The sequence below is a fragment of the Gambusia affinis genome, linkage group LG20, assembly GCF_019740435.1.
Source record: "Gambusia affinis linkage group LG20, SWU_Gaff_1.0, whole genome shotgun sequence".
NCBI classification, from domain to species: Eukaryota; Metazoa; Chordata; class Actinopteri; order Cyprinodontiformes; family Poeciliidae; genus Gambusia; species Gambusia affinis.
In genome coordinates this window covers 15602685-15812997 of record NC_057887.1, presented here as the reverse complement: position 1 = coordinate 15812997, position 210313 = coordinate 15602685, and the positions used below count along the sequence as shown (strand labels likewise).

The following is a 210313-nucleotide window of genomic DNA, read 5'->3' as shown; positions in this document are numbered from 1 at the left end:
CGATATCCTGTTTCTTTTTTTTTTGTCTAATTAGAATTTGTGTGAGTGCGTTAAGATAATCTAATTATTTATTTATCTTTGACTTATAAAAAAAAAGTTAATTACATGTTGTTTGAAATATTTATTATATTGTGATTATATTCTGATAATTTATATAAGTTTAACTGTAATTTTGGGAGTGATTCAAAATAACTGTGCCACAAAGTTATTTATGTATTTATTTATTCATTTATTTATTCACAATTAAACGCTAAAAAAGGAACATACACATACAAACATACATTTTGGCTGTCTACATTAATTTAAAAAAAAAAAAACGAGAGATCTTTGAAAATAATGAATAACTACGCAGTTACCCCAATGAGGCAGATGCCCTCTATAGTAGCATCCAGCCACCTACTTACCCCTGAACCAGTACTGAGCCACAAATTCGACTCCCCAGGGGTGCCACACACCTACCTACCTGGAGGAGGAGCAACAACTGATGCCAGCAACCAACCACCAGCAGTGAGGCCAGAGCCAACTAACCAACCCACAGGACTTAATGGCCAGCAGCTACAGTACCACACCCCAGTTCCCCAGACCCATGATGGAGGAGTGAACACACAGCCCACCCCTGCAACCCCAATTCTGTCACCTTATGTGGATCAATATACTTCTACACCTTGGACTGGCGTGCATATGACTGCAGCAATAAGCCCCTCACTACCACCTCCGGTTATGACAGGGGGCCAGATTATGCAGCAGCCTGCTGCTCCAGCCCTCCATCCACACCCAGTAGACTTTTATCAGCCAGTGAGTCAGCATCCCACAGGTTATGCTGGATATCCCACTGTGCCTCAAGCTCCACTGTATTCATCGGCCAGTGGTCCATGGGGTGTACATCCAAACAGGCCCAACCCTCAAATTATGAATCACGCAGCTCACAACCATACAGATCCGTTCTACGGACACGGCCGGGCTGCGTACGGCGGATTTCTGCAGACCCACCAGGTGAGAAGTGTTCCTATATTCACCGGTAATGCTGATAGTAGGATGCTGGTGGAGGATTGGATTCGGGACATGCAATATCTCCTGGAAGCGATTGAGCTCCCGCCACACCTGCGGTTTTCCACTGTGGTGCGTCATCTGAGTGGCGAGGCCAGGAAATTAGTCCTGAACCTATCTCTACATAACCAAACCCCTGAGATGGCTTTTGAAGAACTGAGGGCTGAGTACGGGGACACACAGAGCTCCCTAGATCCACTGGCTGACTTCTACGAGCGGAGCCAAAGACCAGGGGAGTCTGCCTGCTCATATGCCATATCGCTGGAAGCTACTCTGAGAGCGGTAGAGGACAGTCAAAGAGGTGGCAAGCCATTTCCAGACAGGGACTGCAAACTCACCCGGCAGTTTTTAAGGGGTCTTAATGATGAGGAGGTATATAGGAGGATCGCGCCACTTAAGCCCAGGCTCTTAAGCTTCCGAGAGCTGCAGGCTGAGCTCAGAGACATGACCAAAGAAACTAAACAGTTCCAGTCATTCCACAAATCAAAGCGAGCTCACACCCAGATCCAGACTGCATCTGGCAGCAGCCCAACTGTGAATGTGGAAGAGACCACCCATGTATCAGAGTTGTCAGAACTTACCGAACTGGTTAAAAAGTTAGCTCTTTGCCAAGCAGAGCAAATGACTAAATTGACCTACCTTGAATCAAGAGTTACTGCTCCATTTCCTGCCCCACCACCACAAGTCCAGGCACCCATAGGGCCTCCAATCCGAGCCCAAATCTCAACTGTGACATGCCACAGGTGTGGTAAACAAGGGCACATAGCTAGAGTCTGCAGAGCAGTGTTACCAGATCCCAGTAAAATGAATGGGAACAATCCCCACCCAGCTCAGCCTTTAAACGAGTAGAGCCTGTGGTCACCGGGGCAACCATGGGCGAGCAGGCAGACCCCCAGCCACAAGACATAAAGATGACTGATGGAGGAGAGAGCACTCCACTAGTGGGACCTAGAAATGAAGGTGAGGTGGAAATCAGTGGAATGAAGTGCAGAGCGCTCATTGACTCTGGCTCTCAGGTAACCAGTATTACCCACAGCTACTGGTCCAACCACCCAATCCTTCAAAACAGAAGTTACAGCCCTCTCAGATACCTATAGAAGGTGCAGCTGGTCAGAGTGTAACCCACCATGGTGTTCTACGCATTAACTTGAAAGTGTTGGAAAAAGAGTTTAAAAATGTGCCAGCTTTTGTAGTTGAGGACTCAGAATATCGCCTGTCTGTCCCTCTGCTGATAGGAACTAATGTTCTCCGTGCTTCCAGAACTCATCTGCAAGCAACTTATGGCCAACAATTTCTCCAGCATGTCAGAGAGAGCCATCCAGAATGGTACACCTCCCTCTTGGAGGTTGGTGACACAGGACATTATAATGTGGAGGACAGAGTGGGTCCGGCTGTGTATACAGGTCACAAAATACACATCCCTGGGGGAAAAGAAATTGACTTAATGTGCAAGGTGACAGCCGGCCCACAGAGAAGGACTTATACAGCACTGATTGAGGGCCATCATTCCTTGAAGCTTCCTCAAGACCTTCTGGTTGCCAAGATCCTTACTAATGTGAAACGAGGACGCACCCCTGTCAGAGTGATGAACCTGTCTCAATATCCAGTCACCATTAAGCCACACACACAACTAGCCAATGTTTCCCTAGTGGATGGTGTTGTGGATTTCTCAGACAAAAAGCAGGGCCAAAGCTGTGGAAGCAGGTCCAAAGACACATGTCTGAATCTGACCCAAGTAATATCGAGTTGTTGTGTTGACCTGAGTAAAGCGGCAGTCGAGGATGAGAACCAGCGCACCACTCTTAAAAAGCTGGTAGAGAGGAATGCTGATGTATTCTCCCAACATCCTCTAGATTATGGTCACACAAAGACAGTGCAACATGAAATTCCACTAGTGGACTCCAAACCATTCAGGCTCCCCTATCGCAAGATTCCCCATCACAGTGGCAAGATGTCAGAAAGATGTTGATTGAGATGGAGGTGGCAGGGTAATAAGGCCCAGTAAGAGTCCATATGCTTCACCTGTAGTGGTGGTGACAAAAAGATGGCTCACTACGGTTGTGTATCGATTACCGTAAACTAAACTCCTGCAGCACAAGAGATGCATTTCCCCTGCCAAGAATAGAAGAGGCTCTGGAAGCATTGGGGCAGGCCAAGTTTTTCTCCACGCTTGACCTCACTTCAGGCTATTGGCAGGTGGAGGTGGCAGAGCAGGACAAGCACAAAACAGCATTCAGTACACCAATGGGTCTGTTTGAGGCCAACCGGATGCCTTTTGGGTTACAGAATGCTCCATCAACCTTCCAGAGGCTCATGACTTGCTGTTTTGGAGACCTGAACTTCACCCATCTTCTAATATATCTGGATGACCTTATCATCTTTTCTAAAACCTTTGATGAGCATCTAAACAGACTGCAGTTGGTGTTCGATCGGCTCCGGGAACACGGTCTAAAACTGAAACCCTCTAAATGCCAGTTGATGAGAAAAGAAGTGCAGTACCTAGGCCACCTGGTATCTGCTGAGGGAATCGGACTGACCCAGAGAAGATTCATAGAGTCAAAGACTGGACCAGGCCAACAAACCGCAGAGAGGTTCTGCAATTTCTAGGGTTTGCTGGCTACTACAGGCGCTATGTCAGTGGTTACTCTGTCCTGGCAGCTCCCTTATACCGGCTCACTAGTGGTGACCCAAGAATGAAGAAAAAAAGGGGAAAAAAAGGTCTGGCTTCTGACCCACCATTCTTATGGACAGAGGAATGTGAGGAGGCATTCCTGGCCCTAAAGCACAGACTTACAACTGCGCCAGTGTTGGGATACCCGAACTACAACCTACCGTTTGTGCTTCAGACAGATGCATCAGGGAAGGACTAGGTGCTGTCCTGGTCCAGGTTCAAGATGGTATAGAGAGAGTCATAGCCTTCATGAGCCGAGGGTTGGAGTCCAGCAGAGGCAAGGTATCCCGCCTACAAGCTAGAGTTCCTGGCCTTGAAGTGGGCGGTAACAGACAAATTCTATGACCACCTCTATGGGCGCAAGTTCTCTGTCCAGACAGACAATAACCCCCTCAAGTACATCATGAGCTCTGCAAAGTTAGATGCCACGGGGCAACGGTGGGTCTCCCGTTTGGCTGCTTTTGACTTTGATATCCAGTACCGGAGAGGACAAAGCAATGTGAATGCTGATGCCCTCTCCCGTATGTCCAACCAAGAGGTCACAGAGACTCTGCACTCATGCCCTCTCGGTGTGCAGCAAAAAGCCTGAACAGGATGCAAGTCAGTCCATACAAGATCCAGACAACTCCTCAAAGCAGAACACAACGACCTCAGCCAACTTGGACTCAGAATCACCAGGGTCTAATGAGCCATACAGAGACATGGGTATGGAGTCACTTCCCGCCATGACAAAGCAAGAGATCCGCAGGACAGAAGGAGGATCCTGTTATTGGCCCTGTCTGGCACTACAAAAGTCGGAATGTGAAACCCAGTCGGAGTGAGAGGGTCAGTAGTGGCCGACAGATCTGTCTTCTCCTAAAAGAGTGGAAGAGGCTCGTGATCAGAGGCGGTATCATGTACCGTCGCAGCCGTGATCGTCAAGAGGAGTGGTGGAACAGCTAGTGCTACCAGAGAAGCTGCGAGGAAGCTATGAAGGCTCTTCACAATGACTCTGGACACTTGGGTTTTGAGAGAACAGTTCAGATGTTAAAAGAGAGATTTCATTGGCCTCAGATGTTCCAAGAGATAAAGATCTGGTGTGAGCAGTGTGAGAGATGCTGCCTCAGGAAAACGCCAACATCAGGAGTCAAAGCTCCATTGGTCAGTATTCACAGTAATGCCCCCATGGAACTAGTATGCATTGACTTTTGACTTTAGAAAAGTCAAAGGGTGGAATGGAGAATGTCCTTGTGGTCACGGATCATTTCTCACGCTACGCACAGGCATATCCCACTAAAGATCAAAAGGCCAACACAGTGGCCAGGGTGCTGTGGAGAAACTTTTTCTGCCGTTTTGGACTTCCTGCTAAGTTGCACACTGACCAGGGGCAACTTTGAAAGTGCTGTAGTGAAGGAGCTGTGCAAATGTATGGGCATCACTAAAACCCACACAACCCCTACCACCCACAAGGCAATGGCATCACTGAGCGGTTCAACGGACACTCATGAATATGCTCGACATTAGAGCCACATCTAAAACCTCGTGTGGCACGAGTACTTAGATGCAATGACACACGCATATAATTGTTCACTCCATGACTCCACTGGGTATACACCATATTTTCTGATGTTCGGCAGACATCCTAGACTCCCAGTTGACCTCATCTTTGGGCTCCAGACTGCTAATGAACCAGGAGAATACAGTGCATATGTTCAGAGACTCCATGACTGTCTGTCACGGGCATACGCCCAAGCAAACCAGACTACTCATCAGGCCAAAAGTCAACAGAAAAGTATTATGACCAGAAGGCAAAGGGTCAGATTTTCAACCAAGGGGACAGAGTCTTAGTCAAAGTCTGCCATGTAGAGGGAAGGCAAAACTAGGGGACAAGTGGGAGTCTCAACCTTACATTGTGATGAAAAGCAACCCAACATACCTGTGTATGTGGTGCGACCAGAAAACAGCAATACTGAGAGGGTGGTCCACCAGAACCTTCTTACACAATGTATGTTCCTCCCAGTAGAGCAGGCGGGCACAGCAGAAGAGATAATGGAGAACGAGAGGCTATGACAAGACAAGCCTCTGGAATGCAGGGATGGGGCACTCAGAGCCCGAAAAGTTGGAGGAAATTGTGGAGGAAGTCGAAGGCGAGACAACAAATAAACAGGTTGAGCAGCCTGAAATGGATGGAGTGAATATACCAGACAGAAAATTTAAAGGGTGGACGGAACATGTAACAGATGGGAGTATCACTGCAGCCCCTGGACCCAGTGCTCTTAGAAGGAACATGCAGAGGAATCGACAACCCCCAAAGAGATTTTCCTGTGAGTCACAAGTAGTGGGAACTGAAGACCCTGAACAAAAGATAATAAGAGGACGGAAGCTGTGGGAGAAAGCTAAAGCCAGAAAAGCAGTAAAACACTTAGAAAATTCCACTTAATGGAGTACATGCTAGCCATTTCACTGACACATCACACAGTTTTATTTTTTTTTTTTTTATTCATTTATTTGTATGTTCATTGTTGTTTTGTGTCTAGCCTGATGACTGGGGCGCCATCAAAGAAACAACGGGTGAATGTAGGGCAGTAGCTTAAATATATCAGTGGATGTCACCAAAATGTTAGATTTGTTCTTTGAGTTATGGAAATTGGTAAAGTGTGTCCGTTAATGAACGCCGTACTTGGCGCCTGTTACGGTGGCTGAAGTACAACGGTCAGTATTTGCTGTGAATTCTGAAGGTAAGCAATACTGACCGCCAGCTCCTCAATGTAGCCAAATGTTACTTTTAATGTCCAAATAGTTAGTTTTGTATCGTTTTGTCTTTTTCTTCTTTTTATGTTGACACGGCAGTATTTGCTGTGAATTCTGAAGTATTTGCTGTGAATTCTGAAGGCGAAGCCGCTGCGCTGTCGGGTGGCCGAATAAACGATCTGAACCACGATCGCAACCCGTGTGTGTCCGATTCCTGCCTCAAGTTTCCTTCCGACAACAACAATTAAAGAAAAACACAACGCAGAGTCTAAGGAACAGCGAGGTCTCATCCCACACTTAAAGGGTTACACGTACATAATTTCACTATAACTGAGCAATTACATGTTGAGGTCAACCGTAACAATTATATTACTTCAAAACAAATGCAGATTTTTAAAATAAAACTTAGTTTTAAACTGAAATTGCTTACAATCTTGGATTCTTTAATGTTTTAAATTTAATTTTAGTTACCTTTTCACATAACGTTGAACAAAATATTAAATTTTAAGATACACTATAAAAAGAGGCATGCAAAATTGCTTTGTCACAATTTGTTATTAAATCAGACTATATTTCCCCTGTTTTAAATCAGTGAGATTATCAAAATTATATCTGTTTCTGAAATGCAGAATTTTTGTGGATTTTCATTTATTTTATTGTCGCTTTGTTTTTTAATAATTTATTTATTTCATTAAATTTTTATCTCTCAGTCTCAAATAAATAGCAGTAATCCATTATTTCTACTTATAATTAGGTCTTCTGAACACAGTTATGTCACAGACTGCTATAAAATGAAACATGAAGGGTGTCTTTCATTTTTAAATGTTTGTTTTTGTTTGTTTTATTTAATAAATAAAGATGTTTTAAGCAATCTCTCACACTTTATGCCGTTTTACCCAGCAACAATCTCTACGTTACATGAATTCATGCATAAATGTATTATTAAATAATTTTAAGTTAATTAATTTCTGGTGGATATTTATGGAATATGGCTAAAATCTCTGCAGATCCCACACATTCTGGACACAACATACAAGAAATGTAATGCGTATTTTGAAGTGATTTAATCTTTTTTTCCTTTTCTGTAAAAAATATTCTGTATTTAAATATTAGCAATATTTTCAATTACCCTTCTCATATCTTCAATTGAAAGTTTAACTTTTGTGTTTTTTTCTTGAATCAAAACACAAACAGATTCCAACAGGCAGAAGCACTAACCTACTAACATTACCACCACCATGCTTAGAGGTTTAAAAGCTTCACATAATGTTCTTGTTATTGGTTTCCCATCATTCTTATTGTTGCTCAATCCAGAAAGTGGCGTGAAACAGCTCCTTTTTATGCTGTCAAAGAGAAACTATGAGCTCCAATCAATCACAATCATTAATCAGAAATTAATAGGCCTCAGTCTCATCAAATTATTAAAGGATTATTTTAGCTTATATATGTAATTGTGACTATGTCTGGAGCATAGAAAACTAAAAAAATGTAAATTTTTCATTCAAAACTGTTTTTTTTCTTCAAAATCCATGTTCATGATGAGTGTATGTAAACTCTCTACTGTACTTAAATTTATAGTCAGTGAAACCCAACCATAGCAGCAAATACAAAAAGGTGTAAGCAGTTGTTAGAATAAATAACTGATCAATTCTACTTATATTTTACAAAATGGACACTAAAACTTCATCTATTTAGATACAACCTGCTAGTAGCTGATATGTGGGTATGATTTTATTGCATACCCAAATCTCTTTCCCTCACCATTAACACACACCCACGTGCACAGCGCATGAGCCGTTTTCCAAAAAACTGCATGGTGAGGGTCCAGGTCTCTTGACACATACAGTAACCCCATTAAGTGTAATTCTGGCCTTTCCACGGTGGTTTGTCCAAATCACGTGACAGTGAAGCTGGTAGGAAGGTAGAAGACGGAAAGAGGGGGCGGCTCATATGGTTAATGTTGAAGAGAAACTGCATCAGGTCATCTAAAGAGTCGCTAAATCAAACAGGAAGCTCGGCCATTAGGCTTCAAAATAAAGCTCAGGAATGACTGGGTAAGCTTTTTGACCTTGTTTTTTTTTTCCTCATTTTTTTTTTTTTATTTGAGTAACTTCTGACATTGTGTTGTAAAAATATTTCTTCTCCTTTAACCGTTTTACATTTTGTCACATTACATAAAATAAAAAAAGCTAAAAAGCTAAGGTAAAGACCAATATATTTGTGAAGTGGATGGAAAATTATGCATTTCTTGGTTTTCCTTTTCTTTACAGATAAAAACCTAAAAACTAAATGCAGCATGAATTTTTCTTTAGACTTTTGAGCATTTTTTTTAATTTATAAAATCTGGCTCCCTCAATCAGCAGCTAACTGCATGTGTAGCTCCACTCTTAAAAAATTACTGCAAAAGCATAAAAAATGTTGAATTGAAAATATGGCTTATTCAAATCAATTGCAAATTGTCTTTGATTGTATTTTTGTTTGAAAATATTTGTACTGTAATGCTACAGTTTTGCCATAAATTAAAGAAATTGATTTGTCTTTAACTAGCTAGCTAGGAAGCTAATTTGCTACAAGCGTAAAAGTCTTAGTTCAAAATTTCACCTTTCATTTGTCAAGGCAAACATGTCTTAGATCGTTTAAAGGCTTTCGACAATTAATTTTTTGTCTTTGTTTCATTAAAATATTGCATGTGGCTTGCTTACATCCGCAGATATGCTTGTAAAATGTATATCTAAATAACTAGGAATTGTGTCACATATCTTAGCTAAAACTGGGATCAACACTGGAACTGAGGTATTTTAGGGAATAGAAATGTAATACTACGGAAGGTTTTGACTGTCAGAAATAGGAAATAAATTCAGAAGCAGTTTCTGGTTATAACAAGAAAGTTTCTCGTTTTAACGAGTTTAATGGGATTAAGGAACATATTTTTATATCTCACTTTAACGAGATATAAATCTAACAGGTTACGACTTCCTAAAAGGCGACCCAACGGAGTCTTCATTTATTCACTCTGTTCTTCCAAGCGACACTCAAAAATGTGTTGCTGTTCTATATTTTATTACATTGACAAAGTATCTCATTAAAATGAGAAAGTTTCTCTTTTACCCAGTTTTAAGGACTTTGTATCATGTTATAATGAGGTATTATTTCAGAGTTTATTCCTTAACTCTGGCAGATAAGTGCTTCTGAATAGTTTGGTTAAAGTCAATTTTTTTTTTAGAGGTTCTAAACTTTTTCCATATCCTTCAATATTACCATTCAAAAGATAATGTTGTAAGAAATCCTTCTGTCAAAAATCTTTCAAAAATTGGTTACGTTTTAAAACAGCTTCTGTTTATTTTTAGGTGTGTTGTGAAAAAAAATATGTAGGAGAAAACCTTTAGAACTCAGAACTTTATTTTGAAAAGCCCTTCCGGAAATAGTGTGCTAACGCTGTCGGTCTTGACTCAGGTTAAGTCAGCTTGTCTGCATTCCTCTTCTCTCCCCACAGCCTGGCCGATAGAGACAGAAAGAAAAGAGAGAAGAGGAAGAGGAGGGGGGAAGAAAACACACATTATTATTCACAACCGTATAGGATTTTATGAAGCACGGAATCGACTCATACCGGATACATCAGGCCACGAAGCATAAGCATAAACCCCCCCTCCGGTTCAGACGGCTCCTTCAGGACTACAAAACAGAAAGAAAGACATAGATTTGTATTTTTTAGTGACGGGACCTTTCCTTCTTGTATTTGTGCGTAGCTCAGCTATCGAAAAGCAGCTTCGTTGAGACAGTCTACAGCCTTTTCTCGGCGGATATTTCCTCTTTTTTTTTTCCTTTTCGTTTTTTTTAAATGAGGATTTGCAAGATGGCTGATGACAGCTAGCCCCAACAAGGACAGAAAACCGCGACGTCCCCTTTAAGAACAGGAGGGTATATTTTTGTATTTTTATTAGCTAAATATAAAAAATATGGCTCCCTCGAAAAAGCTATGAGTGTAGCTATACTGAAAGGAGTCTATCCGGTGTTTGTGTGTACCTGTGCTACAGTAGAAAATGGTGAGGTGACGTCTGAGGTAATTTAGGCGATTTAAACGAGATAAGGAAGTGGGACGAATATGTTGTTAGCTAAAGGCTGAGGCATCGATAGGCTAATAAGATTTGAGACCAAAGTACAAAACAAACGGTACATTTGGGGGGGGGAGAATGGTGGTAATAATCATTGTTTAAAGGAGACATTTGATAGATGTGTCAAAGCGAGAGAGAGAGAGGAGAGGAGAGGAGAGGAGGGGGGAAGCAAACGGCTCTGCAACGACAGCCAACATTCCTGCGGATCCTAAAAGCCTTTGTTTTGTGCGCAGGAGCTGGACTGGACCATTAAAACGATTAACTATGCAGTAAACAGCCTCGACATGATGGCCTGGGTGTAATTTTCAGAAGAGTTAGATTATAAGGCCTTTTGTTGTGAGAGAGAAAATTGGATAAGGCAGAAAAAGCAGAAAGCAGAGGCCTTGTGTACATATATATTCATCAAAACAGAAATATCGCTTTGTGTGTGTGTGTGTGTATGATTAAAAAGACTGGAGGTTGTGCTTGGGTTTTTTCCCCCCCCTCTCATCTGAGCAATACGACGGGTTTTTCTCAGCCTGCGGCCAAACGATCGCAGGTTGTGTGTGATTAGATTGCTGCTGGATGCTTATTTATAATTCAGCGGACAAAAGCATTGCGCTGCGTACTCATTATTGAAGGAATCAGGCGTCCTTGAGGCTCCTATGGAATACAGTCACATTTTCAGAGGCGTTTCTCTGTGTGAATAGAGAATAGGAACCAGGGTGTGGACCTGAACAGCCCTTTTTTCATTCTGAATTGGTTGCTATAGTCGACCATAATCCGTCGTTAGGTTAGGGTGAAGGCCTGGAGTGGCAGCAGGAAAAAAGATCAAGATCCCTGTCATGTGTCACATGGAGATGCATTTGTCTGGGTGATGGTATGCGGTTCTCTGTGCCTTGGTTTTACCTGTAGCGGAAGGGGTTTGGTTCTGTTCTGTTCTGTGAGCACACACTGAATCACTGAAGGCAGGTCTGGTGGTTCCGAGTGTGACTTGGAGGAAAGGAAAGCACTGCTTCCTGTAATCTGAACAGCGTCACCCCGTCTGTTTTGTGTGTTGAAATCCGCCAAGGTGTTTCGCCTGAAGCCTCCTTTAGCTCAGTTTTCCGGGAATTTGCCTTCATGCTGCATTACTAAGCAATACTCGTCATCTGTCAGGGAGGGTGTGCATACAAATATTGATCTTTCTGGACTTGGTTTTTGAGAGGTCGGGTTTCCATTGAGAGAGAGACGCACAAAGCGGCCTAAAAAAGGTCTGATTTGTATGCCTGCCTGCACCACCATGGCCTCTGACATGGCTGAGACGTGGAGGAACTGTTTTGAGGAGGAGCTCATCTGCCCTATCTGCCTGCACGTGTTCTCTGATCCCATCCAGCTGCCCTGCAAGCACAACTTCTGCCGGGGCTGCATCAGCGAGGCCTGGGCCAAAGACTCCTCGCTGGCTCGCTGCCCCGAGTGCAATCATGCCTACACGCAGAAGCCCAGTCTGGAGAAGAACCACAAACTGTCCAACATAGTGGAGAAGTACAACGCCCTGAGCGTGGAGAAGGCCAGCACACCGACGCTGCAGTGCATCCTGTGCCGCCGAGGCCCGCCGCTCCCCGCGGTCAAGGTGTGCCTGCGCTGCAACGCCCCGTGCTGCCAGTCCCACATCCAGACGCACCTGCAGCAGCCGTGCTCGGCCCTGGGGCACCTGCTGGTGGAGGCGGAGGCCATCAAGGCCTGGACCTGCCCGCAGCACGACGAATACCGGCTGTACCACTGCGAGGCCGAGCAGACGGCGGTGTGCCAGTACTGCTGCTTCGCCCGGTGCCACCCCAGCCACGGCCACGCTGTCACCGACGTGGAGCTGCGGCGCAACGACATCAGAGTAAGACGCACTAATCAATCACACATCAATTCTTTCAATTTAATGTTTAGTTTATATATAGAGACAAACTCTATTCTGTCTAGGCCTGGAAGATAAATTGCCCCATTATTGTTGTTTTTGAAACAGTAAATTTACTTTTGTAAAGAACTCTTCAAACTAGAAGTGGAAGACATTTTAAATATCCAAATTAAGACATCCAAACTAAAACTAAATTAAAGACAACTCTCAACGGAAACCATAAACAAAATAGATTATAAAGTCTCTGTAAACAAAATTTCCCTTCGAAAAATGTTAGTAATCAGAATGGAAATGATTAAACTCATTCAAATTTATCATACGATTAATTGCAACAGGCTTAATCATCTCTCAAATTTCTGATCAAACATATATAATGAATTGAATCTAATAATTGAGTCAAAATCATTCCAGTTAAATCCGGTCAGATTCACTTTTTAAAGCCAGGTGGTTAAAGAGTCTCTGTGTCAGGAGGCCCAGCCAATTCATTGAGTCATTCATTGAATGAGCTGCAGCCGCTCCTTGTGAGCAAGCATGTGGCGACAGTGGGAGGGAACCACTCCCTTCTAACAAAGAAACATTCTGTTAAAAGTATGGCTGCAACTAAATGATTGAACGATTAATTAAATCGGCTTATTTCATTTAAGCATTGTATACATAAAAACCAATAGTTTATTTCCTTTTTTTAAATAAGAAAATAAACATTTTACTACCTAAGATGCAATAACACAGCATTCCTTTACACTTGATCATTTGTAGCAAAGGACGCATCTGCATCTAAAAAATGTTCCAACATCAACAAATGAAAAGCCCAAACCTTTGTGTTTGACTTAGCATCAATACATCAGTTAGTTGTTTAATAAATGTATAGCGAAAGGCGCTTATGTTTTTATACAATTTGAACCGAAAGAAGCTAAAACTATTGCCACTTGAGGAGTTTTGTGTAGAACATATTTTCAAAGTTTTCCTGTCTTAAATAAAAAATTTGTATATTTTTGTCCAGTTTCGTTTAATTAACTGCTCTGAGGCTGTTGATACTTCTGGAATTAATTGATTACTAAATTAGTTTACAAATATTTCATTAGTGAATTCATCAGGATTAATCTGATTAGTCATTTCAGCCCTTGTCAAAATGGATTCATTTTCACCAAATGCTGCAAGATAACACACAAGAAGTAGTATAATAAGAGTCAAAGGAGGGTGACATGTTGCAAGGATGATTGATTATGTAGCTTAAAAGTAAATATTGAATTTAACTCAAATTTTAAAAATTGTGCTCAGAACTGCATTTAGGTTCTGAAACATGTTTCGGGCATTTTTTATTATTATTGTTTGTGTAACGGTGGGAATGACCATTGAATCTCTATTTTTTGTTGGATTAAAAATGGCTGCATCGAAGAGCCTGCAGCACATTTTGGACTAGAAAACGGTTTATAATCCTTATGAGAGAAAAACTGTGAGCTGGTCAGTCAGCACTAAAAAACAAAAACAGAAATCGGTATCAGCCAATCAGTGCACCGCTATAAGCAGTTAAACAGACTTGGTCGGTTTCTCTTTTCCCTAATTCACACCTCTACCTCCTACTCCCTGAATAATTATCTAGAATTTAATTTGTTTTTATTTTTAAAGTTTTTGTCTAAATCCTAAACAAATTATCAAAAATCAAATCTCTTTTGTTTTTAAATTTGATCTCATGTGTTTGTCTGAAGGACATATCACACCCAATTTCCATTATTTATGGCTTTTAACGCCCATTTGAGCGAGTTAACTCTTGCAAAATATGACAAGTATGACCCTAATCAGGCCAAAATAAACACAAGCAACCTCCCGGGAGTCAATTTTAGGCATTGGAGCCAAATGACACCACTTCCTCACAGCTAACTGATTAGATCATTTAAAAAAAAAAAACCTTAAATCATCACTTGCCATAGCAGCTATGAAACATCCCTAAAATATTCTGTGGCAATTGACTCCTTTTCATATCCAGTTAAATATAGAAACGACTAAAAAGGCACATCCACTTGTAAATTTTCCAAACCTGACTTGTTGGAGTTTGTCAGATTATCGGTTATTAAAAAGAAAAGTTGAAGTGTATCTATAATGCTGCTTCACTAACCAAAAGAGTGTTCTTTACATCTACTTTATAATCATAACAAGGGCCACATTCTGTGATCTCTCGCTGTTATTTAAAATTACTTGACTGGAGAAATTTGGGATGAAAATCTGCTGGAAAAAAAAAAAAATCAAAATAAGATGTTCATGTTTTTACGAAATGTGTGCATTTTGAGCGCTTCCACTCTTATCCGGCATGTTTTCAGTTGCGGCCCGTTCCAAGCCTCCATTCTCATCTGTTGGAATGGCAAACAATGCGGTGGAGGGAGGAACAATGAGGGGCCCTCAGAGGGCCTTATCTCCCCAGCACAGGTGCATCCGAGCTCAGGGATCACCAGTTGTCGAGACGAGGGGGGGCGGTTGGAGAGAAGTCGAAGGAAAGAGGGATTAAAGTGATTCATCACTTGCCTCTGCGGACTTTTCTTTTTTTGTTTTTAACCTATTCGGTTTCTGGGTGAGGGGTCCGGGTGCTCACCACCTCTGGTTCGCACAGGGGTCACACCGGTTGGTCTTGCCTGTTTAAAAAAAAACGTTTAAATGGGGTGTGACAACACAGTTTGTGCCGAGAGGAGAAACACGAAGGCATCACTGCTCGCTGACTCATATAGTTCACCCAACATTTTTAGGTGTCAACCATGACATACAAGGCTGCCTTTCCTGTTGGTAATGCTATGACTCAGCTGTATGTACAGTTAAATATCCTCTGAGGGTCCGTGACATGGCCGTAGGGTGGAACTATTAAAAACTGAACAGAATCTTCTACTTTTAGTAACGCGCATTATTACAGTTTTACCCCAAGAAACAAAAATGTATGGAAACTAATTTTTAGAGCTGTAACTACTGGTTACTTTAATGATCAATTAATCTATCTATTGGATAAGAAAAAGAAGGGCACAATCTACAGATTTCTATTCAAGCTTCCTTTAGAATAAAAACATTAAAAGATGCAAATAAACAAATCAATTCGTTTTTTAAAAAAATTAGAAAATGAAGATTTTATTGTCTAACAAACATTCTTTTAGTGAAGACTTAAACATTTGTAGCAAAGCAAAAAAAATACTTCTGACATCAACACATAAAAAAACTCAGTGTAGCATTGATCTGTTTATTGTTTTGATTAACTGATTGATACATGGATAGCAAAAGGTGCATAAGTTTTATTTTTTACAGAATTTGAATCAGGTGAAGCCAAAACAAAGATATTTTTTGTGTCTGAAGTGGAAAATGTATGTTTGTTTGTTGTTTTCTTTCAGTAAATTGACTTTTTTAAATTTTTATACTTCAGTTAACCACATTTAACCAATTACTAAACTAGTTGACAGTATGTATCAATAATTGATTCATGATGATTAATCGTTTCAACCCTACTACTTTTGGAGTTTTCTACCTTTGGATAATTATTGAAAAATCATAAAAAATTATTGAAATTTTGAGGGTATTTTTTTTTATCTTCAATGATCGCACAACCCAATTAGGTCTTTTAGGTCGGGCTAATAGAAACAACACCCTTCGGTGTGGAAGTTGCTCCTGAAGGAAGGCGAGGACTTGCACAGCAAAGGTGTTATGTTTTATCTTTTTCAACTATCTGCATTGAATACTCTGAACTTGGATATATTGACAGCCTTTGTTAAACTGAGGCTTTGTTGGTCTGTTTTTAATGATGTTAACAATTCTAACCCCAAACAGCATCAACATCTTAAATGTTAAAATCTATCATTATCATTTTTCTTGTTTTAACATGTAACTTCTGCTCCCAATATAAATAATTACTGCTAGAAAGACTGGAACAAATATATTTTCAAAGCTGCTCTTATAGCTTTTAAAAAGAAAAATTTGTATCAGCAGGTTACGGCTTTACAGAATTTGGCCACCAACTTGTGATCGCTGGATCCCTACCTATCACTTTTTGTTTATCTTTGCAATCTGGTGGTTTTTATGCCGTTTGAATTGTGAGTAACAAAACATTTGTAAAAACAAACGTCAGCAGAGTTGTCACCGTCCAAATCCAAGAGATTAATGGATTAGTTTTTAAATATAAACTTAAAATAATTTTATTTTATACGTTTTCTCTATTTGACATGTACATCCCTTGGTTAGGAAGCTATTCGGTGTCTAAATGTGGTATTGCTTTTACTTTTTTTTATTGCCATTTCTAAAATGCCCTACATTTATTTGTCTGAAATACCTGCTAAATAAAACCCCATCAGCCCTTTTTCCAATAAGCTTTTAAAACTAACATCTTGATTTTGATTTCTAGTGTTATAAGGCAGTTAAAATTTACAGGTAAAACAACTAAAAGGTGCTAAATTAGGAAAAAACCTACATGTTTCCATTTTTATGTTTTCAGATAAATGCAGATACAACACTGAGCACAAATGGCCCTGATTACGTTTTAAATATTCTAACTTGTGCTGTGTTGATCCAGGTTATTCACTTTGTACCAGATGGTTACAACATGTCTGATAAGCATTTCTATATTTGTTTGCACATAAAAAAAATAGTCAGGTTATTGGTGCTGTTGCAGAGATTAATATATATGGGCTTTCCATCTCTAATAATGTTTTGTAGGTGTTGTTCTTATTTCCCAGATAAATTCCTTAGAGATCAAGACTTTTTGTATCTACAGCTCATGTTTTAACCAAGACTAATGTTTTAAAAAAATCCATATATTGCTGCACAATACTGGTAATTATTGTGATGCCAATGTCAGTTGCTATTTTCTTTCTTTGTCCAATTGGAGCATCTTCTGCTGTAAAGCTTTGTCCACCTGGTTAAATATTATATTAGTATGTAAAAGGCAAGTTTGTAGTTCTTTGTGCTATAGATATTGCACACACTGATACTGAGATATTATTCGCACTGGATTGTGCTGAAATGCTGTAGAAACAAGAAAAACTGACTGTACAGAAAGAATACAAATATAAACCAGCTTAAAAAACTGTTTATGCATCATTGGGAAATATGTTGGATAGAATTGGTGTCCCAAGGACCAAAATGTATAAATAATTGTATATTTAAGGATGAGAATATGAGATTTTAGTGTCATGTAATGTAATGTGGAAACAATTTAAGTTTATCTGATGTTTGGAGATTTAAATTTGAACAGATAATGTAAAATTGCATGCCAGTTGGGCATGATAATTTGTTTTAATTCATTTTTTACTGTTTTTTCCTTTTTGTCTGTTTGAAATAAATAATGACAGAATAACTTTCTGAAATGTTGAATCTTAAAATCTATCCAGACTGTCATGGTCTTTATACTTGCTGACGACAGTGTTGGGGCGTCTCTGCTGCAGCAACATGTCTGGCATTGACATTTAGGCTTTAATAACTTTGGTGATCGGCTAACTCCTTTTAGCACAACTTGGACACAACTTTAGCGACTTTTGAAGCAAAAATGAATCCCCAATGGTCCCAGTGCAGCAGCTTTGTCATCCATAGATTTGTTTGCAGATTCTAGTACGTCACATTTATGGACGTACTAGAATCACCCAAGAAAGGTTCCAGCTCAAGACCTTTAGGTGCAGAAAAAACAAAATGTGATTGTGTTAACATTTTTAACACATTAAAATCTTTGTAATTAATTCATTGAAATTGACACTTTAAAGTCCTGGTCCTAATTTTAATATAATGTAAATATTACATTAAAAGTAATTTTGTTTTCATTTATTTATTTATTTCCAACATGTTTTTGAAAACAAGAAATCAGTAGGACAAAAGCAAACGTGCATACATAACTGAGAACAAAGTAATAATAATATTTAACACTCAATAATTATCATAAATTTGTAATTATGCGACTTTAGCCAGCCGTTCTAGGACCAGGACCAGTTCATCCGTATATTTCGATATTTGCCATTATGTCCTCATGATGATGATGATGATGATGGTGGTGGTGCACTCACCGCCCTGCAGCCCCTCCCTCGCCCTGCTCGCCACCTTCATCAGCCCCCAAACCTCTTTCACCTCCCTCTCGCCATCCAGCAGCCACCCAAAGCCAGACCCGACCTTCCCCCTAACCCTCCTCTCCTGCGCTGATGGAAGGGGCTCTGTAGTGAAATGACAGCTGAAGAGCACCCTTCCTCTGTTTTTTAACCTCTGCTTCCCTCCCCCAAAGGTATCCCATACATGTAGCTAGACACGCCCCCTCCCCCTCCTCCTCTCCCTCCTCCTCCTCTTCCTCCTGGTCCTGCGCTGGCTTCTGCTCAGAGCCTAACTCAATCAGTCAGCACAACCAGGTCACCGTCCTGGATCCAACCAACTGTGCATGTAACAGAGCTATGTAGGGCAGCGATTCCCGACCATGTGCCGCTGAGACCCGACACTGTGCAGCTTTTCCTTCCTATCAGCCTCTAAAGCAGCTGATCGCTAATGGTAAAATCAGCTGCTTTGTGCTGGAATGCCTCTGTGCTGAGGATGATGATGGCCTGCGAAGAAGCCTTCAGCTGGAGGGAGCAGCTGATCATTTAGGATTCACTCTCTCTCTCTGTCTTTAGGCTTTTCTGCAAAATTAATGCATGTTTTCTGTTTTATTTGTGAGGATATTTAAGTTTGCAGATTATCCCCAATACTAAATCGATAAGGATTGCAGAATGTTTATAGGTAAACAGTTTTAAATAAAGAGAAGTATTTTCATAAGTTATGGTAAGGTAATTGTATTTATTGTATTTATGTAGCACATTTTCAGCAACAAGGCACTTCAAAGTGCTTTACATGAATTAGAAGGAAATACAAACAAAACAACAAAATCAAAAGAAAGACCAAAGGTAAGGGTAACAGCAAAAAGGAGAAAAGTACAAAAGTAGTGTGTAATTTATAAACTAATAGAAGTTTCTCTGGATCTTAAGTTTGTTCTGGATTAGAGGGGTATAAAACTAAATGTTGTTTTGGGTTAAGTTCTAGATTTGCATAAAGCTAAATGTTGGTTCTTCATTTTTGATTCCTGTTCTGGGTTGCTAAGTAAACTAGCAGGAGTTTCTCTGGGTCTTGCTCCAATATTAAAAGTATAACGCTAAATTTTGGTTGGTTTTGCATGTCTGATTATAAAACTAAAAGTTGGTTCCAGTTGTTCTGGGTTGCTAAGTAGATGGTACTGTCTAGGTTTGTTCTAGAGTTGTAAAGTACAAAGCTAAATGTTGGTTCTCCATGTTTGATTCCGGTTCTGGGTTGCTAAATCTTGCTCCGATATGAAAGCATAAAACTAAATGAATAAAACAATAATACTCTGATAGTATCTCTAATGCAGTAAGATTCAGACAATAATAACACTTATAGGCCTATTTTATTGTTTTGGAAACTCCTCTTTGTTATTCATGTAATTTTTTATGATAATGAACCATAAAATGTTTTGTTATTGGTGATACTGTGCACACGCTCGTTACGTTTTACTTGCTACCACAAATATTGAAGATACAAAGCGTTTAGTTATTGATTAAATTCAGTACCCTATAAGAGTAGCATAAGGGGCTTAAAAAATCACTTTGAGGGCCACAAATGGCCCCCAGCCCACACTTTGAACACCATTAGTTACTTTAAAGATCAGTGTTTTTTTCTGCCATTTAATGTTGCACATTCTCACAAATCATTAAAAATGAATAATGATGACAATAATAGTAATAATAATAATAATAATTGAAAAAAAGCAATACTTAGTACTGGAAAATAAATACATTTTTATCTTTTCATAAAATCAAAGATTTTATTTTTAACCCAGATTGTCTAGTCCTAATATTAATAATAATGATAATAAGCACCCATGTCTAGTTTATTTGCAGCTAAAGCTGAACACACTGCAAAACCACATCTTAGTTTTGTCTTATTTCAAATTTACTAACTTAAAAGTAACTTTTCAAATTTTGAAACAGTCCAAGTTATAAATGAAATAATCTGCCAGTGAAACTAGTACTTTTAAAAATCAATATTAAGGAATTATTGATTTAAAAAAGCTCCTGTATCTTGCTTAAAAAGTTATCTTTATGTTAATTTTGTGTTATTTCAGGCTTGCTAAGATGTTTGCGCTTGAAATTGGATCAAAATACTTGGAAAAGATGTTTTTGTTTTTGCCGTGCAGGGAGATAGTTTGGCTTAGCAGCCGTCTGCCGCTGCTCACATGCCGTCCTCCTCCCAGAAATAACAGGTGCTGTTGCTAAAACATTGCCACGGCTCATGGAGCAGCCTCCAGTGGATGATCTAATGTCTTTTAGGAGGAAAGTGCTGGACGGGGGAGGAGGAGTAAGAGGAGGAAGAGGCAGAGGTGCACCAAGGGGAGAGCAGAGCTGTCGGAGCTTTTTACTGACCATTTATCTATCTCTGCTCTCTGCCTCCAGCTCCCCCAACTTCGGTCCTCACTCTCTAATGCAAACACTAAATAGCTGCTGGTTGCCATGGCAGCATCCCCCTCCTCTCCTCCCTAGCAGGGATTGCATGTTGGATGGAGACTAAATTAGCCAGCTCCAGGAGTTCTAGTATCTCTGGTATGGTGAGCGAATGCTTGTGGCTAACTGGAGGTTATAACTTCCCTTTTTTCTTGGCTTTCTTTTTTTTTTTTTTTTTTTTCAGCAAAACCTGCTGAGACAGCAGGAGCGCGTGGAGGAGAGAGTGCAGGAGATAGAAGAGCAGCTCTGCAAACTTGACTCTGACAAGTGTACAGTGGAGGTACGTATGAAGGACTTTATGCATACATTTTAGCTGTAAAGCTGCAGTATGCTACATTTGTAAACAATATATATTTTTGCACATTTGACATATAAGACTTGCGGTATGCAAGTTTTCTGGGTTTTACCCGGGGCTCGGGACACTAGGTCATTCATCCAGCCAGCCGCCATGTTTTTGAGTTAAAAAGTGTTTAAAGTTGACAGGAAATTTGAATATATCACTTGATAGTCATGCATTTTTGGAAGACTGGAAGGTTAATGTCTGAACACCAACTATAAAGTCTTAAAAAATGTAAACATAAAAAAAAAAAAACTTAAACAAATAAGCAATGCTAAGCCTGGTGGGGGGCACAAGTCAAGCTTGGTGGCCCGCCAGGCTTATAATAAACTGAGGAAAACCCCGAGTATGGTATGAGACAGATTATCTGAAAAAAATCTAGCTCCTCTGCCTTCTCACAATGAAAGCGAGAAGTCATGTCTGAATGCTAAGGCTAGTTAGCAACTAGCCAATAACAGCAGATAACTGGTTTTTCTGTAACTGTAAGTTATTTCTCTGCCATTAGCATTTTTATCAGCGAGTACATTAGGGTGATTGACAGCGCTAAGACCTGCCTCCTGGCTCTGATTGGTTGTTTTTGGGTGGGAGCTGTGCATTTCTCTAGACAGCAATATTAGTTCAGGGCTAATATTGCCCTGAACAATATTGTCAAAATATTTTTGGGAAATTGTTGGTGTTTTTTTCCACTGAATTAGTACTATTTTGCACCACTGAATCCAAAATTGACATCTATTTTTCTCAATCAGAACAGATTTTTATTCAAATTTGTTTGAGAAATCTGATCTTCTGACTAAATTGATTACAATTTTGTGACATTATCAGTTCATTTCCATTAAGATTTCTCATCCAAAAAAGGTTTTAGGAGGAAAAAAAAAAGTTTTATACCAGAGTATATTAATGAAATGATATAAACGTTCTGTAAATTGAGTAATAAACACGGGTAATGGTAAGTACATGTAAATTGAACCTTACGTCTTCAGGGCATGAGCTTCTGTTTCTTCAAACGCCTCATGCTGAGCAGCAGAAATGTCTCTCTTCAGAGTCTAACAGTAATCAGCCGTCATGACTGCATCCCAAACTAATACGCAGCTTAGTTCAGGAAGTTGACCCGACTGAGCAAAACCAACGTGATTTTTGGGTTCAGCCCATCAAAATCACCCTGAAACAGTTGAAAAACCCCAGGCAATTCTTTTGGCTGTTGACCAGCGTTATCTGTCTCATACTATGCTTTCACAAAATGGAGACAATTTTAACAAATAAAAAAACTTTATTTATTTATTTTTTCTAGAAATAACCACACAGCAGTTTTAATTCACTCTTAAACTGTCCACAGGACAGAGTGTGTGAGCTGAAAGAGGAGGTGCGCCTGCAGTACCAGCGCATGCATCAGCTCCTGGAGGAGGACCTCGGCCGCACGCTGGAGGCCCTGGACCGCGCTCAGGCTCGCTTCTTCCAGGAGAACGCGGCGCAGGTTCTGGCCCTGGGGGAGCAGCGGCACGAGGCCCAGAAGCTTCTGAGCTCCATCCACACGGCATTCAGCAAGGCGGAGGAGCTGAGCTTCATGAAGAACACGAAACCCGTTAAAATCCTCACAGACAGGTGAGAGAGCTGAAGCGTCTGGATCGGTTACAGGAGATCATCTCATTTTTTTTGCCTGGCTTTTGGGTGATACTGGTGCAGAATATGAGCAAAAAATAATTTTTTTTCAGCAGTTCAATTTAAAATGTGAACTCATGCATTGTGCAGATTAAAATATCTTCATGTAAATACATTTTTAGAATATTTAGAAATGGAAAGTAATAATTTTATGAGAACTCCTACGTAAGAAATAACAAAAAAGTTCAAATGAGGAATGTTGAGCATCTTGTGAAGTTGGTTTTACAATGAGAATATACTTCATCTTTTAACACATTAGCATCAAATTATTACTAGTAGAAGAACTTTGGAAGAATTTTGCAAACAGCAGTTTAATTATAAAGAATCACATGAATTGATGCGGTCACGTCTGAGCTCAATAACTTATCAAAACTTGATCAAAGTCATTAAAATTATGTTTTTCTCGTAATTTTAAGTTGTTCTGGAAATCTTATGTTTTTATTCTGCCAATATGATGACTTTATTCTCGTAATTTAGCAAACATTTTTGTAGTCTGGCCCTAATACTTCATCACAACTCACAGAAGGTAGGCTTTAAAAAAAATGAAGACATTTTTCAAACATGTTTTCTGTCATTTGTAATTTCTTTTTCAGAAAACAAAGTGAGAAAAAAATCAATCTGGTATGAAAAAAAAATAAAAAAAAATTATTTTTAAGCCATATGGCTCATATGGTCATAGAGGCGATCAGCAGTGGTGATTGCACATTTTATCTTAGCAGTGTCGTTTAGCAATTTACTGAAAACAGGAACACACGAGTTCCTGAACTGGTTGATTTTATCTACCAGATCGCAGACGGCCGTCGTGCTTGATGATAATATGTGGAGGTGTCATGTGAGGGTCACCACCCTAACATGTGAGGGTGATTAGTCAGGACAATTGATGACTAATTTTGCTGAAATTAGAATCGGATTTGAACCTTTAGCCTTTAGGATTTGAACTAGAAAGATGATTCCACTGTTTTTGTTTTGTTTTTGTTTTTTTGTTTTTTAATGCTCTGGCTTTTAAATCATATTTGATCATTTCTCCTTGAAAACAAATGTAAAATACTGATCAATTCTGCCACAGGCAAAGTTTGTAGCCCAATAAAGAGCAGTGAAACCAGTCATTAAATCAGGGTTGGGCTGATTGGCTGTGCTGTCTTTGGACATGAATGAAACACAAACAAATCACTTACTGTGGAAAATTTCACACTGGACTTTAAGCAGTTTGGATTCTCAAGCTCTCCACTTTTTTTATTTTATTTACCTTAGTTTTTCCTTCTACTAAACTTTCCATTAATGTTCTTGGATACAGTACTTTGTGAATAGCCAGCTTCTTTAGAAATTAGCTTTTTGTCAGTGCAGATGCAGCCATAATTCAGCATTTCTGTACTAAAAAATATTTTTTAATAATCTTATTCAATATTTAAGCTTTTTTGTAACTAAATTCCTTAAAAGTGTTATTTAAAAAGTGTAATGCCAAGTACATTGATTTGTGTCAAATCAATTTTAACAAACGAGTTTAGCTCTCTGAAGTGAATTGCAGAAACAAACATTTTGATTATGTTCTACTTTATTGCGATGCTTCATCATGATTTCTTGCTGTTGTCGCCTTGTTGCAGGTCTCAGGCATGCGTGGGAAGCAGCCTCCCTCCTTACAAAGTGGGGAATCTGAACTCTAAGCTGTTTCTTTCTGAGATCTCAAAGCGAGAGAAGAGCTTGAAGCGAACACTTGAGGGTAGGCAGCGTAACATTGGCACGTGGAGAATCAACCTGATCTCTGCGGTTAAATTTGTAATCTTCTTAATTTGTATGTTTTGTCTCAGTTCCTCTCACCCCGCCGTCGGCGTTCCTGCAGACCGTCGCCGCTTTCCCCAGTGGCCAGAGCTCCGGCTCCGGGGCGGAGAAACGGAAACATTCCACCGCATTCCCGGAGGGAAACGGCAGCACGGGGAAAAACGCCACTCCGGGTTTCAAAGACTCATCCTCATCTTCCTCCTCTTCTTCCTCTTCGTCGTTAGCCAAGCAGCCCTTCCTGGGGTCCGGCTCCGCCTCCGGAGAGGGCCAGTCCGCCAACCAGCAGACTCTGGGCCCCTGTGCGCCGCCTCACATCGGTGAGGGCGGCGGCGCCGGAAGCGGGAGCGGCTCCTTGACCAATCATCACTCCGGCTCCGTGTTTGGCTCCTCCCACTTCCCGCCGGGGGGCAGCGGCTCCTCCCACTCCTCCCAGCAGGCCGTGCTGCCGCAGTACGGCGGCAGGAAGATCCTGGTCTGCACCATGGATAACTGCTACTGCTCCGGAATGCCGTCGGTGTCGGGCCACCGCAGCCACCCTCCCTACCCGCGCTCGGGCTCCTTCCCCTGGGTGAGCCCCCAAGACTACCCGCCCCCTCCCGGCCTGGCCTCTGGGGGGCCGTCCATGCAGGGGCTGGCGGTGAGGGACTGGATAGACGCCTCACAGACGCACAGACATGCAGATTTCTACGGGCTGTACGGGCAACCGTCCACCAAGCACTACGTCACCAGTTAACGCAGCGGTTATGCTCTTAAAATAGAGACGGGCACCAAAATAGCACACACCTTTACAGATTTATAAATCTGAAAACAACACACAGTGGCTGAGCTCACAAACACTGCAAAAAAAAAATTCCGACCAAGTATTTTTCTCTGGTTTCTAGTCCAAATATTTTAGTAAAGTTGAAATAAAATAGAACTAACTTGCAAATAACTTTTCAGGAAGATATAGGAGCTTGTTTTAAGTCTGTACCTTTAATATTAATGAAAAATTAGAAATACCACCAATAGATTATTTCTACTATTACATGGAGAACATGTCTTCTTATAAGTGAAATAATCTGCCAAGTACTTTTTCAACAATATTAAAGGAATTATTGACTGAAAAACAGGGTGTCCTAACTTTTTATCACATGAACCAAAGGAATAAAAATGTGGGATTTTTTGTTAGAAAGGGATGTTATTCATTTTAGATTCAAAAACTAATAAGAATTTTGCACACTTGCTGTGTTAAGAGGCATCTAGTTTCAGATTTTTTGGGCTCGCTACATTAAATTTATTCTCGGTACAAAGATAAATTTGAGGTTAAAGAGTTGCTTTATTTCAAAACTTTTGCTACAAATAAGACATTTTTAATAGAAACTAGATCAAAAATATTTGGTAAGAGTTTGTTTTTGCAGTGAATGAAATTGTTTGCATCTGCACACAGATATAGAAGACACACACACACACACACACACACACACGTTCGGGGGCAGGGTTGATCCGTTTTAATGTTCCTTTAATTTTATCCAGTGTTTCATGTAGATAAAACAAACTCTGCTCACTTTGGCACAACTCGGCTCTGCGTTTTTACACAGGGAAACAAAAAAACTTTATCTGGAGACAAGAGGGTGATGTTAATCTTTTTATTTATAGAATAGAAATCAAATTGATAGAAAATGAACTGTTATTAGAAATAATGTTTTCATTCTTCTACACAATTCTTCACCGAGGCTAAAGGGAACAGGAGATAACAGGCTTCTGGTTTCAGCTCGTGTTTCTCTTGATATAATCACCCCTGCAGTTATGCTGAGGCCCAGCTGCCTTATGATGTTCATATATTATTTTTGTCTACAAGCTGACTTTGTTTCGTCCTTTTTTTAAAAAGAGGAGAAGATGGCCGCCACTTCTTCCCACTCTCTCCGACTCTTTGATTTTTATCAACTCTGCACTTCTTCTTCCTTTTCATTTGCTAAGTTCAGGGATGCGTCGCACAGCTTGAACGCAAAACGCTCTTCCATGGAACACCCACAATGCACTTGTGGACGCCTTCCTGCTACAGGGGAGGGGGAGGGGGACTACAGAGCTGCGTCTTTGGGGCACCAGCAGCCCCCTAATTCCTTAAACTCCCTTCCTGCTGCCACAAGAGGGCAAACAAAAACCTACAAAGACTTTTTCCCCCTTTCTTTGTGATTACTATGGCTTTGTGTTATTTGGTAAATCTGTAGGAATCATGTAGAGACAGAAACTGGACAAACCAAACCAATCATGCATCTGGACGATCTGACGATGCTGTAATTGTACTTCCTGCAGGGCAAAGATGTCACTTCCTCTTAAAAAAAAAAAAAAAAAAAAAAAAAAAAAAGCACATGAGCTCTTGGCTTCCTGTTTGCAGCTGAAAGCATGCAAGGAAGAATTTCTTTCTGTTTTTTAAGCACTCAAACACAGAACAATGGGTTCGGGGGGGCTGTATGCTGTTTTAAATGACTGTATGAAAGAAACAAACGGCAGGAGGAAGTTTTTCATGAACTTTTTCTAAAAGAACAAAGATGAGAGATGTACGCAATGATTCATCGTCCTATAAAGGAGTTGTTACAACAGCTAACATTATGGGGGGGAAAGTATCTTTTTTTGTAAATATTTTGTGAAATGGGAAGTAAAAAAAAAAAAAAAGAGGAAAAAAAAAGAAAAGTTGCCGACGTGATTTGGAGATGGGTTCCAAATAAACGAATAATTTAATCTGGTCTCTGCTGTTAACTGTTCACGTGCAAATCCCATCATCTCATTTAAAGGATAGAAGTGGTGATATCCTATATTTTTGTTACTGTAAATAAATCCCATAAAAAAGGCAAACCAAGAAGTGTGTTAGTATTCAAATACATCCTGCTTCACGCCTTGATTTCTCATTGTGAAAGTCGTTTGTTCCTGGGGACGATCGCTTGTTTTTGCAGTTAATATTTGATTACGAGACATTTAAATTAAGTTGTTTCTATAGTTAAAATAGTAAAAAAAAAAAAATTAAAATAACCTTAAAAAAAGAAATAGAAAAGAGGCTTTTTTTTTACCATCAACCTACACACCTCAATTTGTTCTGGAAAAATAATTACCCCCTTCTTTACTGCCCATGCAAACAATGGATGTTTTTACCATCAAGTTCACAAGACAATAATGTTTTTCATCTAAACTTGAGAATATATTCTTGGTTTTTTACTTTATATCTCTTTAGAAATTGAAGAAAATTGATATAAAATACATTTAAGATTATTTCAGTGGAAATATAATTGCACCATCATTGGAACACATGGAGAAAAATGTGAAATAATTTGCCAGTGGAACTAGTACTTTAACTAGTACACTCATCTTTCTAAGGAAAGATATAGGAGCTGTAGGTTAACTTTATCTTATTTCAAGTGTACTAAGATATTTGCACTAGAAGCTAGACCAAAAACATGGTAACATTTGTGATTCAGTGTACAAAACATTCTGCAACTTGTCATGGGAATATTATCAAAATTTTAGAATCTGTGTGAATTAAAGTTATTCTAACATATACTGGCAGTTCTTCTTTCCAGAAAGAATTGCTTGTAAATCTAGAATAGCTTGACTAACCCAGAAAAAAAATTTCTTCCCTGGTATGAATCTATCAGTTGTGCAATCAGACAATTTATTTCCACCAACCAGTGCTAGCTGTGGCTTTATCTCACTTCCCTAGGGGACTTCTTTTGGATGATGCAAACAAGCAGAGAACTACAAACGGCAGTTCATTTTACCATTATGTAGACTTATTCTCTGTTTATAAGAAAAAAACTGAGCATTAAACATATAGGCCAGCACTTGTGCTAACTTTTATGTCTCATGACAACATAAAATTTTCTTGTAAAGATGCTTCAGATTGCTCAAAATTCACATACTGACTCATGTTGAGTATTGAAAACAAATGGACCAATGTAGGAAAGGGAGGCGGTAAACTGTGATTTAAAATTTTTATGCATTACATGCAGTTGATACAGTTGGTGTACAAATGGGAGGAGTCAATGTGGACGTTATGTTCTGCTTTGACATCTACGACTGATAAAATTCATCACTTCTTGCAAATTCCTGATGGCAATTTCGTGTACAGAGCAAGAATGTTTTTCAAGCAGAGTTTCTGAGTTTCTCGTTTGTGTTCAGGCTTGTAGTTCACGTTAGTCGATGTTTGAAATCAAGACGTATGCATAAAGCTAGCTCAAGACAAAATGAAAGTTACTGAGAGGCGCCGGTGCTCTCACCGGACAAAGGGTATAGTGAAGTCTGCCGCTTGAAATTCTGAATAAAATTAACATGTATTGATGTAAATTAATTTATCCAGTAAAGAGGAGGAGGTCAGGAGAAATGTTGCCCAACTACAGCAGCTTGGAGATGTAGCATACTGGCACCTTACCCAGCGATTTAAAAGCACTCTGGCAAGCTCTGACTGCTTTTAACTCACCACAGTGGAAAATAAACATTTACAACAAACTTTAAAACACGTCAGAAGATTCTGACAACATTCAGGTAATTGTCCAGCAGTGTCACGCTGACTGCTACAGGTCGACTGCGCTCCTGTTTCTCCAGGAAGTTTTACATTAAAGAATTTTGCAATTGTCACATAATCTGTTTGCATTTTACTCACTAGCTGCTCTACATAGCTACATAGCTATTCTTCATTTTGCTAATTTGGCTCAGAAAGAGAAAAAATATGCTGCTATTTGCTAAAAGAAAGTATTGAAACTTTCCCTCTATATTAAAGAGTCAAATTGTTTCATTTTCCTGGGTCAAAAGGCTTTTCCAGTAGAGAGACTGTTTTAGTTTTGCTGTTTTGCATAGACGATCTTTATTGAAAATGTGAAATAATTTTTCTTTACTGCATTCGTTTGACATAAAAGGTGCCATTACATACAGTAAACCATCATCCATATATAGATGGTTGTTTTTGTGGTTACTGCTCAAAAAGCTCTATTTGTTAAAGGTGTGTTTTAATATTTAGTACTCACTTTGAAAGAAATGGAAAAGCCAATTGTTATTAATTTGTTTCATATTGACCAGAATTTGACCAGTTACACTGACAGCAATGGGAACACTGTCTTTCATCTGGATTATAAATGTGATCACTTTCTGTACAGACATGGGACTGAAGTGTCAATGCATCAAATTACATGTAATTACATAAACATAGTTTAACACCACCTGAAGTTATAGATCAGTTTATGGCATAATAAGCCAGAAACGGTCATAATTTTGCATTTGAGAAACAAGAATGTGGATCTTACAGCGTTGGTAACTCAACATTTGTTGTTTTTAGTCTTAAAGCAACAGAATAACTCACATTAAGGTTCAAAGACCTTTTAGTCAAATCTGTTGGTTTCATTTCCTTACAGAGTTTAAATACAATTTGTTTTTTAACTTCTACAGTTTAACGCAAATACACTGCAAAAAAGCAAAATCTTACCTAAAATCTTAAGTATTTTTGGTCTAGTTTCTTGTGCAAATATCTTACTACACTTGAAACAACACAAAATTAACAAGTAAGATAAAGGAGCTTGTTCTAACAACGCCTTAATATTGAAGAAAAAGTACTCAATCCACTGGCAGATTATTTCACTTATGTGTAAAAAATCTGCACTTTTTCATCAATATTAAGTATTATTTATTTATAAGAACTTACTATATCTCGCTGAAAAGTTCCTTGTAAGTTAGTTTTGTCTTATTTCAAGTGTACTAAGATATTTGCAATAAAAACTAGACAAAAACACTTTGTAAGATTGTGTCTTTGCAGTACAAACACATGATCGAAAAGACAATTGAGCATAACATGAATGTAGACATGGCAATACCACCTTAAATGTAAACTGATTTAACATTTCCCACAAAATAACATTTATTTTATCTCCTTTCCATGCTGTAAACCCCCCAAAGGAAATGCATCATTACAAAAACACAATTTTTCCCAATTGCACTTTAATGTTACACAAGTTTTACTGTGGCCCTCTTACTTCAGCAACTAATCTGCCTGGCTCCACTGTTCTGCTTGATCTGTTGGGTGTTCGTTTATCTTAAAGGATGCGTTGATGGTGGAAAAACCCATTTAGTCAAAAACCTTAAATACTTCTGTGTCCACTCGGTGCAAAGAAGGCTCTGGAGTGCATGGGGGTGGATGCCTGCAGAGAGAAAACAGGATGGAAAGTCTTGAGATGACTACTCACTCAGAGTGTGTGTGTGTGTGGGTGTGTGTGCGCGTGTGTGTGTGTGTGTGTGTGTTCCCTTCAGCCTGATTAAGCCGTTGCATTACTGCTTTCCCCTACCCAGCACTTTGAGCCTCAATCCCATTCACACAGCAGGGATGATCCACTTGTGTGGAAGAGGATCTCAGAATAGGAATAAAATTTAAAAGTGGAATAATTTGTTGATATTATGACTCCATTTCAAAACAAGTATTTTAAAACTTCTTGTGATTGTTTTTTTTTTTGGGGGCGGGGGGTTATTTGCCAAGTTGATGGTTAAAAAGAAAGTCTTGAAGAAAAATGAACTTCTTAGATGCAGCCGAAGATTTCTAAATGATCCTTAGCGATTAAGAATCCTCAGTTTTGGTGAGGCATGCATTTATTTACATCGCAGTTCAAGTTTTAGGTTAATATTTCCTGACCTCTCAAGTTTATGCGACAAATACGACAGAGTATTAGTTTCACGCCAAGAAAAAAGTTAAATAATAAAATTACAAGAATAAAGTCGTATGAGAATAAAGTGAATAAAGAATAAAGTCATAATATTACAAAAATAAAGTCACAATATGACTTTATTGGTGATTATTCTACTCAATCACCAATTGGTGATTTTAGATATGTCTTAAGATATTTTATATTTGACACAAGTTGATTTTACTACAGTCACATTGTACCTAAAAGTGACATAAATCGACTATTTTATATGTTCTTGTGTGTTTTAAAATGTACCTTTTAGTTAGTTTGTCTTTTTTAAAGATAATTGCTCCAGAAAACAAACAAAAAATATTTTTGCAGTGCCAGCAAGGCAGGAGGTGAAACAATTTGGTTGCCAAGTTAATTGAAAAACAACTTCAAAAAGTCTCGTATGGCTTTAAAGCGCAAAAACCATACGTACTGATGCAACTGAAACCTAAACCATCCTCCAGTGCTTCAAACCTTAAAAATAGGATTTTCATCTCATGGTTTTGTTCGGCAGGCATTCATTTACATGTCAGTTTCTGAGCGCCATGTCTCCTTCCCGTCTGACAGCATATCGCGGTTGACATACACGTAAAACCAAACATTTCAGTCATTCTGCATCTTGCTCCACCTTCGTGTTCCTCCCACCTCTTTCCCCTCTTAAGATGAAGTACAACTCCCTTGTGCTGCGTTTTTTTTTTTTTTTTTTCCTTTTTCTCATGTCAGCAAACCTCAGCAGAGACACAGGCAGCCAAAGAGCCGAGGGGTCGGAGGTGCAGCATAAATTACAGCGCTGCTTTTCTGTCTTTCTCTCTCTCTTTTTGACACACACTAACAAACACTCCCTCTTTTATCTCCTGAAACACACACATACACATACACACACACACACACACTCAAGGTTTCTCACACTTGTGCACACAGCTGCTGAACAGCTGCTTGAGCCGCAAGAGAGACAGTAAGCCTACGTCTCAGATACAGATCTGTGACAAACACACACTGTCTTTTAAATTACTCACACAGCAAAGGGAAAGAAAAGTAATTACTCAACTTTGAAAAAAACACAGAAGTGTTTGTTCTTTCAGTTAAAGGTTTGGCCAGAAACTTAAAAGGCAACAGATCTTTTTTAGTCACACTGTAAACTATTTTCCTCTCCATATTATTGGTAGTATAGAAACAATCTAACATTTGCAGAGACACAAATATTCATATCTGATTGTCTCCATGGTGAGAAAAAAAGCTTGCTAAGTTTAGTGTAAGACTTGTTTTAGTTTGTCTGGTTTCAAACCATAAATAGTCTTCTTCAATGAGTTAATGGATGATAAGGATTAAAATGTAACACCTTTACCAATTTGTTCTTTCGTAATGTGCAAAACATTACAAAGTCAAACCAAATTTGGCAAAAATTGTAATTAAATTGAGAAAAGTTTGAAGGTAATTGCACTGCACAAATTTCAGGGCATTCTATTTTGATTTTAAATGGTAGACCAACAAAGAGTAACACATAAATATGAAGTTAAACAAAAGTGATACATTCAAACAAATCTGATATCTCTTAAAACATCCAGTCTTCACATGTCAACCACTAAGTCAACAAAGTCCATTTTTGTAGGTAATTTGATCTCAGTAAAAATACAGCTGTACAGAGAACAAATGCTTGACTTTATGCACCAAGACATATCTTTATATATAGAAATCTTTGACATCTAGTTATGTTCCAGTTTGTTCTTTATGGCGCTTTCAATAAATAAAAACAAACTTTTGAAACTGTTTCATATGACAAACTGATCTACAAACAAACCTAACTGCTGCCTTTAGATGGAAACTAAGATAACGTTTCCTGAGCTGAGCTCACAAGACAAATACAGACTTGTTCTAAATAACCTTTGGAATTTAAAACATTTTATTGACAAGTTTTCCTCCATGTCAGCAGTGAATGATCTGTTTGTAGCTGCATTTTATATTAGCTGTCAGGAGAAAGTTTGACAAAAAAAGTGGAAGGGGATTTTATTTTATAAATCAACTCAAAAGGAAAAATCATGTAATTTTCATATATTATACAAATAAAAATGTATGTGTTTAATATTTAGCCTCCTTCACTCTGATGCATTGTTAGTGAATATTGGGTTTCGGGGATGCTTTCACTGTTACTCTATTGAATAAAATATTTTTGGTAAGTCTTTCCATCTATATTTTATTCCTAATTTACTGATACACTCATGAATACAGACTAGCGTTACTAGCTAATCACAAAAACTGGTCTTAGCATCGATTAAGCTCAAATTACTGTACATATTGCGTCAAAGTAACTTAAAAATGACTGAATAATATTAGAAAAGGGACTTATAGTATAACTTTGTTGCTTTTCTAGGTAAAATAAGTTGGGGGGAAGGGGTTAAGTAGCCCTAGTAATGAGATCATGCTAACTCTTTCACCACGTAGCATGCTAAGCTAACTGTATGCTACACTATCTACTCCCAACCTGAAAAGATATTTCTTCGGTTATATAAAATCTATAAAACCTTTCTAAATGTAAACCTGTTAGTGCTTTATGTTTTGTCCAAGGGTGGTGATAATGATAATGTGAGACGGATGAAAGCCACAGACGACAAGGAGTAACAACGACAACTCGTACTTTCTGTCTGTGTGAGAGAAGAGGAAGGCTGAACAATGACAATCTTTGTGAGGCGAGAAGAGGAGGCTGCTCAAAAGCCTCTAAGGGCCTCGGTATTATTCAACGCAAAGCCAAGTAAAACACTTTATGCACTGTTCCTGCAGCAAGAACACTCTGTTAGACATTTAACACCTCCAAATGTTCTCAACTGGGTCGCTTTTTATTATCTGAAAATATCTGTGTTCTGCAAAAAGCCCACAGAAGTCAAACTTGCTCATGGTGGCTATAAAATCAGATGTTTCAGACAAGAAAAAATATGTTCTCGCTTATTTCTAAATAGATTTAAGTGTATTTAAGAATAATTTAATTTGTTGTTAATGTTTTGCTGATCAAATGTAGTATTTCACCTCACTTCTGTTATTTTATTTTATTTTTATTTATTTATTTGCTGTTAAGGTCACTGTCATGTGTGACCCAACATCTGGTCACATTTGACTCAATAAAACTTGTGGCATTAATAGAAATAACAGGTAAAGACATCCCTGTTTTCTGTGACTTTTACTGGGGAGTCCCTTGGTATTCCCAAAATGGATGGGAAAATCTCCAAAAGAATGTAATTTGTATTACAGATGTTTATTTAAATATGCTTATTTAGACATACACGTTTGTACTCAGACTCACTCAATCTGGAAAAGTAACAAACATGATTTTAGTACAGAACAATTCAATATATTAAAATAATATTAGAGGTCACTTTATCAATAAGTGAAACATTATATAGATTAATAACACACTGATGGATGTTTGAAAGCATTAATTTGTTAATTATGATGATTTTTCACTTCACTTACTGCATTAAAGTTGACAATATAACATCAGACCATTTAAAAACAGAAAGTGTGTTTAATACTTGCTTAAAGGTTATTAATATCAGTTGTCTGATTTTAATCAGACAAGCACATATTCAATAAATGTGTATTCTAATTTATTGAATATTAATGTATTTTCCAGGTCTTGATTGGAAAAAAAAGAATTATGGAAAAATGGTTGTATTTCCAGATTTTATTCTTATATTCTTCCTTCTTTGTTCTTCCCTGTGTTATATTTCCTTTAATCCTATTAACACTTTTATTGTTATTTCTCTCTTTGTGTGTGTCTTTCCTTCTTTACTCCTTTCTTTCCATTCTTACTATCCTTCCTTGTCTTCTCCTTTCTCCATACTTCCTTTGTTGAATCCTTGTTTTCTTTCGTTCAGGTATATTTTTTAGGTTCCATAATTAAATCCCGATCAATGTAAAAATATTTGGCATAAAGTCATGTTAAACTTCCGTCTTGTAGATATATTTTAAAATTAAATAAAGTATAGTTATTATTATGACCTTAATTATTATTATTATTACTGCAATAATAATAATAATAATAATAATAATAATAATAATAATAATAATAATAATAATAATAATAATAATAATAATAAAAAATAACAAAGGACCAAAAATAAAGAAAGAAGAAATAAAAGAAAAATAACAGAAATCTCCAGAAAGTTTAGTCTGGAAAGCTCTAACTTTTACAGAAATAAAAATATGCAGGATCTCTGAATCATAAAAATAAACGTTCTCTGAAACCTGCTATAAATAGTTCTTTAATGGACCTTAGATACATTCCTCCACAGGGTGGAGGTTCAGGACTGCGATGTCGTCCAGCAGATGTTTCACCCTGCAGCGTGCGGGTGGTCTCGGGAGAAGCAGCGGTCTTTCCCGGTGGACGAGGCCCGTGTTTGTTTCCAGATATCTGCGGGTGAAGAATGGAGTTGTACAGCTTGTCCTGTGCAGCCTCTGGGCCGTGAGGCTCTCACACAGGCAGCTTAATACAGCACCACCTGTCTGCCTGTCCGAACAAATCAAATCTGATCTCAGATCGGAGCTTTTATTCCGCAGCTCAGACTCTCAAACGGAGCGTTGAAACTCAGAGTTACTGATTATTTCCAGGCACGACCAGCGGACACAAAGCAGAAAATCACTGATGGACAGCTGTGTATTTTCAGGCGCAAAGATTAAATGTGCTTCTTCTGTATCTAAATAAATTTGAATGTCCAGAAGACGTGTCAAAGTCAAGGCTCGTGGGCCAAATCTGGCCCGCCATAGCTATGGACGTGGCCCTCTAGACTCCCACCTGCAGGTGGTGGTATTTCTCACTGGTACTACATGGCTTCCTGCAGGAGGGAGTTATATTCCACGAGCGCGATACGACAACTAACCTGAGTCACATTTAATGTTATACAAGCGCAAATATTTCAAAATTCCTCTCAAATATTTATAAATTACCAAAAATTGTAATAAAAATTCTAAAAACAATCTTGAAGTCCTGAAAGGACAGATCAATGTGAAAAAAAAGAAATAATTATTTTTAATTATTTAATTAAAATAAGCACATATTGTGCCGAAAAGTTATTTCTAAGTTAGTTTTGTCTTATTTCACGTGCATTAAGATATTTGCAGTAGAAACTAGACAAAATTACTTGGCAAGATTTTGTGTTTTTGCAATAATCGGGAGTAAATTAGTTAATCTTCTTCCCGTTATTGAGCAAAATGTGTTATTGTTGATGTATAAATTATCCATCCATCCATCAGGCAGGCTTATTACTTCCATGCAACGGTGCATTGATGCAGTAATTCATGCAAAAGGAACCCAGACCAATAATCAGTGGATACTCCAGCTGTGTGTTTCAGAACATCAAACTAATTTAAATATTAGTCGGGGACAACACAAGTAAACACAAAATGCATTATATGAAAGTGTTCATTATTATGGAAGGAAAAAATTAATTTGAGGTTTCCCTGAGTTCAAACAAATGAAATTAACTTGATGATATTGTGATTTATAGAGATGCCTTTTGTATGTGAATGTGTTGAATTGTTAGGCAGCCATTTTGTTCTACCAACTTTCAAACCTCTTTAATTTTTCTTTTATATCCACGTACATTTTCTTTCAAACCAGAGCGATTACATTCAAGAATAACAAAAAGAAAATGCTAAAACAGTGAATTCCCTCACTAACCCAAGGAACTCATGGAAACGCATCGAACCGTACAGTACATTTATCTCTGCCATGTTAGAAATGCAAACATTATAGACTACATGGTACAGCAGGATGCAGGATACTCTATAACATGACAAAAAAGGGCCTATTTATATACAACTGATCCAAAAATGTAGTGTTCCTTGCACATTAATTTATTCGTCTTATTGTACATATTAACACAGTGTCATTTTTAAAGGGGAGAGTCCAGGCAATTCTCTCGTTCTACGTCACCATAAATAAAACAGTTACAAAAATATACCTCACTTCAAACAGAGCAGTAGCAGGAAATGGGTTGGGAGCCGCCGTGGAATGATTAAAACAAAAAAACACAACAAAACAAGAATATATAAGAAGATCCTGCAAGAAGCAGCAGATAAATGGAAACGCTTCAAACAGGCGACAGTAAGAATCACATGGGCGGTGCTGGTCGATCCCTTTCGAAGGCTAACGCCTCTCTTCTTCATGGAAGCCAGATGACACACGGAGACTCGTACGCATCAGTGATGTAGTGATGCTTTGGGGGCGAGGGGTTAGAAAACGTCCACGTCGGATTAGTAGTGCGTTTACATTCACAGGTAAATCCCACCGTACTGAGGCTCAGGACGTGTCGTGTGTGTCAGTGTGTGTTTCGCACGCTGCTGCTGCTGCACATCCTGAGTCGTGAGGGAGTGAAAGCGATGCTATTTCTTCTTGGAGTTGACGCTTTTGCAAACCCAGTTCATGCCCTCCTGAGGAGTAGAAGAAGAAACAGTTTGATGAGCGCAGAAAAGCCTCCGAAATACAAGTGAGTCTAAAAGAATAGAATATTAAAAGTCATAAAGTTTTATTACACACATAGTGATATGTTTGGGGGCGAAATAATATGTAGGCAAACATAATACTGGAAAGTTTAGTGGAAGAAAAAAGTGCGGTACAGGTTCATACACTTAAAATTCAAGGACTTTTCAAACTTTCCAAGCACCACACTTGAGATAAAAACAATACAAGTGACCTAAAAAAAGACAGTTACATAATATAATTTATTATTGTTATAAATAATGTCTTGTGATAGTATAACAACATTTTATGTTTTAAAATGTTTCTCACACACCCTGTACACCTGACTGGTTCGAGGACAAAACACTACTTTAACAAAATAAATAATCTCCCAATTTCATTAACATTATTAAATGCATAAAATATTAACTATCATTTATTTCAGTTACACAGTTCCATAAGTCACCTTTTGAGAAATTAGGAATAATAAATTTTCCTTACAATGAAACTATCCAAACAAATTGTGTTGAAATTAAATGCTTAAACCCAACACAATGTACAACAACTTCGACCTGACCATGCTCTGCAAGAGACTGTCTTGGGAAACCAGAGTGTCTTCAGTCAGAGGCTTCTTCAAATTCGCTGTAATACAGACTGCTACAACAGATCCTTCATGCCAACATCCATCCCCATTTACAATAACTCGTTGAAGAATTTGAATTCATATGAGTTACAACAACATTTAACTTCCCTTCAGGATCAATAAAGTATTTTTGAATTTGAACGCCTCAGGCTGATTGCCTCCATGTCTCACTGATCCAGTAATTAATGCAAAAGGAGCCCTGACCAAGTGCTCAGTGCCTCTACCGTACAATCACTTTCACTAGACCAACATCTCTGTATTTAAAAAAAAGATAGTGGTACTGTTTAATATTCTCATTGTCTAAAAATTTTTATTTGGGATTTGCATGTCTTGGCCCGTTTTTTTTTGTTGATATTGCTGTGAATTGCTGACATAAATCAACTTTCCGATGATGTTCTAATTTACCAGACATTGTTTATTGTTTGTGACGAGCCAGACGCTGGGCTTCCTGCTCACCTGAATCCCCTCTCCGGTGAGAGCGGAGCAGGACTGGATCTGCCACATCCGATCGCGGATGGTGTGCAGATTGAGTCCCTCTGCGATCTCCGAGGCTGGAGCCGCCGTCAGCAGGTCCTGCTTGTTTGCAAAGATCAGCACAGGAACGCCGCTCAGCTTCTCCTCGTCCAACAGCTCCGCCAGCTCCTGCAACAAAGACACACATCTGTCCATCAGACACACGGAAGAAGCGAGGAAAACAGAGGGAATCCATCTGTCTCCTAGTAAAAACGACAAAAAACAGAACCTATAGTGAAGCTCACTAGAGGCTTCTGTTAATCTGTTAATCTAACTTCCTTTATAATATAAATTTAAAAAAATCATAAACTGTTCAAATTAATTTGTCTTTCAAGGAAAGGGATCAAAATGAATCAAAGTAGAATGTTTTCTTATTGAAATGTTCTTCATGTATTGGATTAAATCACTTAATTGGGAATAATTTTACAATTATTTTGCCGTTTCTCAATAAATAAACAAGCACAGCCAAAGTGAAAACAGCATCTTATCCAAAAGGGTAGTTTTTTGTTTTCCTTGGGTGACAGAAACAACATTTCAGAGTGCTCAGGAATAGAAAGGGCACAAATAATTTATGACAACGCCAGGTATCAAACTAAACTTAAATATGTTTTACCACAGCATACTTAAACACAAATTCCAAAAATAAATAAGAGCAGGTTACTATCTCCTGTGTAATACAATAAAAATACAAATGATTTGATTAGCTATTGCAGGAGCCAATTAGTGGCTAATTTTTGGTATCACCAGAAAGGTTTAAGAATTTCATTTAATTTTACAACAATATGTTAAAAGTGTAGAAATGCATCTGCTTATTGCACATACCTGCCCCGTTTCCTCAAACCTCTTTCTGTCAGCACTGTCAATAACGTAAATCTGAAACGAGGAAAACATTTTAGTCATCAACACAAACATCTTTATTTAATTCAGCGACTACAATTTAAACTCCCAGAAGGGGGCAGCTCTCCTTACCAGCACGTCAGTGTTTTCAAAGTAGTTCCTCCAGTACGGCCTGATCTTCCGCTGGCCTCCGATGTCCCAAACGTTCAGCTTAAACCCCTGAGACTGTACGCTCTTAATGTTGAATCCCTGCAGGGAGCACAAAGCACACAGCTGCTGCCAGTCCGCACGGAAAGCAGGGAGTGGAGGAGTCTTCAGCGCTTTGCTACCTGTGTGGGGGTGATGTGACTGATGTCCTCTGAAGCCAGCTGTTTGAGAAGCGTGGTCTTCCCCCCGTTGTCTAGACCCAGCAGCAGTATCCGAACCTCCTGGTCTGGAGTGCTTTTTAGCTTACGAAGGATGGACAGCAATCCCTGCAGCAAACAGTGGCAAGGTGCATTTTTCCAAGGGAATAGAGAGATTATAGTAGCAGGGAGAATTACAGAATATACAACAAATTTACACGGAAATTCATAGTTGTTTGTTTAAAATAACAAAATGACAGAAATGAAGCATTACCACGAGTAGACAAACAAATTAACAAAAAGAAAATGAAAAATTGGCAGATATCACTTTACATTAAAGTACTATATTCTTGTAATATATTTGGTGACACTTGAAATGTTTTTGAGAGTAAAGAGACTTAGCCAATAAGAACCTTGTGGATGAGATGGAAATATTACATTTTATTTTATTTTTTCCAGTAGATAGACAGACTGTTCATTATCTGGGTTACATGTTTACTATGAAACACTTAGAAATGATTTTGTTTATTTACTGGAAGTCAAATTGTCATATTATCATATATTATGTTTCCATAATATTATCCACACCTTATAGATATCTGAAAATGGTCACTTAACAAGCTAAAATTATAATTATTACAATTTTTGTTAAACTTAAAATCATCTTGAAATTCTAAGAGACAAATATACCAGAAAAAAAAACCTTCATGAGTTGAAGCTTATTATTATTATGTGATAGTTTTGTGCATCTGAAATGATTTTTATTTGTACATTTTTTACTTTTGGACACGTAACCATGGTACAAATACGTTGTTTTTACAACTGGGAGCAGCTAATTGACATTTCAAAAGCTCAAATAATGCCTGGACTATAAACCCTAGAAACAAACGGAGGCTGAATGAATGCATCTCTGCCATCAGTCATCATGGGTTTCTAACCATACAGCTAAAAAGAAGTTTAAAGAGGCGCGGCAAAAGCAAATGAAGTGGATTAACAGTTCTTGCCAACTAATGGCATCATCCAAGGCATGCTACCGTGAAATATCATCTCTGCTGCCCAGATATTGAGCTGTTAGCCTGCCAGTAATGAGCCTCAAGTCAGAGGCCTCTTCAGATTCGTTGCAAGCCTGACTGCTATCATATCCTTCCAGCCCACAGCGTCACCATCCAGACTTTTTTAAGATTCTTGAATAATATGAGTTACAACAATTAATTTTCCTCTGGGATAAAAAAAAAAGTAATTTTGAATTGGTTTAAATGTTCTGCCCTGGTCCCAGTTTCTTTTTTTTTTTTTTTTACTAATCCGTCTATGGCCTTGGGACAGGAGGAGTTGTTACTCTTCTTCCCTTCATCTACCTGGATTCCTCACCGACAGGCCAGTTGCAACAAAACTTTATTTTTATTTCATAGCTGAATAAACTCTCTCCCAATCGCATCAGATCATGACGATAACAGTTAACCTTGAGAGTTTCCTGAACCTGTGGAGCGGGATGTTTCCACGCAGCGCTGCATAGATAACGGTACACAAAAAGGAGCTGCGCCGAGCTAACGAGCTGAGCTAATCTCCCCTGGTAACAGAAGGAGCAACAAGGCAGCTCCGACTGCGTTTTCTCCTCAAGATCCAGACTGCAAGAACTGATAAATCAGCTCCTAACAAAAGTAAAATCTACGTACTATAAATATACAGAAAAGTAAGAGTGATATTTAACAGTTATTGCCTATTTTTTGGGATAAATTAAACTCACCATCTTGGTGGATTCTCTTCTGGAGACGCCGCTAAACGTGACGTCAGACGCACAGTGCGTACTCCTAGGATTGTGCTGCATTCACGGTACTCGGGAAAAATGTATAGCTATCACAGAGTCATGCTGACTTGAATTGTATCAGATTTTGTCACGTTGTAATCACACTTCGGAGTATTTTGTTGGGATTTTACATGATTGGAAATCTGAAAAGCGACTTTGTCTGAGTTACACTGCAACTCTTGCTAAGTCTTTTAGTATATGTGTCCAAAGGCAGTATTTATTTGCTCATTCTTCTTTGCAAAATTGTGGACGACCATTTTCAGCACTGACGAAAAACACTTGTATTACTTGATTTATGAGATAGACTCTCATAATAGTGATATAGATATCTCAAAATGATATCTCGTAATGAGAGTATGAGATACTACATCATAACATCTCATGTTTATGTAATATTACCTCATAAAAATGACATAGCATCTCATAGGGTTGCTGGTGCCCATCTCCAGCTGCGTCCCGGGCGAGAGGCGGGGTTCACCCTGGACAGCTCGCCAGTCTGTCGCAGGTATAGTAACGAAAAAAGATAAATACATTTTACATTCTAATGAACATTTAACACTGGAATTGGAAGAATATCCTAAATAAATAAACAAAGCTAACAGAAACAACAAATGAAACAAAATTTAAAGAAGGGATAGTTGAGACCAAAGCACCAATTTTTAGTAGAAAGAGGGAGGAAAAAAGAGAAAAATTATAAATTATGCAAATGGAAATTAATGATCTCGTTTTCATTTATCATGCAATTTATTGCGATAAGCCTATATTACTCTGTATGTTTCTGGTTTTATGTCAAGTTTTGCCACGTAGCACGGTGACGAAAGCCTACCACCGCTGTTGTCATAGAAATATTTTAAACAATTTCACCTGAACGCAGCACCAGTTTCATGTACGAAGAGCATGTTTGTTTAGCTGCGTGCTAAATGTTCTACAGATAAAAACAAATAAACACCACAACATTTTGGTTATTGTGAGCTACACTCGCTCGTGGATGTTTATAATTTTCCTCTCCCGCGCTGGCAGCAGGAAAAACACGTCACGGAGGTAATTCTTAACTAGCTGTAAAGCTGAGGCTGCAGTTTGTTCCTCGTATTGGGTTTAGTTCTCGCCGGTTTACAAGAGGTGGGTTAGTGGGGGGGATCAATCCCGGCTTTTGATTGGATGACTCCGTGCCACGTGCGTGTTTTGTTACCACAGTATAGCGTGAACAAATGTGATTACCTGCCAGGTTGCTCCGCGTGTCGCTCGGAGATCTTGTCGCAGGTATGTTGGATGTTCCGGGGTGTCAGACTGAGCTGGTAACTGCAGGTCTATGTTGCATCAGTTTCTGCTCAGTCTGGTGTGTTTCTTTGAACTATCCCTATCGCTTTTTACACTCCACAGGCCAAATGATTCCGGTCCAAACATTGTCTTTTATTTAACCCAAGCTGGATGCATGTCTTTGAAATCGGTATTGGAAATTTGTCCAGATATGCTGTGATGCTGGATGTACTCTGACCTGCAGATCTGGTTTGTCAAGCCCGAGTAAATCCTAAACTGTAGTAACCAGTGGTGGAAAATGCATGCAAGTAAATTTGTGCAAACTAGATCTACCTGGTTAGACTACAACGAACCTTTGCTGCTCGTTCATCTTTGGAAATATCTACCAAAGTCTCCAGTGTTTTGCATTGTATTGTTGCTATTTTAGATAGAAAGAAAGAAATTTTAGCCAAAGAAATCTCAGAAATTATTTTGAAAAGACAGGGAAGTTTCTAAGTTTGAAAAGTGGAAAATTTGCAAGAAAAAAAAAACAACTCAAATTTTGAGATTAATCTAAAAAAAAAAAATTATATAAAAAACGATTATAAAAAACAAGAAATTTCTGATATTGAAAAGTTTGAAATGTGCTAGAAATAAGCCAGAAATGTTTTGATTTTTAAAGTTTTCTCTGGAATATTTCAGAAATTGTTCTTGCAAATTTGCCACTTTTCAAATGCTAAATTTTCCTTGATTTTTCTAAAACAATTTCTGAGATTAATCTCAGAATTTATGAGCTTTATTGTGGAAATTTACTTGTCAATTCTTCTATATACAATGGCCCAAATACACCATCATACTTTCCAGCCAAAGGACTTATCTTGGAGGTTGTATTTCCATCCAGCTTCCTCATACGTGCTTGGAAAAACATCGCCTCAACATAATGCTGCCACTACCTTGTTTAAGTGTGGGGATGATGTGTCTGGTGATGTGCAGTGTTGGTTTTGTTGTGTTAGATTCACAGCAACAAACCAGCAAAATGACAAAAACTTTGCAACTTTTCCAAGCAAACCAAGAGATTAGTTTTACTCTGGTATACTTTTCACTTTTGCCTGATTATTATGAACTATAGCTACTTTCATCTGAAAAATATCATATGTTCCATCCTTTGCTAGTTATTTAATGCTACAAAAAAACCTCTTTCATTTCTGTGCAGAAATTTTGCTCACTATTGTTTTTCACATATTAAGGATTTTTTTTATTGTTGCAATAGATAGAACAAAGTCAGGGAGGAGACATTAGACCAGAGGCCAGCAGCAGGGACCATGATGCAGGGTCTGCAGGTAAGGACAGATTGTAACTTAGTGAGAAAAAGACATTTGTTGCAGGGAGAAACCAGGCAGATATCAGGCAGAGTTTCATAGATATTTCAGAATCACTCCAGAATATTTTTGTCATTACAGCTAGCATGAGCAGCATACTGTTTCCATTTGCAGACACTTTATTTCTCACTCAACAATGTCTGAGTTTGAATTTAAAGAATGAGACTTCAGAGATTGGAGACTTTAGTTCCTTACATTTCTGTAACATATTTGCTAAAGTTTATGCTAATGGGATCATAATTACTCAGCATTTTCTCTCTTGCTCACATGTCACTGTTTTGTTATTATTGTTTATTTTGTATCAATGATTACTTTATTTGGAAGGCTACATAAACATTTATTTATATTTAATGTTTGTATGAAATAAAAAGCCCCAAAATAAGCCATAATCTCCACAGTTTAAGACTTGTACATGTATAGCTGGGTCTTTACAAAAACAAATATCTCTGCCATATCAGATAAAAGAGGGAAAATCTTAAATCATTCGGCATCAGTAACCAACACAAAGGTTTTCCTTTTTCAGAAAAATAAGACGGTCACGTTACTGTTGAAGTATTTTTCTATTTTTTTAATTTGGCACCTTGTATATTGGTTGTTTGTCGGTTGCAGCTACATATTTCTGTTTTTATCTGGTTTATTTGTTTCTGGATGATTTTTTTTTCAGTAAAAATACTATTTATTTTGTCTTATTTGCTTTTATAAAGTTTAAAATATATTATTTGCTTTTATAAGTGCTCACTACTGCATCCTGTTGCTTATTTTGCTTCAGAATTTAAATGATTAATGAAAAGGGCAATCTTTGAGGGATATTTGGGTAATTATCACCAATGCTGTTAAAACAGACCTTATTTCAGGTTTCACATATAGTGAATAATCAATGTTTATGCCAAAGAGATAATTATCCCTGCTTATAATTTTTGCTGCATCCTCTTGATCCTTTCATCTGCACTTTAAATCAGTTTTGTGACACTGTGAACAGTTCAGTTGAACCTTTGGTTATACTCCGTGTCCCCCACCAGCATCTGCAGCCCTTTGACCTACTTTCTGAACAAACAGCTTCAGAAACAATCCAGTTCCAGTCAGACACTTTAGATATGTATATGCTTTTCTTTCTTTCCTGTTTATTTATGACCTGAAACTTTAAGGTTTTATTTCACATATAGAGGAGAGTTTGGATTTTCTGCTGCTTATTCAGCAGGTTTTGATTCATCTTGGTGATTAAGATGGAGCGCAGCAGCTGCAGAAACACAAAACGACTACCAATGGAAGGATTTAGCAGGAGGTGGTCAATGATTTCCAGTGAAAGTCTGTTGGGCCTTCAAATTGTTTCAAGGGGAAATGGGAGTTTGTTTTTGTTCAGGGCTATGAGAATACGCTGGATGTTTCCAGTTAATCTGAGAAGTGCAGAAGTTTGATGGTTATGCAGACTATAAACAATATGTAATATCTTTAATTAGAGAATATTCTGTTGGTCCTCAGGTATCGTCTGGGGTTCCTGGTGACGTCCTTCAGGGCGAACAAGGTGCAAAAAGCCCGACTTTGACAAACAAAATGGCTCTGAGCTCCTTCGACATCGATGCTCCCCGGTGGGATCAATCCACCTTTGTGGGGCGGCTGAAGCACTTCTTCAACATCACCGACTGCAGAACCGCGGTCCTCCCAGACTCACGGCTGGATGAAGCCAAAGCGCTAGTAGAAAGCTGCAGGTGAGAAAGAGTGAATGTACCTCCGCCTGTAACATCTGGGAGGAGCATTTCCTCTTTACTGTAAAAATCACTATTTGATACAAGCAGAAAAGTTTGCATGCTCGCTCCTCAGGTTGTGTGTCCTTCATGTTTTCCATTAACTACTTGAATTTCAAGATGACAACCATTTTTCAACATGGCTGCCATTTTTGAGACTTTTTAGCCAATCCTTGCCATAAAATGTTACCCATTTCCATGACTGGGATGAACTTTGTCACATCAGATGTTTTCTACTCTGGTCATCCTATTTATGCGATTTTAAAGTAATAATATGTTGCAAAATTAGAAACTGAAGACATTGTCGTCAACTGGAAGGAGATGAAGACGTGCAACAGGTTGAGAGTCAGTTTTCTCAATGGTTAGTGTTAGCTTCTGCAAATTTTTGTGTTTTTCAGTTTAGCGTTAGCTCTACTAATCAACAGCTAAACCCCATTAGCTCTGCTAAGCAATTTGCTAATTATTTAGGTAAACAATTCGCTAATTGTTTAGCGAATTAGAGGTTAGTGAGCCTAATGTTTTGGTCAGCTGTGCACTTCACTTGTAATAACTGCTAAAGATTTTAGTGCAATCATTATTTATCCATTACAACCACAGTGACCATTTTGAAAACCAGAAAACACAAGAACAAGAAAATATATATGACGTCTTTGTGAAAAATATTCAAACTTTGACACCAAACACATTCATCTAATCATCAATTTTATTAAAAAAAAAATTAAATGTTGGTGGCCATCTTGGAAAATCAAAAAAAATCTAAAATGATTCTGTGGGTTTGACACCAACACCATTAGCAAATTTAGTGCAAAAAGAAATTTTCCTTGAAGACCATGGCGGCCATCTTGAATTTTTCAACGTCTTATGTTTTGTTTATTCAAAACGACAAGCCTCTGGGAAGATCTGTGCCAAGTTAGGTTCTTGTCTCCATTTGTGAATGATTTGCTGAAGTATTTAATCATCTGCTGCGCTACACCTGAGTGGTATCGTTCTGTGGTTCTGTGCAGGGCAGGATCCACTCCCCCAGGTACTTCAGTGGAGCAGCTGTACTATGCAAAGAAGTTGTACGATTCGGCCTTCCACCCGGACACGGGGGACCGCATGAACCTCATCGGCCGCATGTCCTTCCAGGTCCCCGGAGGCATGGCCATCACAGGCTTCATGCTGCAGTTCTACAGGTAGCTGGGACCGGACCGGACCGGACCGGACCCACTTCCATGTTTCTTTCCATCCTGCTGTGAAGCGGAAGCTGAACCTGCTGCTCTGGTTTCAGGACCGTTCCTGCTGTGGTGTTCTGGCAGTGGGTCAACCAGTCCTTCAACGCTCTGGTCAACTACACCAACCGCAACGCCGCCTCTCCCATTTCCCCAAAGTGAGAACCACAATAAAGCTGCGCATCCGTTCATCCGTCTATCCGTCCATCCATTTGTTTGTTCATTTTTCATCCATCCATCCATCAACTGTAACCTGTTTCCCTGACATCTGACAAACTTTTGACTTCATAATGTCATCATATCATATTTTAATATCATAGATTTTTGCCTTCAGTCATTGAAAATATTTTCTCCTGCATATTTACAACTTTTTGACATCAGAAAACATCAAACTTAATTCTCGTAAATATGTTTTTTGGTAGAAATGAGTTCTTCTCTGGTCACATAATTTTTCCTTTTGTTCTAAAATTCACCTAATAAATACTTTGTTGTTGAAATTACATTTCTGTTCACCAAATATTATTTTTCCTACAAGAAAATTACAAGAAGAAAGGATCTTGTTGGGATTTCAGTGCAAACATTCAGACATTAAAGCTCAACTTGCAAATGCTATCAGCTCCTGGGTTCAACCAGCTCCGTTCGGTTTAGATCGGCTCGGCTGTATCAGTCATGTGGGTGAACACAGGGCCAGCTGTGCACTGTTGGCTGTTTATAGGGAAAACTGTTTGGCTCTGCAGTAAGATTGCTCATGTAGAGAATAACTATAGAGACACTTGAAACAAAATAAAATGATGTAAAGTGTAAAGCTACATTGTTGGGGCTAAAAATCTACCTGCTGGGTGACGAGCACAACAATGTTTCATTACAATTTTAAAGACTTAAACTGATTATTTAATTTGAAAGTAATTAGACAAATGAGACACAGGCAAAGATGCCTTTGTCTTCGAAGAGGTTTCAGATAACTTTAATGTTTTATTCATAAGATAGGAGGCTTTAGTAGCAGCAGTGAGCATGTATCTGTGGGACAAAATGAGATTTTAACTTCAATAAACATCCGATCAGAAATGCTTCACTAAGTTTGATTCTTGAATTGACTGAAAATATGTGTTGTTGAGGCAGTTTTAACAGCTTTTGTCCTGTTCCTCAGGCAGATCGGAGTGGCTTACGTCACGGCAACCAGCACAGCTTTAGCAACAGCAGTTGGACTCAACCTTTACACAAAGGTACAAACACACACAGAGGTGTTCATTCAGCACGAACTGGTCCCTCTGCACATCACACCGCAAGCTAGCAGTCCGATTGGTTCAGTTTTCAGACCGGCGTTGTAAATCTGCAACAGATCAGTGTTATTTTATCTTGAGATGTAGATTACCTGGGAGATCATTGGTGTTTGTGATGATTTGTTCTGCAGAAAGCTCCTCCTCTCGTGGCTCGCTGGGTCCCGTTTGCTGCCGTGGCAGCAGCCAACTGTGTCAACATTCCCATGATGCGGCAGCAGTGAGTCCTCCGCCGTGCAACTTGTTTAACCCATAAATCCTTGCTACATTGTGCCACCAAACAACCAAAAGCTTTTTAATGTATTTGCATAAGAAGTTTCCTAACTTGAAGTAAAACCTATATTGCAAAAACAAAAAATATTACCAAGTATTTTTGGTCGGGTTTCTGGTGCAAATATCTTAGTTTGCTTGAAATAAGACAAAACAAAATTACAACTTTCAGCAAAATATATTGACGAAAAAAGAAATAGTTTCACTGGGAGATTATTTCACCTATGACATAAGACATTTATGAGTGGAACTAGAACATTTTTATCAATATTGAGCAATAATTTATTTAAAACAAGCGCCTGTATCTTGCTGAATAGTTACTTGCAAGTTAGTTTTGTCTTATTTCAAGTGCGCTAAAATATTCACGCTACAAACTTGACCAAAACTACTTGGTAAGATTTTGTGTTTTTGACAAAGGACTAGACTTATCTCATATTTCTGAGCTGTTTTTGATGCATCATCAGGCCACATTATGCTTCTGGACTAATTTAAGGTTGAATATCTTGGATATCTTGTTTTACTGAAAACACTCATCAACGCTTTTTACACATCTACTTACTAGCTGTCTGACTTAAAAGCTACAATCCACGTCCTGATGAACCATTTAACTAATTTATTGTTTCATCTCCATGTTGATCTTCATTGCTTTTCTCTGCCATCTTCAGTCCAGACCACAGAAGTCAAAAACTGGATCACATTCTGAGAATGTCTCTAAAATTCGTCCATTTTTGGTATTTTTCAGGGAAATTCTGAATGGCATCGCTGTCACGGATGAAAACGGCAACAAATTGGGTCACTCAAAGGTCAGCACATCATAATCTACATTTATAACTGTATAATTTAAGAGACATGAAGTAAGTTTAATCTTCTGACTTCACTTATCAGCTCATAATAGTAATATTGTTTTGGAATTTGAGAAAAAATGACCAATAGTTTTGTTATGCCTTTCCATTGCTTAAAGATTAGAGTCATGTTATATGGAATTAACTGTGATTTTGACATAGATCATTTTTATAACGTCTTCCACAAGTTTTTACTCTGTTTGTACTAAGATACTTTTGTTTTTCAGCTCAACTAAGGATGATACATGTTGGATTAAAGATGGAAAAAGTTTAGTTTTTAAAATTGTGATTAAAAGAATAACACATTTTAAGAACTTTTTTTATACACTTGAGCAGCCTTGTTTTATCTAGCAGGGCTTTGCATGAAAAGTAAACCTGCTGGCTTGTGAAAAAGGAAAATGCTCAGATTTACTCTTACGGATTTTCAGGGGAAACCAATTAATTCTGCCGCTTTCATTTTTTTTCTAATCAGAAATGGACAATCCTTGTTCTTTAGCTACCACTCATTGGCTGAAATACTAAGAAAAAAATCTTCTAATGACTTTTGTCCCACACATTTATTTAAAATTAATACCTGGATGAAATGTAAGTTTCACATTTTGTGTCACAACTGATTCTAAAATCAGCCAAAGTGCTTAAAAAAACCCCACCAGGACATTTTTTGGCAATAAGTTGCTGCTTTTTTGGTGTCTAGAAAAATTAGCCTTTTCGAAAATCAGCAGCATTGCAGTGTTACCTAGCAACCCCAGCTGAGCCCAGTTCGTCACCTAGCAACGCACCTAGCAACCCAAGCAGAGCTGCAGCACATTTACTCAGCTGGTTTTACTGCTGTATGCAAAAAGAAATTAATCAGTTAATCACATGATAAATTAAATGAGGTTGATCATTTCCACTCAGATTGTTGTTTTTTCAAGGGCAAATTTATTAACAAAGACATTATAATCAGTTTCATTTATGGTTTCAGTTGTACGTGTTTCTTATTTATTGTTTTAGGTTGCCATGTTTTATTTTGGACATTTAAAGTATCTTCCAGTTGCAGTGTTAAGAGTTCCTTAAAACATTTAATTGAATTGATCTGTGAAAGCTCAAACTTGCGTTATTATGCTATCATCAATACATTTCTTGAAAATGGTGTGAAAACAGCTAAATTATCGTCCATCGCAAGAATTACAGGGACAATTTATCGTCCAGCAAAATTTGTTATTGCGACAGCCTGGGCTGTACAATGGCTGCGGGAAAAGACAAGTGTTTTATTGTTAACTTAACATACAGAAACCAATTGCTGCATTCTTGTTGGTTGTGCAGGAGGCTCCACTCCTGCTTTTTAAACATGTATGGCTGTTTAACTGTGCATCTGTTTGCAGCGATGAGTTGCCGTGGCCAGCAGCAGCTTAGGTGGAGTTAAAGTGACAAGATTCTTATCGAAGAAGGATTTTGTGCAAAAAAGCAATATATATATTGATTAATATACCATATTTTCCGGACTGTAGAGCGCAGCTTACTATAAGCTGCACCCACAAAGTTGTTTTTTTTAAAAACTGGAAACATACATATATAAGCTGCACTGGGCTATAAGCCGCTGGTATCTCCGCTGCTCTTGGTTTTCCACAACGACACAGTAGAGGGCTGCGTCATTAATAAATCTGCTATTAAGGACTCAGCCCTGCGTCTCCAACCATGGATTTGTTCACGAGTTTAAGTGCAGCGGCTATCGATTTGGACTACCAGATTGATAGCCTTCAACTTAAAAGCTGCATCATATGAGTTTGAAAACATTTCTCCGTCGTGCTCCTAGTATGTGCTTGTTCTAAATGAAAATCAGCGCTTTCTTTTTTATTTCTAATTTTGACTTCCAATGATTCACTTCCTGCTAAAGAGCCCCCTGGTGGTTGAAGAAAAATCCACAGAAAAATCCGGGCTGTAAGCCACATGGTTCAAAGTGTGGGAAAAAAGTAGCGGCTTGTAGTCCAAAAAATACGGTATATAAAATGATTAATATAATTTGACTAGCCCACAGACCTACCCTAACCAGTTCAGGGAAGCATAACAGGTTACATTTGATTTCAATTTTTCACCGTGAAATCGCATCTCTCACCTGCAGAAAGCAGCAGTAAAAGGCATCACTCAGGTGGTCATCTCCCGGATCACCATGGCAGCACCAGGAATGAGTATGAAACACAGTTGCTCCTTCTTTATCACCGTCATGTTGAGATTTATTCCCCTTTCCTGTTTTGACTCCCTTTACTTCCTCTCCTAGTCATCCTCCCCATCATCATGCAGAGGCTAGAAAAGTACAAGTTCATGCAGGTCAGACCGTTTGTCTCCATCAGTTTGCTAATGTTAGGTAAATGTGTCCGCCCGTCCTCACGCCGCTTTCCGCCCGTTAACAGAGAATCACGTTTCTTCACGGACCAATTCAGGTCATGCTGGTGGGAGTCTTGTGAGTACAGAAGGTCACAGGGTCACATTAATTTTAATAGCTTCCACAGTTTTTAAGTGGTGACTTGTATATTTTCTTTCCTTTAAAAGTCTGATCTTCATGGTGCCGGCGGCCTGCTCCCTGTTCCCTCAGCGATGGTAATGAAAATATCCCGTCCTTTCACCTGCTGCCACATTCAAACACCTCATCTCACGCAGGTTTTTCGCTGTCCCTTTTGACTTTATGTCTGATTGAGTCAAACAAGTTGGAAATGGGGAGAGAAAATTGCAATCTGTGAGCTTCTAAAGATGCCAAGCAAGTTCAGCGCTGTAGAAAGTCCTGAGCCAAGGCCTCGTGATTTTCCTTTAATATCGTCACTTAATGACAATATTTAGGCTTCTAATGCAATCTGGAAAAAAATCTGAATGCAGTATTTTCTAGATCTGGACTAGTTTATTCTTTCTTTAAATAGAATAGAATAAAATATTTCTTTATTAATGCCAGAGTGGGGAAATTTACTTGATACAGCGGCACAGAAAGAAAATATACTCCCGCTGAAATATCTAAAAGTAATATAAACATCTGTATACTAATATATAGTTTAGTCCTTTCTTCCATTCTTGCACCTCCATGTTCTTTTTCGCTATCCTTTCACTTTCCCTTCTCTTTTGCCTCCTTTCACACTTTTTTCTTTCACTGTTTCACTGTTTTGCTCTTTCTTTCCTTCTCTCATTGGCTCTTTCACTCTCTATTTTCTTTCTGTCCTTGTGACCGTCAGAATAATTTCAATAAGACACCCCTCCCCCCCAACCCGTCTTTGATTAATATATGCAAACCTGTAACTTTGACTTATTTTAATGCTCTCTGCAGTATTTTGTGACGCTCTGAAATTGATCTCTCCATCACTCAAACTGTATTGCATCTTAAAGTCTTCAGGCCAGCAAAGAAACTCCCAAATTAAAAAGTCTGGTAAATGTTATTGAGCAGTCCAGATGTTTTTCTCGCTGCATTCATGTTGATTTACTTTGATGACTAAACAGTCGTAAAACTGCTCCTGCTGTCTGGCTAGCAGATGGATTTTATGACCTGCAAACAAATCTATAAATCCCTGCTATCTGACTTCAGATGCTGAAATAAAATGTCTACGAGAAAATAATAACAGGGAGCTGAGCTGTGAGCGTCAAATAGTTTAAAACAGCGAGCTAAAATGTTTTGGATTATCTTACGGGACACATGCTTACAAAAGAAGTGATGTAGATTTTAAAATTTGGCTGTAATAAAACTTTGACAGCTGATAAAAGTTTAATTCCTTCTCGGAAGACATCCAGTGACCCTTACATTTTTTACAACAGTTTGCTTCTTTTAAATGTGTGGGAGAAATCAAATCGAGCAAATAATTTAGGATCTACGATCAGAAATTCACTATCGCTCTTCAAACATTAATCAAAGTGTAAATATAGGCCAGAACGAAACAAATAGTGTATTTATTAATAATAGTTAATTTAGGAATTGTTTTTCAAGAAGCTTCACTTTATATCTTTGATATTTCAGATAAATTTGAATCTCGTTTTGAATCCAGTAAGGAAGAAAGGTCACTCATTAATATTTATGAGGTGCAAAAAAACATTGGTAGCACTTTATTTGATGGGTTGTGAATAAGACTGTCATGACATTGTCATAAACATGACATAACCGTGTTGTAAACATGACATAACTGTGTCGTAAACATGACATAACCGTGTCGTAAACATGACATAACCGTGTCGTAAACATGACATAAACATGACATAACCGTGTCGTAAACTTGACATAACCGTGTCGTAAACATGACATAAACATGACATAACCGTGTCGTAAACATGACATAAACATGACATAACCGTGTCGTAAACATGACATAAACATGACATAACCGTGTCGTAAACTTGACATAACCGTGTCGTAAACATGACATAACCGTGTCGTAAACTTGACATAACGTGTCGTAAACTTGACATAACCATGTCGTAAACATGACATAACAGTGTCGTAAACTTGACATAACCATGTTGTAAACTTGACACAACCGTGTCGTAAACATGACATAAACATGACATAACCGTGTCGTAAACATGACATAAACATGACATAACCGTGTCGTAAACTTGACATAACGTGTCGTAAACTTGACATAACCATGTTGTAAACTTGACATAACCGTGTTGTAAACATGACATAACAGTGTCGTAAACTTGACATAACCGTGTTGTAAACTTGACATAACCATGTCGTAAACTTGACATAACCATGTTGTAAACATGACATAACTTTGTTGTAAACATGACATAACTTTGTTGTAAACATGACATAACGTGTCGTAAACTTGACATAACCGTGTTGTAAACATGACATAACCGTGTTGTAAACATGACATAACGTGTCGTAAACTTGACATAACCATGTTGTAAACATGACATAACTGTGTCGTAAACATGAATAAGTCTTCATGCACATTTCTGACTTGTCATAAAGTGTCATTCGGTAAGTTATGACACTTAATACAAAGTTGACATTATTCAGAATGTCTTCGTTATGACAACTTGACCAAGAAATTAAGATCTGACATGAATTTGTTAGACAAGTATTATTATTAAAAGTATTATTGATTAAACTTTAAAAATTATGCAGCTTTATGTAATTAAAGCTGAAGTTTAATCAGTAATAGTTTTATAACAAATTTATGTCAGATCATGATTTCTTGGTTAATGACAAGTTGTCATAACAAAGACATTTTGAATAATGTCAACTTTGTATTAAAAGTGTCATGATTTATTAATATTATCATTAATTTATGTTAAATATTGTTGTTAATATTAATATTGTTAATACTATTCTAATAATTTTCAATAATGTAAAAAATAATATTAATAATAGTTATTATTTTAATGGTATTATTAATTATATCATAGATAAATAATATAATAGGAACAATAGCAAAAGATATTTTAGATATTGATCATGAAAAAAATAATAATATAATAATTGTAATCATAACAGTTGTCTGTTACTTAGAATTATATGTACAATAATAATAACTGAGATAAGGACAATGATTATGTAGTAAAAGTTGTCATCAGTTATTAGTACAAAATGATATAGCATTAATATAAGTAGCAATACTTTTGATTATAATAATAATGATAATGAAAGTACTTTGTAAAATGATAATTTTGATGCAACAATATGAGTAATAATGGTGATTATAATACTGATATTGATTTTAAACATTTTATGGTTGTACATCAGTTTAAACAGTGTTTTCATTAACTAATCGTGTTTTTTAATGTATGTTTTCTCCTGCAGCTCCATGGCCGTGTCGAAGCTGGAGCCTGAGCTCAGAGACGCCATCGTGTCTCAATACGGAGACAAAGTCCAGCTAGTTTACTTCAACAAAGGCCTCTGAGGGTCAGAGGGCTGCTTGTTGTTTCTACTGTCACACACTGCATGGGCTGCTTCAGTCAGCGCGTTCCGCCATTTTTTTAAATCGTTGATCTAAAAGAATTTATAGGTTTATTTCATTTCAGAGTCTGCTTCTTATCCGTCGTATTCAGCTTATCTCTGTCACCAATCCCTTCTTTGTAGAGAGGACAGCTGTTCTGAAACCAAACAATTACAACTCAGGAACGCAGTGTTACTTTGCCTTTGTAGAGCTTTTCTTTGTTGTAAAATGAGCCGCCGGTGTCCTGATCCTCGCTACAGCCTGTGCCTTTTACAGAGCAACAGGAGCAACGCTGCCGAACTCAAGTTATTTTTTTTTTTATGTTAAGAAGCATTGACTTCACTGTGGACCATAAAATGCCTTTATGAACACGATGAGTCTTTAACGGTCTCTCATTCTAGTGGAAGCTGCTGCCCCCTTGTGCCAGAAAGGAGTAATGCTGGAGATTTGCTGTTTCATTTGAAATGGTTGCCAACCTGACGATTTAACTCAGCATGAACTGTAATAAAACCCACATAGTTTTAAAACTGAGCGCTTCAGAGTGGTGTTTTCAGAAGCTTAAATAGTACTACTCTTGTGTGTTTTTTCCCTTGCACTAAGATAAATTAATAAATGGTGACTTATTATGCTACACTTCCTTGAACAGTTTATGATATATCTGTGGGCTATAAAAATATGTTTATTAAATGTTTTTTTATTTTTATTTTATTTTATTTTTTTGCAAAAAATCATTCTTAGATGGTGAGATTTCAGTCTCGTCAGTTCTGCCTATTTTGAGCTGTTTTAGGGCGTCTTGTCTCTTTAAATCTAAATAATTTGTTCCTGGTCATACCACATAATTCAACATTTACACTCACACAACAAAATGGCTGCACACTATGGTGGCAAATTAGGGCCATTGTAAAAATTAAATAAATAAATGCATACATTTCCACCAAAAGATTAATCTTAGAAGTTTTCAAGAAAAAAAACTTGGCATTTCTAAGTTTGAAAAGTCAAAAATATATTAGAAAGAAAGTCTGAGTGATCTCAGAAGTTTTCTAGAATTTTTATTTGAAAATTTCTGAGTTTCAAAAATGTTCAACTTTTGACCCTGAATTTTTTATTTTTTTTTTTTGTACAAAATTTAGACATTTCTGAGACTAACTGTGTATCTTTGAAAAGCAGCAGTAGAGCCTTCTGCACAACCAACAAGAATGCAACACTTGATTTCAAAATGGTAATTCGACAACAAAACACTTGTCTTTTTCTGCTGCCACTGTACAGAGCATACAGCAATAAAACCAGCATAAACAAACATACTGGAACTTTACCTTGTATGGGTTGCTAGGTGACAGGTTGTTTGCTGGGGTTGCTAGGTAATGGTGCAGCGCCCATTGACTGTGACTTAAAATATGCTTAGCAATCTGGAAGTGTTTTTGATTTTTCAGACATCAAAAAACATGAAAAAGCTGCTGGGTGTCTATTTTAAGTCCTTGATCCGAGTTTAGGTGCAGGTAAAGCTGCTTTGCAGTTCAGTTTTATCAAAGTATTACAAAAAGGTAATATTAAGTGGTAATTATTTGTTTAAGAGAGTAAGTTTCTTATAATAAAAATGTAGAAATCAATCTCTGAAACAGATTTATGTAATGCTCATTCAGGAAAAAAGATGCACAATAAATCTGATTAATTCATGGCTTTATCTACTCTTGTAACTTTTACTGCTTTAATTAATTTTCTTCTTACTTTAACTCCTGTTGACTCCATAAAGGGAATGTTACTGTGTGGAAGCTGCTACATTATTTGAACATTTTCCCTTTTAAATGATAAAAAGGACTTTTCGTATAAAATTAACCTTATTTATTGAGACACTGCTGGAAAAATAAAGGTGCTTTTGGCACGATCATGAAATACTTTTTTGCAAGTTCCTGCAAAGGTTTTGTAAGATCTTTTAAAATTCACTGAGGATCTTGCTTAAGTACCTGTTGAGCAAGCTTGCAAAAATAAGCTTGGATCTCACAAAAATCTTGTAATCTTTTTGCCAGAGCTCACAAAAGTACCTCAGAATTTCACAAAAGTAACTTGGTATTTTGGAAAAGCCCATAGGAGGATTGCAAAATATCAGTGGGAGCATGCAAATATAACTCAGATTCTTACAAAACATTTGTGGGACCTTGCCAAAGTAATTCAGGGAGCTCTCCGTCTTAAGACTGCAAGGGAACCTTGGATGTCGGAAAAGTGCCTTAATTGGGAGCTCAAAAAACTAACAAAATCTCCTAAAATTTTTGCAGGGGTGCCCAAAAGTAAACAAGAAAAAGTAGCTGAGAATCCAGACTCTATTTCACTCTCAAAATTAACAGTTTGGCTACAACAATGTAATTCCCAAAGAGGTAATAACCTAAAACTTGGCTTGCAGTCCGATGAATGATGATGTGTATTACAGGATCTGTCAGCGTTTGTTAAGATTGTTTTTCTTATTTCTTATATTTCTATTCATTTGATTTATACTGTGCATATTATCTAACCTAGAAATGACTTATTTTGCCCTCAAAGGGACAATTTTTCTGTCTTAAAGTAATATGTTGTTACAATTAAGTACAAACCTTTTAGAGGAAAATTTGCAGAAAAGCAACAAAGGTTTTCTACAATTCTACAATCCAGGGAAACTAAATTGTTAAGACTAGTCAATAATTACAAGAAATTTTTTGGAGTGGTATTAAACTATAGTTGCTTTTGGTTTAAATGTTTCTGTTAGATTTGGAAACATAGAGATTCAAGTCCTGTAAAAGTGCCTTAAACATGGACAGTTTCTTGCTATAATTAAACATGGCAACTCCTTAGGACCTCCAAGCCATCAGGGGGCCCCAAAGCTGCATGTTCAGCGTCCAAAACATTAAAATACCCTGTCTTTATCTGTAGTTATCTATTTGTTACATCTTTTATATGTTTGAAAAACAAAGCAGACAAATAAAACTGGATAGTTTTGTGTTATTTTGTGCTTTTTGCGTTATTAGGTCATTTGTTGGTGATGTTGTCTGGATAATTGGTTGCTAAGCACTTTTTTTTATTATTTTGCTACTAAGTTTCTGCTACGCGTAAGCTAGACTAGAGTAATTTTCATTTAGCTGGTAGGAATCTATTCTTCATTAACTGAGCTATCGTGTCACATTGTGCACAGAAAAGAAAAAAAAGTACATTTTCAATAAAAAACCTTTTGAAACTTAAGTAAAACTAAAAAGTATTTGGTAAAACATCTTCTCAAGCACTGGTAATTGATCAAATTATCAATCATTTGATATTTAAAGATGACATAATGAGACGGACCAAAATTTTGGTACTTTGAGGATAAAATAACAATAATTTATACAAGTAACAAAAAATTAAAATAAAAAATTTCTTTCAATAAAAAAACTTATGAAACTGTAACAAAAACTGCAGATGTGTGTCTGTGTTTGGTGAATTTTTGATTAAAACATTCACCAAACATTTCACAATGTTCTTCATTCAGTGAAGTTTTACAATGGGTAGACAACACAGAAATTTTACTGAAGTAAGAGTAGCGATACTTAATAAAATTACTCAAGCTAAAAGTGAAAAGTCCAACGTAATAAAAAAAAATACGAGCAAGTGTAATTAGTTACTACCCAACTGTTCACATTCAGTGGTTAATATTATTGTAGGTCAGATTCAAGTTATGTTGGAAAAAGGGACCTTTTCTTCTCATCATGTGGGAGACAGCGCCCTCTGCCGGTAGTCCGTGTAGCGAGCGGGGAGGAGCCGCAGATTTACAGAACCTCCTCGATCCCTGAAGTCAAAACACTCCGGGCAGACAGACATTTGCTGACAGCAGTGTGAGGACGGGTGTCTTGTCTCACCGTGTAGCCTCTCTGTCATTACGGAGCCGAACCGGCAGGTCCTGCCCGGTTGTTGTTGTTGACGTGCGTGTCGGTGAAACCAGCGGAGGGAGGAAGTGTTGCCTCTGGATCTACTCCGCAACGCATCTGCGCAGACGTAGACGAAGAGGCTGAAGAAAAAGAAGAAGAAGAAGCCCCGCTGCAGTGTTTACCAAGATGCCGTTTTCCGTTAACGGCATCCTTTCTGCGCTCGCGCTGCTGCTGCTGCTGTGGCGCGCGGAGGAGCTCGCGGAAGCGTGCAGCTGCGCTCCGGTGCATCCGCAACAGGCGTTCTGCAACGCCGATGTAGGTGAGTGCAGCTCTGTTGTTGTTGTTGACGTGTTGCACCAGGATGCCCGACAGCTGTCCGGAGCTGCTGCGGCGCTCCAGAGCCTCCGAGGCGGCTTGAAAGGGCGCCCTTGGCCGGTGGAAACCGCTGGAAAGCCTGACGATGAGGGGGATGTTGCTCCGTAAGAGTCAAGGCCATGGCTCAGGCAGTTTGCACCACATTCAAGCTGCACACTTGCATTCCTACGCAGATTTAATTTTGCCAATAATTGCCAACTGAAAAGCAAAAGTTTAGCAATATTTTGGGAGAAAGAGTAGTTATAAATATGCGTAAAGGTGCATGAGGTAATCTCTAAAGAAGGAATAAACACAAATTTCCAAGAAAAGATTATATTAATTTTAACATATACAGAAATCTAAGACAGTGGGGTTGCTAGATGTAAAACTATCCCAGGCCAGGGTCGGATTTAAGAGGATGTGGGCCCTTGGGTTCAGTTTTGGCCTCCATCAGCCTCCACAGACACCAGATCTTTATCCAGTTGACTAACTTTGAGATATGGTGAAATGGACCATTTGCGTCATGGAAGTGCGTCTGATTTGCCCAGACAAGTCTCCTAATTGCAACAGATTGATCGTTGATTACACTTCAAAGTTTTCAGTCCGGGTTCTTGTGAAAATTAGCTTTTCCCAAAATTACAGAATTGTGATTAACAGTCTTTCTTTGAACAAAATATCATCCAAATTAAATATTTACTGTAGAGGATCAGCAATGACACCAATGTGCTCCAAACACAAAACATAGACAACACATTGCAGAGAAAATCACTTATGAAAAATAAAGTTACCTACTTTCCAACTGAACTTATAGACTAGCTTCAAGAGTATTTTTTTGTCAAAAAACTTTGTTCTTTGTTTTCTTCTTCAGCTCATTTGCTCATTCCTTAGCAAAAACTATAGTTTAAAGAAAGGCGTCATGGGATTAAAATCAAGGTAAAACTATCAGTCTGAAGAAAAAGTTCCAGAGTTGTGAGAAATTTCAGAAAATATAAATTGAACCCTATCAGAAATTAATAGGATAAAATGGAAAGTGGTCATAGAGGCTGAACTAACAATGAAGCAGCTGCAGGAATGTCCAACAAGTTCTGGTTGTTTTCTTCAATAACAACAATCTCCTGTTTTCTCCATATTTATGGGAAAATAGGGAAGAGATGCAAACATTTTAAGGATTTTTTTTTTTTTTGTAAATAGAGTGGGCAGATGTTACCAACATGATGTGAAAGGTTGAAAACTAAAATCGAATCATGAGGTTGTTCAAGGACACCTTGGGTCTATCATTTTGTCAGAGGTGGTTACACCTTTGAGATCTAAAATGTATTATGATGCTTTTTAGAAATGTCAGTGTCAGATTTATTTGTGCAGCCCATTTAAATTAACAGCAGTTGACCAAATTGCTTCACAGTTTACACCAACTATCACAACATAAAGAAAAGAAAAGAAAACCTCAGTGATATTAAGCAGCGACAAGAACACAAGTGGACTAAAAGTATCAGGAAAAACAGTGACTCAAACTGTATTAAACTCCAGTGAAAACATAAATATTAAAAGTGGAAGCACCTTCTGTCTAATGTCAGAGGGTAGGTGTTTCCAAAGTTTAGAAGCCACAACTCTGGAAGAAACATAAGACTGAAGTAACTCAGAAACATTTGGTGGGAAAAGCACATATAGGCATTTATATGGCCCTTTGCTATGACAAAGTGCCGATATTTTCTTTCTTATGTCCATGAAAACCTTGAAAAGGTGGTGTTTCTTTTCAGATTGACTAAAGGTGACCTATTATACTTCCTTGAACAGGTTAGAATATATTTATAGGGTATACAAAATATGTTTGTTAAATTTTTTGCACAAACTTATTCTTGGATAATGAGATTTCAGCCTGGTCAGTTCTGCTTATATCGAGCTCCTTTCAGATTGAGCTGTTTTAGGGCCTCTTGTTACTTTAAATCCAAATAAACTCCTACTGGAAACGCCCCTAACTCCATGTTTACACTTGCAATGGCTGCAACAGATGTGCTGTTATACAACCATATGTTTGAAAAGCAGAAGTAGAGCCTCCTTCACATCCAAAAAAATGTAGCAAGTAGTTTCTGGTTGGTAAGTCAACAACAAAGCACTTGTCTTTTCCAGCAGCCATTGTACATTGCACACGGTGGCTCAGCTGGGGTTGCTAGGTAACGGACTGGGCTTCCCTGGGGTTACTAGGTAATGGGCTGGGCTTGTGCCTGCTGATTTGTGAGGTTACATTTGAAAGGTTTTTGAAACTGCTCGTTTTCCAGACACCAAAGACATTAACTAAAGTCCAAAAACCAGCTGGGTGTTTTTTTTAAGGACTTTAGCTGTTTTAAGAAGCAGCTGAGGCCCAAATGGAACTAACAAAATGTGCAAAATGCATATTAGATCCCCTTTAAAGAAAAATACTAAAGTCACACTTTCAGATGTGGTCACTCTTAACAGTCTAATCTTCACTAGCAGTACTGTGGATAATTCCTTAGTCTTTTCTTATTCCTCTAAATTTTCCTTCTAAGCATTTAGACTTAGTTTCCATCTTTCAAAGTGGATCATTTGGAGCATGTGGCTCCCAGTAAAATAGATTTATGCCTTAAGTGCATCTGCACTCAGTCACTGCTCCGTTGGTGTTATTATTTCCCCCTGTGGTTTTATTTTCCCCTCTACCCTTATGTGCACTATCTTAGTCTGATATAACAGGAGAAAATCCAGCCCCATCATTGCACTCAGCTCTAAAGCTCCAGGATGAAGCCTGGGTTTTGCGGCGCAACGTGGCACCAGAAATCAGAAGGGGACAAGGGGACGGAGAGAGTATGAATGCTGGGTAAAATTCAACCGCAGAATATGCAACACCACAAACTTTTCTCAATTAGAAAAAAAATATATCTAAAATACCACTTCTGTGCATTTTTCTGGGTGGTGCTGGGGAGGAATTGCAGGAATGTTTCTGGGGTTTTCCCAACTTTTTTTTTTTTTTTTTTTTTGCTCCGGTGCTGGATGGGGACAACACACCCGTGTGCAGGCTTTCAGAAGCCAAACACAACTGAAGGCCTGTGTGTCCATGCCATGCTCCCACTTGCTGGCTATGTAGGACATCTGGCTGTCAGTGTTGGGAGGGGGGAAAAACAGGCAATGAAAAAATGGCAGTGGAAGTTAAAATATGCATGGTATCCTGAAGAAAGTTGGAAAACTGCATTACTGTGGCTTCAGCTTTTCTGCTTTTTTAACTCAAATCACACAAGAAGTATGTGTGCTTCACAAAACGGACGCTCTATTTTCAGGTGTGACTCAATCTCTCGCCGGCCGGGTGTCAGCTCCAGAGACAGGATGTCTAGCAGGAGAGGTGCATAGGTGTGCTTGTGTTGTTTTTTTTTCTAAGTGCGTATGAGTCAGAAAAACATTTCTAATGGTCATGCAGACCACCAAACCACAGAAATTCCCAGTTTCATTGGTGGCGCATAATTTTTCATCATTTTGGAGGGTAAAGCGGCAACGTGCCATCAGAAGCACCCACAGAAAGCACAGCAGTGGCATGGATGAGGGCAGGGATGTGGTTGAGTGGAGTTTAGATGATTTCAAATAGGAAAAATCATGGAGAAATTTGCATAAATACAACAGTGGAGGTTTGTTGTAGTAAACCGTGGCCTGGCTTTAGCTGTTTGACTCAGTGTGTGTGTGTGTGTGTGTGTGTGTGTGTGTGTGTGTGTGTGTCCTCTTCAGTTTTCATCCAAAGTGATGCTCCAGGTCAGACCGCAAGTCATAAAGAGTCCTGCCATGTCATGCGTTCACTCCACAACTAGCAATGCAAACATCCTCTTTTTAAATAAATCACTTGGCCACAGAGGGGGACTTCCCCCCCACTGCCCTGCCCAGTCAGACTGGTTTATTGTCTGGAAGGCCAGAGTCACCAATCTGTCTGCACAGGAGCAGAAGTAGCAAAGAAACATTTCAGCTTAACATTTTTATCCACCCTCCATATATGTTGTTTTATTCACTAAGAGGAAAAAAATGAAATGCTGATTTCTTCAACCAATTAAAATTCTGAAAATCATCAAACTAGTTCCAGTTTATGTCTCTTGATAGTTCGCAGCTGAAATTTGGTATTGTTTTGGTTTTTATTTCTTATTTTATTTATTTGTTAGTCTCCCATTTTTATAGTTAACTTATTATTTTTATTAGACTTAATTTTATTTTTCTATTTTATCATGTATCTACTTGTGATGTTGTGTTTGTTGTGAAGCAGTTTGGTCAGCTGAGGCTGTTGTAAATGTGCTCTATAAATAAACTTTGACTTGACTTCAGTGTTTTGATCAAATATGGGGATAAATAACCAAAATTTGCTACAAATCTCATCGATGAACTATTTGTCTCAAGAAGTTTTTCTGAAGGCTTCAAATGATTAAACAAATATATAATTTCAGAGAGACATTAAGCCCTGTAAAAATACAACACGAAAGAGTAACTCTAACATGAAAGTTTTAAATGATTTAATTAAAAAATAAAATATAAAAAAATCCCCATAACCTAAAATCCCTTGATGGTGAAAACTGTTGTAAAGAATTTCAACCCTCTTTTCTTGTAAGAATTTAGCCACAATAGAGGATTTTCCTGTTTCATGCCATGCCACAGGACCTTAATAAGATTTCATTCAGACTTTGACTAGGCCACTCCAAAACTTTCATTTTTAAAATTGTTTATTTTTGAACTCTTATTTTGTTCTTGACATAAATGTCCTAAGCAGACGGCTGGACATTTTCCTTCTGTATTTTATGCTTGAGAGCAGAATTGATGTTTTAATACATTACAGAAAGTTACCCGATTTCTGAAGAAGCAAATCAGCCCCAGAGCATTACACCACCTCCACCTTGTTTGAATATCAGTTAGGAATGGGAGATATTTTGAAATAAAAATAATGGTAGAAAAAACCGTTTATTAATTATTAACTTTAGGTAACTAATGGCACCTCAAACATAAATGCTGCTTTTGGAAAAAACCCAAAACATTTCTGTTTGAAATAAGCTTCTTCAGGACACCATGTACTTAACAAAGTGTGATTTATTTCACTAAACTGCACATAGATACTTCATTTATCATCATATTTTTAAATTTACAAATATTTTTAGATGCTATTGTGGAAAAAAAAACAGGACAAAATATAGTAAAATTAACATTTTAGTCAGTTTTTTAGTGACTTAAATTTACTGTAACAATAATAAATCAGAATTCTTATTTATAAATTATAAATGATACGATAAGAGCCTACTCCTACTGTCAGCAGGATTTTCTTTCCTTAAACGCTGGTCATTTAAACCAGATGTGACTGGGTTCACACCTTCCATGAAGTTCTGTTTGTGTTCAGAAAGATAAATCCAGAGCTTTAACACAGATGTTGCACGACAATCTGAGAGCAAGTCGGATTTTTATTTAATGTTCAAGTTAAGTAGAAGACCCATTTACATCTGAAGCTGATTAAATCAGATTAAAGAAGACACTCGGCTGATTTGGTGATCACTGGACGGCAAAAAAACAAGTTGACAGACGTGCTGAACGATCAGTGGGGGGCTCTGTGCTGTGTGTGTGTGTGTGTGTGTGTGTGTGTGGTGTGTGGTGTGCGTGTGTGTGTGTGTGTTTGAAAGGAAATCATTGCGTATTCCAAATGATACATGTGCATAAGTCACTAGGCGTCACCTCAGCTGGCAGGATCAGGGAACAACTGAAATGTGGGTCACTCAGTGGTTTATGGAGGGCGGGGGGTCCTGGCTGCTGGATGACGTTCACTGATCAGACGATTTCAGGATCAACCGGCGCCCAAATTCAACCGCCTTACTGGTAATCCTTCGCTTCTCCAGATCTTATACAAACATAATCTGATTAGTTCTCGATATATGTATCGTCCCAATAATTATTGCGATAATTGATGTTATTGGAATGGTATAATAATGCTCTCAAAGACTGGAAAACTTTAATTTAGGGGGGGGAAATCCACTGGAACTGGAAGATATTTTAAATAACCAAAATTAGTGAATAAAATGAGAAAAAAAAATCTACTTAACAAACATAAATAAAATGGATTATTTCTGTTAACAAATTCACTCTCCACAAATATTAACCATCAGAATGTAAATTATTGATATTATTTCAGTTATGATGTGATTAATTAGTATAGGCTGTGTTTATTTGTCTACTTTAGCTGATGCTGCTGCACATTTGCACAAGCTTCAAATGTAACTAAATTGCGCAAGTTTTTCTGGGTATTCTGATTTCTCTAAAGAAGAACCGATTTATTGTTTTGCTTCCTGTGTCGACACGTTATGTTGCTTTATGTTGCAGCATGTTGGGCAAACCACATGGAGAAGCTGCCAGGGCAACAAAGAATTTCTGAAGATGAAATCTTAATTGCTTGAATGACTTTACGAAATCAGGATCATCAGAGTAGATGAGTTGCATTGATAAAATGTGAGTCTGTGTTTGTTTCTTGGTGGTGAACATATGTGTAAAGTGGATGTGTGACGTTGCAATGAATACAAACTGGTAGGAAAAAACAAAGAAAGGAGACCCAGAGAGGTGGTTAAGGGGGACCTATTATGTAAAATTCACATTTTGCATATTTTTAATACTTCTATTTAGGTCTCCAGTGCTTCTCCAAACAACTTAAACAAACACCCACCCTTGTGTTTTTTGGTAATAAGTTCATGCTCTTCGGTGCTGAATAATGAGCAGTTTCAAAAATCTCCTGATTGAGTCACAATCAACAGGCACTAGCAAACCAGCCAGAGCTTCAGCACATTTGGTCAGCTAGTTTTACTTCTGTATGCGCTGTACAATGGCTGCTGGAAAAGACACGTTTAGTTGATGTACCATCAAGAAACCACTTGCTGCATTCTTGTTGGATGTGAAGTGGGCTCCAGTTCTGCTTTTCAAAGATGTATGGTTGTATAATTGTGCGTTTGTTTCCAGCCATTTTCCTGTGTGAGAGTAAACGTTGAGCTGGGGGCACGGCCATCAGCAGCTTATTGGGATTTAAAGTGACACGAGGCCCTAAAACGGCTCAATGTGAAAGGAGATCAAATTAGGCTGAACTGTGTCGTAACTGACCAGACTGAAATCTCATTATCTTAGAATATTTTTGTAAAAATGTAGCAAACATGTTTTGTGTAGCCCATAATGTGTTCAAGGAAGCATAATAGGTCACCTTTAACGGCAGAATGCAAAAGCCTCTCCAAGAATATAGAGTAAACTGAGCCAAAGGGGGGTGAGAACAGCAGTGTGTGTGTCTTTATCTCTGTGCACGTCCTCTGTTCATGCTCATTGTAGCCACCCCCACCAAACACACGTACACCCACACTCTTATTGCTCATATTTTCCATTCTGAAATAAATGCTCCTAGCATAGCTGAAGCTTGAAGTCAGTCAAGCCAGTAAAACACACAAAACACACACACACTCATGGCCGAGTCATTCTCCGAGCTGCGGCCTGTGAGTCCAATTTTTTAATCCCTAAATCTGTTCCCGTCGTTGGTTCCTGCTCCTGTTTTGCTGTAAGCTGGTGTTGTTGTGGTTTGCGTGTCGCCAGGCTCTGTTATTAGCCTGAATTGAGAATCAGAGGTTTGGGAGGTAATTTGGAGGAGGATGCGTTGGCTGCACTGCGTTTATAATTAGCTGCACTTATAAACATGGTGGTTTATAAGTAGAAAACGTTAGCGTGTGAATGCTTGTTTCTAAGAATTTTTATTTTTATTTGAGATTTTTTTCAATCCAATACAAACAAATATGTAACTTTTTATTTGTTTTTCAAAGAAACTCTTTCAAGGGCTTAAATTTCTTCAGGTTTAAAAATATGCATGATTTCATGCATATTTTATATTTGGAAACTGGATATTAGAGTTCTGTTCGACTCCGATTTTACACTCCAGTGTAAAATCATTCCTGTTGAAAAAGATTCTTATTGGACTATAAATGAATAGGAAACATGTTGGCTCATTAAGCGTATCAGTTACCAAGGTCCATCATTAATGTAAGACATTTTGCAGCCCAGATTGTAACCTTAGCTGATGCATGCAGGCTGCTAGCGGAGATGTCCTTCATTTGATGCTATCAGCTTCTGTTAAGCCACAACAACAGCTGCAGAGTTTGTAGTTTGAGTTGTTTTGGCTTTAAAGGAGAAAAGCCAGCAGATGAGTTAAGTTCTTTATTTGATGGAAGCTTCACAAGAAATTATACCGATGAAAGACTGAACTGTGGGCAGGATTAGCGCTAACATCCTTCAAAATTAATGCCATAAAAATGCATCTTATCTCTATGAGACAAAAAGATGATGCTGCTTCAACTTTTCCCTGAATATCATTGCTAGGAATCATTTAGTTTCTGCACAATTATTTGCACAAATATTTCAAACCAATCAATGGATGAAAGTTTTAATCTGGTAATTTTCTAGCTTCATGTAACACTTAGCTGCGCTGCAGTCATTCTTCCAGAAGCACAATATCAATACTCTTTCAATATCTGCGTTACAAAATTACTTTTTCTTTTTTTTTTTTCTAGAGCTGCACCAGTCATGTATTTTCTGGTCAATGTCATCTTTTAGCTTCTTTTGTCTTATTTTGTAAAATTGCTGGTGAAAATATGTAACTTATTTTATTATGACTTCTTTAATTCAGCTTTTGATGACATGATTAGCCCTTGCAGCTGGTCAAGCATAAAATCTGCCAGTCACTATCTTTAATTTTGATTTTAGTTGATCTATTTTCAAGTAGTTTGGGCTTTTTTATTTTTAATAAACAAACACTGTTTACTATTTATCTCAACGTAGACAAATCAAGAAGAAATACCTACACAAAATGTTTTTACGCCCAAATTCTAACATTTCTGGTTTTCATTTGACCTTTTCTGAATAGAAAGTCTCTTCTTACTTTGTGCTCAGCTCTTATTTGGTGGACCGGGGTTGAAATCTGAACAAACACCTGGACTTCCTCAAGGCTGGATTCTTGAGTGTGACACAAATAAGAAAAGACATGAATGTGGAGGGATGGAGGAAATTTCACCACTTTTAGACAGTCGAATAGGTGGAAATACAAATGTTTTTCCTTCACTTATCTCTTCCCATGTTTATCCAGATATAGAAAATCTTGAAATCCTATTCCATACTTGTGCAGACCCATCTATACTTCTGAGTTAAATCCTGACTCTGTTTTCCAGTGATCCGTGCAAAAGTGGTGGGCGAAAGAGAAGTCGATTCTGGGAATGACGTCTATGGGAACCCCATCAAGAGGATCCAGTATGACGTCAAACAAATCAAGGTTTAAAATAACCTACAGATGCCCAACATGTCAGAAAAGGTTTTGGTGTTTTACGCTTAAATATTCTTGTTGATATTTCAGATGTTTAAAGGGCCCAACCAGGACATTGAGACGGTTTTCACTGCACCTGTTTCTGCTGTGTGTGGCGTCACCCTGGATGCAGCTGGGAAGAAGGAGTACCTAATCTCAGGTATTTATGCAAAATAATGTTGCACAACTATTGTGTTAATGAAGAAGAAAGCAAATTCACAGAAACATCCAGAAACTGAGCTAAATGTAGAAATTAATTTGAAAATTTCTTGGTCTTGATTGCAGCAGCTTCAGTGTAATAAAAGTTAGGAAACTTTGTGGAGACAGTGAGGAGAGGTTGGAAAGCAACGGGAATTTGTAAAAAGATGACATTTGGACATGCAGGTGTGCTAAACCAGGCAGACAAACACAGGGTAGATAAAGACTAGTGGGCATGTTTGGGGAGGAAACTGTTTATGTCATTATGGATAATGATACGTTTCTGTCTAAACCCTGTGGAGACCAGTGGGCCCTCGTCTGCCGTAAGACGCTTCGAGTCTCCGGGAACGGTTGAGTAGCTGTTTACTCCACAGTGCATTTCTCAACAGCTGAAAAACTGCAAACCGGTGTAATTATCACTTCTATGTTAACTCACAGCACAGCTTTAACAAGAAATGCATCACTCAAGAAATGCATCACTCAAGAAAAAACGGAGCTCCGCAGGGCTTAATATTTGACCCATTTTTTAAAATTTTTTATTCATAGCTGCTGTTTTATAGAAATAATTTGACTTTTTAGACTTGGTGATTTTGAGCATCTTAGAGTGAGATAAGAGTGTCACTATTTAAAATAAAATAGTAACACTAAATGCAAAGGAACATGGATGCTTGAATATTCAGTGAAGAGGTTTGATAAACAAAGATCATCATGAAGACCAAGGAAGAATAAAGCTGTGTGAACTTCTCATGGAGCGATGTTTAATCCATCACATGAAAATGGAAAGAGCATAACACAGCAGCAAACCTAAAACGAAAAAATATTAAGAAATGATTAACTCTACATTCAAAAAGTATTTCTTAAAATTAAAATCTTTTCTCATTGCTGTAATATCCCAGTGTGCATCTAAAATCTGCTTTATTTTGATTCATGACAAATTTAACACAACTGTTTACCTTGAAGATTATATTTAAGTTGCCCTTTATAGTCTAGAGGGCCGCATACAGAACTGTAGCGGGCAGGATTTGGCCCCTGGGCCTCGAGTTTGACATATGTGATCTAAACCATCAGGTCAGAGAAGATGATATAAGAGTAAGATCTCTTTCTGAAAGTATTCAGAAAGACTAAATGTAGCTAAGAGAACCATTAATGAGACAAAATATTAGGATTAGTGAGGAGGATATTTAGACAAAATGGAGAGATATTCTGTATCAAATGGATAGAGCTGGGAAAACAACAGGCATTAATAACAATAAACCTTTTTAAAAAGTAGACAATCTACAGCTCAAACATCTTAAGTTATAATATGATAAACGGGTCTTATTCCACTGGCATATTATTTCACTTATAGCTTGAACTTTTTCATCAATATAAAGAAATTACTGACTTTAAACAAGCTCCTATATCTTGCTGGCTTGTAAGTTAGTTTTGTCTTGTTTCAAGTTTGTAGAAACTACAAGACCAAAAATACTTGGAAGGATTTTATGCTTTTTTAATGTTGCAGCGAAAATTTCAGAGAAAGATTGTGCTACAAAAGTTTTGAGTCTGGTTGGATGACTGCACTTTTCAGAGTTTTATTTCAAAACAACAACAAAAAACACGTCTCTTTTGCTTCCTTTCTCACTTATGCACAGCTATGTGTTCAGCCAATTCCTAAAAATACACAGAAGTTTCCTGCTGCAACATGACAAAATGTGAGAAAGCTTCAGGAGAGTGAACAGTTTTTCACCACACTGTGATGTTTTCATGTTGAGAGAGGTTGATGTTGTGAATTCAACGAGCAGGAGCTTCTGAATGAGGCGGCAGACGAAGCAGAGGAGACTCGGCAGATCGTGAGGTCATTCATGCTCTGGTTTCCCCATCACAGACAGAGATGCACCCGCAATCATTCGCCCCCCTCTAATTACACGGAGTTGTAAGAGGAGGAACTGCTGAAGCCAGCGTTTCCTTTCGCAGCCTCAAACAGTGGCAAAAAACAGTCAGTTTTCTGCTGACTGGGGCATCTTTGGAAAATTATTCATCTTCTTTTAGGTGGAAGGGTCAAAAAGTTGGAAGGTTTGCAACGAATTGTGAGTCACATGAAGAGTCCAACATGCTGAGAGGTGTTTTCCAGACAGACAGTGATGAAGACAAAGGGATGCACATCTCAGGAAATCTGTAAACTTTGCTCCACGTATCTTGTTTTGTCTAGTGCCACTTGTGTGGGTTGCACAGACGCTGGCACAGTTGTTAAGTGTGGATGGCTGTGGGCTCCAGTCTGGAAAGCAATAGCTTTAAATCTGGTGTACCAACGAATCTGTTATCTGTTGTTCAGCCTGTGAGAACATCCAGGGCTTGTTGTTTTTCGCCTAATCTTGTTTCGTCTGAAATGTTCTCTCACATGTGCTGTTTTGACGCTCCACGCCACAACTCGCTCTTTTCCAGGCAAGGCCGAGGCGGGCGGACGCATGCACGTGACCCTGTGCGATTACATCATGCTCTGGGACTCCTTGAGCGCCACCCAGAAAAAGAGCCTCAGCCAGCGCTACCAGATGGGCTGCGACTGCAAGGTAAGGCAGCATAGGGCCATCTGTGTCTGTTTAACTCCCAGCATGGCTAAACAAAACAGCAAAACAGGCAGCAGATATTCGCTTCCTGCAGAGAAAATCCAGACACAAGCAGGCTGGGTGGAAACATCACAACAACATACAAATGGATTTTAAAGTTAGAATTGATCACTTTTGGTGTTTGGTTTTTAATTTGATCTTAATAAATTAGGTAAAAACGATATATTGTTGTTTAAGGAGTTCTCGACATCCATCAAAAGCTGCAACTTTTCAATTTAGTGACGTGATTCAAGTGTTTTTTTTCCCTCTTAGTTCTGATTATGAATGAAAACCCTCAATTGCATTTCTTAGAATATTACATAAGACCAACCAAAAAGGATATTTTTAATACAAAAATTCTACGTCATTCTGATAATAAGGAAGACTGTTGACTTTGATAGTTGTTCAGGAGACAGTCATCAACAGCTTCAACAAGGAGGATAAACAGCTATAAAGTTCATTATTAAGTCAGCTGGCTGTTTGCAGAGTGTCGTATCCAAACATTTTAATTTAATTTGAGTGGAAGCAAAAACTGGGTTAGGAAATGATGCACAAGCAACAGGGATAACAGCAGCTTATTAAGTGGTTTGGTAAGGTTTGCAGTAAGTCTGCAAAAGCCTTGAAAAGTATTTGATTTGACTATTTGGGTGGAGAATAAGAATAAAGTTTAAAAAAAACATTATTTCCAGACTTTACTGTTTATATCATTCTCTAAAAATGCTATCCCTCATTACATTTGTCATAGCATGTAGTGTTTGGAGATTCAAACTGTTCAAAACTTTGTCTATTTTGTAGTAGATGAGATGCTAGATCTCACAGAAAATGCTGATAAGCTTATAATAATGTAAAATAATTATCGATTTATTCACTCGATTTAACAAATTTTCTCGGTCTATACAAATATTGTATAAACGTGGCTCTTTATAGGTAATTACAAAACAAATTTCCATAGCATTATATATTAAATAAACAATATAAGGTACAAACAACAAATCATTTTCCAGGAGTGTATGACCTAAAGTGTTTTGAATTAATTTATAGTGGAGCATTTTTTCCAACTCCTTATCTAAACTGCTCTGTAGTTTTACTCCATGCACTGAAATGCACATTTCTGTTTAAAATCACACTTCATTCTGTTATTTGTGTCATCTTAAGACAAAGAACTTTTATAAACTAATTGGCAGTAATTTCTTCATAGCACTTTTAACATTAAAAACAAAAAGAATCAGCAATATCTTTAATTTCCTGCTAATATTACTCAGCTTCATGTTAGCAGAGAGTTCACCGGGACTTTGTTTTGTGTTTTTCTGCAGATTGTGCGCTGTCAATCTCTGCCCTGTGAGATCTCAGCCCCTGAGGAGTGTCTGTGGACGGACCTGATGATCGAGAAGCAGGTGCATGGACGCCAGGCCAACCACTACGCCTGCGTCAAGAGGGCAGACGGCTCCTGCTCTTGGTACCGTGGTGTCGCTCCACCCAAGAAGGAGTTTCTGGACACAGAGGACCCTTAAGTCCGCAACCTGACAGAGAAAAACGGAAACAAGGCAATTGAAAGAAATAAAAAATTAGGCTATCTAAAAATGTAAAGCTATTGTGATAGAAATTAGCTGCTGTCCTGAAAATAACTTTTAGCCTCTTGTCAATGTGACCACTTTTCATGCTAAAGTTTCCCATGATTAAACAACTCAGAAGTGGCTCAAAAGTTGTCGTCGGATGCAGAATTTTTATTTAAAAAAAAATTAAAAAACCATGACATCATGAGACTTTGGCTGTGTTGGAAATGTTCACTCACTTGTTATGTAAAGTTCATTTTAAACTAATTAGTATTTACAGTTATTTATTTAATAAATAATCACCAGAGGCTCAAATTTTAGGAGATAGAATCGGAAAATCAAACAATTAGCATTGACGTTAGCAGTACAACACTGTTTTACACACTTTACGCCACAGTTAGCATACTAGCATACTGATACTAGCAGTAAGGCTCAGTTAACTTAATGGCCAGATGTTTAATATTAGCCTTCACTCAATCTGTTTGTTACTAAAAGTTGATTACTTTTCTTGAAAGCAAAATAACTGAAGTAATTTCCTGTTTTATTCAAGTCAGCCTATAGTTAACTGACACTGTTGTTAGCAGTTAGCATGCTGACGTTAGTGGCCACCACTCGGCTATAAGGTAACTTCTTAGCGTTAGCTTTGATTCGTCTTTTAAGACCTTATTGTGAAAACACAACAGTGGTCCTAGAAATCAGTTTCCTAAACATCCATTTACAGTTAACATTTGCTAATGCTAACGGTTAGCATAAACCGCAGGCAGCATACACGCCCTGTATTCTACTTTACAAAATGGGTGAATTGCTAATAGTGGACTCAGTAATGAAAGAGTGGACAATTTGAACACAACTGTAGACTGGTGGAGTGTCGGTGCAACTTCCTCCTGAGGCTGGCGTTAGGAGGTAATAAATTCTTGCTGAGACGGAGCTCTCCCTGTCCAAAAACGCTCGACATCAGAGCGGCAGTCAATCATTCTCTGCTCCCTCAGCCGATCATTTACTCTCCATCTTGTTTCAACTTTTATTACCTCATTCTCTATTTTATTCCAAAGCAAATTTCAAGTTGCCTTTCTTTTTTTAAGACTTAAATATCTCTTATTTACACTTCTCTCATTTTCTCCCCATAAGTACTGGTGACGTTAGACGCCCACAACCTGCTTTCCTTAAATAGAGCGCGTAGGTAAAGATAACCCATCTAAATTAAAACCAACTCCTCTTCATTACTCTACAGTCAAGTCTTAAATACTTTATCCCCTTCTTTCTTTTTCATCTTTATGTAGCTGTACAGTACCTATGCATATTCTTTTGGTGTTACTTGATAATTATTATTTACTGCGTTAGAACTAGATTTGCACTTTTTGAGGATGAATTCCAGTAAAGACAAGAGCCTGAGCACACGGATGTGACATTTGTCATTTGCCCAGACTGCCAAATCCGCCTCTGGTGCAGATTTTGTCTGGTGATGAAAGAACACACGCAGATATTCGCTATGTTTGTCATAACACAAAATAAAATATTACAATAAAATCGTAGACGTGTGAAAGTTCTGGGTGTCGTGAAACTTGGGGGAGATTGAATGTGTGAAAGAGGGATTGAGACGAGCTCGCAAGATGATATTTCAGTGTCTTTGTATTATCTGTTGATTGTAAATGCAAACAGCGGTTTAATGGTATTCTCTACATGCCTAATGTTAGCTCTGACTTCTCTTTCAAGTTATTATTAAATAAAAGCTTTATTGCTGTCCTAGAAAGCAACCTAATCAAGGTTTACAGTGCTGTTTTATACACCTCAACCTACAATAACTAAAAAATATATGTATGATGAAGTATTAGAGGCATAATTTAAAAGTAAACTCTTTCTATTTCCATTTACTTTGTACTTTTCAGTGTTATTATAAAAGCCGTCATGATTTTTGTGTGATTGTCTACAATTGTTTTTAGCTGTCTTCAAACAGAGGGACCTCTTGCGCTGGAGTAACGTGAGAGTGCGGTTAACAAGTCCTTTTAGCGGAAGTGTAGAGAAATAAGTATACGTTGTTTTATTAGAGGACTTTGCATGTTTTTGATGCTTTGTGTAAGTCCAGGCAAAGGACAGAATATTCAGTATTATCAAATAAAAACACAAGTTTGAAAGAGTATCTTCTGCTTGTCTGTGGGGGTTTTATTTTGCTTTTGTTTCATTATTTTAATTCAAAAGATATTCCAGACCAGAATGTAATAGCATCTTTGCTCTTTACATTTCAGCTTAAAAGCAGGTCAAAGCTTTACAAGATTGAGAGCATAGCAGCTAGATGTACACTTACTCAAATTAGCATTATTAGCATTTCTAGGAGGACTGTTTTCTGCCATAATCCAAAAGCACACATTTTCAGTCTGAAAGCAAGATTTCATGTCTTTTGCTCTCAAAACATTTAATACTTTAGCTTACATTTTCATTTTGAAAGCAGGAATTCATGTCTTTCTTCTCACAACTTGTAATGCTTGTACTCAAAACTTTTCCTCGCTCTCAGACAGTCTCTGCTCAGACTTTCTGCTTGCTTACAAAACATTTTCTGCTTGCTTCTGGAACAAGAAATGCACCATCGCCTGGTAACCTCTCAGCCAATTGAATAAAAGTGTTGTACTGGGTGCGTTTGTTTCCTTCTAGTGGGTGTGCCGACTACCAATTGTAGCAACCTGTGCCACCCACTGGATGTAGGAAGAAACAAAAGCCTCAGCTTTCTGCTCCATGTTCCTCTAAACATAGGCTAACAGTGTGCTACTGATCGCTAACAGCCTTCTGATGTTAGGCAGGAATTTGTTCACCCAACAAACTCCCTACATCCAGTGGGTGGCGTATGTTGCTGCAATCAATAGTGGCCACACAGGCATATCCACTAGAAGGAAACAAACGCACCTAGTACAACACTTCCATTCTATTGGCTGAGGGGTTGCCAGGCGACAGTACCAAAAGGCGGTTCCATATTTTGTAAGCGAGTAGAGAATTCTGCAAGAGTGCAAGGAAAAATGTTTGAGTAAACATTACAAGTTTTGATAAGAAAGACATGAAGTCCTGCTTTCAAAATGAAAATGTAAGCAAAAGTATGAAAAGTTTTGAGAACAAAAGACATGAAATCCTACTCTCAGACTGAAAATGTGAGCTCTCAAATTATGGCAGAAAAATTCCCCCATACATTTCAAATAAAAACTGCTACAGAGTCAAACTACTCTCAATATTGCTCCATCAAACTGAGCACAGGTGTACCTCAAGACTGTGTTCTCAGTTCTTTATTTTTTACTCTGCTGACCGATTATTCTTCTACAAAATTCAGCACAAAAGAGGTGTTGAAGTTTTCCAACGAAAAGCAAAGAGGATGAAACATCCTACCAGAGCAGAGTGAGTCAGTGCGGGAACAATAATCTGCCTTAAGACCTCAATAAAAGTAAAAGGCTGAGTGTCAGCAGAACTAAACTTCAGAGAGTCTTAAATATAACAGACTTGACCCAGAAAACTCAGCAGAAGCTGAGTTTTCAGCAGAAGCTGAGTTTTCTGAGTTTTTTCTGAGTTTTTTCTCAGCAGAAGCTGAGTTTTCTGGTTATTTCTGGTATTAGTGAGAATTCCCCTTCTCAGTCTCACAGCTTTTTAAAGAGAGCGTCTCAATGAACTGCTCACGTCATGGGATACCAATGACACCGCTCTCATTTCGCCTGTAAGCTTTCGTATCGCTTCTATTTTGAAAAATACACAGTTTTATTGAATTAACAACATTTACAATATGAAATAGCTTATATTTAATGTCAATTATGCTGCCAAATTCCCACCAATAGCCCACGATTTTCAGAAAAATCAAAACCTGAAATTCTCTCAAAGCATCTCAGCATTTTTCTACAACTTTATGCGAAAGGTACAGTTATGTTCAGGTAAACTCATGAAAAGATGTCGAGCTTGCAGAAAAGACTGATGTTGAGGCCATGGATGTTCAGAGATAAAAACCAAACTGAATGTTTAGAGTATGACAAATATTTCAGGACATTAGGTTTCTTTCATACACCACAAAATGCAAAAATTTTATAGAAACGCTGACAATTTCTCAGCCAAAACACCTTGGTATTAAACCAACAATCAGCCACACGTTGATACACGATATCTGAACTGAATTCATCAGCTTACATTATAAATAAAAAAAAACCCACCATGGAGTCAAGGCCGGTTCTTCCGAGATCGTACGCTTCAAACCACTTTGTCAAACTCGAGGACTGGGGGCCAAAACTGGCCCGCCACAACTTTTTAAGTGGCCCTCTAGATGCCTAATTGCATCCATAAGTCCCTCCAGTTTTTCACAAATCTGCAAAATTCACATAAAGTCAACAGATCCCCACTTTTGTTTCCTGATTTTACTGCTAATTTTTTTTAAAACTTGATCAAAAACATGGGGTAAGTGGCTGCTGCCTCAGTCTTACTTATTGTCAAGTGATTGATAAGATGATTAATAAAAAGTCACATTAGTGCAAATATCATAAACATTCTTAAGAAATATTTAAATTTTTTTAAAGAAAACCTGATTTTGATTGCAAAATACCCACAAAAACGATCACAAAATCCTGGGAGGGACTGGTCAGTGTGAAAAGATGTTCAATATTATTTAATTTTAAGAAACACTTATTGAAAGTCAAAACAACTATTTGTTAATACTTTAATAGTTTAACGGGTGTTATCAATACATTCTGGCAAAACCGGCCCGTTAAGAACATTCAAATGAAAATGAATTTGACACCGCAGAACCCAAGACCAAAAACATGAATAACCTGAACAGGATCTGGAGCGATCCATCCCTGGATGAGACACAGCTCTGGAGAAAAATACATTTTCCTCAGCTCATTTGAACAACACGAACGTTTAAGTAGATTTTTATCAGCTAATGACAGTAACTGTTTGGATCATTTTTTAAAATCTCTGACTATTAAACTGAATAAACTTTCCAACCTGCAGTGAATCTTCAAATTTTCAGAAATATGTAGTGGGAATGAGTGAAAGTTTTTAAACTTCAGTAAAAAACATAAAATATTACTGTTTTTTGTCTAGTTTCTAATGCAAATATCAGAGTATTCTTGAAATAAGACAAACTTACAAAGTAACGTTTCAGCACAAAATCTAAACTTGTTTTAAGTCAATAGCTTTTTAATACTAAAGAAAACCTGCTAGTTGTAAGTTAAATAATCTGCCTTTCATGTATTTTTGACATGAAACAAGCTCAGATATCTTCCTGAAAACTTACTTATAAGTTAGTTGTGACTTATTTCAAGAACAAAGATTTTGTGTTTTTGCAGTAATAAAAATCCCAAATGAAATGTATTTTCTATTTTTTAGTTATGTCTTTGTATTAAAATACATTCTAAGTTGGAAAGTTTTGCATTAAAACCTTCATGAAACAGAAGGGTTGTGTTTCACTGTGCACATAAGTTGAACATTATATATTTATCTTATGTCACGGTGATAAAATTGACCTTCAATTATTGGCTGCTTTTAATTTCCCACAGTGGAGCCCAGGCAGAACTGAGATGTGTCCTGTGAGAATTCAGTAGATGTGGCAATCGACTCAGCGTGGAAACTATTTGAGCAATGTGCAGGCTAGGCCCACATCGGGCCATTTTGTCATCTCTGTTCATTCTCTGCTTGATCATTTCAAACAGGACTGTCTTAATCACCCTGAGTCAGGAGGGATTTCAATATATCTCAGAGAGGATGTAGTTTTAGCATGTGAAGATTTTTTTTATGCTAGTTCTGGGCCGTTTTTTTCAAACATAAATTCAACTTTTACTTGTACTCTTGTGTCTGAAAGCTGTCAGGCAAACCAGAGCAGAACATAGATGGGGAGATGATGTTGCAAGTTCTGCTGTGCAATCCTGGTTTGTCAACGCAGAGAAACCAGACAGGTGGTTTCAAGCAGGGGTGTTAAACTCAAACACACAGTGGGCCAAAATTAAAGACTTAGTCAAAGTTGTGGGCCAACGTTGCTTTATAGGAAAAATGTAACAGCTATGTTGGCTCCATGCACAAGACGCAGGTCTGTCATTAACCTAGTGAACAGACATTTTACTTCCCACTTGTCCAGAAAAAAAATGCCTGTTTTTCACGTTTCGTTATGTTTTTTCTGACTTTCTGTTTTTATTTTATTTTATTTTATTTAATTGCTATTTTATGTCTATTGAGATAAAATCTTCAGTTTTATTTTAGGGAGGCCTGGAAAAGAGGACAGAATAACGGAACAAATAAAAGATTTACATTATAATTAAAACATTATACTACTCACTTGATTACAAAACCAAATTAAAACGGACGAGAATTACAATATTACAACCACACCATAATAATAAACTAATATTACAACAATTATAATCCTGTATCATAAAGTTAAATAAGAGCACTGTATGGCAGTGGTTAAAATAATAACGATTTGTTTTCTTCCGTTTCACTGCCACCTAGTGGCCACTAGGCGACACATCAGTTTTCTAATACCACTTAAAACCTGTTAAATCAAAAATGTCTTAATAATTGATTAAGAAAGACAGTGGTGATTAATTATCATATAAATAAATAAAATGTAAAGAAGCAAAAGCTGTTTTAAGTTTCTTTTCTTGATGTAAATAGTGCAAATAAATGTAAAACTTTATTTTACTACATATGGATCACATATTTACAGTACTTTGAAGAAGTATTTACACCCGCTTAAGCTTTTCACTCTTGTTACGTTACAAAAAGAACCTTCAAATTATTTTTATGTACATTTCCATTTGCAGTGGACACTGAAAACACATGGAAGAAAGATCTCAGATGAGAACAATGCCGAACTTTTAGCCTAAATTCTAACATTATCGAGACATAAAACTACAATTCCCTTCAGCACACCACAGGCAGCATCATGCAGCTCATGGGAAGATGGAAGCAGCTGTAAAAGACGTTAGACAGGAAAGGAAATTCATCTTCCAGTAACCCAAAACATCCAGCCAGAGCTACAAGGAAATGATTCAGATTGAACGATATTCGTGTCATAGATGGCCTAATCAAAGTCTACTCCTAAATCAGTTTATAAACGTGCAAAGCTGGTAGAGACGTACCCCCACCTTTCTACAACTACAGCTGTTGTCTCGGGGGAATTATACACAAATGCACACCACATTTTTCAGTTTGTAAGTTGTATTAAACCAAATTAAGCCATTTTCCTTTAACTCCTCAATTACACATTACATCATGTTGGTTTGTCACATTAAAATAGAAATACATTTATAAATTTTTTTTGCTTGTTTTGATAGAAATATGTGTTCTTTCCTGTGAATTGCATAATGAGGTGTTTTATTTTGTGTTTTATTGTGTTTGTGCTACGTCCTGCATTTTTAGACTGCCATGAATTTCAGTAATGTCGATTAATGTGCACTGTCCTAATAAAGTAAACTAAATTAAATGTTGTAGCCTAGCAAAAAGTACAAGTGGTTTTAAAGCTTCTGTGTGTTTTGTACAGAAAGGAAAATCAAAATCATAATTTCCCAAACACATTATCCTTTTGAGGTCTGTGAGAATTTCACTGGTTTTGCTTGGATAAGATTATAAAACAAACATATTTATGTAATTGTTGGGTATTTCACTGACTTCTGTCAGTCAAAAACATTAGATAACACTGGATTTATACCAAAGAGTGCTTAAGTGCCTAAAGCACTTGAGCATTTTAAAATCCATCTTAATTCTCTACTTTTTAAATTTTGCTGTATTTTCTGGGGTTAAAGCAACAAAAAGAGTCAGAAAATTTTATTTTTCCAGATATTTTCTTCTCTTTTTTCTGCTTTTGAGAACAGTTCACTCTTTAGCCATTTATTCTCCACAGATTTTTCAATTCCTTTCTCATTTAAAGCTCAGATTTGATCGTTTCTGTACTCGTGTCTGAAACCATGTAGGAGATTTATGGCGCCGCTTGTTCTCTGACACTCCCAGGTGAATTTCTTCTTAAAAGACTTCAAGCTAACTTCAATCTGTTGCCAGGGAACTGAGTTCTTTCTAAAAATATGTCTGTGTGACTCTGCATCGTGATAACGGTCATTCTGAAAGTGTGGGCACAATTTCAGGAGGCTGGATCTGTCCTCTCACTGCGACAGCCATTATTATGGCTCCTGTTTCAACTTCCAGTCACTGTGACCATTAATGTTCTGCAAAACATTCAGTCTAATATAACACACTTCTTCTGGCACTGTTTGTAAAGTCGTACATTTTCTTAAAATGTATATTTAAACTGAAACCAAAGGGTTTATAATCAATATTATTTGTTGTTATGTCTGATCACATAAGGAGCCTTTATAGAGAAGGCATAATTATTGATAATATGATGTATTGTGATGCGCTGATGACCGATTCAAAGTGATTAATCTCTGCGTGTTGGCAGAGGAATCAACTCCCTACACTTAAAAACAAAGCAGATATCTATTGCTCTGAAAATGAAAATGTTTGATAAAAATGCGTTTTTTTTTTGTTTTTGTTTTTTTTAATTAAAAAAAGGCCACCAATTGTCTAGTGTAGGAAGTAGGAAAAACTGTTTTCCAAACATTTACTCTGTGTGTGGAATAAATTAAAATAAATTTATTACATTCACTTAGTGATTTTAAACAACTTTCATCTCTTTTAGCAGAATATTGTCACCATTTTGACTCAATTTTTATTTAAGGAGTAATTTTATTTCATTTTGTGTAAAGTGAGTAATGTGTTTGTGTTTTAATTTCATGTTTTTTTCTTTTTAAACTACGGTAACAATTTTAAGTTGAAAGAAATAATCTCCTTAAACGCATCAAATTAGCCCTTTAGTTTAGGGTCAAGTTGAAAGCTTCAAACTTAAGTTTTCTTTTTCTAGTTCAGCTTGTGTTATTTATTTTGTGGGAAAGATGGTTTGTTTTTGGAGCAAAATGTTATTTGTATTTAAGTTGAAGCACAAGGACTGTGAGACAGACGTTGTATGGAGCTCTGATAGAGCCAAAAAAATAATAATAAGACTGTGTATACATTTTGGTGATCTTAAAAAAAAATCTGTAAAATGTGCCTAAATTTGTTGTAATTTTTCAACAACAAAAAAAAAATCCTAACAAACAAAAAACCCACCTTTGTCATTGTTTTACTATAATTAGATAAAAAATGTGGATTTTAAAGAAAAGCTTAGACATGTAAAAACAGGTTCATTAGGTTTAGTAAATAAAAAAACAGCTTGCCTTTGTCTACTTGTGTCAAAGACAAAACACTTGGATATATATATATATATATATATATATATATATATATATATATATATATATATATATATATATATATATATATATATATATATATATATATACTAAACTAAAACGTCTATAAATGTGCTCTAATTTACCTCAGCTGCATCAATCTTTGTAGATTTAATGTCCACAGCTGGACATTAAATCTACTGTTATTTAATTTTGGAAACAAATTATTGTTTCCAAAAATCTGTAGCCTTATTTATAATATTTCTAAAATATTTATACAATGTATTCTGCAAAAAAAAATATAAAAAAAAAAAAAATAGGGAGGGACAACAAAAAAAGGTCAAAATTATTTCATGCTCAATTCTCATTTTCTGTTGTAGCTTTATTTTGATATCACTATTATTGAAATAATTTGTAATTGCTGAAAAAATGCTAAATTACGTTTGGGAATATTATTTTAAAAACATACTTCAGAAAACCTCACGGAGCATAAAGAGAACATATAGACGTAGGTTGTTGGGTTGATTTTTTTATTCATGTTGCTTCAATATTAGCGTTTAAGAGCCATCACAATCAGAGTTCCTCCAGCAGTGACTCAGGACGTGGTTCACAGGATGCATTTTAAACTAGTGCATTAAATAAAAAGCATTTATTCAGAATTTGCCCACACCTCTCCCCCCAAAGCTGTAACCTCCCTGCATGCTGGAGCAAATATGTTTGTGAATGCAGCGTTTGCTGTCTGAGTGGGAAAGCTTTGCAGAAAAAGAGGTCCATTTACCACCCACTGATAAAATGCTGCTGATTTTCAGCTGTTCACTTCCATAAAACACAATTTAAATCCTCAGCAACAGGCGCTTCAACTCTAACCCGATGGTATTTATCATCCATACAAAACATGGTTTTATTCCAGCACAGACGAAGAAAAAAAAAAAAAAAAAAAAGACCCTGACTGGCATTTTTTCCGTCCATATGCTAATCTTGTAAAAAAAAGTTCACAGAGGCTGCCTACATCACAACACCTACTCTTTCTCTTTCTTTTCAGTGGCGCTCCGGTTCTTTCCAGATTTAGACACACAAAGCAAAGAGATGCTCCTGGTTGTTCAGAGTGTTTCTGCTGAGGGATGAACACAGCAGGGAGGGAAAGTGGCACAGAAAGTTCACCAGAGGAAGAGGTCAGGTCTGGAGAGAGAGAGAGGAGGCCAGAGGAGGCTTAAATAGATTTAATGAGAGCAAAAGTTAAGAAAAATCATGTTCTGGTGAACAAACTCCTTCAAAGTGAGCATCAAAAATTATTGTCAAAATTGTCAGCTCAAAAATATATCATGACTTTTTTCCTGCTTTAACATAAACTAAACGTTTTACTTGTTTAATCAGATTCTTTGTAGAAATGGTATTGTAGATGTCAAACTTCAAGTGGCTTCCACAGTTTCTTTTCTTTTTAAATGAAAGGCATGGAGTTTGCTTATTATTTTGGACTCGATGGAAGAAAAATTTTAAATTATTTTGTCTTTTCTCAGCGACAAAAACAGGATCTAGGTCAGTTTTCATTTGAAAACATTTCCTGTATTTAACCAGGGTTTTATACAGCATTTAAAACCAAATTCCGTTGCAATAAAGTGTAATATGAAGCAAAGATTAATGAGTAGCTGGTATTCACCAAGAAAATAGAAGGACATATTTTTGTAAGCTTAGTTTCTTTGCCCTAATTTTTGTCTTGAATTGTGGTTGTGGGGGCCGCCAAAAATCATTCCACGGGCCACAAATGGCCCCTGACCCCAACTTTGAACACCCTTTGTCTAGACAGCAGCACCAGTGCTTTACAGCAGATGCAGTTTATGTTTAGATGCAGAAGAAGCTTCCAGCGCATTCAGGACCTGCTGTGACAACTGCTAACATTTTTAACATGTTTTATTTGGTTCAAGTTGTTAAACGACCCGCTTCTAAGTGATGATGAATAAATCGACAGTCGCTTCTGTCCACTTTGAATCGCCTTGGCAGTGATTCTTCAGTTATTTTCTTGTTTCAAAAACATTCAAGGTTTTAAAACCGGTTTTTAAACTATTTTGATGTTAATTTAAAAAGAAAGAAAGAAAGAAAGAAAGAAAGATAGAAAGAAAGAAAGAAAGAAAGAAAGAAAGAAGGACATTTGGACAAGATGGAGCCTGAGAGCTCAACAAACTCTACGATTTCCTCAAATAAGAAGAATAAATCTTGAAAGATCTGGGTGAAATAAATGAATTTCACACACAGTTATTGTGGAGCTGAAAATTAAAGATACGTTTTTCATTACAATGTGTAGATTTGGGGTAAAGTTGGTGTCTGTAGAACCAAAATATGCAGAATAAAATGAACAAAATGAGAGTTATTAAATCTAAAGAGCCACAAGTTGCAGATACTTGAATTAGATTTTTAAATTTACATCTGAATGAATCACTAGATTTCATTAATCAATGTTAATTTGACAGATTTAGTAGAAAATTATATGTTTTATCATATTGTGCAGAACCACGTTTAGAGAAAATCAAACCAGTCGTATTTACTGTCAAACATGGTGGTGGAGGGACGATAATTTCTTTGTTAGTCACACGATATGAGCAGCTTAAAGTCCAAACTAGTCTAGAAATATACGAGAACAAGTCTGTTCAACATCTACAATTTGACTAGAAATGTGTTCGCAGTGGAAAAATAATCCAAAATAAAGCAGCAGGTCTAACACAGAAGGGCTGAAAAAGACAAAATCCCCGGTGGTTCAGTTAAAATTCATACAAAGTTTGGACCTGAATAGAGCCGTGCAGAAACAAAAGTTTTCAAATGAAAAATTTATTTAAGCAAAAATATAAGGAGTCAGACACTGAGAAAGTCAAACAGAAAACAATTTCAGTTCCTGCTGCTGATGCTGGTTCTACAAGCTACTGAGACATCAGGTGTGTTCAGTTTTTCTTTTGCATTTCTTTCCAACTTGCTAACTACAGCAAATGTTTTGTCATTTAACGTTAAAAAAAAACAACGTTTTTTTAAACAAAATGTAGCTCACCTCCGGTCCATAAATATAATAGTCGGCGTGGAAAGGTGCAGAAATAAGGCTCGGACTTTGTTCCTCTAAATGCATCCATTTTTATTTAGATTCTTGAATCATTTCCTGCTCAGATCACCATTTTTAGACCTGAACTGCCAATAAATAAACAAACAAATAGCTTTAAAGCAAAAACAAAATCTGCTTTGTTGACCAAAAAACATACATTTGAAGTGGTCCTGATCAACAACAACCTGGAATGACTTTCAAAAATGATCAACAAAAAAACAATGACAGGAAAGCAGTCCCAGAACATGATGCTACCACCACCGTGCTTAACAGTTTGTTCTACGTTTTGAATTTTTCTTGATAAAATCTCTTGAAAATCAAGTATCATTTTCCCTCCAATTCACAATTCTGGGCATACGAATGCTCTTTTAAGGCTCTGTATTCCTTGCTCTTATTACTGCGTGTTTGCTCAGCTCTGACTAAACTTAACTGGGCTCTGATGCATTGTGTGTAGGTGTGAAACAGGACGCTGCGAGGTGCATGTGTGTGTTTGCATTTGTCATCGCCACCAAAAATACTTTTGAACAACTGTTCAAAGTAACACAAGGAAGGGAGGAGGAGTTGGACGCCCATTAGCGCTAGCTGGACTCCTTTAAGTAAGAGAAAAACTTGAGAAAGACGGTGGCGTATTTTTGGTGTGGAAGAGAGCAGCTCAGGAGTGAGGTCAAGTGTGTGAGCAACAAGCGTGGAGGGAGGAGAGAGAGAGAGAGAGAGTGGAGTGAGAGTGTGGGAGAGTTCGTCAGACTCTGGTGATGGTCGGGAGGGAAAAACACAAACGCTTTATTCTCAGACAGCTTTTGACTGAGATCCTTCAAGAGAGAGAGGGAGATGCAGGGAGGTTACTGTTAATCTTAATCATTTTGTCAGCGATCTCTGAATGAATGCTGTGTTGTGATGGGGACTGTGAGTGAGCTGTGTGCATCCAGTTTCCAAGCTTTTCTCTGCCCTACTGTACGAGGTGGAGCACCTGCTGCTGCAGCCTCAGGTGAGCACTTTACTTATCTTATCACATGCTGTTGTGACCTGATGTCATTAAAATGACATGTAAAAAAAAAAAAAAAAACCCAGAGAGATAAAGTGGCTCCAGTGTTTAGTTGCTGTGGTGATCGCAGAGCTCTCTATATTTCTGACATTTCTGAGTTTGTATGCACACATGAGTCAGTGTGTGTGTGTTTCTGTGCATGTGTGAGAGCGTGATTTGAGAACATGACGCACTCCCATCACATTCTGGTCCAGGATCCTCCTCTCCGGTGGGGGCCGAAGTGACATAATCTCCATCTCTGCCCACTGCTCCCTGCTCCTCGCAGGTGGTTTCACGCAGCGTTGACACGCTCATTCAACAGCACTTATTTACACACTGAAAAGAGCTCGGCAGGCACTCTCACAGGTTAATTTGATGTGGCTGACAGCTTTTTATAAATACACAGTGTTGCTGAGCCCAGTCATTTTCCCCTTTTTGTTCCTCATGTTAATGTCATGGCCCTTAAAATTGTGAGAACAAGTACAAATTTTCAGATAAGCCTTTTAGAGCTGCAAGGAGTCTTCACCTCAGGTCATACTTTCCTGAAAACTTGACATATTAGCAGAAATATAGTTCCAGGTAGGAGTGCAGATCATCTGCATAGATGGCAAATTATAATTTTTCCTTTCAATTATATTCCTGCCAGTGATGGCCACACTTCCAATAACCTGCTAATAGCAACAAATTGTTTTATTTAGCACTTTTTCTAACTTTGAAATCATCCATCCATCCATCCATCCATCTTCTGTACACCCTTGTCCCTAATGGGGTCAGGAGGGTTGCTGGTTCCTATCTCCAGCTACGTTCCGGGCGAGAGGCGGGGTTCACCCTGGACAGGTCGCCAGTCTGTCGCAGGGCAACACAGAGACATACAGGACACACAACCATCCACACACACAGTCATGTTTTTGGACTGTGGGAGGAAGCCGGAGAACCCAGAGAGAACCCACCATGCACAGGGAGAACATGCAAACTCCATTCCGGGCCGGGAATCGAACCCAGAACCTTCTTGCTGCAAGGCAACAGCTCTACCAACTGTGCCACTGTGCAGCCCATCATCTAAACACTCCTTTAAATCAAGACTAAAAACTCACCGGATTTGCTTTTGAACCATAATAAATTAAACATTTACCAACGTAATGTTGTTTATGATTTTGGTGATGGCGCTCATCAAAATGTAATGTTTTTTTAAATTTTTGACTGTATGGTGTTTTCATTATGACTTTATGTTTTTGCTGAAATGTGCAATACAAATAAGCCAGATTTATTGATCACAGATTGGTAGATTGAAGATTGGTAACAGATCCAAAGCAACACTGTCCAGTTCATTTAGGGAATCCATTTTTTAAAGTACTTAAAAAAAAACAAAAAAACTCATTGATAATACAGCGCATTGCTCCAATGACATTTAAAGACAGTATCTTGGTGCACATATTTGACTTTTATTAAGAGTTTATATGATCCACATAAGGCCATAATTATGCACATAATTATACACCCCCACTAACATTTGGTGAAATGTCCTTTAGCAAGTTGCAGACCAGCTACACACTTTTTGTAACCACTAACAACATTCTGGCATGATTCTGACTCAACATTAGATCATTCTTCTTAGTAGAGTTTCTTTTAAAATCATCAGTTTCCTACCATTTTCCAGTATATTTAATACATTTTCAGTAAGCTGTAAGTCCTTCCTGTTCCAGAAGCCAAATGTTAGCCAGATTTATCCAAACCAATACCAGTGCCAGTCTGTGTTTGGGTTCACTATGCCATGCTCATTAAAACATGCTAATACCACAACCATTGGTGCACTTTTCTCAGGTTTGAAACCTACCTTTGTGCTCTAAACATGTTTCCAGTTATTGTGGACAAATGGTTTAATTTGTCATTTGCCTGCCTGTTAAAATTGTCTCTGAAAGGAATTTGGTTTGCCTACAAGGACACTTTCAGTCGGGCCTGAGGGGCTCCTTCCTTGGCCAACATCCTCTGAGTTGGTATTAATGTTCAAACTGGACAGGAAAACTGCTGTTCCATCATTTCCAGCAGCAAAACCTTGTGGCTCCTGGTTTGTTCCTAAACATCCTAAACTATTTTATCTGAAGGTGACAGTTTGGTTCAGTTGAGAGTTGAACACAGTTGAATCATTCCAATAAAACAGAGAACCCAAACGCCCAATAAAACCAGTTTCACAATAGATACAGCAGGCTGGTATTAAGCATACTGTTCTCCATAAATTTAGGAAATTCAGAAAAATGCCTGCAAACCGAAATATTTGATGAGAACTAAAATTTCAGCCAAAAAGAGAAATCCTTGACTATCGCTAGTGTCTGTATGTGTAATTTTAATTTTGACTGGATTGAGGGGATTCAATTTCAATATTTTATTTTTCTGAAATGATTAGTTGAAAGGAAGAAGATGTAATATCTTCAAAGGTTGTGAGGATCAGCATGAAACTGATCAAACATCCTTCAGCCCAACTTCTCAGATTGAAAATATTTATATTCTCTTCTTGTTTTCTGAGATAGTCAGACTAAGAGAAACTATCAGATAAAAAAAATATTCGGGAAGAGAAAAACTTCCATGATTGTAGCTGATTATTAGTCAAATTATAAGATGATGAAGAGAAAAAAATCTCCACAAAAGCACCACAAAAGTCAGAAAGAAAGCAAAAACTAACAGTGAAATAAATAAAATAATATGAAAAAAGACTTACTAACATTTATCAATAAATAACAAAGGGAAGTTAATTATAATTTAAAATGAATAACATTAAAGATACCAATGTCAGACAAAACATTAACAAAATTAAAACTTAAAAAAATAGCAAAACAATCAACTTTTTTTAGTAAAAAAAAATATATTAACACAAATTCAACAAAATGACTCAAAGTCTGTGCCCTCAGTCAGCTCTTTGTTTTTAAATCTTTGGTTTCTGCAGTTTATAATTAAACCTAAGGATGACTGAGCTTCTGTAAGAGAAATTAGTTGAAAAAAATATATTTAGTCAAGCAGATGACATGAGGCCAAGCTTTGGATCTAGATGAAAAACTCTGTTTATGGAGGGGGGGAAAACACACCATTCCTGTGGTTTAACATGGTGGTGGCTGCATCATACTGTGGGAATGTGTTTGTTGAGCAATAACAGGAAGGCTGGTGGACAGAGCTAACAGAGGGTAATCCTGGAAGAAAAGCAGAAGACTTTTGATTTTTATGCAGCCAGAGCTTGAAAGGTTTAAATTTCTTCTTCAGACGGGAGTCGAACTGAGAGTTAGTGGAAAGTTCTGAAAATCGATTTTCACAGATGCTCTCCACCCAATCTGACTTAGCTTGAGCTATTTGTGCAAATCTGGTAGAAACGTCCCCCCAAGGACTGCCCCACTTTTCAGATTTCTGTTTGTAAAACAACTGAAAACCATTTTACTTCCAGCTCACAATTAATCTTCCCAAAACACAGTAAGAGGTGATAGTCGCAAGATGTGAAAAAGTTGAAAATGTCTGAATACTTATTCAATTAGCTGTATATTAGGAAGCTGTCTGATTAAACTGTGAAATTCAGCAGCTTTTCCCCGACCGCCACGCCTGACCACATCCTGTTTTTTGGAGGGTCCAGCCTCTGAATAAAGCAGTGATTCAATCACACAGCTGCAATCCCTTGCCCTCTTTTTCCTCTGTCCTTCACTACACCCTCTCCTCTCCCTTCCCCTTTTGCCCGCTCCCAAACGGTCCATCTCTGATAGCACACCAGCTTCCCTTAACCTAATGTGTTTCTGTATGCCTCTGCTATTCAGCAGGTGGGGCTGTTATTTCAATTTCCTTTTTTATGTCTATCTTGTGAGCCCTGCTTCCTCTTCCTGCATAAATGTGGAAACAGCAATTTCTCTGCCAGGTATGTTCTAATACGGCTTAATAAGTTGGACAAACCCAAAGCCCAAAAGGTGCTTGGAGTACTTTTTAGCATGTAGGCTTTTTTTTCTGTCATACCTAGTTTAAAAGGTGCAAACCTTTAAAGAGAAAATATTATATCATGAAGGGTTTCCCCAATATAAAGAATTAGGCTTGAAATCATTCACCTCTCCAAGTGCTTTAATTTCTTGCTTTTTACAAAGATACATCTACTGTGAAGAAATTTTTTTTTTTACTCATCTACAATAGGTTATGCCACCAAAAAAAGAGCAGAGAAGAGTAGTTCTCCTGCTGTTAATGCTATGTGCTAAACCACTTTATATTAACTCATCATTTAGCCCTCTTCTATAACATTTCAAAAAGTTGTAGCATTGAGAAAGGGATTGTTGAACCTCCTGGACTATCTATTGTGCTCTCTTCTCTCTAATTTATCCCCACTTTTTCTATCAAATCTAAGTTTGGGGACTTAGGTGGCCATGGGGAAACTTGTTCTGTGTTGAATTGACCGTTTTTTCCTCTCCTAATCTGGTTGAAAGACCCAATAGCGACTCGTTTAATGTGTAGAAGTGGCGTGCATCAACTTTGAATTTAAAATGTCCTGATATTTCAAACTGTTCATCAGTGTTCACCTATATTTACCAGTTAAGTAACTTCTGAAGGTTGCACGGATTTTATTTATGGGTATCAAAGTAAAAGAGAATTAAAAGGTTTAACGTGACAAAATGTTAAGGACTTCTAAGAGGTATGAATACTTTCACATGAGACTGTTAATACATAAAACGTAAAGACGGATGCTCAAACAAAACGCAGATGTTTGTAAGGCGATCTCTGATTGGTTGCTGAGAGTTGAGGCTCCGCCCCCTCAGCTTCTCATCCACCGGCTGTTTCTCCGCAGCCAGTTGTCACTAACTAGCAGTTTAACGGTGACGGAGTTGTGGCCGAGGATTCCCCTTTGACCCGAACACTTAATTAAAAAGTGACCAAATAAGATTTCTTTACGGAAACAACGATACCAACATGGTGCTGAAGTCAGAAGATGGAGTCGGTGAGTTTCCAGACACGGTTTTCTTGGTTTTAATGCTTCGCTAATCCAGAGGCTAAACAGGTTAGCTGGTTTAAACTAGTTTAACTTTACGTCCTGGGATAACTGACGTCTCGTTTGTGTCCTAATATCACATCGTTAGGCGTGTTTTGGGTTTCAGTTTTCTGCCAGGGGAACAAGTCCTCATCTGGTTCATGTGTTAATGCTCTTTGGCAGCGCTTTATAGACTGACACAAGGGATCTATTATTATTATTATCTGGATTGAGGCCAGCCCTCATGGGGGGGGGGGGGGGGTCTGTGCTTATTGTGCAGCAGCCCGTGTCTCTGAAACCAATCAATACAGCCATTTATTAGCTGGATTGTCCTAAAAATACTCAGTTGACTTGACTTGATGTACTTTTGTGCTCTGTTTCCTAACTTGGAGCCAGGGAGTTGGACTCTGTCAGCAGTAGGAAGCTGTGGAGAAAACAGACCAAACCTTAGGTTATAAATCCGCCACCCTACACAGCTGTGCACTGGTGTTTCCTGTGAAAAACTGAGCTGCACTTTCACCATCTCTTCAGTTACAGCAGTCAGTTATAATAACCGGAAGACGGTTGGATCTAAGTATTGAGAACTTAGGAAGAAACACCAGAATCTGAGCTGAGTAAAACAAATATTTTCATTTCACAAACAATAATTAAATTTGATGAATATAGTAGATTTTCCACATTAGTTTAGAGCATTTGATCACTGTAGTTCCTATTGGTACTTATGTACAAATTTATACAAATTTGTCAACGGAACAGCGTATCAAACAAAATTATATATAAAAAAACATAAATTAACTTTGTAACTTTAGCAGGATCTGGTATGAACATTCAAAATGGAACTTAAAATGTAGAATGTTGGCATTTAATTGAATGCAATTTTGCAAAAAGTTGCTTGGATACAGTATTTGGTAATTTGTTTGCAAGGAATACGTTTGGACATTAAGGAATTTTTTTCTATTTTAATGTACCTTTTGTAGATTTCAGTGACAGTACTGTAAAGCTCAAGGAGGGAAGTGGCACAATCATGAAGAACAGTAAAAATTGACTATCAAACCATAATATAACAGTATTAGTTTCAGTGTATATATGAAAACTAATAGACCCATTTTGTCCAAATTTAATTTTTCATTATGAACTATAGTACAAGGAAATGCAAGAACAGTATTGAGAATATATTTTTCTAGTGATCATTATCATTACATTATCATCATTACATCACAATGCCATGTGAGATATTTTTACTTTTATTTTAGTACAAAGATGAAATTAGTTTGAGTTGACATGTAAAACTGTCAACTAACATATATTTATGTTAGTTGAAATTAAAATGAGTCTCCCTTTGCATTCCTTTGAGAAAATAGATTCTTATCTCAAGGATAACATTCCTAAAAGGCTTCCAACATCTCTAAATATAATATTATCTTGGACATAAAAACCCCAGAAGAAAGTCTTGTAGTCTCTTGTTGGCTAAATATTGGTGGTTTGCCAATAAGAACTGAATTGAAAACGATCACTTAAGTCCTTTTTTTTTTTAATCAATCATATGAGAACCACAACATTTTCACTTTACAATTTGATTTCTCCATAAATGTGTGCCGATCATGTTTTTATACATCGACTCTGATTCCTGGTTCTCTAAAGTCTAAGATATTGATATAAGGAAAAAAAAAGAAAAAGTTGTGTTTCAGCTCTTTTGATTTGCAGTAATAGTTTTGAATGCAGCTCTCTGCCTCTCTGGGTGCTCCATGTTCTTGTTAACATGACTGTTAAGTTAAAGGGTCTTTCTAAATTACCCGTAGGTGTGAGGGTGTGCATGGTTGTTAGTCCTGTGAGTCTCTGTGTGACCTTGTGATGAACTGGTGACCTGTTCAGGGTGGATTGAACAGGTGGACAGTTCTGTATTGTAATGTCCACCAGGTGAACAGCGGGAGTCGACCCGCTGGTCGACTACACACCGACCAGCGGATCTAGACCATGGATGCTTCAATTCATAACTTGCCAGTTATTATTCAGCCGATTGGTTCACCTTTAGTTTTTCACTCGCTCACACTCTCAAAACGTCCCCAGTTTCTCTCTCGGTCACATTAGGATGTTTTCATTTCCTGTACGTTCAGGCTTACATTTGTTCCCCACTCTTCTTTGCTTCCTTTCTTTCAGTTCTTACATACTGGACTTCTAAGCCTCGAGGCTGAATGAATGCAATCAGTAATCGGGGTAGGATTACATCAATCTTTTGAGCCAGTTATCCTCAGGCCAGGGAAGTCTAAAATGTACAATTATTCCCTTTTTTTCCCCAAATCCAGAATGGACAATTGATGCCTTGTGAAGAGTGCCTGACGGAGCATTTTTCTCTCTCTTATCACAAACAAACTGCTTTGCCTCGGGTCTCGGGTCATGTTCTTTTATGTGAACAAACACATGAGCTAAAACAAAACAATCTAGTGTCTGTGCCTTGCTTGTTTCTTTACCACTGGTTGTTTTAAAGACCTGCCTTTCCTCTTCATCGAGCCAAGGGAGGGAGCCTGCAGTTGATGCTCCCCTCCTTGGATGAAGGATGGAGCAGGGAGGAGACGAGATGGCCAGAAGGAGGAGGGAGAGAGATGAGAGTTTAAGGGTTTTCCTCCTTCACAGACACACTTAAAAAAGCTAAAGTTTGTCCTAATTTAGCTTCTGGCAGGCTGTGTTTCCTCTCCCGTCTGCAGTAATGAAGAGATTAGAGCGGCAGAGTGACTGAAGAACCGCAGGACTGACCTGACTAAGAGAAACTGGTGACTAAGTTCCATCCTGAGGTTTTTCTTAATTATCTTGGGCTGAAGTTGTTGTTCTGGAACCTTTAAAAGCTGTGGTGAAGAAGCCGAGCAGACGCCAGCATTTTCTGGTACGATCATCAAGATTGTGACACAAATGTGTAGGTGTTCAATGCGTCATCTTAACTTCTGCGTGAGGGTTTTTTTTTAATGCCAAAACTTGAAACAGGATGAGCGTGTGCATGCATGAGTTGTCACGTCTTCTTCAGAAAACTTGTGAAAGCAGGAAACTTCAGTTTAACGTACAGTAGCTGCAGATTGATTACTGTACATATTTTAAAGGATGTGATGCATAACCTGCTAACCACCGAGGCAGGGAAGGAGGATGGAGAGCAAACGTATCCAGAGCGGCTGATCATCAGTAGCTTTGCAACAACGAATAGTTGCAAGTTTCAGAACAATTGCAAACTCTGTGATTTGTGGAGCTGAGTTTTAAAAAGCAAACTTATGTAGGATGTGTCTGGATTGGGCTTTATAAGCTGCTATAAACAATCGAACCTATTTCCTCTTGCAATAAACCGTCGGAGGAAGTGAGTAAAGGCCAGTTTCACTACCTTTTTTCCTTTTTTACAACGGCGTGTTTTTCTGTTCTTCAGGTTAATAATGAAAGCCGCTCCGGCCTACTTAAAGCCTCCTCTGGGTGACAAGGGGATGTATGTGATTAGTTAGTGCGTCAATGGGTGTGTTCATGCACTAGATCATATCTAAACTGAAGTCAGACATTTGTGGGTATTTTTTGGGGGCATTAATTCGACACATCTATGCCTTACATTTATGGAAAAGGTTTCTAAAAGTAATGCTGTACATTTGTCACCCGTTGATCTGATTTGCATAAATCAGAAACAGTTGATCGTCACAGATTTCAGAGTAAAAACGTAAGAAAATAACCATTATGGTTTCCACATTAATTTTTCAGCACTGATTAATACAGCTCAGTGTAGGTCAGTGTGAAATCGGCATGACTGGTGATCAGAGTTTTATGTGGCTCTGTTCTTAATCCTCCTGTTAAACATTCATTTTTAATTTTTTTTTTAAATCTGGTCAAGAAGAAAAACTGTTATAAATTTCACCCAGCCAAAAACTTGTTTGTAAATATAAGGATGATAACCTGAAATATTTTGAAGCAGATAAGTGCAAGTTCTTGGAAGCAAGTGAAATGTGTGATCTTACTGCTGCCAATTTTTATTTAAACAACTGGGAGCAGCTGATTAGAGTCTCTAAAAGCTCAAATGAACTCTGACCCCAAATCCCAGAGGAGTAGAAAAGGAGGCGGATTAGCAGTGCTTTCCAAAAACTAATGGTATCATGCAGGACTTCCTGCTGTGGAATATCATGTGTGCTGCTCCAGGTATTAAGCTCATAGAATGTCAGTCAGAGGCTTCTTTAGATTCGATGTGAGACTGACTGCTACTGGGGGTCATTCCAGCTCACAGCATCACAATTCACATAGACTGTTTGAAGATATTTGAATTACACAAGTCACTCCAACATTTAATTTCCCTTTAGGATACATTTTTTAATTGAATGTTACAAGATTTTGAACGCAGAAGTATTGATGGCTATACTTTACTAGTTGTATTATTGCGCTATTTGTATCTGTAGGTTTTAATTAATGTACAAATATTTGGACGAATATCCCCAATTTGACTGCAGCAGCCATTCCACTTTTTTCTGAAAGTTTTAAAGACTGCCAAGTTGGAACAAAGAGTTTTTAGCGATTTAGTCTACTGTGTTTGACCAAGAAAATGTACTGATAATTTATGTAGTCCATGTAGTAAGTGACCCTGATTTATGCATTACTGGTGATAAAGCCTGTTCTCACTGTGTGCTCTGTTTCTGCAGAGTAACGTTGTCATGTAAGCAGAGAGAACTGAACAATATGAACTGATTGAAATCCCTCAGCAGGATTCCTCTAATGAGGCTGATTTTTCCTCTGACTGGTTGCTACTCCACTTTAATTGCTCTTTCTCTGCTTTATTTTCTTTACTTATATACGTTTTTGAAAAAAGCATTGATGAAGCCACCTTATGAAATAATACATTAACTACTGCTTGCTGTGTCTGGGAATAAAAAAATGTAAATGTGCCACAAACACCACAATCTTACTTTCCCACCTGTTGCCGGCCTTCTTCCTCTTCCTTTTCTTACGTAAATTTTCTTAAGAAAAACCACCAGACTGTCTGACAGATCAGAGTTGGCCTATTTATCATGGCTCTGCAGATATTGTGTGTGTGTGTGTGTGTGGTACATGAACGTCTGTTCTATCGGAGCACACACTCGGTCCTGTGCAGTTATGGGTGTTTTCCAAGCAGGGAGGAAGCCAACACTGTAATTTGAGCTTGTAATTGTAAAGTATGACATGAAATTAGCTTCCCGTACTTATTTTGCTGACATTCCTTTTGTTGGAGCTTTTTGGTTTTGGTATTTCACTCTGCTGAAAGCGTAAATCTCTCCATTTAATAGTTAAATAGTGCCAAGCTAATTCATTTGGTTGGTTGTTTTTGATAAATGTTCAGTATTTTTTAATTCCCTATGCTAATCAGAGTAATTTAGGAATTAATATTTATTTGCCAAGTATTGTTTTTATGCTAGGCTAACACAATGTTCGCCCTTTTGTTTTGATATCACTCAGTTCATATTTCACCTTAGAGCATGTTGGTGCTGCTACAGTTCATTGTATGTGGGCAAAACTTGACAGTTCTTCTTTATAAATGTTTTCTTTTGCTTCAAACGTCATGAAACTGAATTGGCAAGTCTCAGGTGCTGTCTGCAGAGCGACAGAGCAGAGCAGGTCACATGACAAAGACTGTGAGGCGAAGCAGCCAATACCATCTCTCTTTCACTAGAAGATCAAAACACACATTTGACACTGTGAGTTTTTTTGGTGATGCCAAGATTAGTTTTCATTGGTTGCCATGGTCTGGACTCTGAACCGAATCCAGGAAGTGAAGCAAAACAGGCTTCAAATCACTAATAAAATCTTTAATTTTAATTTAATTTAATATTTTCTTAAATAAAAGCACAAGATTACAAAGTTCCTTCAAATAGTTAACCAGAGCGATTGAGATTACTAGACTATCTATATGTAATAAAATCCTAATAAGAGTATTTCACATTACAAAACAATTTCTAGTAGAAAATGAGAACACACATCTTATTTTTTTCCATTGTTGTAGCTTTTATAATTCTTTAATCACAGAAATAACTACTTAGAAGTCTAACACTCAGTGTTTTGTTTATGTTAATTAACAATTACTTCATGGTGGCAAAATCTGTCATCATAAGATTAAAAAATCTTTCAAATAATTGTTTAAGTTTTCTATTTATTAAATCTTGCAGTTGTGTGAATTTAGTCCATTGTCAGCTGGCTCCTCCTTTTGTTTTATTCAAGACTATCTTTTGTGTGGGGTTAAAACCATTTAACCACTTTCATTATTCTGAACTAATATTTGTTTTTTATCGGATTAGTGCACTTTTCTATTGCTCCTATAAAACAGCTCGGAGCTAAATTGACATGTCAGTGCTTTTATAACCTCCCTTTGTTGTTCTTAATATAAATTTTTGTCCCCTCCTTTAATTAGAGCATCATTATTGTAGTCAAAAGATATAATTTCAGCTTTATGTCTGAGATCCTGTTTGTTTTGGGCAATGAGCTTGAGTCCGTCTTCCCGTTGGTGTCTGTGGTAACTGGTGGTGTAATCTGATGGAGCCCAGATTGTGTTGCCATAGTGAGCCAGAGCGGTGGGACTCTCGGGTCTCCGTTCTTCTGTTGTTTTGAAGTGTGTGTGTGCGGTAATTGCATTGTGTGTAGGATGAGGGAATATTTGATCTCTATGCCTGAGTGCTGGATTCGTTTCTGCCCTCAGTGCCTGATGATCTGAGTCCAGAGGAGCGACAGGAGCTGGAGAGCATCCGCCGCAGAAAACAGGAGCTGCTGCAGGACATAAAGGTAAGGACGACCCTCAGAGACTTTCCTCCTTCTGTTTTTATTTCTCATAATCATTTCTCAAACTGTAAACGGATTTCATCTAAAGCCTTTGCTTGTAATAGAATCACTTGTTTGTGTTTAGAGATTTGTGCCCACTCTTGTTGCATTTAAAAAAAAAAAAAAAAACTAGACTGAGTGTATGAATAATAATGAAAGCAGTTTGGTGATATTTCTTATTTTCTAAAGTTAAATATATATCGTTTTTAGCATAAACACACATTTAAACCTTCATCTTAAATATTTTGTTCGGGTGATTATATGGTAGAGCAGGGATTGAATAAATATGGAGCATAATGCCGTATTTGCTGAACCCCTTTTCCTCTGATAACCCTAAATAAAATACAGTTGCCTTCAGAAGGCACCTTGTTGGTAAATCCAGTCCATCTGTGTGTAATTTAATCTCAGCATAAATCCAGCTGTCCTATGACACTGCAAAAATACAAAACCTTTTCAAGTTTATTTGGTCTAGCTTGTACTGCAAATATCTTATTTTAAGTGTACTAACTTAAAAGTAACTTTTCAGCAAGATGTTTTAAGTCAATGATTGCTTTATATTGTTTAAAAAGTACTAGTTCCTCTGGTAGATTATTCCACTTGTAACATGGGAAAAATGTCTGATTACTAGAGAAATAATCTGCCAGTGGAACTAGTACTTTTTCATCAATATTAAGAAATTATTTATTTAAAACAACCTATTAACATTTAATACCATTTGTGTTTTTGCAGTGTAACTCTGAAGAAGTTGCATCTAAAATCCAGTTAAGAATCTGTAGTGAGACCTGAAATTTGATGTTTCCAATGCTCTCCATTCACTTTTGATTTTTGAGAAAAATGAACAAAATAATAGGGGAATGAGATAAATTACAATAGACTGCTTCATACAAGTCAAAAAACATATTGATACTCACCTTTATCAAAGAAAGAAGTGAGGACAGGAGTGAAAGTCAACAGAGTGTTGGAGAGTTAATTACCAAAAATGTGTAACATTTAAACATTGGCGCTCACTGCTGCGTTGTAGGTCAAAAAGTAATCTGTGTGTATGGCATCGAAACCAAGAGATGGTTTCATAAATAATAAAAAGCTCCATTTACAAGGTTAATATTAAAATTAGAGAGCCAGTCCGCCCTCAGAAAGCACTTGGTTTAACATGAGAGTTGGTTGATAGCTCATCTACTTATTATCTACTTTAAAAACCCAATGCATGAGAAGAAAGTCAGGGTTTCCCCCAGTGTTTTATAGACCTGGGGGGCCACCAGGCTTTACTTGTGCCCCCACCAGGTTAAATATCGCTTATTTACTTAAGTATTTTTAAAATGTTTGCATTTTTAACACTTTATAGTTGCTGTTCAGGTAATAATCTTCCAATCTTTCAATAGCACGTAATTATCAAGTGATATTATCAAGTTTCCTGTCAACTTTAAACATTTTTAACTCAAAAACACGACGGCCTGCTGGATGAATGACTGCCTTAGCGCCCAGCCACCGGGCTTGGCAAGTTTTCTGGGGAAAACCTTGAAAGTACATTATTTACAAATATAATTTGATAGGGTTGTTCCTCTGGTTTAAAGCCAGGTTATTTCAAGAGGAGTTGTTTATAAAATGCAGGAGAAACCCGGATTATATTTCACATGTGAAACCTTGAGGTTGCAGCTGTTGTTTGCATTTTCTCCTCGTTGTTTGAATACCAGTCTGTGTCTCCTCCCAGTGTCCTTGGGTGAAATTAGACTTTCATGTCTGGACCAGCGAGTCTAGTTGGGCTGATGGGGGTCAAAGGATATGATCACTGTACACAGACGAGACAGATGATCCTCTGTGTTTGGGGGCTGGGGAGCCCCACATATAGACGACCTGCAGGAACAGTTTCTCTCCTGCTTATGCCCCCTTTTACAGATAAATCAGCTTAGAACTTGTTAACCTTGTTTTTAAAGGGACAGGACAGCAATACCTAGGGAATGCAATACTGTAAAAAAAACAAAAACTAGATGTCCTTTTTTTATATTCAGTTGTTTTTTGGTCACATTTATGTGTTTCAGATATCAAAATACATATATATCAAAGATTATAAACTGTTTTCAAATGACATTATTCATTGAGAAGAGAAATAATTACTCCCTAAATTTAATAGTGCTTGTACCGAGTATTTCTTTGCAGATTTGTTTGATTTTTGGGCACAATAATAAACGTCTTGTTTAAGGTCTCATCACAATATTGTTATCTTAGCCTAGGCTTTGACTAGGACAGTCATAATTATCATTCTGTTGAGCTATGAAGACTGGGATTTGATGTTTTGTTTAGGAACTAATTGTACTTCTAGCTGTCAATCTTTAATTATAGGAGCAAAAGGCTGTTTTTTCTAGAGTCTTTAAACGTGGTTTTCTTATTTTAAACAACAAAATGAATAAAGCACCAATATTTTTAACTCTTTCGTCTGTTTGGCTAACTTTAAAATGTATAACTGGTAATTAAACTGGTTAAGTAATTACATGTTTGGGTCTATTTGATCAGCAGTGACAAATAAATTATTTCAAGTAAATGAAGATATATGTTTTACATATTTATTTAATAGAATATCTGCATTTATTTATTTACATAACATGCATTATACATTTATTTTACATTTTATTTTATTGAAATAAGAACACATACAAAAATATTAGCTTTTTTTATTTACTGCATTGTGAATCTGTAGTCTGTGATAACACCAAATAATAATGAATCTGTTTTTTAATTAGCTGCACAAACATGAGAACATGGAAAATTAAACTTGGACAATATTAACTGTGGGAAAGTGCAAAATTGTATTGTCTTAGGTTTTGATTCAATCTCAGGTTAGAAAATGTCCTTAAATCAGACTTTAGTAACTATACCCAAGATCTTCTAAAACGATCCTGGGTATCAAGATCACATTCTGCTAAAATGTGATTAAAAACCCAGACAGGTGTAAAAAATGACTTGATAAGTGGATCCAGATCAAAGTTTTATGAGAGTTTGTGATTTGAAGTGGCTGTTTTCTATCTGCAGCCTGCAGGCGGTGACGATGTGCAAACTGATGAATGTCATGTTGTTCTCCGAAGCTCCGCCCACTTTCAGCCTCAGGGACAGATGGGTTATGAAGCATGACATATTGCAGTAATACAGAGAGAGTGCATTGTTTCTGGGTTTCTGGGAAACAGAATCAGGGATAAATTAAAAAAATTGTATTTAGACGTTGATGTTTTTTAAATATTTGACTCCAGATTTGTCTTCTGTTTCTGTTCTTCAGCCTTCTGGTCACAGGATTCATCACACCGTCTGCAAAACAGATCAAATTTAGTTTAATGATATTTTCCAAAAGAAGTGTGAGAAAAAACAGAAGAATAGAAAACTGGTTTTCCAGACTTTTAATACCAAGTATTATTCTTTCTCTCTTTCTCCTCAGTCCATTCTTTCTTTTCTTCCTCCCTCATGTCCTTTTCCAACTTTATTCATACCTCTTTTCTCTCTTTCTTTGCTTCTTTGTTTCTTTCTTTCTTTCATTCATTCCTTGGTCCATCCTCCTTTTCTCCCTTGTTCCATTTGTTTCTTTCCATTATTCTATCCTTGTTTCCTTGCCCCATTTTCCTTTCTTTTTGTCTTTTCTTTTTCTTGTGTCCTATTCTCCCTTCTTTCTTTCCTCTTGTTGCTCTCTGTACCATTTGTCCTTCTTCCCTTCCCTTTTCTTCCCTTCCCTTTTATATCCTTTATTCTCCTTTGGTCCATTCTTTCTTAGCTTCCTTTCCTTGAGTCCTACTTCCCTCTCTCCTTCTTTCTTTTTTTCTTTTTATGCCATTTTCTGCTGTCCTTGCTTCTTTCCTTCCTTAGTTTTCTAACTTTTTTTTTTAAATATCTGCTTTAAATTCATGGTGAAACTTAATATTTTGTATTTTAAAATGAGCATAAATGACTGGGAACTCTGTGAATTTAAGTTTTAAAAGTTGTTCTCCTTCGTCTCATAACCTCGGACTTGCCTGAGCAGCTCCACTGATCCGGTCGGTCTTTGATCCGTCATATTCCCGTCTTCTCCCCAGCACCCAGACAGACCTGTGGGGGCGTCAGGGAGGGGCGGCCCGATGAATCTGGGTCAGTAAAGGGAAGAGGGGGTGAGCGATGACCCCAGAACAGGTGCTGCAGCAGATCTCTGCAGAGCGAGGCCGTTTCACAAAACTCCTGCTCAGAGGAGGAATCGCTCTGTCGGGTCAGCACTGAAACATGGCGGCTCTTTTTTAGGAGGTTTAGTGGGTTGTCACTAGAGCGGGAGGTGCTGGTCGTGATGAGCTGGTCAGTGGGTTTTTCTGAAAGAACGAATCAAAAAATATGCAATCTATTTTAATAATGAACTTAAACCGTGACTGTTTATGTTATTTACGTTTTTGTTGTTGGTTTGAAGCTGACCAAATTTCCCCTGTTCCTCTCCTCTGTCGCCTCTCAGAGGCTGAAGGATGAGATAGCAGAGGTGACCAATGAGATTGAGAACCTGGGCCTGACTGAAGAGAGGTAAAGTGTCCCTCAAATACCGTTTCTGTGTGCAGGCAGCGCCGCTCTGCTCAGCCTTTGTTTTACATTCACAGACAGAAAACGTGTTTACGTCATCCTTTTACACACTGTTTTGATTATGCATCATCTTGCTTAAATCCATTTCATTGAATTGCTAAAATGAGATTACATTTGTAGAACTGAACTGAACATTTATTGTTAAGTGCTGAGAGTATTTTTTGTTCTATTTGATTGCAGGAAAAGCATGCAGAGGAACAAACAGATGGCCATCGGCCGGAAGAAGTTCAACATGGACCCCACAAAGGTGAACGCATGAGTCAATCTCTTCATTTAACAAACTGTTACAGACTTTTAAATCTGTATTTCAAGCAACTGTTAATAACTTTTTCTCTGCACCACATAGAAAATCATTTCTATGAATGACATGATGATCACCAGCAGCTTTGAGAACAGAATAGATGTAAATCTGTTTTAGCTTCTCAAAGGCTAAAAATGTCCAAGAAATACCAATTCAACATAGAGTGTAGAGCTGAAGCGATTAATTGTGACGAATCAATTATTGAAATAATCGTCAATTAGCTTAGTAATTGATTAATCCTTAGCTGGAGTACACAGACTAATTGCTGAAAGAGCAACACACACAGTGCAGCACTTAAATTAATGTAACAACATTATCGCAATTAAACTAATTCTCATAGTCTGGACAGAAGGGATGATTCAAATAAACCTTTTTGAAAATATTTTCTGCCTGTTTTTAGAAAAGAAAGCAAGAAATCAAATCTGAAAAATTGGAGATTTTATTGTAAAGCCATGTTGCTGACCTCTACTCCGCTTATTGTTGCGTAGGTAAAAACAATCACTCAATCTTTGGTGATTTTAGTTATTAAAAATAATATTTTTTTTTGCTTGCTGAAACAGATTAATTTTGTTCTTATTCCGTTGGTATTTTCGGATCCCCAGGCTGAGTTGCTCGTTTTCATTTCTCCTCCTCAGGGGATTCGCTTCCTGATCGACAGCTCTCTGCTGAAAAACACCAGTGAAGACATCGCCCAGTTTCTCTACAAAGGAGAGGGCCTCAACAAGACGGCCATCGGCGACTATCTGGGGGAGAGGTGCCCTCATTTAATTCACATTATTGGACTTATGATTCAGAATGTTACACAAGCAGCTCCAGGCGAGCTTTAATGCCGATCTGTTTCATCGTTTCTGATATCTAACGTGGACTTGTGGGTGTGTGTCTGTGTGGGATCCTGTGTGTCGTGCAGAGATGAATTTAACATCAAGGTTCTGCACGCCTTCCTGGACCTGCACGAGTTCACGGACCTGAACCTGGTCCAGGCGCTGCGGCAGTTCCTGTGGAGCTTCAGGCTGCCGGGCGAGGCCCAGAAGATCGACCGCATGATGGAGGCCTTCGCCCAGAGATACTGCCACTGCAACCCGGGCGTGTTTCAGAGCACCGGTGTGTGAGCGCCGGGTCGCCGGTTCAAACACAGAGCGGTTCTGATGTGCACACAGAAACGTTAAGGGTTCAGAGTGGGGAAGAAGAATGAGATTTTACTTTAGAGTTTTCAGGGATTAGTGTTTTAAAAAGAAAATAAATGGATTAAAAGGATTCCACATATCGTCTTCCTTCCTTCTTCCTATCATTCCTTCTTTATCCATCACCTTTCTTAAGTCTTTCTTTACGTCCTTCCTTATGGCCTTCCTTACTTAGTGCCTTCCTTCTTTCCTTCATTAATTTCTTATTACTAAATTAGAAATTTAGTGATAAATTTCCTCCCTTTCTTCCTTTATTATTGCATGCCTTTCTTCCTTCCTTCTTTCTTCCTCCCATCCTTCCTTTTTCCATTCTGCCTACCCGTATGTCTTCAACTTTTTGTCTTTCGTTGAGTCTTTCCTTCCCTCTTTTCTTTCCTTCCTTGAGTCTTTCCATTTTCCTTGCGCCCTACCTTCGCTTTTTCTGTCCTTCCTCTTTCCTTATCCTTCTTTATTCCTTCTCCTTGTGTCCTTCCTTTATTCCTTCTCATTTCCTTGTCCTTCCTTCTAGCCTAAATTCCTTACCTTCTTGTTTCTTTTTGTCCTCCTTCCTTCTGTCCAACAACTTTCAGAGTCTGGGAATTTAAATTAAATTGTATTGGAAGCTGTAGAGAGCAGCCATCAGGTATCAGTTCCAGGTAAAATCACCTGAAAACTGAATAGATTTTTATTCTCAGGAAAGCCTCACATAGAAGTTTACTACAGAAACTTGACCTTCAAGTTCTGCCTATTTTCCAGATACATGTTACGTTTTGTCGTTCGCCGTGATCATGTTGAACACGAGTCTGCACAACCCGAACGTACGAGACAAACCGTCAGTTCAGAGATTCACTGCCATGAACAGAGGAATCAACGACGGAGGAGATCTGCCTGAGGATCTGCTCAGAGTGAGTCCAGTTCAGTTTGTTCTGAGAAACTCCTTCCTCTGCTGAGGCTCATTTCTGTGTGAACGGATCAGGGTCCATAGTCTTACACCGTCTTTTAAACATGTCTGGTTTGTGACGGCGTAGCAGTCTCACTTTCAACTTGTGCTTAAAGTGCACATTATAAACTACATACCAGTTTTTAAATTATGTTAATAGGCCAGGTAAAACCGGAGTTATGCTAAAATAAGCAAATTATATTTTTCCGAACGTCAGAGAAATGTCAAAAATCGTTTTTTCCGGTTATGTGAAAAGGATTGAGCTTCCACACGTAAAAAACAAAACGCAACATTGGATTCCTTTGTTTTTGGAAATCTCAAATCTTCAACAAATAACGATGGGCTGTATTTTGTTGCTAAGAAACCAAGTAAAGTTGCGCAAGTAACCGGGAAAGAGAAGCGGAACAGAGTAGCGGCAAAAGCAGTGAGATCGGGAAATCAATGCTAAATTTGGATATTGGAACGACTAGTGGCATCCACTTCGTAATTTGTTTTTAGCTTCAATTGTGTTACAAGAATTTTAGCTCCACAAACTTAGCAACATTAATTCATATCAATTGTGGGCAAATAAAAAAAACAAAGAAAAAGAAAAACATTTTAATTGCACAAACAAAAACAATTGCAGCTCTAAAGTGGCGCAGTTGACTGACACAGAATTTTGTTTAATTTTGTAACCATGGACTGGCTGTTTGACCTTTGACTTCTGGAAACATTTGATATTTGTGAAGCGATAACAGCACAAACAAATTTTTTGCTGTGCAAATATTTGACTCTTAAATTTATTTAATTTGAAAAAGATGGGGAGGCCATCTTCACTCAGGTAAAATGGATTCATTTAAATATATTATTATTATTTTTATTATTATTACTATTATTATAGATCTGTTTTTTGAGTGGGACTAAAAAGCTCAATCAAAGCAAAGCCTGTAACGATGCAAACGCTTTTTTTCCCCCCAACACTGTCGCCACACAGTGACTTGCGGGTTGTTTTGAAGCTATTGTTCTCCTGCTAATGTCAAACAGAACCGTGGTGACCACAGCACCATGGATGTAGCCAGACAAGAGGTCAAAGTTCAAGCAGTAACCACAGCTTTTCCATCAGCAGCTGCAGCTTCATTCACAATCAATCCCTGCTGCGCTTTTCCTGTAAACGGCTTCCATGTTTACTCTGTAATCCATACTCTGACCGTGTGTGCGTGTGTGTGTGTGTGCGTGTGCGTGTGTGTGCGTGTGTGTGTGTGTGTGTGTGTGTGTGTGTGTGTCATCCTCATGACATACATTCAGCAGTGAAACTCTATACACTCTTTACAACAAAGCTTTACTTATTTTGTAGAGATCTGGGGAAACAACTATAGAACCTCCAACATATTTAATTTCTGCCAAAACAAGTTAGAAAGATATTAAATCACATTGAATAGAACCAATTAAAAACCAATTAAACAAAGCTTTGGTTTATCTAGTTTAGGTTTGCTGAGTTGGGAAACTATAAAACTGCACAAAGTAAAAAATAATGAGCTCCTTAAAATACTCAGAAAGGATGTAAGGAAAAGGATGACAATACAAGCTAAGAGTGAAATTTAACTCAAAACAATCAAGTATAAATATTAAATTAAAAAGTATGTGAATAGTTTGTCAGAATATCTTTTAGTAAAAACATAACGCAGTTTAAAAGGGACTTGAATATTCGAAATCTGATTGAAATCTTTGTGATGGTGATTTTCTTACTTTATTAAAATCCTTTTGTGTTCCTCTGTTTTTCTTTTGGGTTTAAATGTTGGTTCTGTGTTTTCTGTTAATATTTGCTTTACTAAATTTAGTTTAAATTTCTTTCTAATAAACACTTGTAAGCTGAGTAGCTTCAGCCGAAACCTTTTGACTTTGTTTTGAATCTAATTCACTGGAATAGGAGGGTTTATTGACTGTTATTATTTATTTTAGTGTGTGTTTATGTGTCTTAGATTTAATAAGACTTTATGTCTGTTATTATAATCTGCAGAATCTGTACGACAGCATCAAGAATGAACCGTTTAAGATCCCAGAGGATGATGGGAACGACCTCACACACACCTTCTTCAACCCCGACAGAGAAGGCTGGCTGCTAAAACTCGGTATGTTTCCTCCTGTTGTTTTAAATGTATTAAATTAGACAAACAGAAAGCTGCAGTTGCTTTGTGTTAAAGTTCTTCTATTGACATTCTTCCTGTTTGTGTTTCATGGTTTTGACTCCAGGAGGTACGTATTGTTTCGTTTCACCCTCAGTGCACCGCTTCGCCTCCGGCTGTGTGTGTGTGTGTGTGCGTGGGTGTGTGTGTGTGTTTGCTTTCCTTCACAGCTGCACTCAGAATAAATGCTCTTTAACGTCCCACTTCCAGGGTTCGTACGGCTGGAAATCCTTGAAAAGGCGTGAATTCAGTTTGGTGTTTTCAAGGTTGGGAAGGTGCTTGATATTCAAACTGCACAGTTTGGTAATAAAGTGAAATTTAACATTTGATTAAACCAGATATTTTCATTCACCTAATACCAAGACACAAACCATGTGAAGTTAAATCAGACAAAATGTTCCTTGTTTTATGTTAGAATTACAAAAATGATTTAAAAAAGAACACTTTTAGAGATTTCTTTTCTTTTATTTGTAACTTTCTTTGTATATTGTGTTCAAGCATTTAGTTTGAGCAGGAAGGTAATTTATGTTAACATGATTTGTTTGGATTGTTTCATTGCAATGAATATTTATTATTCCTAATAGCTCAATGATTTATTGATTTGTGTCATTGAAGTAATATTTATACCTCAACGAAGGTTATTGGAAATGGGGGATTTGTCGTTAAATTAGCGTTTTTATTTTCTCTCGCCAGAAAGAGAGATTTCAAAACATAAAACTTTTGTTATATTTTAGTTTTATTGCTGAATCTCAAGATATTATTAATAGCATTAAGAAATTAGATTATATAATAAAGAACTGGATCTGTCTCTTTTTAGTTGATTTGTATTGTTTTTATCTCCAAAGTGGTGATGGAAAATGTAGAAAACTTTCCTTCAAAATGCTCAAAGTGCTTGAATTTTCCTGTACGAACCCTGGAGTTCACATTCTGCTTTTTGCTGCCTCGTCCTGATGTGAAATCCACGTCTGCTTGTGGCATTTTAACCTCTGCAGGCTTCGCTGTACTTTGATTAACCTGCTGATTTGTGCCGCAGCGCGTCGGTTTTCTGAAGTTTAATCTGTCCTCAGGTGGACGAGTGAAGACCTGGAAGAGACGCTGGTTCATCCTCACAGACAACTGTCTCTACTACTTTGAATACACCACAGTGAGTGCTGGCCTGCAGATGAAGACTCTCTGCGTTCTTGTAAAGTCTGTTCTTGTAGAGTTATTTGTTTGATTTGTCTTCCTAAGGATAAGGAACCCAGAGGGATTATTCCACTGGAAAATCTCAGCATCAGAGAAGTTGAAGACTCAAAGAAACCGGTAAACTTTTTATTTTATAAGTTTCCACATCTGGTTCAGAATCAGATTTAAAAGAAACAACAACAAAAAAAACATAGAAAGTTGACAAAGAGCCTAAGATTTCTGCAATACTTCCTGTTTAGAAGAATGTTTTTGTGATTTTGTTGTTGTTGTTTAAATGATTGTGCAATCTATAATTTAAGTTTATAAAATTATTTCCTTCAGCTTTTATACTTTTAGCTCCACCAATATAACATATATATATATATATAAACTTACAGCTCCTGTGTCGTCACAGAGACGTTCACTGTTCATTAAACATCTTTTATCCTGGAACAAAAAGCTCTTAAAAGTTACAACTGAAAGGTTTTCTTTTCTCTCTGTGGTTCTCAGTACAAACGGAAAAATTTGTTTTCACATTCCTAACACTAGATCACACTTTGTGTCATTGCAACCGCAAACCTTAATGTATCTTATTGGGATTTTGTGTGAAAGAACAGAAACTGAATGAAAATGATGTATATCATGATAACAAATTACGCTAGGCGATAAATTGTCTCAGAAGTTATCGCGATAAACGGAGAAATTTGTTGTTTTGAGGCCATATTCAAGTAACAATGCAAATACTCTCTCTCAAAGACCAATAAACTTTAATTTCTAAAGAACATTAAACATTGGAAGATGTTTTAAATATCCAAAATAAATAAACCAAACAACTGAAACAACAGATAAAAAGTACAGAATTTTATTTTTGTCATTCAGTTTTTGGCAGAGACAAAAGCTCATTTACATTTATTTATCATGCAATTAACTGATTTATTGCAACCGGCGGTTTTCACATTCTAATTTGGGATGAAATAAAGAAAACATTTGTTTGTTTTTTTGTCTGTGTTTTGACACCCGTTCTGTCTTTCCTCGGTCCCAGAACTGCTTCGAGCTTTTCATCCCCAACAACAAATACCAAGTGATCAAAGCCTGCAAGACGGAGGCGGACGGCCGCGTCGTCGAGGGCAACCACACGTTTTACAGGATCTCTGCTCCGACTGCAGAGGAGAAGGACGAATGGATCAAAAGCATCAAGTGAGACCTTTAACTTCTTCTGCCGCACAGAGCAGAATCATGTTCAAAGGTCCAAATCTCATTTCTAGATAAGATCAAAGCGCCAGAGCATCAAACCATGATCAAATCTCTCTAATTAAATTTGCTTACAGCTTAAAATTGAAAGAAACGACACTTTGTTTACAAATGGTTGTCTGTGACTCTTCTGCTCTGATTGCTTTAAATTTAGAAGAAAATTTATCTTAAAATGCAACAATATTTATAATTTTCAGTCTTTACATTTCATAAATTAACACTTTGATTGGAGAGAGTTGGACTAAGATTTGCGTTTCATTTGAAAATTAAACCTAAAAGTTAATAAATGTTTTATAGAGTTGGACAACTGATGGTGGGATTTTTGTAGTTAGCTAGAATCTGTTTTAACTTTTTTGTCGAATAAAATCTCTTCACATTATTACTTTTTCTGTCAATGTATTTTGATTGTAAAAATATTCCAACTCATGATAAATTTGGGTTCAGAAATCTTGTTTAATCTTCAGGCGCTTCTAACTTATTTTTATACGACTTGTCGATAATTTTTGACTCGGGTTTTGTTTTCGAAAACCAATTAAACAGGTATCTGCGACTTTTACCATATTTTCCCATATAATGCTGAATTAGGATTTATTTAGAGCCACAAATGTTTAAAAACCCTAAACATAGAATTTAAAAAAGGCAAATAAGTTTGGATAAATATCTACTTCAGGTTTAAGGTTTCAAAATAAAGAAAAACATTTGCAACGTTTGCAGAGAAAACAATATTGTTAGTATCTTTAGTATCATTCTGTTGTTGAAAATCAATTCATCACATGAAAATTATTTTTTAAAATTATTTAATTTACCTTTGGGATCAACAAAGTACTTTTGAATTGAAAAAAACCCAACAAGTAAAACCAGAATTAGTAATTAAATAGATATTTAAAATGGTAGTTTATAATTTTAATTATTCTGTTGGATGAATGGACCAAACTCGACAACACTGTGATTCATTCACTCAGCCTTTGATTCATTGATGTAAACTCAGTCCTTCTTCTTCTTCTTTCTCTTTTCCTTCTTCTTCTTCTCCTCTCACCCTGCAGGGCCGCCATCAGCAAAGACCCGTTCTACGAGATGCTGGCGGCTCGGAAGAGGAAAGTTTCATCCCTGAAGGGGCTGTAGTTGTCGGAGGACCCATCTCCATGACGACGACTCTGTTACCTTCAGCGCCGACTGCCCCATGATTCCTCCCATGTTTGACCCAAACGTCTAGCTGGTTGAGTCAGTCAGAAGCCTTACCTGTGCTTGGACTGTTCCCTTTATTTACGGCGTAATTGAGTCATATTGACCCGACGGGTTTTTTCACGCAGTTTTTGGTTAAGACCTCAGACTGCTTCTCCAGGAGAGAAATGCAGTAAAACCAGTAAAAATTACTGCAACTGGAATCAAACAGGGAGGGAAGAAATGAGAATTTCTTATCAAATCTTGTTGCATAAATCCCAGCAGTGCTGAACGTTACTGACTGGTTTGTAAATGTGTAAACGGAGATCATGATGAACGCAGCCTGGACCTTCATTCTGACCCATTTTCTAACTGCTTGTTTGAAATGAGGTAATGCTCAAACAGCTTAATATTTATTCATCCACATTTCCTGTAATTTATTGTTTCTTTTCCTCGTATTAAAAATTTGCACCAAAAAAAAATAAAATAACACGACTCATGTTCTGGTTTCTAAGTTGATAAAATCTCATTTAAACAGGATTTGACCGTAATGATCCGACTGATTAGAGGAAATTAGAAATGTTCTCTCCACAGGTTGAACATTATGACTGGAAAATCTCACTCTGTCTTCTGTTTACAACCACTCACTCATGCTGATGCTTGCTGCAGATAAAACCGTTTAAAAGATCTTATCTGCAGGACATTTCTGTCAGCAGCAGCAGCAGCGTTTTCTGCCTCTTCCTGCTGATCTGATCGCACCGGGTTTTTCAGCACAAACGTGGAGGTCAGAGTTGAGAGGGAAGTGGGGAGATTCCCCGTCTAGACTCATGACCTGAAGAGCAAAACGGCGATGAAACGCTCCTGAAGCGAGCCGGCAGCGGTTTGCTTGGTTACCACCGACGCCCACGCCGTCTGCAGCGCCGCGCTGCTCTGCAGGGTTTGGTTAAACTGGGCGTTTTAATGGTTGTCCTCTGACTTTCTATGAGAAACTGCCTTCACTCGTTTTCACACAGGCTGGGTTTTACACCTCATGTGAATCAGAGAGTCTGAACCGCCCAGAGCGGCTCAGGTTCTGCAGCTCCTCCACAACCGGCCTTTAAAACATTTAAGACTTAAATGTTTTAAAGAGCACACTTACATTTTTACATGTATCTGGTGCTGTTAGAGTTGGATGATAACTAGTTGTGTGTGCTGCAGTAACAATTTGGGGAACAAAAAATACTTTTAGAAGTATTTTGCTAGTTTATTTTATTATGAAGAATCACTACTGTTGAGTAAAAAGTGGATAACTTCCCTACATAAAAACCCAAAAATTCACCAGACGGACTTGCACTTTTATTAGTTCAATAAGTTTTAAATTGAAAGAAATCGATTTGGAAAAATTTACAAATGTATCAATTTTCCAAATTGATATTTTAACATTTAAATAATACCAAAATTTCCACATAACTTTATATTTGTCCCATCTGTTCATGTAATTTTTAAATATTCAATTATGCTTTTTTTTTATCTTAATTTACTGTTAATTCCTTCAACAGCTCCAGCTGGGGTAAAGTTTTTGCCTCCTGAACCTCTGCTGTCGGTTCAGGCTGGGAAACAAACGTTTGTTTACAGAGCAGGAAGGATGAGGGAGGTTTTCCAGAAAGCATCAAGATGTTGGGAACCAGCAGCAACTATTAGATACCATCAATTTAGATTTACCAAAGGAAGGAGCTGTTTCTGTCCCATCATTGCAAATGTGGATATTTGGAGTTTGATTTGCTCATTTTACCAAAATGGGATAGAGTTTAGCAAAGGTTATGAAAATCACCTTACAGTACTAGATTCAGTAGCAGATTATTATAAAATGGAAAAATGTTGTGCTATCAGTGAGATTATCTACCAGTGAAATTTATGCTTTTTTATCAATGTTGAGGAATTATTGACTTAAAAGAAGCTCTTATATTTAGCTGAAAAGTGACTTGTGAGTTTTGTTTTATTTGAAGTGTAATAAAATATTTGATCACAACTGTTTTTGCAGCGTTTCAGCACAACTTCTGGAGTTAAAGCTTTGCACCTGAAGCTTCACCTTCAGCCTTCAGCTCCATTCCCAACAAACGCACACAAACATTTTGAGTCACTTTAAAAATTGAGCAGATACTTTACTTTGCAAACGTAACACAGAACTGTACACGTATCTGTGGGCAGAGCCGTAAACAAACCGTGAGAGCTGTTATTAAAGCTCCCCAGGGGCTGCAGCGCTTCACCACACCCGTCTGCTTACCGTCACAGCCTTCATTACGCCGCAGACGTTCACATCTCTGTTTGGCCCGAAAGCACAAAACGCGGCTACATGCTGGAGGTCCGCAAAGACGATCAGTAGCTTTTCTCTGTTTGAAATGTTTCAGGTCAGTACAAATGGAGAAATCCAGATTTCTATGACGGCGGAGGTAAATATAAAAATGGAAGAGGGCTCCCCCTCTGTAAGTTCATCGTACGTCCACTCCTGTGCGTGAGTCACTTCCTGTGACAGCGGGGAACGCCTTCTGCAGGACCTCGGCTCAGAACCGTCGAGTCCAAACCGAAATAAAAGAACCGCCTGCAGCCTAAAGAGAAACATTAAGATGATGAGCATCGAGTGAAAACATGAGCAAAGATGGATGAGAAAGCGTCAAATTCTCTCATTGCGTCGTCACAAACTATATTATTTATCAAAAAAAGAGAACATAAGGCAATGTTATTTCAAAATATTTTTTATAGATGCTTCAAATAAAAATTATACACTTATTCCAAGTTTGTAACTTTTGAAATAGTCATTTCTGTCTTGGAAAATCCCAAATTTAAAGAAATAATAAATAAAAAAAAACTAGATAAAATCATCTTCAGTTGACTTTTTAGCAACACTGGATTTTTATTGAAAGGCATTTTTTAAAAAATCACAATTATTTCTGATGATAAAGCCTAAAGGTGCTCTGAATAAATTAAAGTCTCATTCAAAAGTTTATTTGCTGCAGTAATTCAACGCAAAATAGGAAACAAACGGATTCATTTCACACAGAATTATATATTCCAAACATTTTTATGCCATTTACAAAACACGACAAATATAACATCAGTGGCAGAATAATTCTGGCTTGTTCTTTACTTTAATTTGTAAAGAGCGCTTAATACTGGAACTGGAAGATATTTTAAATAACCTTCAGCCTTCAACAACTGAGTACAAACAAATAAAAACCACACTCAACTGAAAATGTAAATAAATTACAGCCTCTAAACAATCTTGCCTTTCAAAAAAATAATTATTGAAGTAGAAATTGACTGAATTTTAATTTATCATCCTGTCAATTGATTTAATTACTTTTTTGTGTGCTCTACTTTATCTGAGAATATTAATAGAAAATTGAGTGGAAGAAAAAAATGTGGTAAAAAGCTGCGAATCGGCAACATCGATTACTGGGGCCTTTAGGGAGTTTAGGAAAATTCACTTCAGTAAAATTAGACATTGCATTGATGCAGCAATTCATAAAAAAGGAGCACTGGCCATTTTTATAACGTACTATATTTATTTTGAGAAAATAATTTTTTGATTTTGGTTTAAGAGAAATAAATCTTCATATATTTCACTGCGTAGAATAAATATACAGAATAAGGTTTTGTCACTGAAACAAATTAACTCACTGATCATATTAAAACGTACTGAGATGAACCCTGACCTCGTGTTAAGTTCCCTCCTGAAGTGCCAACATTTCACCACTAGAGGGCGGTCACAAACAGACAAACGCCGGCAGTTTTTCTGGATCCCGACTGGACGTCGCTGCATGTGAACGCGGCCGAACCGGAGAGGCCCGAGGCTGCTATCGCTCCTTCCCAACAATAGACGAACCGAGCTGCAGATAAGATCTCTTCACACCCTCCTCAGGCGAGGCTATTGTTGGAGAGAGGACGGCTTTTGTTTTGCCCTCTTCTTTCGGGAAAATAAAAATAGAGGACGTACTGGAAGTGAAGTCGATCACACGCCAGAAGGAAACAAAGAACACAAAAGGAAAGCAAAATAAAGGAACTCTGAGCAAGACAAAAAAAAAAAACGAGTTCTTCAGGAGATGAGAGGGAGAAACACGCAGCAGGAACACGACAATAAAAATCAGCAACTGGGTCATATTTATTCTGCTTAACTCTTAAACTGTTTGAATTCAAAGTCAGAAATTATATTTTTTTATATTTATTTATTTTTTTCGTGTGAAGGAGTTGGAAACATGGCTGTGGTTTCCGGTAAGAGCCGCATTCTCTAAATCAGTGGTCCCCAACCACCGGGCCGCGGACCGGTACCGGTCCGTGGACCAATTGGTACCGGGCCGCGCAAGAACTAATAAAATATGTCCGTTCTATGTATTGAGTCTGGAGGAGCTTTTATTTTGAAAATCGTACACCGGATGCCGAGGGTTGAGTCTTGCGCCAGCTCACAACGCGCATGCACCCCCCGTTCGACGATCCTCACAACGCGCATGCACTTCGTTCGACGATCCTCACAACGCGCATGCACCCCGGTCCGCGGAAATTTACGAAGGCTTTGGCCGGTCCGCTGTAATAAAAAGGTTGGGGACCACTGCTCTAAATTACCTGCAGATATTAAGTGAAGCTGCAGACAGGAGCTCATAATGCAATTCAGAAACACTCCGATTCGCACATAAATCACGTTAACTTACAAAAAACTATTTATCAGCGGCTGGACGAATCCCACAACTCCCAAACTTTTAGGTCTTTACATAAAACAGCCTCAGTAATTTAAAGCTGATCGCTCTGGAGAGACTTAATGACTCGATTGGTCTGGTTTAATTATATCAGCTAAATGTATGACTTGATTCGGTTTCATGACGTTTATATAAAAGCGTGAACTATTTCTGGTTTTATGTGTCCTCCACAGCAACACATTTAAGACCGGGCTACACCCAACCGGATTGACTGTTTCGGAAAGTTGTAAAGATTAGTGAGGTCGTTTAATTTTCTCAATCTTTCCCCACATTTGTAATGGATATAAAATTATTTACACCCCTGTTGAGAAGCAACGTTTTTTTGTTTTTTCCATGTGAAAACAGACACGACTAAATGATTTCAGAACTTTTTTTAGGGGGAAATCTTCTGTTACTATTTCTGCTGCTTAAAACACATTTAAACTAAAACTGACAGAAACCTTTCATAATTCGCTCCATTTTCAGCTATAAAAAAAAACCAACCTCAAAGCATGATGCTGCCACCACCATGCTTCACTGTGGGTGTCTTAGCTCACTTTGTTTCCTCAGATTACATTTACCAACATGGATTAGGGAGATTTTTAATGTTGTCTTTGTACAATTTAGCGAGATTAAGAAAGTCGTTATTTGTGAAACAAAAACTAAAGGGGAAGTCCCAGTTATTGATTAATGTTGAGTTGCAATAAGCAGTTGATCACATGATCAATTAAAATGAGCTTGATAATTTCCATTCTGATGATCAATGTTTTTTTTTTAAAGAAATTATTCATGGTTTCGGTTTTAAAACTGTTTTTTATTTACGTTTAATTTATCGTTTTCGGTTTTTGTGTTTTATTTTGGATTCTTTGAGTATCTTGTTCAGACGACAAACTGTCATCATTATGTCAATATCAATGTATTAGTAGAAAAGGGTCTCAAAACAACAATATTGTCGTTTATCGCGATAATTTCTGGGACTGAGTTACGGTGACAGGCCTACTGTTGCATCCATGCATCTAACTCTGTAAAATGTTTAATAACTCCTGATACGTTTCGACACACTGAATAATTTTGAATCTTTCTGCAGATCATGAATCTGCTGCAAGATCCGACTGAGAAACTGTCAGGAAAAACCCTCCCAGTTATTAGAGTACGCTCTTATGAAACTTTACTCAACTCACATTTTGGCTTGTTTTAATTGAACTATACAGGTTAAAGGTCAGAAACCTTCAATTTTACAGCTACTTTATAACACAGATATTATTCAGTAAAAGCTGAATCTGAAAGATTTATTTCCTCTGATATGTTCTCATATGTCAGGAATCTTATAACAAAGTTTTACACTGATCCTGTGACACAAATCAAACCTTCTGGAGTTTTCCAGAACTAAATCCACTCCTAACAGGCATTCAATGTGTGCATATTTGTTACATTTCAGGGCAGAAAGATGATCTATTTTAAACTGTTTCCTTCTGGCAGCTGATGACTCAGATTTTTCTCTCTCTCTCTGTCCAGGTAGTGATAAGACACCACCCATTTACCGGCAGTTTCCAGCCTGAGAGACACTTCCTGTTCTCAGAAACTGAGCGGTTTTCTCTCGCCCTGCAGCTGACGGCTCGTCCTTCAGCTGGAGCGGCAGGAGAAATGCGGCTCGACCTCTCCGTTTACTCCTAATGACCCCGGCGAGGTCGCCTCGCCGAAGTCCGACCAAAGTGTCAAATCATCGGCGTAACGCCGCGCTGACTCACTTGGCTTCGCGGCGGCGGCGAATGAGCCGACCCGCTGTCCCCGCTCTCCCTGCGGTGGTTCTGGGAAGAGGAGGACGGGAATCGCCACAATGACTGCAGGAATTTCAGAGAACCCGCAGCTTGTTTTACTGTATGTGTGAGCGGGCAGCGCTGCACAAAATGTTGATGGGTGCATCCTGTTTACGCTGCAAAAAAGGGCAATTTGAGGGGAAAAAAGTGGAGGAAAAAAACGCTAGAATAAAAAAAGGAAAGCAAAATATTGAGGTTCATGTCATACTACATTCTGCTTTCAAAAAGTGAATGCAGAATGAAATATTCCAAGCAATTAGCTATGGAAATTACATTACCCGGTTGGAATATTGTATATTAAGAAAGGTTTTTATGTAGTTCCCGTAAAGTGTTGTGAACGCTCTTATTTTGAAAGAAACAACAATTTGAGATCCCTGCTTGTCTTTATAGGACACTTTGATTTTAGGAAAAACCTGAATTTGTTGTTTCTACTAATACTAACACTAATTTTAACATTGCCCATGTTTCTGTAACTCCACGGTTCCCCTTGCACTGTGCGCTGAGTCCAGAATGACTCGTCTTTCAGGTTTAGCAACGACTAGAATCCAGGAAGACTGCTGACTCGACAGTTGTCCAGCAGACTGCCCGTCACAAACTCAGGAAGAAGAATAAACCCGAAATGATCACTGGTTTGGAAACTGGCTGTTGCCGTTTGTTTGAAAGTCAATATAGAGAAGGTTTAGTGGAAGGAAAACCTGTTATAGTGTTAAGGACAATTACAGTCAGGAGAACTCCAGTTTTTGAAGACCGTTGTCCTGCAGCTTTTAGATGTTCATCTACCTTAGCACACCTAATCGAATCACATGGTTTTGATGCCAAGCTAATAAAAGAATGCAGTTTATGTGTTTTCCAGGCACACAGCATCGTTTTATAGCACAATCAAGTAACTGTTACCTTCAGTCGTTCTAAAATTAATGTATATATATATATATATATATATATATATATATATATATATATATATATATATATATATATATATATATATATATACACTTCCCTCCTTCAGGAACTCACCACAACATGGCTCCTCTATTAATGCCATTTTTACCAGAGCTTCACTGGGAAGAATCTCATTTAATGAGCTCAGCAGATGTGCAGTTCCCCCAGCTGTTTGCTACTTGCTGCTGGCTAGTCTGAAGGAGCAGAGAGGGGGAGGGCTGATCTGTGAGACGACTGGAAACTGCAGCTCTGAGCAGGAGCTGCGACTCAAGGGAGGAGCTAGGTCCACCCAGGCGTTTTGCACAGCTCAATGGTTGCCATGGAGATTAAAGGATTTCTCAAACATGCATGAAAGAATGAAAGTAACACTCCTGGCATGTTTAGGATGAAGGAATAACATAATGTAACACTCAAAAAAGTCGATTCTACATAATACTTCCCCTTTCACACATTATTGCTTTCAGGTTTCATCGTGTGTAAAAAGTGTTTGCGTGTTTCGGTTTGAACCTTTTGGATCTCAGAAGAAGTTCTTGATGAGGGGAGTCACCAGCTTGACCCACAGCTTGACGTAGCGATTGGGCTGCTGGAACGTGGAGTCGGAAACCTCCGTGGAGCGCCGGTACAGCGTCTCCTGCTCCTGCCGGGTCAAAACACAGGTGAGCGCCGCGCCACACAACCATTCGTCATCATCATCATCATCATCATCATTGTGACGAGCAGACCTCCTGCAGCTGGCTCTGAAGGGCTTCGTTTTCCGTCAATATGGCGATCTGGGCCTCCAGGTCGCGGTGAACCGAGCGGTAACCGAAATTAGGAGAGCCAATTAGAGTGAGGCAAGGCCTGTCCTGCCCCCGGAGGTAATACCACAGACCTGTGAAGAAGATGGCGGGGCGGGAGGGGGTCAGTAAAGTTTCAGCAGATTGAAACCACAACTGAAAGGAAGCACAAGAAGAAATCCCCAGTGTTGATCCAAAACCTCAAAATATGAGAGAGAGAGTGAGTGAGTGTGCATCCTTGTCCTGAGGCTACAACAGAGTGAGTGTACAAGATTCCTGCCTCAACCTACATACCATCACAACCACAAGAAAAACAGCAGAGCCCATCATTCTTAATGGGCCGCTTCATATAGAGAACGGCTCATTTATGGCCCTTGCACAACACCAGAAATGAAGAAATCCCATTGTTTCTGGACTTTTCTGGCACCAAGCGAACCTGGAATCATGCAACGCTGTTCGAGTAAAACGCCATTTCGCACAATTACCCTGAAGCTGTGACAACATATCATTTAGCAGCGCCCACACGCCAGCATTAATCATAAACGGCTACCTACTTCGTTTTTTCTGCCAAGGAAAAATAAAAGCAAAGAGAAAGGTGGAGGGCCTGACTAATGGATTCATACCAAAAAGAGCCTCAGCTGCTCTGCTAGCTCTCCAGGGAACCATTACAACACAGGAGAAACGGCAGAAAAAAGGTTGACAGTCGCTCCTGCTAACAGGAGCAGCTGGCAGAAAACAAATGACAAAATATCACAGACAGAAAAGAAAAAAATCACTAAAAGAGGAGAAAAATGTAGAAAAAACCTCCACACTACATAGAAATTAGCTTTTCAAAAACTAAAACTTGTACTTAAGTAAGAGTAGCACTACTTCAATATATTCTTACTCCAGTAAAAAAAAAAATCTACTCAAGTACTGAGTAACTGATCAAAACATCAGTCGTTCAAGATTTAAAAATTACGCAATCAGACAGACCAAAATATAAAATAATGTGGAAATTTAAGAAACAAAATTCATATACATAACATAATTACAAAAACAACAAAATCAGGCAAAAGAGAAATGTTTTCCCAAATCTACTTCTTTTTATGTGAAGTTTATAAAACTTTAACAAAAACTGTTGGTGTGTCTGGTGAGTTTACTAATCACTCAGTGAAGTTACTCAGTGATATTTTACTCAAGTAAGAGTTAGAGATACTTTGTAACAAATTTACTCAAGTAAAACTAAAAAGTACAACTAAGTACAAATACTTCATGCACACAAAAATACTCCTCAGACCAAAATAATCTAGAACTGCAGCAGAATCATCTCACATCTTTACTTTGAGTAGATTATTTCAGAAATAAAATCCAAAATGAACATCTGGACAGCATTTATTTCAAAGGTTATTTTCACATCTCTAACAATAAATGTAGAGTAACAAGATTTATGAAATGGTAACTTTGAGACTCTTGTTAAGATTCTTCTAAAATTAGGACCTACATAATTTATGAAAAATAAGCTAAACTGACTTGATAACCTCTACGTACTTGAGAAAGTTTAATACAACTTAATTAAAATGTCTTGGTTCTCCAGCTCTGATCTGTGAGTACATTGTTGGTGTCATGCTGACATCAAAGTTTGCACAACAGCCTGTAAATAAGCTATTTATTGAAGCCAAAACTTGAATTATAACAGATGTTAGTCATTTTCCCTTCTTTTTATGATCTTTTTGAATATTAAAAACATTCTCCTGGTAGTGGAGACAGAAACAATAATGTTTTGAAAACAAAACAATAGTCCGCTTCTTGAGCAGATCTCTGTTGGTAGCTTAGAGGTTTCAGGCAAACTTCCACCATGCAGGAAGAGCCAAACGTTGCAATAAAAAAATAATTCCTCAGTCAGGACTCCAACACAGAACCAAGAGAACCAACAGTTCTTTAAAAAAAATAAAACACAAAGAAAATATAAGTAAATGAATTTTACTTAATACGTGTAAAGAAAGCAAAGTGTACATGAAAAAGCAGAGGACTTCAATAAAATGTACGACCAAAGACGGAAAATCTGGACATATTTGATGCATTTGAGATGATGAAATGTTTGATTTTATTCCATTATAATTTAAGACTCAATGTGTAAAGAAAACCAGAGGAACAGCTATAAAAAGCAACAACAACAAAAAATAGAAGATTTAAAAGACTTTTCATGTTTTTATATTCCCTTTCTAATGGAGCCCCTTTACTGGCTAAATATCTATTTATCTTATTTTGTTATCCTTGTTTTATGACATTATATCAGCTAACTGGACCTCTAATTATCTTTCAGTTGTTAACTTTACTTGGAAAATCTGCTTTAGTGAAATTAAAAGAACTAACTAATGGTACTGAGAGCAATATCAGCAGTTCAGATTGCAATATTTACTGTCTGTGGGGAGGTGCAGATAACACAAATTTCCTGGAGTTCGTAGACATTTACAAGCTTCTCCAACACACAAAATCACCCTGATGTTTGCACACAGTTCACTCACACCATAAAGACCGTTTTAACCATGGAGGGGGAGCTGCAGACGTCCAGAAAACGTTTCTCTGACCAGATGAGATACAAACGGAACTTAATGCTCGAAGGAACTTAAGTTGCTGAAACACCTTCATGGTGAAACACGGCGCTGGCATTATCATGATGTGGGGAGGCTGGGTTTTTTTTTAGCAGGAACAGGGAAGATGGTGAGATTTGATGCAAAGATGGATGGAGATAAATACAGAGTAAAACTGGAAGAAAAGATATTATAGAAAAGAGTCCAAACATGCAGTTAGTTACGAGAATATAGTCGTAATATTGGAAGAAAATAAGACACTTTTTTACCAGAAGAATTTTAAATTATGAGAAAAAAGTTGTTTTGATGAAAAAAAGCTTCAAAAGTTATTGAGATGTGACGTTGTTCTTTCTTCAACATAGACTCAGTTGTTTGGTCAATTGTTTCAAAATCCTGCTGCTGAAGGTAATTTGATGTTTATGTGTTTAAAGATAAAGTATTCTCTTATCTGGAAAACCGATACCAAAGTTCACAAAATGCTCAACATTCCTCATTTAAGTTTTTGTTATTTTTTGTGTTGGAGTTCTGATAAAATTATTATTACTTCATCCTTTTATATTTTGACCTTATTCTAGTAATAAGGCTTTGTTCTCGCATTATTTTGACTTTATTGCCTTATGACTATTATTGTATTACTATAACTGTAGTATAATAATAGTATGATTTTTTTCTTATATTTAAAAAATTTAAAATCTCAGCTAAAAAAGAAAAAATAATACTTCACATGCTTGTCAAACAAGATGGCTGACTGGATCACCCTAAACTACGGACGCCCCCCAAAAAAATCCAGATTTTCCTAAAAACTAAATCTTCAAAAACTAAAAAGCAACAATAAAAATTGTTCGGACCAAAGACTCTGTGAACGTCCCATCATCATGGATGCTCTCCATCCAATCTGATGGAGCTAAATATATTTCGAGGCCTTAGATTGACCTTTGAACCTCACCAACCTTTAGCGTGGAACGTCCACTGCGGCCGGTGGTACTCGTGCAGATGGACCCTCTCCTGCTGGCCCAGTTGGCACACTCGGTTGTAAAACTGCCTGGCGATGTGAATGTAGGCTGCAGGAATCGCTCCGGCGATGCCTTTGGCCCCGAAGAACCCGTTGACCTCTGGGGAGGCGGTCAGGATGCGGTAGCTGGCTCCGGTCTCCAGCACCAGCCGCATGTAAGCCCGGGTCAGGTTGAAGTAACCCGATGTTAGAAACACAGTGGAGTCCGGCCCGGCGTCTGTCAGCAGCCGCTGGAACGCCGGGGAGACGCAGAAGGAGAAGATGAAGGACTTACAAACACGGCCGCTTTCATCTTCTCCCCCCGACATGCGAGGAGACCCAGCTGTGTTAACAGAAGAGGCTCACCTGTGTGACCTGCTCGTCCGTCTGGATGCCCAGAGGTTTCATCTGGACCAGGGGGAACACCCAGGTGTCCTCCTCTTCCTCGCTCCTGGCCTCTTCCTCCCTGGAGCGGCGCCGCAGCTGCTGCTGCTGTCTCACGCGGGCCGAGCTCATGACCTCCATGATGCGCTTCCTCGCCGCTGCCGAGAAGTCCTCCCGGTTTCCTGGTCGCCATGGAGACACAGATTGACGTGAAGAGGGAGAAGGGGTCGGAGCGACCTCGGGGTTGCGGCGTTCTGGTCAAGGATTTGTTAGTTTTATGACAGTGGTGAGTTATGGGTAAAATATGTAGAGGAAATCTCCTACGAAAATGGAAATACAACACCTCGCAAAAGTATTAACACCTCCTGAACTTTTTCAGAGTTTGCGCCATAGAAAATACATTTTATTGGGGTTTTGTGTGACAGAAAAACCAAAAGTGCACTTGTGTTCAGCCGTTTTATATCCGTACGTGAAACACACTCCGTCCAACTGTCTTTGAAGCTCATTTAATTGATAAGTAGAGTTCACTTGTTTGCATTTAAACGCTGAATAAAAAAAGCAGCTGTTCTGTTTCTGGTCTCAGAGGCTCGTTAGGATCATGAAGACCAAGGAATGCAGGTTTCTGAAGAGGTTTATAGTAGGGTTAGCTTATAAAAGAAACTTTCCTAGCTTTGAACGTCTCTCAGAGGACTCTTCAACCCATCGTCTGAAAATAGAAAGAGTGCAGTTCAACTGCAAATGTTCCAAAACGTTGTCGTCTACCTAAAATGAAAGGGGCAAGAAGGTAGGGAACACAACTAAAGCTGGGCGATTTGGACTTAAAATCTCATCAAGATATTCGGAGGTAATATTGTAACAATAAGAGCTATTTATTACTTCTTTTTAAGGCAACTGCATGGCTCTGACTGTGTGTCACAGCAATTAGAGCCCCACAAACACAAATGTCGACACTCTTGAGAAGCATTACTATTTGTAATCTGCTTCTTTAGGGTACCAATCACATAAAGAAGTGTGATTTGTGTCACAAACGCACACAGTAAGTGCAACTAAGAATATTTTCTAAATTTATTGATATTCATTGATTCACTTTTAATGAAGAAACACTGCATAAAGTAGCATAAATAGCAATAAGGACAGTTTTAGGAGTTAACGTTAACTGTAATTAAGTGGAATTTATGACACTATCATGATAAGATATGCATCACGATGAATGATAACCGATACGATACAGGCCCCACAATAAACACAACAAAAATTCTGCATTAACCTGTAAAACCACCTGCGTGTGATGGAAAGCCGTCATACATCAGGCTGAACACGCCATCAGTGAAATATGGTGGCAGTGGTGGCAGCATCATGTGGTGAGAGTCTGTGCTGGAGGTTCACCTTCCAGCAGGACAACAACACAGTTGGAGATGCAACCGAACAGCTTAGATCAGGGGTGTCAAAACTCCAGTCCTCAAGGGCCGCAGTCCTGCAGTTTTTAGATGTGCCACAGGTACAAAACACTGGAATGAAATGGCTTAATTACCTCCTCCTTGTGTAGATCTGTTCTCCAGAGCCTTGCTAATGACCTAATTATTCTATTCAGGTGGTGCAGCAGAGGCACTTCTAAAGGTTGCAGGACAGCGGCCCTCCAGGACTGGAGTTTGAGAGCCCTGGCTCTCAAACTCAAACTACTTATTTTGCAAAAATAGTAAAAACATTTTTGCTTCCAGATATGCAAAGTTGATTGTGAGACATTTAGTTGTAGCTCCTATTATTATAAAGTTCTATTGTGTTTTGACTCATGGGGGGTTGAACACAAATGCATACCACACTTTTCAGATTTTTTTTTTTTTTTTGCAAACTATTTAAAGAAAAAAAAAGGTTTATTTACTTACCTGTGGCCAATAAAATAACTGGAAGCTATAGTGTGAAGTATTTTAAATAAATGTTTTTTATTTATATATAGATTTTTAGCTTCTTTTCTTTGCAAGAACTCAGAAACTCTTTGAGTACTTCCCCATTTCATCTTTGTTCCCCCGGAAGTGTGTGATGTTTTTTTTGTATTTTTTACCTCAGCACCAACCACTTTTCACCAAAAGTTACATCTTTTCTGCTTTACTTTTACTGTACTGGAGCTATGTAATCATACATGAGCCGTAAAATAATCTTTAGGGTTAAATAAAAATTAGGGAAACTTTAGAGACAAATTCTTTAATCATTTAAAACTGATCATATTGTGTAATTCTTTAATTTCCGCTGGATTTAAAACACATTTTTGCCGTTTCAGTAAAAGAAAATCAGTAAAAGTCAAACCTCAAAGAAAACTGTGTTTATGGGAAAGCATAGAAGTGAAGCAGTTAGATGTGAGTCAGCTTATCATGGGTGATACTCCTCCAAAAGGTGAGTGTGAAGGCGTGTTTGGTAATTTGTTTTGAATGAGTAATCTTCTGTCTCCAAGCTGTCTGCTGCCGCTGTGCATCAGGACCCGTCATTGTTTCTAATTCATTTCAAATCTTCCAAGTCTTCCAGTAGAAATGGCTCTGGTGTGTGCGTGTTTATATCAGTTCCCACTACTGTCCATATCTTCTTCCAGCAACACTGTGACATCACATCTCTATTCCTGGTGTCCGTTTCTGCAGTCTAATCCTGCAGACATGATGTCATTCATCCTTTAAACTAACATCCTGGCAGGCTGTGCTCCAGTTACAGACACAAGCTATATGAATGCGTGTGTGTGTGTGCGGGGGTGAGTGCGTGTGTGTGAATAGAAATCTGACATTTTCACATCCGGCTGCGTGGCTAACAAACCGCAAGAGCTCTCTCTGTCCTCCTCGCTGACCAGCATCTCCTCGCCTGTCTAAGCTTTCAAGCTCCATTAGCCAAACCCGTCAGCCGCCGCAGCCGAGCGCCGAGTGTCACGCGTTGTCAAAACAGCCTGCATCTATGCGTGTCCGGTTTCTACCTTTGTAGGGGTGCACCATGCCGTCCTGCACGGTGACCGAGTTGTCCGGCTGCAGCTGCAGGGAGACGTCCCCCACGGCCTCCACCAGGTCGGAGAAGAAGTCCGCCACCTCCCTGCAGTTCTCCAGGAGCACGTAGCGGTCCTGCCTGTTGGTGAAGTACGAGTCGCTCAGGTTGGCCCTGAAAAACAGCCGAGAGACGAGATGTTCTTATTTATAAAACAAATGTTCTTACAAATAAGAACATTTGTAAGTTGAAGTCTAAAGAACCGGTTGCATGTTTTACAGTCATCAGAAGTCATCTCGGTGGTTTCCAGGCAGCCAACAATTGCCTCTAATAAGCTAAAGTACGCCTCTTATGGAAGTATGGAAGAGACGAGCAAGGTTTGTATAGTTCTGTTTTACGGGACGTTTTGATGTATTTTCCTCATTTCATCCACAATCACAGCAAATAAACCAGATATTGGTCGGTTACCAGTAAGAAAACTACTGATACTACAAAACTTTTGCACTGTTTATGGTTTAATCGGGGTTCGTTTACTTTTTTGACAGCAAAATTCAAGCACAAAGTTGTTAAACTTTTCCAGCGCCACAATTTGAAGATAAAAACAGTTTCAATTCACGATTCTACAAATTAATTTATAAGAATATTAATATATCCAGCTAGTCACCTCATCATTTAACTCGGTTGTGTTGAAACAGAGTCATATCTAGAAGCTGCAGGACACTGGACTTTGAGGACTGGGTTTTAACAACAGGTTCTGCAGCTGCAAACCGAGACCCAAAACAAGAGTCTTCCTCCACGTTTCTCCTGGCAGTGCTGAGCATCGTGGTCAAAAGTTCAAATTGTATTGTGTTGTTACAAAAGATAAATGTAAGTTTGTATTTAAGGTATGCACATGTTTTGTTTTTTGTTTGTTTTTTTACATAGAGCTTTCCCGACAATCCTTCCAAACAAGCCCGACGAGTTCATTCCTTTGCCTAACTATGTTAACTTCAACATTAAGGCATTGCATAGCTTGGCCTTTCTGCTGCTGGTGTGAGCAACAACCTGAAAGTCATTATCCACATTCCTGCACTTTATTTAGCCCTGGAAGACGCCTAGGGCTCATCCTTCCCAGAACAACAGCATTGTTGCCACATTAAGACATGGTTACTACAGTTAGACCTTTATGTACAGAAATAGTCATGTCATGTGACATTTTATTTATTGCTAAACAAAATAACAATGGAGATTAAAAAAAAAACAATATACATTTATTTGGCTTTATGTAAAATTGTTTGACTCTTTTGATTTTAATTTCAACTTAAAGTAAATTAATCAACTCGTAAATGTATATTTAATATCTAGGTCAGAGAGGCTTAAATTTCATCATAGAGGAAACAAACTCAATAAGACATGGAGTGTAAACTGTGACAGATAACTTCTCAACAACAAATAATAAATATCAGTCACAGTCACGAGTTTCGGTCGACATTTTCTCCGATTTACTTTAAGTCACGCTGTTATGACTTTTTCCCCTCATTGTTTCGCAAAAAGAAGGAACATACTATGAAAATAAATAAAAGGAAGGCATTCTCTTTTTAATTTCCACAATATGATATTGTGGTAATATTTCCACTAGCATATTACCACATGTTAGTGGTAATATCAATAGCACAGGGGAAAAAATAGGTAGAAACCTGCACTTCTTATTACATCTATATTTAAAAACTTTAGTTAGTTCTTTATCATTTTTAGTTAAAAAAAAGTTATAAAAGAGCTAAAGAGTCACTAGTGGCTCCAGAGACACAGATTGGAAACCTATTAGGTGAAAATACAAAACAATTGATATAAGCTGCTAAGCACGGTGGTAGAAGGGTCATGATATGGGATGATTTGTTGCTGCAGGATCTTCTCACCTAATCAATGTATGTTAGGATGAGTGCTGAACTAACTTGAAAAGTTAGTGATCCTTAGTTTTGCTTTGTCAACATTACCAATGTATCAACTTTCAGATACTTTATTTAAAGTTCAAACCAAACTTTTTACTCTAAATATTATAGATATTTCTGTCATGCTTTGGATTGTTATGCAAATGCTCAAAACATCTAAAAGCCAAAGACTGGACAAAGAAAGAGGCAGAAAAAAAGTTAAAGTTTTCTAGTGAAAAGCTAAACAAGTTAAGGATAAACAAACAACCTTTGATAAGTGTTGTTTCATTAAGTGTCGTTGAACCAGCAAATGTCTTGAAACAAATCTTTTAATATCAGTAACTGAAAATGGTTTGTTGACTCAGTTTAACCTGCAGTTTTGTGTAAGACGGCGGTTTTCAAAGTGTGAGGCGCGCCTCCCCTGGGGGGCGCCAGAGCACTTTAGGGGAGGCGCGATGCGAGGGAAAAAGTAAACCGGAAAAGCTATCTGCTTGCTGTCTACTGATGTGAGAGAAACGTCTTTTACGCACACGATCAACTCTGTGGATGTAGGAAAAAGTTGGTACTGTGGGGTGCACGTGTGGAGCGGGGATCAGTGGAAATGTTTCCCCCCTTAGAGGATGTTTTGGCCAGTGATGTCAGTAACGTTACTGACGTCGGACCACTTTTTTCAGTAACGAGTAATCTAACGCGTTGCTATTTCAAATCCAGTAATCAGACTACAGTTACTTATCAAAATCATTTTTGCGTTACTATCTTCTTTTGTTATTTAACGCGGAGCGTTGTTGTTAGCAGCTGCTGAAAGTAACTAAAAACTTACTTTTAATGTAACTTAGTTACTTTCCAAATCAAGTAGTCAGTAATCTAACTAAGTTACTTTTTCAAGGAGTAATCAGTAGTCCGATGAGTTACTTTTTCAAAGTAACTATGCCATCACTGGTTTTGGCCAGAGCGGGGCTGAAGGAGTTTTTACAACTGAACTGTGACATGGAGCTCATGTCACAGTTCGGGGGTTGGGGGGGGGGGTAGCAGGCATTGTGCTCCTTGGAGGGGGGGCTCACCCTTTCATACTTTGAAAACCCCTGGTGTAAGATATTGTTATTCCAGGAAGGAAATGAACCAAAGCCAAGACAGATTGCGCCCAATGTCTTAAGTGCTTCAATGTTCACTTTGGAGCCCGCTCAGCGTTCTCAGTTTTCAGGCGAAACCAAAATGTAACAATAATATTTTCAAACAATGAGATCAATTGATCCCAGTGGGAAGCCTCGATGTGAATTTAAAACTGACAAGACCGCGTTTCAGAGCAGAGAGGAGTTCATGAGATTGGAGGGTGTGAAGGATGTCTAGCGCAGCCAAGACAAACCGAATACAGATAAGCAGCTGCTGTACGATGCTAATGACAAACGTTTGAGGCGAATGCATCCTGCTCTTCAAAAGGTACTGTAGGGAAAACTTCCTTCTCTAGCATGATGCATGGGTTTGTCTGTTTTGATCTGAAATGGAGTGAAAACCACAACACCACCGCAGTTCCCAGCTTTAGAGCACACCCATGATTTACATTTTCTCTGCAGATGACAGAACTGAAAACATTTTCAAGCAGTGGAAACACCTGCTCTGTGCTTTGAGTAAATGTACACAATGATCGAAGAAAACGTTTTATTCTTCGGTTTGATTTAAAAATCATATATGTAATAACTTAGTGGCAGGAAATGTAAAAATACTGAAAGTTTGAAACAAATACATTACAACCTGCTTTCCATTTGCTTGCAAAGCAGATATTTAATTAAGACTCTACCATATGTGGACAATGACATACCATTTGTAATCTCTCGTCTATTTGTTGCTTTAAACAGAAATTAGATTGTTTTTTAAACATTTTTCATGTTCAATGAATGTCTGGCTGCTCAGTGGCAACACATCCAAAGGTCAGTGTGAGGAGACTTTTACCAAAGATCCTTTGCACAGGAAAAGTGGGTAAACCTTTGATTATTGAGGAAATGTTTCATGAACAAAAAGTCTCTAAGGTTAGAAAATATGTGGTTTACATTAAAGAAATTGAGTAGCCAGACTCCAAAAGTTTCTTCAGCATAAAGATCAGCTGTGACTTGATGTTTTTTTCCCTGTGTTTGAGCCAAGTGAAGATTGAAGTACCAGTCTATTTTTCATGTCACTGTCAGAAAAATAACCACAGATGGATATAGACAGCGTCAAACCTTAACAAACTGATTATATGTAAAAATGTGGGACTTTTAGCTTCTTCCATTCACTGCTGCAATACTGTATGCTATGTATGCTCAATAATTTAAAGTATCCTGGTGTTTAGTCAGTCAGAGAAATGAGAGTCCAACTATTAGATCTACAAAAAATCTGCCCAAAGCTTCATTGAAGAGATTTAAATCCTCACTTTCTGATTTCACACTGAAGCTGGAGACGTTTGCATTTTCCAGCTTTCCAATCCCCTTGAATTAAACTCTACGTACCCGCTGATGATGACGCTGTCGTCAAACAGGTAAACTTTGATGTGCTGGACGCCAATGGTCTCGTTGAAGCGCTGCGGCACCAGGAGTCGCAGCAGGCCTCTCAGGTCTGGAGTGTGGTATAGAGATACTCGCATCTGAGAGGTGAAGCGCTGCAGCAGAGGCAGCAGCATGGTCCTGGAGTTAATCTGACCTGCACATGAAACACTGTGAGCACAGAGATCTGGGCCAAACAACAGCATGGAGGTCGGATGGCGACCGACCTCTTGAGCCGCGAGTGTAGTCCAGTAGTACGGAGACTTTGAGGTCAGGAGAGCAACGGTTTTCTTTTGCATATTGGAGCGCTTCCTCCATGCAGTCCACCTTAATGGGAGATAGATAAGGAACGTGTTTTTTAATAACGAAGCTAAAATGATGTGTAATTTATATAAACACATAAAAACTCGCTGTGCATTGCCAGTCTGTTTCAAACATGCAAAATTACTTAAGATCGAATTGTTCACCAGTGTCCAAGTTTGACATTTTTAATTTAATACCTCAAATTTAACAAACAAGCTTTACGTAAGATAGCTATTTCAAATGTGTTATTATTCATTTAAAAGCAAAGGACATTAAATTCATAAAAGTGCCTCAGAATTAGTTTTTTTTGCTTGTAAATTTGCATCCGATCTCTGGTACCAGAAGCAAAAATAGAGAAGCAGTATTCAGTTTCCGTCGTATGTGGCGTAAATCTGGAACAAATTTCAAGGAAACTGCAAGATGTCGAAACACCGAGTTGCTTTAAATTAAGGCTAAAAATCCACCTGTCTAGTGCAGCATTTGATTAGCAGTAAGAGGAATATTTATTAATGTATTTGGTATATATTTGTTTTCATAATTTTGATGATGACATTTGACAAAATTTAATGGTTATTGCTGATTTCATAACTGGTTACTGTATTATGTTTTGTTGCTGAAATGTGCTTTACAGATAAATGTCACTTAAACTTGATTACGTCCTATTCCAAAAAGCATAAACTCATAATTGTTGAGTCTAATGTAGGTAGTTCAGTAAGAGATCATTATTGTTAGTAGTAGTAATAAATTCTTGACTTCTTATACATCATCCAAACAGAGAAAAGACGAGAAAAATAAACTCTTTTATAATTATTATTTTGAAAACTTAAAATAGCATTTTTTTTCTTCTTCTTCTCTGATTACCGGCTGGGCTAAAAGAACAGCTTCCTGGTCACGGGAATTACTCTCTATTTTGTTTCTGTAAGATAAGCATGCCTTGCTTTCAATTATTGGATTACTGTCATTTCTGGCCCCACCACTAAAGTAAATACACCGTTCAGGTGTGACTGTCAGGATCTGTAGTGTTCCTGTGTCCAGGTTTTATACTAAAACAACACCTGCAGTTTGCATTCTTCAGCCCTAACCACAGACTGGGCCTGAACTCTCACACTGGATTGAATTAAGTTTGTTTCATCCATTTTTAAAGCAAAGCCCCAGACTTTAAAAAGCAGGAAAAAAAAAATGATACAGCCTCACTGCACCTTTCTGACTCACATTTCTCGTAATCCATCATCTTGTGGAGCTACAGAGTTTAGCAGCTGATCTCAGTGCTTTTAGCTGTGATTGAGCATTTTGGCCTCTGCCTACGTCTCCATTACTGGTCATTTAAAAAAAAAACTAAAAACACGAAAAAACAGCTGAATATGAGCACCGGTCCAGACTGTGGTTTGCTTTGGTTTCATGTTGTTATGCTAGGCTTTCCAAGCATGAAAAACAGCAAGCCCTCACACGCCAGCGCTGCTCTCCCAAACCCATAAACCCTTGCATTTTGGGGTCATTCCTAGTAGTTCTGGCCTGAACTTCGCTTTTCAATCTGAAGAAAACACACTGCGGTATTCTTGGAAGAGACGTCTGACTCATATTTTCTGGCATCTCTGACCAGCCATTTGGCTCACTCTCCTGCTGTTACAGCTTTGTTCTCACCTGCCCCGAACGAAAGAAGCATATTTAAGAAACAAAAAGCTCTTCCTCACCATTTCCTGCTCCAGTTGTCCTGTTCCCAGATATAAGGAGGCCATTACCACCCGCCTTTTTGCGCTTCTGATGCGGGCCTTAAGGGAAAGGAGAAGGAAACTATTAAGTGAACGAGAATGTGCCGTAAGCGGATTTTAAGATTCTGGAAAATGACAACAAGAAAAAATGTATTCCAACAGAAGTTGATAAATAGAATCATTTATTTATTCAACATGAATAAACATTTTGGCAGTTATGCAACTCCTTATATCTGGACTTAAAAAATTATTCCCATCTATGGTTTGTGCTGTTTTCACTACATATGTAGGTTCAATTCCTAGAAAGAAGACAAATCTTCTAATACAATATATATGTATTCTACAAATATATATGCTTCTTATACTGGAACAATATTTGTTTACATAACCACTGCTAAGACACTAGAAGCCTTTAAGTGTTGTTAATAACCAAATTAGTTTTTATTATTGTATTTTATTATTGTGTCTTTATGGAACAATTTTACTACATTGTTGGTTCTGTTTACTCCAAATGATTATATGCATTGTTTTTGTATTGCTTAATGATGTATTATTTTATTGCTCTTTTTATTGCTTGGTTTTGCTGAATCATTGTAGATCATCACTGAACAAATACCACAGCAGAAACACAATAAACTTGCAATACATAAAAAAGGGGAAGCTTACTGTTTTTATTTATGTATTATTTTGCTGTTAATGTGCAAACAGAGTAACATTTTGACTTTTTTGACTTCATAGTTTGCCTTACAGAAAGCAGTAAAAGCAGGGTTAAGGTTGGTTGTGCACAGCAATGTTTTAAACAAACTGCACCCTAACATCCATCCATTTAACTATTCCAAGCTTTTGGTTTGCAAAAAATATTAAAAACTATTGGCTGCAAAAACAAGGTGAGTAAACTGAGGAATTATCAAGACAAAGACGGTCTGGCTGTCATAAAATAGCACCAGAGGATCGAGATCATTCGAGTTTTTTAATTCAACACCATGTTCTGGTCCAAAATATAAACTTTTCATAAATAAAAGTCTAAAAATCCAAATATGCAAAAGCTCTATTCAGAACTGAAAATCAGGGACCCTTTGCAGCTGCAAGGAAATGACTGGATTTAGCAGAAAAAAACAGAGCTAAAAATAAAAACTGAATGTTGTGCTGACATTTTAAGAACGTCACTGAAAAAGAAAAAACAAAAAAAACAAATGAATCATCACGATACTTTGGCAGGTTCTCAATATTGAACAAAATCCTTTGTCAAACGCAACTTTCTGTCTGGTATGTAGCAAAGAAAGTTGTTCAAATCCTAGAATTAAATTATCTGGAATATAATCTTTAGATAAATAATCTTGAAGATAAATAATTCAAATCTCTTAATGACTAAATTCTATAAACTACATTGTTTATATTGCGTGTACGTTGCTAGTATTGATAATGTTGTTGCTTTTGTTTGTTTTTAAACCTGCTTTGACCACAAGAATTTTTCTGACTTAAAAAAACAAGCTGGTGACGCTTTGCAGAAGTGCAATTTGGGAATCGTGCCAAAAGGTGCCATAAATATGACCAACTACGAGTCACTTACATGAAACCCACCTATTATTAAATTATTCGTGGGAGTGGCTGTACTGTAAACTACACTCACCCACATTACTGGTAGGAGTGTAATTTTGGTAAAAGGAAAGGCATTTTGTAATTCTTACCAATTGAAACATGTCAAGGTTCTGTGATCATAATCCTCACCAAATAAAAACAGTGCATCACACCCTTAGATTAAAATTATCCAGATAAATAAAGTCAATGTTTCTCATAAACTGGATGAGATAAAACTGAGATGTGAAGATCAACTATAAAAACACTTAGTTATTAGATCTGTGCTATTTTTTGCAGGATTGCACATGCACCGTTCTTTTTTTTTTCTTGATAGACTCTCCAAGCAAATTCTGGTAAACATACAAGTACAGCCATTGAGTCCAGCAATTGCTGGAAGTTTGCATCCATTATTGTGTCAGGCGCTCAGTTTTACTTCAAATTAATGGTTCTCAGACTTTTCAAACCAAATCCTAATTTAGATTAAGCACTCATAATGACTGGAAAAAAATGTGTTTAATTTTAGTTTAGTCTTTACATAGTCAGAAACACAAGTAGGAAAAATTATATCTATAAAATTAAGTTGCGCCTCCCAAAAAAATCTAATTTCTAAAAGCTCAAGATTTTATATTTCTACTGATTACATAAAAATAAAGTTTGTGGTCTTCCTGTCCACAGCCATCACTATTGATAAGGACCTTAACAGGATGAGTCACAGCATTTAATTTCCCACTCGGACTAATAAAGTATTTAATTTTTTTTTCTTTCTGCATGGTTTCTATAGAAGCGGCATGCATGAGTGGGTTCTCCCAGCTCAAACACATGACTATTAGCTCATTGACATCTCTAAACTAGCATGAGTGTATCCCTGCATGGTTGTTTGCCTTGTGTTGTCCTGTGATGAACTGGTTATCTCTCCAGTTGTACCTACACTTCTCACCCAGTGACCCCAGTAGATGTTTCTTTGCATTCTTATTAAACTATTGTGGATTTCAGAAACCATTTAGCACGTTTTAAACATCCCTGTATCAGGGCATCAGCCTTGAATGGATCTGCCACAGCATCAGAATGTTTAAATTTTCTCGTTTTGTTATTTTTTTGGGACAGATAAAGGATTGCAAAGTGTTGACGTTAAACAGATAACTAACAGCACTGACCTCTAATTGGAGATTTCTTAAATAGTTTTGACTTCCAAAGCTGTCTTAAAATGTGTTGTTATTAATCAAAGGCGACAGCAGACATGAACAAACGACACAAACCTTCATTGCCTGGTAAAATTGGTCTGGTGACGTCAGGATCTGGATATGGGTTCCCGGCACCCGGAAGGCGGGTACTTGTTCCGCCATCCAACGGAAGTGGCTGCAGAGGCCGTCTGAGCCCGGAGCTCCGGCTGACCCGGTGGGCCTGGAAACGTGGCGTGGCGCTGGCTCGGCTTGAGCAAGCAGTGGAGCCAGCAGCAACATGGCTGACCTACGGGAAATAAGCACACAGAAGTACGAGGATTTTTTGAGGAGTTTTAATAATTTAAGGCAGCTCCTTTATGCATTGTCTCATCGGGTCGTTTTTTGAAGCAACAATTAACTCCCAGTGGGCTAACAGAAATGGTACTGTCTGGCATGTCAAAAAACAGACAGTCGGTAGTCTAATATCGCTTCTGTTAAGCTGATTTCACTTTATAAATGGTCATAGGATGCTGCGCGCTGCACAGACAAAGCTAGAAACCAAACTTATCATTTTATTGTACAATTTTTAATGAGGAAAGATACGGCGGAGATTTTTTAACAGCCGTCAATCAGCCCTCAGTGGATTTGCAGCTTTTTACAAGGTAAGAAAATTTGCGTTCATATACTTTGTAATTAAGTATAAGTAAAAAGACATCAAACATTGCCTTACGGAGAAGCTACACGTCTAACCATTAGTAACCATGGAAACAATACTGCGTCGGCATGTAGCCTAGCATGAATGGAAAAAGAAGTGGCTGGCATCTCGTCTTTTGAACGGTTTCGTGTCGCTCTGGGGAGGGGAAACACTGCTTATGATACAGTGATATAAATCATGTGGTCTGAATTTAGGCGAAGTCGGTAATTTGATCAACACATCAGAAGGGAGGAGGAATGGGTCGATTTCTAAGCTAGCTATCTCAAACTTTTGCAAATAACACCGTCTATGAGCTCCACCCAGATGTGTTCCGTTCACAGATAAATTAGATTGACTCAAACAAGAAGAAGCCGTGAATAAACTGGCAAAAACAAAAAGGAAAAGCAAGTTAAGAAGCTCTGTTCAATACTCCCGTGCCTCACTTCCGACGTCCATCATGGCGCCCAGAACGATTTAGTGACGAATTTATCTTAATTACTGATTCAAAGCTTAAAATACACTCATTATCTTCTTTGTTTAATCACAAGTGTGGGAGCCCAGTTCCAGTAGGACTAAGAGAAAATAAATTGATGTAGAAAAAAGACATGTAATACCTTCTGCATACATCCAGCAAGTGTTAAACTGGGAGAGGAGTGCATACCTCTCTCACTGGTTCCCTCATAGCATACATGCATTCCTGCTTGGCATTTGCAACTAAAACTTACTCAGGACAAACACTTAAGATTTTAAACTGCAGAAAGACTTTCCAAATTTTAAACACTAACTCATAAAACAAAACAAAACAAAAAAAAACTAATAAATGGTTATCTCTCCATTTATTAGTTTGAAGTCAAAACTCCATTTCAGCCTAAAATGCACTGAATTATCTTGTTTTTACAGCAATGGAAAAGTTATTAAATGAGAGTACACCCAGCTCATAGACAGGGTAATGTCACTGAGGCAGCAGATGTTGAGCCTTCTTTCAGTAAGTTGTAAAGATAATGCGGTGTGATGAGGGAGATAAGAAGCTCACTTTGAACTCCGTCATCACTAACATAGAAAATATAGTCATTAACGAAAAGTTGCCTTTGGCATCTTTTTCTGAATAAACAGAGCGTTTCCCAGAAGGACAGTGAGTTCCATTTATGCTGATGGTCTCCAGTAACAATATTCAGCCTTAGGCGGTTTAACTCAGGAAATAAAATGAACATATTCTGGTATGTCACTATGCCACATTTCTGCTGATAAAAAGCATGCGAGTTCAAAAGAGCTCTCATTATCATATCTCAGGTGACATTTGTCTTGTTAAAGGATCTACATCCTTGTTCTGTTCAACAGATTTCATTGAATCCATTCAGCCAATTGGAAAGGCTGGTTTAATTTTTGGCTAAACCGATTCCTCGAATGACTCACAACAAAAAGAAAAAAAAAGACCCTAGAGATAAGATTTCTTACTTTAATTTTTCGTTTATTACATCCAACGTCTTACGGTTAACACACTATGGAACCAGATCTTTCACAGGGGACTGCTATTGTGGTTGACCAAAAGAACAATAATGAGAAAGAAATAGAAGGAAATGAGCGAAAAATGTGATGGAAAACACCTAATACCTTACTGGTTTTGTTTTCCATCGAAAAAAAATATGAGATCATTCTTTAAAAACACGTGTCAAACTCAATACCCGAAGGCCAAATTCGGCCCGACGCAGCTTTTTATGTAGGCGGAGACATAAATGGAACCTTCAAGATAACAGATATGTGCTTAGTTATAAATTTTTCATCTATATGTTACCAAATTACATCTGTCATTTGGCAACAATCGCGGAAATATTTGCGTCAACATTTAATCACTTTTCTTTTTTTGCACTTATGCATAATTGTGTTTATTGCAATCTCTTTGTAAAAATTCTCAAAACCATTGGGTTTGAGTGACTGGTAACTCCCACCTGTAGGTGGCAGTATTTCTTACTTCTACTACACAGCTTATAGTTTGTGACTGACATGGCGAAGCAACAAAAACCTCACATTTGCCATCATATATAAGACTTGATATATTTATTAATCAGCACCACATAATTGGTGATTTTGACTGCAAAGAAAAATTATAAAAACAATTGCAATATCCCAAAGGAATGCATCAATGTGAAAACATGTAGGATACTATTTAATCTTAAGTACTTTTTGAATGCAGAGGCAACTGTTTATTAATATTTTAACAGTTCATTAGTGGATTTTATTAATGTACTCTTGCACAACCAGAAGGAGTTCTTCACTTTGCAACATTTAATGTTCTTTTGAGCATTTGACCTGCTCATCACTAATCAGAGCTGATCAGAGGGGAAATACAAATCACTAACCAACTGATTGGTGCATCTTCAATTTGCTGTCAGAAAAGACTGACATCAACTTGTTGTAACTACACCCTACTGTCCCACGGTTTTATGCTTATTAAAAACAAAAGATGCTTTGATTGTGTGCTGTTTAGATTTCTGTGCAAAGGCATCAAAGATATGAGGAAATGATGCTGAACTTCAACAACGAAACAAAGAAAAGGCAACTGGCGATGATGACTGCAAACCCACCTGCTTCCTTTTGGGAAACTTGAGCATGATCAAGGAAGCGAACGACATAAAAATGTTGAACAGTTGGAACAAGTTGTCTGAATCACCAGCAGTCGTCAATGCTTGTCAGTCCAGTCAATCCGATCATTTTTAGGTGAGAACCAAAACATCCTGCTACCTCGTGGTGTGTCAGGGCAGTGAGGAAGTACTTCACCCCTTACAAATCTTTTTCTTTTGCCTTTTTGTGAATCGTCCAGATTTCAAAGAGATATATTCATTTGAGAACTATATTTGGTTTTAACTGAGGGTGTCTGATATTAAAATTTATTTAATGATCAGAAGCATTTAGGTGTGAAGAAATCTGAAACAAGGCAAACATTTTCACTGCACCAAGTTTTGTCTATTTGTTCTTTGACACAGCCTCAACATGCTAAGACCGATAAGAGAGGCACAATGGAAATTCCTGTCCTTAACCTTTAATGATATAAGACATGCTCTAATCATGTCTGGGGCCTATATATTTCCTAATCTTATCCCCCAGTTTTATTTTAGAGATTTAGTGAAGAAATAAGAAAAAAATAAGGCTCAAATCCAAGATGTCCTTGGTACAGAGAGAAAGAACTAAACAAAGAGAGGTATTGGTCATCCCAAATCATTTATCATCTCCTGATCGGTTACAATGCCAGAGAAAATATAGACATCATATAAGATTTGTGTGGCAGTCAGTGTCTTTGCAGTGTTTCTATTCCCCAGTGTTTGCACATGATTGCTGTCTGGATCATAAAATAAATTTTGTCTACATACTGAGCCTTTTGTTTCTTGGACTGGAACTGTTTGTCATCATTTACTCACAGTTTCAAATGCACAAGACAAACATTTCTTTAAGATCCCAGAATGAAACCATTTCTAGACTGACGACAGTTATTTATGACAGCCGACCACATTTTTTAAACTTCTGTTTTTGCCAAGGTTCTCTCATTTATAGAGGTGAGCATAAAACAAAGGGTTTCTCCAAAAAGAAAGATAGTGGTTTTCGAGGCAGCTCTTCTGACTGATTGACAAGTATAAACAGGGTTAAGGTTGTAAGAGCTGAACCAATTATCCAAATACTGCAAGTCTTTCAGGCTGGCCTTTACGACTCACTTTTAACACTGGACAAAACGGAGGGAGGGTTCTTCACAAAAAAAAAGATGTTTCAAGATCACAAAATGTTCAGTCATACTGTCCCTGAGGTGTAAAGTCCTTCAAATGAGATACCAGAGAAAATGCTAGACCAGATATTTCTCCAGCTGGCTGGATAGAGTAGTGGGCTTTTACTCCTGGACTTTGTGTAGCTGCACACTGCTGGTCAGGTGACTGAAACACTGGACTTATACTTCACAAGAAAGAACAATACAACTGTTGGGAAATATTTCTGTTCACAAAAAAAATTTACAAAGTCATGGACAGCCATCAATGACGCTCATTAAGCAACATCTTTTTAACCAATTTTACTAATGGAACCACACATGGGCCAATTTCAACACTGATCATACAATTTCCTACAATTTAAAGTTTTTTGAATGAGATTTTTAAGTTTTCTTCCACTGCTGTGAACTACTGGTCAGCTGGCTGAAAGAATGCTTCTACTTTTCCCTCATTAATAAAAATGACAAATTCTTATTTTTTACAAGTTTCTCAAGTTTTAAAGTGTGAGAACCAAAGACCAATCATCACTATTGTGAGGACCTCAACCCTGCTCTTTCTGTCCCAGTGAAGGACATCTAGGGACAGGAAGAACTCCAGTGACCCTGAAGGTGGGGTGTGTGCTGCCATTTTGGCCGCTTGTTCAGATTTCCATTTTTGTAACTTTCCACATCCAGTACAAGATTCACTCACCAAACAAGATGAGCCTGAAAGAGCTCAAAGGAAGGGTAAATCTGAATAAGAGGGAATCTGCATTACGAAAAGCTGAAAAGTAACACTTTTAAGGTCAAAATGTAGTTCAAGTTGTAAAAAAAAAAAAAAAAGAAATGCACTTGTTCTTGATTCTTCTTTTGCTTCCAATTGTTGAATACAAGCAGGTTTTTCTCCACTGCAGCATCTGCTGTGTAGAATGGGTGCTGTTTGCCTGAAATGTGTACTTATATATAATATAAACACAGTTTGTTATGATTATTAGAACCTTTCTTCTTATTTTAAAACTAGTTGATAAGCTATAAGTGGCACATCTGTAAAGGAGCTGACCGTAGGTTAGCAGATCAGTATAGTAATAACTCGAGTAATTATCAAGCTAACCTTGGTTTGTTACACTGCTAGTTATCTTATCAACATGAACAGAGAAAATGTAAAACCCTGAGCATCCACTTTGTGAAACTACAACAACAAACACAGCTATCAACATCGGCAACCTTCAAACCAAGGTTTGAAGAGCTTTGGTTGATAAGAGTTACGACAACATTAAGTTTCTTTGGATTAAGTTGAATTGAATTATTAGGTTAGTTTATTACTGTTCCATTAATAGATCTCGAAGGTTTTCATAGAACAGTTGAAATTATAATTTGACAAAATACACACACTTTACTTTCCAAATATCTACTAAATTTTGTAAACCACATTTCATTTTCACTTCTCAACGGTGGGCTTGCTGTGTGTTGGTTTATCCCAGTAAAATGCATTTACGTTGTAAGTGGAAGTCTGCTCCAGCAGTTCTTTTTTCTCCAGGTAAAATAAAACCCTAAATAAAGCGATTAACGATGGGTGGGTTGCAGCACCCCCACCCCCAATTTGATTTTTCCAGTAAAAACAGACAATAAAACGTTCAAGATTAGGTTATTAATATTCTGTAAATAAATGATTCACTTCGAAGAAAACCAGGGTGTGTCATTCAGAGAATTCACTACACCTGCTAAACGTTCATTAATAGACCTGAACTGTCAATGGGATGGACTTGAAAGAGCAATCAGGTGCCTCATACCTGAGATACAAATGAAGGTGTGTGCTTTTCGTAACCTGACGGACGGTTGAATAACGGCTACTTCAGTTAACAAGAACTTTCTGTCAAGGTTATCTGCTGTTTTAAGAGTCCGGAGAGAGGGATTCCCGACGACTTTTCTGGAGATTTTCCGGATGAACAAACGTAAGTTTAAAAATTAACTATTATCCAGCTGAATTTTTAAAGAGCTTCTTTAAAACAGCGGCACTGAACTACATGCGTCCGATAATGAACCCATCACAGTTAGCATGCGTTGCTAAACGGAAAGACGGTTCAGTCTGATAAAACACAGTTTTGTCCAAGCGTTTGGGTCTGAGGCAGTCAGCTGCGACTCTTACCCTCTCCTTCTGTCCTGGGCGCGGAAGAACCGGTCAGATATCCGGCTAAAAACCCCGGCGATGGCCGGGGAGTATACCGAGTGCACCAGCCTCCTCCAAGTCATGGGAGCTGCCATTGCTGCTGCGCCGAGTTATTTCCAAAACTTTATCGGTACCACAGTCTGTGAACAGAGACAGTGTTATCTAAAAAGGGTTTCCTTAACTTCTTATATTAAGTAGTTGAAGCACCGCTATGGAGGGCCAACACTGACATAATTCAGAATAGATTCTTATTACATCTATTTGGTGTGGTGAATTCTCTGAATGTAACCAAGTAAGCATGCGATTAATTGGTGTATGTACTTATTTTATCTCGTTTGTTTGTTTGTTCGTTCATTTATTCATGCATAAGCAAAAGCAAAAAGGACAGGCAGAAATAAGATGCAGGAGTGAATAAATAAATGAATAGGCTAATTATTGCAATATTAATTAGATAAAGAATTCAGTTAGTCAAATGCTTACATCTATGTCTGTTTTGGTCCTCCATACTTCTTACACCCACTTTAATCCAAAAAGGATTTAATAAATTACATATATCAAAAATCATTTGATTAAACATTCTATTCTAAAAGTTAGAATTGACTATTTTAGGCCTCCATTAACAAGTAAGAATCATTATTCAGATTCAGAAATTTCAAATGTTCATTGTCAACTTTGGTCTCTATCAGAAGCTGCTGTTTGCATAAAACATAACTGTAGAAATACAAATTTTTATCTGTGCTTCATGATGGTTATATTTGTTAACCTGTTTTTGATATTTACAATTTTTGTAACCATAAAATTCAGAGAAACGTGCTGTTATTAGCTTCAGTTTCTAATAGTAGTTAGAAACCACAATGACCAATATGACCTTTAAAAGACTGGGATTATTTTAAATTGGGCAGAAATCTACTTTGGTTTCTGCTTTGCTTAAGCTAGCTATTTCCTAGAAAACTTATCTCTGTTTCACAAAAATTTGAAGAAGCTAAGACTAAGATATTGACTGCGTGTAGCTTTTGAACAGATACACATTCCAAAACACTCTGAAAAGTGAAAGTATGAATAGAAGTAAAATATGCACACAGAAAAAACACGTCCACACATACATTCCTGTGGCATTTCTTTAATCTCTGCCCTCCATGTGACCGGTTAAAGTGTGATGTTGGCTGCAAGTGATGTGGCTCGTTGTCCTGTCCTTATTGCAATCAGCTTGTTGACAGATGGATGTATATGTCATTTTATTAACGGGGGAGATTTCACAGACATTTTTTATTCTTGGGTCCATTTGAAACACCTGACTGTGTCCAGCTTTTAATCATACAACTGCAGGTGAAGTAAAAAAAAAAATAGGAGCATTAGTTCCTCCACTTTGTGCAGTTCACCAGTATCACTGACTCAAAATGAATTCCACAGCATGATGCAATCACCACCATGCTTTTAGAATTGGTGCAATTATTATAACACAACACCTTTATGTTTTCTTTTCTGACAATAAAACCTTTCTACAGAATGCATTAGCTTCTCCAGTTTTAGTGAACTTTGAAGCTGTTGATTTTGGAGAAGGTGCTGCTGTCTTGGTTGGATATGATGTCACTTCCTGTTGATGTAAAACTGGATGCAGAGTTGAGCTCTGGTTGGTTCCTGAACATCTTAGCTAATTTTTTTCAATCTGAAGGAGATTTTCTTCTACATCTGGTATGAATCAAAATAACGAGTAGAGTTTTTGGACCTGGTAATCTTGGATCTGCAGTTGACGTTTCCTGTTATTTTGTGTATTGATTAATACAAGAAATAGTTCCAGTCACCCAAAGATGTCACTCCTTTTTAATTTGGGAATTTGAAGGTGTGTGAAAATATAAATTGTTCTTTTTATCCTCCCATCAACGCTGACTAGTTCTCCTGTACTTGATGATTAAGAGCACCCGTGGAGCATGATGCTGCCACTTTCCTGTAACTGTAGAGTTGTAGTTGGAATGATTTGCCGTTTTTGTTCTTCTCCACACAAAGCATGTTGACCAAAAAGTTTGAATTTGTTTGCACTTTCTTGCACATTTGCTTGTTTTCTATACGTAATAGAAAATTTATATTACTTGCTATTTTCTGTTATTATGTCCCATAAAAAAAATTAGATTGTGATTATAATACTAAAAAACGAGAAAATATTTGCTTTATATTTAGTATGGAAACAGCTTGATCAAGTATTTTCTCTAGTAGAAATAAATGATAATCTTGTTTTCATTTTTTAACAACTAGTTATGGGAGTTGTTGTTTTGCATGGAAAAGACTTTCCTTTTTGCTATCTTTATGGTGTCATCCAAACACAACTGGCTGTAAAATGCAGGGCCTTTCCTTGTAAAAGTGCCAGACTCTACTGGTTGTTGCTCAAGAGCACTTACAGTAAGCCAGACACTTCCTGGCACAACACAACTGCCCAGAGGGACTTTATTCTTATCTGTATACATCTGCTGGTTTATGAGCCAGTAGGTTAGATGTGTTTTTTATGTTCAATGACAGTCCATTGATTAGCATTTACATTTGATGAATCTGAGGCTGGATAATTTGAAAATACATCAAAGTTTTAAGGTAGGGCTTTTTAAAAAATTTATTTATTGAAATCCATTTTTGTTGAGGCGCAGGTGACAGGGAAATATCTGATTAAGTACACAAACAGATAACGGATCAAATTGAAAGTTTATTATTGTTCTGCAAAGACATGTTTTTACAAAAATACATATTTTTAGAAATTTTATAATTTAAGTAGATGCTAAAATATTGGAACAATTTTTTCACAGCTCAAGTTAATAAATGTTTTGTTGAATCTTAAATGCAATACTGCCTCATGCACTGCAGAAAATCAAGTTTTAATATCAAAGATAACCTGACTAAATATATAAAACAATTTTCAGATTATTATTTCAAATTTAAATGGACAAAAACAACAAATCTTTGCATTAATGTAAAAACATGCAGCATTATTATTTAGATATATGTTGAAATATTGCTACTCTTCTATAAGTCAAATCTTATCCTGATAATAAAATATTTAAACAAAAATCGATTAGATAAATGGCCATCCCACCTTCTCAGTAAGTCATTGTTGTGCTTTTGGAGTAATTTTGGTAACTCAGCCACACCTGGGAAGGTTTACTACTGTTCCATGGTTTCTTCATTTGTGGACAATGGCTCTCACTGTCCTTTGCTGGAGTCCCAAAGCCTCTTGAATGGCTTTGGAACTTTTTTCCAGTCTGGTAGACATCAATAGCCTTTATTTTCTGCATCTGATCTTGCCTTAGGCCTACTTTAGATTGAGGCATGATGTGATACTCTTTTTAGATCTTTTGACCTATTTGGTGTGAAGTGGGGCCAGTCAGGCCTGATTGTGGCTGTTGAAATTGAACTCTAGCTTTCCCAAAATTTGGCTAATCACAGTTGATTTATTATTTTTTAGAAGGAGAATAATGAATCGAATCTAATTGGATTTTTTGTATTTACAGTGGAGTGGTGGCTGGGGTCCACAGCTGCCTGCAAATAGTTAAAATCAGCAAATGCTTAAGACTCCCACTAAAGATGGTTATAACTGCCTATTGTAATAGTTCAAACACCAAATATAACCTAACATGCATTCATATGTAAACAGGAAACTGTGTTGGTCTGAATGTGCCTTGCATTCATGCTCTTCCTTATCTCCACTCAGGGTATTACAGTAAATTACCGCCAAGGAAAATAAATAAGACTCCTGGATTGGCTACTTTGCAAATGCCAGTGTTAAGTAAAATTTCCAAGCTGCATTTTGTTTTAGAGTATCTTAGATAAACTACAAAAATATATACAAATATGTAAATTTTACAAACGATCTTGAGTGACCAGTGGTCCACTGTATTTAGGTTATTTTTGTTTTATTATGGAAAACAACAACAAATAGGTGTAGTTTTGTGAGTAGATTGCGGCATATGCCTACTTTGAAAAATAGAATTAAAACAAATATCTTTTTTATCTGTTTTTTTTTTTTTTATACAGATTTACATTTTTCCATATCCCCATAACACTCACTTACTCAAAATATTTCAACCATCTATCCTGTTTTTAGTGAGTAGAATGAAACAAAATAGCCTTAAGAGAAAGGTTTCTTAAATGTCCTTTATGAATAAATAAAATCATTACCCAACCAGTTTGGGAGAGCCTCAGTGAAGGGATAACGGTTGCAGACTTGTTTTTGCTTTTTAAAATCCACGATTATACTTTTCATATCCTCATAACCCTCGCTTGCTCAATAAATATTTCAACCATCTACCCTGTTTTTAAAAGCAATTACCCAGGGAGGGTGATTTTGTTTTATTGTGCCATATGTGCAGCTTTTAACTTTTTCACCTTGTCGAGAAGGGAACCCAGTACCAGGAAACAAAGCGCCAAAGGTCACGCTGATTATTTATTGGCAATCTGCCCGGGCGCGAGCACAGCCGCTTGCTCTACTCTGCCTGCCTGCGCAGCGGGAGCGAGCGCGAGCTCGTGCGTGAGTGCGTGCGTGTGTTTACTGGAAGAAGTCTGAACGGAGGGGGGGGCGGAGCCTTCCTAAACATCGTCTTTTTACTCACACTGGAACAACCTCCGGTAACCTTCTAACACACACACACAAGCACACACTCACTCACTCTCTCGCACGGGATCTCTCCGACCGGCCGCATTCCTCCGCTCTCCCATCCAAACCCCACGCGTTTTTTTGCGGGGGGGACACTTCTCTTTGGATTTTAATGCCTGAGTTAATAATTCAGCTGGCACTACTTTCGGGTAGTTTGCGGGTCTTTTCCTTCGGCGACGAGCGGCTGCGGTGCGGACTTCAGCACATCGGCAAGGTAAGTTGTGAGAGGAGGCTCGGGGTCGACTGAAAGTGGGGAAATAGTCCGCCGCTGAGCTTGTTTTAGGACAGCTGCTCTCATGTAGACCTCACAGCTGCTGCCTGGATTAAATTTAATCTCGTTTTTATTGGATTCTGGCTAAGGGATATGATGCCGAAGTTCGTTTCCGACTTGTTGTTCTCAGTAAAGGGCTATTTCGCTCTTTTTAGGAAACCTGAACTACCATCAACCGGCTGTGGCTTCAATATAGCAACGTGGAGGGGGATTTTCTACACAGTGATTCATTAAAACAGATTTGTTGTACAATCTGATCTAAGTTAGTTTGATATCTATACTTTGCGATTGTATGGTGTGAGCAATTGAAAACCAAAGTCAAATTCCTTTGTTGTGCACAAACTTAACAAATAAAGCAGATTCTGTTGTTATTAAATTCTCAAGATTGTTCTTTTTTTCTCCAGGGGCACCTCTAGAAAATCTAAGGGCCAAATGGGGGCCACCAATAATCTGGGCACTGGCATTAATCTATATTTTTAGTTAGGCATTCAGTAACATTTTAAGAAGATCTACATGCCAATATCATTGATGAATGATCTGCCTTTTTTAGTGGTAAAAATGTCTGGTACTTCGCTAGTAATAGTCCCTCTATGTAGATCAAAAGTCATGTTTGTTTATATAAAATTACATTTACTAATAAACCCAACAGAGAATATTCTGGTGCTAATTTATACAATATAAAAACTTTTCAAAGCATTGATAACAAGATAGAAAACATTCCAAGTCTTTTTTCAGTGCAGGCTAATCTGTTTGAAGTATTTTTTTAATAATATAAATACTGAAAATGAATATATATATGTCTCGGAAGGAGGTTGGCATCTTTTGTCATTACAACACCTTCATCCCCCACTTGGTGGCGCCACTAGGGCCACCAATTATATTTGGATTTTACGCCAAAATCCAGTTACAGCTACTAAAATAACTAATAATATGCAGGGTATGTTTAGTTTATCATCGGATATTCTGAGAATTTTGAGAATATCTAAATTATAACAGAGGGCCATTTCCCTCTCCTGCTTTTGTGTGTTTGGTAAAAACTAGATATAAATTAGCGACATATAGTTTGGTGAATTCCTGTATTTTAAAAATAAGAAAACTGAAGCAGTTCGTTTCCAATAAAATATGCGTTATAAAACAAAATAATCTAAAGACATCAAAAATCAGCAGAACTCAAAGAAACTGGCCTGATCAGTGCACCAGTCAACTTTCTCTTGATTGGCAGCTCAAATGCTGAAGATGCTTAATGTTTTCAGTTATCCATAAAAAATTCAAGATTTAAAAATAACTCCCAACTATTTCCAGCCTGTTAACTCACCAACCAACACCATGTACTTTAAAAATGTCCTAAGTCAAATTTAGATAAAGGTCAAAATAACTCTGTTTATCTTGTAATTTACTTTTCTCCTGAATTGTTGTTGTTGTTTACCTGGCTCAGAGTACCTGCAGCTCATTTTTCTCTTTTGTATTGAATAATGAACTCTTTCTGCTCAGAATATTGGACCTTTTTGCAATTCTGCTAGCTATAGAGTATATGTATAAATGTATAAAAAGGCTAGCTAATTAGCCTGAGTATTTACATGGATACAGCCTGCAGTCCTGTTAACTTAATAAGGATCATGACTGGGAAACCAATTGGCTTCCCACAAATCTGTGTGATCAGTGAAGGATAACTCAGTTCAGGTTTAAAGGTGCTTAAAAAAAGCGAAACAGCCCTTTTTATGAAGCGTCTTTTCAAATCGGAGGCCAACTTCCTGGCTCGGTTCTGCTCTCTGTACCGTTACGGCGCCTCCTGCTCAGCTTCACCGTCTCTCTACCGATCACTGTCCGGTGGAGCGGGCGGTAGTCAGCAGAGGATCCCAGCAAAGCAAGCCAGATTGGCTTCACTATTGTTATCATTTTATTTATTTTTTTTTATCCCAGTGAACCCAGAGGAAGCCCTCCTCCTCTTCCGACAACCGGGATAAAGAGTTATTCAGTGAAAGAAAAGAGGGGGAAGGGAGGGGTAAAAAAAAATGTGCCGGACTCTTTCACTGTGACCCCGATTCAGAAATCCCTTGTTGCGGTGCGCCGATCGAAGACAATTGAAAGCAATCAGGATCCAGTTGCCGTCTGGCTGCACGCTGCAGCAGCGAGTACGCTGAGGATTCATTTAAACTAAATATAACCCGCTCCTGCTCCGTGCATTTGTCACAGCCGCCATAACTGCATTTTATGTGGGGTAAACTGAGAGCTCCAGTGTGGCAAAGTGCTCATTTGTTTATGTCACTGCTCATGAAGGAGTGTAAGTTTCCAGCGTGGCTCAGTGTTTGCTTGTCACCAGCCTATATATAGATGGAAATGCCTAATCCCTGCTCCATCTTTCTCCATCTTCCTCCAGCTGTGCTTAGGTGCCCTCTCCCAGCCCCTCTCTGGATGCATCAGACCCCTCCTCCCCGGGGCCCTGGACCCGGCTTGTGACTCCACCAGCCTCGCCCCGTTGCCCCTCTGTCTCCGGTCACCCTGCTCCACGTTTACCTCCACCTGTCCGTCCCGGGGCTCCTGCTCCGGGCCCCCTGCCCCTCGACCGGCGGGCAGAGGCAGGGGGCCATGGCGCCGCGGTAGCCAGGCCCCTCGCAATGAGCAGTGTGACCCCTTCGGAGAGCAGCAGGATTCAGGGGTCAGACTTAGCCCCACTTCACTACAAGCCCTTCAGCTCGCATGAACACTACCAGCAGGTCAGTCAGGCCAGGTTGTTCTTCTGGGTTCCTGCTCTCTGGAAGTGTCTGAAGTTTGATTTTAGATATTTTCTAGATCTAAATAAGTTGGGGGGAAAAGGGTTTTATTTCATTAAATTCACCTCACTTACAAACTCAAAATCTTACCAAGTATTTTTGGTCTATTTCTAGTGCAAATATCTTACTTCACTTGAAACAAAACAAACTTACGAGTAACTTTCGGCAAGATATCGGATCTTCTTTTAAGTCAATCATTCTTGAACATTGATTAAAGAGTCCTACTTCAGCTGATAGTTTTTTTACTTATAACATTGGAAAAATGTATAAGTTAAAAGATCTCTCAGTAGAACTATTTTAGTAGGAATGCACCAATCCACGTTTTCACTTCAAATACCAATTTCTGAGGTTTAGAAACTAAAAATCAAATCAAGTATTTTTGTCTAGTTTCTAGTGCAAATATCTTAGTTCACTTGATATGAGACAAAACTAACTTACAACTAACATTTCAGCAAGATATGGGAGCTTTTTCTAAGTCAAAAATTCTTGAATATTGATTAAAAAGTTCCACTGGTTGTTTTTTCACTTACAATGTTGGAAAAATGTTTAACAGTTTCATTATGGATGCACCAATTCACTGTTTTCACATCCGATATCGATATCTGACATTTATTGTCGATTGATTCCAATGCAGAAAAACAATGAATTGACTTAAAACGTTTATTTTTTTTAAACACAGACATGACATTTGATAACGCTACACCAGTCAGCACACCTACATACACCATTATCTTCACAAGCTTGGTCAAACGCGTAAAAACAACACAATATTGTCACCGATAACCAATCTAGAATTTTTTTTCAATAGGATACTGATACAGACAGTATTGTCAGATTGGTGCATTTCTACTTTGTATCAATATTGAGGGATTATTGACGTAGGCAAACTCCTACATCTTGCTGAAAAGTTACTTGTAGGTTAGTTTTGTCGGATTTCAAATGTGCTGAGATATTTGCACCAAAAAATAGACCAAAAATACTTGGGAAGATTTTGTTTTTGTGGTACTTGTCTTTATCTTTTCATGCATCCATTCAATAGCTTAAGCCACCTGTCCATCCATCTGTTTATCAATCAAGTTTCATTGATTCACACGTCTATTCCTTAATCCATTCATCTGTTTGTCTTATCATTTATTAATTTCTGTTTATCCATCTATTTTTCCCTTTGATCTATTCGTTTCTGTTTGCCCAGTGATCAAGTTTCTACATTAATTTTTTTCAACTAAGCCCTTCGTTTGTCCATCATCTTGTTTCATCAGTCTGTTTGTTCATCGATTCTTCCATTTATCTCTTCTTCAATCCATCTGTTTTTTTCATCAGTGTTTTTGTTTGTGTGTTTGTCCTGCTATCAGGTTTCATAATAACATTTTAACACTGCAAAAACACAAAACCTTACCAAGTATTTTTGTTCTAGTTTCCAGTGCAAATTGGGGCTGAAACAATTAAATAATTAATTGTGATTAATCAATTATTGAAATAATCGTCAACTAGATTAATAATAGATTAATCGCTTAGTGGAGTAAATACACTAAAAAAAAAGGCTGTTTGCTGCAAGAACACATACAGACTAGTAAATAAGCCAAAACTGTCCAAACTATAAATGTATTTTGTATTTCAGACCAAATAAAAACTTGCTTGTTAAGTTTGATCTGCTCAAAAATCTTCAAGTGGCGATACTCTTCTATGAAGCACATTTTGCTATCCAGTTTTTTTATTTTTATTATTATTAAAAATATTCAGTCATACTTTGTTAAAATGTAAACATTTTATCATGTTTTTTTAGTTTCAGAGACATCCTTTGCTACACATGATTAAGGAATGCCATGTTGTTGCATTTTAGGTAGTAAAATGTTTTTCTTTCTTAAAAAGACAATTACATTTGTGTTTATTTGCATCTTTTAATCCATTTCTGATATTATTCTAAAAAGACTTGTATGCAGAATTTTCCAAGTTAATTGATTAGTCGTCAGAAAGATCAGTAGAATAATCTAAAATGATTGGTAGCTGCAGCTGTAGTGCAAATATCTTAACTCCCATGAAAAAAAAAAAGTTTTCAGTTTGTTTCAAGCCAATAATTCTTTAATATTGATGGAAAAAGTACTAGTTCCACTTATATGTTGTACATTTTCATCAATATTTAGGAATTATTGACTGAAAACAAGATCCTAAGTTACTTGTAAATTAATTTAGTCTTATTTCAAGTGTACTAAGATATTTGCAGAAGAAATTAAACCAAAAATACTTGATGATATTTTGTAGTTTTGCAGTGAAGTTGAACAGAATTGACGTGAGAAGACGTGTACCGTGATCATCTTTTAATCTGTTTCAGGTGATGGATGCTCATCGTAAGCTTCTGGAGAGCGGCTTTTACTTTGGGCCCATTGGGGGTCTGGAGGCCAAAGCCTTGCTGAGCAAAGACGAACCTGGCACTTTCCTCATCCGCGACTCGTCGGACCGCCGCTACTTCTTCACCCTGTCCGTGCAGACGGTTTATGGAACCAAGAACCTCCGCATCCACAGCGAGGAAGGCGGTTTCTTCCTTGAGAACGACTACCAAAACAAAGAGAAGGTGCCGCGGTTCGACTGCGTGCTGAAGCTCATCACGTTCTACATGGGGAGAGGAAGGGACGTGCAACTGACCGTGGATGGGGCGAGCGAAGGAAGTATGGAAACCATTTACCTGATGGACAGCCGTGGGATAAAAACCCCGCTGGAGCTGCTGAAGCCCCTCAAGATCAGCCCCTCGTCCCTGAAGCACATATGCAGGAGGGCGCTGAACCGAACGGGCCAAGGAGAGATGCAGCAACTCCCGCAGACGCTCAGAGACTTCATGGAGAAGTACGACGCATCTATCTGACTGATGAGGAACAGCACAGAACGCTTCTCAGAGCTGATGAGACTGAAATGAGGTCACTGCGACCAGAATCAGCCGATCTCAGCACTTTTGATTCCTAATAAATCGCTGTTTGGCTCCGTCTACCTTAACCCCCGGATGCTGGAGTCGGGTTTGGGTAACCGGCGATTACCTCGTCTATCCTGCCTTAGGAGAACCTGACCACTACCGTTTGGGGTGGCAGAAGAAGCCAGAGGTCAAAGGTCAGCATTTCCTATGACTGACTCAGACGCAGAGCAGAGCCTCGTAGAAGATTGTAAACAATGGCGGTATCACGCCGCCGCTGACGTCGGCGGGTTTTAACGCTCTTAAAGAAAGAACATCCTAATTTTTCCAACACTTTGGATCACAGGACAGAGAGACGGGGAGGGAGCAAATGAAGGAGGAATAACAGAAAAAAGGCAAAGTCCAAACAAGAGAAGAGAGAGAGGGAGAGGGAGAGATCCCGGCATACAGTATTTGTTTGTCTGAGTGTGTGCGTTGAGGTTGTGCACATATTTCCATTCCCTTTTCCCGCAAATGTTGCCACATAGAGGGGAGTGGGCTGGCCATGCACGCTAGCTCAACACACACTCTTGCAGGTACAAGCCCACATGCCGGTTTTGTCTGCGTAGGACACAAAAAAATTCATTTCTTCTTCTGCTGTTTGTTTCTTATTCCTCCTCCATTTTTTTCTTTTTCTTTTTTTTTTCTTTTTTTTTTTTGATGCATGTGTGCTCTGACAGCGCCAGAAAACAGACCGCAGTCACCAAGACAAAAGCTTGTTATTGCCACAAAAGCTCTTGTGAGGGACCAAACAAAAGATGAAGAAGAAATTATTTTTATCCAGACTGCAAAGATGTAAAGATTGCTGGAGACTGGCGGTAATAATCCCGGGGATGGGGAAGGAAGAAGGGTGGGAAGACAGAGGAGGGGGGCAGAAGAGCGGGAAATGGGATTAGGGAAGGGGAAACTGAAGGAGGAGGAGACATACTGGTATACAGCTTGATAAAAACACTGATTAGATTGATGATGCAGTCCAACAGGATGTAGCTTGTGTAAATAAGACAGCTCCATCTTAGTCTCAAATCAGTTCTTTTAGAGTATTTTATCTAGAAATGCAACAAACTAACTTGTACTGGCTGATACCAATATATCCAATTTGTTTGAGAGCCTGATCTTCCAGTTTTTAGGTCTGTTAGACAAACACTTTTATGTAAATGTTTTAATTCTGCAGCTAAAGGCTGCATGATGGAGGAAGTAGCAACAAACCCAAAGGAAAATTAGGCAATCATGAGATTTATTATTTTTTTTACTTTTTTTTTTTTTTATGAAACTCAAAATAAACTCCATCAAAGGCGTGACTGTTGATATGCTTACACACTAAAAATGTTAATTTTTGATGCATTTAAAACCTACCGTATTTTTCGGACTAAAAGACGCTACTTTGAACCATGCAGCTTTTCTGCGAATTTTTCTTCAACCACCAGGGGGCTCTTTAACAGGAAGTGAATCCTCGGAAGTCAAACCCCCTAATCATGGAAACCACACGAAGAAGTTCATCTGATGCAGCTTTTAAGTTGAAGGCTGTCGATCTGACAGTACAGATCGACAGCCGCTGCAAGTAAACTCGGCGTGAACAACTCCACGGTTCGGCGTCCTCAATAGCAGATTTCTTAAGGACGCAGCTCTCTGCTGCTTCCTTGTGGAAAACTGAGAACGGTGGAGATACCAACGGCTTAAAGCCTGGTGCGGCTTATACGTTTCCATTTAAAAAGAAAAAATACGTTGTGGGTGCGGCTTGTAGTGAGTTCCGCTCTATAGTCCGGAAAATATTGTACTTAAAAAACTGAGCACCTGTTGATCAGCTGGAGATCGGGATTTGCTGAGTTTGATTCCGATTCTACTCAATTGCATTTAAAAAAAAAAATGTCAGTGATGACTTTAATTAAACTCAGAAGTGCATCAAAGTACATGCTTATATATTTTATTTTTGTAGACAGATGGACATATGCATTTTGTGTGTAACATTTTTCTTAACTTATTTCCTTTTAAGCCTTTTGTGTTGGTTGCCTGCCCGCTCTCTCTCTTTCTCTTTCTCCTGGTCTTCCTGCGCCATTCATGAAGGAGTTAAGAGGAAACATGCTGTTATTTGAACTGTTTATAACCTTTTTTCTTTGCCTCTGGAGAACATCAAGGGAACTAAATACTTCCCTTAGGAGATTCTTTTAAAAATGCCTTTTGTAAAACTAACTGCAAGACTCAGATTTGACCCACATCATTATCTTTTTGTTGTGTTTTTCTCGTGCTCATACTCACCTGTAATCCATATTGGAATGGTAGCCTCTTCTTTTGTTTTTACATCATGAAACAGTGTGAGTTTATGTAGCCACAGTGATGCACACCTTTTGTATTTAATGGTCAGATCTGGGTCTTACTGTCTTGCATCAAACACCAAGTTCTTACATGTTGTGCTGCAGCAGTAGACCGAGTGTATGTGAATCATTTGTCTTTTATAAAGACTCACTTGCAAAAGGCTGGCCACTAGTCTGGCAAAATACAAGCTGTAATATCTGCAATGTCAAAAGCATTACATAATAAATGAAACAGAAACGTTGCACATATTTATATTTCTAAGATATTTCAATAATTTATATTAAAGAGCACTATTTTTACAAAAGCCAATGCAGTGTGCCCTGTGTGTTACTTCCTCACTGCCTCCTGCCTGCTTCTCCTTTTCTCCCCCTTGAGTCAATATTGACTGGATATGCTTTAACTTACTGTAATGTGTTGCAAAGTAGTCTGTATTCCAGCAATTCCTGGCTTCACAACAAGATTATTTACTGTCAGATGGGATTTCAAAGCTGGACAAAGGCGTGTTTATACACTCTGAGAGATCGCTTCGAGCAACGGGGAAGGACGGCTGCACCATCCGAGGGCTTGAAATTACCGCAATCTTCACTTCTCGTATGTGTCAGTGGAGCATTGTTTCGCATGGAATTGTGGGTAAATTCCATGCGAATCAGAGTGTGTTTGGGAAAGCTGAGCACCACGCTGTGACAAAGGGATTCCCAGAAGCACGGAGACGGGCAAACCTTTGACACAGCAGTTAGTGTGCAAAAAGCTGACTTTGGGCTGGACTTGACTGGAAAAGGAATGCAGTGGGATTTTATACATCCTGCTTTTGGTGGCTAAGAGAGAAAGAGAGAGAGAGAGGGGATGGTGTCCTATAGGGAGTGTGTGAGGTCAGAAAGGTGAGCGCATCCACGTGGATAAGATTTATGACTGGCTGTGGTTTCACTCTCAAGCCAACGCTGAATCTGTGTTTGTGTGTTAAGTGAGATTACTGTTGGTAAAATTAAGCAGGAGGTGAGTTACTTCATTTCCCAGCTCCCCACCTCCACCACATCTTCTCACAAACACACACACACACACGGTTCCCATTCCCTGCATACCTTGTGCTCCGTCTGAGGCCGGCTTCCAGGAAAGAGGCACTTTAATTGAGTTGAGTTTTTACGGCTTGCCTGGTGTTGGTGTGTGCGTCCGAGAAGGAGTGAATGAGTTGTCTCTGCGTAAGGGGGTGTTTGTGTGAGATAAATGACAGAGCACTGATGAGAAAACTACTTATTTCTTCAATTCAGAAACATCTGGGAAATGTGAAGAAATCAGCTTGCTGCCGAGCAACAGAATACAAAACTTATTTCTCTTAGTCCTACGGGGAAAAGCACACCTTTTACAATTCAAACTTTATTCTTCAGAACATAAGTTAAAAAAAATATTGAAATCTAAACTCGGGTCTATCACCAAACTATTAAACAAGAAGCCAAAATGAAAAAGGTTTGTGACAAACTAAATACAAAAAGTTAATTAATTTTGGTAATTCTATGTAGAAAGTGGCATATAGGTTAATTTCACAACTAGTAAATTTAAATAGTCTTAAATAGAACACCAAAATTGATTAAAATGGGGTTTAAATTAATATTTGTCAAAAAAAAATAACTACCGCTATACTGCTGATTTAGAAGGGAAGGAGTTAAAACCACTCCACGGGAAACTAAATTAGAGGGGGGGGGGACATGACAACATCTACAGTTTCTGCGAGTTGCCAGCAAAATTAATGATCGTAATGGCCCTGGAGGAACAGAAATATGAGGGACTGTCCGTGAGGATTAAAACTACAGCTAACTGCACGTGAGCTGATTCAATCTAACCTTTATTAAACTAACGGTCCTTTACAAGTTGGGCATTTCATGCGAGACTCACACTGGAACAAATAGACAAAAAGTGAATAATATATAGCCACATCTAATTCACAGCTACTTAAACTCATGTATCTAAATTTAAAGACTTTAAGTGTCTCCAATTCATTTAAAATAGTAAACTGACCTTTAATTTGTTAATTACATATCATAATTTTTGTCTTTGCATACTATTTCATCTCTTTTCTGTCAGGCAAAAGTTTGAGTCGCACTCAGACATTTACATTGTTTCCTGTGACAATGAAAGAAAAACAATACCTTCATCACATCTGATTGGTGGATCATCTTCTAGGGTGACCAGACGTCCTCTTTTTCCCGGACATGTCCTACTTTTCAGACCTAAAAAAATGTCCGGGGGGGATTTCAACCCCCCTCCCCCCCCCCGCTCCCTCTCGCCGCCAACAAAAAAAGAAGTGTCCTACTTTTCAGAAACCCAAATCTGGTCACCCTATCAGCTTCCTCTTTAGATCAGGCTGGCCCAGCAAGCAGAGTGACGTCCACTACCTTTAATAGGGTGCACGGCTTCTGGTGGAAAATGAAATCCCCAGCACCATGTAGCTTGTGAAGTAAATAATTAACTGGTAGACAGCTGATCTGACTTTGGGCTTCATAAAACATATTGGACCGACTTCAACACATGACATAACTCCCCAAATCACCAATAACTGCGGAGCCGTCTCAGCCCCACAAGGTTATGGTTATCCCTGTTTCTTGTGCACCTTTTTCTACCACAAGTTTTCCTTCCTCTAAACTTTCGAGTGGTGTGCTTGAAAAGAACTCTCCGTGAACTGCTAAAATATTTAACAATGACCTTTTGTGTCAATCAATTTTGGATTTCCATTAACTGTAACCCATAATCATTAAAATTATAAGAAATAAATTCTTGAAATATTTCACTATTTGTGCGTAATTAGTCTACTTATAAGTTTTACTTTTCTGATTTGAGTCACTGAAAAAGTAGAACGTTCCTATAATCTTCTAATTGGTTGAGTTGTTCCTGTAGAACCTGTTCTGTTTCCAAAGGATATAAGAGGAAGTGTGTCAACAGAAAAAATGCACTTCCATAAAAAGTGTGACCACTTCTGTGTGGCAACACAATGTCAGGAAGGAAAGACTTCAGCAATGAATCTCTTATAAAGTTATATATATTTTAAGAGTAAATTACATTTAGATAGCTCCTAAATCTGTCCTAACATTTTTAACAATACGCCCATTTTAAAAGTTGCATTGGAATTCTAGATTCTGGAACAATGTCTTCTGATTGATAACATGATTGACCTTAATCAACATCTCCATGGTTGGAGAAAACAAAACTCCTCATATCAGCACAAACACCTCATGCTAACTGTCAAACACGGTGGTGAAACAGTAATAATTTGGGCTTGGTTAATGGTGACCTATGCTTCTTTGAGCATGTTAGGATAGGTCTACAAAGCATGTTCATAACATTTTTTGCCCAAAATTATTATTAGATAATGAAACTTTAGTAAATTCTGCCTATTTTGTCTGAATGTTTTAGGGCCTCTGTCATTTTAAATTTAGTAATCTGCTGCTGGCTGTGCCTCCCAACTCAATGTTTACACTTGCGTGTAAAAATGACTGCGAACTGATGTGATATTATACAACCACGCATCTTTGAAAAGCAGAAGTGGAGCCTCCTGCACAATCAACAAGGATGTAGCAAGTGGTTTCTGAATAGTAAGTCAACAATAAAACACTTATCATTTCCAGCAGCCATTATAGCACGATAAAACCAGCTGACCAAACATGCTGGAGCTCAATTCAGGTTGCTAGGTAACAGGCTGGGCTTCACTGGGACTGCTAGGTAACGGGGCAGTGCCCATTGAATATGACTCAACAATCAGGAGGTTTTTGAAGTGTCTCCTTTTCCAGTCACCAAAAAATATTGACTTATTGCCAAAAAATTATCTGAGTATTTTTTTTAAGCACTTTGGCTGTTTTTATTTGCAATTTCAACCCAAATGGAAGTACAAAAATGTGCAAAATGTGAATTGTACACAATATGTCCCCTTTAACAACCTCTTTACCTGGGAACCTTGCAGTCAATGAGTCAATTTCAAACACCTTTGTGCACCGAAGTATTAAGAGATCAGGTTTTGGACACCAGAAGCTTGACCTAAATTTGGGTCCTCAATGGGAAACCGATCTCAATCACAACAGCAACTCTCCAACTGACGCTCCGAAAAAGAAAATAAAGGCAGTTTCAATGTCCTAGCAGCAGAAGCTTGGCCTAAACTGGGTCATGCAAGCAATGAAGCAATGCTATGTAAAGAAAAATAGGCCAAAATTCCTCCACAGCAAAGTGAGAGACTGATAAAGTCATACAGAAAATGACGTGATAGCTGCTAAATGTGGTTCTCCGAGGCTTTCAGAGATGATATGTAATTAGTTTTTCCATTTGAGCTTCATCTTTGTTTAATAAATAATGACTGTGTAGTCTGTAGTATGTTTTGACACACTTGACTTTGGATTTAAATAGGGGAGTAGTGAGTGTACACCTCTGAGACTATAATGCCTGTTTTTGTAGCTTATCTGATTGGAGGTCATTACAACAATTCAGTTCGACAGTTCCCATTTTTCTCTTGACACCTCGTATGTGTGTATGTGTATGTGTGTATCTGTGTGGGTCTGTTAGAGACACTATTTGTTTATGAGAGGGAAAACTAGGCTGGCACTTGCTGACAAAAGTGACGTTGGTCAAAAGACAAACAGAACTGAGTGAGCCCTCTTCCCAAAAATCCAACCAGAATAATCCAGTTTTACACACAAACACATTGTCTAAATAAGCCAGCTCAGCTTGCTGTGACTCATTTTATGTTCCCCATAGTTGCCTGGTGAGTAGAGCTGGACTATTTTGCCTGTATCCTTCACTCCTCTTGTGGATCTCACACGCTCGCACAAAGTCTTTCCACTATGATTCATTTTTTCGGGTTGTGACTTGCTGTGTCCAACTCAACAGTTGTCAACAGCGCCTGAGCCAAGCACAACACCCGGCTCTCAGACAACTCAGTTTTTTGGACCTTTTCCTTTCCCCAACGATCATACATTCGCAGCAGTGGTTTGGACATCGCCCTTTTCTTTGCTACAGCTGCATGTTTCACAGCAGCTCAAGAAAAAAGGGAGCAGTTTGGGCAACAGGAATGCCGTTGGACTAATCCCGTACTTGCAGCTGATTAAAATCTGAACATAACCAACAGCTCCTGGTGTGCTTTCTTAATTTACTGAGTTCCTGCCAAAGTCAGCCACATCAAGTCTTGAAGGTGGAAATTTTTTTCAAGATGTTAGGAAAATGCCTCGTAACTGGCAATCTGTTCCGGCCTTCCAGGAAGGGCCTCCGGGTTGCTCATTATTTCTTCCAGGAAGGCTCATTCGTTGCCCGATCGACGCTTGCAGGAGAGATGTTTGGTTGGCCCATCAGCTGGAGTATTGTCACAGCCGCTTCTGATAAAGCCAGACCAGCTTCCAGGAAACCAGAGAATTACCCTGCAGCATTCCATCATTCCTTCGCCATCAGTGCATGCAGCAGACAGAAACAGCAGGAACGCGAGGCAGCAGAAGGAGTATGCAGGGGACATGGATCAATAAGAACCATATGGGAAGCACACAGACAGGCGAATGCACTTAAATGCCATATGTGTGCATCCAGGCCTGTAAAGACAAAGACTGAAACGCAAACATAGTCAATGCCTAATTCCTTTTTCTTTCTTTTTTTTAAAGTGGAGCATTCCCCAACTACATTTTACAATCTTGTGACTAACTTGATGAGAATTGAGATAATTAATAAGTAGGGCTTCCCATTTTTTGCCTGAAATGCCACACACAAGGATATGACAAATACCTGCTCCAGGTGTGATTAAGGCAAAGCAGGAGGAAATGCAGTGATGTGACTATCCCTGTAGTCATAAAGGGACGTGTTATAACAATTATATTCAACGATGATTGAGGCCCAAAGTATGCAAAGAAAATATCCACCATGCCATTACGCAGCAGCAGCCTCCTGCGCTGTTGCTAGAAGGAAGGATTTATTCCTGTTTAATATGCTAAATTCTGAACTTACAGTCTTAATTAGGAATGGTCAACATGTACACTTTGAGGTACTAGTGTGATAATGATAAAAAAAATAGGATTAAAAAAACATTACTTCTTCAAAAGGTACTTGAATGGTATCTGAAGGCATGAAAAAGCATTCAAAGCACCAAAAATACTTCTCTTGAAAGGGTTTAACAAGAGGCAGGCTATTTCAAGGGGCAATATGAAGTTTTTTTTCCGGACATATAGTGTAATTCTATAGCCCAATCAAGTAACTAAGTTAATTTGAGTTGTTATAAAAATGCTGTATATATCAAATATGATTTCAAAGAAGTTTGACTTTGTATTTTAACAACTTGAAATTGGTCCACTGTCTCTTTCCAAACTCTTGCTGTTTCTGAAACTCCTATTACAAAAGTAGTCCCAATATCGCTTCTCTCTTAACACTTTAGCAACGTTTTTATCATCATTGCACTGAGAAGTAGTCCTTTTAATGAGCTCAGTAGATGCGCAGTTGTTTGCTAATTGCTTCTGGCTAGTCTGCAGGAGCCGAGTGGGAGAGTCTCCAAGAAGGAGCTGCGTCTCAAAGGTGACGCTTTTTCCACCCTGGAGTTTTGCAAGGTTGAATGGTTGCCATGGGAGAGCGGGGATGAGCAGCATCAAATGGAGGATGATTGACAGCACAAAGATCCGCCTCCTAGCGCCAATTGGTTGTGTCTAGAAAACACTGAGAGTGCTGGGATAAGCTCGATTTTTTTTTTATAGATTACCTGTTTTATACTATATTGTTACAATACAGTGACCGTTCCAACAAATATGTAAAAAATTAATTTTTTCTAAAAGTCAATTACTGCACAAGTTTAAAAATGTGACGCATTGTTTTCCCTCTGACTTTTCTTTCTTGTAACTCCCGGACCGCAGCTGCACAAACGTAGCAGCAGAAAAGCTCAAATGCCAAATGACTTACTGTAACAGCGAGGAGTCAGACCCAACCCTCCAACACTCTCAGGTGTCACTGTGTGTCCCCACAGCAACCAGCCAACAAGGCTGCACAGTATTTGAATTTGACACTGCAACTGACACACACACAGAACCCCCCCCCTCCCCCCCCACACACACACACACAAGTTCAAGCACTACCATATGCACATGCATATGTGGTGAGTAAAGGGGGTTTTGAGTCATGAATGAATGGCAGAATCCCATCTTTTTAGAACAAGCTGCAGAGCTAGAATGAAGAGATTCTCTCTTAGTACAAGTAAGTATAAAAATCCTCTATTTTTTCTTTGATTCTGACTTTTATTTTCCATTTCTGTTCTGAAGTTTCTTGTCTGGGTGCAGAAACTGACGGTGATTCAGAATTTTTCCTCTTACAAAATGTTTCTCTTGCTTTTTACTGTGATAAAGATAAACAAAAACAAGCACTTTGATAAAAATCTAAGATTTGGTGTTTACTGCACAAGCTGTCTGAATAAGCAATATAATAAAATGCAGAAGTTGAGGTTGAGAAATTTCCTCTGTTTTACGAACAAGGAAATCTTACTTCTTGTGACACTTTCTATGACTGTTCCTGACCAAAAATCGGAAATGTAAACTTTTTTGTCATCTATTGCAGCAACAAACTGGGGTAATAGCTAAAAATTACTGGAAGTAAAATATATTTTAAAAAACTTTAAGTTGCCTAATAGTCTCAATGTAGAGAGAAAAGAGGAAGACATAATAAACATAATTCCAGAAAAATGAAGAATGAAAAAAACATGTAAAAGCAGCATGAAAAGAGGAAGAGAGAAATCATCTGCATATTAGGTCCTTGTGTATTTGGATTGTATGGTAGTTTTTATTTGTGTTTTTTGACCATTTCCTCTTCATATTCAGTATTAATTAAGTATTACTTAATTACTACTTGATTAAGTATTTAGTCTTGCTATAATACTTAATTCCTTGGTGTTTAGTTTCTTGGTTTAATCTTTTGTTTGGTTGTTTGTACATTTGGATTTAGTTCTCGTAAATCCGTATTAGGTTTCAACTTCTTTTCATGTCTTAGCTCAGCTCCTTTCATACTAATTAGTCTCTTTTCCTCAGTTTCCCTGCTTGCATTCACCAACCAGATTTTAAGTTTTAGAACATAAAAATATCTAATTAATTCCAGTAATTAAGAAAGATTCTGTTTTCTGCTGACCCAAGTTTATTTTTCCTGATTGAAGCGCAATTTTAAAACCCAAACACATACCAAACTGTTATTTTTGTGTACCCTTACACCCCTCTTATTCTGTATATGCAAATACAAACTCCCACTAAACCACACTGAATCATGGAGTTCCACAGGGTTCTGTGTTTGGACCAGTAGTATAAGAAATCCCACCAGGTAGTCAAAATTAGTGAGTTTGATTTAGTTGGTCAACGTAAATCAAAACTATTGTGCAGATGAAACTTACCTGTTGTTTGCTGAAACTATAAAATGAAATAACTAATAATTTAAAGCATGTAAAAGCATGGATGTCCTAATTGTTTTGTTTCAAAATTCAAGACAGTGATTGTTAGTTTTGAAACTTAACATTATCTCTGTTTACTGATCATTTTAGATTTTTTTTCTGTGTAAAATAATGCTATAAATTAAAAGCAAGAACATCTATTTGTCGGGCTGCACAGTGGCGCAGTTGGTAGAGCTGTTGCCTTGCAGCAAGAAGGTCCTGGGTTCGATTCCCAGCCCGGGGTCTTTCTGCATGGAGTTTGCATGTTCTCCCTGTGCATGCGTGGGTTCTCTCCGGGTTCTCCGGCTTCCTCCCACAGTCCAAAAACATGACTGTCAGGTTGATTGGTCTCTCTAAATTCTCCCTAGGTGTGAGTGTGTGTGTGTGAATGGTTGTTTGTCCTGTATGTCTTTGTGTTGCCCTGCGACAGACTGGCGACCTGTCCAGGGTGAACCCCGCCTCTCGCCTGGTACGCAGCTGGAGATAGACACCAGCAACCCTCCCGACCCCATTAGGGACGAAGGATGTTCAGAAAATGGATGGATGGATGGACATCTATTTGTCTTCTTGTTGCCTCCTAGCACATGGTTTATAGTTATCAAAGTCCTTAACAGGAAAACTGAAAGCATTAACTGGCAGTGGACTTCAAAGTGGGTTCATAGTTCATACATTTTATTTTCTTCATCAATAGTCTACACTGTGGTCTCAACAGTGAAAAACAAAAGTCATTACTCAACACTTTGCTTTTTCCGAGGCTGCAGCTGCAGGATGCTAGCACTCTATTAAAAACCACCAATGAGTCATCACCAAAACATCTTTCTGGGAGTGATTTTGTGTCTTTCCCCCACAAAATTGTATATACTTTCAATGTAATTCAAAGACACCGAATGTGAGCAGCCACACAATTCTGCCGACAGATGTCAGGGTTTTCTGTTTTGCCTTAGCAGGAATCAGTTGAATGTAACAAGCCCTGTGAATGAAGTCTGTGTCCTCACTGCCTCGCTGCAGTCTCTGCATACAAAACACATTTTTCATTTTAAAATACTGTTAAAGTCTCAAATTTCAGACCCAGTCTTTCAGTCAGCCGATGGAAACCAAATAATTCTGCATATGTTTAAAAAATATTTGTCCAGTCTTTGATGGGGGGTTTTTCCAGTCAAAATCCAGACTTTTCCAAACTGCAGACACACAATGGAAGTAAATGAATTCTCTACTTTGCATGTTTAATTTCAATTAATTCAAGTTTTATTCAAACAGATCTACCTCATGTGTATTTCTTAAGACATCTGTTCGTCTGTTTTTTTTTCCTAACACAAAGGATCACATTTGTTCCTGGAAGAAGGAAACAGGGGGTCTGCAGAGTGTGTGCGTGTGCGGGCATGTTTGTGTGTGTGTGTGTGTGTGCGTGTGTGTGTGCACAAAGCAGCATCTAAATGCAAGAACCAATCACAGACCTGAACAGACACAGAGCCCCCCAAGTGCTGCTGGTTTATAGGGCCCAGCTTCAGAGAAGTCACATGACTTCCCATCGAGCGGCTGGACTGAGAGGGGAGGAAGAAGAGGGCGAAGTGGGGAAAGACGATGAAGAAAAGGAGAGAAAAGAGGGTCAAGAGGTTGACAATGCTGTGAGGTGTGAATTGAAGGTCTGGTGTGGATGGGTTTAGAAATAAAACTGACATAAACGACAGTTCTCGGAAGTGAAATTGTACTGGCTGATTGATGCCAGTAAAATTAACCAAATGAGAAATAACAGACGGAGAGGCCAAGTCAACAAAATAGAAAATTAAGGATGAAACGAATCAACATAGACAACTGAGAAGAGCTGGAAGATGCTGTGCTGTGCAGTTAGCATCTGATGGTTTGGACTGTGAAGGAAGTTCCACTTCTTTCACTACTACTCCCTCATCCTCAATTAAGTCAAATCAAAGGACATCCCAAAACTTCTGAAAAACAACCAAAAGTCAATAACATCCTGTGGTCAGTCAGTCCTTAGTCTCCATGGTTACTGTGTGCACAAGCTGGAGGACGGAAATTGGTGACCAAGGATTCTTACAAATTTCTAATTTCATCAATTCTTTCACCCCAATCGACACCTTTAGTAGTCTGCAATAATGTCTGGAAGCTAACTAGAGTGCACAAGCTAGTTGGCACGTAGTTGCCATGGATACTTCGGATGGAGGCAAGTGGAGCGACATTGCTGACCAACAAGACACATTGAGTTTTGAAGCTGGGGTTTCTTAAAGAAAATTTTCTGTTGTGAAAAAAGTTGACGGAGTTATAATTACTCCTCAGGATACGTGACGACAATGATTGAACAAGTGAATGAGTTGGAGGGAAGCTTTATATCTTGTTTAACCAATTACCCTTACAAAACAATCCCATGAAAATCACATGTGGAACATGGGAATCACATGTGATCACATGTTCACATGTGATTTTCATGTGATTTTTTTGTAAGGGTAAAGTCCACATTTTATACAGATAGCCCATAATAAACTCAACAGTATCTGATTTGGAGGCTGGTTCACGGCTATAGACAGTATACAGGAGAGAATATATTTCACATACAAACTCTATAAAAGGGGTGAAAGTGTTAATGGCTACTTTTTTGTCTAATATTGAACAGATTACATATCAACCTATCAAGGGCTAAGCAAGGTTGGTGGAAGGAACTTACTCACTCACTCCTTGGTTACCTAGCAATTCATTTGCTCACTGGTTACCTAGCAACTCACTCACTCTTTGGTAACCTAGCAACAACCTGTCGAACAACTTGAGTAGAAGCAGTTTCAGTGGTTTAGCCATGTGTCATAACTGCCTAAAAGTAAAAACATCGGCATGGAACAGAGACTGTGGATAAAACAGGAAATGTTGCACCACCAGCTTAGCCATATCTCAGATATTTAAAACAAAAAGACTAATCAATAATTACTGATTAGATGAGATGCTCATATGGTGATTTGTTTTTCAGCCATGTTGTCCAGCCCTAGATTATAAAAATAGTTACTCATGTCTCTACTGAATGTCTCTCTCTTTTTAGGACATTTCAACTTTTTAATAAACAGTATGTACCCGTACATTCACTTTGAAAAATTTTAACTAAACTTAAATAGTGGGACTCTTTGGCTAACCAAACAGACTGGAAGTATAGCAGACAGAAAAAGGATGTAGGATGTACTTCTGCTACAAATATCCATGCAGAAAATGTGGGGAAGACAGTTTATTTGTTTTTGTTTTTACCCATCACTTTTTGTTGGCGGCCATTTTCTTCACTCTGAAACAACTGTATTAATAATAAAAGAAAGAGGACTGAAGAAAACACAGCTCCTGCTTTATCTCAAGTAGAGTCAACGGCTAGCCCATTAAGATGATTCCAGGTGTTGTTTGTGAGCATAAAGTTCATCAGGTAAGAAAATGTTGGTTTTTTTTACAGTGTTTTTAGTTTTCTACGTAACATCTGCTGATAATATGAAATCAACCTCTGTCTCCAAACGATCCTCTTGCATGTTTGCCCAATATAATTAGCTTCAGCTGTGACTCATTTTTTCACTCAGCCAAATGAGGAAAGAGAACATTTAACTGCAGCTGGAGCCTGGTTGTGCATCGGCATTTCAACTTCCTATTAAACAACCGTGTTAGCTTAAAATGAGTTTTTTAGGGCCAACTAACTTTTTGTGGAAGGCAAGTAATCTGCAGAGTGACAGATATTTAAAGCTTGAGTTGGATGACGGATGGAGTCCTCAGAACATAGCTTTCATTACTATAAAGTTGTTAAACTCAAACCACTGAAACAAACTCAATTTGTAGAAAAACTTATACTTGAACAACCGATACGTGGTTTGATCGTATGAAGTAATGTGATTCTTGGGAATTATTACTCAAAATAAAAAACAGAAATTACATCTCCCTGTTTTTAGGGATGTTTTTTTTTTTTTTTTTTTTTTACCTGTGGTGGGAACACTTCTGCTAATTTGCTGATAGCAAGCAAATTTTTCATTTTTGAAAACTTTGAAAGCGTTCAGCACATCTAGCTAACCCCTAAGATTCCTTTTTCTGGGTAAATTTTAAAGTCCTAACTTACTTGAATAAAGCTTGACATTTATGTAAAATTGTTGAGAATCTTCAAGTAGTTATACAGTTATACTTACGCCCTTATTTTGACGTGGAGAAGACTCTTTACAGTTTCATTATCTCGCCTCAAGTTCTCTTTTACATATGAATTGTTCTGAGAACCTTCTTTAAATGGTAAATGGACTCAACTTATATAGCGCTTATAGTCATTTTGACCACTCAAAGCACTTTACACTAGAGTCTCATTCACCCAGTCACACTCACAAACACACACATTTATACACCGATACGCAGTGGCAGGAGGAAGCTGGAATTGTACCTACAACCTTCCGATCACAAGACGGCTACTCTACTATAGAGCCACAGTCGCCCTTACATTTACATTCTCCATTCATGCAGTTGTGGAGCAAATGACATTTATTCTGCACCCAGATTGAATCGTGCTGTAGTTCTACAGAAAACAGTCTAAAGTATACTGATGTCCTGGATGCCTTATGACCAAAGTCCTGCCGTGGTCAATTTGACAAAATCACCAATAGTTAGAAATACTCTATAACTGTAAAGCTGAGACTATGAGCGAAAGGTCTGTTCTAAAACATCACTTCCTGAAGTGCAACCACGTGTCATTCAATACCAAACTTGAGCCTGTGGTCAAACAAGTTGTTGACACATTTATCAATCTAATTGAAGTCAACGTGTGTGATTCTACATATTGTGATTCAATACCATTGCTGATACCAACACTGATAACAGTACTTTTTATCTTAGTTTGATATATCATTAATTTCTGACTTCCAGGTGTTTGGAAAAAGTTTAGAGGTGTCTACAAAATACGTTAGCAGTGTGTTAACATGATTTGTGTGAATTTTTTCTAAATAAACAAAATGGAAAAAATGATCATTTGAGAGCAAATTGAAACAATATTTGAGTTGAGAAATTACAACAAAAATAAGCAACATTTCAGGAGAGAATCACAAAGTATTGATCTTACCAGGCTAACATTGATTTTATACAACTTGGTACCAATATTATCAATATTTTGGACCCATCTGTAGAAATTAGCGCTTTAGCATTAGCCTCAACCCAAATATAGCACTATTGTTGTAACAGAAGTAATAATTAAGATTAAGGTTTTGAAGTTATTCCAACTAGCCTTTTAGTTACTTGTTTTGCCCATTGTGTCTGTGCTGAATTATCAGCAGTGCTTTTTAGGCTTTCTTTAGGGTACTGGTTTGTCTGGTCTCTAAGTCATAACATTTCGCCAAACTTCCTTCTTCTCACTGGATAGATTATCACTTTATGAACCTTAATCTAAGCTGGAAAATGTATCGCCACTTCTGATTTAGACGGACATAGCCTGTTTTTCTTTTCTTTTCTTTTTTTTTTTTTTACGTTGTTTTACATATTTCTCTTTTCCAATATTGGAAATTAGCTAGACAGTTAGACACATGTCTGAACACAAGGTAGCATCAGCCATCTATTTCGGAACAACAATAAAAGACAGACAATACATTATGTCACTGAATGTACTTGCAGAAAACAACCACACAAGTGTGCAAAGTCAAACACATCCAGAAGGCTCATGATAAATGAAACGGGGTGAAATGTGAAACAGATGTCACCCTTTTTGTTGCGAGCACTGATGTCGACACCTTTCAGCTAAACAGAAGAGAGTTTTTGAGTGTTTTAAAAAAATAATAATAATTTGAGGGAAGGCTTCCCATAAACACCTGTTTTGTTCCGGTTAATATCTCTTGTCATGATGAAAAACTGATGGCCTCAGGGAAAGAGGAGAGTGAAAAGAAAGTGAGGAGGAGAGAGTGTCACCTCCATACCCCTCTGTCTGCGAAAGGGAAGAGCTCATGTGGGATGAACACATTCGTTTATTCATTCTGCTCATCTATTTTCAGCCCAGTGGGTTTATGGTTATTGGAAAGGCGTTGCCATCTCGCTCCTTCCCAGAAGGAGTCAATATTTCTCCCTCTCCTTCATTTCTCCCTCCGTGCTCGTTTTTTTTTTTTCTCTAATTCAATATTTTCTCCAAAACACCACTCTCCCTTTTGAGCGTGTACGAGGGGGGGAAATGTTGGAAGGAAGGCGTCTGAGAGAAACAATGCAAAAAAACAAACAAACAAAAAAAGCGAGGTCACAGAGTGCAACCTCAGCACCAGTCATGTAAAAACTTTACTTGGGACAATTGTCTCCCATCTTTTTCCTCATCTTATCACACTTCCATCGCTGCCCTGCCCTGCGTACTGATGCATCTTTATCTCTCCCTTGTTCACAGCTCTTGTGGCCCTCTCGAGACCAACTGTGGCCAATTTACAATAGCTGATGTTTGCTAATGACTCTTAATGACGACTTGTTATGGATCATAAAACCTGGCTCTCCTTCTGCTAATATCAACTTTAACTACAGTGTGGGGCAGCCCTGATAACACACACTGGGACTTTTATTGGGTGATGGAAATCGGCTTGGACAGCGAGAGCATGCATGCGAGTGGGAAATGTGTGCAAGGAAGGGAGGAAGGGAGGGCGATCGTGCCTGTAATGTGAATGCAGCTATAGCATTAGTATGGACAAAAGAAGGGTGTCAGGGGGAGAGGAGGGGTTGTTTTGTATCAAGAGTGCCTCCCTCACTGCCTATCTCTCCCTCGCTACATAGTGGCAGCATTCCCACAAGAAATTTAGAGAGGAAGGGGCTTTATTTCCCAGAAAAAAATACAGAATCACGCCAGAAATAACCAGTTTGGTTTGGACCTCAGCTCATGGCTTCATCATGCCATGTTTGTGTTAAAGTGGGGGTTTGAAATGTGGTGGTTGTGGGATCAGTCAGAAACAGCTTTGCAGATTGACACAAGGATAAAAGTGTGAGCCCCCTGCAGGTTTACGGTACAGAAATGTGTGTGTGTGTTGATATTACTTGAGTGGATTTATATGCTCTGAAATATACAGATATACAGATTTAAACTGAAAGTGTGCTCCACAAAAGTGATGTTTTACAAAAATCGCTATTTACTTTACGGGGCAGTATCATGTATTTTCCAGGCACATAGTGACATTTTTTTTAGCAACATCAAGTTGTTATGAAAATGCTATGAATCAAACATGAATTTCAAAAATTTTAACTTTGCAATTTAACGCTTTAAAATTTGGCCTCTGTCTCTTTAAGAAGCTCCTCCTCTTTCTGACACTTCAGCATGTCACCATAACAATGTTTCTCCATTAAGCCGTTTACAACCATTCTTACAAGTGTTGCACCAGGTGTGTGCTAACTGATGCTGCCGATAGTCTGAAGGATATATTATGTAAAAATTCAATTTTACATAATACACCCCTTTACAATAATAATAATAATAATAATAATAATAATAATAATAATAATAATAATAATAATAATAATAATAATAACAATTATAAGTTTGTGTATTTTATCCGTTTCCTTCCATGCATATCTTTGTAATTTTATTTTGTTTCAATTACTTTTCAAATCTAACCCTATAAACAGAATATTCATCGTTAATTTGTATTTAATACATATCAATCTGGTTGATTCAACTTTATGCAATTATCTGGCTTCAGATAAATGAATTAAAATGTTTATGACTATTTATGGCTGAATAATCACAATTTTTGGTGACCGTAATTCATAGACAATTTTTTTTAACAGTTTTTATTTCAATAAATACCTCTAATTTTTCTAATGAATTTTTACGTTTATGTCACCACATAACTAATCATCACCCGTGTTTTAAAGAATAAATATTTAGTGTAGACTAATCCAATTCTAATTTGTTTATTTTATTTTTAATATTCAAAAGTTAAACCATGATCATAGACTAGTTTGTATTCACCTGTATAAGTTAGGTGTGTTTATTCTCTGGATATTTTCACATTGATAGTTTTGATGAACCATCTACAAAAAAATAAAGACTAAAACATGTTGTCGGTTGGCGCCCCCTCGAGGCCAACCCGGTTCAGTACATCTGGACGTGTAAATTGGTCATCTATTTGTCTCCCCTTAAACCGTTGGTCAATGATTATCGATTCAAACCACCGATTCAAAGTTCAGCGTGCAAGTCCAACATGTCTGGAAAGAAGATGACTAAAACAGGAGCATCATGTTTCTGAAAGCCTTTTCCTGCAGAGTTTTGGCCTCATTTCCTCGCCGGAAGCCGCTCGTTGCCCAATATGCGGCTCTTGGACATCCCAAGCGGAACTACTATAACGCCGAGAAACCTGGGTGCCCCGGACCCGGCGAGGCGGCTCACGTCCGGGTGGTGGATCTCCGCAGCGACACAGTGACCAAGCCGGGGCCGGTGATGCGCCAGGCCATGGCGCAGGCCGAGGTCGGAGATGATGTGATGGGGGAGGATCCGACAGTGAACGGTCAGGGTCTAGAAGAGGCTAAAGATGGACTTAACGGGGAGGAAGTTGATAAAAACCAATAAACACAACTACTTTATTATTATTTAGTATTATTCCAACTAAAGGATCCAGACGAAAACGACTAACTTTACTGTAGTTGCAGTGATTTTACATCATAGGCCAACACCGGGTAGCACTTAATTGAAAAGTTTTCTTTCTAAAAATATTGATTTGTTCCTCCTGTTTGCTGTGGCGAAGTGCTAACAGGACAGATTTGTACAGAGAACAACAGAGTTAGTGTGGGTCTTTATGCTACCTTTGTCTTTACGATTTCCAAGTGACGCATTAAATGGAGCTTTGATTCCAGCTGCATGATATTAGAAAAACCTGCAAGAAGTGATAATATTGGTAAATATTAACAACTTGTGATAGATAAGCTATTACTTAGCTCACAAGTGGCTGTTTCTTTCTGCTTCAGGATTATTGCATGTAGTTTTAAAATAAATACCACCTTGCTATTACTTTGTTTCTAAAGATTTTCTTTTTGCTGCATTAGCAACAACCAAATATATTTCTAGCACAGAGCCTGAATGCATCGCATTGATTTTCTGTAGTCCAAGCTTTTCTTTGCAATATTGATAATGTAATAACAATAATCCCTACATAGAAAATGTAGGGCTGCATGTTTTATGAGATAATCCTCCCCAATCTGTCTTGTTGTTGCTCTTCATTATGTTGTTTCTTTTATATTTATGTCAAACAACTTTATTTTATTTGTGGCGATCAGAGTACAGGGGGTTTGAATACAAACAAGCGCCATATTTTCCATATGTATTATATTTTCATGTATGTGCTACTTTGTGTTGGTCTATCACATAAAATCCTAATAAAATAAATTGAAGGTTGTAGCTTTGAAGTGACAAAATACGGAAGAGGATTAGTGCCACCGGAAAAAAAAAAGAATTCTGTCTTTAATCTCAGAATTCTGATTTTAAAGTCAGAATTCTGAGATTAAAGTCAGAATTCTGAGAATAAAGTCAGAAAGTCAGAATTCTGACTTTAAAGTCAGAATTTTATTTTATTTTTTTTTTTCTGTGGCAATAATCCTCTTCCGTAGACAAAATGTGTTAAATATGTAGGAGAATGAAAAAAAACTATATTTGTAAGTTTAAAGTAGTTTATTAAAGCACTGAATAAGTATTTTACTGAACTTTTTAAGAAACTGATTGTTCCTAATTGATGATTTACTGAGTCTATGAGTTGCACAAAGAGCTTTACATTAAGCTTACTTGCTATAAAAGTTAGTTAGTTGCTTTTTTGACTAATAAACACTAAGACTGGATTTTTTTTTTCCCCTGAACTTTTCTGATTTCTGCAGAGTTGCAGACAATTGCAGCAGAAATGTTTGGGATAGAGGCCTCCCTGTTCGTCCCTTCAGGAACCATGAGTAATCTCATCGCAGGTAAGCATTCATTCGCAGGACGGAGCAAAGACAGACGTGTAAACGTGTGTTTCTCCGTGCAGTGATGGTGCACTGCAGGGAGCGCGGCGACGAGATGATTGTGGGAGATCTCTCCCACCTGCACATCTACGAGCAAGGAGGAAGCGCTCAGGTGAGGGATTCGGAGGAAACAGAAAACATTTCCTGTTGTGCGCCGCACGTTACAGGGACACTCCGTCCTCTTATGTGTTGACACAGCTGGCCGGCGTCCACGCCACCACGGTGACCACTCGTCCTGATGGGACATTTGACTTGAAGCAGCTGGAGTCCAAGATTCGGCACGGTTACCCCGACCCCCATTACCCACGCACACGCCTCATATGTGTGGAGAACACACACAACATCCAGGGAGGACGAGTGCTGCCTCTGCCCTTCCTGCAGGAGGTGTGTGTCCTCTCACAGGCTTCACTGGACATTTTTAGAATGATGTGAATTTATTTTTTATTCATAAATTACTGCTGAAATCAGGGCCAGACTTTAGAAAGGACACTTTTTGTAACGAAGGAATGCTTCGTATTGCACTTTATATAAAATGTACAGACCCATTTTTATCAATATAAACAACACTCAAGGTGGAAATTACTTATGGGTAATTGGAGTTGTAGCCAATAATAACTTGAAGTGATTTAATTATACTTAAAAAAATACATAGTACTTGTATGTTTTGAAACTTTTGTAAATTAATTATGCTGCCTTTATATATGTATTGCATATAAATTAAAGTAGTTTTCAGATATTCAGATTGTTTTCATATGGTGAATTTTAAAATAAATATAAAAAAAACAAAAAAAGACCTCAATTATTGTGGTACAATAATCCCTGTGATGGGTTATACATTTCAATCCAATTTTTGGTCATTTTAACTTTAAGCAATCAATCTAACCAAACCTTTGGATAGTGGTCATAACCCAGTATGTTGGGTCAAACCAGCCACCCAACCCAGTTGAGTTAAACCAACCCAGCATTGGGTCGGTTAAAATTTGACCCAGCACTGGGTTACAAATTAGGTTATTTTTAACCCACCATTTTTTAGTGTGTACCAACCCCAGCCATTCCCAGCCGGTCACCCGGCAACAGAAGCTGAGCTCCAGCACATTTGGCCAACTGGTTTTTACCGGCGTATTTGATGTACAATGGCTGCTGGAAAAAAACAAGTGTTTTGTTTTTTGTTTTTTTTTCTTATACTTGCCATTCAGGAACCACTTGCTGCATTCTTGTTGGTTGTGCAGACAGCTCTACTAACGCTTTTCAAAGACATACAGTTCGATAATTGCACATCTGTTGAGTTGGCCAGCAGCAGTTTATGTGGATTTAAAGTGACAAGAGGCCCTCAAACAGCTCATTCTGAAAGCAGCTCAAAATAGGCAGAACTGAGCAGAATAAAATAAAATAATTATTGTGGAAAAAATGCAATGAACATGCTTTATATAGCCCATAAACCTATGCTAACTTGTTCAAGGAAGCATAATAGGTAACCTTTAAGTTTTGTTCTTAAAATAACATAATTTATTCTTCATGTATCTCAAACAAACTGGGATTTCATCAAGTCTAACATGTCTGTATCACCCTTAGTTACGTGCTTTAGCAGATCGCTACGGCTTGTCAGTTCACATGGATGGAGCGAGGGTGATGAACGCCGCTGTTGCCCTCGGCGTGCCTCCATCCTCCATACTGCAGCACACACACACAGTCAGCGTCTGCCTCTCCAAGGTGGGTCTCGGGGGTTCGTGATGAAACAACCTAGACTTTCCCAGAGATGGAGTTGTGTGACGTTCCCCGTCTTTATTTGTCTCAGAGTTTGGGCTCGCCGGTGGGCACCGTGCTGGCCGGACCTCGGGACTTCATATCCAAAGCAGTCCGCTGCCGTAAAGCCTTAGGTGGGGGGATGCGACAGGCTGGTGTCCTTGCAGCAGCCGGAAAACTGTCTTTGCTGGAGATGGTGGGAAGGCTTGAGGAAGATCACCACAATGCCAAAACCTTTGCTCTGGGTGAGTGGCTCACCATCCTGTATTTAAGAAAAAGATAAATTAATCTGGGTGTTGTTGTCCATCACCAACTGAGAGATGCGGTGGCAGTGCTGTAGATTAAATATGAGTGGAGGTATGAGATGTGACGTGTATAATGGATAAGAATGTCGCAATAAATCAATTAATTACAAAATAATTCAAATTCCATAAATTCTATTTGTATTCTCTCTCTTCCTACCAAAATCTCAGCAACTCTTGTGCTTTGGTCTCATCTAGCCCTTTTGTTTATGGAGACTTTGTTTTTTCATTTTGGATGTTTAAAATGTCTTCCGCTTCCAGTGTTAAATGTTCAATAGAATTCAAAGTTTATTGATCTTTGAGAACGTGTTCTTGCAATATTATACCATTTCAATTATATTACTTGAAAAGTTTGATTGATATTGCTAATTGCAATAACTTCTATGAAAAATTATCGTCCAACAGAATTTGTTATCATAACAGGCCTAGTAATGCGTTGCATAGAACAGGAAAAGATTTTTCTTCAGATTGTTTTGCTAAACATGTATGGATGTATTTCAGGATACTCTGGATGGTAAGCATGTTGTAGAATGAATATTAATAAATTAATTACGCAGATTTGATTTGGAAAGAGTAGAAATTGTCACCTGGAGTAAAAATTCATTTAAATTTTTCTCGGACATGTCACATATTTGAAATAAATAAATATTTCTCTTAATTTATTTGTGTTTTTCCTCCTTCCAGCTCTGCTCGACTGCGCACCCTCCCTGTTTGACGTGGACATGTCGGCTGTGGAGACAAACATCCTGCGTTTCAGAATAAAAGATTGTGGCTTGAGTCCCCAGGAGGTCTGTGCCCGCATGGGTCAGGTCGGGGAGGGGGAAGAGGCGTCCCTGGGGCAGGGAGTCCGGGTCCTCATGCACCCTCATTATGGGAACTCCATCAGGGCGGTGTGGCATCTTGGAATATCCCCTGAAGACACCCAGCTGGCTATCAAGAAAATGCAGTTTGTGGCTGGTCAGCACTTGAACAATAGAACTTGAGTGTCTGAATAATAACACTAACTATATAATATTAAAGGAGTAATCTTGGGAAGGACTCATATGTGCTAAAAAATACAACTGGAACTTATTTTTCAATAAATTTGATCTTCACCCTTTTTTCAGTTTTTGATTTTGAAATATTAAGTTATGCAAAGATTTTCAGAATGAATAATAAAACATTTATACATACTGTATGTATGTATAAGATTTATTCATTTAAAGAGGAAGATTTGCTGGAATAATTTCCTTTGAAGTAAATCAGCTTAATAGAAATAAAATAGAAATTGCTTTATAATTCATTCCAGATCTCGTTTGTTTTTTTAATTTGTTGACATGTGAGCACCAGATACTCAAAACACAGCCACTTGCATTTTGAAGGTTTTAATATATAAATATCATATAAATAGCAGCATTAACAACTAACTTTGGTTTTATCTAACTAAAGTATATTCCTCCACTTTGTTGCTTTCTTTGTGAAGGTCAGACTTGGGGAGTGCTGTGCATCTTATCAGCCCCCTTCTGAGGTTTTTGAAGACAATTGATTGAAAGTATTATACTAAAGGGACTGAATAGATTCACTTTGCAAGTCATTTAAAAGAAAAATAACTTGTATAATAACTTCCTTTTATTTTACAGTTTTTTTCTTTGAGTGACTGTGCAAAGCACTGGATGATTACAAAATAGCATATTCAAACATAAACTATTCAGTATCTCTGAATGATATGTGCCTAAGTTAAATCACTATCTATGTGGATATATGTTTACCTTCAAAACATACTTTACCGTCCGTTTAACATGTGGCCACTAGATGGCTCTAGTGCTTGGTGCGTAAGTAGTATAGTACAGTATGCTATAGTAAGCAAAAGCTGAAACACAGGATATGGCATATTATTCAGTAGCAGTAAACTGTGTGATATTGTGAGATGTCACAAAAACTAACACACTGTTACCGTTTACGCTGCAGTGAGAATTTGTGACAAAATGTCTGGCAGCGGTGGGATTCGAACCCACGCCATCGAAATGACTGGAGCCTAAATCCAGCGCCTTAGACCACTCGGCCACGCTACCGTTCCCGCCACACTCGCCCTCCTCTAATGTATAAAACCGTATTAGGAAATATGATCTCTGGCTGTTTAAGGCCTTTTTATAAGCTGACCTCCTATTATAATGGTACACAGCATCCGTTTACCTGATCATAAATCGTTTTCAAAGATCGTTTGAGATTATTCTTTTTATTTGGTGGTTTCTGCAATAAATAAAAGATCTTATTTATATAGTAAACTACCAAATGAAATTAAGGCCTCTACAGTTCAGCAACAGGTGAATAAAACCGTAAGTAATAATTGTTGTGTTTTGCAAAACTACTGATATTTTTCTGATCCAAAGCAGACTAGACTCACTAAATTGAACCAAAACAATTTTGAAAAAGAGGAAACGTGTGCCTGTGAAGAAATAATACTTCACTGGAATGAAAAATTAATGGGTATTTAGTTATAACTTTTTGTTTTATGATCAAGTTGAAAAAAAACAGAAGGAAATTTGATTTCAAAATTGCAACTGTGTGGACTACTTTAAAGCAAAGAAGTACTTCTGTAAAGGGACTAAAACTCAATATGGACTATGAGTTGAATTTTTTTTTTGAATGTATGAGTTAATAGAAAGAGAGATTGATGTTGCACCTTACACTGTAAATTAATTTGCTGGATAGCCTTAAAATTTATGTTGTAGGGTTAGGCTTACACAATAATTTCGTTTATTCTGCTGCCTTTTCACATGTGTACAGTATGTAGTGTAAGAGTTCATTGTGACGTTAAATTGAATGAATAATCATTCAACTGTCTGTTGACTAATTTACTGATTGATTGATTGATTGATTGATTGATTGATTGATTGATTGATTGATTGATTGATTGATTGATTGATTGATTGATTGATTGATTGATTGATTGATTGATTGATTGATTGATTGATTGATTGATTGATTGATTGATTGATTGATTGATTGACTGATTGATTAGAGTATGTACTCAGAGATTCTCCCCAATATTAATTATCCAGTTAACTATTAGTATTTGGTCAGTTTCAAGACTGCAGAGGACATAAATTACTCTATGTTCAAATTTAACACTTGGAGTCTCACTACTCTTCATAATGTCAATTGAAGCTGTTATTTGTTTTTTTTCTGAAAATCTCTTTTATGATGAATTTGCATCCTCTTAACTCTCTAAATACAGCTTCTGTTATTATATAAATACGCCTTATGTAACAGCAGCCGATTCAAGTAGCCGAAATTATCTGCTTTCCCAAAGAGGGAATTCTGTCAGGAATGACTGTAAACATTGCTGCAGCTTTTCAGTACAATAAGTAACGAACATGTCCTGGTTGGGTAGGAAAGTTACTGGCTACTCTCCCTGTTTATCACGAGACTGGCTGTTGACTTGTACTGGAACAATGTGTTCTCCTAAACGTTCTTATACCGTAAAAGCTACCATTTTCTTTTTATTCAGTCAGGGTTTGGAACAACGCATGTTCGCACGATTAAAATTGTCTAGTTTACGCGGTTGTTCCGTGTCTCAATTCGGGATTGTTTTCTTAAATCTTCAAAAATTCTGACAGAGCCCATATTTCCGACAGCACGCGAACGCGGCAGGGACGCAGGGGGCGTGGCCACTGAAAAAGAACATTATGGTGTGGTGATACGTGCGGAGGAACACCATCGTGGTGGAGGGTTTGTCATCATTCAACGACGGTACAAGTATAGCTGCTCGCTGCCAGACACGTCCTCGGACCTTCAGGTTTCAACGGAGAACTTGTAAACACTCGCTTTGTTATGGGAGGAGATTATAAATCGCTGCTCATGAGATCTTCTGTATCTATTTGCTAACGGAAACCTTTGAGGAAGGAAGAATACGAAGGCGGGTTGATCTGTGACTATAATAATCCTACCGAAGAAGTCTATGTGCTCCCAGTTGTAAGGTTTGTTATTTTATTCGTGGATTTGACAGCATGGAGCAAATTAGCATGGCAATTCAGTTTAATGCTAACAGTAATAACTACTGGAATGTGTGACATTAGACAACAGGCAGATTATTTTGGGGTTTGCATTGTTAACCGTTGATTTGATAACAATCTGATTGTTCAGGAATGTAAAGACCGTTCATAAGAAATGTGAATGCATGCTCCTTGTCTCATTGAAGATAACTATTTGTAATATGCTGCCACCTCTGTAATGACCACCACACTTAAGCATAACATGCAGTTTCTGCATCCACCGTCCAGAGATGTTTTGCTCTTATAATAAGATGGCTGCCTGTTGGAGATGCATCAATCAATCTGACAGAAACCGATTTTTCTCCTAGATTGGTTCTGATTGGGAAATTCTGATTAAATTCTGAATAATCTCTGTTCCCTATTCATTAGAATCACCAAAACTAAGATTTCCCACTAAAATGGGTCTTTAAATACATTTTTACTGCATTAAAGTAAAATCAGATTCAAAACGTGCAGCACATTTTTCTTTTTTATTTGTTATGGTCCTTTAAAGCAGATCAAATCACAATGAAAAATACACAAAATTCTGAACTATGCTAATTTATTGTCATTAATTTGTGCAGCATCACAATGATAAACGACTCCTTAGAACACATACTTGTTAGGATTTTATGCTTTAAGTGCAGAGCAGATAATGGAGAGACTTTTCCTTCCCCCCCATGCGTGCACCTGATGTGATGAATTTCAGTGCAGCATCTCTACTCCCTGGATGTTAAACACACATACACTCTCAACCTCTTCTGGCCTATCTGCAGCAGGCATCATGGATGACGACCTGATGTTCAGCATGGAGGAGGAGGGCAGCGCCCAGAGACCCTCCGCTCAGAGAAACGGCATCAAACACCGGGCGCACTCGCTCAGCGACGCCAACGCCAGCGACGACGATGAAGACGAGGAAAACTTCATCTCGCCTATTCTGTGCGACTCTGCTAAAGAAGTCTGCAACTACCTGAAAGATCTGGTTTACACACAGCAGCTTTCAAACTCACTTCCAAAGAGCAACTTTCTATACAGGGTGAGCAGCTCAGAATGATAAAATATTGAAATTAGCGAGACGATTGCTTTGCTTAGCATGAAGTACAGTTTATAAGAGCCCAGTTCTGCAATCTTTGAATATTGGCCTTAAAAGGACAGATGATCCGTGCATGCCTGCACACACACACCCACCCAATACGTGTGGTATTTGTAGTGTGTGTTCTCTGTATGTCATTACTGCAGGGGAGGCGGGCCACTCATCTTTAAATGTATTTTTTTTGAGAACAGGAAGTACCAGAGGGTTGGTTTCAGCTCGTAGTAGTATGTAAACATGCCTCTTGCTGCTCGGCCCTCCAGAACAGCAACAAGGCTGCACATAAAGAGTTTATTCACTGCTGCTTATCAGGGAGAACGCCCCACCAGTCAGCTGTCGTTAGAAGGACTAAATGGATTTTTGTTTGATTTTATATCTTTTTACTGCTTAATGATGTTTGTAATAATGTTGATTTTTAAATTTTTTTGTAATGGATAATTAATGGAATCTATCCGATTTCTTTGCCTTCTCTAAATAGCATGAAAACGAGGCAGAGCATCGATCGTATACTGTAATCTCTGAGAGCGCACGGGTATGTTTCGGAGTTTCAAGTTACACTCTCCTCTCCCTCTGCCAGAGAACATCCACGCCTCCTTTCTTCCCTCGCTGCTCTGTAGTTCCCAGTCCTTCTTCCTGCTTTTTTGTTTTCCTGGTGGTTTCCACCTTTTTCTAATTTACTCATCGTCACGCTGACTGATGCTTGCTTCATTACAAATCCCGCTTCACATCTTCCTTTTCTTTCAGGATCCATAAGTTTCCACACTGTATTTTTCTTTATTAATCGTCTATTTCTGTTGCAAATGCATAATGTGTAGAGTAAACAACAAGAAATTATTTTGCAGTGCATCAAAAAGTACTCACACCAGCTGAACTTTTTCATATTTCGCCACGTTACAACTTCAGTATTTTACTGAGATTTTACGTGCTAAGGCAACACAGAGTAGTGTGTATATTGTGAAGTAAAACAAAGTTTTCTGAAAAGAGTTGCATGCATTTGTATGAAATTCCCCAACCTGGTCAGAATCATTTTTCTACCTGGTTTGCACCTCTTGAAAAACTTTGGATTTTACTGAATGGATCAAGTTCAGATTGGATGGAGAGGGTTTTTAATTCCTCACAGAGATTTGTTCTGCACTTTGACTAGACCGTTCTGAAACATCAATATATTTTGATCTGAACCCCTACATTTTAGGCAATCTCAAGTATTTTGCAACAAGTTTCCAAATATTTGGCTCAAATGATTCAAAAGCATCCCACAGCATGATGCTGCCACCACCACGTGTCACTAACAGTGTCAATAAGCTCAAGCTTCTCTGCAATTCCAGTTTTTTCAACCAAACTTAATACTAAGTTAAGTAATATTAAGTTTACTTAATATTAATATTATTAATATGCATAATAACATTATGCATGCAAACTATTTAAAAATGTGTCAGGTTCTCCCACTATGGCCCTGGATCTCTGCAGACACTTCAGTAATGGTGAAGGCTGCTGTTTTAATTAATGCCCTCCTTGTTTGATTTGATCTGTTTAGGCTGTGAATTTGTAGGTGTCATACTCTTATATAAATACGTGCCATATATTTCCTGCAAAAAAAAATAAAAAAATGGATGTGAACAATATGAATTCTTTCCACTTTGAACATATTCATTGCTATGTGTTTGTCTATTAGTTTGTGGTCGCATTGTGACAAATGTGCTAAAACTCCAGATGTTTGGATGCTTCTGCACGTCACCTTTACATAACAACTCAGGGTGTCATCCTCAAGCGTCACTAATGTTTGCTACACTGTTTTTAACCCGGCTTCTGGCGTGTTCTTGGTAAGATGATGATCCTGTGGTTGAGCACATGACCCAAACATATTTCTCGTAGTGTAAATCTGTCACTCTGAATCCGAACACGTCTGCTGATCAGCGAGGAGAGGAACACGAGGGAGACGTGCAGAAGCAGTTCGAAGTGTCCCTGCTTAGCAACAGATTCAAATGTTATTAAGAGTTATTTAACACTTTGTGGTTCTGACTTTAATTTGTGGACAGTGGATTTACTTTATTATAATGCTTGCACACTCTACCACCCCAAGCATTTATTTGCACCCCTATAAAGAGCTAAAAAGCCCCATAATCTCAAGCTCAAAACTTAAATTAAATCTTTTCCTTACTGTTCAAAATGGAAAACATATGAAAACCTCTGATCCAAGTTAAATAATTTTACAAAAATATCTACCTGCTAAACTTACCTATTTCTTCTACTGTGTCAGAAAGGGCTCGATGAAGACTTTTGTTAATTTTATTGCCACTCGGAACAAACTAAATCTCCAAAGATTGCTAATAGAAAACTTTAATATCTCGGGGTCATCAGTTCCTCATAATAACTGTTTATTTTAATGTTGTGCACATCTTTACACTGAGATGTGGCTGTATTCCTGGGGAAAGAAGTGGTAAAGTTCAGAAAAGGCGAAAAATATGCCAAGAATTACCTTCATTGTGCAAATTGAGCAGCTTTGTGAGGAATTAATCTCTTTGTTTTCAATGTGCTGTTGAGCCTGTATGAAAAACAGGGATTTTGTCTTTCTGGATTTACATTTCAGAAACTAAATTGTTTGTCTGCTGCAGGCGGCATGGATGAACGCCATAGAGAAGGCCCGAGCCATGCCCGACCCCTGGGCACAGTTCCACCTGGAGGACATCGAAACTGAACCCTGCATTCGTTACAGGTAGGAACGACTCACCATTTATTCACTTCTTTGCAGAAGAACCGTTGTGCACAGCTTGAACATGAATCCAGTGCCACGCAAAAGTATTAATAGCCCCCTAACAACGTTTTGTCACTACAAAGTATTTTATTGGGAGTTTATGTGAAAGACTGAAATGGAGTGTGTTACAGTTATGGAGTGTGAAAGAGGTACATTATATTAGGAAAAGTCTGAAATGTGTGGCATGCATTACTACACTGGGTATAGATGGTGGGTAGATGGATAATTGTGTAAAGTAAAAAAATGGAATAAGTTGCACTACTTATCTGAAACTAAATTTGTACTTTTTAGCCGACATGCAAATTCCTATGAGGCAAAACCAATCCTATATACATTACAGCCACTGTGGAACATGGCGGTGGCAGTATTGTGCTGTGGGGATGCTTGAACTGTTATTATTTTTGGCAAAACAAAAACTAGATCAACAATTTAAATCTCTGGATGTGCAAAGCTGGTCAAGGGCAAACACGGAGCCTTGATCGCAACAAATCGAATTGACTCGATGGGGCAGATTACAAATGTATGCCACACTTTTCAGATTTTTACAGTTTCTTTACTTTTCCTAATCTATCAGAAGCTTTTAATGTGCAAAACAATATTCAGTTAAAGGCATAAAATTTGTTATTTTCCTGCAGCTCTCTGGGGTTTAGCTCACTTGTAACATTGTGTTTAACATGAAAACATGACCTTTGAACTTGTCTCAACATGTAAATACAAAGCTGACACATTTTATGTCCTAGAAAAGTTGATGTAATGACTTCGCCGTCATTCAGTAGCTCGTTTACAAACTCCAGTGCGGTCGACGTTGGCAGGTTGGCCTGCGACTGGCAGCCGGCTGCGTTTCACATCCCAGGATCAAATATCAGCATTTTGGCCTCCGCTGTTGACAACATAAAATAACACCCTTCTGTTCCTCAAGTTGTTTCTTAAAATGATTATCTTACAATTTGGGTGGGATACCAAGTGTGCACGCAGATATTAAAGGCCAGCTTGGCAGCTATTAGTTCCCTAATCAAGGGTGGAGAGAACGCACAAAGGATGTGGGTGTATGCAAAGAGCATTTTGAAATGAGTTCCTGTGGGTGGAGGGATTGTCTGAGCCTGGGATTTGCCCTGCTGTGTTATTTCTGTCTGCTAAATTTACCCGCCGTAACCTCATCCCCTCTCTGCACCCTGCAACCCGACTGCAGTGGTACTCTGTGATCCCCAGCCTGAAATGTCAACTTGAAGATTATATATTTGTGAAGTTATTTTCCTCTTTGTACTTTCTAATATCTGTTTATCCTGCAGGGTTCATTAACCCGCTACACTTTCTGCCAATTCAGGCAAACATACAGACTTCAAAGGTGTTTCCTATCAGCGGATTGGCTAATTTTCCTCCCTTTGCTCCCAGCTAAACATCCTCATTCAAAATGAAAGCGGTCAGGATGACTTCTCCTTGGAGGAAAATAAAATAACTCCCCAAACCTTCCTGTTTTGTCCTTTTTGTCATTTTACCCACTTAGTAGAGCAGATGAATCATGTGGCTCCCTGATAAGAATAGATTATAAGCTGTGGACAAAGTCCTGCACTTAGCAAACATAAATGAACTACAGCTCCTTTAGTACAAGGAGGGAAGCAGTAATCTGAGAAAGGAAAGTGGGTCAGTGGTGTGACAGGCGTGAAGGGTGATATTAAGCAACAGGTGGGTAAATAAAACATATATATTTTGTCTCACTGTAGAGCCGGGTTGTCGGGTTTAATCACTCAGCCGAGTTACTTGCTTTGAACTGCAATAGGAGAAAGAAAAGCATCAAATACTTTCTTTTAAGAAACAAGTGTTTCAGTATGTTTGCTAACTTGCAGATTGGAGTTTGACTGCTACAGAATTTCCCTTTAAGTTAGTGTTGAAACATTGAAATTAGAAATAGTAAAACTCTGCATTGCAAAACCACAGAAGAAGTCATGTGGCGCAGAAGCAATCGTAGCCTGAGTGCTTTGCAGTGCATGTAAATGGTGTGGCACGGTTTTTTGGTCGTAAAATCATCATCTTTCTGCAAAGTTAATTTCTGTCTCTTTGATTCCAGACTCTTTCTTTTTTTTGAGAAACTAACTTTCTTTTGAGAAACTATTATATATATATATATATATATATATATATATATATATATATATATGTATATATATATATATATATATATATATATATATATATGTTTATGGGTTGTATTTAGTCGACTCAGGTGTGTCCTACACATAAAACATAAAACATAACTGAGTATCAAAATCCATTTAGGCCCAAATGTAATGTTCCAAACTTAATTACAAGTTTGTTTGTTTTTAAATGCAAATAATCCTGTAGTAAAAAAAGTCAGCTTGTTGGTCTTTGTGCCTTCTGCATTTTTGTCAAGTTAATTTGTAACTTTAAAACCAGTGTTTGCTAAACTTCCATAAAAGCTAATGACAGATCTTTTTTTTTTTTTTTACTTCCTCTCACCTATGCAAAGCATATTTGCAACCTGTTTGTCCACATTCAGATCAACATTTTGTGACTTTCAACGAGGCTTTAATACTCTGTGTGTAGTTAGAACTATTAAAATGAGTGGATATATTTGGAAAGATATGCTTTCTTTTTTTAAAATGCTGTGTTTTCTTCTTCACAGGTACAGCGCGATCACAGGAGAATGGGCTCAAGACCAGATCCACGTCAAGATGGGGGCACAGGTATTCCTTCTCACCAAGCATTTTGCACCAGCTTTGAAAAATATCCGGGTTTTCTACGTTTAAAGTTGAAATTCAATTAAATGTTTAAGAAATCATTTTGTTTTGAAAAACATTTACATTTGGGACTTTTGTGGGTAGGAACAGTATTAACAAACTAGTCCTACGTATATGCCCTAATGTTAATTATCATTATCTGGTTTGATTCAGGTTAAAAAATTATTATATTATTGAAAAGTAAGTTCATTTCAGTAACTTAATTCACAAAGTGGAACATGTTTTATTGGTACTTACACACATACTGGCCTTTACTTCAGTCAACTATGATGATTTTCTGTTTATAGCTGTTAGGAAAATATTTAAGATTAAAATATTACATCAGATCAATAAAACATTTTAACACAGAAATGTAATCTTAATAAAAAAATAATGTTTGATACCTGCTTAAAGGTCATTTCTAAAAGGTACTTTGAATCTGACAAATGGGTCTCATCAAATGCATACTAATTTATTGATTATGACTGTCTGCATTGCATATTTTTTAATTATTTTTCATTTAAAAAGTCTTATGTAGAGTAAAATTTACAATTTAATTTAATTAAGTCTTACTAAACACAAAAAGTGTGATAAATTCTTAAGTATTTACCTTTACAACCTTTTCCTGTCTGTCTTCTTTGGTTGTTGAATGGGACTTTGTTTTCCCACCCAAAAATAAAAAATAAAAATAGCTAATTGTAGATTAATTTCTCCTCTGTCTGGTTTCTCACAGCCCTTTGGGAAAGGAGCCATGAGGGAGTGTTTCAGAGCGTAAGTTAAAATACTCCTCCACATTATGTTTCCTTTTCCTCCTGTAGGGACATCGAGTCAATATAAACACAACATAGATGGATCGCTGACCCATATTCCCTGCACTTCCTGCTCCAACTCGTGGGGACTGCTGTTGATGGCGCCGTATTTTTAGACTACAACTCTAAAGATAGGACTTTGCGTTTAGTTCTGGCTATAATCCCATGAAATTGATTCCCCAAATGTTTATTGTTTGAGTAAATTAAAAGCCGTGTCATGTTTATTTTTTGATTAAAGATATTAAACTAGAAATGCAAGAAGTTATGAAAGGCCTCCTTAGAACATCTGGCAAACTACTCCTGATTATTAGCTTCTTGCTTTTAGTGCCCTTTAGTGTGCAACATTCACTGATCTTCATAAATGTCTTTTAATTTACCTCCAAAATAAATATATACAATTTAAAACTGACAGTGCTCTTCATGGGAGGACATTGATTATAGTTTATCATGACTGAAAAGGCAGAATTGACCCATAATTTTAGGAATTAGTGAAAAAAACCTAATCAACATTTTTCCATGTTTATTAGGATTAACATACAGTAACATATTCAATCAAGATCACAGCTTCATTTGATATTTAACAGTTGCCACAGACATTGTATGTTGCTTAATTTAACTAATACAAAGAGATTTATGGATACAAAAATTATTTAAAATTATCAATTTTAAGGCTTATATTTTAAGCATCTAAGCTCATTAGCTCAAACAGATGCTTTTATGAAGCTTTTTTAGAGCAAAGATCTAATTTATAAATTTGTTGTAAAGCTACTTTGTTAATTTGTGACAATGTTTTAGATGTTATCTTAGTGGATTTACTTATTATCCAAATTCCTCAGTGATGTTTTAGTTAAACATCGTAGTGTCCCCTACTGGGGGATTTTTCCCAAGTCACCTCAGCATTATGTTTTATTGATCATGAGTCTCATTTAAATACATCTTACTACTTCTGCCCAAATAAGTTTTTGCTAGCTAACACAAAACATTTCTTTATCATTTCTGAGATTATAAAAATTGTCCAACTTAATCATCGCTTAAAGTATTGTAATGTTTTGACATTACAATGGGGAAATTTTATTGGAAAGTTTTGCATATATCCTATTAAAACAGAATAACTGGGTGTGGTCAAGTGGGTGTGGCTTATCTTATCTTTATCAGAACAATTAAAGGATTCTATACCTAGAAACTTTTTTACAATGTGGTTTATCATTTCCTTTCTTGGGCCCCTAATTAATAAAAAACAAGTTTTTTTCTTTGTATTATTCCTCAGTAATGTGGAAAATCAGAACAGGCAAATCTTAGGCTCGCATGAAATATCTGAAATCTTAAATCCTCTCCAAAAAATTGTTTAAGCTAAACTCCCTGTGGCCCTAAAAGGCCAGACATGTTGGTTCCTAACAGACAAAGCTGCCATATGCTGCGTGTTTTTCTTGTAGCATACTGTAAACATATGGGTGAACTGACCACATCTGTGATCACTTTCAGCTAATTTGTGATTAAAAAGCTGGATTCTTTTGTTGAAGACCTAAAATCTTCAGGAAAGTCTCTTTATTTTTATGGAAATTAATAAAAAAATTTATACTCAAGACAAATATGCATTTCTGTTTTGTTTCCCCTCCAGCAAGAAGTTGTCCAACTTCTCACACAGCAGCAATTGGAAGTCGGCGTCCAACTATGTTGCCAAGCGCTACATGGAGACCGTGGACAGAGAGGTTTACTTTGAGGACGTCCGGCTGCAGATGGAGGCCAAACTGTGGGGAGAGGAGTACAACCGCCACAGACCTCCCAAACAGGTAGAAAAACATTTAATGTCCACCTTTACGCAGGGAGAAGATAACAATCTATGCCTTGTAAATTATTTCTAATTTATTTAGAAATAATTTAATTTAATTTGTTCGTGCATTCTTAAAAAGTCTATTTAAATTGAAGGCCCTGCAATGTCCTAAATTCATTTTTAAAAAGTGAGTTGGCCTTTAATATGTTATTCCCAGGTCATAAATGTTGTAGTTTGACGCGCAAAAGTATAAATCGCACTCAGACATCTTCATTGCATTCTGTGACTTGAGACGGTTGAGACATTTGGTCACACTGGACTCGGTTATAAACTAGTTACAAGAAGTAAACATGATATGGGGAAAAAAATGTCAACATTGTGGAGAATTGGAAAAAAATTGCTCATGTGATTTTAGTATGTTGGATATATGAGAAAGACAAAAACTTATTTTTTAATTTCATTTTTTTTTTCGAAAAATAAAGGAACATTAAATTTAAACAAATATACTAAAGGGAGATTAAGAAAAAAAATGTTCAAAATTTTTCTGAAAAATGATGATGTAGTTTTGTTAATCGGTTCATATTTTCGATTAACAAAATATGATCGATAATATGCGTGTTTAAAATAAAATAGACATTTTGAGTCGCATTCTGTACCAGTAGATGGCGGTAATCCATACGTAACGTTTCTTTACACCGCCAATAAAAATCAAGAAGAAGAAGGGACCAGTTGCCGTTGCCCCTGACTAGTGGCTAATAATATACCTTTGCTAGCTAGCTTTTTTTTTGCGTCTATCATGGACAAGTACAAAAATGTATCGCTGGTCAGCTGGACGAAGTTCGTACATTTCTGTGAATATATAAAAGTTTTACGTTTGAGTTGGGGAAACCCGCAGGAACCCTGATTTATTATGAAATATTTCAGAGGGAAATATATTGCAATCTTCAGGTGGACATCATGCAGATGTGCGTGGTGGAGATGACGAACAGACCGGGAAAACCGCTCTTCCACCTGGAGCATTACATCGAAGGGAAGTACATCAAGTACAACTCCAACTCGGGCTTCGTGAGGGACGACAACATCCGACTGACTCCACAGGTGAGAAATGCTACATCTTGCTTAGAAGACGCTCCGGCGTGATAGTCAATTAAGTTTAATTTCATGACACATTTCAGCAACACAGCATTTTAAGGTGCTTTGTATCACGAAAGCACAAAAAATCCCATCATAAACATCATATAGTGAGCAGATGTGAAAACCCAGAGGCGGTTCTAGCCGGTTTGGCGCCCTGGACAAAACCCCACTGGCGTATTTTGGTGCTAAGTCATTGGGTGATTTATAAGCTAACAGAAGTATTTTAAAGTCTATTCTCTGAAATACAGTGAGTTATAGGAAGAACTTCAAAACTGGGTTGATGTGCTCTGTTTTCCTGGTTTTATTGAGATGTAAATCTGGATCAGTTGCAAATGTCTTTTTAATCTGTGAAGACACAATTGCAATAATCAAGGTGACTAAATATCAAAGTATGTATGAGTTTCTCTAGATCTAGCTGAACCATTAGTCCTTCAATACTGAACATGTTCTTCAGGTGGTAGAAGGCTGACTTTGTAACTGTCTTTATGTGAGTTTGATGTCCGCTATAATCTCGCTCTTTCGTCCATCAGGCCTTCAGTCACTTCACCTTCGAGCGCTCAGGCCACCAGCTGATCGTGGTCGACATCCAGGGAGTCGGCGATCTCTACACCGACCCTCAGATCCACACAGAGAAGGGGACGGATTTCGGAGATGGAAATCTCGGTATGTTTCTTCTCTTTTTTAGATTTAGCTAGTTCCTACTGGCAACAGGAATTCCTCAGTCTGATAACATTCCAGGTGTGCGGGGCATGGCTCTGTTCTTCCATTCCCACCTGTGCAACAAGATCTGCAAGAGTATGGGCCTGACGCCTTTTGATCTTTCTGAGCCAGAGGCGTCCCAGCTGGACTGCACCAACAAACTTCTGGTAATTTTACCATCTTTGTGCTCTCTGAGAGATTCCTGAGAGCAGCAGCTGGTAAGATCAATCACAGTTTACTAAATTAATCCCACAAAAGTCTGGAAACAGAACCAGAGTACAGAAAATGTTTAATATTTAATTAAATATATATATATTTTAACAAGTTAAAAATCTTACACAGTTAATTGGATCTCTTTTTTTCCACATACAAAAGTCCCGAGCTGGAACCTTTGTGTTGTGTTTCTGGTACGCCTGTAAATCTGACGCACAAGTGACATCTGCAGACAAAGTTGTGGATGACAAAGCCACTTCTCTTTTTAACCCTCTTTAATTAGGGTTAATTTTTGCTTCAAAAACATTTATATGGGATGCTGGAAAAGACTACTGGTGTTTATATCTCTGCAGCTATTCAAACTTAAAATAGACTGGACTTTAACTAGATTTCCTGTTGTCTACTGCTGCCATGTTAGGACTCCAATGCCACATTCTTTTCTCACTAATCTGAGTTCTTTAAGTTCTTTTGCCTCTAAGTTTTTTCCTCGCTTTTTCCCAGAAGTCGGCCAAGACGGTCCTGAGGGGCTGCGAGGAGGTCTGCGGCTCGCCTCGCGTCCGCACCTTTTCCGCAAGCCGCGTCCCTCCGCTGCTGTCCCGCCTGTCCGAGCCCTCATCTGCGGACGAGAGCGCGAGCGACGTGGACTCCATCCCCTGCTCGCCTCTCACCCTCCCCTTCTCTTCCATAGTGGCACCTGGATCCATGGGCAAATCCTCTTCAGGTACATTCGTAAGCCTTTTTTTCCCAGATAAAAGCATCCATTAACTAAGTGGAGTCCAGTTGTGACTGGTTTTAATTTTTTACTGCGTTTTCCAGGCTTGTCTCTTTCTGGAATGTACGAACACGACAGACTGAACAACAACACAGCTGATCACAAGGTGAGCAACGACTGAGTGAACTGAACTGGAAACAGAAACGTGAGCTGCAAATGAACAACACAAACATTATAATTATTCAAACGCTCATTTACAATTAAATATTTTAGTATCAAAATACATTACTCTAAAGGAGTTGTTGCCCTCTACAATTAGCTCAGCATTTAATAATTAGATTTAGTTATTTAATATTTTCTTTACTTATTTATTCATAATAATGTAAGTTGTCACTGTGTCCCTAACAAATGATGAAACTGCAGTTTCATCACTTTTTTTCTGTAGCAAGTTAGCGCCACCTACTGACTCTAATGCGTAAGGCTGGCAGATAAAATAAACTATAAATAAATACTTAATTTTTGCAATTTTTGCATGTAACACATTATTTAAGTATTATTGGAATACTTAAAAATTATTTTATTTATTAAATGTAAGAATTTATAATTTTATTTAACTATCCTATTATATTGTGTCTATTTTCTCATGACTCTGGAGGCTAAACGGATTGAAAACGCGCCTGCTGAGGCTGTTCAATGTTCCCTGTTTGTCTCTGCCTGAATCCCTTCTCCCACACACAGAGGATTATGGGTATTCAGCTCTCATTGCAACACTGCAGACATTTGCATGTGTGCAGGCCAGCAAACAGACAGCAGTTAGGCCTCCTGGATGAGGAGGCTTTGCGTGGGTCCAAAGCTGATTTGTGGAAAAGCTCATCACGCCGTCGCCATCGGCAACAATGCTTGTGTTGAGAAGCAGGGCTTGTGGCGCTGCTGCTTGTGAAAACAATGTCCTGAAACAACACTGGTCCGTTTACAACTCTAAAAAATATTGATTTCTTTTTCTTTCTTTTTTTTCTGAATTTTAAGTTTTATCAAAGATGAAAAATTCTAAGTCTCCTTTTGGTTCTTGATTTATCACTTTTCTTGCTTTTTTTTTTTTTCTTCACACAAGTCAACGTTTTGTTTCCTGTCTTCAGGACTCGGAGAGCAGCGGAGACAGCGGCTACCCGAGCGAGAGGAGGAGTGAAGGGGATCCTAATGATCATGTAGACGGGGTAAAAACTTTAACTTAACCTTCCTTTGATTTTACATCGATAAAATTAGATTTTTAAGTTCAAACGAAACTGACGGGAGAAATCCTTGAATTTTTAATAACACAGTTAGACATTTAACTTCCTGACACTTAAAATTGTAAAGTTTATTTTTCCTCTCGGCTCCACCAGATTACTATTAACTTTAGGACTGTCTGTAACTAATTAGTATTCTAGATATCAATTAATCTGTTGCTTATTATGATAATCTATTTATTGGATTAAAAAATTGGCCCATTCTGCAGATTTTCAATTTTGATTTTTATGCAATATTAGAAATGCTTTAAAATATGCAAATAGACAAATAATCCAGTTACTTTTTTAAAAAGAAAATAATTATTTTGTTTCCTAAAGTGAATCAACAGGATTCTTTTTGTAAAGACTTAATCATTTGTAGCAAAAGATGTATTGGCAGCTAAAAAAAATACTTCTTACATCAATATTGAAAGGCTTGTTTCTACTTGACTTAATATGAAGTTTAATTTAATCTGTTGTTTGTTTGTTTAATAAATGAATAGCAGAAGGTGCTCAATTAGTGTTTTTTTTGTTATTTTACTGAATTTGAATCAGGTGAAGCTTCATTATGCCACTTGAGGTTTTCTTAAATATAAAATGTTTATTTTTGTACAGTTTTGGCTTATTTACGGTTTTATTCCTTCAGTAATTTGTGTTCTTGAGTCTTTATACGCCAGTCAATGATTAATCAATTACCAAAGTAGTTGATGATAATTTCCAGTTAATAATTTCCGCTCTAATTAAGTTAGTTTTTATAATTTTTATAATTTATTTATAATTCGTGTATCATCATTCAGGTCCATCACCGCTACAGACCCGTTTCTGAATCGGATGACGACAGCATCAGACGGGTAAACAAACCAAGTTAAATGCATGTGAATGCTTTCCTCCCCTGGATCATTTTCATTCTCGTTATCCACTCCTAACTTCTTCACTCATCATCATGTTTTCACATTTTCCTCCCCTCCACTTTCCCGTAACATGGCTCCCAACTCCTCTCCGTTGTTTCCCTCCCGTGACTAGAGGAAGATGGTAGCTCCTTCGAGAGTCTCAGCGAATTTATACTCTCAAAGTCCCAGCAACGAAGGGGTGATTATCTGCATGTAGTTTTTTAAGGCAGCTGTTTCCTCTGAAGCGCGTTTTCTGTCCCCAGAAGCTTTACTTTTGCATATTTTTTGTTGATCAGAAAGGTGTGTGCAGCTGTTTCAATGTGCACAAATATTTGGAATCACAATACAGTGAACCCTCGCTGTAACGCGGTTCACTTTTCACGGCCTCGCTGCTTCACAGTGTGTTTTTGTGCAGTTTTTTTCCACAGCGCATTGTGTTCTGCATCCTGATTGGCTAAACAGTCTCCGCACTTCTTCTCTATATGCCGTAATGTGCCAATAACGTCACTGTCTTTAAATATACGTAATGCAGCTCGGCAAATTTTGGCAAATATTTTTGCCCAGAAGAAAAAAAGAGCGACAACAACTACTGATAACTTTGTTGTTCTCTCGAAAAAACACACCTGCACCGCAGGCTTCAGAGGAAAAAGACACTAGAGAGCAGAGTGAGGCCGCAGCGTCACAGACAGAGGAACGGTGAAATATGTGAGACACAATTTGTCTTATTGTACTTCATATTGATGATTAAAATTATTATTTTACTGTAGTTATTTGTAAGAAAGCGTTCTATTTGTTAAAAAAATGCTTGGTCCTGAAAGCAGGCTTTGTTCTTTGGTTTCAATGTAGAGTATTTAATTATGCTCTATAATAGTTGTAAAAAATAAAGGTAAATACGTCACGGATTTCACCTATCTCTGGTTCTTTTTGAAACGCAACCCCTGCGAAAAACGAGGGTTCACTGTAAAGTGATTTGCGGATACGAAACACCATCTACCTCCAGTTGACGCACTGACACTTCTCATGATGATCGCTTTCTGTGTGCTTCCCGTTTGTTCTGCAGCTCTCGGCTCAAAGCCTGCTGCTTATCATTTCCTGGACATAATTAGGTTTCTGCTTCTGTTTTTTTTTTCTTCTTCTTCTTATCTTGGTTGGACGTTTCTCCTCAGCTGACGGATGAGAAGTGGAGCTTCTTCCACTCGTCTCGGGCCCACGTCCACCGACCTTCCTGCGTGGCCACCGAGGTGGAGCGCCTGAACGCTCTGCTGCAGAAGAAGATCGGGCAGTCGATCCTGGGAAAGGTAAATCCAAGAACATCACATTTATTCAGATTCATATTAGCTCTGTTTTGGTAAGCTTACAACATTAATAAATCAATTAATCACATGATGAATTAAAAGAAACTCAATGGATGATAAATGTCTTCAGTCTGGTGATTTGTCTCAGCCAGCCCTTATTTTGAAGGACAGTTTTGTTTACAGAGTCTCCGTGATTCATTTTATTTGTTGTTTTTATTTATTTTTTATTTTGGATATTTATAATATCTTCCAGTTCCAGTGTCAAAATGTTCATTAAAATGTAGAGTTTATTGATCTTTGAGAATGTGTTCTTGTATTATTATTATTATTATTATAATTTCCTCATTTATTAAAATAACTTCTGGGACAATTTATCATCCAGCAAAATTAGTCATTGTGACAGGCCTACACATTACAACAAAAAAATAAAGGAAACAAAATACGTCATAAGATACGTCACAGAATCATTTTAGCACAACTGACAGAATGCATTTAACCCTTTTAATTTTTGTTTTGACATCTTCACAGATTTCCAAACCCGTGCTTTCTGTCATTGTTTGGTTCTGTTGCCCAGGTCCACCTGGCCATGGTGCGCTACCACGAAGCGGGCCGGTTCTGTGAGAAGGACGAGCAGTGGGACCAGGACTCGGCCATGTTCCACCTGGAGAGAGCCGCCCTGTGCGGAGAGCTGGAGGCCATCGTAGCCTTAGGAAAATGTTACCTGCAGCTGCCTCATCACATTCTCCCAGACATGGAGGTGGAGGTAAAAACACACACAGCTTCATTTTGCACTAGGAAGCTGACTGCAGTTGGTTTAGGTCTGTTCCCACTTTGACTTGCGTGTGTTGTTGACAGGATAATGCAGGAAACAGGATGAAGGGGTTTAAGTATCTGCTCCAGGCTGCTGAGGCAGGAGACAGATCTTCTATGATCGTAGTGGCCAGAGCCTTCGATTCGGGAGCCGGTCTGTCTGCTGACAGGTCAGTGAAGGGTCACTTAAACAGGACTCATACCAGCGCTTCACATCCTTAAGAATACTTGAATTTCCTTCAGTTGTTTAAGGTTTGAAAAGTGTTTTACTTCTGTATAAAGTCATTGAAAAAGCTTGATGCTCAAACTGCACTGCTGTGTGATCATTTTACATGTGATTAAAAGCCTAATAAAAAGACACAGACACTTTTTTTGCTGTTTGTAGTTAAACTTTTCTTGTTTTTAGGTTAATTATAATTACGGTACCCAAATTATTTCTGTTTGCTAAATGCCAGAAAACTTAGTGTGAAAGTTTTATTAGAGATTTTATTTGTAACATTCTTGTATGTTTGGTTTAATCATTTAATTAGTGCAGGAATGTCATTTACCTGAACACAATTTGATTGTTTCAATGTAGTGAATATTTGATTGTCTTATATTTTGTATGTTAAAGGTTCTTTAGATTAGTGTGTGTAGGGTGTGTGAGAGAAACATTTCAAAACATTAACTTTTGTTATATTTTAGCCTATCTTGTCTCTGCTGTAGCATAATATGTTGTTAACTGTGATAAATATCATAATAGTGAATTAAAACTATTAATTCACTAGTTTTAATTCACTATTAAAACTAGTGAATTCCAGCAAAGTTTTCAAACTTTTGCTGGAAAAGTTTGAAAACTTATCTTACAAATGCTTGAATTTTACTGAAGGAAATGTTCCAATAATGGTGTATTCCTCCCCCTAGTGGATTCATAGTGGAATTACATTATTTCTACCAGGCTTTCTCTCATTGGCTCCTCCGTTTCTGTGCTTCACGTCCACAGAAAGCGGGACTGGGCCGAAGCGATCCACTGGTACGACAGCGCCCTGAACATGATGGACTACGATGAGGGCGGGGAGTTCGATGGCACGCAGGACGAGCCGAGATACTCGCTGCTGGCCAGAAAGGCGGAGATGTTCCAAGATGGCGGCTTCAACCTTACTGCAGATCCACAGAAAGCAGGTTTGGTTCTGTCTCTGCCTTTTAGTGTTCAATAAAACTGTCATGAAATGTCTGACCCCTTTCAGATCATTTGTTTCATCATTTGTTTATTTATTTATTTTTTTTAACTAATGTTTGCGTCAGACAATGAGAATCTAAGAAAAGCCTATTCGAAGCAGCCAGTCCATATGTATACATGCAAGTGAACACAGTTTTTGGTATAATTTCACCAGTGAAGTAGGTTAAATATCTTACAAAGCAACACTTAATGGCCCAATGTCAAAAAAAATATAAATCCCAGACCTGTGATTACCATCTAATAATTTAGAAAATATTCAAAGCGTTCTGTGGTTTTGGTTCAACACAGTGAGAGCCACAAATGTAAGAAAAATTGTTTTTTTGTTTTTTTTTTATTGCATTTTCTCAATAATCTTTGAAAGTCTGCATCAAGTCAAACCAGTTATTTATGACGCAAGTAAAAAATGTAGAAAGCAGATTTAGGTAGCATTTTTACTATGCTGTAGTTTTACTTTTACCTGAGTCATTTTGTTAGGAAGTATTTCTACTCTTACTTGAGTAAGATTTCTGGATTCTCTACCTGCTGTGTGTAATTTTGCTAAATGCAGAACAAACTTGTTTTAACCAAAAATTCAACTGACATCTGCAGTTTTGGTTAAAGTTTCATAAGTTGTTTTATTTTTACTGAAAGAAATTGATTTGAAAAAATGTGTTTTATTTTTATTTTGGTCTTTAAAATGCCAGCATTTCCACACAGCTTTACATTTTTGTCTGTTTGATTATGTATTTTTTTTAAATATTAAATTATTGTTTCGACCACTCCTGAGTACTTGAGTAACCTTTTTAAATTTTTTGTTGTTTTTTTTTTTTTTTACCCTTGAGTAATTTAATTTTATGACAACTTTTTCTTTTACTTGAGTAATAATATGTTGAAGTAATGCTACATTTTTTGGATACTCTGCCACATTTGGTTGAAAGTGTTGCAGCCGACATTTTGTTTCCTAATTAAACAGATTTAACAGCCGTCATTAATCATACATTTTTACCTTATTTTCACAAACTACAAGCTCTGCAGCTCACAGAAAACACACAAAAGGACTTTAGAAGAATAAGGTGTGCCTGTTATTTTATGATGGACTAATATTTGCTCTCGTTTCAGGGGATTTGTTTACGGAAGCCGCGGAGGCTGCGATGGCGGCCATGAAAGGTCGCCTGGCCAACCAGTACTACATGAAAGCCGAAGAGGCCTGGGCGCTGGTGGAGGAGTAATGATGGAGACATTATTGATCCCCTTGAAGCCTGTGGGAGTGAACTTTTACACATTCAGCATTTTACCCTGAATGATTATCGTTTACATATTTTTATGACAGAATTTTTGCTGTTAGCGGTTTGCCTTTGAGTCTGCAGAGCCATTGACGATCAGATCTCTGTTTCTTTCTTTCCTTTTTCCTGAAGTTAATCATCCTGACTTCCTTTTCCCTTTAATTTCCTGCCCCTCATTACATTTTATTTAGGTGTAAATAAGAAAAATGCGGTCTGATAAATCAGAACAAAGAAAAATGTTTACTTATTTTCCCCTTCTAATGTTATTAAACTAATGTTGGAAGAATTTTTAAAGAAATGGAGTCTGAAAGTATAAAATAAAGTCGGCGTTTATTTTATTCATCTTTGATTGTTTTTTTTTTATTATTAGATTCTTATTGTCTTTAAATAAATATTAACATAGAAGAATATCAAACTTGACTTGAATAAAGTAAAGTTTTTGTAGCACATTTCAGGAACGAGGCAGTTCAAAATGCTTTATACTATAAAAACATAATATTGTAACCAATTATGAAGCAAGCAAAAAAAGTTACATTTTGTCAAATACCTTTATCAAAATTAAATGTGTTGACTTATTCCTAGGCAAAACAACATCCTTTGGCTTAGTTACAGTGCCTTTTACGCATTTATTGGTTGAAATAAATATAAACATGAAATTCAACAATGTATTGCATCAGAGTAATCTCACACTGAGAATAATCTCTATTATGAATTCATTTATTCTATAGTTAAAAATAAATAAAATAGTTCCAGCAATTGTTGGATGTAACACATAACACTTGCCAGTCTGCAACTAGGTCCAATGTTGTGAGGTGAATTTAAAAAAGTTTCAAATTTAAGGTGAATTAAAAAAATATATATATCACACAAATGAATCAACATGGTCAAATATCACACAGACTAAAACAGAACCGGCACAGGTAAATGTTTTTGTCTGTAACAGTAGTTTTACGTATTTGTGTAACTGAAGGAGGATTGCATAGACTTGCATAAATGTAACAATTTTTGTTGAAATAATCCTACATGTAGAGATGAGACTAAAAATCTGCAACTGATTTAGATAATTTTGAAACATGCAAGCTGTTCACTGAATATTTGAGCAAAAGTAAATTCTTTACAAGAATATAGAAAACTGCAAAAAATACCAGGACTGTAATCATCAAATTGAGCTTGTTAGGAGCAGTGATTCTTAAAGTGGGACAGAAATGAACTCCTACAGTTTCATTCATGGGGCGTGACAGAAGCAGATGCAGGAAATGTGTTGTGTTTAGTGATACTAAGACATTACTCTTTGCTGCCGTTCTCTTAACAGCGAGTTCTGAAGATTTTGCTCCATTTCACCCGCTCATTCTCTCACTACAGTCCAACAGTTAACTAGTCTTTGTTGTCCACAAGCATCATGGCGTACAGCCTGACCTTGCATGTGAACTTATCCATTTAAACTCACTGCAAACAAAAAGAGCGGATCTTAAACGCCCTTAAACTCCTCACCACTCCCTTCTCGCTGTTGTAAATGTCCTGCCTCACCTTCATTACTTCTTTGCCACACCTTACTCTCCTGCAGGGTTGGACTGAATTTGTGCCAGTGGCAGTAAGTATTGCAAACATTTTGCAGAGGGTGTCAAAAGGTGCCAGCCACATCGGTTTGTTACAGCGGCCTAGCACACAATTAGTATTTCTAGTCACACAATTAGCCTGTTTAGCTTAGAGTAGCTTAACTGTATATACAATACAACTGTTTAATTAACCCCTTTTCTTCTTTATGAAGAATTTATTGGTATGATTATGCTGTTTCCTCTTTTTATTAAACATTATATACACCAACTTGCCAATGGGGATGGAAATTAAACACTTGGCTATGAGCTCATGTACATGTATTTACATATAAATAAATTATTTTAATCATAAATTTGAAACAATCAACAACAGAAATATTAATGGCAATTGTAGAACAACTGAAGAAGCATTTCTGTCATCTACTGACATGAAGTGCGGATATAATGCTAATCTACAGTGTGTAGGGTATGATATGAACTAACTGATTGACAGCTCTGATGGGGGGGGTTGACCAGATAAGGTGGCCAATCAGATTTCAACAACGCCCCTGGTTATTATTGGTTATTATTTAATAAGCGGTGTAAGACCTGTAATAAAAGGTGGCTGCATTTGCTGAAGACAAAAACTATACATATACAACATAAACAGTATTGCTGTTTTGTATTTATACCGCTCTGCGGGAGGTTCTGGAAAGAGGTAGCGTGGCCGAGCGGTCTAAGGCGCTGGATTAAGGCTCCAGTCTCTTCGGGGGCGTGGGTTCGAATCCCACCGCTGCCATCATCCTTTTGTACCAAATTTATTCTGTTGTTTTATTCATTGACTGTGAGCGAAACAGAGAGAGTTACCTAAGCAATTCAAGCATCAGCTGTGGTTAGTATCTCATAAACGACTGGTCGTGTAGTTTTGATCGTACTGAAATGAGTCCCCCCACCTTCCCCACGTGTCCTCTGCGCTGACTCAACATGGTACCTTCAGTCCAACAGTTAACTTCAGCTGCCTGAGTTGTGCTCCTCTGCGAGTTCCGGACATTTTTTCTTACAGATGTGTCGGGCCAAACTGGACTGCGAGGTGTGCAGGTGAGTTTCACTTATGTCCTGGTATGGTTGTTATTTCCGTAAAGATAACTGACTGATATTCTTTCAGCATGTGTCTTTAAGCACGCCAGGCTGTGCTACTGTATGCTAGGCTAGCTGCTACCCGGCTAACAGTCGTATCTTATACGTATACAGGAAATCGTAACGTTAAACTTGTAGCACTTTGTCCGACTCTTTCTTTTTACTTGCACATTTTTTTAGTATTTAAGTTTTTAGCTATTTTGAGGCCCGGTTGCCAGTTCATGAGAGGTTTGTGCTAGCTTGCTAATGAAGCTAACGCATCTAAACATTGACTTTTAAACGATTTGCTGTATGAATTCACTGTTTTATGGATCTGTCAGACATAGTTTTGATTACTAGATGTTTACATTTACAACTCATGTTACTGGATTGTATTGCTTAGTGTTTCATAATGTGACTATTGCCTGGGCAGTGTGGGTGAATGCATCATCTGCTAGTTTAATAACTACCTTTATAGATGCTAGCTCATAATCTTGTTCATACAACCTGACAAGGCTGCAGATAATGTTGATTTAACCATAAGAGTGTATCATTTAAGCATTTTCTTAATTTCTTATCTGTTGTCTGTTTCAACTTTGCTTAGTGGGACTTTTAGCCAACTCGATTTATATTTGTTTTTCCAGGTTGGCTCTTTCTGTATCATCTGCCAGTCCTTTCTGGTGACCCCTTTCAGCCCCCTGCTCCGATCACATCAATATGGCTAGTGGTGATGAGGATGATCCCATTATAGAGGAGGTATATTTTATGTCATAAATCAACATAATTATGTAAATATAAAGTGGAAGGAAAATTATAGACGGTATTCAAAGCTTTTTACTAAAACAAAATTAATCTTTTAGGATATGTTTCTTTCAGCTTTGCATGTGTAGTTGACTGACATTTTCCATGTTTTTCCTTGCGGTGTAGTTCAAGCTCAGTCACATAATATGTGGAGGATATAAGAATATTAATTTTGTCTGAAATTTTCACTTGAGAATAGTTTCTGTCCCTTCTGTCAATCATAAAGAGGCTCTAATTATGGCGCTAAGGATGATCTTAGGAGATATTTCTAAGATGCATGGAGGAAAATCTTGTTTTGATTTTTCTGAAAACAGCCCACAAAGTATCGCCCTCACTTCTTTCTTGTTAGCCACATTTGTTTATTCTGAACTCGCATTTTCACTTAAGAGGTTTAGCATGTTTTTCCATCTGACTGTTTGTGAGGTGGCTGTATTCCATACACTGTAGGACTAATTTATTTTTTGTATCATCATGTGTGGGGTTTCAGGTTTTGAAAATGGGCTACCAATTTTTAAATCTTGTGTATATATAGTGTGCTTATGTGTCTGTGCTGCACCTAATGTGGTATGCTAACCTACAGCAGTTCTGAATGCTCTAACCTTTTTAGCATTTCTCTGTCGAAACGTAAGGTGAAATAGATGTTGTTTTAGGGTAAATATTTTATCACAGTTGTCCTTCTGAATTTGATCTTAGCTTTTTTTTTTTTTTGCTTCCAGAATTAGAACGTATTATATTTGATATTTTGTTAGTTTGGTCACACTAGAATAATAATGAACAGTAGATGAATGAGACGGTTCTGATCAGGCTTTCCCTCTTGTTCGTATTTTCCGTTAAGATTTCTACCTATGGTGGAAAGTTTTTAATTGTCTGGGATTGGAAATATATATTTCAGGAAATTGTGGAAAAAGGAAAACTGGTCTGAGAAAAACCTGCACTGATGTTCATTTGCAAACAACCTTTCTGTTTCCTGTAGATTGATGTATATCTTTCCAAAAGCCTTGCAGATAAACTGTATCTTCTTCAGGTGAGCTTTTATTTTGTCTTTTTTTTTTTACATTCCTCTGAACTGTCTTTGATGTGATTGACTGTTAAACATTTAAAATATCTGGGGTCTCCTGCTTCTCTTTATTTGTCTCAGTACCCGGTGCGGCCGGGCACCATGACCTACGATGACGTCAGCCATCTGTCCGCTAAGATCAAACCCAAACAACAGAGGGTAAATGGGCCTTTTTGTGATATACACTGTTTGGTTTCTGTCTTTTTAAGTCTGTGTTTGGGTTTTTACTCCTTTCCTGGATTAGGGCCATTGTAGAAACAACAACAACAATAAAAAAGAGGAGTAAATTTCTGCCAAAAAAGTCAGAAAGTTTTAGGCTATATTCAGTAAAATCTCAGTTCTAGTAAAAAACTTGGAAGTCAAAAATTTCCTAGAAAACCCCCCCAGAAATTTTTAGGGTAAACTCAGAAACTTTCCTGTCTCCTTATAAGTTTCAAAATTTGAAAAATGTTGACGTTTGTTTTTAGAAAAGTTCCGACAAATTCTCGACTTTTTAAACTTCTACAATTTTTTAGAGATTAATCTCAAAATTAGAGCTTTTTTCTAGCAAATTTTTAACTTTTCAAGCACAGTAATTTTCTTTTTTTTTTTTCTAGAAAATTTTAGAGATTTTTTTTACCCTATCTCTGAGCCTCTATAAGTCTTTAAATTAAAATTTTTCTCCCTCATCAGGACAGAAACCTTTATTTTATAATTTCACTTATTGATTGGTTGGAGTTGCTTTTGAGTTTATATCAAGCTCACCTTTGCACTTTTTTGTCAAAAACATTGAATAAGGTCTTTTAGAAAATGCTCCGAACATTTAATCTTTTTCTCATACTTCTCAAATTTAACGTCTCTGAGTATTTGTGCTTCTTTGTGCTGCTCGTCAATCAGCTGGAGCTGGAAATGGCCATCAACACAATGAGTCCCAACTACTGTCGCAGTAAAGGAGAGCAGATAGCGCTGAATGTGGACGGAACGACCTGCGATGAAACCAACACCTACAGGGCGTACGTCAGCGGTTAAACCATCAGATTTATATCTGAAAGCAAAATAAACTGGTTGGTTTGTTTACTGGTCTGATTGTCCTGCTTGTTTTCTCCTCTGCAGAAAAATGATGGACAAACAGACGTTCTCCTCCATGCAGGCCACCACCAACACGTCCAGATATGCGGCTGCTGTGTTTCGCAAAGGTCTGACCTGATTAGCTGGTTGAGCAGCTGCTGGAGTGTCCTACAAAATTATTAATACATCCTGTAGTTTTGCGAGTTTAACCATGTGACTGCCACAAACTGTAATGTGTTTCACTGGGATTTTATGTGACGGAAAAACAGAGTGACACATTATTGTGAAGTGGAAGAAAAATGAAGCGTGGTTTTCTCAGAGGTGTGTGATAATGCATGTTTTGGAATCAATCTGATGCCAAGTAAATGGCACAATTATCGGTGATTCTTTTTATTCTCGTTCCACATTTCCACGTTTTTCTGGTTTTGCCTTTAAGTTTTTTTTTTGCTAAACGTAGGACAGGATGTGGAAACAGAAGCAGGAGAAAAGCTCAACATGCTTGTGTGCATCTTTTAATGTGAACAGGAGAGCTGCACATCACGCCTCTGACGGGAATCCTGCAGATGAGACCGAGCTTCTCCTACCTGGACAAAGCGGACAGCAAAACCAGAGAGCGCGAGGCGGCTAACGAAGGTGTCTGTTTGACACATTCATTTTTTTTAAATTGCTGCACTTTTACTCCTAGTAAAGGTAGAAAATCATATTGAAAATGCATTTATTCTTTGACTAAAAATTGCTGAAATATCTCCACACTTTGTCTCTCAGCTATCAGAATATTTCTGTCATAAAAACTGAAACTAAGTTGTGTTCAGAAGTCAAGATTTCACTAATTCCTCCCCTCATTTAATGGATAAAGTTAGAATGTATTGATTCTAGTAGGTTTTGGTGTTTCTGCACACATGTGACCAGAGTTTTGTGACCAGAGTTTTGTCCCTGCAGGAGGAGATTCCTCTCAGGATGAAGCGGAGGAGGAAGCCAAAGCAATTACTGTGAGTATTTAGATTCAAAACCAAATTAGAGGAGTCCTGATTGTTTTTACTTTAAGTTCCCATGCAGAAGAAAAGAGAATTTTCAGAATTTATTCTGGGTGTGTTCATTTTCAGGTGAGGTTTGCCCGACCTGAGTCCGAGCAGGCCCGGCAAAGGAGGATCCAGTCCTACGAGTTCCTGCAGAAGAAGCAAGCCGAGGAGCCGTGGATCCACCTGCAGTACCACGGTCCCAAGGTAGGGGGAGCTCTCTCCATTTATTACAGAAAGTTTTTATTTATTTTTTGGCGATCCTTTGCAGATTTTTTTCCATTTCCCGTTATTTGATTCAGGACAGCCGATCGGATCATGAAAAGCAGTACCTGTACTGTCAGTCAGTGGACGCCTCGCAAAACTCTGAGCTGGTCAAAACTCCAAAGTGAGTGTAACAACTTATGACATTTAAGTTGTCATAACATGGAGAATGAATACTTTTTATGTAATATTATGTTATTTTGTTTTTATATATCGCATATTCCTATCATTGTGTGAATCTGCTTGCTTTGAACGGCTCTCACTTTGCCGCTGTTGCACAGAAATTTCCTCGTTGGGGGATAATAAAGGATATTTCTGTTTCTGTTTTCCCAAAATGAAACATGCGATAGTGGCCAAAGAAAACAAACAATGTAACAAGTAAGCTTATTTAAAAAATTTATGTTGACAGAAAGTTGATCCTTGATTTTTTCCGTCCAGTCTAAGGATGTTTCCAAATCTTAATTTGGACAAAATTATTAAGAGATTATGAAACGTTTTAAAATACTTTTAAAAACTAGTGTTTTTGTGTTTTCTTTGATTTTATGGTAAATCTGATCACATTTATTCTGTGACTTTTGCTTTAATTCATCCAAATCTGCATTAGTTAATTTATTTAGCTTGCTCGAACACGGCAGGTGTATAAATCTGTTTCTTGTGCTGAGTATGGAATCAATTTTTGTATTTTTTATTTTCAAATTAGTTCCAAAGAATGTGCAAACCGAATGCCTTTCTTTGAATGAGGCAAACATGCAAAACTCCCAAACTGTTTCTTTAGCAGTAACACTATCAGCTGATTATAATAGAGGAATAAAATGTAAAGAAAAAAACGAGTGAATTAAGCTAAATTCTGGTTTTAACTCCTATTCTGTTCCCGTCTTTGTTTGCTCTTCTCAGGGAGTATTTGGCGATGCTGATGCCTCCACTGGCTGAGGAGAAAGTGTAAGCGTTACTTGATTTTATTTATTTTCTTGGTGGTGTAAAGCAGCTGCAGAGGTGTATCGTTAATGTGACCGTCTCTCTCTGTGTGTTAGCGCCAAGCCTGCTGGTCCCAGTAACGTTCTGTCCATGGCTCAGCTCCGCACTCTGCCGCTGGGGGACCAGGTCAAGACCCTGATGAAGAACGGTAACAGAAATCTGTTAAAAACACTTAAAACCTTCAGATTTTAATCATTGTTTATGTTTTAGTTGGTTTGTGCAGATATCTGTTTTATTAATTAGAGTTTGCAACTTTTCCTTGCAGTTAAGGTGATGCCTTTTGCCAACCTGATGGGCCTTCTTGCTTCAGGTACTGACCAGACGTCAGTGCTGCGCTGCATCCAGCAGGTGGCGCTGCTAGTGCAGGGCAACTGGGTTGTAAAGAGGTGAGATTTTTGTTTTCCCTATTTGTTTAAAGAAAAATGTTCAGATAATAGAAGAAAAAAAGTATATTTAAAGTTTTATTCTTGTCCACAGTGATGTTCTGTATCCTAAAAACACCTGCAGTGCTCATAGTGGCGTTCCTGCCGAAGTTCTCTGTCGTGGCAGAGACTTTGTGGTGAGATGCTGCTCCAGTTTTTCATTGAACTACCTGAGTCTAAGTCAGTTTGTAGATTATGCAGCCATAAAATGAGTGGGTTCTTATTTTTAGATGTGGAGATTCACACAGGAACGCTCAGTGATGAGGAAGGAGATTGCATCCATCATCAAGGTAAGAAGAAGCACTTTGATGCCTGAACTGGATGATATTAATTAGTAGTTCACTTTTAGTATTTGTTTATTTCTAGAACTAGACTTGTGCAACTTTACTTTTCAAACTTCACATATATACAGTAATTTCCAGACTAAAAGCTGTTCCAAATATAAACAGAACCAATTGGTAACAGACGAACTATGTTCTCCTTCCCTCCGCCTCCATTAGCTTCCACCTGAGGACGTGAAGGAGTTCCTGGAGCACGTGGCATCTCCTCGGATCAACCGAGGCTGGGAGTTCCTGCTGCCCACTGATGCAGATTTCATCAAGAAGCACCCAGACGTTGCTCACAGACAGAACATGCTGTGGCTTGGTATCCAGAGCAAGTAGGTTGTATTTGTAGAGCATATTAATATGCATTAAAGTAATAGGGATGCAAACAATTTATCCATATATGATCAATTGTCGATTAGTGGTTTATTAATGAAAAATTAGTTCCAGTCGATTTACTATCAGCGCCCACGGAGACATTCTTTTAGGTGTAGTTTGGTTTTCATCCAGCAGAGGGCGCTGCTGGTCATCCTTTAGCGGATTGACAGAGAAGCAAAGATGGCGGCCGAGCTATCCCAAGACGGAAAACAGAAATGGTCCAAACGGAGTCTAGTGTGCGATGGAAAATGCACTTAATGTTTTGAAATATAAACACTCGACAAGTTTCTTAAGTTTCCGATTAACAGCGCTAATTTAGCCGATCTGAATGACGGAGCCAACTACTCTATACTGAAGTGCTACGAAGGTGAGGATAATATGACAGAAAGCCGGATGAGATAACGGAGAACATTGTAGCATGATGTTAAAAGACATGGCGCCATAAACACGGTTGATTTTGAGAGCTGTGGTGAGTTGATGCATTTAATGGAGCGAAGTTTTAATATTATAGAGAGATAGTTCTGTATGAATTTAGTATTTCTCTTATTCTATTCTTTTAATCTTTTATTTCGCTATTCAGCAACCTAAGATATTTCTGTATATATAAGTTTAATGCAAAACGACAATTTTCAGTTTATTCGGTCAGTATTTAACACAGCTGGCATATTGTAATAAAGCTGATTTTTTTTTCCTTTCTTAACATTATGAAAAAATTTGCATTTTGTTATGGAAAGTCGGTTGGGCCTCTTGTTTAAAAAAAACGGACACTTATTAATTAATCATTAGTTGATGAGTAAGATCAATCAGCTTTAGATTAAGTTATCAGTCAATAATTTGCTTCCCTATGATGTACATATTTTTCTTTATGTATTTCTTCTCTTTTGAAAAACATTCAGGCCTGTTTTCTCTTTAAAGGTTGGAAAAAGTTTTCAACTTCTCTAAAGAAGACTTCATGCCAAAGAATTCCCCTCAACCTGGTGAGTAATATCTGAGCCTGGTTCTGGGTTTTCTTCCAGACATAAACCTCACGTTGTGTGTTTTGTAGAGCCCGTTTATGTCAGCGGTGTGCAGCGCCTGAAGTTTGCTCAGGAGCGAGCTCAAGAGAACCAGGCGTCGCTGCAGAGGGGCCTGGACGGCAGACGTGCAGGAAGCAGCGTCCAGATCAAACAGGAACCCAACGGCGACATTGTGGAGGAGCTGATGGACACTTCTTCCTCCATCCACAACGGTTCTGTTAATGGTTACCCCAGTGCCAGCTCCCCCTGCTTGGATCACACTAACGGAGGGAGCCCCTCCAACAGCTTGACCCCTGAGCTGCAGGACTTTGTGACAAAGACTTTCCAGAAGCATGTTGTGCTGACGCTGAATGAGCTGAAGAGACTCTTTAACCTCTACCTGGCTTCCATACCGGCCGGACAAAATGTCTTCAGCTCCATTTCCGACCACATGCTGCAGGACGCTGTGCTGCTCTGCCACTGCAAGCAGATAATGGTGCCTGTAAGTACTCACAAAATGAGTGCTCTTCTGTTTTCTCTGTGTTTCAGAGGCTGTGTGTTTACAAGTTTGTAAAGAGGACATATTTAGGAAAAATCATATTTTGTACGTTTTTGTATTTTCATTTGAGTCTCTATTGCTTCTAACAGCTGCCTAAGCAATTAAAAAAATTAAAAGGAAAACACAGCCACTTTTTGGCAATCAGGGAATGTTTTATGGTGATTCCTTGTTTTTCTTCCACTTTAGTTTCCTGCTCAGAGTAAATTAGCTCCTGACGAAAGGAAGGTGTTTGGTCTTTGGGAGACAGGAGACAACTTCGACAAGGTGAACTTTACTTCTCACACAGCATTGATCCTCACATCTCAACATTTTCTTATGAAGCTGTTTATCTTTTCTCCCGCAGCACCGCCGCCTGCTCTACGACCTTTTCACAAAGAACCACCGGGTCAGGAGGAACGTGATCCAAGCCAGACTTGCTCAGGATTTGGGCGACGTGTCTAAAGCTGAAGTCGATCGACTGCTTCATGTAAGACCGACAGTGACGTTTGAGATCTCTGGTGGACTGCTGAAGTATTCTAATGCAAATCCAAAAAGTACAAATTCTTATTCAGCTACTTTGCTCTGATACCCCTAAATAAATAAAATGAGTACAATGAATTTTCTTTAGAAATCAGTTCATAGGTAAATGGTATGAATACTTTTGCAAGCCACAGTTCCTACAACCACTTTTCTGCCATCTGTCTAACCTTTTGTTTTATTTTATTATTATTCTGTTTTTATTCTATTCAGGAGTGCTGCATCAGCAGCGCAGGGTTTTGGTACCTGAAGGGAACGTTGCAGTCCTGACCCTGATGACCTGCCCGCCTTCGTTCACCGACAGATAATCAAACTCTCTCCCGCGTGTCTGATGGGAGGGCAGACGAGACTCGACAGCCAATCACAGCAGCTGGTTCAGGCCTGAGAGCTGGGGATTGGAGGATGGAGACGCCGGCTGCGCTCTCTGCTCCAAAGAAATTGGGGGGGAAAAAACAACCTCTGATGCAGCAGCAGGAAATAAACTCACTCAAAGCCGTAGAGACTGAGAAGAAATGGTTTATAATTGCAATGAAGAAATGGTAAAATCTACTTCTTTTTTTTTTTTCTTTTTTTTTTTGCCCTTTTGACTTTTTATGACCTGGATAGTGTTAGAATGTTGAAAACATTTCAGACTGTTTTTATTTTACTCCTCTTTTGGCCAGAAAATACGGTTTACAGGAGACAACTTATTCAGTTTAGGATCCATTAATTTAATTTTTTTTTTTAAAAAGATCTGACTTGGGGTTCCGAACATCATATTTATCTAATCTTTAGCGCACAGGTGGAGAAGTCTGAGCTGTAAGGAGTTAAATATATGAAGTTCTTTTAACTCCTGAAGACAAAGTGGAGACATGATGCATATCAAGTAAATACTGTATTAAAAACCTTTTGGGAAACATGGATCTGAAATCTCCATCAATCAAA

The 210313-nt window shown here is 37.9% G+C and overlaps 10 protein-coding genes and 2 non-coding genes across 28 annotated transcripts; 9 read left to right on the top strand and 3 right to left on the bottom strand.

Annotated features, from left to right (window-relative positions):
* The first annotated feature begins 9882 nt into the window (after positions 1–9882).
* trim8b (tripartite motif containing 8b) lies at positions 9883–27557 on the top strand. The gene is made up of 5 exons (XM_044101916.1): positions 9883–12409; positions 21095–21190; positions 22581–22846; positions 24505–24620; positions 24709–27557. Exons 1-5 carry the CDS (start codon positions 11804–11806, stop codon positions 25410–25412), a joined length of 1788 nt encoding a protein of 595 aa, XP_043957851.1. The 5' UTR covers positions 9883–11803; the 3' UTR covers positions 25413–27557.
* A 9018-nt stretch (positions 27558–36575) lies between these two features.
* arl3b (ADP ribosylation factor like GTPase 3b) lies at positions 36576–41995 on the bottom strand. Its single transcript, XM_044102976.1, has 6 exons — positions 41889–41995; positions 40130–40273; positions 39933–40049; positions 39786–39836; positions 38907–39092; positions 36576–37779 (listed from the first exon to the last, which is right to left on the bottom strand). The coding sequence occupies exons 1-6, from the start codon at positions 41967–41969 to the stop codon at positions 37732–37734; spliced, it is 627 nt and encodes a 208-aa protein (XP_043958911.1). The 5' UTR covers positions 41970–41995; the 3' UTR covers positions 36576–37731.
* Positions 41996–42825: 830 nt separating this feature from the next.
* On the top strand, positions 42826–56329 carry sfxn2 (sideroflexin 2). 5 transcript variants are annotated; one of them, XM_044102972.1, is made up of 13 exons: positions 42826–42989; positions 44455–44524; positions 46043–46269; positions 47310–47480; positions 47576–47674; positions 48664–48739; positions 48928–49013; positions 49806–49866; positions 52007–52073; positions 52163–52212; positions 52296–52345; positions 52435–52482; positions 55667–56329. In XM_044102972.1, the coding sequence occupies exons 2-13, from the start codon at positions 44507–44509 to the stop codon at positions 55764–55766; spliced, it is 1053 nt and encodes a 350-aa protein (XP_043958907.1). In that variant the 5' UTR covers positions 42826–42989; positions 44455–44506; the 3' UTR covers positions 55767–56329. The 5 variants fall into 5 exon arrangements, with proteins under 5 accessions (XP_043958907.1, XP_043958909.1, XP_043958905.1 ...); XM_044102973.1 differs by lacking the exon at positions 42826–42989 and adding an exon at positions 43191–43208; XM_044102974.1 differs by lacking the exon at positions 44455–44524.
* A 164-nt stretch (positions 56330–56493) lies between these two features.
* On the top strand, positions 56494–75820 carry timp2a (TIMP metallopeptidase inhibitor 2a). Its single transcript, XM_044102975.1, has 5 exons — positions 56494–59984; positions 69220–69320; positions 69402–69510; positions 71970–72094; positions 73444–75820. The coding sequence occupies exons 1-5, from the start codon at positions 59852–59854 to the stop codon at positions 73639–73641; spliced, it is 666 nt and encodes a 221-aa protein (XP_043958910.1). The 5' UTR covers positions 56494–59851; the 3' UTR covers positions 73642–75820.
* A 10810-nt stretch (positions 75821–86630) lies between these two features.
* Positions 86631–112004, top strand: cyth1b (cytohesin 1b). Of its 2 annotated transcripts, none has more exons than XM_044101537.1 (12): positions 86631–86986; positions 98674–98756; positions 103243–103307; positions 103545–103611; positions 104301–104419; positions 104573–104766; positions 105582–105730; positions 107762–107873; positions 108995–109071; positions 109158–109229; positions 110134–110288; positions 111386–112004. In XM_044101537.1, exons 1-12 carry the CDS (start codon positions 86896–86898, stop codon positions 111462–111464), a joined length of 1263 nt encoding a protein of 420 aa, XP_043957472.1. In that variant the 5' UTR covers positions 86631–86895; the 3' UTR covers positions 111465–112004. The 2 variants fall into 2 exon arrangements, with proteins under 2 accessions (XP_043957472.1, XP_043957473.1); XM_044101538.1 differs by lacking the exon at positions 86631–86986 and adding an exon at positions 91807–91970.
* A 1462-nt stretch (positions 112005–113466) lies between these two features.
* LOC122822705 (CDP-diacylglycerol--glycerol-3-phosphate 3-phosphatidyltransferase, mitochondrial) lies at positions 113467–142569 on the bottom strand. 3 transcript variants are annotated; one of them, XM_044101534.1, is made up of 11 exons: positions 142385–142569; positions 135914–136124; positions 133062–133139; positions 131295–131394; positions 131035–131224; positions 126643–126821; positions 123675–123874; positions 123268–123559; positions 119691–119839; positions 119476–119605; positions 113467–114088 (listed from the first exon to the last, which is right to left on the bottom strand). In XM_044101534.1, exons 1-10 carry the CDS (start codon positions 142498–142500, stop codon positions 119486–119488), a joined length of 1635 nt encoding a protein of 544 aa, XP_043957469.1. In that variant the 5' UTR covers positions 142501–142569; the 3' UTR covers positions 113467–114088; positions 119476–119485. The 3 variants fall into 3 exon arrangements, with proteins under 3 accessions (XP_043957469.1, XP_043957471.1, XP_043957470.1); XM_044101536.1 differs by having other exon boundaries at positions 126643–126788; positions 142385–142560; XM_044101535.1 differs by having other exon boundaries at positions 113615–114088; positions 119476–119599; positions 142385–142559.
* socs3b (suppressor of cytokine signaling 3b) lies at positions 141995–155637 on the top strand. Of its 2 annotated transcripts, none has more exons than XM_044101542.1 (3): positions 141995–142190; positions 149687–150023; positions 152410–155637. In XM_044101542.1, the coding sequence occupies exons 2-3, from the start codon at positions 149925–149927 to the stop codon at positions 152935–152937; spliced, it is 627 nt and encodes a 208-aa protein (XP_043957477.1). In that variant the 5' UTR covers positions 141995–142190; positions 149687–149924; the 3' UTR covers positions 152938–155637. The 2 variants fall into 2 exon arrangements, with proteins under 2 accessions (XP_043957477.1, XP_043957476.1); XM_044101541.1 differs by lacking the exon at positions 141995–142190 and adding an exon at positions 147010–147252.
* Positions 155638–171816: 16179 nt separating this feature from the next.
* Positions 171817–176815, top strand: tha1 (threonine aldolase 1). Its single transcript, XM_044102913.1, has 7 exons — positions 171817–172191; positions 173549–173632; positions 173695–173783; positions 173870–174055; positions 175244–175381; positions 175467–175659; positions 176401–176815. Exons 1-7 carry the CDS (start codon positions 171924–171926, stop codon positions 176697–176699), a joined length of 1257 nt encoding a protein of 418 aa, XP_043958848.1. The 5' UTR covers positions 171817–171923; the 3' UTR covers positions 176700–176815.
* Positions 176816–177685: 870 nt separating this feature from the next.
* trnal-uag lies at positions 177686–177767 on the bottom strand. Its single transcript has one exon. It is a non-coding gene; the product is annotated as a tRNA-Leu (tRNA).
* A 1589-nt stretch (positions 177768–179356) lies between these two features.
* eef2k (eukaryotic elongation factor 2 kinase) lies at positions 179357–198723 on the top strand. Of its 9 annotated transcripts, none has more exons than XM_044102029.1 (20): positions 179362–179675; positions 180506–180765; positions 181298–181351; positions 183432–183532; positions 186213–186273; positions 187040–187077; positions 188734–188905; positions 189835–189984; positions 190551–190683; positions 190759–190886; positions 191437–191653; positions 191749–191810; positions 192781–192858; positions 193707–193760; positions 193933–193998; positions 194966–195097; positions 195669–195857; positions 195950–196074; positions 196887–197065; positions 198222–198723. In XM_044102029.1, the coding sequence occupies exons 2-20, from the start codon at positions 180514–180516 to the stop codon at positions 198329–198331; spliced, it is 2301 nt and encodes a 766-aa protein (XP_043957964.1). In that variant the 5' UTR covers positions 179362–179675; positions 180506–180513; the 3' UTR covers positions 198332–198723. The 9 variants fall into 9 exon arrangements, with proteins under 9 accessions (XP_043957966.1, XP_043957964.1, XP_043957961.1 ...); XM_044102026.1 differs by having other exon boundaries at positions 191434–191653; XM_044102028.1 differs by having other exon boundaries at positions 179382–179670; positions 180509–180765; positions 191434–191653.
* Positions 198724–200637: 1914 nt separating this feature from the next.
* Positions 200638–200719, top strand: trnal-aag. The gene has a single exon. It is a non-coding gene; the product is annotated as a tRNA-Leu (tRNA).
* A 90-nt stretch (positions 200720–200809) lies between these two features.
* On the top strand, positions 200810–209834 carry polr3e (polymerase (RNA) III (DNA directed) polypeptide E). Its single transcript, XM_044102858.1, has 21 exons — positions 200810–201018; positions 201681–201792; positions 202811–202861; positions 202976–203053; positions 203771–203886; positions 203987–204069; positions 204467–204574; positions 204881–204930; positions 205045–205164; positions 205260–205345; positions 206116–206160; positions 206253–206344; positions 206462–206582; positions 206674–206755; positions 206849–206908; positions 207119–207276; positions 208235–208296; positions 208365–208816; positions 209060–209137; positions 209217–209339; positions 209603–209834. The coding sequence occupies exons 2-21, from the start codon at positions 201754–201756 to the stop codon at positions 209657–209659; spliced, it is 2061 nt and encodes a 686-aa protein (XP_043958793.1). The 5' UTR covers positions 200810–201018; positions 201681–201753; the 3' UTR covers positions 209660–209834.
* The last annotated feature ends 479 nt before the right edge of the window (positions 209835–210313 follow it).

Coding starts and splice junctions, on each gene's coding strand:
- timp2a (XM_044102975.1), top strand. CDS start 59,852: ATGCCGTTTTCCGTTAACGGCATCCTTTCTGCGCTCGCGCTGCTGCTG. Junction 59,985..69,219: donor GTTCTGCAACGCCGATGTAG/GTGAGTGCAGCT, acceptor TCTGTTTTCCAG/TGATCCGTGCAAAAGTGGTG. Junction 69,511..71,969: donor GAAGGAGTACCTAATCTCAG/GTATTTATGCAA, acceptor GCTCTTTTCCAG/GCAAGGCCGAGGCGGGCGGA.
- arl3b (XM_044102976.1), bottom strand. CDS start 41,969: ATGCAGCACAATCCTAGGAGTACGCACTGTGCGTCTGACGTCACGTTT. Junction 39,837..39,932: donor TTGAAAACACTGACGTGCTG/GTAAGGAGAGCT, acceptor TCCTCGTTTCAG/ATTTACGTTATTGACAGTGC. Junction 39,093..39,785: donor GGTTTGAGGAAACGGGGCAG/GTATGTGCAATA, acceptor TCTTTGTTGCAG/GAGCTGGCGGAGCTGTTGGA.
- LOC122822705 (XM_044101534.1), bottom strand. CDS start 142,500: ATGGCAGCTCCCATGACTTGGAGGAGGCTGGTGCACTCGGTATACTCC. Junction 123,875..126,642: donor CATGGTGCACCCCTACAAAG/GTAGAAACCGGA, acceptor CATGGCGACCAG/GAAACCGGGAGGACTTCTCG. Junction 123,560..123,674: donor CGGACGAGCAGGTCACACAG/GTGAGCCTCTTC, acceptor CCGGCGTTCCAG/CGGCTGCTGACAGACGCCGG.
- eef2k (XM_044102026.1), top strand. CDS start 180,514: ATGGATGACGACCTGATGTTCAGCATGGAGGAGGAGGGCAGCGCCCAG. Junction 189,985..190,550: donor ACATCCGACTGACTCCACAG/GTGAGAAATGCT, acceptor TTCGTCCATCAG/GCCTTCAGTCACTTCACCTT. Junction 197,066..198,221: donor TGCAGATCCACAGAAAGCAG/GTTTGGTTCTGT, acceptor CTCTCGTTTCAG/GGGATTTGTTTACGGAAGCC.
- trim8b (XM_044101916.1), top strand. CDS start 11,804: ATGCCTGCCTGCACCACCATGGCCTCTGACATGGCTGAGACGTGGAGG. Junction 12,410..21,094: donor TGCGGCGCAACGACATCAGA/GTAAGACGCACT, acceptor TTTTTTTTTCAG/CAAAACCTGCTGAGACAGCA. Junction 21,191..22,580: donor CTGACAAGTGTACAGTGGAG/GTACGTATGAAG, acceptor AACTGTCCACAG/GACAGAGTGTGTGAGCTGAA.
- sfxn2 (XM_044102970.1), top strand. CDS start 43,107: ATGACTCCGTGCCACGTGCGTGTTTTGTTACCACAGTATAGCGTGAAC. Junction 47,675..48,663: donor GCCTCTCCCATTTCCCCAAA/GTGAGAACCACA, acceptor CCTGTTCCTCAG/GCAGATCGGAGTGGCTTACG. Junction 52,346..52,434: donor GTCATGCTGGTGGGAGTCTT/GTGAGTACAGAA, acceptor TTCCTTTAAAAG/TCTGATCTTCATGGTGCCGG.
- tha1 (XM_044102913.1), top strand. CDS start 171,924: ATGTTTCTGAAAGCCTTTTCCTGCAGAGTTTTGGCCTCATTTCCTCGC. Junction 172,192..173,548: donor GGAGGATCCGACAGTGAACG/GTCAGGGTCTAG, acceptor TGATTTCTGCAG/AGTTGCAGACAATTGCAGCA. Junction 174,056..175,243: donor CTCTGCCCTTCCTGCAGGAG/GTGTGTGTCCTC, acceptor TATCACCCTTAG/TTACGTGCTTTAGCAGATCG.
- cyth1b (XM_044101537.1), top strand. CDS start 86,896: ATGGGGACTGTGAGTGAGCTGTGTGCATCCAGTTTCCAAGCTTTTCTC. Junction 86,987..98,673: donor ACCTGCTGCTGCAGCCTCAG/GTGAGCACTTTA, acceptor TTCTGCCCTCAG/TGCCTGATGATCTGAGTCCA. Junction 104,420..104,572: donor GGCGACTATCTGGGGGAGAG/GTGCCCTCATTT, acceptor TGTGTCGTGCAG/AGATGAATTTAACATCAAGG.
- polr3e (XM_044102858.1), top strand. CDS start 201,754: ATGGCTAGTGGTGATGAGGATGATCCCATTATAGAGGAG. Junction 202,862..202,975: donor ATAAACTGTATCTTCTTCAG/GTGAGCTTTTAT, acceptor TATTTGTCTCAG/TACCCGGTGCGGCCGGGCAC. Junction 208,817..209,059: donor GCAAGCAGATAATGGTGCCT/GTAAGTACTCAC, acceptor CTTCCACTTTAG/TTTCCTGCTCAGAGTAAATT.
- socs3b (XM_044101542.1), top strand. CDS start 149,925: ATGAGCAGTGTGACCCCTTCGGAGAGCAGCAGGATTCAGGGGTCAGAC. Junction 150,024..152,409: donor CGCATGAACACTACCAGCAG/GTCAGTCAGGCC, acceptor AATCTGTTTCAG/GTGATGGATGCTCATCGTAA.